This window comes from Bactrocera oleae, chromosome 2 (assembly GCF_042242935.1).
Source record: "Bactrocera oleae isolate idBacOlea1 chromosome 2, idBacOlea1, whole genome shotgun sequence".
Lineage (NCBI taxonomy): Eukaryota > Metazoa > Arthropoda > Insecta > Diptera > Tephritidae > Bactrocera > Bactrocera oleae.
This window is the reverse complement of record NC_091536.1, coordinates 97,524,623-97,775,113: the sequence shown is the minus strand read 5'-3', so window position 1 is coordinate 97,775,113 and position 250,491 is coordinate 97,524,623. Positions and strand designations below refer to the sequence as shown.

At 35.5% G+C, this 250,491-nt stretch overlaps 1 protein-coding gene and 2 long non-coding RNA genes across 6 annotated transcripts; 1 reads left to right on the top strand and 2 right to left on the bottom strand.

Moving 5' to 3' along the window:
- The first annotated feature begins 18,322 nt into the window (after positions 1-18,322).
- On the top strand, positions 18,323-30,509 carry LOC118679887 (uncharacterized). 2 transcript variants are annotated; one of them, XR_011395016.1, is made up of 3 exons: positions 18,323-19,146; positions 25,648-27,053; positions 27,115-30,509. It is a non-coding gene; the product is annotated as an uncharacterized lncRNA (long non-coding RNA). The 2 variants fall into 2 exon arrangements; XR_004975419.2 differs by having other exon boundaries at positions 25,648-30,509.
- On the bottom strand, positions 20,233-21,111 carry LOC106621011 (uncharacterized). The gene is made up of 3 exons (XR_001330878.3): positions 20,952-21,111; positions 20,559-20,890; positions 20,233-20,482 (listed from the first exon to the last, which is right to left on the bottom strand). It is a non-coding gene; the product is annotated as an uncharacterized lncRNA (long non-coding RNA).
- Positions 30,510-45,311: 14,802 nt separating the features above from the next.
- Positions 45,312-156,816, bottom strand: side-IV (sidestep IV). Of its 3 annotated transcripts, none has more exons than XM_070106107.1 (18): positions 156,252-156,816; positions 104,676-105,776; positions 79,552-79,684; positions 79,222-79,430; positions 72,696-72,806; positions 71,306-71,509; positions 70,858-71,009; positions 69,819-69,963; positions 67,249-67,379; positions 65,826-65,985; positions 61,846-62,015; positions 60,693-60,816; positions 60,357-60,517; positions 59,275-59,416; positions 55,817-55,940; positions 54,230-54,606; positions 52,351-52,631; positions 45,312-51,264 (listed from the first exon to the last, which is right to left on the bottom strand). In XM_070106107.1, exons 2-18 carry the CDS (start codon positions 105,685-105,687, stop codon positions 51,016-51,018), a joined length of 3,885 nt encoding a protein of 1,294 aa, XP_069962208.1. In that variant the 5' UTR covers positions 105,688-105,776; positions 156,252-156,816; the 3' UTR covers positions 45,312-51,015. The 3 variants fall into 3 exon arrangements, with proteins under 3 accessions (XP_069962208.1, XP_036213244.2, XP_036213245.2); XM_036357351.2 differs by having other exon boundaries at positions 156,265-156,816; XM_036357352.2 differs by having other exon boundaries at positions 45,312-46,820; positions 156,265-156,814.
- Between the last annotated feature and the right edge of the window lie 93,675 nt (positions 156,817-250,491).

Genomic DNA, 250,491 nt, shown 5'->3' with positions numbered 1-250,491 from the left:
CTTCCGGATATTTTGTAGTTTGTAAACAACTGCGACTCCCTTAATATTCTGCTTCGTCTCTACTTCGTTCTCCTTATATGTGTTCGTTACTTTTTAAGTGACTTGATATTATGGTAATAAATTGCACATTTTCATAAGCAATTCGGTCGGCTTGTAAAATTAGGAAGAAAGCATGTCTCCGTGCCTATATGTATATATAATATGTGTGTGTTTATTGGTGTTGGTGAATTCATTTTGAGAGTTGACACTTTTTTACCTGAAATGACATGGGTTGACAGTAGATATATAAAATGTGTGAACGATGTTCATCAGCAAATTGCAATCGATGCCAATAAATCATTTCTTTCTACCATATTTTTGGTCCACTTGTGCTTTACCCGCTGGTTTACTGTAACCCTAAATGTAACTCGAAGCATGGCGTAAGCAAAACAATTTCAGATTTGCATGTTTTCTATTGGGAAATTGTTTAATTTTTTATTCAGCGCCGAACATATGCATGAGCCTTTTTTGTTCGCTATTTGTTGATAAACATAAGTATATATTTCGATTCTATATATCTACGTGCTGTGTTAGAATTCGGTTAATGTGCTAAAAAACTATGTTTAGGTCAAGTATTATATGGCATGTATAAGTCTTGAAAATAATGAGAACATTTATATAATAAAGGAGTGGTAAAGAAGTATTCGATTTTTTTCCTTCGAATATAATACGGCTTAGTATGGCTTGAAGTAAACAGTTTTGGCCTTTACACTGGCACACACACAAATATGAATGATATACACACCTTTGCCTACAGGGTTAATCCTAAACAACCCGGTGCGAATGTGTGGTTAAAAGGTGAAGAGGCCAACCTAAATGTAAACTCAGAAAACCTACAAATAACTGAGACAGACGCATGTTTGCAATACTTATAATGTGTCCTTGTTGCCACTATAACTGTTAGTTATAGGGATATCGCAACACAAACAACGCTTACCACAGTATATTGTAAATATTAGTAAATTGATACCTTTCTCCGCCTGCTGTCGAACGGACAATAAAACAAATAAATAAAGTTTGCGAGCTGTGGGCGACTTACCATATAGTCAAAACCATATAATTGTATTTTAGCACTATTTACGTATATACAAATTTACATACATGCCGCTTGTTTGCCATGAAATATTCGGTTTCTAATATTCAATGACAGTTGAGTTTTTACTTATAGAGAGAATACAATAGTTCGTAAAAGAGACTCCCTGTTTTTATATTAATAACAAAACGGGAAGGGAATTTAACATCGCAGTTAAGCTTGCGTACCTTCGCCAAAATTAAGTATCTACGAAATATTCAATATTTCCAATATTAGTTTAAAATTCTTTGGAATTTCATATATACTACAAGTATATATATATTCCTTTCTGTTACTGCTGCAAGGAGCATATGTGTTTTTATATATACGTTTTTTTTTTTGCTTTTTTTTATAATAAACTACAAAGATAGCACCCGAGCAGCGGAACTAATACTAAACTGCTTGTTTAGATTTTTTGCGAGAGCTCTTCCTAAAGAGTGCTTATTATTGAAGAGAAAGCAATTCTGACCTTTCACCGACAACGAATAACACAACATGGAAAAACGAGTAGTGGAAAAAACCTAACAATGCCTAAGTAAAAGACAGCTGAGCAAAAGAGAAGATTCCTCATGGATACCGACCATTCAAATATGAGAGTATTTACTCCAGTGGTAGCTGCTGGCAGCAGAAGAAAGAGAAGCTTTATTTGGTATTACGAATTTACACCAACTCTGAAAATGTAACCGGCCAACGGTTTTAATAGTTCTTTCTAGCTTTAGTGGTCCAATCTTAACAGTATATTCGATTATTGAATATTTTCCTTAGAAATTAATTTATGCTGAATTTTGTGAATATAATTTGTCACATAAAAAGTTTACCATACAAGAACTTAATTTAAATCGATCATTTGGTATGGCAGCTAAACCCTATAGTGGTCCGATACTGGCGCTTCCGACAAAGCTATACCCTATAGTGGTCCGATACTGGCGTTTCCGACAAAGGATCAACTTCTAAGGGGGGGAAGGATATGTGTAAAATCTTCAGACTGATATCTGGAAAACTGAGGGAGCAGCGTCGCGTATATACAGACCGATCGACGAGTAGAAGGACAAGGCTAAATCGACTCAGCGCGCTACGCTGATCATTTACATATAACTATACATATGTTCTTTATAGGGTCTCTGACTGTTCAGGGTATAATGAGAAAATTAAATAGTTGCTTACAATTTTATATGCAGAACAGCTAAAACATTGTTAGACTTGTTCTCAATCAAAATTGGGTTTGCGTAGTATTAATTAAAATCTACCATCGACACATTAGGTACGATTCACCTTCAGGGTCAAAATTGTTGCAAAGAATGCGACATGCCTACTTGAATGTTGAGATATGTGTATAATGATGACTGGTGCTCAAGTCAAAGCTAAACTATACGAAGCAAAACGAAATAATACGAAACTCTGCCAACACTTTTGGAGTGAGATCAACCCTTGTCCGCTTTTTGTACGGTACTTGTAGCTGTACTACTTTTTGCATGCATATCCCAGCTCAAGGATACCTTAAAGGTTAAAGATTATGCCATTTTGTGGTGATATATTATAGATTTCAATTCGGTGTGTAATTCCCGTCGGCAGGCACTACACCTACGCATTACTTACACATGCTAATATGCTATGTAAGAGTATTCTTTTTGTCGGCGTAACATAACGTAAGCAAACTGTAAATGAAAAATTGCCGGTGCTATGTATAATATTTGTGTTGTTTTTGTATACACGCGTTTATATATATATATACACATACGTGCCTAAAAACCCCTTAAGGATTTGACAAATTATCTTGTAACAGTTGCAATGGCTGCGGCATGAAGTGCTGAGTATTGTGAGGCAAGCAAGTTTGCTTTCGATATTGGTTTTCTATTTGACTAAGTGGTATATTGGGAATTTTGGTATGATTACTCGTACGCAGTTTTTTCGTCGCTAAAGACATTGAGTAATTGGAATATGCAGTGGTTTAGCGGGCTGCAGACAGAACCGGAATGAAAAGAATGAAGAGCAAAAAGTTATTTGCAAACATTTGTTTACCCAAAAAGAAAGGAAATTATTGCCTTGCGAAGTATTCTCTTCAAAACTTGCTATACGACTTAAATCAATCGGATATTAAAGCACATATTACTAATGAAACAGTGTTCCTGAAATTGCTATATTTAAACAAAATCTAAGCTATACTGTAATAAAATCAACAAGTGTTTTATGTTTAAGGTTAAATGTTTCTTTTATCTACAAAATGTTCTATTCTCTATTTATCACATACCATTTATGAGCATTTATAACTAATAATGTGACGACACACTTGTTATGGATTGTTGTTTGTTTATTGTTTTTTACGAAAAGAAAGCATCGAAAATCTGAATTCCATGTCATAGGGGAACTTTAACTTTTAATCTAAGCCCTCAACCTTCATGTACCGATCCCCTCAATACCACCAGAGGATAGTTGAGTAATGCTCTTACGTATGTAATAGTCTAATGCATTCAGTGGCAAGTTGCATTTACACCTCTGTTGGTCTGTGATCCAGTCATTTTGGTATGCGTTTGTTTTGTCGACGCCGTAGTAGGCCGTTTCATGAAAAAGTTCTTGTCTCCGCTGTTGGTCTCTGGCTCTGAGAGTTCATAATTTTGGCAGCTATTTCGAACAACGTTTTCCTTTTTTCTTGTTATTTAACTATTTGGTTTTCTAAGTTTTTAGGGGTTTGGTCTATACCAAATGTATTCAAATATCGACTTTCTTGCTTATATTTCGGGCAGTGGAACAACGTATGCTCTACATTCTCGATGGTCTCGCTTGCCCAAATTTCGCATATGTGATTATTCTCGTCTCTATTCTTTGCAACAGCCAAGTCCTTTAAGATTTTGGGTTAAGTAAAAATAAAACTGGAATCAATGTTTAGTCGTAGATCAAATCTTCAAAAAATGAATGCCAAAGAATGTTCTTTCGAATGATAATAAACCTTTCCCATTAAATTTGAACTTTCTGTGTTTTTTTATTAAAAAAAGTAGGGAGTTCTCGAAATGAATCACCCTATATATTAGGTGTAGTAAAAAAAAATCCATTATTTTGCATGAAATTGAATGCTTTAGTTATTCATTTTCGTATCCAGCCTTATTCAAATGATTCCAAGCGGTTTTTTGTTCAATGTTTAGGTGCTGGACAATCGTAATCGATGTTTGGGCTCGGCGATTTCCAATATTTTATCGATTTTTTTGATAATTAACTTTTAGTACGAAATGTTTATCGGTAATTTAAAGACGCAGACTAAAATATGCAGGATACGCACGACCAAATCTAGCAAAGTTATAAACAAAATCATTTATTATTTATTGAGCAGTTCTTAAACAAGCTATTTCGTTCCAATGGATTCTTTAATTCTTTATTTGAAAAAACTATACTTCTATTTTCAATAAATCCAAATTAATATAAATATTTGCTCCTGCTGCACAAACAACCGTTCGTATGATATATGAATGTAAATGTCTATCAAACTGATTGGATGGTTGGTGGGCATTCGCATGCTGAAAGTCCTTGACACGAATCTCAGAAATCGCACGTAACCTCAAGTATAATTCGCAGTGACAACAAAGCTGGAGCTCTTCGTCGTCAAACCCATACATACTCATACTTGCAGCAAGCTACCCGCCCGCCAAATATTATAGGCTATCATAGCATAGTAAGCCGGCGGGCATTAGCAGTGTTAAGGATATGTGAATGCAAAGGACGAAAAATGAGTAGCTCAGCCAACATGGCCAAGAGCATTTCAGAAAATGCAAACCTACTCGCATTAGTACTCGTCATCACGACTCGCACGCTCAAGTGTGGCGCACTTGAGGTTCTTAATGTGTGACGGACCGCCTCGTCTGCCGCCTTTACCCTCACACAAACACAGGAGTGAGCGCAACAACACTGACAGCTTCTGTCAACGTATTAACAAACCGTTAGCAAGGTTGCAATAATTAACATAAAATACACACACATATAGCTCATTATGGCTAAATATATATATATGCCTCTGCACATGTGTATGTATGTTAGCGGATAAATTTAAAAATAAAACACGTACCTCGTCGAGTGGCGTTCGCACAAACACCAACTGATGGGAGGGCGGGCGCGGTGATGCATTCGCATTTCCATTCGCTAACTGCAACAACAAAGCTGGTGCACATTTATGGGGTAATTCAAATACTGCAAGCAAATTCTTGACATTTCCTGAGCTAAGGTAGACAAAGTTTTCGGTTTAATGGTGAAAGATCTACATCGAATTGTAACTCTTGGTGCGAGTGCATTTGTGAGTGGAGGCCAACAACACTTAATCGGTTTATAAGATTCATTGAGTAGCGAACGAGCATACACACATATTTGGTTGATGAATCGTCCTTTGACGACATTAATCAAGGACAAAGAGTTTTATGCAAATATTGGCATTAATATTCTACTGTGATCAAAAAGTAAAGTGAATTTGATTATAAAATGTAAATCATTTACTTATTCTGCCAAAACATTTTCATCCCCTTCGAAGTAATCATCTTCCAATCCAACGTACTTTTGCCAACGCTTTTTCCAGTTCTCGAAACAGTTGGAATAGTCTTTTTCCGGTATAGCATTCAAGACCTTCTTCGATTCGCTTTTTATGAAGACGGCGTACCCGAATTGACTTTTTGAGTTTGCTGAATAGTTAGAAGTCGCACGTAGCCAAATGAGGCGAATACGCTGGCTGCGAAACGATATGAGTCGGGTTCTTGGACGACCGATAAAAACTCGGGAAGATGCAGTATGAATCCAAATGGTTTGTGCTGAGCCAAATGATATTCCAACACTATCAGCGAGGTCTCTAATTGTCTAATTCGGACGACCATCAACCAATGTAAAAATCGAAAAATTATAAAAAAATTATTGAAAAATTTCCTTTTGGTTGTTTACAAAAACACGTGTCACTCGAAGATTATTAAACCTTTTAACAAACATATGCTTAGCAAACGTTATGGACATTCCTACCAATCTATAAAAAAATTTACCAGCCTCCCTGATACCCAAGAGTTTTAAATGACATTTTCACCTTATTTTTTAATCACAGTAGTATATTATATATACACATGTGAATATCAAAATCGTTATGAATATAAAAATATTAGGATAATATATATTTATGCATACGCCTATATGGTTGGGTGAGTATCGTGAAAAACTAAGCAAAACTCTTTTTGATGAAAATGCTGCTCAAGAAAGGTCACAGGAAAATGAAGCAACATATGAACAAACAGAAATGGCTTGCAGGTACCGAGATTAGTTCGGAAACTCCTTGCGCAAGTTATGTGTAATTGTAAATTCTCCATATCACTGCGACAAACTGTGACACGGCTCACCGTGGCTTGAATCGTGTCAACGTCAACACACTAAACCCAAAAGGGACTTCAACGTGCACACCACACCACATCGGTTACAACAAAAGTGTTATCAGAAAGGAATTGCTGATGCACAAGCACACAAACACACGAGTCGTTCGAAAACTCGGACTGCTTGTAGCCGAAGCGTCTGTCGAATATCTAATACTGCTTTCTGGTATACGCTTAATGAGATGCACAACGTGATCACCGCGCTCACACGCGCTGACACGTCGCCTGCCCTGACTCGTATCATCTCACATACAATCATCTCCGATATGTGTGTACAATTGCAGGTGCAGCCCCAGCTGATATAACCGGGAAAATGGTGCTGTCATACTACAGTGCTTTTCCAACTGGTATTAATGACGTTGCTGCTGTACGTATTGTTGGCTTACGGCATATGAGAAGCCACCGCTGCGGGTAACCAACCGAAATTCAAACCAAGTTTCTCAACAGTTGACGCTCAGTCTCTGACATAAAATAGATATTAGAGCCAAATGAAGCGATTGCCTCCCTTCAGTTAGGAGTGAATAGACACATGTCAGAAATGCATGGTGCCCGCCGTGTAAGACTTAGTCGCAATCACATAACACATTGTGAAAATGAAGAAAAGAATCCCGCAAACGTGCTCAAGTGGTGAAGCCGTGTGCATTTCAAGAATGTCTCCGACAGTACTATCTGTGTAGTTCAAGCGTCTTTTGCTTGCCACGCCACGCCAACTCCCGGGCCTCAGTTGAGATATTCATAATGGAGTGTATACGTCTCAATCGTCGGTCGGCAAGCGTCGGTTAGCGCCTGTCACGCAAACGTTTGAATTCATCCATTCCACCACGTAGTTGCTTCTGCATTGCTCAGTACGACTGGAGGATGACTTCAAAGTGCGCACTGGAATACAGAGGCATCACTTCTTCTAACATTCAACGGTTTACACTTTGTCAATTCATAACCTTGATGAGCCGGACGAAAGTGGTTGGATTTGATTTGCGGCTTGATTGACTTGAGTGAATCGCAAACGTTTGAATTTCGAAAAATAATTATCACAAACAATTAAGCAATATAATTTTCTTCAGACACTTCCTAAATATTTTATTCCCTGGTCAATGTATTAAACAAAATTCCAAATTATTCCTTTGTTTAGATTTCATAGTCGAATAGTATACTTTATCGTTACTCATGAATATTGCTCACCGACGTGTTAATGGATTTAATTTTCGCATTTAACTTCGAGAATGCCCCCCTCTTAGACTCGGTTTCAGCAGGAAAATGCATAAGCCTTAATCCATTAACAATTGATTCAATAATGACACACTCCACAACAACAGGGCTGTGGTTCATTGTGCTGCAGCGAGTGTTGCTTAAACAGACTTTGCATTAAAGAACGCAGCTGAAACAACAACAATAATAATGGCAAAATATGCTCAAAATCGGATTTCGAGGAGAAAATTCGCAGAGATTTAATTGACTTAAATTGATAGCACTTAATTGTGTTTGTTGTTGTTGCCGCTGTTGTTTGCATTATTAATTTTACTGCTGTAGTTGTTTTCTTTTTTCTTTTCCTTATTTTAATTTTTATCAACAACAATAGCAGCAACAATAGCAGCATTCTAAATGCATTTGAATACATATCTACACTTGAGTAAAAAAAAAAAATAGTATGGGTATTAAACTGGATTGTGCATACAAATATAAAAATCTACACACATTCAATTGAATATGCTTGTTGTTGCCGAGATCCAATTTATCAGCTTAAATTTAATTCACACAAAGGGAGTAAATATTTTGTATTTCACCCACATATATTTGATTATTTATGTACATTACTTAGTTCTACATTAAAAAACTCGACGATGTATATAACGGTGTTTGTATATTATTTACAGACTTTACACAAAGACATTCCATAAAAAAGGGATTATGTTTAGTATAATTAAACACCGAAGCTGTAATACCCTTCACAGGTACATAGCAAAAAAGGATCTTATCTTGATTTTGATCGGTCAAATTGAACCTGAATAATATGTTCGAAGATGACAACGCTGGCTCGGAGAATAATATAAAATAATATATGCTAAATTGCGTGAATATATTTTGTCAATTAAAAAATTTTCCATACAAGAACTTAATTTCGATCGTTCAGTTTGTATGGCAGCTATATAGTGGTCCGATATTGGATTCCAACAAATCAGCAGCTTCTTTGAGAGAAAATCAGATCGAAATACAAAAACTGAGGGGCTAGTTCGTGTATATATGTACAGATGACTAAATCGACTCAGCTCGTCGTGCTGATCATTTAGATGTATATGGTGTTTTTCAATAAGAGTTATATGAGTACAAAAAAAGCATACTAATTGTTGAGGAAATTCAAATGTTTTTTAATTAATGTAAAGTACAATCGATACAATGTAACATCTGAATATAACATCATTCAAATGGCCTCCACGACTTTTTTTGCCGGAACGAATTCGATAAACCCAATTTTCGAGTACTTTTTTCACTAAATCAAGTCGTATGTCATGAATTAATTTAATATTGACTTCTATATTGAAAGTGCTATTCATGACATGGAAAAAGTACTCTAGCTAGTAGTAGCTTGAAGATAGTCTGCTTTACTGCTAAAGACCAATGACTTCAAATAGCCCCACAAGCAGTAGTCTAATAGTGTTAAATTAAATCACAATTTATTGAATCGAATCTCCAAACGCAAAAATTCGGTATCAAGATCAACTTCTTCCAATTGCGGGAATAAAAAGTTGGTTACCGTCGATCTATACCGCTCCCCATTAACAGTAACGGTGTCATCAGCATCATTTTGAAAGAAGTACGGACCAATGATTCCATCAGACCAAAAACCACACCAAACTGTCACTTTAGGTGAATTTAATGGTTGTTCATAAATATTTTGTGTATTTTCATGCGTCAGAATCGACAGTTTTGTTTATTTACCGATCTTTCATCTGTCTATAAAAGAAATAGTTTGAGTAAAATAGAAATATGTATGTTTAACTTAGTATGCCTTTTCCCTAAAACTCTGAGCAGGATGATATTGAGAATGTTGAGATCAGGAAGGAATAGGAAACCAACACAAATTGCTACTTAACGGAATTTAAGATTCATCAGATCGGATAGGATCATGATTGCAGTGAAAAAAAGCATTTATGCTTTTCGAATTTTTAACAAGTGGGCGTGACAGTGAAACATTGCGTCTCACTAGTTAATGCTGCTGTGTTGGTACTAATTTCAATACCTAATGAAACCTAAACCAAATAAATAATTTATGCTAAGAATGCGAAAACTGTCTAAGGAATAATAGTCAAATAATAAATTTCAAAATTTCTGATATATCCTGCAACATAAGTACATCTGAAACTAATATTTAAAAATTTTCTTGATAACAATGTCCAACATTTTTTAGTACATTGAAATTATTTTACATATCTTTGAAACTGATAGAAATAGTTTACCTTTTTCTGAAAGTAAGTTATTCACTGTTTAAATGTGGACTAAAGAGAAGTATCTTTCAACGAGTAAGATTAAAAAATATATTAGAATAATGTCACTTCGATAACTCGAATGCAAATTTAAAAATATTTTAGAACATCATACACATCACATACTTTTGTCCACTTTTCTGATTCTAAAATTAATCTTAAACCAGGGTTCGTAAAGTTGATTGATGTTTTCAATCTATTTCTTGAGAAATTTAAGCCACATCTTCTTAAACTAAAGCAGGAGATATAGAAATAACTAGCTTTGCGTCAAAATTCAAGGAGGTCGTGCATAATATCGAATAATTAATTGCACTCTTACGTCTGTCGTAATTGATGCGCATGTATGTATGTGTGTATATGTAAACAGGCGTTTAGGCAATGAACGAAACTCAGTGGCAGAGCAATAAAGCTGCTTGATGCACGAGTGAAAAAATGACAATGAGTGGCGGTAGCAAAATGTGAATAATAATAGTAGAAAAGATTTTTATGTCATTTCCTGCTTCTCGTGATTTTTTTAATGCGGGCATCGCGTGTGTGGACGTTAATATAAGCGCAGATGCTGGCATTTTCCAATGGGGGTGGGCATGATGATGCCCACCACTGCTTTTATGATTGCCTTGGTATGCACAAAGATTGAGCAACAGCCTGAAATAAAATGTTGTGGAATATTTTGCAGCCTATTGGTACTTAGAACTTCATATAGCGCTACATTCGTAGTTTACATACACATATGCACTCACAGTTTTTGTATGTGAGCGTATTTAGAAGACTTCTATGGTTGATGAACACGCAAATATAGGAATATACTTATAGTCTAGGTGATCGGTTTTAGCACCTTATAAGTACAATATAAGTCTATAAGTTTTTATTTTTTAAAAAATTTGGTTGAAAAAGGTTAAAATTCAATTAGGTTCAGTATATATTTGGTAAAATTTAACGTACAAAGTGAAAGAGTTCTTAAATTTTGAAGAGGTTTGCTTTTATGATTGATTATTAAACTTTAGAGAATGTAATTCACTCAATTGTTCAGACTCATAATATTAGGGATACATTCTGTTTTGTAGTAGAACAGTCATCTTCTCCAGTTGCCTTCAAGTACGTCACTTAAGTCGAGTATTCATGCTCTATTGTACAGCACTCCTTATTTAGTAGTTCACCTGGAATTGAACAAGTTGAACAATTAATATAAAATTAAAGACTATGAATAAGTTTAAAATGAGTAAGTTTACGCAGTTTATCTCATTTACACAATCCAAATGTAAGTTAGTATTTCTATTTTTTATTGCTGCTTACTTTTCTAAATATGCTTCACATGTATTTCTGCGAAGTTAACATTTCTATCGCCGTGTACTTTTTACTTCAATTGTCACTAATTTATATTAATTTATTATTTAAATTAATTTAGAAGTGACATCAAAAATCCAGAATTTCAAAAGAGCTATTAACTAGATTGAATGATTTAGTCTTCATTGCTTTGAGAACCAGCTCCAATCAAAAGAGAATACTCTATTCTGTGTGAGTCTAGCTTAAGGCGAGCTGAACCGCTGCAAAATTATTTACATTCAGATCATTTATTCTTACGCAAATACTTTATGTGTGTATGTGTGCGAGTTTGTCTAAGTATGGGAGCTCTGCTATGATAGTATAGGCTTAGGAATATTAAATTGCATGTGCTTTGTGGCATAGTTAGTGTAAGAATTGTGTGTGTGTGGCAGATACATTCCTGCCATATATACTGTTACATTTGACATACCTATCTGTGTACATATTTATATTTATATAATATATTATTTTTTATTGTTGGTTCTGCGCTAAATTATTATGTATATATCGTGCCGGTGTCTGCTTGCCTGCATATGTATGATTCAATTAAGTTTAATAAAATCTGTTAGATGACGCTGAATTGAGTGTGAAATCATGACGAACAATAACCATAAAGCCCCATTTTACGCGTGTTAGTACGATTTGATTGCTTAACAAGTGAATACTATTGTATTTGAACTCATATAAAACAACTTTCCTTAAAAGAACTTCTCTTTTCATTTGTCTATCATATAATTCAATATGTCAGAATATTTCCAAACTTAAATAAGCTTGAGCAGCGATAAAAAAGAATGATTTTCTATAAGCATACATATTTGTATGTACATACCCCTATTTACAAATGGAACAGTTATTTAGTTATTATATAACATTTTTTTTCTTCTATTTGAAAACAATTAAACATAGATTTTAAGTATCTAATACTCTAGACCTTTTATTAACGACCCCAAAAGTTCAGATACACATGTCAATGCTTGTTGCATATTTGAGGGCGCTTGCCAGCTCTTCGACATGCCAGTGACCAACCATAGTCATCTGCTGGCTATTTTAATTTCTCTAATTCAGTTCCTTCAGTTGATTACTATTATTCAATTATGATTCTTCCATCCCACAATTCTCCATGACCGCCGGTTCGTGCGGTTGGCGGCGCGTCAAATTGTAATTACATTGACTTGTTCAGTTCTGAATTGGTTAAAGACCTATTTATCTTTAATATAGCACTGTATGTTTATGTACAACAATGTGCGACACACATGTACTCGTATATACCGTAAATATACACTAATTTAGTTTTATGCTTTGCGTTATGATTTCAACTGTGGTGGCGAAAAGGGCGCGATCTGTATGTAAGTAGACACACTACACTTTTGCCACTGGTATAGAATTTTATTAAACACATACGCGCATACCATATGCTAAGTACCCAGTAGAGAAGATTACCAGATTACCAATAGAGGGCTGATATTAAGATTTTATATTAAAAAGAAATACAGTATTATAAGTATTGATAATAGCATCTTTGTGTTGCTGCAAAGTAAATTCACAATTAAAAAAAAAGATATATTTTGTTACTTTACACTGACGTAATGAGAGCAATTTTTTCACAGTTTGTAGACAACAGAAATGTACGCGCTGTTTTTCCTATAGGGAATAAATGTGATTTTATACACATACATACATCTATTGAGGTGGTTTGGTGCTACTGCGTCATCAAGGGTCATTCAAACACAGTTTTGGTCATGTCATATGCCATTCGAGGGCATGTCAACGTAGAGCACAATATGTGTCGAATTTACAAATGCAGTAAATATGAATGTGTGAACTGTGGTCACACATATTTTGGTAAATGAGCTGCGAATTCATAAGTGTTAGGTTAGTGTTTAAATGTTTGTTGTAATATATATGTACGAGTATGTACATGATATATATAGAAATATGTTTATAAATATTTAATGTCCACAAGCATCGGTATGGGGGTTGGAATTGTTAATTGTTTTCGATATACGAATTGAATTTACTGTTTCCTTATTAATTTTCCAAAAGTTATAAGAAGCTTTAAGCAATTCTAAATGAGAAAAAGAATGCGAATTTCAACAATAGAATTATTATTCTGTAAAAACGCAAATTTTATGCTGGTCGGAAACTAGGGTCAAATCCTTAAGAAATTATTTCTGAGTGATCTATGTATATAACTAAATAATTTTCTCAATGCTCATATAAAATGGGCGGTAACCATCTATTGCAAATGTGTAAATATACTGTTTGCATGTATTTGCGTATTTCGTTTTAGCTGTAGAAAGCCCTTGTCAAAAGGTACATTGTGCAATGGTTTCTCCAGCATGGCGCTAAAAAATATGCAACAGTTTTGTATGTGAGGCACGCACAAATTTTTTGCGAATTTTAAAAAAGTATCTTCTTTAATTCTTTTACTTAGGGTCTCAAAACACCTTCAAAGATGTGCACGTTTCTAAAGAATCACAAAGGTACAATGGCCTTCAAAAAAGAGAACTCTATTGGGGAAGCCAAGAGTATAAAGGAGAAATAAATAAAAAAAATTGTGCATGAAAAGGACAAATGCCGCAAATTTGCGGTTTCGCCCATAAGTGATGCTTTCAATATTGTGCGTTTTCAGTTACAATGTGGCCGCTGAGTATGAATAGAAGAGGAAAGTAGCAATTTCCTTTGAGGAAAGGCAAAATTCAAAGGATGTGTATGGCATGGGGTCATGCAGGGGTCGTGAGTGTATAAGCATGTAAACAATTGTGTAAATTACTGATTTAAATTACGTAACCCTTTTAACGTGGTTGCATTTGAATAAAGCGCTGAATTTTGCCCGATGGTGACTCTGCTAGCTTCTTAGGACCAGAGAATTTTGTTTGAAAATAAAGTTCGTAGGCTTCAATGCAAAAATATTTCGTAAGTTGTACGGACTGCGATGTTAACAAAGTATATTGATAAAGAATCTTTGTCACTGGAAAATGAAATATCGTAAATGTTATAGATTTGCGTAAAATAGTGGGTTTATTTCTTAAATGTCTAAGGATGGTAAAATGTAATAGATGTTAGAAGCAGGGTTGCGAATTAAAAATGAAAAATCTAAAATTTTATTTTTAATTTGAACCAGGCAAACGCGAAAAAAATTTTAATTCTAAAACAATTTTTTTTTGTTATATGCCAAATTTTTTTTTTTATTTTTTAATCCGGTAAGTGGGATTAAAATTTTAATTAAATTATTTTTTAATGTTTAGAATGAGTTAAATATCCAGAACATGTGCACTTTTGTTGTTTGACATATATTATTTCTTCGACATATCACAGTTATACTATTTGCATATATATTAGGGTGGAGCGAAAAAAAATCTTTTCTCCACAGCTTCTAGAACACTTATCAAAAATTGTTTACCAAATAAAAATTTCAACTCGAAAATTTACTTTAAAACTGAGTGGGCCGCCTCAAGATTTTTTTTTGGTCCACAAATCGTACAGTTAAATGTATTTGAATAATAGCACAAATAACGCTTTTTTGTATTATGTAGGCCGCCTACCTATAATGAATAAATGAGCTAGCTTGAGGGTTTGGTTGAGTACTCAGTATATTGAACAATAAAAGGAGAGACTATTTTCCCCATTACATGGAAGAATTCTGCTTGCTATTTAATCCTCCTATCTTTATAACGATATGACCCTGAATTATTTGCAATTTTCGTTTTTGATATCACCCATCAGAGATTTGTGACTACCTATCAGGTATCTTGTCACTCATAAGGCAAACAATATTGCGAAAGAAAACAGCAAAAGCGTAGGAATCTACATACTCACATATCTTAACTAGTTTCCCCACAAATTATACGTTTTCATAAACACACAGATAAAAAAGATGAAGATTTGGTTTCCCGACTTCGCCTCCACAATCATTTTTCTACGTAGGCGTTTATTTTCCTATGCACTTGTTTATTTTAACTTCATCCACATGCTCTCACATTCATCTCCGTCTGCTCTGCCGCATATTTGCTTATTTTTGTTTATGTCGAATGCAAATTTGCTCGAGGGCGGCGCCGTCTACTATTGCTGCGAGCTTTCTTTGCTCAGCCTGCTGCTTCCTTCCTCGCATCACTTTCTTCAATGCCTAATGATAATTTGCGTCTATTTTGCTGGCATTCAACGTTTGCATTTGCTACGCCAAATGACTTCCTGACGACATACACATATAGGCGCATATGTGACATAGCAGAAGACACCGATGATGGCATGATAGCTATTCAATTCAATGTAGCTTTGCTGACTCTTGAACTTTATTGGCAGTTGTCTGCTGATGAGGCAGGATATGCTCTCATCAAAACGATTGGGCTGCAATAATGTGGGCCAATATATATTTTTATGCGTGTATTTAAGTTGAAATACTGCTTTTACATATGTGCCGATATACAAGGGCAATGGGTGACTATATGTGTGTGTGGTTCCTCCACGTAATTTGCTGACTATTGATTAAGGTCGTTGATGAGCTGCAATATTCGAAAGGAGTCGACTCTTCCAGTTCTTCCTCGGGCTTGATATTGAAAATAATGTGAATAAACTTGTTGGTATGGTAAAAAATAGAAGGAACTTGCTGATTTTATAATTTCTTATAATTTAGTTGCTATACACTAGTACTTTTATTATTTACTTGTGGTAGTTGTAATTTTTGAGCAAAGACTAATGATTATTGATGTGTGTCTTAACTAGTCGAATAATTCAAATAACTAACGAAAGAAGATTCGTTGGTGTATTATAGAAGCGGGTAAGAAATTAAGGGAAAGTGTATGCTCGACAGTTGTCTTCTACTATGATTTTGGTCAGGTGGGGTTAGCACGAATGAAATTGGGGTAAGCGGACCAAATTAGCAAGGTTATCGGCTATGCAATTTGCGGCGCTGCCGCTGTCACCGAGCATCCAAAAAAGACTAATGTGGCAGAATTGTGATGCTAATTCTAATGAGGTCATGCACTGCTTATAAAGCTTTGAGCGACAGTCAGCGAGTTTAGAGCCCTTATATACGTTCAGCTATCGCAGTAACTACGTACTTCTCTAGAGGAAGCTGCACTTTAGAGCAGTACATCCCTTAATGGAGACTATCTCTTCTTGAAAGACACTACAGTGGTCTGGTAGTCTGAAATTAGAGTTGATAGAGAGCTCCCGACAGAAGACTTCACTTCTTACCCCCCCATTAGATTTGATTAATCCGTGACGAAGCTCACTGCACTTCTTCTGCAGCGGCTTTGCCTGTCCACAAATTCCTCGCACGTGTGTGAGAGGAGTAAGAAGCACCAGCAGAAAGTACCGCGGTGCAGCGATCTAAATTGTCATGAATGTGAAGTGGTGTAGAATTTCAGTATGACACTCTTTGGACCTCTCGTGTAACCAGCTTCCCTGAGTCTAGTAGCAGCCTTCGCCGCTGTGCACCTGTATATGCGTTCTACTATGGAAGAAAAGTGTTTGTTATTTTATTTTTACAAGTGTTGAATCGTTGAGAGAATATTACAAAAGTAAGTTTAGGAATACTTAATCGCGGATGACTGAATTTATGTACTCATCCATTGGCGATTAAATTTCATAATTTAAATCAATTGAGATTGTCTTAGTTTAAACATCAAATAAATCACCTATTCAATATATATAAATTACGAAAGGCAGCAGGCGACTGAGTCGCCGGTCGCCAATCATTGATTATTATCTATTACTGCCATCCCTTATTACGGTATGGAGAGGTGTCTTTAAAGAAAATTTGCAAAATTTATCTTTTATTTTAGCAAAGGTTTTCAGTTAAAAAATTTACCTTAGTTGACCTACAAAAAATCGTTTTAGTTAAAATAATTGATTAACTGTTTGAATAATATAATATTTGGTTGGACCGTGGTCGCACATAAACCATCATTAGGCCAATGTGCTAATAATATTTACATTTATACTTATTGTTAGTGTGAAATATTTTTAAAGAATTTGCAATGCCTACTGATTTGGTTATATGACTAAATTGTACGTGTGTTCCCAAGGGGTTTTTCATTATGGTATTTAGTAGTGTGGGTAGTAGTCATAGGGTTGTTATTTTTTGGAATAGGACATTTACTGTTTTATTTTCTGCATTCCAACTTTCATATGTTTTCCGTTACATAAGTTGTTTACTAACGAATATTTGAATTTTGTAGTACTTTCTGTGAAATAAACACAATTGACAATTCAGTGGCTCATAAGTAGCGCTCTATACTGTATATGCATGTACTTGTGGCAAGTATGTATGTATGTATCTATATTTTTGTAGAAGTAAAAATGACCGAATATAATGCGACAATGAGCGCCGCAGAGGCCGTCGAGTCATGTCGCAAGTCATTTTTCAATTAAATCAATTTAATCTCATGAATACGCCTCACACACACACACACAAGACCACATTTATGAGTGCGCCAGTATGTGTATTGCCTCTTATGCGTAAATAAATTGCTGTTCGTGAAAACTTATATAAATTCTAGGGCTTGTGTACCATATTTTAGTATACGACTTTACATTGTTTAGCATTAAACCAGCCCAGCTGAGCCAAAATCGCGCACTCAAAGGCACACACGTACACACACAAATGTACACACTGTCACAGATCGTCGTGCCGCATTCGTCCGTTTACTCTCGATTTGTTGCATTTATGCATTGTTGTTGTTGCACTGCTCGCCACCACTATCAAATAGCTGGTCGCTGCAGTGGTGGTGGTGGCGATGGTGGACAATTGACGATTAGCAACGACTGACCGGCAGCTGTTGTCGCAGGCGTTGCTGAGTGCTCATTCCGAGCGAGCGAAAAGGTCACATTGAGTCAGTTTCATGACGTTTTGAGATAAAATTATGGTCGCGTAATCATATTTATGCACATAAGTACTATGTATGAGTATGTGTGCATATATATTTCTGTGAGAGCAAAAGCGAACTTAGTTGAGCTGGTATTAGTGCACGCTAGTTAATGTCGGCTTTCTCCTAAATGCCAATACAGCGGGCAGCGAAATTTCCCCTACAGTTTCACTTGTGGTCCGGTAGCCTGTTGTTCTTGTGGAGTGTTGTTGCTTTGATGATGATGATTTCAATTCTTATTTTTGTTTCTTTATGGTGGTGACTTATTAGCTTTCCGGTCAATTGGTGGCTGAATAAGGCATGTGGGGAAAAGAGTTGCCAGACGCGCAGGCGCAAGATGCTTCAATTCTCACAAAAACACAAATCATTAATAACTTTGGGCGGATGATCGCGATTCTGATCAGTTGTAAAGTCGAGCTCAATCGGTAATGAAGTACGCGAGTTGGTGGCCAGGAAAAAATAAATAGTATATAGTAATGCTGTCATAAGTGAAAGAAGACATATACAAGTATATTTTTTTAAATAAATAGTAACGAGATTTAAAATTTTCTTTCGAAATATTAGAACTTAGATACTCTTACAGTAAGAATTTTAATAAAGCTATTATGTTTCATTTAATTACAATTGGCCAAACAAGCATACCGATCGGAATCCGAGTTTCATTTGCAATCGCGTAACGAATGTTTAATGAGTTACGGGGTTAAGACCTCCACAGAAATACGCGATAGTCGTTATCGGCACAAGCTGTTGTCGCTCGCAGTCCGGTCCAGCCGGTGCTGGGGTGCACTGCTTGGGCAAGACTCGCACAGTTGGGCCAGCTGGCCGGTGCTGCCTTGCTGGTGTCGTCTCGTATAAGCTACTCGATATTACTATATAATTGTTATTTGGTTCTCACACGCATAACAACAATTGCAGAATCAATTTCGGATATTGTCCTACGAGAATATTGTTGATATTGAAGGATGCAACACCTCGCAATTTAGGTAAGTCCCATACTTTAAAGTAAATAAGGAATACTCATATTATTGAATACCAATGGAAATCAAACTCTACATTTGTGTGTCATGAAAACAAAAAAAAAATATTACTTTAATCGAGAATAAATCATTTACTCGTACACACATTCTCCAGCATACATATTTAGTTATACTTATTATTTAGTTGGTCTGCTTGCACTGTTATTTTTTTTTATTTTCCGACTCGGCGTTCGCAAATGCGATAAGCATGTGCCAACATTCCCATATCACTGTAATATTTGCTGCCATGGACCATATAATTATGTATGTATGTATGTATGTACGCAAGAATGATGTGTTCAAAAAAACAGTTCTTATTTGCAATTAAACTTTCGGTTACATTACATTCGTAGACATACATACATTTAAATATGTGGTATATTCGGAAATCCGCAAATATGCTACGAGCATACTCAAGACAGAACTTGGTAATTTGCTCAATGAATGTCTATACGCTGACACATGAAAAAATCATTAATACACAGATACATATGTATGTATGTTTGTATTCGTGTGTTCACATGTGGCTTGAGCAGCGTTTAATTGACAAAAATTTAATGCAATAAAACGTATGCTTGGCATTCAAAAAATCAGCAAGACAATTATAATGTGAGCTCACACATATTTATGCACACATAGGTATTTCATATCTATGTCATAGTATATGCGTTTCATGTGCAACACCATATGTACCTAAGTATTTTCACTTGAGTTCTTGCTAAAATAAGTCAAAACAATATTATGTTAGAGAGTTAATTCAATTCGAAGTTCATATTTGAAAATGTCATCTGTTTATCAGTTTTCTGAGGCATTGAAAAATGTTCATTAAAATACGCGCAAACTGATGGCGATAGCTGTGTGTCTAAAAATACCATAACGCCTGTTATCACTTGATATATGTTTGTACATAAGTGCATACAATAGCATCGCACATCAAATGTAGTTAAGTGTTTTGAATGGATTTGAGTTGAGTTGAATTGGATGCAACAAATATTTTACCAATTCAACAAAATTATTATATAATGAGAGATCTGTGTGAGTTTTTAAGCGTTGCGAAAGTTGCAATTTTATTTTATTTACACGGTAGTTTTATATTTCTCCAAATCTTCGAAAATCTCTTAATATTAGTGAACGAGAAACACTGTGAATAACGAAAATTGAAATTGTCAAAGCTCCGTTGCTATAACGTGGCACATCTCGGCTAGTGAAATTCATTAGTAACGTAAGAATTGAGTTGATTGGAGCTCTAAGAGCCGAGAACTATGTCCTGGCAAAGTAAATATTCCAACACTTTTGGTTGCAACTGTAAGTGGATATGCATAAATAAGTTGTATTCATAACTCGCATAAACATAAATAAAAACCAATGACGGCACTTACGAGTAGGTGTCTTCGGTTTTTCTATGCAACAATATCATGCCATGCTTATATACATATATGGTACATACTTGCATATGCAACATCTATACTCCTATTATGATACTCCATTCTACTTAATACGTGTTCATGTAAATTGCAAAGACTGTGTGCTTGTGCAGGGCAGCATTTACGGTATTCACCTTCGTTACTTACTGATCTTCCGCCACGCAACCCGACTACCAGCTATTAAAGGTAATTTGCATTTATTTCTTAATATAGAATTTTTCTCCTTACTCGTGTTCCTTCCACCTTTTCCTCATTCAAATTCAAAATTTTTTTCCAAAGCAATTTTCCTGCAAATTATTATAAAAATTCATAACAAAACGGAGAAAAGAAAGCAATACTTGCCCATACCGGCGACAATATAGACGATTTTGTAACAATTTTTTTACGTTCCTTAAAAATAAAAAAAATACCTTTTCAACCCTCTCATTTGTTGGGGCTGATTAGTGTATTTTATGCAACCTTACTGTGGTTCAAATCACTGAAAAATTCCACGTTATACACATTTTTGCGCAACTACAACTAAATCAAAGAAAAACACAACAACATCGCCAACGGTACTTTGCTACTTTTCCACAAAAGCAGTTATTATTTCGTTAGGTGATTACATTACTTATGCATATTCTGAGCTACAGTTAGCTGTGTTCCATGTACTCACACACACTCGCACTCATTTACCGCACATACATTTAATATAGTATATAATACATATTTGTGCAAGCCTTGCAGGAAAATTCGCTGTAGGCAAATGCACTTGAGTGCTTGGCACTTAGCGGTATTTCTAGTTTGCATTTTTTTGTCTAGTCTTTGACTTTTCCCTACAAGGAGTGTTCAATTTTATTTATATGCATATCTGTGTTGGATATATGTTTTGTGTAGTTCTACCAGGACAGGCTTACATATTCCTTCGTATAAAGTTATGTTGGAATTGTCCTTGTTGTCGTCCTAAGCGATTTACTCTTCAAGTGTTGTAATGTCAGTTGTTGTTTGTAGTTTATTTGTTGCTCGTGTTTGATGTGTAATTTATTTAAGAGTGTTCGGCTTACACGTGAGCATAAAGATACATACGTACATACCATATAGAAGAATTTGCATGTTAGCTTTGCTGTCACCAATCGCTGTTAACCTTGTCAACGGACCGACGTCGAGTCATCATCTTATAAAAATAAGCAAATATGCGGACAGTTATGTCAGTTATACTGCAAGGATTTGTAGCTGAACTCACAGTACTTGTGATTTTTATAATAAAGCAATCAGTTCGGTATTGGAAATTTATTAGTAAATCCTTGTGGCTTTTTTTCATATATTCCTAACAATTGTGACCGATGGGAGGCAGTAAGTTCGTGTCAGTAGGTTCGCAATAAGTAAGAAGTTTAGAGTTTAATTTTGAGTTGACAAGAATTGTGAACTCTTAGATTTATCATTAGAATTACAATAGTTTTGAATTCCTTTTTAGAACAATTTATACAATAAGCAAGAAGTGCTTGAGGTTGACACCACGAACCAGCATTGTGGCAAATTAATTTATGAATATTACTAAGTATAGCGAAGTGAATGTTGATCCCGGCTCATCACTTTCTCATCTTTGACGTCCACCAAACTCAATTTATCCAAAAGGGGCTTTCTTCTCTTTTAGAAGCTGAGCTTATTCAGTTTTTCTCTTTTTGAGTTTTAATTCGTTATTCTGAAATCTCAAACAGAAAAGAACAATATTTACTAATAATTACATGTCAAATAGGAAATATTTGCAAATGAAAATACAAACGGTAATTAGAAATGTAAGGCTTTGGGTAAACTCCTATTCTCTATAAGGTTTTAAAAAGTCGTACATTTGTGTGAAGCTTAATTTCATGTCTCACAGAGAAGCGCTCCTGCACATAGTCATTACTAATGGTATTTATGTTGCATAATGTGCGCGTGTTCGAGAATTTCCGTTATTTACTATAGTGTTGCGCTTGTCGACTCATTGCCACAACAAGGAATTTTGGCTTTTATTCGACCGTGTGCGCATTACCCTCGTTCCACATTCGTCACAGTCACAGTCACAAAGTAACTCAGTTGGTAATTGCATGCCTGCAGCAACTAAAATTGGGTTACTTGATGTAGAAAATTAAATTGTTGATATCTCATTTGCGAATCGAAATCGAAATTTTCGACACTGTATTGGAACGGTTGACGCAACTGAAAAAACAATAAAAACACATACGACATTATACAATAGAATGCATGTATGTGTGAGTGTATGGGGGCCATGGAGCTCATAGTATCGGATTGGAAGCCCCAAAGAAAAGCACGAATCATTTTGAAGTTCGTGTTTGAGAATGCGTTTGTCTCATCTTTGAAGCATCTTTTAGTTGGCTACTACTTTTCCTGGTGCGGAAGTTCCTTTGGTAATAGGGAATGTGTTGGAAAATAAAACATTTGCTATAATTGTCCGTCCAATGCACACATTTGCGAGAATTTTTGATTGTATAAGATATGTTGCGGAATGCGTTATGAGTTTTTATATGATGCTTTCTTATGACTCATAAATCTTGAGTGCCCAAATGCACTAATCTCTTCTTATTTCGCTATTTTGTCAGCGTCATAATCGACTTTATCTAATTAAATTCCTTTTTTTAAACTTTGGAGGCGAAATTGAAAATACATTTTAAAATACTTCAAATTTATTTTCAATTTCGCCTACAAAAGTTTCGTGTTTATATTTAATTTCACCATGCCACAGTCTCACTACAATTCGCAATGCGGCGACTTACTCATACTCCGTTTGTTTTTCAACGCGTGTGCTGAGCACACACCCCGAAATATGCGTGCGCTCCGAGTATATTCAACAGTTCCCTTTAACGAGCTGACTTTTCACTTTGCAGGAAATTCCACTTACCTTTCCGTACTTATTTGCTTTAGAGCAAACTTTTCTGAAAAAATATGCAAAGTATACTTGTTCCGAGCAGTCGGTGATTCTTTGCATATTCGTTGTTATAAAACTCTCTTGTATGCAGTTAAGTACCCGTTAGTGTGGAGTATGGAGATAATACATATACATATGTGTGGGGCTTCGGCATGTGCACCCGTTTATTCATACATGATTTCGTGTGTATGAACGCGTGTTTGATCGTATACTTGTCAGCTCGCAGGTGTCAATTTATTTGCATACATTTTTGCTGCAGATTTGTACACTGTGCCATATTGGCGGCTTTACTTCAGATTCCATGCGCAGTGTTTTAAGTTATCGAAAAGGCTTCAAATCCTTTCAATTTTAAACACACATTTTTTTTAATTTTTTCAAAAAAGCAAAATTTTTGTTTGTGCCAGTGGGTGTTGCTATTTTTGTGATTAGCTTCAGTCTCTTACGGACATTTCATGTTTTCAGTTTGCTACATTTCTTCTCGCTATATTTAGGTTTGATCTCTTTTCGAAATAACTGCAAGTGATGGCAGCATAAAGTGTATTTTCAACTCACAATTTAAATATATACCAGTCTAATTGACTTATGTAAGTCGACTTTTAGATTCGCTACTCTCTAAAGTTTGTCGAATCGAAAGTGCCTAATATGACGTTAAAAGCTAATGAAACTGCTAGACTTTTAATATCTCTCAGCTTTATAGCGTTATTTTATATAAAGCAAGAGTTTAACAGCAGGTGCAAAAGCTAAAACTTTTCTTCAAATATAATATTTGGCCAATTTACTCCTTTAATTATAATGAAGACACAAATATTTTCAAGCATTAAAATTGACATAAGAGCTTGTAAGTGTGTGAATTATTGATGCTACATATATAGTAGTGGCCTTATGCAGCTGCCACTTAAAAACGAGCACTCACGATCAAATGACACAATGTAACGTTGCTCAATTTAATTAACGACAAAATTCAATTGAGCAATTTGTGTTCGAAAGCTAAATACCTACGCACGTTCCCGACCTTTCACTGAGTTCAAAAGGGTTAAATTGTTGATTGGCAGCAACCAGCGGAATATAGAAAAGAGAAAAGAATGTCAATAAGTGTGAAAGACTCTCACCCAATTCTAAAGCAATATTTTACATAAAATTGAGAGAAGATTTACAGCTGTATGAGACAATCTCTCATCTTATTTATACCGAGCTATCGTGTATCTGTATCTGTTGCAAGGCATTGATCTATGTAAGTACACTCGGAGGGATGCAAGATCGTTTCGCAGTTGAAGGCTATAAAGGCTAAGTGTGTGTGTGTATAGTTGATTGTAAGCGATTTCATCTATTTCTTGATGGTGTGCTATCAAATTTTCGAAACTTATGTGGGAAAATAATTAAGAATGAATGTATATATTTGAAAGCAAAACTGAAAATAGAATACCGAAAATAGGGAAGAGCGCAAACACAAACAGAAAATATTTCCGATGGAAAGAAACTACACATTTTTGAGAGGGTCAATTAAGCCAATTTAAATTTAATAAATATGGCAATAATTAAATAGAATATTACTACGCGACTACGCTACAAGCGCACAAATATGAAAGCCATGTCATATTTCCTTGCCCTACTTATGTATGTGTGTGTATGTGAGAAAGTATGCTTATCGCTTGCTTGGTCTCATTTGCTAGCGTATGAAGCTGATTGTTGAGCTGTTATTGAGCACTTGGAATTTCCTGCAGCTCGATGCACTTTTGTTGAGTGGGAAGCCACACTGAGCATTCGTTGTTCCTCAAGTCCAAGCTTCCTGTCGGACACTCGTTCACTGCTATATGATTTGAAGAGCGAGTGAGAGCAGCAGAAGTGATATGGACGCCAAGTGGTATTCTTAATTTAATCTGCATTCCTCGATTATAGCACTTTAGGTAAATATAGACTCAAGTGCATATGCAAATGCTCCATACTTATTTTACTCGCAATTGTATATGATTTATTAAGCGCGAATGCAGTTAGCTGGCAGATCAAATAACATCCACTAGCATGTGCCTAGGAAAGCTGCCTTTCTTTAATTAATTTAAAAAAAATTCATATCGTTCAAAATTATACTCCACAAGTATATCCTGATATTTACATAGTACCATTTACCTTTTGTATTTGCAGACACAGATGAAACACGCGATGATCATGCCTTAAACCTTCATTGCGCATCATAAAATATTTTAAAATGGTGAAAAGCGTTTTTGTCCGAAAATTTTGAAACTAAATGGATTACATTTCACTAATATCGCTTTTCTAAGTACTAGTGCCGCAGGAGATAGTTCAAACGACATATAGTAGACCCCTGCTGCCCCAGTGCTTATCAAAGCGTGTTTAGTGTCAACGTCTTACGGTTATAAAAATACTGTAAAAAAGGCAAGAAAAACTTTTTAAGTAAAGGAAACAATTGGTAGTTTAGTGACTGGTGAGATATCACAACTAATGGTGAATGGTGTAGACGATTGGAGAGCCAGATACTCACGGTTGTTCATGGATTCGAAAATCGGCTGCAACGGTATAATTAGTTTGGAAACCTATATTTTCTTAATTTCAGAGTGCTTTTCCAAGGATAAATCATATAATTTATATTCAAATACAAACCGGCAATTAAAAGTGGATCTTGGCTAAGGCTTGAATGTGTTGTAAGTATTGATATGCATTTAGAGGATACAAATGTTAATGAGGGAACTCCTCATAGAATGAAATATTGTAAAAGAAGGCAAACAATATATAGAATGCACATTAACCAATTAACGGTGCAGAGGCACGCCCACTTTTTAAAATTTTTTAGCGAACGGCGGTCACGTGCTACTGTGATCACTTGTACCAAATTACACTTTTGTATTTTAATTTAATGCTGAGTTATGTCGCTTTATATGTTTTCACTTAACGGCACTTTGTGGGCGTGTCGCTGGACCGATATGGCCCATCTGTAATACCAACCAAGTTTTAGTAAGATATCTTAATTTTTACACTAGTTATCGCTTGCACAGACGAACAGGTGGCTGGACGGATGGACGGACAGACAGACAGTCATTCGGTATTTAACTCGTCTCGTCAATCTGATCATTTATTATATATATATATAACTCCCTATCTATTTCGATTAGTTTTAGGTGATAGAAACAACCGTTAGATGAACAAAACTTTTATACTCTGTAGCAACATGTTGCCAGAGTATTAAAATAAAATTGTAATAATGGCTATTCAGATAATTTTGTCCAACAAGGTATTGAATTAAGCGTGTGGGCTGTAACATCTTTCCCGATATTCAATTATTTTGTGATTTTCTTATCTTTCTTTGCGAATTAATAAAATTTAATTGTCAAGCTTTTTCGCTTAGCAACTTTGTCCAATGTGTAAAGCCAAGAAACATTACTTGTATAACGGAGTCGCAAGGGGAAAAATGGAAGCGAAGACAAGATTGGGTCCTGGATGTGAAAACTGAATTGTGTTATGAGTTCTTTTTTGCTGAAAGACGACTGGGTCATAATTATCATACGCCGTGATTCAACAGGGTAAAGCATCAGGTGAGTAGGCTTATATTTGAATGCGTGCAAACGATTTAATGTATAGCAAATTTATTTCCAGAAATGATGTGCAGGATCAAAATAGATATGGCGTTATCTAAATGACAAATTTTTCAGATAACGAAATACAGCGTTTTTTAAAGTGAAAAGGATCAATTTCAATGTTTTATTTTTAGTTTTTACAAGTTATTCCGTTTGAAACTGGGATCTTGTGGTAGCGTAACAAAAAAGAACACCCTAGTGCGCAATTATTCATAGCTCTGCATGAAAATTTATTAATAGAAAAGTATATGCATTGGAACGTATGTGACAAGTTAAGCCGAGTTTTTCATTTCGATGCATATTTTTAACAATATTCATATAAATTAATATTAGTTTGAAACTGCTGCAAAGCGCAAAGCTTAAAATTTTTGTCAACAAATGTTCTGTTTTGTTTAAATAAATAAAACCTACAAAGCAGAATTAGTCTTTTAAAAATCCTAAAAGCCATAGAAAGCCGAAACCTCAAGATGTTGACATTTGAGCTGAGCTTAGGCTCGCTGCAGAAGTGCGCACAGCGTAACATGGCCTACATTTGAGAGTGCTTGTCTTTCTGCTTGAGCAGAGTGCTATTGCATGCCAGAATACAAGAGAGGTTTTCATAAAAATACACACGGCACATATACGGCATATACATGTACTAACTCTGAGCATTAGGATTTGGGTATGGCTGCGTGTATGTAAACTATTGCACATAGGTATATGTATTTACAAGCATTTATTTATGTATTCCACTGTTGTCGGCTTTACACGCTTGATGACAAAATGCGAAATGCAAAAATCGCTCGAAGTTCCATGTATCTTGCTGGTTCCGACCACCAAGCACAAAGTAAAATTTTGAGTAGCGAGCCTTGTAGGAGCGAGTAGGGAGGGGAGTGCAGAGTGTATAAATAATGCTACCAGCATAACAAAAGCCAGAATAATGTATACACACCAGCTTAATAAGAAAACAGACAACAAGTGCAGATGCCGCTGGTGTAAACGCATAAATGCAAATGTATGTGGAGCAGCAAGAGCGGGCTCTTAAGCCAAACAGCCCGCAAATGTTGGCATAAAGCTCAAAAGCAACGCAAACTTCACTCTGTTGATACACTAAACTCTCGGTTCCAACAATTCGCCAATCCTTTTCTTAGCCGCTGAAAACAGTCATCGGTAGCAGCACACACACACACTTGTTATATTGTTATATTGTGTGTAAGGCTGATGTAAATACATATATTAACATGACATCTTACATAAACAGACTCGTACTTTGGTATAGAAACATTAAGTCTGCAACGTAACATAATGCTTTGATTGTTTTGTTTTTACTGTGGTTTACGTGATATGAAGTATGTATAATTGACGTGCCTAACGCATTCTCAGCTTTAAGACAACGTGCGAAGGAAAGCCTAGCAGTAGCTCCGCAGGGAAACACAGGTCTGAGAGCATGGGGGTAATTGAACACGTACACTTTATATTGTACAGTGAATCGGGCATAACTGATAGTATGGGCCATCAATATCTTTGGAAGATTTACACGCACCTTTGGCGTAGCAATAAAAAGAAAACAAAAAGACAACGTGGCCTTTGAAGGCACCTTCAACTATAGGCAGAGGCTGTTGTGGAATTCAAGCGAAATTTCTCTTTAATTTAATTTTAGGTGCCGCCCTAATGAATATACGCACTCAAATACATAGGTATGTGGATATGATTCATGCACAAGTATGTTACTTTTAACAGTTAACTAACAGCTGACAACACTATCTACTTTTGCCTTGTCCGTAGCAGGGTACAACGCATAAAACCAGCACACAACAACAACTGAAATGGCCAGAAGCCTATTACAATACACACAAGGCGAATAACAATGCAACAACATTACCTAAATGTTTATTCAAGTTATTTAACTTAAACTTCAAGTTAAATTAAGCAAACAAAGACAACAGCAAAGAAATGCCAGCTTCGGCGGCAGTGAGGGGAAGATTAAGGATGCGTATAGCACAGTAACAACTTGTAGACGTAGCAGCCACATTAGAGCCATTAGCTAAGGGATCTCAAGATAAATATTTAAAGTAGAAACAACAATATGTCAACAGCAACAACAACCATAATGAGCGCTGTGGACCCAGCAATACAAGTACAAAGGACTAACGGCCCACAAGGAGAGCAATAACTTCTCGAGGACGACAGCGCGAGCAACCAGTGTACATGATAATATTAGTAAAATCAACAATGTGCAATGTAACTAAGTACAAGCGCGTGTGTGCAAAAGCAAAGATCAACGACAACAAATGATAACGACCAGGGAAACAATCAAGCAAGCAGGCTAAGCAAATCAACAAACTTCGCCGCTTGCCACTGCGTATACGTAATGTCTAACACACTCATAAGCCTTTCATGTTAGATAAGTAAGTCTTATTGCATATACGCATAATACAGTTGTAAACATGTATTTATTACCTGCAAAGTGTGTTAGTGTGGGAATATGTCTTGCTCGAAAGTTCCGTCCACGTGACAAGCTCAGTAATCGAAACACTTCTGATTCAATGCTCCGAGTTACTTAGTCATACAGTTTTTGTAAAAAAATTCGATTTTACATTCAAACAAAAATACAAAGAAATTATAACGTAATGAGTTTATTAGAAGCTCATATGTTACTAGCTACGTCAGCAACTAAAATAAGTTTGAAGGAAAGATATTACACAAATATGCAATTCATTTTGAGTCATTTTATTGATTTTGTTCATCTGTCGAAATTTGGTCGTGCCATCTCAGAAACCTTTTTTGCCGCATGCACAACAACTTTGCTATAGCTCATTACAAGATGAAATGCATAGTTTACGATTCTATAAAGTAAATATGAGTACAGACAAACATTCATTTGTATGTTCAGGTGGAGCGACCAAATTTTTTTTTTTTGTTTAGCCTGAGGGTAAAATTTGTAGATTATCATAAAAGAAAATGTTAAAAAAAAATGTTAACTTTTAAAGTAAATTTAGAGTTAAAATTTTTATTTCGTAAAAAAATTTTGATAAGTGTTCTAGAAGCTGTGGAGAGTCCTCTTTCTGGCCAATGAAAAGTTATCAACTTAAAAAAAATTTCTTAAGCGTTAAAATAAATTTTAAGTCAAAAACCGTCAAATTCGGTAATTTTTATATAAATGTGAAGAGTTTAAACCAAAAAATTTTTTGTAATTGCACATATGTATATAAATTATGCATTTTAAAAGCTTATGTGGGAAATATCACTTCTGATTATACAAGTAAATATGTAAGCATGAAAAAAAAAAGAATTTATCAACTGTGTATTCTATACACAGTTGTTGGTATCTTTATTATACTTTCCAATGTAAAATTAAGGACAGGCTTTTTGCTAATAAACAAACAATTTCAATAAAACAGTTCTCTGAACGTGTTTAATGTCTTAACCCTGAAATTTGCACATTTCAGTGAAATTTATTTCAAATGCAGTAAAAATAATTTTAGTGCATACATTTATCATGAGAGCTTTGGAACCAAAGTCTGATATTAGAAGATAATTTTTTACTCAAGTAAAAGTTACAGAAATGCGGAAGTGCGTGCTTTATTCGTATTATATTCATATTAGACTATTTATATATCTATCGAAGAAGCACTTTTATTAACTTTCACTTATGCGACTTGCAACAGAGCCAACGCAACCGACTGAGATGAAGCGTCGCCACAATTCCGTTGCAGTGGCATCGAAGCCCGCTATTTCGGAAAAAGTGAGTATGATTTAATATAGTGTGTAGTGAATACATTCATATAAATTTATATCACTGGTTACCACGAGTGCAGACTAGCACATGCTCAAGAATCATTTGATGCGGAATTTTCTAAGCTTATCAAATTATATTTTATGAATTCCTTAGCGTGTCAGACACGAAGATCCATTCTGAGCTGCACACAAGATTACATGTTTGTATATGCACAAATGGCACAAATAGCATGCGAATGCCAATAGATAGGATAAGCATAATGTGCAGCTAAGTTGCAAACATTATTCACTTATGTCAGGCGCCAAGAAGCTACAGACACACATTTATGACTTGCATTAGCGCTTAAATGGAATTGCAAGTTGTGGGTGTAGATTATTGCACTTTTGCACACATGCATACACATATAAGAATATACGTAAAAGCACTTGCAAAATCATAAGTAAATTGGAATTGTTTGGCTGTACGCCATTTTAACGCGTTCTACATTGGAAAAAATAATGTGGCAATCTAAATAATGTACGAATAATATCAAAGTATAATAATAAATAAGTTGCTTGCAACTTGTAGTTAATGCATATTTATTTCATTATATTATTAAACTTAACTCAGTTATGTACCGTGGTGCGATCTGAATTTGTCCGCGAGCGCGCTCAGTGCATGCGTTAGTTTCCCAATTTCTGTGGGCGGTAGTCTAGGTATGTATGTGGTTGTGTTAAAAAATTGTGAAACGCAGCCAAGAGAAAACATTGCGATAAGCTGGCAGCATACAAAAGGGCATGCAAGTATACATAGAAACTTTGAGATAGGAAAGTGTGCGCTGTTCAAGCAAACTTTCGAATGTAAAATTAAAAAACAGTTGGTGAATGGGCGCGAGGCCTATTCAAGCAAACTTTTACTATGATTTCCGCTCTTAAAAATGCGGCAAACCTTGAGAATAGTGTGGCGAAAAATTTTTATTAAATATAAACGAAATAAAATGGTATACAAAATTTACTTGTTTGATAAAAATAGAATTCTGCTTAATCCATTGGAGATCATACTTCGGCTTATGAAATAAAAGTGCTTAAATTACACCAGTTCAAAATAAATTTAATTTCATGAAGTAGAAGTTCACACAAGCATGTTATATTGGAAGGAAAATTTATTATTTTGACATTTGAATTCATAACTGTAAGCCGTCAATCGCTCGGTTGCAACCTTGTAAGCTCAGAAAAAGCCCACACAAGCATGCAAACAATGCGTCGAGAGCGCATAAAACAAGAAACGAATGCGTGCTGCTCACATATTCGCACACATATGCAAGAAAAACATGTTGCGATGCACATACATATATACAATATACATATATACAGTTATGCATATACTAAATTACTCGTACATCATGATGTATGCATGCATGACTGGCAGGTAGGAAAGTAACAATTTCAATTTCCACAAGTGAAATTTTTGCCTCGGGCTTTTATACAAATATGCCGATGCGCACAAGTGTGCGTGTAAGTGTGCGTGTGGTGTGTATGGATATGCATAACAAGCATGAAATGATATTGAAATTTGTTTTCAAAATTGGCGCAACTTTGTTTTCCATTAAAACGCAGCAAAAAACTATAGCAGCTTTATAGCTCATGAGCGCTGTACAACGAGACTGCAGTGTGTGGTCGGAGTAGGGGTGGCTGGGTGCGGTGTGGCAATTTGCATACCCATGCAAATAAAGATTTGCATACTTTGCGGCGAGTTATGCCTGGCTGACGCTAATGCCGCATTCCGTGTGTGCACTTTTACTTATAAATAAGCAAATATTGGCGTGGACTCGTGTGCATGTGCCTTTATAGCTTATACGCATGATAAACAGCGCGCTTGATAAGTTGTGCACCTTTATGAACACGCGCGTGTAGTCAAATCTGTTTGTGAATGCATGTCGATAAGTGCCCACCTTCAAATATAAATCTGATTATGAAAGACTAGGTTTTAGAACCAGTGCAATTGCAGCCAATGGTCACCAGTGAGTTAGCGAATACACTGCAGCTAGTACAAAATATACCTAATAGCCTAAAAATATGCTATAATAATCCTAAAAGTCTTTCAATAACTCTTTTACAGCTGTAGATTAAAAAAAGAATACCAAAAAGCACTGAATTCACGATTTGACGACTTATTCTAAAGTCTGTTCACATATTATTGCAGTTATATATGGTTGATAAACTAGGAATTTATAGTTAACTAAGCAATTTTTGATGCTATAGGCATGCCAACTATACAAGTACAGTTATCGTGACATGGAAATTTCAAAAAGCCCATATGGGACAAAGGATTATTTCGTTAAAGAATTAGTTAGTCTAAAGCAACTCGACATATGCCATTGTTCGGGCAAACGATTTCAATTGTGATCTTTGCACCGGGTGTGTCTGAGAGGGAGCAACTACTGATAACAGCGTTTTTGTAGGTATGGTGAAATTTGTGGGAACAATGCGAGTTACTCGTAATGTAGCCATAACGGAATAACAACAACATAAAATGCAATTTTCCTTTTTACGATCGTTATTTTATATTTCCGCCTCTTGCAGGTTATTGTTGGCGTGTGTCTTAGTAGTTGCTTTTGTATATATATCACTTTATTATTGTGCTTTCACTGCTTCTTTATTAAGAATTGGCAACATGCATAAAATTGCTATTGTTGCTTCTTCGAAGCATACAACCAGCCAAGTAAACAACGTACAAACGTAGTTGCTTCCTTCCGTGTCTTTCTTGTCTCCCTTTTACTCTTTATTTGCTCGATCGTACCGCAGTTTACGTCCACTTTTATACAGCGCCAAACCGTCAACCAGCCAAGTAGCCATGGAGTCGGCGAAAAGTGCCCACCGGGGGAGGGCGCACGGAAAACGGAAAATAAGATAAATGAAAAAAGAACTAAGAGCGAAATTCAAGAGGGGTGTGATGAAATTGTTGCACAATGTGACGTCTTTACATATGTACTTTCAGACGAAGTCGTGCAGTTTCATTTTTGTAACTTTTACTCCAATTTTTCGTCCAACCAAAGCTGGAAACTCCATGCTTGTTGCAGCATGAATACACACACACATTTATAAATTGTACGGTATTTGCTGAATGTACATTGATATGTAGGTATTAAGGCTTGAGCGCCAAAAAAGCCTGTCTATTGAGTTCTGAGATAAAGCTGTTCGGATCCATAATACCTCGCAGTCTTCAAAATTTTTTACTTTAAGTTAATTCCAGCGTTTTGTACTACGACTGATATTTCTATTATAAATTTGGACTTCAGGGTCGAAATACCAATAATTTAGTTCATTTAGGAAAGCTTCGATTCTCTATGTGCTATGTTCAATTTGAAAGCAAAGTCAAATAGCCAGATCTTATATGAATATACTTAGCTTAACAATCAATAAGGCTTAAACGTGCGTTACCGTTTGCGGTTGTGCAAGCAAAATCCATTATAGTTTGAATATCGCTCCAGTTTATAATTGCGAACTGCAAATAAAATTTACTTTTTATGATTTGCAAAATGTATAAACATTCGGCGCAAGATGCTCATTTTATACGCGTGTACTAAATGTATGGCTAAGAATTTTTGTAAAATGTTTGGAAAACGATGCGTGTATGCCGTGTAATGCGTTTACATGCTTGTAAACACAGCGCTGAAGGTTACGTGGGTTTCGGTAAAAACTATATGTATATATAAATTCAATTACAACCATTCGTTACACTCGGACTACGGCATGAACAACTGACCATCGCAACACATAAAGTACTATTTTTATGAACTCAGCAAAGAGAGTAAAAAGGCAAGAAGAATAAACCAAAAGAAAATGCCTTTTAGTACTAAGCAACAAGGACAAGGCGGTAAAAAACTAACTGCTTCGAAGAAAAAACGTCCGTAGCACGAGAGCACATCCTACTAGTGCATAAACGTCAACTAAGCACTCGGCGTGTGTTGGAGCTCATAAACATCAAGAAAACGTGCTACCGAAATGCAATAACGTACGCGGCGAGAGCCAATGCCGGACACACGTATGTACATATATACGGACACAACCACACAACAAATACACAAACAACTTCGCAAACATAAACGAGTACATGTATATTCCTTACTTTGAGAGGATAGATACGCACAGGTTGTGTGTGGCGCAACTGTGCTTGCTTACGACCTTTCCTAGTGCGTCTTGGAATAAACATTTTAGTACTGCTCCTAAATGTATACTTCACTACTTGTGCCAATATAAAATACACTAGAAGTAATGCATGCGGCAATGTGGGCAAAGGAAAATGCCAAAGGTGGTCATGTAGTTTGGGTGGGACTTCTCTTTGTCAAATGTGCTATCCACTACATGCACATATGTGTGTGTGACTGTACTTCTCAGCTTCCCTAAATTACAGCACATACAAACAAGCATTTATGCCATAATAATAAAGGAAGCTTTGATATAAAACCAATATATTTGGCACCCTCGCAAGACTTTGAGGACAATTTTCGTTTTTCTAGAAATGATTTTTGCATTATATTTTTAATAATATGCAAATATATTATCAGAAATGGTACAAGGAAGATTTTAGTCTATTTCAGTCTATATCAATCTCCATACTAATTTCAGTTTATAAAGAAAAAAAATTTTTGAGTTGGGATCTATTAAACTAAACTAAACTTGGCTAACAATTTCCAGTATTATTGCATTATTTATAGCTAAAACGTATTATTATTATGTAGAGCTGAAAGCAAATATCTGTTTGCTGCAAGATATGCATTTAATTGACGTGGGGAAATGTAATCAATTATGCAAACGTAATTTTGGACAATATGTGAAAGCATATTAAAATTCCCGTCATACTTGGATATAAAATATACTCTCTAAAATTAGGCACTAAATAAATAATTGTTTGCTTTAAATGGAAGGAGAGGAGATCGTAAAGCTCTAGAGATTAATCAGCTTTTCCTACAAAATTATCAGCTTGTGTTGAGATTTAAATTTACTCTATCTCATTTTGTTAACGCTAAATCGATAATGGTAAATGATAATGGTGGCAAATTATTTGAATTTTCTAAGTATTTTCCCTCAACTAATTGAGAGTTCGGCGATTTTTTACTATTGAATACTATTACTCGATCAATACTATTTTTATGGAAAATTTAAACGGAAATGAAAACAACCTAATTTTTGCATACAAATATCTATAGTGAAGCAGCTTTTAATTAATTTAACATTTAGCTCATGCCATAGCACCATTTGCCAATCAAATCTAAATACTTCTTTCCTAGTAACATATTTGCGCCGATGCAATGGCTTGACAATCTCTTCAATTTCTTGTTATTACAATTTCTGACAAAACTGGCAAATGATTGCTACAATCAAGTCATTTGTACAAATTCCAACCGTTGCTCCAGCGATGCATTGCCATAGACGTTAGTGCGGATATAACACGCAATGTGAGTTTACACCTACCACGAACGATTGTAAACACACACACTTATGCGCAAATGCACATGCATTATTTTCTAAATAACACTAAGTAGTGACGAACCTGAGTGCAAGTGCCGTTACTGTTTATTTACACACCGACCATAAAATATGAAAACTAACATTCACGTGTGTCACACACCAACAGCAGTGCTTATGCCACAAGTACATATGTTTCTAGAAATAGCATATATTTTAGCGCAATTGCGATTGCATTCCTGAAAATTTCAAATTATAATTGAGTTATTATTTAGCTGACGGTGCTGTGCCACAAACGTATACACATATGCACATGGGAACCGCATTGCTCCAAACTCTCACATGCCACTTGTGTAATAAATAACACGATTATTCAGAATGCACCGTGAACTGCTTTATGCAATTAGCATAACACGGAGTAAAATGCTTTTTTATTGAAATAGTAATGGAGCTTCGCAACAAGCAGCCACTGTACACCTATTTTTTTAGATTTAGTGTTGTAAGTGCATCATCTTTAGCTATGTTTTTCACAGGCAGAAAGTGTAAAGACTCCTACAAATCCTCTGTGTTCTATACTAACCAATATGATTCCATTTAAGAACTTAGTTTATTGAGCAATAATTGTCGATTCGGCGACCTAATGAGCGATTACCAAAGACCGTTTCAGTGTAAATCAAACCGTTGCACTTTGTCTCCGCAGCCGTAGTCAATGTGTTGAGGTTTTGACATGCTTAATTTAGACAGAAACACAACTCTCTTCCAAGAATTTTTCAACCAATACCGTTGTAGAGCTTGACTATAGTTCAAGTAGTATTTATGTATTATTAATGTTCATAGCTCACGGAAATGCAAAACGGCTCACTGTGCACATGCTCATTGAACCGTTGGCAAAGTGAAAACACTAAAAATCACGCCAAACTATGTGACAACATCGCTCGCACAACCTCGGGCAACATTCCCTGTGGCACATTAACTTGCATTGCATTGCATCGCAGTTAGTACCTCGTATGAAAGCGCACAAATTGCAACAGTATGAATGTGCAGTGGTTATTGCGTTTACATGAAGTTATGGAATTCGGTTAGATATTTTTTCTCCCTCATTTTGTGAAAAATTATGACATACTCGTGTGCCACACCCACCACATTACAAAACCTTAGTTAGTAGGGGGGTGTCATAATTCTCTTACTACTAACTTTTTGCTTGCTGTGTAAGGTCTGCTGGGTACTTGTGCATTGGCGTTGTGGCAAGTTATTAGTTGACGTATTCATGCCACTTCATGGGTGCATCAACTTATTGCCGTACACGTATATGCCAAGTGTGGAATGTTGCTGTAAACATATACATATTAGTTTGAATATGTAAGTAGGTGTGTGTGTGTGTTCGAGTAACGTGACATGCACCATATTTAAAAGTTCACGCACGCTGTTTCATACACAGACAATGCGACGTCAAGCAGCCGCACAGGTCGCACGGAAGCTGAAGCTGAGCTGCAATGGGAATCCAGTAGCCGGCGCTTGGAAGAAACGGCGAAGAGGCAGTTGCAGGCAGGCACGCATGAATGCTTCGTTGACTTTATTCACAAATGTTTAGACTTGTGAACAGAGCTCTGCTGAGTTACCTACACACAGGTATTTGCTTTGGAATTGCCGTTTCCGTACGTTGGCAGTGTGTGTGTGAGTGAGTTGTTCTGCTATATTTCGAAGTATTTATCAATGTTTCACTTTGACGCACTCGTCTGTTGCGCAGAATTTCGCACTTAATTGTTGATAGCGAAATGATTCCGTTTGTTTGTCATGAATTACTCGCACACCATAAATACTCGGTTAGAAGTGCCTTGCAGTCAATTCAACGGTTATTTTTCATCTTTACCACTGGTCTCCCAACTGTCTCTTTTTATGCATGTAACTGGTTTCTTTTGTGTGATGATGTCGTACGTAAAATTAGCTGCGAGTGTATAGCTTAGTCAAAGTAGATTTGAGTTGAAAAATTCGGGTTCAATATAATAGAGATTGTCTATGTATATGAATGGTATGGTATTTTGCAAATCTCTACACAAAAAGAGAAAACGAAAGAACTGAGATGTTTTTGTGTCGCATTATAAAAGTAAATAATTTACAGACATGTCAATGTATCGATTTGATTGAATTTAATTATGGCCGCCAAAAAAGGGGTCCCACACGTTTCGCGGATCCATGCCTCCACATTGTAAGTCCGGCCTTGCGAAATTTACATGAAAACTGGAATTAATCTTGGATTACTATGACAGTTGGTAGACTGCCTAAGAACTTCATAAAAAATTAGAAAGTATTAAATATTTTTTTAAACTTTTTTATGAAATTAGGCAATATTAAACATTTAAAGTTTCAACAAGCCAAATATGAACGATTTAAACTGCACTACAAGTATATTTTAAAAAGTAGTATTTAACTACTTTTCACGTTGGTACTAATTAATCAATTTAAACTTCCTATACAACTTTTATATACCTTCATTAGTGGTTATTTTTGAAAATAGGCAAAAGCAAAACTAAACAAATTACAGAGCTTCATAAATAGCGGGGAACGAATGCAAATGTGAGTATGTGCTTCCGCTGACGGACTGTTGACGGATTGAAAGTAACGGTAATATACCTCAAGTAATAGGCGCAAGAATAATTGCTCCACGCGAGCATACATGACTTTTAATGAAAGCTGACAATATGAGGCGTCAGGCATGCATTCCAATTTATTCACACAAATACAGACACACTCGTATGTACATACAAACATAAGTGTTGACGTAACTACGAGGGTTGGAAGAGTTGCGAAAGCTTTCGCCGTGGCGGCAGCCGACAAATGTTGCCACAATAAAGAGCTGGCAGAGGCCAAAACAATTGAAAATTATATTTTACGACATGCGCCACAATTCACTTACACCAGCAACAACCTACATACGATTAAGTACACAGTTGCTTGAATTCATGCAACGAAGCTACAAATAGCGAAAAGCTCGCCAATAAAGCATTCCATTTATAACTTTGGCAGTGGAATAGCAATCTTAGGCGTATCGTTATTGCATTTTTAGCCCCTCAACAGCACACGCTTATGGTATACATATTAGGGTGGAGCGAAATTTAATTTTTTTTTTTTTTGGCTTAGGCTGAAAGTCAAATTTGTAGATTATAAAAAAATACAATTTTTGAAAAAAAAAAATTTTTAACGTCTAGAGGCGGCCCACTCACTTTTAAAGTAAATTTCGAGTTAAAATTTGTGTTTCGTATACAATTTTTGATAAGTGTTCTAGAAGATGTGGAGAGTCCTCTTTCTGGCCAATTAAAAGTTATCAATTTAAAAAAAGGTTTGTGGTCATTATTGGAGTTTTAAAAAAAGTCTTAAACGACAACAGGCTTTCCTTAAGCGTTAAAATCGATTTTGAGTCAAAAACCGTCAAGTTCGATAGTTTTTGTATAAATGTGAAGAGTTTAAACCAAAAAGAAATTTTTTTTCTCCAAATTTTTTTTTTTTTTTTTTAATCTACAAATTTGACTCTCAGGCTAAGCAAACAAATTTTTTTTTTCGCTCCACCCTAATACATAAGTGCTTATCCTGCCACGCCAGCGAACTTTGTTCTTCACACTTGCACAACGTATGCATACACATACATATGCGAATACATATTAATTTGGTCGGTTAATAACGGTTTGATTAGGGCTATTTTATGAGCCATTTTATTTTAAGTTCTCGTTGCCATTTTATTTACTTTAAAATTGTTGTTCGCGAGTGTCCGTGTTGCAAGTCGGCAGGCATAATTGGTTTGTTTGATCCTTTGACTACCAGGTTATGATAAAACGAAGAAAAATTACATTTGCTTGCAAATTTCTTAAAGGGGAAAATAGTGAACTAGTATAATAATACAAATGAGTATATAAAAGTAAAATGTAGATAAGCCAATTAGTAATGCTGTATTTTATTATCCGGAATATGGTTGTTTGCCTGGCGACAGAAAAATAAACAGCACTAAGTAAGTGACGGAAAACACGTTTTCGGTATTATGAAGATGTGCAAATTTTCAGGGTCGCGCTATAATTGGTTGCAGCCAAGACTCGTCTCTCACTTATACTCTTGAAAAGTATGCGACATATGTATAAAATTATTGAGTTGTCAGTTCGAGCTTAATAAGCGAACAGCTTCATGAGCTGACGGAAAGCATGTTGGAGCTTATTGAAAATTTCAAGAACGGATTCAATGCCTGTAATAATAGATATAAAAGACGGCCGCTTTAATAAGCAGAGATGGCATTGAAAATCCAACAAACCATGAATATACCATTTAAATATATATTGGATTAGACAACTGTGTTCTCTAAAGGCAAATTATCCTTTCTTCTGATCAGCATGCCTGCGTCTGAGATTACAGCTGAATGTAAGGTCCAATGAAGAAGGTATCTTACCAATTACTATGCAAGCAATTTTTAAGTAAAGACCTCGCTTGACCACCAATAGAAACTCTTTGTAAGATTCGCAGCATCACTGTTTAATGCCTGGATTGTGTTTTAATATATCATCATCATCAAATGAAATCGATTTCGTAAGTTTGCAGCGGATTTTCGTATTCTCTTCGAAAGTGGTTTATAAATTCCATATATTTTTCAGTTAAGTTTAACGACACAACGGCAAATTTTTACCTTTCTGTGCATTTTAATTTTGCTGATAATTAACAAAATGCAAATAAGAACGCTTTAAAGATTAGAACGTAGCGAAAATTCCCTTAAATTTTTGCATGTCACTTACTGATGACAAATGAAATTCTAACACATTTTTGAAATGTTAATAATGATGAAATTAAAGGTTTGCGCAACCATCACACTCCGCGCCATGCATTACCACGACGGGTGGCAGTAAATCCCGCAAATGCTCAGAGCACATATGTATAAAACAACAAAAATGGTGTCAGTGCGAGAGAGAGAGTCTGACCAAGTCCCTATTCAACCGTTCATTCCGCGACTGCCGCGCCTGTTCGTTCGGTTTCGCTAATGGTCATGATTACCGTGATTGCAAATCCTCTTTACAAAACGTTTCAACTTGTGGCAAAAGCCATTTCGTAGCATCATAACGGCCAAAACTTTTGAGGTGAGGTCAGCGGCAGCCTCAGCCTCAGCCAGCAGTGGCTGGGCGTAAATTAAATGCAAAAACAAGCTGTGCAAACAAAAACAGAAGCGTGTCGGTACGACGCGCTACGATTTACATGCAACACACACAAAACCCGATTTTTTTTGTTTTATTTAGAAACTTGTAATTTTTCTCGTATCCACACAACTTTTGCTTTCAAAAAATAATGGCGAGAAACAACAAAAACGACGACCAAGTAGCAAAAAAAAAAAGGTGCCAGCATAAATCTGCACACAAAGTGGCTTTGACCGACGACGGGAGCTTCGTGCGACCGCCGCGTTTAAATGTTGAATGGTGTTTTGTGGCACGATAACCGCGTTGAATGGCCCAACCAAAGCGTGCGGTCGACCATCAGTCGCGGATCGGAGTTCACCTTTGGCAATCGCATTCACCTTTTGTTGTGCTGTTGGTGGACAATAATGCATAAAAAGCCATCTCACGCGCATTAGGACAAGCTGTGTGCCCTGTTTTGATTCTTTTTTAATGTGTGTACGTGTGTTTGTATGTTTGTGTGACGATTTGATTGTGAGTGTTAATGCGTTTTAGCGTAATTAGAATGCGACTCGCTGGAAGATATTTTATTATCGCTTCCTCTACCTATGTTTTGTTGTAGCAAGTAACCGGCAACATTGGCATCTGCTAAATCCGCAAACATAACCACAAGGACATTATCTTTCATGGACACGCATTCAATTATATACTCGCTGATAAGTGAATACACAAGGGGAATTTTAAATTTCCACACACCGCGAAAGATTTAATTGAATAAAGAATTATGGAACTTCAAAAAGTTTTCATTTATTCTATTATGTTTTCTGGAAGTTTCTGCGTATATATTAAAAACGATTAATGTCTTGAATTAAATATTATGAGTATTCGCTACCAATCACCTGCCAAAGAACAATTTTTTAAAATATGCAGTGCTTCTTTAATTCTATAAGGAAAGTACTTCGGTCACCAGCCAAAGAGATGTTTTCTAAAAGTTGATGAGGTTTCTAAGGTTTCTCTTGAACTCTACGAAGTAGGTACTTGAGTTGTTCTACCGATTTTGATGCTTGCTTAACTCAAATGAACTCTAACTGTGTATAAGTATATATATTTAACTTTTTAATACTTTCATAAAATGTATTTCAAATCTCTTCGGCGAGAAAATTCAATTTCCTCTTGATACTTTTAAAAAAGTGAGTACAAATTCTACGTCTCATATTATTCTTATTGAAGGACTCACGCAATTATCTTTTTATTTTAAATATAAAGCAGATATCCTGATTCATAACTTAGGAAGCACATCGTAGAGAAATTTATATTTTAAAATATTTAAATTAATCGATATAAATATGGAGTTAATGATCATGATGAAGATATGAGTTGAAATACGCTCTCTAGCTAAGCTCTACAATAAAATACAAAGCTTCAATATTATTTAGTACAACGAATTGCTTTAGGGAGAAGCATCTATAGTGTCGTTTTAAGAAAGTGAACACGGCCACGTTCCCTAATAAGTTTATTATAAATATCTCCCAAACCATTGAAGCAATATCACCCAAATTTACACAGGACAAATCCTTAAAAACTTCCTGTGACCAACTCCCTATATAACGGTTAATACATGCGCTCGAGACATACAATTTTACACCCGAGATGGTACGAGAGGGTCGTATAGGAGATGGTGTCAAATTTGACAGAAGCCGTCGAAAGGCAGTAGGAGGAGTGTTCTTTTCTGTTTTATAGTCGAACTACCATGGAAGTCTTTAGAAGAGAGATATGGTAGTTGGACTAGAAGAGCATGACATTTACTGTTGTGTCGATATTTTCTCCTCGGACCTTGAAAATTTATGGTGGGGTTACACAAACTTGAAGGTGAAAATCCATATCTCATAATCTACTCCGCCGAGTACAACCAAATTTGGTAAGTAATATTACCTTAACATTTATACATTACAGTGCGAAAATGGGTGAAATCGGACTACCACCACGCCTACTTCCCACAATTTTAAATTCCAACTGATTGTTTCACTTTCCAGTTTACAAATCAAGAACCCATCGATACATCCGTATAAAGCTTTGCACGAATGCTGCCTTTAAAGTGTGCCATCTTGTGACCAAAAATTGTTTAAATCGGAGCAAAACTATTCAAGCCCCCAGATACCGAATATCTGGACCCGGTTCCTAAAGCGAACATTTAATCGCAAATATCGGTCAATCTCTGAGATATATTATAGACATTCTTAGAGAATCGATTTCTCATAAAAGTATATTTGCATCATCGCATCAATAATTTCCTTAGCCCCTATATACCTAATAGAAATACTTTCGAACATTCTTAATTTTTTTTTAATTCTTAATTAAATAGAGCGTGTTTTCTAATAATGGTGCATCTTTGTGCCTAAAATGGATAGAATCGGACCTAGATCACATATAACTAATATTAGGATTTTAAAAATCTCGCTTACTGTATTTCTTATATAAAAGATGGTGTTTGAGTTTCCTTAATGAAACTCAGAGCGCATGTTTTATTGTTAATAATATGTAATAATGCCGGATAAAATCGAACCAATACTACCCCTATCTCTCATATACATACCTAATATAGGATTTTCAAAACTCGGCTAACCGAATATGTATACCGTATACATAAACAACGTATAATATTGGGTTCATTATAGTTTAATTCGGAAAATATGTGAAGTCGGTATACGAGTACCCAAACTCCCAAATACTAAATATAAAGATTTTCGTTATGCTAACAAGCCTTATGCCGAATATGTTGGTCAGTGTGTGTCAACGAGCGCAGACTTATTTATACCTTTAGGTTCATCAGAATGTATGATACTTTAATGATATTAAATGAAATGAACAAATTTTCTTAAAAGTTATAAAATTATATTAATAGTTTAGAGCTGAATAAGAATGGTGTTGGTCTAGATCTTGATCTAAACCTCACCTAATGAATATCATTCTCTATTAATATATATAGTATATACCGTTCTTATCAGCTACGCAGCAAACTTGGCGAAAGTTATTAAAATCATAGATGACAACAGAAGAAGACTTGCGAGTGCACAATTTTCCCAAATCTTTTTTGTGGACAGAGGAGAGTTGCAGCTGGCTAAGGGTAATTGTGTGCATACCCTCACTCCCACACAAAATCAAGAGAGGGTGGAAAATATGCCCAGTTATGTATGTATGTACGTACGCCGTCCGGCGATGACGGGTGTAACAATTGGACAAGTGAACGTATTATTATGACGTCTCGAGTGCATAAAGCATGTCAACTCAAAGATTAGCAGACCGTGAGTAATTATGTAAGAAAGTTATTCACACCAATGGGATATGGATTTAGCCAAGCGTAGAAAACTTATTTTGGAAAGTATAAAGTGAAAAGTACGGCCGCGTCGACAACTCTTCCGACTGCGAATGCCTGCTGATGAAATGCTATGCAGTGGGGTTGACACAGAAATCGCGCAGCAAGCGCACGAATTATAAACGAGAGGAGCGATAAGCATGAGGTAGAGTGGCAGAACGGTTGGCTTGAAGAAAAGTTTTAAAAAGCTACCAGAAAGTTTAGACAAATCTTATCGAAAACTTTCAGTGAACTGAATGTGTTGCTGAGAGGAGCCATATATTTATTTTATAGAAGAAATTTTGTGATTTAAATTTTTGTTATTTATTTTGTATAATTATTGGAGTTTCTTTTTAACATATTTGTATATCCACTAATCGATTTCATGCAGTTTTTCATATATCATACTGCTTGCTATTAAAATAAATTAAAAATACTTACCGTTGCAAAGAAAGCAAGATCAGTGGCTTATTTTTCGTGCTTTCACATTAGTTTTTTCTCGCCCCGCCTGCCATTTTTAGCAATTTTCCGCCTTTTGCCGAATTAAAACTCATTTTATTTCGCATATATTTCTTATTTATTTATTCTTTTCTCCTTTTAACATTAATTGTATACCTTCTAACTCAGTTTTTTTTTTGCTATAATTGTGTTACCTCTCATTTAAATATTTACGCCTAACTGTATATTTTAATTACATTGCAAATAATAAATACAGTGGTACGTTTGCTACTTGTCCTATTAGATGATCTGAGTAATAAATAACATTTAATATTTCATTTACTCCCATTAATTTATACAAAATTATATATAACTGCATTTATCTATAATATAATATGTATGTATGTATATGCTTGCGCACAAGTCACCTTTTACTCTAGCATATAATCCTATTTATATAACATATAATTCTCATTTTATACATGTACATGGCTCGTTAAGCTTAGGAGTTTATATATGTAATTAAAACTAAAGCATTTGTAATGTTAGTCTCATGAATACAAATACATACATAAGTACAATATAAATACAATACAATAGTTCACATTGATATAGTACCATATATGGTATGTATGTATATATAGTAGGAGTACTATATGTTCAAGTAGTATGCATTTACGAATGCTTTCAGTTTTATCTATAACTGTGAAGTAACACACTCAATGACACATATTTATTTACATAATACACGAGCACTGTACGCTCTTAGTTAGTTGTATCTTACAAACAGTTTATACAAACCGTGATTACCCTATCATTTTTTCGTTATCCACATTTTCACACTTTCGATTCTAATTAATATAATGTGAATTGCTTTCAACGCATCCACATATACATACTTTTTACAGTTGTTTCACACATTTTTTAAGCTTAAATCATACTCGTACATATAGAGAAAGTAAAAAATACAGATTTTAGTTTTTACCGTTTCAACGAAATATATAACACTTAGTGGTTGCGCTTTGAACCACAAAATAAATAGTAAATAAATTAGCTTTTCTACAAACGGCGTAAATTTCGCTGGCATATTGACACACGAACGCCAACGAAGGACGGGCGCTTGCAAGCGGTTGCTATTTACAGTAATATGCTAGGGCTTTAATTGGTATTCCGTATTGTTTGAATGCAATGCCACTATTGCAACAACATTTAGAAATGCATTTTATTGCCTATTCGTTTCACTAACGAAATTAATACTTTCGGTATTTATAAATATTTGTATATGTATCTGGTACAGTCTACACACTCACGCACATATGTAAATGTACAAATATCCATTCACTTTGCTATATACATATCTACACATATTGTTCTATTTACACGATAAACAGTAAAATATTTAAATACATAAATTCAGGATTATTTAAACCAATAACAGCTATGTACTCGCTCGATTTTTACGATATATGCCTAACAACCGTTATTGCGCTCTTAAAAATTGATAAAAAAGCGAAAGCCACTAGATACATATGTGGGTAAATATGTGTGAGTATTTGTGTGATTTGGTTGCAATTTTTGTAATTACAGATGTGACTCCTGAAATGTCCTAAACTTGGTATAGGAATAAGGTTCCTGTTGGCAAAAATAGATTTAACAAAAATATTACAATATTTCACGCAAAATTAAAAGCATATAACTAGTATTTGCTCATGTTTTAGGAAATTCAAATCTCTCTGGGCAGAAAAATTTAATTTTCATGTACATATCTAAACATTTTAGTATAAGCAATACAATTTTTCAATATTTCATAAAAGCTCGAAGGCATATATATTACAACATCGACAAAATATCAAAGGCAATCATTCAATGAGATCCCTAAAAAAGCAAGAATTTAATAAAATAAACAGTTTAAATGAAGGCAATGACAAAGCTTTGCTGCAAATTGAGCGTTTTGTTTTGTTAAAGCGCTTTTCCTTACTTTATTTTCTAATTCAATATTTTCAATGGAAGGCATGTTGTTTTTTCTTAAAATTCAAGTTATTTCATGCATTCATTATTGCGCAGGGAAAACTAAAAGTAACTGTGGTAAGTTTAACAAGTGCTTATCTTTATATTTTGGATTGAAATCAGTAGTTGCATTTCTGCAATTAAGTAGATATGTTTAGAAATGTGATGGTTTTCAGAAATCTATAAATTTTTGGTCCAATCAAAAATTTCGTTGACAAATTTATTTTTGTGATAAAATTCTATTGAAAACTTCATGTACGTGTCTGTAAAATCTTTAAGTAGTTATTAACTTTAATGCAGATATTTATTTTTTTTTAATTTTTTCGACAATTATATTACAAGTTGAGTATATTAAAAAGGTGAATAATAAAAGCGATAGAAATGCCTTAAAGTATTAAACGCCATCTACTTCGTCATTTGAGTGTTTGAAAATTTTACATTTATTCTCTTGAAGCCATATTCGCCTTTTAATAAATAGAGTTATAGTTATTGTTTTTCGTATCGCATATAATTTTATTAGAGGATATGAAACCGTTTAACATCCTTCTCTATAAAACCACGCATAAATCTACTCTGTAGAAAGGATGAAAGGGGGAACTTGTCTATCCGCATAAACATGCTTACGAGATTTATCAAACTTTGTTTTTCCTTAAAAATAAGGAATCAACGTATGGAAGTACAGATATGGTCCACATACTTCTAAAACGGGACTCTACTTAGTTCAAATGAAGTTATTTCCACATAGTAGGAGCGTAATTAAATATTATATAGTAATAAAAACAGTTTTTGGAAACAATTTTTTGTGGTGCACTCGTAAGGTTTTATTAATTAGCAGACATTTTCATCGACGTAAGGATAAGCAGCAGTAAAATGAAGGTACAAAATACTACGTATGTTTAATCAATGTTCGCTTTATAATTTACTGTACTAAACTGTTGTTTTGTACCGTAGTAACTGATATGTTGAGTTTAGAGGCACCACTACCAAGTAGCAGGGTTCGATCTTACTTTTCAAGTGATATTTCGTCAAAAATCAAATAATTATTTTCTTCTGATAAAACCCTATCTGCATAAAAGTGCGCTTCTAGCATTAATTACAAAAAAAAATAAGTTTTTAAAAAACAGCAATTTTAGGTTAGAAAAGAACAATATACATGTAAAATTTCTTTTTAAACTCCACAAAGAGCAGTTTGAACGATTGTTATTATGTGAATATGCAAATATGATATGTTAGGACTCTTGATAAATGGCTTGGGCAGGTTGAAGAGAGTTGCCTTAAGGTTTCCAGAGCGGCTAAATTGTGTTAGTATTTATGATTACGTGTAAATGTGAAATGAAAGTGTTTGCAGCTGAAAATATACATATGTGGCAGTTAAAACAGTTACTAAAACAAATGGGTAAACGGGTGTTCACTTGTGATATGTACAAATTTCCTATGGAAATAATTGAAAAATGTTTTCCGTCCTCTTCTTTCATTCATTCTGCTATTAAACTATTTGGAATCTTCCAAAGGTATTTACGCTAACTTGACTTTTTATACAGCTACATTTATTTCATATAATTATTATTTAATTGAAATGCTTGGCTGCGCAAAATATAGAATGACAGTGCGATTTTCGCTTCATTACAATTAAAATTTGGTTAAAAACAGTAATTAATTAATTATATTTACATACTTATGGCATATATAACTAGGTTGACACACACATACATATATATACAATATATACACATATACATATAAACGGCAATGAACGTGCACACCAGCAACTAAGCAGAGCAGCGCTGACAGGATAATTATAGCCGCGGCGACATTGAACGCACACACAAATACATATATAGTATTTATATGTACATATATAGTTGAAAATATATAAGCAAATACAGCTTCACTATGATTTATTATTTTTTTCTATTTGTATTTGTATTTAAAAGCTTTCTCGAATTATTTGTTATTGTTGTTGGTTAAACACAAATTGGCAGTTTGTATTAGCTTAATTGAATATCGGGTTTACAAATGCACAGACACACGTACAAAGTTGTTAGTGGACATATTATAAGCTAATTCTATTTGCCATGCAGAGCTTTTCGAGTTGAGTTCGGCTATACAGGCTATTTGCATATTAATAAATTATGCATGGTTTATTTATTTTGCTTTAATAGCGATTGATTAACGAAAAGCACTAAACACTTTTCATTGGATATTCCAAAAAATAGATATTTTTGACCGGGCGCATTCGATGGGCTTTCGTCATTTGATGCTTTATAAATATTGGAAGAATGAGTATGACGTTATAAACGCACGTGAATTCTGAAATAATAGCTAGCATTGTTTTTGTAAAGCAATTCTTCCGAATTACAGAATTGAGTTGTATGTCCTTTGTACTTCTCAGTCAATAAAAATCAAATGATGACTTTTTACATACCTAAACTGTAAGCGAGCTTTATCGATCCTTTATTAATGATATTAGGTTCAGTAAAAATAAATCCATTATTTTTAAAATTGATGGTTTTATAACTCTGTATCTTGCACTGTAGAAGTGAGATATAAAATTTTAAACAAAAAAGCCCTCTCAGACGATTTTGTGATTGCTTGATGCAGTATTGCTTGAATGCAAAATTTTAGTTTCAACGAATCCTTTACGGCAATTTCGACGTCAAGGATGTACCACGATATCGATACAATAATGGAAATCGTCGAGTCCGACCGCCAAACACTTTTCATTTTTCTAGGAGTTAAACCTTGCACAAAAAAGCGTTTGCTAAATAAGGCTGAATATAAAAAGAAGCTCGGTGCCACGAGTTAACGCAAAAATTCTCGTTGAACGAAATTCGATCTGCGAATATCTGCTGAATCGCAACAAACTCCAACCATTTCTGAAGCGAATGATTACTTGTGATGAAAAATGGGTCACATACGACAACGTCAAGTAAAAACGGTCGTGGCAGACCCACGGTGAGCCGGAGCAAATCATGGCCAAGCCAGGACCCTTAAGTCAAGCTAATTAAAAACGATTGTTCCATTTTTTGCCAATAAGGAAGAGAGTTTCTATGAGTTTGACATTATGAAATTACCTTCAAAATCCTAACAAGTTATCGAACTAAACGGTGCATATTTCACCTAATTGGGATAATTCGAACAGTGCTAAATAAATCTACAAATTTAACTAAATCTACAATTTAGTGCAAAGATAATGGATTTATTTTTACTAATGAGCAAAACCTTTCAGAGACAATGTCCCCGCATAAAATCCACCGCAGAGCTTTAAAATAATCGTAAGCTTTATTATGCGAATGTGGGAAAACAGGTCAAGCCGATTTTCTGCTTTTTTTTAAATTTCAAAGAGGTCAATATGAAAAGTGTGCGCGGTTCCAAGGTGTTTTTTGTGTAAAACCTGTTAACTGTCCCGTTAAATCAGGCAAATATTTATTGTAAAATAGCGGTATTTATTTTGTCACTTTGTAGATTGCTCATTTGCAGCAACAGCAGCCGCAGTACAAACACAAATAAACAACCTACTGTAAATAATATATGTTATAAATTGATTTTACATTTGTACATATGCATGTATGTATGTGTGTGCCAGCACTTGTTACGAATAAAGAAAATAAAATAACCAAAGCTGTGCTCCTACAGAAGCGTATGTTTAAACCACACTTAAAAATTGGACGTCGAAGAACAAATTATTAATTTACGTCAGTCTATTTTAGTCCATCCATCATTATTCATACATATGTATTACTTATATATACACAACATATACACATACACAACATATTTTATTTATACTCATATGTGTGTTATTTTCGTTTTTATCTATTTATATACAACTTTCCTGTATGCGATTCGATGTGGTTACCACTTCCGGCCGAAATCGATATTCGCTGAGCGAGGAAGTCACCGACGGATTATTTGGACTGAGTAAACTCACTTCCATTGGCTGTGGCTGTGGCGTCGAGTGATATGTTGAGGATAACGATGATGATGCTGTAGTTGTTGTGTTATAAAGTGAGATATTCAGCGGTGGACTACATGTGGTGATACCCTTTTTATTTAATGTTGCATAACTCTGTATTCGCATTTATGATGAGATGGAATGGTGCAATTTCATGAAAGCGTGTGGTGCATGGATGGGTGACAGGTATGTTGTGAAAAGAAAGAAGAAAAAATGTTGATCTTATTAGAATTGTATGTAATGAGGATTTTATAATTAGACCAGCAGCTCTACATACGCAATTAATTGTTCAACATTTTATTTAAGAATACTCTCGAAAGTGTGCCAATCGCCTCGTGACTTTTCATAACAAAGGCTTTACTGATAATGACCTATATTGTCAGTTGAAGTCCTACGAAATATTCATGGTCTTTTAACAAGCGGCGCTTATCCCCACGAATAATAATTTACTTCCCCCGCACAATGAAAAAAAGTTTTATTATTTTAAATACTCGCGCGGATATCCGATTTTTCTGTTTTAAGCCCTCTGCTGAAACTGCTACATCTACATACTTTGAAATATAGGACTGTGACGAAATATTGGTTCATGGGAAGCCTTTTATTTACATTTGAACGATTATCCTTGCAACTACAAAGAAACTGTAACGCAAAAATGTGTGTCACTTCTCAACGTATTATGTTTTCTGCTTCCATCCAGCGGCAGTCTTGCCTACGCGGAACGAATTGAATCCTACTTACATATAAGTATATCTGCGTACATATGTCTACTCTGACATTGTCCTCGTTGGTGGAATTTTTATACTACTTGCAATTGCTTGAGGAAAGCAGGGCTGCTGGGGCGAGGAAATCATGGAGAGGCCCTGAATCCCTGAAGCATTTGTTGATGATGAGCTGTTTGGCGCTACTGAATTTGCATGCATGAGAAGTAATAATCGTAATGTATATGTAGGTGTGTGGTATATATCTTTTGTGGTATTGGTTTAGTGTGCATTTTTTATAGTTTGTTATTTGCAGTAATGTTTACACTCATTATTATGCGATGACAATTTTTTAGTTTTCATGTCACTGCACCTACTGCTCTCTGTGTTTTCTTATGCTCGTCATATACTTATGTGGGTAGAAGAAGGCGCGAGTATATACAGGGGCAATAAGCTACATAGTTCGTTTGGTAGTAACTAAAGGTTATCGTCTGTTACTCACCAATTGTTTACTTGGCCTAAATGTGTAGTGCAACACTTCGTTGCCAACGCCAATGCCACCAACACTTCCAACACTGCTGTTTCCGACCAATGAGCCCAGACTGGAGATGCCGTCGGCGCTGCTCAGTGTTGAGCTGTTCGTGATGCCGCCAATCACGCTCCCGCTACTCAATGTGCCAGCGCGCTCCGTGTCCGCAAGACTGCTGTAGTCGCGTTGCAGTAAGCGCGCTGAAGGGCTGCGGAATATGGGCGAGGCCACCTGCGACTTCAGTGGACGTTTTTCTGAAATTTAAGTAAACACAGCTTTTTATTGTTGCGCTCATGTACATATATATTGTACTATATATATATAAATATATATGTTTATAATATTTTGCTTTCTGTCAGGTTGTCAAGGTGCATAAGAACCAGGCAGTCCTTTATGTTGCGTAAAAAACACAAAAATAAAGAAAATCAAAACATAAATAGAAAAAAATGCCGACTGACCTACTTTGCTAGTGCACGCTGAGCTAGGTACTTAGGGCTCTAAAATATTTGTTTAACCTTAAATTAGTGCATTAAAAGTATTGTGCATTAAGTAGAGTAATTGCAACAATGCATTCTTAAAATAAGTATGAAAATGCGCTGTATGTGCATGTAGCACATGCGTATCGATGAATATCGTTAACACCGTAATTTTCCAAAAAAAGAAGTTAACCTGATAATTGCTCCAGGGAATAATACATTTTGCGCCATTAAAATGGATATTAGAAAACGTGACACAAACAAATTAAGGGAAATAAATTCAGAATAGGCAACTACACTGTAAAAAAAATGTGGAAAACGGTTGGCCTCAAGTGCCATCCCTGCAACTTCGAAATTTTTCGTTTTCGATATCTAGCAAGTAAATCAACCGATTTCGACCCGGTTTGCGGCAAACGATGTGTTTTTTCAAGGTTTAGAACTGATTAGTTTTTGGTGTCGATCGGTCAAGTCGTTTGGAAAAAATTCGAAAAAAACGATTTTTCAAAATTTTTATTTTTGAGATTTCTCGAAATCTACTAATCCGATTGGGTCCAAACTTACACGAAATTCAAGTGTAATGAAACCCTTTGGAATGCCGTTTAGTTTATTCAAATCGGTTGAGCCGTTTAAAAGTTATAAGAGGGTCACATACATCCACACATACATACAGACATACGGACATCATCGTAGAAATGTTCGGGGAAGCTTCCTCGACCCTCAGAACGTCGAGATCTGTTGAGAACTCGATTTTTGCAAAATGGGGTGAAACCAATATCTTCCCGATTTTTAGAAAATTTTCCATTTTCTTAGCGGGAAGTTAAAAATTCATAACTTTTTTTAAATAATGTCTCTGAGGTAGGTGTATCAGTAAAAACTAAAGATATTGAAGGTTCAGACTATGTCGACTAATTGGCCCCAGCTTACTGTGTAACGGTACTGTAATAATTTTTTTCGCCATGTGACAGAAATTTTTTGACTAAAACTTTGCTTTAAATGCCTATTGACAACCTATCGATTGAGCTATTTCTTATAGGTTTAGGTTTCGGGACTGACCACTACGTTGGGGAATACGTTAGACAGTTGAAAACCCGTTTCCTTGTGATTCGTAAAAATTGCTGGCTTCAGGTTTTAAGTACCTTACAAATCAACGAAATGCTTTGAGGTTATAATTAATCTGTACAGGCGGCTCATATTGCATCCTATTGGACGAATTTATTTGCACTAAAGATCTCATAAATGAATGTGTGTGTCCACAAATTAGTTCCAAATATTTTTTTCAGTGTCTCATAAAAATATTAAAATTGAAAACTATTTGTCGTTCGTTCGATGACAAGTGGCGCATTATTTGTATATTAGCATAACAGCATTACACTTACCATATTGATTGGGTATAACATCTGGATCCGTGTCATCACCTTCTAACGCCTCGCCCATCACCAGTGGACTTTGTCGATGATGGCTGGTTGCCGTTGACCGCAATGTGGACGAATCAATGCCAATCAAACCACCCATGACGCCACCTCCACCACCACCGATGACACCGCCGACAGAGGGTGAGGTGCCACCGCCGCCATTGGCACTTTCGCTGATATTCGGCTGTAGTAGACTGTGATGGGCCTGGTGATTGCTTTGCTCGTGATTATGCTGCAGATGTTGGTGATGGTGGTTGTTCGGTTGTAATGGATCAAGCTGACAATCGGGGGGTATTGAAAGTTGCGTGTGCTTCGTTGGTTTTAAATTACCATCATTTTGCCTGAAATATAAGTTGGAAGAAAGTGATAAATGTTAGCATATAAATAAACACGTTTAATGTAAACCGCATCGTGATATGAGGCAAATGGTCAATGGTGTACGATAATTTGATAATGGTCACTGGTGATTTTCCGACCTTGTGGAAAAAAAAATGGAATAAATTTGCATAAGAAATATAAATTCAAAATAAATTGAGCCAACGAAATTGATATGTCGCCAGTAAAAAGTGTAAGTAATATCGGAGCTAAGCCGAAAGCTGGACGTTGCGATAGACCATGTACTTTAAAATTATGAGAGTGTTATCGAATTGAATCTTAATTTTGGTGTATGTACTTTTGACATGAAATATTTAGCATGAAAATCTAAAATTATTTTCGCTATAAATATTTTCAAATTACTTCGTCCATACTCTTAATGAGATTGAAGTGCTAAACTGTTTTGATGATGCGGATATTGTCAATAAAGTAGCAAATGTTGGCTCCCAATTGATAAGGTTTTAGTTATCAAAAGCTCATTGCAAGAGATAATCGCATCTAAAACCGAAATGTCGAAAAATTTATTGAGCTATAGTAAAAACTAAATGGATCAGTAAAGCCTTCGGCGTGTAAACTCTTTCGGTATGTCTATTTATTAGAGCTTAACAAGGTTTTGTGATCATAGATTTATGGATATAGGAGTAAGCATCTCTGTGACCAGAGAATGTTAATATATAATTAAAAGAAGGATTATTTTTAATTACAAAAATTATGATTTTTGGGTAATATGCAAATGTAAATCAGTATGCGCATAATTCATTTAAGTACATTTTTTGTGTTTATTTATAGCCTTTTCTCCGTTTCGATCATTGCGTGGTGTATTTCAAAAGAGTCGAAGTTGTATTTTTCGTTGTTCCCTCTTGTGAAAAGCTCAATTGAGTACTTCTTAACATTTGCGCCTTCTCTATTGATTAACATTCTCTGCTGTGACTTTTATTATGGTCATATATACGTAGAATGAAGCTCATTTTCAGAAGTGGTTGAAAAAGTATTATTGACACAACTTATCTAGAGGTCCTGATTGAAAAACAGATTACCTAATTATTTGATCTTTATTAAATTATTTTATAATAATGTTCACGTTGCTTGTATAATATATATTAAGACGTACTGCGTACTGGTAATTGCTGAAATTAAGAGACTCTCTTTAATGCGTTCCGTGCTCGTGGCACTTACCTGTTTGAGAACCGCCTGTATATTGCCGCAAGAGCAATGCAGGATATGGCAAAGAGTAGTGCACAGAAGAGTGTAAGCCCAGCCAGAAAAGGTGAAAGGGGTACCGTTAGGCCATTCGAAGCGCCTGAAATGAAAATAAAAGCAGCATGCATAAATAATAAGGTATATTGGTGCTAAGTATTCAAGATAAATAAATATATTTAATGCCTCCGATATGAAAAATCCTGCAGTATGTGTTGCACACACTTGAATGTGTGGTTTGAGTGTGGTGATAAGCATTTTGTGCAAACACAATAACGATAACTACACTACTTAACTTTGCTGCATGAAAGTTTGCGCATTACAGTCGACCTATTTAGACCATTTACTGCCAGCTGCCTCACGCATTAACACCACACAAAACTTTCTGGTAAATACTTTCGAAAAATCAAAGGTTAACACGATACGACTGAGACACACACACACACACACATTACATACTTTAAATGAGAAATGTGCGGTGTGACGGTTGGAGAGGATAATAATAAAGTGGCGCGCCACAATTTGTGCAACGCGCTGGAACGATATTTTGAAGGAGATATAATTGCACCTTTCGGTGAAAATTGGTGCATATTCATACATTTATAGAAGTTTTGCTCGCATGCATAATGAGTTGCCACCACAATGGTGCTGCGTATATGCATTCGTGGCATGAATGAAACCAATGTGGAATATCTCTGCAATATCAGTAGAAAAACAGAAAAAGGAGCAAACAAACAATTAAATAATCGCAACTTTTCGTATGGAATCGCACTCGCTGTGTAAGGAGTCACACTATATGCATACGCATACACACACATACTTGTACATTCATATACTCGTAGTTTAGCATTTGTTTTCACAGCGAACTGCATTCAGGCCACAGCGGTTCGTTGGCTTGGAACAAAACACAAACAAAACGAAAACAGAATTGAAGAAATAGAACAAACATTTAGCGAGTAACTTTAATCCAATAAAAGAACGAGAACACCGCTGCTTTTATTATACCTTTCCGGTTTGCTATCATGAGCAGAATCTTTAAACTGTTCCAAAAGCTAACAGTTTATTACCAAGTGTGTATGGTATATGCCGCAATAACCAATATATTGAGAGTGAAAATTTTGCTAAACTCAGCAGTAACACCGCAATTGAGTGGGTTTTTTGTTAAACCAGTTAGTTTTGGGTAAGGATTCAATGGTTATATGGTGAGTTCTAATTTAATTTGCTGAACAAAAACTATTTTTAGGCAGTCTATGTTGCGAGATAACTGGGTTTCTAATCACTAAAAGTTGCAACAAAATGCATGGAGAATGACAAAAATAACAAAATAATATTTTAAACTCATTGCCACTTAGTTGTACATATATGTCTACGTATAATAGGGTGTAGCGAAAAAAACATTTTTTTTGTTGCTTAGCCTTGGGGAAAACTGTAGATTATACAAAAAGAAAATTTAAAAATAAATAATTTTTTTAACATCTAGAGGCTTTTTAGCAGCCACGGAGAGCCCTCTTTCTGACAAATTAAATGTTATCAAATTTTTTGTGGTCATTATTGGAGTTTTAAAAAAAGTCTTAAACGACAACATGCTTTCCTTAAGCGTTAAAATAAAATTTGAATCAAAAACCGTCAAACTGGGTAATTTTTATATAAATGTGAAGAGTTTAAACCAAAAAATATTATTATTGTCCAAAAAATTTTTTTTTTTTTTTGTAATCTACAGATTTTACCCTCAGGCTAAGGAAAAAAAAATATTTTTCGCTCCACCCTAACGTATATGTTTCTATTCTGCGGTGAAATTTCGTGATCCCGCCAGTGTTGTTAGCACATAATATTTTTCAATAACTTAAGGTAACGAAAATGGCACAGCCAAACACACTTTCGCATGCTATTTGCAACAAAGTGTAGAATTGAAAAGAACTTGCGAGAGCAGCACGCAAAGGATAAGCGAAAAGTAGTTGTTGACAACATCTTTGAAAAGGTGTTTAGAAATAGATTGAAACCGAAGTGCAAAAGTTGTAGCAACTGCAAGTGACGTAAAACATAAATAGTAACTTTATGTATGAATAAGAGACGACTTAGTTGAAGAATTATGCTTTTTCTTAACACACAGAGAAACCCGTTGAAGCATTCAGCAGCAAATTTGTAGTTATTTAATTAAATTTCAATAAATTGCTAAGCTATTTACATTTCGAACAAAAAAGGCTTCAGGAACACCCTCGTAAATGCAAGCAATTAGTTTCAGAAAAGAAGAGATTTTTAAAACTCTTTAAAATAATAACGCTCACCAACAGTCACCTATGTTTTTTTTTTATTAGTGCTAAGAATATTTAATCAACAGCAATAACTAGGAGTAATATTAAATTCGGAGTTGATAGAACCACTTTATGTAGCATGAAATAAGTAGTAACTCTAAATGTAGAAATGCGAACGATAAAACTAACAATAAACCAGCATAATGCATTCCTATATACAAGTATACCCCCGCATTTAGTCTAACAGAATGCGCCGACTGATGGCGGTTCTACGCAGAGTATTCGAACCAATACCTTAATGGTGCATTAGTTTTTTTTTTACCAATGCGGAAATATCAATAAAAATTGCGTTACGTAAAACAGCAGGGAGGGATGAGTACTTCAAATACCAATCTATGTGCAAAGCAAAGGGTGACTCCTATGATGAGTGTGATTTTTTTTTGTTTACCTTTCATTGATGACAAATCGTTAGCCGTTTCGTACCTTCTACACTTTTAGAACAATCTACCAATATGGGCCATATATACACAGCTGAGGTTGCTAATATATTTATCTATAAAAATCTTCTCTGGCCAAGGCAACGGTGTCATTTTAGCCACGCTGGGGGAATTGATCTCGATACCAGTTATATCTCCATTTTCTTTGCGATGCAGCGCTAAACAATCGATGACAAAGGGCGAAACCCTGTAAAACTCATCCGCACGTCTTTCCGTTTCTAGAATGTGAAACGGGTAATGCATTGCGACAAATGCCACCAGCCAGCGGAGCAACTACCGCACTTACTCACAGTTTCTGCTCATGGCGTACGAGTCTCATGAATTTCTATTTTGCAAAGTGTCAAGCGTGAGAGAGAATGAATGAATGAAATCAACATTTCTCAGGTGAATGCATTATTGTTGCAAAGGCACGTTGCACGTAACGCATTATGCTACGACGACGACTACAAAAACAACAATTTAGCATATAACGAACGTTGATAGAAATTTATTTAGATTAGGAAAGTTCTAAACCCGCAAAGTGCAAAAAAGTCTCCCAGCAATCCACCTGCCGGCTTGGCGACACACTTCTTTCTGCTTACATATACACCTACCATTGTTTATCCGAAGTAATACTCAGGTTTACTTTTCGGAATTTGTGCAGTAATTTGTTTTCACTTAACGTAGTATTCTATAACACTCAACTAACCTGTAAATTTGGCCACGCCTTTGAAGTTTATGTCGTCAATTATGGTTGGCTCCGAACGTCCCTTGGCATTCATGGCGAATATGATCATTCGATAAGTTGCTGTGGGATCGAGATTTTCGATGAGAAAACTCACAGGCGGATGCTGTGGGAGAGAAAGTAAAGCGCTATTATTGAAAATTTATATGTAATAGCTTAAAACAAAATAAATGAAAATGCCGTATGGTGTCCGACTAGATGCTGGAAACACCTTTGATGCTTGCGTTTAGAAGATTTAATCAACCTCTGGAGAAAATATATAGTCAGCACAGCTCACTCCAAATTAAATGCTCGAATCACCTTAGGGAAGCCAGCTTTATTTAAATTACACATTTAATGCAACGATTTTTGTGCAAAAGTATATTATTTTAAATTCATACTAGTACAACAACTTTTTATCACGAATACTTCCAAAATTTTCCACAGGCGTTGTAATGCACCCAAGAGTTAGCCTTTATGATATTTTAAGCCAATACTTAAGTACAATTCTTTAAAATAATTCAGGTCATAAGAGTATTGACAACTTGGGCGAGGCGAAACTGTACATTTCGGCTCTTCTACCGAAAAGTTTTCGTGAGCAACAAATTACAAAGCAGCACAAAACTTTGCAGAAAATTTAAACCTAGACGCAGATACAACAACTCAAGTTGACAACTGAATTTCTACAACTAAGGTGAACTCTTTAGCAGCCAGAGGAGCAGTTGAGGTAAAAATTCAAAAGTTAACATTAAAAGTTGTTGTAGGGCTTTATATACTCAAGCTGTGTACGTGTGTGTATGCTGTATGCTTGGTAAGTCCAAGTTAAGTCCACAAAGTGGAAGTGTGTTGAACAAAATATTATTCTTGCCATATAATTTTTTTACAAGTACAGAATAAATAAAAAGTTGCCTTATTTCGCGGAATGTTCGTAAAATTAGAGGCATTGCTCTCTTAATTATGATTTTGGTTAGTTATATTTTGTATACATATTTGTAAATATGTATGTATGGTGTATACTATTCTTTCGATTATTGTCGTATTGCGCGCTATTTTCTTTCAATACTTACCGACAAACTTAAATTCCGTGCTAAACGCAAATTATTCAACTCCACTAATTCTAATATGAAGCCTTGAGGTAGCCCACCATCGAAACCCTCCAGACAATCCACTTGCAGTGAATCGGTGGATTGATTTGTTACAGTGCAATTTTGCAATGGAAATGGACGACCTGAAAAGAGTAAAATAAGGTGTTCCTTGTGAGATCTCTTGTGCTGTGAGCGAATGATACGAAGTTGTTATGGTAATCAATAAAATTAATTAATCAGTTAATTGGAATTAAAAAAAGAGCTGTGCGTATATTTAAAAATAAATTATTCGTAATTGTGATAATACAATTTACTCACCTGCAGCTACGATTTGAAAAATGCAGGGATTCTTTTGCTGGCCAATAGAATTTCGCCCCCAGCAAGATATTGTGCCATAATCGAGATCCGTTGCTGGAGTATAGTTCAGTCGTGACATGCCAGTCTAAGACAAAAATGTTCATTTTACAACAAATATATGATTTCTGTATGATAATTGTTTGTTCTTTGCTCTGAATCTTAAACTTGCTATAATTGGTTAAAATTTCAGATCTGGTTAATTAAATGTTGCTATAACTAGCGAACTGCTATTGGATTCGCTTTTCCACTATTTGTAACTTATGAAAGCATATAAATGATTTATGAAGAGACGTAGCGGTCTATCTCAGGCTCACTCACGCTCGATTCAGACGGATTAACAACACTACGCTATATGTTGGAATCTGGGTGCTTGATATTGTTATTAAGTTTTGCAGTAATAAAGCTTTACGAGAACGCGCAGTTGACTTACTGGATTTATTGACGTAAACGAAAGGTTTGACTATGGTTTAAAATGCTTTGATGTTTTCAGATTGTAAAATTTCTTCCAAAAATCTTATCAAATAATTTTATTAGAGTTAAACTCTGTTTCAGCAATAAGAGTAACGATACAAGAAACCGAAGAAGTAGTGAAAAGTGAGCTGTAATTTATTCATTAGTAAACTTTCTGAGGTTTCAGGATTTCTTGTTTATTCGCTTTTAATGAATGCTAAAGCTATCAATTTGTAGTATTTGACACGCCCAATGTTCATTAGTTACTCAGAGCAACTTGGAGAGAAAGCGAAACACATAAGTGAGATGGTTAACTAACAAAAACAAAAAAAATGAAAGCAGTGCGAATCGCAGTCAAGTGAATTAAAAGTGGGGGAGAAATGAAAAGCGACCACGCTCTGGGAATCCAAAACGCTCCACCCAGCTTTCAGCAAGACAAGCAGATCCATGACAAGCCATTGGAGAACAACGAGTCACGAGTGTTTTGTAAGTAGCAATATGTAAGTGTAAGTACAGTATAAATGTGCGATGCTACTGACACCCGCTGAATAGGTCGAGTTCAATAGCGGAGCCTCAATGCGCCCTCATTGCACAGCTACCGGCACTCTCTCTACTTATTATGTATGTATGTATGTATGTACATATTAATGTGTGGGATAATTACCTCCGTTGAGTGCAGTCGAGCGGGCAATTCTGTTTGTTCGCCGGACGAGTTAAATGTCCATGTAAATGCCTCCGCTGGCGGTGATGAGTCCACTTCACATTTTAGCAGCAATGTTTCGTGCTTTAGAGCGCCCAGCAGCTCTTCATGATCGGTGGCACAAATGGGTGCAACTGCAAGCAAGAAAAAAGTCGCAGACAAATGTTGAAAAAGAAAGTTCGAAAATGAATACACAGTGAAGCATAAAAGCTTATTTATATGTAAAAAAGAGTGAGTTGAATCATGCTTGCGCCCTTAGAGGTTATTGCATGGGATGGGGCGCTGATCTTTTGTTTGCCTAGACAAGCCTTGCAGTGTGAACAGCAAGTAGCAGTCAGCAGAAAAAACTTAAGTGTAAGAAACAAAATTGCTGCTTGTGGATGCCCAACGCTTCGCATAATGAAATGAATGCAGTGCCGCGTGCGAAAGACCCTTGCAACGCGCTTCACCTTCTACTCGGCAGCGTTTGGTGCTTCCTGCACCCTAGAACTCCTTTCCGACTGCAAATGTTCGTGCGCAACCACCCTCCTCCATTTCCCTTAAAAGCTGTTGTTTTTGGCTTTTTTTTTGTACAAGTATGTGAGCCATTGGTTGCTATTTTTTCGCTTACGCTATGCTTTCGCTGTTCTCTCGCTATTCTGTGGGTTTTTTATTTTCATTTCTATTTTTTTGTTTTTTTTGGCGAGTGTAATTAGCCTGAAAGTCGCCGCGTTGGCTTGAAATTGCAATTAAGTATCAAGTCAGCATGTGAAAGGCAACGAGCAGCTGCAACAGCAAAAACAAGCAGTACACACACTGCTACAAAATCTTGTTGCAGCAGAACGTGGCAGAGAGGATGGTTCTGCATGCACTGAGCTTTTTTGTTGCTGAAAGAATTCAGCGCAATTTTTCGCTCGGCACTTAATTTTTGTCATTTTTCTCTTCTTTTCTTGCAGTTTGTGGATTTTGTTTATTTATCTTAGCCGCTGTTTTTGCCTTCCGGCGTTGCTGAAAATGCAATTATTTATATACGCAGAATCTGGCGCTGGGTTTTAATTCGCCTTTAAAGTTTCTAAGTACGTTATAAATATTTTAATGCGAATTAAACTTGACGCTTCTGCCTTTGTGAGCGACCAGTGTCTTTTACTGTCTCAGTGCTAGCGAAGCCTCGAAGACCACGAAGAGCAAATACATTTCCAAAACATGGAAATCAAAAGGGATAAATGCTGAACTTCTTGTTAACATACGAGGAGAAAAATGATAGCAGAGTGATAGCAGAGATCCTTAAGATAATTTACGGATCTACATAACTAAAAATATTAGCCATGGAACGCGCCATGAGTCAATTGAAGCCATAACGAGATGTACAGTGATTGCTCCGACTAAGGCCGTATGAAAAATTGGATTAATCGTGCTTTGAATTAGTCCGAGTTAAATTTTATGAAATTATGCCTCTTGACTTAAAGCCTTTGCAGGTGACGAGGATTTTAGCATTAACTAAAGTTTTGTATATCATTTTCATTAAATTAATAATAATCACAAAGTCGTAGTCGGCAAATAAAAACATGGAAACTTTATAGTTATATATGTTTTTTTGTATTTCAGCCTAGCCTATTAATAGATTTTTCACTTTTTAGTCCCGCGTTAAAAAAGCGCCTGTGCTGTTGCTAGATTGCTCTGCAAATCATTGTTAAGTTAGAAGATTAGCGTTCTTCATAAATGTACATACAGAAGTATCTACAAAACATATGGCATATTTGCGAGATTTTTAAAGAATAGTCAAAGTCATCACTGACACCCTGCCGTGAGTTATTTTCGACAATAAACCAAAATGCTTGGCGAAAATCCCTTTTTACATTTATCCGCTCATTCTTAAAGTGTCAGAGTTGCCGCTGTAGCGGCCAGGCACTTGAAAAGCTTCGCCGAAATGCGGCACCTCCCAGTGTCCGCAGTGACGGCTTAACAAATACTGTTCTTACTGTTTTTATTATTATTATATTTTACGTTTTCGTAATCTTATTGAAGTCTTTGACTGGGCATTCACGCTGTTGTGCCACTTTTCAGTTTTTATATATTTGATTACTTTTGTTTATTCCACTTTATAAGCGAATTAGAAGCCAAAAAGAAATCTCCATGAAAATGAAAAATCTAACTAAAGTTTTATGCTTGATCTGCATTTTGTCTGCGCGCTGCCATTCTTCTTTCTCGCCACTTTTTCTAATATTATCCATAGGATGGGGGCGACAGCGAAGCACTCAGTTGCCTGGTCGTGTGTAGCTGCAATCGAGCGAACGCTTTTAGCTTATTTTCTCACTTTTCAACTGATTTTTTATTGTTTTGATTTTCGTACTAAATGCCTTTTACGAATGCAAAATAGTGCCGCTCAAAGCCGGCAGCTGTTATGCGCGACAAACTTTGAGACGCCTCTATCGCTGTTTTCCTTTGCAGCTTCCCATCTCGCCTTCTTTGAAGTCTCAAACGCGACTTACTACCAGCTATAAGTCGCTAAAAATATTCATTACTCTAAAATGGTCGCCTTGCCTTTCGCCAAAGCGCCTGTCTTTCAACGCCGTGTCTTGATGCTTTCGTTTCGCCGTTCTTGAGTTATTTTCCTTTCAACTTAACTCCACACTGAGACACTCAGACTTTCGCGACGTTTTAACTGTCCGCAGTTACACTTCATTTCAGTTTGCCGACTTCGTCGTAAGTTTTTAGAGATTTGTGTGCATGGATGTACGAGTGTGAATCAGTGGTTCGCCTGTGCGTCTACTGCTTCGTTTATTCATTGCATTATTCGCTTTCATTCATTTTCTTTTCGTGCGCTTTCTTCGGCGGGATTAATCGAGTTGAGGATTTGCTTCTGATCCCTAAGGCCATTGCTAGTGCGCCCTTGGACTTTTTTTGGCAAATTTGCATGTCCATATATCCATGTATGGGGCAAGCAAGTAAGTATTCAAGCGCTGGACAACAGAGGACGAACGAAAAGGTCTCCTTTTTATTTTGTTTTAGGTACAACTACTTTTGAGAACCTTTGAGTTCGCTACAAAGCTTTTTAATGCATAAAAGCGTTCAAAAATTTTTTACTTAAGTGTGTTTAAGTGCCTTCTTAAATTTCGTGTATTACAACTCTTTGGCCAGGTCAATTTAAAATACAGGCGTTAGTTATTGAACAGTTTTAATTTTGAAGTCCTGAACTCGAAACAAATCGAACTCTATTTTGCCCTCGTTCGCTTTAACTTAACAGAATCTTATTTAATATATAATAGATTCCGATTTTAAAGTTAGACCTATAATCCAATTATTTTCTCTCGTTTCGATACTTTATTCGATTCAACGTGGTGCATTTCTTTCGTTGGAGCTGTGTTCGCCACGCTGCACCATGATGTAGACCTTGAGTTAAATAAATGCTCTTTTTTTTATTCGTCGTTTCCTGATTTTTGGTGCTAGTGTAAACAATTCATCAATTCATCAAAGACCTGCAAAAGTTTTAACTGTCTTTGTTTACACACGTGATAGTTTTTCCGCTGCGCTAGGTACAATCATTTGTCGGTACTTTTAACGCATTATGTCAACCCTACGTACTCAAACTATAGTAGGGAGAAGCATTCTTTTTTGCGATGAGTCAAACATTTGCGTGCAAAAATCCTTCTTAGTTCTGAGAAATCCGCCACAGCGCTTAGCAAATTATCATCAACTACTATTATATCGTTAATACGATTTTCTAACGGTAAATGCTTTGTAAATAACGTTATTGATGAGCGTTCGTTAGTCCTGTACAGACCCACATAGCCAAATACCTATTATAAGACATGTCCGTTTGTATGTCCGCTGGTAAGTGTCGACGTGCTCAAAATGTATAAACACATGCGCTCACTCACTCACGCTCACAATAAATCATACATATGTAATAACATCAGAAAGTAATCAGCAATGATGAAATCAAATTGTTTTCACTTGGTACTTACAGCGTATATGTAACGAAACCGGATTACTGGCGCCCCTTCCCTCCGAATTCACAGCCAAACACGTGTAATCACCAGCGGATGCACGTGAGACACTCTGCAGCACGAGTGATTGATCCGAAAGGATAATGCCGGCTGAGATGTTGTGATGCAGTTCCTTGCCCTAAAGTGCAATGATGCATCCATATGAGCCAATGATAAATTGTTATTGTCGTTGTTTTTCGTAGTGCGGTAGAGTGGCAAAGAAGCACAGCGTTGCGTAAAAGGATCGGGAAGAGAAAGCAAAGAATATGAAATAAGTGAAAAAACGATTTTAAGTATATTGTACAATATTCTTAAGTCTGCGCAAAGTAACGTTGAGCAACGATGAACGCTTCAGCGCCACTAAGAATGCCGGCAGCAAACAATGAAAATGATATGTGAAGAGCAGAGGGCGTCAGTTAACGAGAATTGCCTGGCGAAAGTGCACATGACCAGCTGAACTTTAAAGCGCAGTAAATTGTGCATTGTATGACTGTGTGAAGTTTTCGTTAAATTATAAGAAAAAATGCCGAAGAAACTACACCATATATGGTGCATAGAACATAGAAGATCTGTTGGGAGAGCTCAATCATGGTTTTCTAATACAATCAATGTGTAACATTTTATATTTTAAAAAATAACTCCGATTAAAAGTTATTCAGTTTTTATCTGAAAGATTAGGTCGCCAGCTCATTAACTTCTGCTCAGCACCGTTAATAAATGCAAAGTACAATGTGGTTTTTCTCAAAAGTCGAAAAGGATTTGCTCGTTAACCCTCACCAATTTCAAACTCTTTTTGGAAAAAACAAGCAAAATATAAAACACCTACTTTAAAACACCCTACAAAAGCAGATATAAGTAAGTAACTACAAAATGCTGCAACTAAGCCATTTGAGATCTTTTATTCGGAGATCATGAATATATATAATATATGTAATTATATGAAACCTATTACATGTTAGATTGTGTAAAAAACAACCAGAACGCCGCATAACAAAACGAGTTGGAGAGTTGTAATGAAAAACCATGAGCCATAAAGCCTTCTATGAAAACTGTGAAACCCAATAGCTCACATTTCTCCATGCTTGGCAGACAGTTAGACATGAATGTTGCCAGCGTGATGGCTATAGTACAACACGACAGCTATATACGAGTAAATACATAGCTTCATAGTTTTTGCATGCTTTCTTCTATGACATTTGTTACTCTCAAAAATTTCAGTGTGCAACAAATTTGCACTAATGTGTGGCGCACATTCCATTTAAGTGGTTGTATAATTTAATGCACCTTAGCAGTTGGAAGAGCGGATAGAAATCTTGTTCAAATTAAGTTCAATATTCATATGCTATTTATTATGTCTGAATTTTTGTCTCTACTGGTTTACTTATTTTTGTATTGCACTTACGTTATGAAACCATGACATTTTGTAGGGTTTGGGATTCGATTGTATAACACATTCAAAATAGACGTCATCACCCTCCTTAATATCGTCTGGATTTAATGAAGATCCCATTTTCAGATGAGCCGTTGGTTGATCTGTAAGCAGAAAATAGCACAGTTATTGCTTTGCATTTGGAATGTCTTATTAGACATACATATGCAGCTTTGGAGTTCATTATCATAAAAATTAACACGCATACACACATCTCAATATATAATAAAATAATATTATATTTACGCATGATTGGTATTAATCTAATAAGTTTTCTAAAACAACACATAGTTTCAGGCGCCATTTCCGTAATATTGAATTTCATGCGCTAAGCGGCGCTATATTAAAGACAAGGTGAAACGTATATAACTGTGGTCTTGGCATCTCTCTTTCTTGCTTTATTGGAATAGAAATTCGAATATTTTTCATCAAAATTTTCTAGCAATTAGTGAAGCGTATTTATATGTTTAGAGTTGTCAATGCACTTTCGAAGATCATCACAGTTATTTATTTTTCTACACTGAAGAGGGTATATTAACTTTGCCATAAAGTTTGTAAAGCCCAGAAGAAAACGTCAGAGACCCTTTCGCTGATTCGATTTAGCAATCTGTTTGTATACAGGCCAACTAGCACCACAGTTTTTGAGATATCGATCTGAAGTAATTCCCCAATTCTCCCCAAGAAGCTGAGCATTTGTCGGAACCGCCGCTATCCAACTACTATAGCATATAGCTGCCATTCAAACTGAACGTTCGGTATCAAGTGCTTGTAAGGAATCTTTTGTATTTTTTTGTTGTGGTTATTATAGCTTCGTTTTTCCTTGCTATATGCTATGCTCGACACACTAATATATTTATTATTAATATTTTATGAATGAAAAATGAATTATATGAATGTGTGGGTTATAGTTGTTCCTGGATTTTAATTTATTCATATTTGCACATAACATAATCAATAAAATTAAATAAAAAGACTGACTGCCTTCTCACACAGCGAATCGCACTTTTTAAAGCTTCGCAAACCAAAGGCACGCAAATTCGCTCTGGCGGACAGTTGTAAAAAATAATCACTGAAAATAACAAAAATAACCAAATCAAAGCGAAATTACCATTGAAGAGAAAACAAAGTAACCGCAACGACGTTGTTGGTAATTACGCCTATTGCTATTGTCCGTGTATATATGCATAAGTGTTTTTGTATATAATCTGCATACAAAATTAGGTATCTCTCAACAGAGGTGATATTAAAGTAAATGGTCGGCGGTCGACAGTAAAAATATTTATGTGTGCAAAAGGCATCGTAACAAAATGTACTGGCGAGTTAGATAGAATGGGCTAAAATATAAAGAATCGTTAAGCCGGCCCATTTACAGAGTTTTTGTGGTAGTGTAGCTTTGCTCGATGAAAGCATCGATGTCTGTCACCGTTAAACATTTCACATCGACAATATTGTTGTGGTTGCCTTTGAGTTCTACTGCAAAAACTACGAGTAAATATTTTGTAACAACAACATTGTATATATATGTATATTTGTATGTATGTATATGCCTACAATATGTTTTGAACAATATCCCTACGCAGTAAAATATCCTTTTCAGAATTCCCTCCCACTGCCTTGCGCAGCTCAACATGCCCACCACCGAGCAATGCAAATGGGTAATTTATTTTTATTACAAACTTGGCCAATTTCATTTCTAATCACAACCCATGCCAGACCACGAACGCAAATAACAATTGGGGAACGAATATGTTCGGGTGAAACCAAAGTTTTCGTACCAAGCGTATATTGCATGAATGGAATTTGTTTCGATAAAAACCAATTTCAAAATTGTAAAAAGCTTTTTGTGTATTATGGGGAAAAACACACTTCGCTCTCTCTCACTCTCGCTTGCCATCCTGATTATTCATAAATGCGTATCTATATCTAACACAATTGTGTGGGCGTCATCCATGCAGTTATAATACCCTCTTTAGCTGATTTCACTGGGGTATAACAAAATTCGAGGCAAAGTAACAAAAGCACAGCGAGCTACAAAAAGCTTCGAGCATTTACACAGCTTCGCAATTGAATTAAATTGAATGTAAGTGTCAAAGGGCATTCCCAACATCGGGCATTTAGTTTTTAGTGTTTGTATTTTTGTGGTTTTTGTATATTTACGGTTATTTGTGTGTGGTTCGGGCATATTTATGGGTATGAGTTGAGCATTTGAATTAGCTCTACTTCTAAACGCTGCGAAACGAGCAACCAAACTTTTCAAACATTCCATTGTCCATCCCTTGCCCGGCACCCCACAGCCAATGCGCACTTCCATAGCATTTGCATATGTATGCGCACCAGCATTTAATAATGCGCTGTGATGGTTATTGATCACTGTTGGTGGCCAAACGCAAGCACATATTTTCGTAATTCCACCATAATTACCCACCACACTTTGTTAAAATTATTCAATTTACATATACACAATTATATTTAAATACTGCGCATTCTGTTCTCAAGCAAACTTACACACAAAAAGCGTGAAATAATTGCATTTCATTACTTACAGTGCACAACCATCCGCCACTTGTCCTCTATGGAGCTGTTTTCGATGAATTGATTTTCGGCACGACACGTCAAATACTTGCCATCGTCCTCGCGGGTGGGCGTGAATGTCAATATACTTAGAGATTGATTGTCGGGTTCATTAAACTGTTGTGGTCGAGTTAAGCAGTTTGTCGCAGCATTGCCAGGAACAGCAGTAAATGGGGAATTAAAAGTAGAAAAATTATAATTTTACTGCAAAAGTTCTGAGCGGACCAAAATATTAGTTTTTTGGTACAATTACCATATGTTCTGGTTTATATTATATAATATGAATATTTTATTTAAATTTTAAGTAAAATGTAAACTTTTAAAATAAGATATCCGGGTATTTTGTTCAACTAGGGTCTCGTGTTAAGGTTAAATTTCTACTGTAGCAATGTTATTTAAAATAATATTGCGAAAAGAGTAAAATACATCGGTTTCTAATGCAAAATTGTCACATACAAATGCAATCTTTGTATACATCTGTATGTATTATATTAGGTATAATAAAAGCTTGTTTCTACCACAGATCACGACACTTATACCTATGAGTTCAATCGAAATAAAATAGTTGTATTCTTTGCTTTTATTAGGTTTTGAAAAATGTCTCCACATGCAGTAGAGCAAGTACACAGTGCGTATGAGTGACTTTATTTTAGAAAGCAAGCTATACAAGGAAGTAAAAACATAATTTTTTTTTACTCATTTAAATGATACAATGATACCCAGGCAAGGATACTACTTCCGTGGTATATACTAATGTATAATAAATTGTGTTTGTTTAGACATATGGTTTGCAAGGAGGAATAAATGCATATTATTTAATATCATGGACAAGATTGTAGCTTTATTACAAAGATGAGGGCTTGCCATTATCCCATTGAAATACACACGTCGAAAAAAATACCCGCTATTTGTGGACAATTATAAAAATAGGGGTAATATACTTAATCCTGCTGTGATTGCTATGTTGAAAGCATATTGAGTTAGAAATGAGTTGTTGAGTGTTATACTTACATTTTTGGTGAATTTTTTCAGTTGCTTATTGTTGCGCCACCATGTAATGACCGCAGCTGGCTTTGAACCGGAAGACTTGCATTCAATGTCGTATGTGCGATCAGCAGATACGAAACGATCCTTTGTCATTATGTGCACAGCGACTGGTTTCACTACAATTGAATAAAGATTTGCAAATAACGATCGCTTATGAGCGTACTAGAATTACAGTTTTAGTGTATTTATGTGTAAGTCGTTATCAATCTATTAGCATTAGAACTTACAGATTACCAAACTTTGGTTAAATATTATAGTGAAATGTATTTTTAAGTCACAAATTTAACAAAAATTTTAAAGTAAATTTTATTTTCTTCCATTAAAAAGGGTGCTTGTTTGCACGCTGATAAGTCTGTCCTCGCATATTCGTATGCATGGAGGATGAAATTCATGCTGAAATAGTGATACTTACAATTGACATCCAGTATGACCACTTTGTTGTTCGGCGGCGTCAAATTCGTATTGCTCGCCACACAAACTAATCTCGCATTCAAATGTTGTCGTCCAATATTTGGATATGACAAGTGGTTAACAGTCTTGCCGTCCGGGCGATGCTCGAAAGATTCATCAATCACCGTATTATCTAAATACCATGTTACATTTGGACGTGGACGTCCTGTTGGAAGTGTTGACCAAGCACACACACACACATATGCACAAGTGATGGAGAAGGGCGTCCACAATAGTTTGTTTTTGTGTTTGTGATTTTGTTTTCGGTTTTCGGTTTTTGTTTTTTATTATTAGTGGCCATGACAGCGACGATGGCAACAACCGAAGTGATGGCAGCAGTAAAAGCAACCAGCAACAATGGCAACATCAGTGACAGTGATGTTCCAGTTACGCCAAGTAAAAGCAAGTTAAGCAAAGAGTAAAAAAAAAAGTTTACATAAAAAGGAATAATAGAGAAGAGTTGAAGGAATACAAAGGCGCGCGGAAAAAATAAAAAGTTTGTGAAAAAACAACGTAAAATAACGAAAAATAGCGAAAAATGTAGTAAGTTCTCTCCGAAAAAATTGTAAAAATAAATGAATGTGGAAAACAAAGGAACGGGAAAAATCGGTATTGAGAAATATTTTTGCCAGTTCATCATTGTCAGTTAAGTTGCACAGTTGAGTGCGGTGGCCATTAGTTAGTTACATGTTTATTATTGTTGTCATTGTAGTTGTTGTTGTAGTTTATATTCGTTGTTGGTCCATTGCAGTTATTCGTTTTATTACGGGTTTTTTATTTTCGGTTTTCGTTTTTCGTTTTCATAGCCAAGAGTTTTTTCATTCATTTAAAACAGCACGAAATGGATTTTTGCCATGAAGATGACATAAATTGTAACGGAGAGTACGTTGTTGTCACACACGGTCCCATATGCATCGGTATTGGTAGTAATGGGAGTGGTGTATTGGTTTAGGGGCGATGGTTGTGGTGGTTGGGATGACAGCATTATCAAATGTGACAGCATTAAGCGTTGTTGTTTTTATATCGGAAATGATAGAAAGCAGAGATGGTTTACATTAGTATTTTGATCTTTCTATGAAACATGCTTCAGAGTTTAGTATTTAAACTCAGAATAATTCTATTTATACGAAGTAGCGATTAAAACAAAACAAAAATTTATTAAAACTTAAAAAGGAAATTTGAAAGAGCTTTCAATTCAAATTTATTCAATATTTTCTACTTATTAAAATCAATTGTTAATTTGAAGCCCATTTTATCTAATTTTGATTAAGACTCTCATTAGCAAAATTATATACAGATTAACAAGTATTATATTTTAAGTAAATAATGAAGTGTTATATAAGTATTCTTACCGCCTGTCACTTCACAAGCTAACACTATATCCGTTCCTTCGTTAAACGATTCCACATTGCTGGCTTTATCGTGTCTGTTAGGTCCATAAATGACTGGACGATCCGGTGGCACTAAAAAAAGACAGATAGTGGGGTAATTATAGTACATTTCAAAAAATATAATTATTAAAAAACTCGTCTGCTGCAGATATAGCTTCCCCTATAATTTCTAATTAATACTTGCTTGCCCAAATAAGACACCGGTGGTAAAATCTGCACACATGCAATAAATTACGCCACAGCGATTCTCCAACGCTGCACCAACTGACCTTACAGGAAGTGGCTTCAGAAATTTGAAAGTGATTATATTGCTACTGCTTGGATATTAGAATGAATGAGCGCACACAATTGCCTCAATGTACAATTTCACTGATAATGTATAGAAATGCGCTATAAAAGCCTACAAATTATCGTGACCAAGCCTTTATAGTCTCAAGCCATGCCTCTTCTTAATGAAGACGAAGTACTAAACAATGCCTTCTGTCTGCAGTTACTATAAATGGATTTCGGTAAGTGTATACAAACAATTCTAAATGACTATCGCACTGCTTTTAATACAATTGCCTTCAAAAGAATAAATATGGCTACAGATCTGTGCAAAGACAACTATTTTATGAATGTGTTGTTTGGAAAATTGCTCAGTTTCCTAAATAACTGTTTACAATGCACATATCAGCAATGCCAAAAGTATATACCTCTAAATATTTATTATGGAAACAAAAGTCGAGTCGGTTGATTTATTTCCTATTATTTACACACAATTGCTTTGTGGCTTATCACTTGCAACACAAATGAAATTCACACGTTTGTATACTTACGAGTATACTTGCAAACGAACATGATTACTATCGCACATAGACGCTTAAACCGCTTTATATAATATGTACTTGGAAAATGTTTTTGAGAATGTTAGTTGTTCTGAGAAATCCAAGCGGATTTGCGTAGTTGTCGGAATCGCAAGCCAATCCTGATTCTCAATGGCGTCACTGAATCTGATTTGATTTTCGTCTTTTCAAACATACGCAATACCAATATTCGAATCAGCTGTTTGCTAACGTGACGAAACTTGCAAATGAACAAATTCAATTCTATGAAAGTTAACAATAGTTCCGCTATTTTAGCTTGGAAGAAGAAAGCTACGAAAAATTTAAAAGTAAGTTATTAAGAGATTACAGTAATTTTATGCACCAGGGGAATTGCATGTGAAATTTGGCTTATGTTTACTTTTATGCTTGTAGACATGCTTTCTTTATAGATTTAAGTAACATTATCGCCTGAATAAACACGCATTTGGGTGTTAAATTACGTTTATTACGATTTGTAAATCCGCTTAAAATATTTGGAAATTTTTCCATAAACTCGATAGTTATGACATTTTGTGTTTTATTCTAACATAATGTTTTCCCTTAATAGAATAAGTATTAATTAATTCGTAATAATAAAATAAATAAATTTCTTCACTTACTTTTCAAATCTGTCTTCTCGATTGTTTCTGTTAACAAAACCGATAAAATTTATTGCCGTGACACCCAAAACTGTTACAATTTCTGTTTCGAGCATCAAACCAATAATATGTGAATTTATGACCCCAACTCCATTTGGTGATCGCTTTAAATACTGATACCGACAACTATCAGATCCTACAACACCTCAGTCTTTAGGTAAGGAAGTGTATGATCAGGAGATTTTAACAGAACTTGTAGTCCTCAGAAATATAACCGTGTATGTTTTGTAACGTACGAAACAGTTATAAGTCATTGACAATACAAATTCAGTTTTCATTACCATTTTCGCTTTAAAAGATCTCCTCATAAGCAGTGTAGTAGTAGTAACATTCAGTGCACATTGATATATTTCTATCTGGTAATACTTTAACATTTTCAATTGATCGCATTCTATTTTAGGTTACTGTTAAAAAAATGTGGAAAACGGTTGACCTCAAGGGCCATCCCTGCAACTTCCCGCTAATTTCATACGCTAACGTTCAAATTTCGCTTTTTTCACTGCTTTTGAGCTCTTCGAAATTTTTCGTTTTCAATATCTCGCAAGTAAATCAACCGATTTTGACCCGGTTTGCGGCAAACGATGTGTTTCTTCAAGGTTTAGAACTGATTAATTTTTGGTATCGATCGGTCGAGTCGTTTGGAAAAAATTCGAAAAAATCGATTTTTCAAAATTTTTATTTTTGAGATTTCTCGAAATCTACTGGTCCGATTGGGTCCAAACTTACACGAAATTCAGGTGCAATGAAACCCTTTGGAATGCCGTTTAGTTTATTCAAATCGGTTGAGCAGTTTAATAGTTATAAGAGGGTCACATACATGCACACATACATACAGACATACGGACATCATCGTAGAAATGTTCGGGGAAGCTTCCTCGACCCTCAGAACGTCGAGATCTGTTGAGAACTCGATTTTTGCAAAATGGGGTGAAACCAATATCTTCCCGATTTTTAGAAAATTTTCCATTTTCTTAGCGGGAAGTTAAAAAACATAACTGCAGAACATCAACCCTATGCAAAATAGTATAGTTTTAGACAAAGCTTGATATTGAGTTCAATTTAGCATTGTAGGAGCGATAGATCGATAGATATAAGCTTTCTAATAATTCTTTTAGTATTTGAAGCCAGAAATTTAGCAACCTAGAATACTTGCGGAATGTAATGTTTTTATTTTAGCAAGCACAGATATTTTTGTTTGGACCGTAGTCGTCTTTCAAGAATTTAAAGCGTGTACAGGGTTCTAACTTCTATTGTTATGGGTTTCATAATTGTACGTAAACACCTGCTTCAAAACTCGAATCTATATAAAATCACGCTAACAAAAAAGTTTGTATTCCCTTTTGTACAGTGTTGCCGTTGACATGCCGTATATGGATAAAATTTATACCGTTGGAAAGGAAATGACGTGCATAAGTGCACAACGCATGTACGTCCGAAGGAACACAGTTAAAAAATGCGTTGGTGTAAATTTAGCGACTACAACAACTACAAGCGCAGTGGCGCGTTTTCATTGATCGATGTTATTTCTTCTTTGCGCGTCATACTTAATACAGTCGTATACAAAAGTACATTTCGTTGCCGTTTTTTTTATAAGTGGCAAATACATATATCGCATAATTGTGTATCGTTTACGGCGGATTTATGGTTGCGATTTTTTCCACTTTTAAATGCGTTTTTTGCGTGTTGCAACACTGAAATCGGCTAAATTACATTTTTAACGCACACTAAATTGAGCATTGAAGCGGAAAGACCTTTGATATCTTTCGTTTTATTTTGCTGAGTTAATTGATTGAAAACTCTTTTTCCAAGGTCAATTTTATGAAGTTGGTTGAATCGACAATTTGTTCATTTCTTCAATATATTGCATTTATTTCTTAAATAAATTGCATTTTCTTTTGGTCGAATTTCGACCACTCACGACCCTAGCATACATAACTGTGCTTCAACTGTGTGTTCAAACCACAACTTTTGCAATATTAATACATTCATACAAACATATGTACATATATTGCAAAGAAATACAGGAATACAGAAATACCTCTCTACGCCGTAAGAATTGCGAAGACTTAGTCAACAAAGCCAGTGCATTTGCTGCGAACAAATAGATCCCTGCAAGTGTTTTATGCGACTTTACTATATATTTGTTAATATGTACGCTATGCAACGGAACGTGTTCAATGTCGTGTAGAGCAGCAAATAACAGCAAATAATACGTGACAAATTATGCTTACGAATAGGCGATTACCGTTGCGCAGTGGCAACTTGAACAGGTACAACAACAAAAGCCAACACAATAAATACTATATACGAGCAATTAGTAGGGAAAAAACGTAAGCAACATGTATTCACAACTCGTGCAACATGAGTTGTTGCAGCACTGGCCCATGCATTCAAGCATGCCTATATAAATATATATACATATATATGTGTATGTATGTGTATAGCCAGACACCTTAAGACTAAAGTGCAACCAGTTTAGCCGCATTAAAAACCACAACAGATTGCCATTTACGGCTACTCCCGTTCCCTGCTCGATTTTGGCTCGTGACATACGCTATGCGGCGACTAGCGTACAACAAATATACGAAATATATACACAAACATTTGCAATATTTAAAATATTTATAGTTCGGAAAATCATTCCACTGGCGCTACGGGAAAACTCCACCGAGTTTTGTACTACACGAGTAATTTCAAGCGACGCCAAAACACGCCATCCAACGCGCACACACATACACACACCACTGTATAAATAGCGTAGTTAGCGCATTGAACTGGTCAAAAATACAATGTAAACAAAATAACTAAATTGCTGTCACGCAGCATTTTCTGCACATTGAACTTTGCATGTTGTGGCACATTTTTACTTAAGCACCAAATTAATAGCGGCAACATGCAACTGTAAGCCCCAAAAGCTCACGATTACCAGGGCTGAGCGGTGAAGGATTAGGAAGCAAAGCTGGCGTACTCTACTTATAAATACATATTTGCTGATTGCTTAGTGCTTTTTCGAGATTGGTATAAATGTACACTGCACAACAAAATTGTGGAACCAAACTTTAAAGTTTAGAAAATATATAATTCACTTCAGGATTTATAGCTATTACTAACAAAACAATTCAGGTTTTCGTCTAACAAAAACGTATGAATTATGATTTCTGATGTGAGAAGCGCTTCCCTCCGCTTTATCTAGTATTTTTAAAACAGCACACGTTTGAAAACGGTCTTGAATTATATATGCTTCCAAAGCTATTCCATTTATTGTTTTTCGTTGGTTTGAAAAAGTTCAGAAACCACAAGTCCTTACCAGCAGGCGGGATAGCGCTTTGTGACCTGTGTCATTCCGACGCTAACCGATATGCCGCGCTTATCTATAGCAAGTGTCTTAACTTTTACAGCAATTATTCGTTTCGGAAAGAATGTTAGGTAAATATTCGTTTTCGTAGCATTTTTAGTTTGATACAAATTATATCTGTATATACATATGTATGTATATGTACCTATATTAGGATGGAGCAAAAAAACAATATTTTTATTTATTATATTATATATTATTATATTAAAATATTTTTTTTGCTTAGGCTGAGGGTAAAATTTGTAGATTATAAAAAAAAGAATTTTTTTTTTTAAATGTAGAGGCCCACTCACTTTTAAAGTAAATTTCGAGTTAAAATTTTTATTTCGTGAAAAAATTCTGATAAGTGTTCTACGAAATATGTGCTGTGGAGAGTCCTCTATCTGGCCAATCAAAAGTTATCAACTTAAAAAAAATTTTTGTTGTCTTTATTGGAGTTCTAAAAAAAAGTCTTTAACGACAATATGCTTTCCTTAAGCGTCAAAATAAATTTTGAGTCAAAAACCGTCAAATTCATTAAGTTTTATGTAAATGTGAAAAGTTTAAACCAAAAAAAATATTTAACTAATTTATGTTAAAAAAGACACATATTTTTTTCCAAAAATTTTATTTATTTATAATCTACAAATTTTACCCTCAGTCTTAGCAAAGAACAATTTTTTTCGCTCCACCCTAGTGTACATTGGTTTTATATGTTACAGGCGATAAAAACTATCAATAAGGTAATTTTTCACGAGCATAAGCATCATAATGCTCTATTCTATAAAATTATTTCGCAAAAGCTTTCAACTTAAAATTGAGATATAAAATTTAAAAACGAGGTCAGTTCTGCCCGTTGGCTATTCTTTATGAAAACTTCAGCTGATGATATGGGCGGACAATAAACCGCGTGCGCCTTTTGTATGGACATATGTGGGTATAACCTCACTAAATGTGCCTAAAGCACACAGCGCCACATAAATCTCTTAAAAACAACAAACAAGAGGGTGGATTACTCACAGACAACTTTATTGCCATTCGTGCTACAGCAGTGCTGTCACAAATACGGTCTTGGCGGTGCTTACCAACAGCAATGAAGAGACAATTGCCAGTCAGCCCGCCTATTGCATTGCCTTAATGCTTTATGCCATCACTGCGTCATAATTGCTGTGATTGTTGTTATTGTTACACTTTTGCTTCGCACTGTGCATAAGTACGTACGAAAAATTACATGTTGCATAAACGAACACGTGCATTTGCACCGCGCCTAATGACAATAAAATGAATGTTGCACAGACAGACAAACAGCAGGACAATGTGTGTGCGGAAGTAAAAATGGTGGTATGCATGAAATGCCAGACCCTTTGTTTGCGTTGGAAGAATGAAGTCAGCTTTTTTTTGTTTTTTTGTTTTTGGCTGCGGTTGACTATGTGTGGCGGCGAAGAAGAGCGAAAGACAGATAATCGTCCAAATCGATTTGCACATATTCTGTCCATATTCTGGTCGTTAATTCGCCATTTGCGTTCAATATCCATTTGTAGGCGAAGCCCAGAGCTAATCACGCTCACATTTGGCAGACAAATTTGCGTTGCGACTCATAAATTAATATCTGCTGCATTCATTTACATAATCCTCTATTGAATACTTACCAATGACGGTGAGATTGATTTTCAGATTTCGTGTCGGCGAATTGCGAAAATCCACACGACACCGGTAGACGCCTTCGTCCTCGATGCGTACATTATCGATTTTCAGTTGTGCGGGATGGGACGTGCTGCTGAAGTAGGCGCGTGGTCCGAATGCCAATTCGGAAGACCACAGCCGCGCCTGTCCAAATTGTCGACCACGCACGTCAAAGCTGTTTCAAATATTGAAAATAGTTTGAGTTTTAGCCGAAATACGTTACACAAAAGTGGGCACTTCTTATGAAGCGTATTTGATATTCTATAAATGCTGCTGTTATTGCTCATAGAACTTACTTATAAATTGGCTCTCCGTCACCCTCCCGAAACCACAGCACCATGTAAACGGCATCGTCCCGTTCCATTGGAGAAATATCACAAGGCAGCATCGCTTGTCGACCCAGCACACCTTGCACCGGTGTCAAGGGCACTGAAAAAAGGAGCAGAAATGGAAAACATTAGTTGGAGCTGATGGATGGGTGTATCACGAAACTATTTCGAGATACATATGTAGGTTGGCTCTCTTTAGACAAGGAGATACTCATAAATTCCATGTAATATCTTATTTTTATATTTAGATGTTATTAATCAAATGCAATTGGAGCATATTTTATACAATAGTTGTAATTATTTCATTATAATTTAGTTTGTTGCAAGCAAAAACTATCTTCTGCTCACGTTTTATGTTTAACACCGCAGCATTGTTTTGTTGTAAAGTGTATGGGACACCAGACCAAGTCCATTTTATGAGTTATAAAACGAATAGGGGTAGAGCGAAACTTTATGTTTTGGTTAGTGAAAATAATTTTTCTCAGTCTAACGATTAGTGTCAGGGTATTGCTTGAGGGTGATGTGCTCATTTCACATAATGCATGATGTTATTGACTTCAAAGCGAAGAATTACGTGGGTGACCATTTCATTACTGGTCACTGCAATTAATTATATTGTACAACACTCGACTTCAAATATAAAATTTTTATATTTATCGAAGATCAGACTTTGAACTCTCGCTTGAAGGAAAAGTTATTTACACTTTTGAAATAAGAAGAAAATGTTTTTAGTATGTTATTTAAATACAACAATTAATAATTATGTTGCAATGGGCACAATTTCGAAATTGCCAAAAATTTGGCGGCTAACTTCGAAAAATGGAGAATTTCTTTTCTTACTTATGTCTGTGTCTCTCGAAAAGAAAATGAAAAGTAAAAAATTGGTTTTATCCAACAAAAAAAAAGTCGTTTATGACGTACAGTGTTACTGCTTAGTATTATATTATCTTTATATTTTTTTGTTCAAACGCCTTAAACTTTACTGGTGTTTTTAAAATGTGATACTTTTGTGCAAATTGATTTTTTAAACTTATTTTAAGACACCAGCACAGAGTTGAATGTTTTTATTAACAAATTGTGTTCATGAAATTTTGGAGTTGCAGGTTCATAACCACGGCCACTGTTTTCAATCAATATACATACAATGCTCGCAGCACACCCTTAGTTGGACTAACATTGCATGACTAATTCGAATTGTAAAATGCGAACAACCAACCTCAAGCAAAATATAGCAATTGGAAGTTTCGGTAAGAGCATGTACTGCGAGAAGTTAGCTGAGCGGTTTGTCTTCGTTGCCGCACCAACAGACTGTTGCAGATATTCCCTCGATAATACATCACAAGTCCATAAAACACAAAATTTGACATGCAACATCTTGAACGGCTCGGAGCGGCAGATAAGCAAACTTGCCAACTAATGAGTAATGTGGCAAGGAGATGCATAGATCCGGGGAAGACTGCGTGCATGAAGGCAGCAGCAGCCGAACAGCGCTTTAAAAATGTTTTTCTCATTTTTCACCCTCTTCTTCATTTATATTACGAAACCTGACTGCTGCTTTTTGGCTGACAGCCATCAGCTCGCCGTGCTTGTTGGACACAGCCACTCAAAGCAGTGGATGTATGCAATTATCAGTGTGAGGCAGAAGTTGCAAGCATGCAAAATTCAACCAGCAAATGCCAGGCCGCTGCCACTGGCTTTAGGTTGTTTCAGCTGTTGGTCAGTTCACACTCGCACGCTCGCAAGACAACTCATACACATGTATAGTAAGTGTTTATATGTGTGTATGTGTGTAGGCGTGTAGTTACGATTTCATTTCGACGCTGGCCAACAGTGGCATTTAAGTGGAAGAAGATGAGTAAATTAAGATAAATTACTACTTTTGCACTGACAGCCGTGGCGTTTCTTCGCGGTTCCTGCCCCTTGCTCCATTAGTCTCACCACTACACGCGTGCGTGCCAGCAAACCCCATCAGAAGCTATAACAATGAGATTAGTTGCTGAAAAATGTTCCAAATTGATTGGCGCTTACGACCGAGGCTACTGCGCACAAACACCTCTGTCAGCAGTCCAACATTCACATACATGCATACATATGTGAATCTAACTAACGGTGGTTTCGCAACTTATTGCACCGCCCAACGAGCTGTAGAAGTCATTAAGTTGAAAACAATGAAGTGAATTATGTTGACGTTCGTGGAATTGCAGTTGATCAAATTAGCTCGTTTCGGTTTGGCGTTGGGGAAAATGATAGTTTATCTTCACAAAAGAAACTGCGAAAGTTGCCAATAATCTGCTGATTTTATTTTTATGTTCGGCACTTTTTCAGCAGATGCTAAAATGGGTTAAAAATTAAGTTTAACGGTAGTTGGCTTGAGATGATGTAGGCAAAAGCGCTGGTATTTTCGAGTCAGTTTATGGAAACGAGAAGAGCGTTACTGTGTAGCCTAAGTCCACAAGATGTCGCTGAAGGCAAAATACTACGAAAAGTAGTATGCATGATACCATATATATATATCCCATTTTTCAAAAGTACATAGTGGCGAAGAAAATTTTTACTTCTCGATCTTTTCGAATAAAGAAATTAGATTTCGCAAGGCGGTTTGTATGTATATTGTTTAATTAGTTTTAAAAGTGGTCGTGACCTTGTCTTCTACTAATTTCAGGGTTGCAAATAATTCATAAAAAAACTGAATTAACATTTGAATACATTTTTTTTTTATATTTTGTAATCCCACATACCGGGTACAAAAAAAAAATGTATACCACAAACCGGATTCAAAATTTAAAATAAGCTACCAGATTGAGAAAAAAATATAATCCCAAGTATATAATTAAGAATAGAAGTAATATTTTTCCGAGTTTGGGTACTTCATTCAAATTAAGAGATAGAATTCTAAATTTTTCCAAACAACTTGGATTTAGATTTTTAATGTTTAATCCCAACATCAGGATTAAAAAATGAAAATCTTACTTTTAATCGAATTGTTGAAACCCAAAATTCGCAACTTACAAATTCGTCATTTACAGGAACTTGATTTTCACCTATCGTGGCATGGTGGCAGCTATATCCTATAGCGTAAAATTCCTAAACAATATATTTATATATATATATTACTTAAATAATATATTATAGTTTCTCCGACCTTTACATCTGTGTCGTACAAACTTCGTAGCAAACTGAATAAATCCTGCTCAGAATGTACCACAAATATTGAGAAAGCTAAAGCAGCTCTCTAAATTGTAGCACAACCAGAATTGTTTATGTAATTATTTGAGCAATCTGTCTACACTTTCAGCAGAAATTAAATTACTTTTGATCAAATTTTCATCGATACATACATAATTCATGTGTATAACTTAAAAGCCAATGATACAGTTAGTTGAGCACGGCAAGTGGGTAGTGGGGAGAGATGCTTGCAGAATGCTTTCAAATAAGCTGTATTCGACAACAGCCGTAATACATTAAGACCATATATACATAAATACGTCAACACATATGTAGATGCATGTGCGAGCAGCTGTGTGTATGTATGTGCTTTCCACTGTGCTTTGTGTGGTATTGAAAATTGCATTGCGGTCGTAACAATCGAGATATTAATCTGATATACAATCAATAAATGACCCAAAGATATCATCGACCTAACAGCTACAACAACACCAACAACCCCAACAACAAGCGAAAATAACTGCCGAACAGCAAGAGCAAGCCGACAAGCGAACAGCCAGCCATCCTTCGTTCATTGCTTGCTGACTCGCCTTCAACACATTGTCACATTTTTGGGTTATTTAAATGGAAACACATTCGTCTGCACAAATGCTAGGGCATATGCATATATACCGGTATTTTCAAACTGGGTCGTCTTTCTCTGGCATGGCCATACAACCAATTGTGGCAATTGTAATGCTTGTTGCCACTTTGGACTTATTCAAGGTGTAAAATCTTTTTCGTTTTTGTGTAAATTTCTTCGCAAATACTTATGCTTAGACCATACATTCGATTGTTGTGCCACAATACAATAACAACAACAAATAAGTTGAACACTGAATGAAAGGCAGGATTTTGTTTGGCGCCTCAAGGAGTTTTCATGGGTGATAAAATCACATGGGGCATATAAATCAATTTTTATGGTCGCCTGCACTTAGGTTGTGCGCACACATATGCGCGCACACTTGAGCAAAGGAATTACATACGTACACAAGCGAGTGGCCTCGAAGGTATAACAAAGACCGAAAATTTACGCCTAAATAGATGTACTAAAATATAACTTAAACTTTCTGTTGCTATAATGGCAGCCCTTCTTTGTTGCTGTTGTTTCCTTTATCTGACTTACTTATTTTGCGGCTACTGCTGTCGTTTTGCAGCTCACATCGTTTCGCCAACTGCTTCCTTGTATCTTTGTGTACATGTTTTGTTATGTGGTTTGTGGCCTTTGTATGTGTGGCATGAACACTTCCCTGCACTGAGTGAAACTCGAGATAAACTGTCCCAGCAGCTGACACTGGCATTGAACTAACTACAAATAAGCTGCTCTTAATTTGAACCATCGTGAACTGTTTGTTTGACTTAGGGCCTTGTTGGCTTCGTCGTGTTGGAGCAACCCTCAATGCCTGTGCCTTTGTCGTTGTTGGCTGAGGTGTTTAGAATTGTATTACCGCAGCAGCGATGATTATTGATGGCCACTGCAGTGGATGACGCAACAAAGGCACAAAAGCTGTGCCGTGTCCGCACTCTGTCGGCTCTCTCGCTTGCCACACAATAATGTTAGCCGATTTGTGCCTGGATAAGCGCAAGCTGTCTAATAAACCTAAAATTATGTTGATTGCTGGTTGCGATGATGAAGATGAAAAGAGTAATAGGTGATGGCGATGGCAAAGTGGTGATAGTAATGCTGGCGGTTTTCGGGGAGCTAAGTTGCTCTCTTGTTATTTGGCGATAAACATGAGTAATTGCTGAATTGTGGAGTCACGAATACCTCTGTACATATTTCTTCAGGCATTCCATGCAGGAGTGGCACTGTGCATGGCGGACACACGGTGCCGTTAGTGTGTTAGTGTCAGTGGGACACTAGGCAAAATGAAAACTAACTCTGTCACGGTGTGCTTAAAATAACTGAGTACTTAGTAACGAGACTATTGTAATCTTATTATTTTAAATCATAAATATCAGCAAATTAGACATGCATTACCTTTCAACATATAGCCTTAAAGTGCCATTGGTTAGGATTCAGTTAAATAGCTGTATATATGCGTATTATATAAGCTATCCTAGTCTCCTTATAGTCATATTAATCAAAAGTCTAAATTATAATTAGAAAAGATAAAACCTTTAAAAATTTTTTAAAATAAATATGGAAATATCAGTTAAAATTCGGTTCTTAAAAGTGTTAATTTACGCGGTCATTATAATGACGATACTAAAAATATATCAACTGGATTTGGTTCTCAGTTCTGCTTGTCTAATGCGGTATTTGCCTGACTGCAACCAAATTGGCTGTAATGATTAAATAGTCTAATAATACTGTAATTTGATATGCACACTTTTACTACCATATTTAATAATGTAAAATATAAAAAGGACGTGTGTCAAATTTCGGATTGATATGTCAAAAGCTGAGAGACTTGTTCTTGTTATATACAGACATATAGACGAATATCGCTAATCGAATATGGTTATCATTAAAATTATATTTCTAAGTTTGCGGTGATTTCTTTTATGTTATCCAATGATCTGAAATCTGCAAAGTTTTCTGTAGAATAAAAATACCTTTAGTAATAATTTTACGCTCGCTCGCATATACTTCTGCTATGGAAGGTTTGTTATAAAAATCGTGCTTCCACACCATAGTATTACAATCTTTAGCGCATTAAGTGTATGTTAATAATGTGTATTTGACAGGAAGTAATTAAATCTGTAAAGAGTACGCCATTACCTCTGCGCTCTCAAGCTGCTAGCGCCCTTTGGCAGCTACAAGCCTCAACAAAAGAGATTTGACAGCACAAAACCCAACGCCACTGTTTGTTGCAACTTAATCGATGGCCAATTTGATTGACAGCAGTAATTTATTTATGTGTTTATCGCAAGCACATTTCAAAAACCTTTTATTCTGCTGTATAATCGATTTTTTCCTCCCACACAGCTCCACAATAAATATGTGTTTGCACAAATATTTGCAATGTTCTGTGTAGTTTTTCAAAGCGATGCCACGAGCTTTGGGACACTGATCAGCATTAGCCAAGCTTCTTTTTTTTTAAACTGCACGCCAATTTGAAAGTATTAAAATTTCATTAGCATCACCGGCACCGGCACCAGCATTCTGCAGCTCTGTCATTTCATATCAGCTGCACCATCAGGTGGTTGCCGCAAAGAAAAACGAACATAATTAAATTTTGCAATTGGCAATTGTATGTGTATTCGCTGCGCTGCTACCAAAACTAATTATACAGCTATTCTCTGTAGCCGCGCTATCTCTTGGCTCTTGCAGCTGTACTCGCTCACTCACTCACTGACACGAACTTAATCCGCCAGCTCTCAGCTAGTTATTGGTATGATAAAAACTTTTCAGCCATACACATTTGAACCCATTGCCACCTGCCAACAAGCGCACAAAAGTATTCCAAGATATAAAGCTCATTTGCGCGCAGTGAGCTTTTATCCCCTCCCCCGTGGCTTACTAAAATTCACACGCCTTTCAGCGCTCGACAAAGCAAGCAATCGGATGCAAGTAACTCACATTCAAACCTACTTGCCGTCAGCTCAGCTGCCAACAGGCTTTCTCCACTCTCATATTGTATAGTTTTTGTATTAATTTGATTTTATTCCCGTTATTATTGCCTTCATTGCTCATGTGTGTGGGCGCGTTCGTGTTTGTGTCCAAACTCTTACGGGTTGTTGTTATTGTTTCCGAAGTGATTGTCAGCGCGAAAAGTGGAATTGTTAATTGCATTTCGCACGCTCATTATACTCATTGGATTTGTGTGCTTTCACAGCGATTCATTCATCGCGAAAAGAGATAATGGACTGTGTTTTTTGTTTTGTATTTTCGGTTTTTCTGCCTTTCGGCGCATACAGAATGCTCATATCCATTGTTCTGTGCAGCGCGAGCGCATACTCTGCTCCGAGGGCTATCGCTGTAATTTCTTACTTGGCCCTTCTGTCCTGCATTCATCCGTATCTGTGGATGTGCTGTTCTTATCGTACGTTTGATTCTTCCTTTTATATTAATTTTAATAAAGGAATGTGAAATCGATTTATTTTCCTGTCCATTGTGTGTGTATACAAAGAACCATTTGTTCTGGCAGTGTGAGTGCTGAGTTGCGCCTGAGTTTGCGCTTCTTTGCCGGCTGATATAATTAATCACATCGATTTATATATCAAGCTCAGCTGATGCTTACGCATGGATACTTACATACATTTTTGACATTTGGGCCAAACGAAGAAAAAAAATTAAAAAAAAAAACAAGTAAGGAAGGGCTAATTTCGGGTGTAATCGAACATTTCATGCCATTGCAACTTGCAAGGATCAATGTCCGGAAAATTATTCAGGTGTTGGCAAATTTTTATATTAAACTAGGGAAAGTATCGCCGTGATTTCATCCATTAAAGGAAAGAGGAAATACTGTTATTAGAAAGAGAATCTTGCTCAATTCCATTAAGATTTCTTGTATTCTGGCCGATGTTACCCATTTTCATAAAGTTTAAAGAGTTGATAATATGACTACTTCTTGGCAAACTTGGTTGATATATCTTAAGCAGTTTGGAAGATATGTACATTGAACTATTTAGGCACTTTAAAATTTTTCGTTTAATGGCGTTTTGTGGGCGTGGCAATGGTCTGACTCTGCCTGTTTGCAATACCAACCTCTCTTGAATGCCAAATAATATGTTAACCAAGTTTCATTAAGATATCTCAATTTTTGCTCAAATTTTTGCTTGCACGGACAGACGGACGGATGGGCATTTTAACTCGTCTCATCATCCTGATCATTTATATATACATAACTATATAACTGTCTCGATAAGTTTCGCTCTGCAGCACCATGTTGCAAGATTACAATAAAATATACTAAAATTTATATTGTTTCCAATTTTCTACAGTCGTGTGAAAAAATACTGAATTCACTTCCAGAACTATCTCTAAAAGTTAGATCAGAAAATCCTTTATGAAAGGAGATTAACGGTCACCTAAGAATCTTGGATTGGTTAGACTTAGTTAATACGGCCTCCTCTTGTTAAGTACGACGAGCAAGGGCTAAATTCTAATCCTTGCTCCATTCCATTTAGTAATGCTTACTAAGCAAACGTCCTAACGAATGAGCGGGCAAATGCTCTTTTGTTGCTGTAGCAAGACATCATTTAGCTTATTTCTGAAACCCTTACCGATCTATACCCTGCGAATATGTGTGAATGTATGTATGCTATTCCTTTGGCTATTTGTCAATAAGTCATCTGGAGTTCCTTCAAGTTAATTATCTCAGAGTGTCAAAGGCTATAATAAATGTGTGTATTTAGAAGATAGAATTATCCAGAAACAAAGGAAAAATTCAAGCGAAATCAAATGCGATTATGTCGACAAATATTAATGATTAATTTCAGCGAGACGTCAATTACGATTTGGGGCTTGTGCTGTCACATAAAATTCTTAGTGTGCACACGTTATCGTATGTGTGTATATGCATTCGTCTAAATTCCATATGTATGTATATGTAGTACCCTGTAGAGAAGCATTTTATTATCAGGAAACATTCAGCAACCACATTTCCTTGATCAAAATCCATCTAGCTGCAAGAGCAACCGACTAATAAAATTTTTTTGGAGAGTTATTACGTCAGCGAGGTAGAAATTTTTTCAATGGAACCAAGAAGGATCTGATAAGTATTCAAAACAAAACAGTTTCTGAGAATATGAATTGAGATAGGTTGTTATTCTCCGTTTTAAACTAATCGCACAATTGACATCTCGTACCAAAATATCTTGTGTGCAAAAGAGACAGGCAGCTGACAGTTGGGCATTGGTTCAGACTAGTTGTAAAGTAGCTCATAACTAGTTCAATTCATTGCAGAGTGCATTGCACCATATATACATTGATTATTGCATGCATTGGTTTCTGTAGATTATTTATTTTCATGGCTATAAATCTGCTTATCTTGTTTGGAATTTAGCTTTGGTTTGCAAACAAATATGAGTGAGGGTAAAAGAAGCTACGCTGCTCAGATCAGATTATTTAATGCTAGTAGTATTTAACCCAATAAATAATGTGAAGTTTAAGTTCAAATAAGTGACTGACAATAAATTAAAGCTTTAAGATTTAAGAGACCGACGGTTGTAAAAAGGTAAGAAGACATTTCAAGAAAAAATAGTAAAATCGTTTTTAGTAGTTTTCTGTAAGAGATTGAATGATCATGGATATTCGGAATTAACTAAAAACCAAATTAGTTTTCCCTACCCACTTTTACGACGCTTTAAAAAATGTCAACGATTCGAGAATTGTTAGTCAACTTTCAATTCAATTTAATGTGTAAATTAGAACGAGGGAGGAAAATATTTTTGGGAGAGGAAAAAAAACGAAAAATCAAATTCATATACACAACGTTAAGTTTTGGTTTGAAGACATTTAACTTGGGGAATTGGAGAATAGCTATGAGGCAACTCTTATTCATCTTCTGCTATAATTCTTACGCTCGCTCACCACAGTGGTAACCATTTCATTAAAAATTCAGTATATATTCACTTTCAAGAGCACTAAGCTGAACCACCACTTGAGCAAAACATCTAAGTGAATATAAACAGATTTAGCATTTTTTTCGCACCATACAATTTTTGTCCTGTCTTCTTTTTCATGACTTAGTGCTATTTTTATTGTATTACAATGGAAGTAAGAAAATTTTGCTTTTACATTTAAACATGAAAATTTTCATATAGATGCCTTAGTGAGAGGAAAATATTTTAAAAGGAAAAGGGATAAAGAGAAGTGATAAAATAAAATACAGCTTGTCAGTGAAAAAAGGTAAGGCCGGCAGCTAAACATTATACACTATCACAATTTTGTTAAGGGCGTATTCTGGTTTAGAAATTTAAAAAAATCAATTATTTTTTGCATATTATTCCAGTATAACCCTTTAAGAATATATCCCTAAAGAGATTTTTTTTTAAATTTCAATTATTTTTGATGTTACAGCTCATATTGTGATGCGTCGACAAAAGCGACTGGCAGCTTTAAAGTCGTAAGGGCTAATGTGCCTAGAATTCGCTACATCTTTTCGCATTAGCCGCGAAGCTCCCAATATATTTAGTTGATAAATTAGAAGAATTTCTAACTCTTACGTAAGATTTAAAAACTGCAGGCATTTCTAGATTTCTCTGCCTACTTGTCACCACCTGTGCGCTTGCGTAGTCAATTTTCGTAGGTTTTTTTATTTATTACTTGCTAACACGATTTCAACTGCCTAGACATTCCAAGCGATGCAACTGCAATGGTGCGCATCGAAGTGTGAAACAAATGACTGAGGCACAGCATGCGATGTAATGACGAAACATGAGCAGCTGCCGGCTGCTTGCTGGCAAGGCGGTTATATACGAATGACATGATTTTTTATGTACCCGGCTATGCACACGAATTTAGCCTTGTAAATATGTATGTCCTTTTTTCAATGTCTCCATGCTGCACGCTGTGCGTTTCTAACAGCTTTATTACTGCTAGTTTTTTACTACTCCTTCGTTTTCATTTCGTGTCGATGGGCGCTGCCAGCTGCTTGCAATCGATATGACAAATGACTTTTGTACGAGCAATCGAATGAAATGTTGTTATTGTCAAATGGCATTTAATGTCGAAATGGAGATTCTGTAGGTGGATGCCATCCATACATTGTCTACATATGGTATGTATTGTATGTACATATGTACACCAGCTGTAGTCGCATTTGCATATGACATTGCATGAGCTTTGGTTAAACTTTTTGTTGCCGTAAATCTTTACTTTTAGAAATTATTTAAAGCAAAACATTAATTTAACGAATTTAATTTTCATTCGCATCGATAGCTTAGCTATTGAGAAGGCAATGATAGCAATTTTATCGCAAGCATTATTAAGCTTATTCATTTATTTTTTTTAAAAGACAGTTAGTGAAGTGTTGTTGACAATAAATTTCACATTATTTTACGTGTTATGTTAAAATGTAAGAACATTTTTAAGTTTTAGCCATAGGGCACACATTTAATCGCCTTGTAGGTTCATACACTATGTAACTGCAGCGATCTATTTTACTTGCTATCGTCGACTCCATGTACAAAGGAAACGCCTCCAGCGCAGCCAACTCCGCTTAATTAAATTATACAGTTGTTAATGCAATTTCAGGCCGAAATGTTTCATTTAACTCGCTCAACCCACCAAATGCATGCAGTTCTTTGTATGTGTATGCACACACACACACATTACTTAGTATATGATTTTTTCTTCTGAAACTTTTTACTTCTCTTATGTTTTTTTTTAATAATTTGTCCTTTATCGTTTGTTGTTTGTTGTTTGCCGTTTGAAGTTTTTCCATTGAGAAGCATTGCCGAAGTTTACTTCCTCTCCCCTACGTTGACCTACCGCTCTTCCCATATCCTGTTACAGGTATTCTTATTTAATTGGCCGTGTTTGTACTTTGTTTATTGATTTTCTTAATATATTTCCACCGGTAGTAAGTTTCCTTTTTCCAGATGTAGCTGTGAGTAGTAGTTATAGCCTTCTGCAACACGATTTTTGCCTTCAACTTTATCCTAGCACCTGCCCAGCAACGGTAATCGTTTCGTATGAAACTCACAAGTTCCTTCTCTCCTCTGACTCTGCGCTCTGGCTGCCACTGTTGTGCTCTGCTACAACTTTCCTGAGTAATGTTGCTGAGTTCTTCGCTGCTTTCATCAATAGAACGTGTCACTCTTCGTTACGCTGTTGTTTGGTTTAGCAGTTTCGTAACCAAGAAATGGACATCAATTACTTGGCTCGTAACACGAATTCCGTCCGTGCTACTTTGCCGCTGCCGCCGGATATGCTGCTAGGACTTTTCTGCCCATAAAACTTTATCATGTCTCTTTTCGGGAAATTTCCTACTCTTAAATGATCGCTCCATGAAATTTCACTACTTCTGCTCCAATTTTTACGCTTATTATTAAGTTCTTCCACATTGTTTTTATTTTCGCCAAATACTTTGTTTTAGTTGATTCTTTCATGCTATTGCTAAATTGGCAAATTCAATTGCTTTCTTTACCGGAAGAGGGGCGGTGCTGTGGAAAAAACCAACAACAAAGACCAGGCAAAATAAATAAATGGCAAACATTTTGTTTAGTTGAGTTTAGTTCGTCTCTGTGCTGCTCAGCATATTGCATTGTTCAATTTGTTAGTGCCATGATGTTGTTACTTTTTGTTTTTCCTTATATTTCCATTATTGTTTTCGTCTGCGTCATTGTTGTTAGCTCTGCTTGTATCAGCATGAATTTCATATCACAGATACAAAGGTATATCCGCATTTGTTCCTGTTGTTGCCCTGCAATTTTCTTCATTCCGTGTGCTCGGCAAATAGTTGCTCTCATTTGTTTTCATTCATTTGCTTCCTCAATTTTCATTTGTTTTCTCAATATACAAATTCGCCTTTTTTCCTCTTCTATTTTCTTGTTTCTTGTTTTTGCTTACGCCTTTATCGAGTTCTTGCAGCAATTGCTTTGACTAAAATTTAGTACGACTTTCAGCTAAACCTTTGTCTGTTCATTTGGTTGCATATACAGACGGTATACACCTCGTATTTAGAACAATTGCCGTATTGTCTACACGGAAACAAAGTATATTCAACTAGTTCAATTTTTTGTTTCGCTTTTATGAGCTGAAAATAGTGCCATGCCCGCCTCAGGTCACTAGGTCACAGCTTAATAAGGCATTTCTTTCTAAGCCACTTTATTGTACGAACAGAGCGAATGTTTAGAATTCGCACATGTGCGATGAATTTTGGCCGCACGATGCTGCTTTTATGAGCCAACATACTTCGTGCACCTTTTAAGAAAGAGAGACGTCTTCAAAGTTGGAGTTTTTTGCAGATATTTAGATTACAGCATTTTCTTACTTTTACCAAAACATTAGTGGACATTCTGCTTGACAGCAAGTATTTGTAATTAAATTATTATTGTAATTCAATACATCTTAACTAAACTCTAAACACATAACTTAACTAAAGTTATCTAAACTTAACGAAATGTTTTTGAATTATTTTTTAATAATGCCTGATTTGCCTTAAAAATTTGGTGGGTATCATAAATAAATTTTAATCACTTCTTCGCTTAACATATAAATTATATTTATGAGTAAGCTGCCTTCAAAAGGGCAACTCTATAATTTAATTTCAGCGGGAGCTGTAATTAGACGACTTAAGGTCATATTTTTGCTTTTATTAATGTTGCAATATACAATTTTATTCACTGTTGTGTGTGCCTCACATAATGTGCGGACAACATGATGTTACTTTGAAGTTTTTGCAAATTTACATTTTTCTCAGCTAAAAAGAAAGCTATAAAACTTTTGTTTTCTTAACGTTTCTCTCCAAGTTAAATAATTCAACCACAAACACGATTTAATGAAACACACCCACTGCTTCGAGTTGGAGATCGTTTGCGCCCTTGAAGTTGTCACTTTCACAAGCAGAAACAGCAATAAAGCAACGTTTATGATTTTGTGTGTCATGAATACGTTAATGTTTCACCAGAACCGCCCTCGAGCTCAGTAAAAATAATCGAATGAAGAAAATGCAGAGGCAGCGGGTTTCTTCCTTTTGTTAATTAAAACTTGGCGCTGAAAGGGTCACAATTGCAAGTGGTATGGGCGGCACGTGACACTGGCGTCCACATTTTCGGCTCTTTTTGCCATTTTATTTTTTAAAGCATAAGTTGTTTTTGTCCCATTTTTGGTTGTTAAGAAATTCACTAAATTATGTGCTTGTAAATTTTTATAATTTGCCACTCTCCAGAAACTACAGTTCAATATTAATATTTTTTTGCGTTACCTTTAAGGCTGGAGGCTGGTTAATCAAACTAAAAATCAAGGCAGCTTCTGAAGAACGGTTATAACCTTGAGCTGGAGCAACAAGCGCACTATATAGCATGTGCGCTCCGAAATGGCGGAAAACCAAGTATCAAAAAACAAATATGACAAATGAATTATTTGAATATTTTCTAAAAAGTACAGTCCTCATATGGAAATAAGCTTACAGGACATCCCAGACGGCCAATACCAAATAGATCAAAGCCCATTTTCGCTTTAAACTATTTTTTCTTTAAAAAATATATAGACAGCAGGTTGCAATTTTCTAATTGAGGAAAACTTGTATGAAAATTTAATTTCCCATTTTTAAATGCGATTTTGTATTTAAAATATTTAAACTACATATAATCGTTAATTTAAAACGGTTGCTATTTTCCAATACGGTTTTTAGGTGTAAGGTTAGAAAAAATGTTAATTCAATTGTTTTTTCAATGCAACCCTGCTTGTAAGTGAGCTTCCTCTTCTTTTTTAAGCCTTTTTAGCACACACATTACTTTTATTGGGCAAGTAATTGAATGGGAAAGTTTTAAGGAAATTATATTGTAAAATATATGTACATAATTAATCATAAAGCACAACACCCTTGATCTTAAATTGTTTGCCTAAAAAGTCATTGAAGTATTTATCGGCATCTACCAAAAGCTGCGATTGCTCTTATAAACAACAACAACACAAGCATATTGTTGAGCCTTTGTGCATGGCATGAAAAACCCCATTAATAAAAGGGCAATAAACGAAACTTTTTGAATTCTTACAAACAAATATACCAAAAACAAAGTATTAATCAAAGGATTCGAAAAAAGTTGCTTAATTTTTTGAACCAATTCAATGTTGCTTATGGAAATTTTTAAAGCCAGAGCATATGAAAAACCGTGTATTTGCAAGCGCGGCGGTCGAAGTTGAGGGTCATTAGCAGCTATTATAAATCTACCAATTACATGCACTTGTAATAATTTTTTAAAAGTGTTGACACACAAACCTGATAATAAATATCTAATTTACAATTAGTGTAATCCCATAATATGATCTGCTTTGCTGTTTATTTACATATGTATATGTATGTATATGTGTGCAGTATTTGTCATTAGCGCCTTTTCAAATTGCGCACACCAGCCAACACGCGAAGTTGCAATAATTGCATTGCAGTTAATATTGCATATTAATAATTCATTTATATAATTTCGAATTAAAAGAACATATGCAGACAAGGTACATATTTACACACGCCTATGTGTGCATACATGCATGCCAATATTATTAATTATGCAACGGCCTATTGGGCTCAACGCATGGCTATTAACACACACATACACACAGCTGTGCATGTGTGAGTGTGCGTGATTCTAACTCAGTGTATGTTAAAAGCTCGAGGAGGGTTACAGCGCAAATTTGAAATTAAATAAAATCGTTTTTAGGCGTTAAGCATTAATAATATTTCCATATAATGCAGCAATATTTGCAATGTAATTAGTATTTTCCCAAACTTAATATACACAATTCCATTAATTACTCATATAAAGCAATATGCTTTGAGCTCATTGGGCTCCGTTGCTGCCCTGTACATCCTTCGGCTTATTAAGCACTAGCCTGTATTAACTTTGTTCCACAGACTTTTCATATATAATATATATTAGGGCATGCTGGCATATATTGTATGCCCTGAAATGTCTATTTACAATAATTTTTTTCCATATAAAACTTAAATATTATATTCAAATTTTTCATTATTCCGAAAATACATATTTGATAAACAAATTCTGTGAAATTGTCAAAGGAAAATATTCAAAATTCGGTCATTACGACGTCATTCCCTCCGGAAAAAGGTGATTCAGATTTTGGTAAAAATTTCTTAACATTTTTTGTTTTTTAAGTAGTGGTAATTGAACAAAAAAAAATACTCCGCGGCAAGTCCTTGGAAATTATACTATATCTCAAAACTTGTGTAAAATTTCATTAAGATCGGTTATGTAGTTCGTGAGAAATCTTGAAAACCGACTTTGAAAACACAGTTTCGAGTAAAACGCGTTTAAGGTTTTAAGTTATATAGCCACTGACCTCGAGCGCACAACTTTTCAAAACTGTATCTCCTAGAGTATTACTGGTATCAACTGGAGAACTTAGGACACTATTCCAGAGATATTATAGAATTAAATAAAACAATAATTTTTTTTTTTTCATTTTTGTAGCCGTGAAACCCATGCAACCCCTTAACAAATCAGCAATTTAAAACTTTAAAAAATTTAACCCCGAAAGCCAAGTGGCGCGAAAAAATCGTCAGCTACTTTTTTCTACAGCATCAACACATAAGCGAATCATGTAAAATGTATCTCCTCGCGTCAGCCACATACAGTCTTGCAAAGAAGCTTCAAAGTCATGCTTTACATTTCGTTCGGTTTTTGAATGTCTGCCAAGTGCCACTTTTCTCTCATATAAACTTTGTAGACTTGCGGAGATGCAGCGAATGTGGCCAGACTGATGAACATATACATATTATTAGGGTGGAGCGAAAAAAAAAGTTTTTTGTTTTGCTTAGACTGAGAGTAAAATCAAAAATAGAAAATTTTTGGAATAAAAAAAAAAATTTACATCTAGAGCACTTTAAAAGTAAATTTCGAGTTAAAATTTTTGTGTCGTAAAAATATTTTGATAAGTGTTCTAGAAGCTGTGAAGAGTTTTCTTTCTGGCCAATTAAAAGTTATCAACTTAAAAAAAATTTTTGTGGTCATTATTGGGGTTTTAGAAAAAGTCTTAAACGACAACATGCTTTTCTTAAGCGTTAAAATAAATTTTGAGTCAAAAACCGTCACATTGGTTGATTATTATATACAAATAAATGTAAAGAGTTTAAACCAAAAAGAATTTTTTCATGTCCAAAAAAATTTTAACTCGAAATTCACTTTAAAAGTGAGTGAGCCGCCTCTAGATGTTAAAAAAAAAAATTTTTCCAAAAATTTTCTTATTTTATAATCTACAAATTTTACCCTCAGGCTAAGCAAAAAAAATTGTATTTTTCAATCCACCCTATATGTATATATATATGTATGTATGTACTTTTCGTATGCGAATGAGCTGCTTTTGTGCGCAGATTACCCTGCTATTTGTACTAGGAATAAAATGTAAGAATTTCGTGAAAAACCGACGTTGCAGCTGCTACAGTTTGGTTTATCATCAACGCAGAGAGGAATATAAAACGAGTAGCTGTTGTTGGTGTCAACTATACTCAGCTAGCGAACTTTCCAGCTGCAGCAAATGAAAAAGATTGGCCAGAACCCATTGCAGGAGTATCCTATACATAAGCGGTGCGAAGTATACACGTAAAAAAAAATTGAAGATTGTAATATGCACAGTTACCATGACACGACTTAAATGTTCGTAGGTTTTATTGTAAAAATGTTTAATCGGCTGTATGGAAAATGTATTATGTAATAGATTATATCCACGTACATACATCTAAATACTGCAGTTGTATTAGAAGAATCTCAGGCGCATGCATGATTAGAGGCGATTTTGAATTAAATTGTTAAAAATTTAATAACAGTTTTAAAGAACAGCCTTTACACCAAAGGTTTTACAAATACAGAGCAAAGAGCGTTGACTTGGTGGTCAAGAGCTTTAAGAAAACTATTCTATTTATTCATACATATATTCGTGACACATAAAAGCATGGAACTATTTTTACTTCCAAGTGGTTTTCTACTATGCAACGCAAGTTGACCGGTCTCAAGGCTAGAGTGTGTGTGCAGTTAAGCACACAAGCCGCCATAATTACATATTATGAATGTAGAAACACACACACAGTCAGGCATGTGAGAATATTTTAGATTTTTTGCGATGGGCACAAGTGAGTCAAGGTTTTTAAATGAAACCAAAATCTTACAAACAAAATGAACATATAAAACACAGAGAAATCGCATGAAAATCCAGCGCTCGGCCATTCCGAAAACAATGGCGGGTTTTATAAACACTTGTATGTATGCACGACGTTGCATTTTAATTTGTGATATGAAACGTATTTTTCCCCAAGTGTCATTACAGAATTCGCTCAGACTACCCACATATGTATGTATATATGCCACATATATATAAATATTTAAATGCACACCCCGCACCCATACTCGCTGGCGCATACATTCATGAATTCACGGCTGTGTGTAAGTATGCAATTTCCCGTTGTTATTTATTGTACGCTGGTCCGCACAGCCGCAAGTTAGTGCAAAATGCTTGCATGTTCTCATCAAAAATGGAAGAAGCAAACGAACAACGATAAAGCAAAATAAAATGCTATGCAGCTAAATGAGAAAAGTTGCATCGCCGCAACAATATGAACAAGGCGTTGGAAGGGCGCATTAACCTTAACATACGAGCATTCGCAATAATACAGGGTGGCTAACGAATCGTGCTACAATAACAAATCGTAACAACTTTCTTCTGTGTGAGTAATCGACTTACTTTGTGTTTTTATTTAGCAGGTAGTTATTAAAAATGAATGCTTGGGATACCGAAAAGAATAGAATGAATATGAGGTTTGCACTGCGACCCTGGCTCTATTGTGCCCGAAAAGAGAGTTTGGATAGCGCAGCGGTACCATGCTTTGCAGTCCATCAATTCCGTCCAAAGGGAATTCAGACGGGATTTTGGCCGCACTCTCCCGAGTGGATGGCCATTATGAGGTTGGTACACATGTTTGCAAAATCTGACGGTCATTACAACGGATAATTCAAAACAATAAATTGATAAACTGCCCGCTTATGTCTGATGAGGCCCATTTTGATCTAAACGGAAATGTTCTTGTAAACAAGTAAAATTGCCGTATATAGAGTGAATAAAATCCAGAAATAATCCACGAGACAGAACTTCATCCAGAAAAATTCAGTTTCATCAATGTGTATTGTAGGGCTGTACTTCTATGAAGAAAACGGTTGTTTTTTCCTAACAAGATGAAGCAACTCTACATATTGCCTGGCTGGTTTCTGTAGAGCTCTAACGAAAATTTGAAAACTAATTAATTTCAAGAAACTCCGCTTTCCGCTGGCTCCCAAGGTCAGCTCACCTGACTGCACCAGACTTTTGGCGCTGAGTCAAAAAAAACCCAGAACTCAGAAATCTGAATGAATTGAAGTCGTTCATTAAATTGATGATTGAGGCCATCCCGACTTCAGCCCTTCAGGCCGCAATTAAAAATCTTCTAATTAGGTGTCGCATTTACGTGGCTGAGCGTGGGCGTCATTTACGTTTTATAATTTTTAATAAAATTTGCTATACAATACATATAAGTGTAATGCATTGATTAAAAAAAAGTTATTACGGCTTGTTTTTTTAGCACGATTTGTGATCCACCCTGTATTATATATATGTAACATGTTGAAACCCATATCAGCTCAGCCATGACGAAATTCGGCCAAAGTAGAGCCAGTATACCAGTGGAAAAACAAATCTTCACCGTTACACGCAGTTATAACTCTTGTACAGTTATTAAAGCCGCTTAATACCTACTAATTACTCAACTCAAAACATGCTTTTCTATTCATTTTCCCTCCACAAGCGAGAACTATCTTCACATTTCTTATATATATCAGATATTATATTCACCAATTCAATTGATCCAAAATCTCCTCTGTAGAGCAGCCAACCAAATTTTCTTTGCTAGAAAATATGCAATGAGGTCTCGGAACACAACGATAACCAATATGAAAACTATTTTCATGAAAGACTAAGCTCCTTTAGACTAGGCTGAGAGGTTTGCTCTTGACCTGATGGTGAAACTGGGTATTTGTGCGGAGCCAGTAGGCTTTACTGCGGGGTTGGATATAACCCTACATAGCGCTTTAGTTATTTATCCTTGCTTGTGCATTTTATGCTCATATCCGTTGGTTTATTATATTTTTCCATTGCATAATCGACACACAGTGTTCCATACCTCATTTACCACGCTTGCATAACTGTCTACATGTGAAACTTACGCGACTGCAAACAATTACATAGCGGCCAAAGAGACTTTAAACACTTCTAGTCTGCGCGAAATTTGAAGGTTTTGGTATTTTCCGGCGGCTACTTAAATAACTGGTTTAACTTTTAAATGTTGCACATTTCTACAAAATGCACGTAGTCACTTTCGAATACTGTATTCTTTTCTATGCAAGTGCCACTACACATTAACATTAATTAAGTATATTTTGTAGCGCGTTGGCGTTTTAGTGGCTGCAACGCCAGCAGCAGCAAATGTGGCAAGCAGCGTTTATGCAAATTGCAGTGTATTTTATAATTGGATTCAGCTGATTGCTGTATTTAAAAGCTAAAGTGGCTACACTTAAAAAAATTAGCGCAATAAAAGTCTTCACAATGCTTTGGAAAAATTCAGCACAGCACGCGGAAGCCTGTGGAATAGCTTAAAGCGATATCGCTGCACAATAAAATATCTTATTGTATACTATTTGGCCCGCTGCGCTAAGAGTTAGATGTAGCTAAAACCATTTCATCATTGTTCATAACAGCATTAGGTTATCAAAAGCATGAATTGATCAAGCGAAATCTCTCCGAATGTGAAATATATTAAGTCACATTATGAGAAGCCTAAAGTAAATGACTTCACCACTATTCGACGGGGGGTTCTGCCACGTGTTTGACATTAATTTTAAATAAAAGCTTTGTACCCGTAATCCCTTACTTTAACACTTATCAGATATTGTTGAGAAAACAGGTACAATTATGAATCTTTACGAGCTTAATTGCACTACGTTATAATCGCAAATTCGGTCGAATCAATTCAATTACGCATGTTGTATTTGCCAAAATAACCCAGCACTTTCACATGTGTCACGCACACAAAAGCGAGCAAGAAGCACACATTTCAAGTTCTGGCAGACTATTCTAAAGTAATTTCAACAGCTGCAGTGTTAGCCACAAACAAATGCTTTCGATTAAAAGTTAAGCAAAAAACATGCCCATGCAACTTTTACAATGAAAATGTCCTTGCAACATAATTACGTTTAAAGGAATTTCTTTGCATGCTCACCAACACACACATAACCACTAAAGTTTTATGCCGCCAACATTGCAAGTAAGCAAATATTTAGTAGTTGAAGGGTAAGAAAACAAGCAAGGAAAACTTGCAGCATTACTGGCTGCACACAAGCTGCTCCGCAAGAGCTCAGTGCGCCACGTCGTATACGTACTGCTTCAATTGGGCATGCATAGCTGGTTGGGGAGAAGCGGGAACAAATGCTTGCGGCACCTTAATACACTCTTGCGCTGATGATGGCGGCAAAAGCTAGAAAACTTAAATGCACGTGCCAAGGTGCATAAAGCATTGTTGAAGAGCCCTAGAACCCTACACGCAGCTGAGCCACCTACCTCAAGCACACACATACCTAAGCCACGGCAGGATTGGGTGCGGGTGCGGGTGCAGGTGCATATAATGCATAACGCCGCAGTGGAGGCAAACAGTGACAAAGTAGTTGATGGTTAGTGTCTTAATTTCATTTGAAAGTTGGCAGCTGACACATATGCACACACGCAGAGGCGTGGCGCTGCTGCTAACTTTTCCTACATGTGTTGTAATTTGTTTGCTGCCTCACTTTTGCTGCCACAATATTTTTTCGCTTAGTTGGGTAAAGTTATTTGCGTTAGCCAATAAAAAATGACTTGTCGTAACAAAGTTTCTGCAGAATCACCAAATGTGAGTATGATTTTCTATCGTTCTTTCTTCTTATGTAATCTGTGTGTGGAGCATATAGGTATATATATGTAAGCGCAAGTGAAGAATAAAGGATTTCCTTGACGTTCTTAAATTACAAACTTACACAATTTTCATTATGTGAAGAACTTAAAAAATTATTTGTATTCATAATGGTTAGATATGAGGTATGTTTACCTAAGCAATTACTAAGGCGTGTTTAGTTGTTATGCCTCCATTTGTGGCTGTTATGTGGCGGGTTTGATATGTTATTGTTATGCAAATACTTCTTGTTAGTAGAAGCACGACTGTCAGTTCGCCTCAATCAGTTTATTATCGGTTATTTGATCGTTCAACCATTGCTTTTGTTTGCCGCTGATTTTTATCTCAAAATTAAGTCATTAAGTTGTCGGAATGTGAAATCCGATATTAACTGTTAAATATGTACTATGTGTGAATGCGAAGTGATGTGCATATCATTAATTAAGCTGTCCAATAAAATTTGTAAAAAAAATATTTAGTGACATGATTAAATGTGTAGATATGTATTTGGAAAAGTATTAAAGTATTTGTATTTTATTGAGAGGACAGCAGGTTTGATGGATCGTGTCTGCAGATGATTGACGACTGGCATTGGAATGAGCGTAAATCGTTGGCACTTGCTGAATGAACTCGTTTAGTTTTTTATAGTAAAACGTATGTATGTAGTCGTGTTGACATTTGTAAACATAAAAAATATATGGAAGATAAAATAAAGGTCGTGTAGTTATCGGAAAGTAGCCTCATACGAGTTTTCTATTCAACTTTGTTAATGACGACAACATCGAAAAAGCTAATAAAATCGTCTTATGGTTTGACTCAACATACTTTGCTTACGAAGCGTGTTGATATGAGACTCGTAGCAAAAGAATCTTTGCAAAAACGACGTCGAGAAAAGTTTGCAAACCCTACATTCAGCGAACGCATATTTACTGGATTTTGGTGACGAGACGTAGGTTTATGAATTTGAGGTGGAAACTGTCCAACAATCAAGCGAATGGCGCTCAAGAAATGAGTCGGAACCGAAAAAGGCAAAATTGATTTTAAGCACTGAGGCTCGGCTTAGGAGCTTGTTTTGCAGGCGATAACAAAGATTTGTAGATAATAAAATAAATGAAAATTATTTTTTTGTAAGTTTGGCTAAAATTTAATATAAGGGGTCAAAACTAAAACTTAGAAAAATAAAACTATTAATTCTACATATCAAAAAGTACTGGTCAGATTTTCAAAATTCGATTCGTGCACTAATTTTTGAGTTCAAAAACCAGAAACATACTTCTAAACTTTGTGATGGAATACGTGAGATGTTTGGTGCAAAATATTTCGACAAAACCAACATTTTTAATTTTTATTCCTAATCTATGCTTGTTCAGGATTGATAATGTCAAAATATTGTCCACAAGTCTAGAACTGAGAGAGCTGAGAAGTGGAAAATATTTGCGAGAATAAACCAATTATGAAAGACTAGACAAATAGTAACTACCGTATATCATTTAAAGGGACACATTTTTTACTTAAACTTGTGCACTGTCGTCGATTAAAGCAGACAATCTTCAAATTTATGTGTAAAATAGAAGTATAAGTGTTTTCAGTTAAAGTAGGCTAAGAAATATATTTCAACTCAGCTAAAGCAGTAGCCATATTCGATCATAAACATTTTGCAATATTTATCTTTGTATATTGATTTTGAATTTGTATTAATGCGAGCAGTTAAGTTAAGTTTCATATATATTCGCATATTTGTGCTTCGAATTAATCTCAGGTGTGCACTTAAGTAATTCATTAACCACTTACAAACCTACGTACCAGGTAATTGGCGTTCGGGGCAGACACATGTGTGTCTGTGCCGAGTATTTGCATATATTTATGATTTAATGCATATGCTCCCGCTTTTCGAACATAAGAGCTGATATATGAACATGTCATACTTATAAGCATATACGTAAATATGAGGTTGCTTATTTATGAGCTTATTCAAGTTTCTCATTAAAGGCATATCCCTGAGGGCCGCCAAGTGATTTGTCGTGTATTTGCTTTGGTTTGTTTGCGCTAAATATGTAGAAAGTGTTTGTTTGTAGTCAGACATTTAAATATTCCCTGAGTTGCGTTATTTTGTTTAAAATCAAAGTGTCTTTGGTGTGAAAGCTTTCTTATCACCCATTATATGGGATGGTGCTATATTATTGTATAATCGCATTTAAAATTTCGCAGTTTACAGAGCACAAATTGTAAACTATAACTCATATGTTTTGCAAGTCAATACTATTTCACATCTTTTTTCTTTTGTACTCGTATTAGTCAAACATTTTGTGCCTTTTTTACTTCTGAGAGAAAAATGTAATACAAATTTCTCTAAACGTGGGGAGATAAGCAAATGGAGGCGTGATGGCAATTTGGCTGACATTTTGTTCAAATTATGAATGGTATAAAATTATCTGCATAACAAAAACACAGACTAAATGTGAGTATTTTTTTTGACTTTGACATCATGTCGTTCTTAATAGTAGAGCCTGTATAATAGGGTGGAACAAAAATAAATTTTTAATTTCGAGTTAAAATTTTTTTTGGACAAGAAAAAATTATTTTTGGTTTAATCTCTTTACATTCATATAAAAATTACTGAATGTGACGGTTTTTGACTCAAAATTTATTTGACCGCTTAAGAAAAGCATGTTGTCGTTTAAGACTATTTTTAAAACTCCAATAATGACCACAAACATTTTTTTTAAGTTGATAACTTTTAATTGGCCAGAAAGAGGACTCTCCACAGCTTCTAAAACACTTATCAAAAATGTTAACTCGAAATTTTACTTTAAAACCGCCTCTAGATGTTAAAAAACAATTTTTTTTGTCCAAAAATTTTCTTTTTTTATAATCTACAGATTTTACACTCAGGCTAAGCAAAAAATTTAATTTTTTTTCACTCCACCCTACTGTATAATAATTTCTGTCAGACCACTAGATTTTAAAGAGCATATTTCGAGTGTTACAGTTACAGCTGTTATTACTCTAACGAACATTGATAATACATATATGCCGTAATAATCATTCCACACTCGTTCCCGCACCCGTACCAGCTCCATACTTGTTTACATATATACTTCCTTATTATTATGTGCTTATCCAACTGCAAGTCCAATTTGACTGCTAAAATAATTTGTCATATTTTCAACACCCGCTTAAATCATCATTTCGTAACGCCTAAATTTATGCCACAGATTTGAAATAACCTAAACCTTATGTTTGTATATACATACATATATTAGGGTAGGGCAGTAGGACATGTAAGTATGTCCATGCATATGTACGAGCACTCACCTGGTCTATCGAGTTCGTGTATCAGTTCGTCCGGTTCTAAATACGTAGCTGCCACCATAAATGTTGTACGCGTCAATTCCGCAGACCGCCAGTCACGTCCACCGTTTGTGAAGAGGACTAAACACACACCAAATAGCCACCACAGATAATATGTTGTCGCAGCTTGTGAGGCCGATCTGACAGTTTTCAGTATGTATGCGGCGCGCTGGCTTCCCTGCGTCGCAACTGCAGCCGCCGTCCCTGCCACCGAAACTTTCGCCGTCGCTGACGATGCGCAACCACGCGTTGACGATGAAGAGAATAACGGGGTTGTGGTCAATGCTGCTGTGCTGGGTGTGTGAAGTGATGCTTCTGTTGAACTGAATTTACTTGTGCTGTCGGTGTGGTTGCTACTACAATTGATATTGTTGCTTTTGCTGGTGGCGATGCATAGTGATGGCCACAGCCGCAAATGTCGCTGTTGTTGTTGCTGTTGCAGCTGGTGTGTGTAGCGCTGCTGCCGTCGGCCTTCATGTTGTGGATGTTGTTGATTAAAATGTTGCTGTCGTTTATCGTGCGCATTTATCGGAAATAGCTGCTTATGTTGTTCGCCTTGTTGTTGCGCTTGCTCGACACAGCGCTTTGTTGTCGCACAATTTTGCTGGTGGTCATGTAAAAGCTGATGCTGGAGCTGCCGTTGATGCTGCTGCTGTTGATGGCATTGCTGCTGGTGGTGGTGGTGGTAGTGGTGGTAGTGGTGGCAGTGTTGATGGTGTGGCACGATGCTATGCTTGCGGTCGCGCTTATCAGTGTGCTGCACGCTGTGTGTTCGTTGGTGTAACGGTGTTTTCTGTTGCGTTGTACTTACGCTTATTTGTTCGCTGTTTTGCAGTCGTTGTAGTTCGCCAACGGCGCAGTTGATATTCTCGCGGCGATTTCTATTATTGTTTTTACACTTTTTATATTTACTATTTACGTAGTTTTTGCAGCCAGCAATATTGTTAACCGCCGTATTCATTTTTAATTTAGTCATTATATTTTTTCGTTGAAAAAGTTTTTCTCTGCGTTATTGTCGCTTTTGTTGGTGCCGCATGCGGCGTTGGCGTGCTCGTCGATTATTTCCTTCAAAACAAACAAACACTCATTCATTTATCGGTATATTTTCATGCTCCACTACGTTTGATTACACGCCGTAACCGTAACCGTACTGCACTTTCAGCGCGCTTTTTCCGCTTCTGCGGTTGCGCTTGTTTTGTGCAAATACTTTTTGCCAGCACAATGGCTGTCAATATATGTGTGTATGTATGTGTGGCGAGCAAATAATAAATTAATTTATTTGTGTTTGCATTTGAGTCTGTAATTGTCGCCATCATTGTCGTTGCATTTGTTTAGTTTATCATTGCCGCTCATTGCTGGCTTGTTTATTGTAAATTTGTTTGTTTTCGATTTAAATTTTTTATTTTGCTTTAGTTGTTATTCTAAATACTTTTTACATTTTTATTGTAACATGTTTCGCTCTGCGGTCTGCCAACAAAAAATATTCAAATTGCTAAATTTTTTAAATTATTTGTGATTTCATATTTTGAATTTAAGCCTGCGGAGCGTGGTTTAAGTGTGGCTGTTAAAAATATTTATTTTTAGATTTAAAAGCACTTACATATATTAACAGAATAGTTAAAAATCCACTGGAAAAATATATAAAATAACTTTCATTCGCCAATGAATTCTAAAAATCCTTGGAAAAACCTAGAACACCAACTTATACGTTAAATCTACTCCTCAGTGTTTGTTTCCTGCGATACGCGACTAGATTACTACTGTCTCTTCTACGAAAATTAAAAGGAGGGACACCGTTTGCTTAAATTGCGCCGCATGGTTTCGCTTGTAAGCGTTTTCATTCATAACTGTTCTACACACACACACACGCGTATGTGTATGTGTGAATTCGAACCACTAGCAAGTTCGCAAAAGCGCCCACGTGCGTTTATTTACACCACAGTTGTTGCGGAGCAGCAAAGTTTAATTGTGTTGTTGTTGCTGCCGGTGTTGCCAGTGTCAACGCGCTACGTGCACTGCGTTGTGGAGTGTAACATGTAATTCTTGCTTTCATATTTTGTTTGTGTTTTTCTATTCCTTTTTATCAAGCATTTTCTATTGTCCTATTCGATTGTTATTTTTGCCGGAAACACTGCTTGTTGTTCGTTATTTGCTGCGGGCGTTGATGTTGCTTTTTACTGCAGAAATGTTTCATTTTTTGTTTCGGGTATTCATGCCCCTGCAATTTTTTCACCCTTACGTGCGTGTTATTGTGTGGCAATATTTGTTGTGTAATTTAATTCAATGTTTGCTCTCTCTTCCGTACACCACACTTTCAATTAAACAACAATTGATGTAGTTTTCATTTCCTGTGCACATGTAGTTGCCAGCTGGACATGGCCTGCTAACGCTCACTTCATTCTCTAAGTAACGTCAGTGAGGATATAGTTTTTCCAGGGTTTTACGCTTCGCAGTTGCTTTGTTGATTTTTAATCTGAAACGGAAGCAAAGTGCGACAATAAGTATTTATGAATTATGGCAGGATTTTCAATGCAACAAATTAAAGTAATATTTTCAAAATATTGGTGAAAATCTGAATGAGAAATTGCCAAAATATTTTTTAAACAATAATATTTAATCAAAAAGAATTTGCAAAATAAAAAACCGCATGTAATATTTTTTACAATTTTTATTATATTTATGCATGCCAATATGAATGGGCGCTGTGATAGCTAAGTAAGTTCTGCACTGTCCAGTGTTCCGTTTTGTGGAATATGAAACAAGCCAAATGTAGCACTAATACATTTAAAATGGTCGGCTATGTTAGATATTCTTATATAAGCAACCTTTTTTAGGACTACTTTTAAGTACTAGAACTTTATTTTTAATAAACATTTCCTTTTTAACACAATGGCAGGCTACCAATACTCTTCTGTTTCAAAGCATCTTTTAAATTCATGGTATAATATTATAATACAGTGAAAATGTGCTCAAGAAGTTATTTTCATATTCGCTTTAGTTGTTAGATTTTCCACTTCCCGTTTAAAATTTTTCTGTTTCACTTTAAAAAACTTATAATAAATAATAGAGATGAATATTTCCTTAAAAAAAGCATGTCGCAGAAAATAAATTCCATTAGTTATGTCACAATCATCCAATTTGTTATCGTACGAAATTATAGCACAATCATGTTACGTATACGCCACACACGCCCAATACTTTTATTTAACAGTTAAACATAATTATTGTACACATGATTCCATTACACACATTACAGTTTACATTAAAACAAAGAAAAAATGTCTCTTGAAAAACAAGCTATTTGCGGCACTCTGAGAGCAATAACTTAATTTGGCCAGCCATAAAAATATTTACGTATACTCTTACACTACTATACCATTATGCAGGGAAAGCTGTAAAAATTAATCAAGATTACGCGAAAAAAGCACAGACAAAAAGCCATTACACATAATGACTACATTAATACAATTATTGTCATTTCAGCCACAAATACAGATGTCAACTGTTTTGTGATTGGCGAGTGCCGGCGGCGAGATGAGAAATCCGAGAAATGAATGCGCACAATTTAAAAAATGGTAATGAAAATAATTTACACGCGCGGTAGTATCAACACATGCACGCACACATGTGTGGCGCTTGTGTGTGCTAAAGTAAACACAATAAATCAAATAGGGCAATAAGCAAACATTAAACAAGTGCATCATTAAAACATCAATTATCAAAGTAAACAAAAGTGTGTGCGTAAATAAATCGACACACAGGCGTGTGTTTGTTGTGCGGTTGTGTGCGCTTAATAGTAGTATTTGTTGCACATTGTCGCTGCGCTGCTGTTGTAGCATTTAGCTCGTATTTTCTGTTGGCGGCGTACTCCACACAGCGACGTAGCAGCAACGGTGTATGTGTAAAGGTGGGTACACCAACAAAGAAAACACAACAGCAACCACAACAGTTAAAATTCGTATAAATAAAATAGCAAAAGCGCTGAAATACTTGATTGAGTGGCAGCCAAATGAAAAGTAAATATTAACGATTGAAATAAATCTGTGACGGCAGCGACGCAAGTGGCGGCAGCGCCATAAAACGCTTTAACATCTTTTGTATTAAATGCGTTGATAATTAATGAGTTTTGTGTGTGTAAAATCCAGCGTTCAATCGGCACAAACAAAAAGTGTTTACATGGAAAAATAATATATATATATTTTTTAATCAAAACTTGGTAAAACAGAGAAATTTGTAGGCACTCTTTATTCTAAAATTACTGCAAAAACCATGTCCTGATTAAATTGTTTCTTTGCATATTTGTAATAGAAAATTAAAAGTTTATTTTAAATTATTTAAAATGTGATGTCTGACCGCTTACTGCTAGCTTAATCCTACCATAACATTGACCTATTAGCACAAGGATAACTTATGTAAGAAGCTGATTTAATTCTTAAGAAAAACTCACCAAAAACTATTTGGTATGCTACAATACAACACATTTGAATATGATTATAATATATAATTATATTAATTAGAACTGGGAACTATATATATCATAATTTTAGATTGAGGTTAGGTAACTCTTGGATTAAAATGTTGCTCACATCTTTGAAGAGCATTATTTTAACTAAGAGAATATCCAAACTGCTGCTATGATACTTACTTCACAGCCTAGACGCGTTTCATATATGAAATTTCGTTATCTTTATGAGCAAATTAATAGTGTATACCGCCAATTATTATTTAGCCAACCCTCTCCAAATGAACAACTTTTTAAAAAAAAAAAAAATATTTTTTGTTAAATGTTTAAGGTTTTTTCATGTTGAGCTAACTAATGCGTTTCAAGGAGCAGTCCAAATTGAAATATTCTTCTTTATAACATTTTTCCTCGTCCAAAAAATGTTCACTGATTATATGAACCTCCCAATTGTGCTACCAAAGTGGTAGGTAATTAATTAGATTTAAAATACAAATGCTTTCCACACTCATTATTTTTAGTCTGGCAACTATTAATTACAACCCTTTTTAAATGTCACGAACGGTCCTGAATAACTGAAACCTCAAAGGCATATTCCTACTACCTAACAACTTTTGCTTATTATATTACTAACTCTAACAGAGTCGTGCAAACACACATGCACACATACGCCAAACAACTACTAGAATTTAATTTAAGGGACACACTTTATCTCCATACTTTACTTGTATTTTTCCAGTGACTAACATGTCGCCATTAAAATGAGAAAAGATTACAAGCGCATATCACAAAGACAGCACAAAGCACTAACTTTTGCTGTGTAATTGATGGAAAGTATGCAAAACAAAGAGCAGAATAAACTAACGTCCCAAACCATACCAACAAAAGCCATGCATTCAGGAAATTTGTACACGTGTTGCTGGTTTCAGAGTAGTGGGCGGTCAAGCGGTCAGTTTGTGTAGGTGCCGGATACAGAGTGCCGACATGTGTGCAAACAAACGACGACCCACCGCCACCGCACCGCACTGCACGCCGCGCAAACAAACATCGAGAAGCGTCCACTAGTGTCGCTCATACGCCACGTCCACCCATACTGCCCTTTGAGCATTCACTCACTCATTTACGCAAATGTCGTGACTGAACAGGGTGTGGCTGTTAACTGTGAAAGATATCTTTGGAGCTTTGAACATTAGTCACTGTCTGCAGATGGTTTAGTCGTTGATCTGCCCTATTAGAAGTATTGAGTGAAAACCTGTTGCAGGAATATTCTTATATAATTTAAATTTTGAGTCTGCGTTCTTAATGAACGGACGAAAGTTCAGCTCAAATGAAGTAAATCGCCTTACGATATTATTTACAGACACATTGTAATTTTTAAAATAAAATTAAGTCAGTTCGTGTTGTCGCGCCACCCTTTACAAAATTCCGAGTGCTTATGCACATGTAAGGTTTGTAAGTGGTAAAAGTATATATGTATGTCAGAATGTGTGTTTGTAAGTATAAAATTCTCTTGTATTTGCTTATTTAAATGGTGGAGTGACAAGTGGTTAGTATGGGTAAACTACTGGTAATGACATTGACAATATGGAAAGTGATAGGAAGTTGACTGAGATATGAAAGTACTGGTGACTTTTACCATTTTTGAAGAAATAATGACGTTTTTCCATTATTATTTTTTTTCGTTTTAAATATTCATAAAACAAATGTAATCATATCTACATTCATATAACAATCATTTATCGATAACAAACTCTGGCCGCATTATTTTACCAAATTATGAACACATAAGAGACGCATTAGTTTTCGTTCCGTTGTTTCGATTTTAATGGGGTGCTAAAATTAAAATATCATATAAAAGTGATTAATGAACTTATTTCCTATGGTTAGATTGATAAAGTAAACTCATTAATAGCTAATGGTAAGTTGTATGTGAAAGGTGCCATCATTTATTATATAACCTAATGAGGTTCTTAATGAAAACATAGTATCGCGTGTGTCTAATCGTCACGGTTTGAAAAACTCTATTATCCAATATTTCTAGTGGCTCAGTTTGCGTTAAACGCTTTTTACCAATAGTAGAGTGTCTTCAGTTTCGGCACAATTACGACAAAACTATAACAGATGTTCGGAATATGTAAATTGTTGTTGATTTACAAGACATCAGGCTATGTTTAGACACGAGCTTTTTAGGAATTATTTTTTGATTTTTCATAGACTTTTTTTTAGCTTGAAATCCATATATCGTCAAAATTAGCTCAAAATTTGAGTAAAGGTTAAGTGTATATTTGTGTATATAAAAATTATCCAAAAATTTAATTTTTTCAAAAAATTGTAGAGGTAGTTGAGCCAATAATAAGTTGTGTTGGAGGCTTGAAGCTTAAAGGCTTGAGGCTTGAGGCTTGGAGACTTGAAGCTTTTCAGAGTTTGTTGTAGTTACTCTAAATCCACCCGGAAATTTGCATTTGAATTTTTATGTTTTTACGAAAATATGTCTGTACACATGCGTGCTTGTTGTTGCTGTCTGCGTACGTGAAAAGCACCTGGGCATTTTACTATTGTTGTTCGCAACAACTTCCTAATGAGCACCTTGGCACACACATTATTGCCAACGCTGCTTCGGCATGCAGCTCGGTTTCCCAAAAACTTCCGTCTTACTAACCCACTGCGTCAAAGCGTCAGCATTGAAATGCTTAACCACTAAATGAGGCAACTTTTACAAGCGTGTGTGCTGACTTATAACTGCAGGCCGCAATATATAAATACGCTAGTATAATATTCTATGTGCCACCACCAGTTGCCACGACTTATCAAACAAACTTTCCGAGTTGTGTATGTGTGTCTATGGTCGTGTGATTGTGCGAGCATTCACTTGCCCATACTGTAGTAGATACATCACTTGGCGGTCTCGTGTAATCAACATATTTGTATGCCCGGCATGCGCCGACGATTTTCATACTAGTATAGGGGAAGAGCGGCGTCCAGACAGGGGCCCGGACAAGCTGTTCCTAACCCAAATGTGAATTTGAGTGTTTCTCCCGCTGGCAGTCGGCATTTCTTTTGTCGTTGTGATCACATTCAACATAAGTTTCTTTGTGTTCCGACTGCTCCTTAAATGCTTGTAAATAAGTGTGAAGTCAGCTCCGTGTGTTTGCCTTCTAGACATCTCGGCGCAAACACTTTGTTCTCACCGACTTGCTGGCATGATGTGAAGTGCTGTATGTGTGTGGATGCATGTGTTAGTTGTGAGTGGATATGGGGTTGCCTTTTGGTGCAAATAACAATTATGGTTGCTTGGTTTGCTCGTCGTGTTCAACTGTTCGCCCACGTCATATTGTTGCTGGTTTCCCATTGGAAATGCCTTGTTTGTTTTTGTGGTTGCCTTTGTGTGTATTTATTCACATATTAATCATATATCTCAGGTTTATTGCTGTGCGCGCCTGTGTGTGTGCGCAATGTGGTTACACTTAAACAAGTATTATAAAGCGGCGAATGGAATGTCGATTTGCCTGACTGTGCGGTGGTGAAGCGTCAATTTCATGTTTGCTAAATTATTCCAAAAACGTGGCTTACATTTTCTAATGGGTTTCCTTTAAATTCATTTGCTAAGAGCCATTCAATTGTGGAGAAATTAATATTCGATTCACTGAATTGGATGCCCCAATTCTTCTTTGAGTGCCCATACATAATGAAGCCCGTTAAAAACTGGTTAGTGTGAGGCTTGGAGGACACTGATTTAGTTTGCGTATGTTTGCAAGTCGATCGCAAAATTGCACTTACGAAAAATGGGTTTCTCTTTCGTTTCTCTTTAACTAAATAAGTATGGTTTCTTAGTAGTGTAGCTAGAAATTTCACCATTTTAATATTTTTATACTCTTCCAACAAGTCGCTCCAAAGTATAATAGTTTTGTTCACCTAACGGTTTTTAGTATCTCCTTAAGCATTCCTACCAACACAGTTAAAATGGATGAAATCGTATAATATCCCTGCCCCTCCCCATATAACGGTTCTGTTAAATACTACTCAATCCGCGATAAATCAATAAATAAATACGCCAGAGACATTAAATTTTATAGCTGAGATGGTATAAGATGACTTTATAGGAACCGCGTTCAAAATTAGACAGTGGACTTAAATCACGCCTATTTCCCATATAACACCATTTTAAATTCCATCTGATCTTTAACTTTTAATTATCAAATCAAGCAACAATGAAAGTATCGAAAGTGCGCTTAAAGCAGTACAGCTTATGAATGAATATTGTCAACATCAGACTACAACTGTTCTAGCCCACAGGTACCGAATTTGTTGACCCCAGGTTCTAAAGCGATCATTTTATCTAAAATATCGGTCAATTTGTGAGATATTTGATTGAAATTCGGAGCTAATGCTTTCATGATAACGGTATGTCTGTATGTTCAAAATGGGTTGAATTGGATGTAGGCTTCTCTTAGCTGCCATATACCTGAAAGAGAGATTTACGAACTTCCGGTTTACTCTACAAGTATACCTCAATATGTGAGTCAATATTAGCTTAGTAAAAAAAAACGATCGTCTTTAACTCACAACAATGTAACTTTTTGAGTAAATTGGATAAAATTGGATGAAAACTTGTGCTAGCCGCCATATAACTTATATCAACATTTTTAGCATGTAGTTGACTTTACTCTTTATATATTGCTGATTGTATGTTAGATAACCTAATGAATGTAAGTTAATATGATACCAATTTGATTGTTATCTATTCTGCATTTCGTCTAACAATGAAGTTGAACCTTTTCGCTACATTTTTTAATATAAAGTTTTGTCAACACCTGAAGGCATTTCGCCGGCTTCGATCCTTGCAAGTAGCAAGGGTAAGAAATGTTCGGTTACATTTAAATTATATTTAAATTACATGATTTAGTGATGTGTGAACAAGTGTAACCGAAAAGTTTGGAAAAGTAAGCATAAAGGCTGGTTTAGCAGACATGAAGAAATAAATGTTTCGATTTACTTGAAATTTGGCTTCCTGTAGGCTTCATATGGTACAAGTATTTATATAGAGGCAATAGAGAATCGAATGCATTTTTAAATCAGTTACAATTTGTTCGTCCATCAACTCGTGCGAGTTAATACAAAAGGGGAGTAATATTATATTTGGGATTCAATAAATTGTATAAGCCTTAAATGTATATTTGTGACAACACTTGACGTAGCTGCGCATATGCGATGTTACTTGCTAGTAATTACGAGGCTTACTAGAATACTTCAAAATAAAGCAACACATATACATAATACAAATCCGAGCAATGCAGAGCAAAACTTTAATGTCTTCTTCGAGGAAATTATATTTTCTATGTGAAAAAAATACCGGCAATAAATGCATACAGCCTTTCGTAAACATACGCGCACACCCACCCTCGTATTCGAACTTGCTTACGAGCACAGCTCAACTTCGCATCAACTTAGTACTGTCTCATATGAAAGTTTATGAAGTAAATTAAAGTAAAGTTTCTGTGTCTTAATTAAGTGGGCACATGAGTATGCAAATAAATCACTCACACGCCAAAACACTGTGCTACGTATGCAATTTCACCCACACTTTATGTTGTTTACGTGCAGCAAAATATGCGGCTGCATGTCATAAACTCGAACGCATGGACTTTTTGGCTGCATGCTGCGACTTCATACCAGTAAACATGTTGCGGTTTCACACACTTGGGCTACCATATTACATTTTTTCTCAAGCTTTAACTGCAGTTGCTCTTGTCGATTACACAATTATGTTTTCTTGCTGTTATGAAAGTTTTCTGAATAATATCATGCGTTCAAACAGCTTGTGCTGAGCTTCTTTAGTATCTCAATTAGTTGTGTACATTTTGACAACAGAGAACTGTAGCGAATACTAAGCGGATATGAGCATAGACACGAGTTGAGAACGATATTCGCTTTTTTCGTCTTTACCAACAGCGACCGGAACTGGAAAAGCAAGAGATCGGTTAACCTGCGCCGCTTAGAGCGCTCTGTAAAATCGTAGAGTTCATGAAAATTTTAACTGGAAGCCAGTGCCATGAAGATAAGACCTAGCGAGCTGTGTAAAAGTACTTGATCCAACCTAGCAATGCACATAGAGTGAGTGTTGCAAAGTGTATGAAACTTTCAATTACTACATAAACCGTTATGTTGCAAATGTTAAGAGATTGAATAAAAACTATTTAAGCTTTACAATTGATGGGCACAAGTGTGTGTGTGCATGCATGGACATTTGCCGATACGTTTTAAGCCACATGTTAATGCAATTTTGGCCGCGAGCCAAATTAAATTCCGGTCACTTCAGGCCTCACCAAGAGAATGTCATGCCCGAGCGCACATATATGAGGGCACACATACACATGTCAGCGCTGCCGTTTCTCGTTTTGTGGCAGTAAAATGTACAAACATAATAGTACATGGCATGTTTTCAGGAAAATTCCGCATTGTTACGAACAATGGCGAAAAAAGTCGCACTGCACGCACATCGGGGTGCACATACACCCTACATGACATGACATTTCAGACTAAGCAACACTTTCGGAGATATGTGGCCGTTTCGGGTAATAATGCACCAGCACACACGGCTCTACACTCGTGTGAAAACATTGTACCTCGTACGTAGTTGGTGGCATATGTGGCATTTTGATGCATTTTATGTCCATACAACGCTTTTGCGTAAGTTACAGTCATGTAGGAAATAATACCATATCGAATGGATAAAATGGTAGTACAAACATGAGCAAAGAGTTTTCTTTTTATTTAGTTGTTCCTACTCGCTTCAAAATAATATTTTTATTAAGCCGTGAATGGAAGTTTTTCCGATACTAATTTTACTTGACTGTTTCAAATGGCTGCTTTTGCGACTTGAATAGATCTCTATAGAGCATGGAAGAAGTCCGATTTCGTAGCTGTAGTTTAGTTGTGGCAAAGTTAGGAAAAACGTATAGAAGACTCTAAAAGGAATACTTGCGAAGTTAGACTAGCTACTGCTGATTATATGAGGCGTTTGAATATATTTTTTTCATATCTAGAATAATATAAAGTTAAGGTTCTAATACAAAGCTTAGCTATTGCAATAACTGTTCCTTCCCGTCACTTTCGTGCTTCCAAGCATAATTTGCAAGAGCTTTAAGCAGTTTTCTGCAACTCAAAATGTGCAATGTTTTTGAATTTGCATGAAAATGAAAGCCTTCGCCATATTACCAATAGAACTAATGGTCCAGCATTGTTTTGGTTTAAACGACGACAGCATAATAAAGGGTGCTTTTTTACTTAATAATGCACAATCAGTGTGGCAAATAAAGACTGGTACAGCACGTATGCGATAACGGTGCAAAGTAAATTCATGCGGTCTTCATTCTGCGAATTTCGTTGCAATGTTAATAAAACAGAAAATGAAATTGAAATTGAAAATAAATTGAAAAAGTGGTCATCAAAGCGGTGCTAGTTAAAAAGAAATAGCTGCAACATGGCAGTGGTGGCGGTCTACGCACACAATAAAAGCACGCGGGTGTCTAGCACACATTTAGGTACTGCAATCAACTTTTTAATTAATGCACATTCCATGTAAACTTGCAGCTTCATCATCTAATGCAGGCCAGCTCAGTCGCAGCAATTAACGCAATGTGTTATTGATATAACAACTGCTGCTGCTGTCGCCGCTGGCTTCAGTGGTAGCCAGAGCGTCAAGGTAAATAACCATTATTGAATTTTTAGCATATCGTTGTATTTGTATTTGTTTGGTGTTTGTGGCATAATGTGATGCCATTGCAACAATAACGCCAACTTTTGTGGCGGCAATGAAAATTCACAACAATTTCCACCAACTGAATGAGTACGGTGTCTGTTAATGCAGCGACCACATCAAAAGCGAGTAGTACAGATGGCTACGACAATCGCAAGCGTCTTGTCGAAGTCACTGCGCTATTATCTCGTAAAAAAGCGCACTTTATTAGCCGCTTGACCCACTTAATGCGATAAACGTAATGAATGAATCAATGAAGTGCAGCGCTGCTTGCGGCGGTGGCGTCTACATCAATTAAAGCTTTGATGGCAACAACAGCAACTACGCATAATGGCTTTAGTTGCTGTCGCACAAATATTGACCGTGATAAACCAAACACTAATGAAGCTCATTACGAAATTAGCGCGAAAGACAGTGAAGAAGCTTTAAAACGTTTTGTCAGCTTAACAATTCGAACGATAAACCTATCACCGGCTTTTAAAGCACACCAAGAGATAATTGGACTTAAGTGGTTAGGCCAGATAATCATGGCAGCATTGATAGTAAGCTAATTAATAGAGCTGCTAACAGTTGGTGGGGGCGCGTCAATCTCTGGAAATTTTTGTTTTCATTTGATTGACTTGAGAGTTCAGAAAAATGTAAAACGATGCGGTCAATTATATAGACGATCAGTTATAAAATTTTACCATTAGATATTTATTATGTTAGGCATAATATTTGGTTTGGTGTTAGAATACCTAACAGCAGCTTAATTATTTTAAAATTTATGAAACTTCTTTTGAAATGTTGAAAATTTAAACGTAGCCTAAGTAGTATAGGTTTAAGTGTGCGTTTCCCATAATTAGCTATTTGAGCCGAGTCGCCAATTTAGCAGTCTTTAATAGTATTAAATTACGGTAAATCTTAACACGTATCGGGAATTTAAAATATTTAATATTTTAATGTTGTACTATCACCTATACTTCTATATAAAAAATACTTCTATACAAAAACTATACATGTGGCACTCGGGGACTGCCGCGGTAAAGCTATTGCATAGCATTTGTTATCAACTTATGCAATTATAACTATTTATTTATTTTTTAAGGAGGTTTTTTTCGCTGGTATTAATTCATGTTACACTTTTTGAGCGTGGTGATCGATAAGAAAAGGAATTTTTTTCTTTTATTGAATAAATAAGAAGTTAATATTGTTTAAAATATTTTTATTATCTTACAACGCATATAGGTTATTCAGCAATTTTTATCATTGACACTATAGATTTATGGTAACTGAAATAAGAAAGAAAAGTTTTAGACTTGATATTTTCTAAATATCTGGAAAATACCGCTTCAAGGGTGGTCCCATATTTTGTCGTGGAGTCTTATTTTTTATCAGCGAAGTTGATATTGTTAAATAGAAATTTAATACCATTGATAATAATCCGATTGAAATACATAATTTCAATTGTATTTTTCAATTCAAACGAGATACTGTTCCAAAAGGTGGGGTCGCTATTTACCAAAATAATAATAATGTTACTAATATTAAGACTTCGAATATGGAATAATTTGTTTTTTGTTAATTAAATTTTAATTAAATTCTATATTTTTATTTGCCATTAAAAAATTTTATCTTAAGTATTACTATTTTTGAATCACCCTGCTGTCTCTTCAATTGATTTGTTCCGCTTGAGATATGCGAAATTACGCCTAAAAGTATAAAAAGCATTTTGGGCATACTTTGTGATTGTGTTAGGTGTATTTCCGTTATTGAATTTCATGGTTCAGTCACCGCGCTCAAAGCCTGCGATTGAAGCTGTGCAATAGCTTAAAAATTTAATTATATAAGCTTCTTGGATAACGTTACATGCAGATCATGTAATATATTGAAGAAAATTCAGCAAATGCACTATACCTCTCTTAAAAAAACAAATATGTGGCAGCACTCTTCCAATAAATAAGCACAATGTGTTTATAACTTTCCTAGCTCAAAATAGCTTCTACATAGGGGACATTACCATAAATCATGCATATGCATGTGTCCGATGACTTCTTCTGTATGCGTCGTTATTTTATAAAATCCCTAGATAACTAATTTCATACTTTATTTATATTAAAAGCAAATACGTCAAACTAACTGTTAAATGAAAAAAATTTAATTAGCATATTTCCCTAATGATATAAGCTGAGTCGCAAAAAAAAATTTGACAATTACCATTACATTCAACATTTCTTCCGCTTTATGCCGTTAGGTATTTTGGCGATTTATTTACACCACTTAGCGTTCTTGTTGGCCAGCGGCTTAGTGTATTTTTGTGAAACGCCAAATTATATTTTTAATAAAAATGAAAAATAAATACGCAAAAGCCGAGATTATTTCCATTCATCTGGCTACTGTTGGCTTCTACGTAATTGTATGCTTACAGGCGCTGCCGTTTCCGTTCGCACTTCAATAAGAATAACTGTAATAATAATTTCGAGAAGAATTATTACAGCAAAACCCACAGTCCCTTGCAGCAAAGCCGTGGCTCGAGCGGATTGCCGACATTTTTTTTTTCTTGGTGCACCACACCACAAATTATTGGAAAATTTCCACTTTCGCTGCCTGTTACTGCGCAATATTACCGTTATTATGGCGCTGTTGGCTTTAATACAATATGCTATTTGTATGCATATCTGTGTCGCAAAGTGTATGCTTCGTATGTTGCCACGAGTGCTGTTTATGGTGAGTCCGTGTTTGGAGGTGTGGATTGCTTTAAATTTATTTATACGTGTAAAAATAAAATTTCAATAAATCATTTCCGCAGAAAAATGTGCATGACACCAGTCGGGCAGCAAATGCACATACACACTCACCTTATGTATGTATGTGTGTATATACGGTATGCTATGCAGAGCGCAGAGTCTGTGCGGATAGGGCTGCTTCCACCATTGTTGTGCTCACAAAACATATAGAATGCAGACGGAAGTCAGCAATTGTAGACCGAAATTCTTACCATAACTTGTGTCAGTCGGAGCAACAACAACATGTGCACAACAACAGTGACAGCAATTGTAGCGAACCCAAAGTCGCGTTGGTGAGCGTTTCACGCAACAATAACAAACACGACAACAGCCAATGCATGTAACAGTATTGAGGATAACCAGCAGCAACAACAAGCACAACAACAATAGCAACAATGCTAGTCAGCGGAGTAGCGAAGCTGGCCCATTCCTGCTGGTCAATGAAACGGGAAACGTTGAAATATTGCTCGACTTGGCTTTTGCGAAAGCCAACACTGGTGCGCAGGCGTGCGGGGCAAATCAAAATGATAACAGCGATGAGAGCAGGCAATGTGGTTATGCGGAAATTCGCCCGTGAATGTCTGTCAAAGCGCCAACGGAATGTATGGTGCGCCATGCCGGACACTCATTGCGGGCAGCAACGGAAGTGTTGTGTGACAATTTGTAACAAGTAGCAGCAAAATTAGGGAATATTGTCAGCGAAAGAGTGAGGGTGGCAGCATAACGGCAACTCTGTTGACTATTACCCTTGTATAGCGACAAGGATATGCAAATTGAAATTATAAATAAATTTGCAAGATTTTGCAAAAAAAAAAAACAGAGTGGAAAGTGTGGCAACCAACAAGCGACAAGCGACCAGACAACAAGCAGAATGTATACAACGAAAAAGGCATTCATGTCGAAAAAGGCTTTGTATCCTGCCATTTGGATTATACACACACATATTTCACAGCAAATGTCGCGATATATATTGTATTTATTTGTGTATGTATATGTATATATGCCTTTAGACATGCAAATTTTATTTCATGTGCTACTCGTTTTCATCTATTATTTATTTCACGAATAATTCCTCCCAATATTTGTTAATAATTTAAGCTTTTAATTTGAAAGTTCGACATTTGCGAAACGGTAAATTCAATTCGCAGCTGCGTTTTACTTATTTATATTGCGCTAAAATTTGTTTATTTGTCAATTTCTTTTGGGCTTTCAGCATGCCATTATTTATTCAGAAGCTGTCTTTTGGGACTTTAAAGCTAACAAATTGTTGTGGAAAAAGGCGCATGCATTACAGAAGCCATAAATCAATAGTCACATGCTATGTGTACACTGAAAAAATATGCTTTGGAATAACGAAAGAAACCACGAAGATATTTGCAAACGAAGTTGCAAAGTATTTAAGCCAGTGCCAGGTTTTTTCATGCGTGACTAGCACTAAATAAAATACCTTTTGTAACATATGATTTTTTCAAGTTTATTCGTTCGAAATCGCTTTATTTTAATTATTATATCCCTCACCTCCTTCGTGCAGTTTTCAATGCGTATTATAATAGAGATTTAAAGTACCCAACGCTCACTCACAACAAACATTTTGAACCCATTTGGTGAATTTGTTTAGAAGCTTCGAATAAGTTGTGTAAGCTACTTTTCTCAGTGCATGCCGCCACGGCGTATGCGTGCTATTTGTTTCGCCACAAGTGTTTGCGCAAAACAGCGCGACGATAATGTCTTGTAGTAAGCCGATAAATGTATGATTCAAACGGAAAAAAGTGTACCAACAGAAATATATTATAAGCGAAAAAATAAAAACGTTTATATAAATGCCACATTACCTCTTTACGTTGAAACGTTCCAGCTAAGACATGCCACCTATGCCAATGTCTACTACCGCCAGCAGAAAGAGTGTCGAGAAGGCGTTGGCGCCTGCTGCTGCTACGACTGTCACAATCGCATATTTGCTAACTTGAATGTGTTATAATTTCCGGTTCAGACAAATATGCAAACACATTCGTTGCTACATGCTGGTATGTGACAATGGCAAGCAGCGGAAATTCTAACAAAATAACACTTTTTATTTGTGATTGTATGAGCCGTTAAGTGCCAAAATTTATTTATGTTTATTATGGTGGCGAATGAGCATGAACTCACTCACCCAAACACAACTGCAATGTGTGCCACAAGTGAAGATACAAGCAGTGAAGGCTCCTTTCTATACGCCAGAAGGGGACGAGGGTGAAGAAGAGTACGTTGTCGCTTTCCGTTTGGCTGGTTTATGGCGTTTCGTTTTTCTTATTCTATAATGGCTTTGTATGCAAACATTGTCATCCCTGTGTACACATTTAAGCGCAATATAATTTCGGCGTGTGAATATGCATGACAATGACATTTAGACGTTTAGTGCCCGATTCTACGCTATACTTGGGAGCGCTCCCGCTGTTCTTATTCAATTTTTATGTTTCTGGAGTCAAAATAGCATGGATTAAGGGAAAGTTAGCTATAAGATTTAACTTCGCCTTTACAAAATTAGCGATTCTTTAAAGTTGTAACACTATAAAAAGCAAAAAAAAAAAAATAATAAAATAAAAATAATAAAATAAAAAGAAAGCACCTAAATAGTAGCTACACTAATCTAGTTTTCTTTTTTTATGAAACTCTTAAAGATATGGTTCGAAAAGAAAATAACAGGTGCCACTTATGCCGACACAAATTCGCCGATGTTTGTTGGCGAGGAAATGTTTCGAAAAATTTTCCTTTCATAACAGTATATCGAAGTGGTGTAGTCTATTTATTTTAATAACCGCTTTTGCCTGCTTAAACTACAGTAGAGATAATCCACCACTCATATTATGTAATTATTTCTAATTATCTAATAATGTAAATAATAGTTAAATTAGTGAGTATAATTATTTAGGGAGGTATTCTGGCTTAGAAGCCCAAATTTAAGGCTCTTTTTTGGACCCGATAAAACAAAATTAAGCAATATTTTTACCATGAATTATTTTATATGTGTTTTATTGATAATTTAAGAATACAAATCATTTATAATATTAAAAAAGAAAAATTTCAAAAAGTCCCAGGCCGGCAAAGTGTAAACTGATGAAAAAATGCCGTGTCCTGGTGTGCAGGATAGCAGGATTCCCAGTAACCCGTAATGAAAATCGTAGAGTGATCCTTAAAAAGAAAGGTTGCAGTTATAGCACTACGAGAAGATTTTGAAAAGAAATTTTTTACAAAATGGCGGCTGTTTGAAAAATCTGTTTCGTTACTTCCCTGTGTTTTTGCCGTTCGGAATTTTTTAAAATCATAATAAACATTTTTCAAAAATCCTCTTGTAGTGCGATAGTATAATGTATAAAAAGCTCCGAATAAAATTTCAAGTAAGTCGATTAAGGAGAACTTTAAATATCATGCACACCGCTTCTAAAAAAGTAGTTGAGAGAAAAACGACTTTAACGCCGCCAGTAGCTTTTGTCGGCACCTCACAAAATTAGCTGTAACTCCAAAAATAATTGAAAAAAAAATTTTTGGGGACATATTCCTAAAGAGTTATACTATTGGAAAATAGTATGTACTAATAAATAAAATTTTTTAAATTTCTAAACCAGAATACTCCCTTAATTATATCATAATATTAAATAAGAAGTTCAGAGCTGCTTTTGATATTTCATCAATACAATCTAATTCAAGAAATTATTATTTGTAAATATTTGCATACTTGATATATATTTAACTCTTATCTCCTCTTTTCCGGTTGAGTTATTAAACTGTACTTGCAAAGAATACGTCGCATAAAATAATTTAAATTAAAACAGACAGAAAACTAATTTCCCGAATTAACTCCGATTCAGTGCCTATGACGTCCCTTTTTGTAACTTTCGGTTTTCGCGTTAAATTATAACAGCACAAAGTGCCGTTTTAAGTGATGACAATATTGGCGACGCATTTCGACGTATGAATAAATAAACTCAGCTCAATCGTGAGTTCTTTTCAGTTGCCACTAATTCATACAGCCATATTTGTACATGACCATGTAACATACGCTCTACGCATGTATGTATTATATATGTATGTATGTATGTATGTATGTATTATATATGTATGTATGTATTATATATGTATGTATGTATGTATTATATATGTATGTATGTATTATATATGTATGTATGTATGTATGTATGTATTATATATGTATGTATGTATACATTCATTCGAAAGTCACAGTTTACGCAGCGCTCTGCCACAAATGGTATGCATGCGTGAGACGGTTTGAGCGCTTTTTGTTGGTTTATTGGGGCGGCGTGTACTTGCATGTGTGCGTGTTCAATCGTGTGTGAGCACACTGGTGTTGCTTGCTTCTATTTTATGCCATTTCATATTATTAGAATTATTATTGTGCTCAATAAAATGATTTATTTTGACATATTTGCCACATTATGTGGCATGTGCGAAAAGGCGTGCAGCATTTGTATTGCTGGCAGCTAGCAGCGCGTTCCCTTTTTGTTTGCGGCCTTTTGTTTTTCTTCAATTTTGGAGACAATTTTATTATTTCGTTTACGCTGCTTTCGGGTATTGTTTACATCAAAAATTGTTAACGGTAACAGCACATCAAAAATGTGTCTACTTTTAGGGAGGCAAGGATATGCAATTTATGTGAAAAGTTAGAATGTTTTTCAGCCACTTTTCGTCTGACTCGCGCGTGTTTTTCGCCCGAGCGTAAAATTTTTGGTCGTAAAAATAAGCATGTATTTATTTTAATTTAAAATATAATAGAAATGAATGGATCTCAGATGGTGGAGGGTCACACAGGCCCACACAAACAGTTTTATTGTGGTTTGACGTTTAGCCAATTTGTAATTTTATTTATGTTTTATGCTCATTTAAGGCCAATTTCTCCACCTATTGCCGAACGTATCTTCACGAAGGAAAAAACAGCGCTTTAAACAGAAATATCGCACTGTCTGCTGGTCAACATATTTTAAAAGCTTACAACTTTTGCTGCAATTCTCCAATATCACACCTTTTCGATCAATTTGTTGTGGTATTGTAACACACATTTTAGTTTTAAATTGCATGCATCTCACAATTTCGCAATTTATTCATAAGCGTTGCATGCTTTAGCGTCATTCTGCTTTTTCATGCCACACAAATTCACAATAAAATATTAAAAACTGTTTTTTGTTGTATGTAGGTTGCTACAACATCAAGCGGAACTCAAAAGACAGCTGCAAGAGCAGCAACAATAAAAGTGCGCACGTAATGGACGCCATTTGCAAGATTGCATTTCGAGCTGTTCTTGTCCAGAGTGACGCAAGCACATAGTTTCCAATTTATTCCGATAAATATACTTCTACGCAAATGCATATAGACTTGCAAATGCATACATATATGGATATGTATAAATTATTGACATTCCAGTGGTGTATTTCTGAAATTTCTTTGTAATTTTCTCTTGGTTAACGAAGCTATCTTTCGGGATATCGAGCAAAATATTTTCGACAAGTTGCAGGTTGTTAGAAATTAGTCACTTATCTTGCTAAAATTCGTCAATTTTCGATGTTAAAAGCAATTGTCACGAGATTTTTGGCAAATGCCATCTTTGAAGTGCTACAAAATAATAGTCCATATAGGAAAAACCCCTATTTGAAGTTATATTAGATATATGGCGTTATACTACCTAATCCTCCCGTGCTGATGGGGTAATCGGAGAGAAAGAGAAACGTCAAATTCCATATTTGTTATTGCCCTTTGGCAATTGATTTTAATAATGTCGAAAGTTTTAGCTAAGTTTTTCATAATCTTGATCACTTTTGAATGTATTTATTATTAATTTTTGAAAAACTAAATAGTTCTTCCTATTAAGAATATTTGAAATTGTTCAAATATACACGAGAATATATTTTCAAGCAATTTTACAAATATATAACTTACACACTGACCGACATATTCGGCATAAGGTTTGTTAGAATAACGAAAATCATTATACATATGTAGTCTATACTTCGAACTTCGAAAATTTTCATATTAGTTATATTGGGGCTAAGACCCGATTTAACCCATTTTGGACATACGTGCAGACTATTATCAGAAAGGGATTCTATCCAATTTTCAATTATATATCTTACATATTGACCGATATTTTCGGTGAAAAGCCACCCCAATATACTCATTTGTGCTTGAATTGTGTAACGGAAAGTGAAAGAATCAGATGGATTTCAAAATTGAGCATATTAGGATACGGATATGGTTGAAGTTGGTCGATTAGGTCCGGAGGTATGTATGTATGTTATTTCACCTAAATGGCCGGTATGAACCAAATATTTACACGTTTAAATGAAATGTGTTCAGCCACTTTTACGAACACAAAATTTTCTACTAAAGACGTTAGAAGTTTCTTTATTCATTTAAAAACAAATTGTCTCTTTTGTAAAAAGTCACCTTCAAGCCTTATGTTCAATTAAAGCCCGTCATAACACTTCACTGCCTCAAAAACCATAATGTAAAAACATAAATTTTTTGCGATTGTTCCATTGTGTATATGATAAATAACGGCACACGACTTAATACTGCTTGTTGGAATTTTTAATACTACCGATATTTATACTGTTTCGAATCAAGGATATTATTAATGCAACTGTCAACCAAAAAATGTGGTTTTGGCGGAATGAAAAAGTCATTAATCAAATTTCCAAACCAAGTAAGACCACAAACAAAGCAAATCAGCTAATGTTCAATAAGAGCAGCACGTTGCAAATTGCTCAATATCCAAGCCTCACCAACGCTTTTAGTGGTTTATATCGGCAGAACAGCATGAATGCGCGATCAAATAACCAAATTAAATGAGTGTGATTTAGTAGCCAAAAAACAAAGCCGCAATAGAAAATTTATGTCGCTGGGCCATGAAACAGTCAACCGTGCTACCGGGTGCCAACGCTTTAGTAGCGATTTTGAGTGGAAAATCGAGTTTTGTTTTTTCAAAAATACAAAAGGTGCAGTAAGAAGCTAACGAAAATATTCACAATATTTATGCACAGCTATATAAAATATATTCATATACGAGTATAAAATTCGATAAATTTATTAAATTATGCTTCGAGGCACAAAAAACGACAGCGAAATAATTCCATAAAAAAATTATAATAATTTTATGCATTTAAATAAGGGGCTAACAAATGTGTTCAGCAGTATTACGTAAAGAGCTAAAATCAAACTGGTTGCGTTGCGTTGACCGTTGTGTGCGTGTTCGATTCGCATGCTTGACAGACGCTGAGGCGGCGTTGCTGGTTGCTGGTTTAGCGCGCAGTTCATAGACATTTTTTTGTTATAACTTATACATAATCAGCATCTCAAGATTATCGATTTTCATTCACTGACACAATGTTATGTGCTTGTAAAATAAGCAGTTTCAAACAATTAAGAACACATTAATGTTTTGAAAAGTCACAAAAATTAAGATTTCATCATTTTAAGTGCGCCTTTGTTACAAAATCAATAAAGTATTGTCACCAATTGTTGTTCTGTGCACATATTTTACTAAATCGAAAGGCACAAAGCTGATTTCTGAAGCAATGTTTTTAATTATTTCGAAAATAAAAATTTTAATTTCAATAAGACGGCTTAAACTTGTTCCAACTTGAAGCAGAAAATCGCAATATGAACGCAATAGTATTATGTCCACGAATATCTTGAAAACGGCTTGCATATAAATTAAGTAATAGAGAATGCGAGAATATATAGTGATAAAAAAATAAATTTATGCAAATTTTTTAATAAATTTGTGATCACCAATTGCTCGGTTGACAAGCCTTGTGACTAACAAATTAACTGTTAGATTTAAGCAGCCATTCACCAGCATTAAGCTTAAGTTGTTCACCACCTAATTGACAGAGCTGTAGTATATCGTATGATGGCATTGACCGTAAAGCGAATATTTTCCTACCTGTTGGCTATCTTCTTAGTTGATTCTGCTTTTATGCGGTTTTCGTCCCATCAATTATATTTGCCTACAAGCTGACCAACAACTCACCTGTAAATTAAATAAAAACATTAAAAAATTAGATAATGGTGGCACAAAGAAATGTGTGCATATGAGGGTGGAGCGAAAAAAAATATTTTTAACATCTCGAGATTTGCCCCTCAGGCTAAGCAAAAAAAAAAATTTCGCTCCATCCTAATATATATACCTACTATATATAAATATTACCTAAACAAAAGTGTATAAACATTTCTGATGATTAGAGAAATATGGAACTCAGTCTTATTAAAAAATACTTTACTATTTATGGAAATTTTTTTAACAGATGGTTAGCAAGAATTAAAAGGAGTTTACAAATTCTTTCATCTTTGTGTGCTTATTTCATCATAATGAGATTAATATAATTCTAAAAATTTATACTAAACACGAGCCAAAAGTCTTTTAGTTTTAACTTTTTCGAACTGATGCATAATAATAATATAAATTTGTTCCGAAAGCTAATCTCTGAGGAAAGAAATATGTGCAGACAAGTCTTTGCACTACCAAAAAATTCTAAAAATCGATTTTAGAACTCATATATCCACCAGCAAAGTATAAGAATATGAAATCCAATTTTGACTTTACCCTCGCTAAAGAGAGACACGCTAAAACAAAGTGCATAGACCCTGTTTTCCAAGCGATTTCGACAACTGACAAAAGTCTCCAGAAAATAGGGAATGCACACTAAATAAGCAAGCTAGCACTACTGATGGAAGTTAAATTTATTAAGTAAAATATTATATAATGTGCCTAAAATGACAAAGCAGCATGAGCTAACCTAGCAGAGCTGCATTTAAAGACTATGACAAAGAGTAAATATGTACTAAACTAACTACTAATAATCGCCTTATTTTCATTTCATAATCTGTGCTCTTCTAGCGTTTATTAAGCTGAATAGTTATAAAAATTTTATTTTAAGAGAAGAAGAGGGAACATTCAATGTGCTCAATACAAAAATGTTTAATGCATTTAATTTGAACTTTTGAATATGTTATGTGTATGTATATATATTAGTATATAGTTTTTTGCCTACCTAGTTTAATAATACTGCCACACTGGTTGAGGGTATGTTAGTTTACATAAATACTTCTCAAATATGCTATTCACTTTCAAAATTTACATATGAACTTAAACAAAATCAACTCGAGTATACTAGCATACACCCATGCTGCCAAATAACTGGAGCATAGTTGTAAATGTAAATGTGTTGGGGAAGTTATCACATCGTCTTGACCCTTCCACCACGGCATTTTCCAGCCGTTATTGTGTCGCCAAACTTTTACCATTATTTTTCCAAACGACCCTAGCTATTTTCCCAACTAAACACACAAACATGTAAGCATATCCTGCATGCTTTTCTGTAACCTTGTTGCCTGTGGCGGCCGTCGCTTAGCCAGCATGTCGCTCGATGATATCGCATGGTGACTCGCTTAGCTGGCTTAGCCATGTTAACAGGCTCGAAAGACTGCCTTCATTGGCATTCATTACACACTCACATGAAAATAAAATTTTATGACATTACCGACAGCAATGACGAGCTATAGCCAACAACAGCAGCAAACACAATGTCGATACAACAAAAATTAGAGAATGCTCGAACAATAATAGCGTAAGCAACGTACTAGAGGGCATTGTGCCGGTCCAACGTGATGTTGTTGCTCTCTGATTAAAAATCCTTGTGCCGCCAATTTAAGCCCACAAGGTAGACTAGCTTTCATCCCTGTTATTGCATTGTCGAAGAATTAAGCTTGTTGTGTTTTTTATTTTAATTTTTTCCTTTGATTATTATCAACAGCAGGTGGCTTACTGTCAGCAGCCTTAAGGCATCATATATTTAAATCAGAAAAATTGAAAGCTGTAGCGAAGACCAGTAGACACACCAGCCATTTTTGTTATTTAGCGCTGGGCGCACGACCTCTTGCTCGGGCACCAAAAATAAACATGAGTATATACACACATAGACATGCGATGTACCGCTGCTATGTAGCACTGCTTGTCCATTTTTAAGCCAGAACATAAGTACACAAGTAAGTTGATTGGCTTTCGCTGGAAAACACAATTCCGCATGGCGCAATAAAAATGTAGTGGGGTCGTATTTTAATTAACCTATTTTTAAGGCGATTTTCAACAGTTTCAACGAAAAGTTTCAAGCTCACGTACAAGCACTCACACATTATCACCTCCCGTCTTCCACCCGGACCTTGGACTTCTGTTTACATTACACCACACAAGCGCACTGATTACATTGCTTGACCTTTTGTTGGTATTGAACCGCAAATGCAGAGGACAAAGTAGACAGCAGAGCACACAAACACAAACACACACACACATATAAACATATAATCTCTTTTACACGTGTAGCAAAATTTTATTCCCTCTTCTGCAACGGGCATACTAACTCAGCGTAGAAGTATTTGACACGGGGGTTATCTGCATATGTATTCATGAAGTGGATATTAATTAACGGATATCAGCGCAATCAGGTTTATTAGATTAACGCCGGCGCATTTCGACACTGGGATCTTGGGACATGACCAAAAATAGATGTTATGCATGACCGGGGCATTCATTTATATTCGTTGAGGTAGTCTTGAAAATATTTAAGTGGATTTTCGGGCGAAGGGCACAAGCACCACGGCATTGTATGAAAACTGTAAACAAATTTTGCGGAAATTGCGGGATGCTTCAAATTAGCTCTACAACCTTAAAAGCGGGTGAAAAATTGGGTAAGTTTGATGAGGGGTATGGGAATGGTCAGAAAGAGGGTAATACAGGCGCCTTATAGGAATAGACATTGTGTCGAATTTTATTTTAGAACAGCATATGTAAAATACTTAGATGCTCAACTTTAAATATAAGCAAACATTGTTGTAGTGAAAGCAGCGCTTCTTGAAGAATTCTTTTTTCCTCGTTGCTTGGCTGACAGTTGGGCTGTTACATCGTTATCAACCATTGTTAAGCTGATATTTTATTTTTTTTTTTTTATAGTAGGGGGAAGCATTGCTGATATAGCAGTGAAGCAAGCTGATATATGTAGCAGTGGTCTACCGTCCGTTTAGGCACCTTTTTCATAACAATATTAGAAAGCGTTATGCTTGGCTTCACACTTTTAGTCGAACGATAAATATTTTAAAGTATTTTATATCTCTTAATTTTATAATTGATAAAAACTTATGTTGGGATATCTATGATTTGCCTTAACCCTGCCTTAATCCTGCCTTAACCCTGCGTGCTAGAATATTTATATGGAATTTCAATATACATACGACCCAAATGCTTAGGGCTCCTCAGGCCGCTTACAGTTTTCTTCACAGGTCTTTTAAAGCACTCGCTGAAATCAGGCTAAATTATTAATGGCCACTTGTGCGCTGCGGTAACATAAATTGCTTGCCAATTTATAGCATGATAAGCTAAATTTAATTACGGACAGCAGGCGTTAAGCCAAACAGGCGAATAAAATATGAATTTGCAGCAGCAATAATTTGCATGCAATGCAAGGGTTGCTCAAGACGATTTGCCCACTACCACTACATGCACCCATATATGTGTATACATATATATGCTTTAAAAAGTGTTCATGTAAGCGTAAGGCACGGCCAGGGCTAGCGCCGAAAAGTATGCGGCAAAAAACAATAATCACTACTTCGAAAATTTACGGGAACACACATGCACATATCAATACTCATACACACACATAATGGTTTACATAAACGAACATTTACCTATACTCGCACAGCGAGAAGTAATGTTTTATGTGCTAAGTAAATACTGCCTAGTCGTTTATGTGCGCCACTAAACGACGGTTCATTGCATGTTGCAGTCGAAAGTGTTGGTGCACGCCCACCAGATTACCGCTGACCGAACGACTGCACAACACACTCTACCATTTGAGCTATCAGCAAGTAAGACTGTCTTACACAATGTCTTCAACAAGAGCGAACCGGGTTAATGTTGTGCGGGGTGAGCGGGTTTATTCTGCAGATCATCGACCGCGCGGCAGTTGGCGAAGCCACGGCGCATTCCTCGGAAACTATTGATTTTTATCGCTAGCGATGAAATACCGAATGCGAAGGGAAGTGCCACTACATGCAGCAGGCAGGAAATAGTCGAGCTGATAACACTTGAGCAATGGCCAGGTGAAGACAATTGTGTTTGCATATCGTTGAAATGGCGAAAAGTGTACTTCAAAGTAGCTGCAGAGGAGCAAATGGGTACACAAAATGCACATGAAGCAAAGTGCGCTCTGGAAGGATACTCATATTGTAAGAAACCTGCAATGAAGCTCCAGCACTTGTGCCAGAGTTAAGAAGACCTGAAAAGTGCACCGAAGAAGTGTAGATAAATTTGCAGCAACTAGCTGGCAACCGAGACACATACTCAGCTCGCACACATGCACACCATCATGTGGCGGAAGAAGGCAAGTCTGGCAGTCTGCAAGAACATGCATCCATTTCCGTTTCCACTCGTGCTATTCAACATACTCGCACCGACAGCGGAGACGCTAATTTTTTACTATGGTTACTTGCATATAGCCGACTTCGCAAGCAGCGCTCATATGCGCAATTTACCGCAGCCATCTTCGGTACTGCCAATCGAACGTACATGAAATATGCGAATTTAGCGCGCAGATAATGCATTTTAAAATATGTAGTACAAGTGCAACAGAAGCGGCTGCCATTGAGTACGACGGGATGTATGAGCGACATGCGTTCGCAAGGAGCGCTGCCTTTGCAGAAGTGTGTAGTCGGCCGCCTGTTGTTTCACAACACACACTCGCACAAATAGCGATCAGAAGTGTAAGCAATTTCCGTAGGCGAGCGTGTGGGCGTTTAGCGCTGAGTGGCCAACACAAACAAAGCAACATCAGCTGCGAGGCAACAGCAATAGCCAGCACCTGCCGTTGCGCTGCGCTTGCTGTACTTCGCGTGTGACGCGTACAAATAAGCGTAAAATTTATTGCAATTGGTGTTGGAGGTGTGCCGCGTGCGCAGTAATTTTCACTATCAAATAGAATATGTAATTGAAGAGTGGAATCGCACTTGAAGGCACACACACGCTCAGCCACACAAAAGCATAACTGTAAATAAATTTAGTTACAACGGTTGTATGCCACCATACAATATCTGTAAGCCAAGATTTTCAATTTAAACGTTGTTTATAGATAAGTAGCTGCGCAGATGCTCCTTTATGCGTACACACATTTTTCTTTGTTTCGGTATTATGAAATATTTATACTTTAATCCCATTGCGTGCCAGCACATGCAGTGCCTGCTTAGCTATTTATGTCGCTGTGAACTTGGATGCGATTCGAGGCATTAAAAAGGCTCGTATTTATTCATATTTGCATATTTGACTAAACATAATAGGATTTTCTGGGCGACAAGTAAAAAGATGCGGCAGCGTCGCTTATTATTCCAATGTTCCTTTTAACAATAGAAAGGGTGTGTAACTGAGTCTTAATACAAAAGAGCGAGAAAAAGGCTTTGTCCCGAACATTTAATAATTTTTTTGTTTGCAGCAATAACGGCGTATGAAAGTTTGCGAGTGGATTGCGCAATCGTAATCTACAAAGTGTTCGAAATAAATTTAGTTACTGGATGAAATATTTGACGTCATGATCATTTTTAATGAAATTACAGTGATATGTGCTTTTATTTTCTAATCGTTTACTAAAAACAGTAAATAACTCTATTTATGTGTTGGTGTGCTTTTTATTTCTAAAGGAATAACATAGATCAGAAAAAATCTATGTTATTCCTAATTTTAATTATTTGTTTGCGCTGTTGGTATGGAAATTAGACAATCCTTGCCATCATATATGTTAAAACTTCTAGTTGTCAATCGAGAAGACATTCTACTTAAACTAAAATAAAAATATTTTGTTCTGAAAACTTTTCTCAACAAATTATTGTTTATGATTTAAAGATAGATGACTACTTTTTCTGTGTTACGCAAAATACGCTTAAAAGAAAAGCTTTCTCTTTTTAAATAATTACTAAAACCACTCTTTAAGCTTACGCTATTTTCGCTACTAAAGCAGCAATTCTGTCCGTAAAGTTTTGCAAATACCAGCGTGTGCTTCTAAATCACACATAAGAACTTATTTGAGTGTTATTTCCTTTACATGTTTCAACTAGGCATTCTGGCAGCGAATACCACATTGTCGCAAAGCAATTTTTGAGATGCATAACAGTAGAAAAATATTTTAATATGTGCCAGCCCCTCAAATAATACGTATGTGTATGAGTGTGTAAGTAGCGCTGCTTTTTTTCTTTTCCTAAATTACATAAACGCTTGCGGCTGCTAAGTCTCAAAGTGTAAGCAGAGTTCATGCAAACAAAGTCAAATACTCCAAGCGAAATAAGAAATATATATAAAAACTTAATAAAAAAATATCGTTTGTGGCAACTCTGTTTAAACGACGTCTGTGCCGAAGCACTTGTACAGCAGCCGTCATTAAAAGGCCCCAAAAATGTTGAGCTCGTATTGGCATTGTTCGCTGAGCGGCGCACTGCCGACAGCCGGCTGACGCCTACCATGGCACATAAAGAAAATTTCATATCCATTTTATTCCTTTTTATTTGCAGCCTAAGAACGTGTTTCACGCGCTGTTGACTTACGAGAGCAGATTAACAAGTGGTGCGTTAATTTGTGTACTGAGATTTTTTAATTTTGCGCAACTACCCCCCTTGCCCCGTAGTGTAGATGTGTTGTCTGGAATTAAAATGCTTATTGCCGGTAAAATATTTTAAAGCATAAGGAAATTAAGTAATTAAAGAAAACGGCAGAAAACCTTTTGTAAGGAAGCTCCATAGAGTGCAGGGATTAGGCGGTGAAATGAAAGCCTTCAAATTTATATGAATACCCTTTAATACTTTACGGTTAAGTGACGAACATCTGGATTGAGCGAGTTAATAATCGAATTATAAATAAAAGTAGCTTCAAAGAGTTCCTTTTGTATTATCAATCTTTTATTAAAGCTCTCATATTTTTATATTACGGAATAAAGCAATTATTAACTATTACCAACAAAGCTTGCTTTAGGTATGCAATAGGTAGGTTAATTCAGGAGTAAGTTGTAAGAAAAGTGAAAATAAGTATTTTTCATGTAACTTTTTTTAAAAATCGTTTCTTGTCATTTGTTAGTCAAGCATTTATATAGAACTGATATCACTCGTACGATTAAAAATAAAATGTTCTGAGATTCAGTTGACAACTGAGCTAAGATTCGAGGAACTAGTTTTGCTCAAAGCTACCGCTGACAATTGACAGTAGGTCCCCACTCACGAAAATGTTAACCGCTTCCCTCAGAAAATACAAATGGGAGAAGGCAATCATTGGTGCGACAGCGCGTATACGCAACTGCTTACAGAGAAAGTAAAAGTGCGCTTTTTTAAGTTCTTCGACAATACATACCTTTGTACGTCAGTGTGAATGTGCGCAGTGGGACAGGGTAGCGGAAAAACAATTGTGTGTTTTCTTTCTTCGCACATAAACAAATATGGCAGGCGGTGTACGTCACATTGTGATAAATTGCCGCCTTCATATGCATATTTTTTTCTTTGTGTGTTTACTTTTCTCGTCGAGTGCGCACATAAATCAGATTTTTCACAAGTCACAGGTGAATTGTTACAAGAAAACGTGCAGTCAATATTAATACATATTGTATTGTATAGATAAAAATTTAATTCACGAAATTATATTGAAAGTCTCCTACGCTTGTCGCTCACCTAATCGATTGTTATCAGCGACAACATGTTTCTTCAACGTAGCAATTAGTCGACTAGTTTACCCAAACTATTTTTGGTGTGTGCATCCTTATGTACAGGCGAACGCTTAAAAAGTACTACGTATAATTTTACAGCTGTAGTGGGTGAAAGTAAATGGCGTAGATGCATACGACCAAGCACTGGCAACATCTGCACGGACGAATCAAAAATGGCTGATGAAGATCTCAGGCGACCCTTCAAGCTCCGGAATACTGCAGGAAACAACACAAAAAACATCAATGTATGTATACGTCGATAGCCAAGCGGCAATTAAGGCAAGAACAGCTGTCGTCGATTCACAATTTTGCTGCTCACTTCTGGTCTTTTGTCAAAAAAATTACATGTAAAAGCACCAACAAAGTGCAAGAGAGTATGCAAACACCTCATTAAAGGGCTATAGCCGCTATCTTCAATGCTACCAGGTTTTGTTTTGCATATTTTAGATCACGCATGCGCAATAAGCGTAAGCAGACATGTTAGCGCAAGTACTGCTTGTTTATTTGAGCATCTGGTATAGTTCGTTCGATTCGTTAGAGAACGTTCTTAGAAGCAGAAAGGCAGTGGATGTGGGACCACAAACCGGCTGCATATGTACTGGGTTCCAGGCCGCAATGGCATTCTGAAATAGGAAATAGCTGATGAGATTTCCAAAAGTACCATCCATATAACTACCGACCCAGTACAACCGGTGTGCAAGTCGCTAAAAGCGATACACAATGAAATTTTCGAAAGGGCTGACAGTCCGGTCTTATCTAGAACTCATCTCTGACATCTGAGAGCTTCGCAGTTGAAATATCAACTTTCTATGTAACTTCGCATAAAACGTTGACGTCCTTTATGAGGAATAATTCAGCTCGAATTAGACTGAAAATCCCTATCTGGCATTACAAAGCAGCAGTAGGTTTATGTATGGCGTGAAAGCCAGGTAGTATTTTTTCACTTGGTCAATACATTTAGTAAATATATATTTATCTATATAGTATTTTACAAGCTAACGTTTCGAAGTATTTACCTATTGTCGCACCAATTTGCTAGATTCCGTATAGTCTGCGCTATATACTGAATATGTCGTTAAAAACGTAATTTTTATACTCTTGCAACATGTTGCTCAGAGCATAATAGTTTTGTTCACCGAACGGCGTTTATATCACCTTAAACTAATCGATATTGATATGGAGTTATATATATACTACATAGATAAGCAGGATGACGAAGCGAGTTGAAATCCGGGTGACCGTCTGTCCGTCAATATTTCCGTGCCCCGTGCAAGCTGTAACTTGAGTAAAAAATAAGATAGCTTATTAAAACTTGGTACAAATGTTCCTGGGCCCCATAAGAAATATTTTATTGTAGCTAGGCGTAATCGGGCCATTGTCACGCTTACAGAAAGCTATTAAACGAAAATATTTAAACTGATAAGTAAGACACAAAACTGTAATTTGGTAAAGGCAAGGACACCTGTAGGCTAAAAGTTTTTTAAAAGTAGACGTGGCTTCGCCGCTAAATAAACATCTCTTCCAAATCGCTACAGCTATATTAACCTTACTTGCTGAAAATAAGTCTTCATCAAACTCTCCGCACTCCCCATATAATGGTTATGTTGAAAACCACTAAAAGGGCGATAACTCACTGAATAAATGTGCCACAAGCATTAAATTTCAGAACCGTGGTAGTAAAGAAAGTTTTTATGGGATCAGTTGTGAAAGTTCGACGATGGACGTGGCACAGCCCATCTTTAGGTGAAATACTATACTTTAGGAACTACTTGACCGATTTAAACCAAATTTGATGTATTAGGTTATCCAAACATTCCCATTAGACACTGTGAAAGTCGATTAAATCGGAGGACAATCACGCCTACTTTCCATATAAAAAACAATCCGATTCTTTTGCTATACAGTATACAAATCAAACTTTAATGAAGTTATCAGAATAAAACTTTACACAAATAAAGCCTCCCAGATACGCAGGTAATCAGAAAGAATCTCCATCTAATAACAGTCTATCCTCTTGCCTTAAATGAATGATATCACACTTGAAGGTGTTTTCAGGCTTTGATCCCTGCAAGTTGCAAGAGTATATAATGTTTGGTTACACCCGAAATTAGCTCTTCCTTACTTGTTTTTTTTTTTTTTTAATTTGTATATAAAAGCTATAATGAATAATTGGAAATTAATTAAAGATCAAACCATTTCAAAAGCTTATTAATCTCTCTCATTTTCGATATTTATTTACTCACATTATTACATTTGTTTGCAAATATGGCTTTAATTGAATATCATATTGATATTTACGCACTACTTCAATAAAATTCTATATTAAGACCGCAAATTAAAATAATTTATCTCTATTCGTTGAATTAATTTCAAATAGCCACATAGGTAGATATACATATTAGGTGTGGAAAAAAGAAATCCATTATTTTTCCAATAGATGGCGTTATTTATCTGTATCTCGCGTTGTATAAGTATATTTATGTATATGAAAGTTTGAAGTGTTCATAATACACCTCAATTCCGATAAATAAATATCGAAAGCAAAGCACTTCAAAAAATTAACGAAACAATGTCAAAAGGAATAAAATACCCAATATATATGTATATATACACACTATGTCAAATGATTGACAATCAAAAGTGAGCATTGTGCGCACAAAATAAAAATATATTTTACTAAAGGGTCCCACAGAGATACGTTGTAATATAATTTTAATTGATCCGTAAATAAACATACTCCTGAGTATTTCCAAGTAGGTATATGTATGTTCATGTCTGCATGCATTATGTGTGCGTTTCATGCAGTAATATGCCAAATAACATAATTATGCATTAAATACACGTCACAATGTTGTCGTGATGCGGTTTCTGCACCGCAGGCATTCCATAGTCCCCATATATGGCGTCCCTCACAGCTGCATACCGCAGTTTGTCGCCACCGAAGTACTGGTTGTTCGATTATTTTATTAGTTAGTTATTTTATATTTATGTAAATATACATTTCATTACTTTTTACAGTCAAGGACAAGTGGATGACAAGCTGTGCATAAATTCACGAAATGCAGAGCTCTTTTGAGCATAAAATGAGTACACTGTTACACACAAATATTCGACATTGCACCGTCCGCCATCACGTTCATAATAAATACAACTTTTTCAATTCAGTCAACTTGTTTACTGCATCAGTGGTTGTTCGTGGGGAGAGGAGTGCCATTTGCGTGAATCTCATTTTTGTTTTTCAATCATATTTAATTACACTTTTTGTAGACGGCTTAATTGAAACTCTGCCGTAGATTCTGTTGTGGATTTAAATTTTGTGCTATTAAAGTGTTTATTTTTACTCTCATCTCAAGCAAGTGTTTCCAATTAGACTCCTAATACGGCAAATGCTGTGAAAATACAAAACCGAAAGCCGAAAGCATTTGAAAAGCATCGATGAAATTTGCAAAGTCATGTTTTTTGTTAGCTGTAAAACATATATTACTTCTCAACTGTTTGTAATTATTTGGTTTGCAATTGTGTGTTTAATTATTAAATCCATAAATGTGTCGATATCAAGCGGCAAGTGATTGACAAATTGGTTTCCACAGTAGCAGGTGCTGAAGCGGACTCAAGTATCTGCATAAGCTATTATCATCACGTGTTGTTTTTTTTTTTAAGTTTAGACTTTTTGTAATAATAAAAAATTTTTTAGAGAAGCTTGTGTATAGTCATTTTATCATATATTAAATACTGCTATTTAAGAAACTCAATTTTTTTATTCCAACAATTTTTGTTCACTTTTCATTCTATATTTTTATATAAAAGGCTCAAAAGCAAATATAGTTTGTTTAAATATAAAAATGAAGAAACTGTAAGCTTATTATAGTTTTTAAGTATTTTTAAAGTGTACTCTGGCAGAAGTATGCTTTGCAAATTTTTGCATATTCGATTCTTTATGCATAGACTTCTTAATCCACCTTGCCATTACATTGATTGAACATTTACACTTGTGTACCTACCATATATGCAAATACTTCTTCGTATTTTTCATTATTAACGAATTCGTTGAACATATTTCATATATTTTGGCATTTTTAGTGAAGATTTTGATGGATGTTGGCAGCTGGCAATTGATTGATGCCAAAAATTAGCTTTACTTGTATTTTGTTTTGGGTTTTGATCGTAATTGCTTCGGACACGATTTAACTACTATTTGTTACACATACATGTGCATATTAGCACTGTGAATCAGTTTATTTTGAGCTTGCTTACTCACATCACATGCGCTCTTAGGGATTCATATTCTGCAATGTTAAAGCTTTTTATTAGCATTTTCTAGACATGTTTCTCGCAGTCTCATCTTCCCTTTTAACGTTATTGGACTTTGTTAAGTGAACTGTGAATAAAAATAAATTTAACAATCTACAGATTGAGGCCGACCTTTAGCGATCTGAGCTGATTGATGGACTTGCATACACATATATATTGCACGAACATCAATATAAACTGTTTTGGCTGGCATCTTCATAATAAAATGCAAAATATAAATAATTGAGCAAAAAAGAAGGAGTGGTATATGTTTTACGGAAAATACATATTGGTCAATCGATGTGCCATTTTTGGGTTTTTGATTTGTAGATCTTTAACTTACATAGTAAATCAATGAAAAATATTAATTTCATCTTAAGAAGTGGGAAGGTGAGTGAAATGTTAAAAATCAAACATTCCAATTATAATAATATTTTGATTTTAATTGATTGAATCATATAATTCATTATTCGATTTTAACGACTGAATCGAAGACGAGTTCAGAAATCGAGAAATTACTTCTCTTCATCAGAGAAAAAGAACAACACAAAGCGCCTTATTCGCGTTGCGATATAATCTGAAATTCGAAATTATATGTAGCGACCAGGTTATTTTGAATATTACTTGCCGAGAGCAGCTATTACATCATTTAATGCTAATAAAATTAATTCAAACATGAATTTAAACATTTTCCAATTATATTTGTTTATGATTATAGAAGAAACTCAATCTTATTTTACAGAAAATTCGGAGCGATTGGTTACCTCAATAGTTAAGTGTGCTGTTAAGTCTATAGTAAAGAGCTTTTGCTAGCAATTATATTTCGCATATTAAAATCAAAGTATTAAAGTCTATGCATGCGTACAGAATATATTCACATTACTAAAGTGTTGCGAATCTTATGAAAAAGTACTTCAAGAGATTTTGCAGAAGCAGTTTGACAAGATTTGAGCATCAACAACTTTATGAGTCTAGTACATATTTCTTATGTTTGTTTAGGATCTTATAAGTATGTTAATTTATGTTCCGAATTGCCGACAAAATTTGGCGGAATGGTTTTAAGCTGACGGTAAAGAATTTCGCTAGCAGCTGGTATGTGTACTTGTTAGTGTGTATAGTAGAAATATATAAATATATTCATATCTTCTAGTCGTATTATATTTCAAAGCCGTCATTTGCATTGCTACACAATAAAAATAAAATAAACGAGCCGGAGCTAAAACGTTTCTTTGCCTAAGCAAAAGGAAAATAAATAATAAAGCAATTGTTAGATTGAAGTTGGCGGCATAATAAATTAATATACAAAATGGAAACTAATAAACAGAAAACGCGGTTATCCACATTTTGTTTGTGTTTCTCCGCGATTTGCCAATAAACATTATTTATGGTCCTGAGGCCCTGTCTTCCACCTAGAAACTTTAGGAAACTTTTTCCTACTTATGGTGAGCTTCAAGTTCAATTCTAATCTACATTTTTAATCTAGACAAAAACCCTTTGTTTTCGGTAACGGTGAAACTCAAGTGATAGCTCGTGAATCGCATACCAAAAATTCGTCTCCTAAAATTTTTTCGAAACACTTTTCATGTATCTTAAATTCTTTAATAGAAATATTTCCAAATAAATTTATTTATGCATATAGGAACCACTTATGAGTGAAAAGCGAATTGATACTAACCTTCAAATAATTGAGAATACAATAACCAGTTTCCCGATTAACATTTCGCTATCGTTTCGTATAATACCAATAATTCGATAAAACGCCATAAAAGTTGCTAATTAGGCAGTGAAAATAGAGTGAAATCAACGGCTCATGTTACGAGGCCTGTAATCAACCGCTAAGTTGTACTTAATTTTCCCATACATTTAAGCTAGAAATTCAGCAGTTGCGCCTAAAGCCCTAACCTCTAACCGCCGTAGACCGTATGACATGATTACGCACACAACCAGTGGAATATAATAATTATGCTTCAAAAGGCACGAACGGCAGGTGAAACATATAATAAATGACTAATGGTTAATAATAAATAATGCACCCTCCCCCCCGTCCTTTTTTTGGTACAAAACTCACTGTAATACTTAGTAAGAGGACAGCTTGAAAGCGCAGTTACGCAAGGATCACAGATACTAAAATACTCATAAAACAAAAAACGATATTAAATTTCCATTCCAAAAAAACAAAAAAAACTAACTAAAGCTGCAATTAAACTTTATATAAAAATATGCGCCACTGAAGTGCAGATAAATATTGTTGCATTGTAGGTAGTTGAAGGGAAAAGCATTGACTTAGCAAACCGCCCTCGTATGCGAAATAATTAGCATAACTATGTTGTTTGTGTAGCTGGTAAAAAAGCGCAACAACTATGCGCCGCACAAAAATTACACAGAAAAGTGAAATGTTTATTCTGCGCGCCGTTCATGGCATTTACATTGTTTGCATTCCGCCCTTAGAAATTACTGCCTCATTCTCCGATAACTAAATTATTTTTTATGGCGTATAATTAAGTTGGTTTTTATGACATCGCAACTATAAATATGTTGTGCATTTCAAGTTTATATGGAAATACATACATATGTATATATATTGTATTTTTTTACGTAAATGTTGCATTTAAAAATATTTGCTTAACATTTAAATGGTTAAAGGGAAACACCCAAAGCATTTCAGTATACTTAAATGTTCGCTTAAAATTTCTGAGCGTGAAAAAAAATTGTATATAGCGTCTGTCATTGGGTGTGTCATGCGATTATCTCGCAATTAGTTTATGATCCGCGAAAATTTCCAATGTTTTGTTTTACAATATATGTGTGAACTTGGTGCATCACGTGAAGTTATGGCAACCAGATATATTTTATTTTTGAAGACCGTTTATAAAACTATATTTTTGTTCAGATTTTCGAACAGGCCTAGTCCAATAAATTATTTTTCTGTATGTGAAAATAATTTTGTAATTCTTGTACTTTTCAAGTCATTTTTGTGAAGTATAACGTCGCCTTGATAATTCGGAAACCAAATACTGAATTTACACATAAACAATTCGTTCAAATTCTGTTCCTGGCCTTTGGTGCACTAAATATATTTTGGAACTAAAAATATAATAATATACCTTCAAAGCTCGGATGCTAGTTGATATTACCATGGAAATTCTTGGTAGAACGTGTATAGTTAAACCACTAAGTAGAAAAAAAAAATGTTAACACATAATCCTCCGGTTTTATTATTGCGATTTTTCGGCTCTCAACTGATACTTTGTTGTGTTAACTCTAACAGAGGGGCTCAATTATGGAATTTTACCAACGAATTCTTAAAGGTTTAGCTATAACTTCCAGATATAATTGTAAGATTACGTAATTTAGAATTAACAGCTATCAAAACATAAATAGAGATTAAAGTGTTGTTTACAATTGCGAAATACAAAGCATACCAAAGAGACTCCACTTTTACATAACAAATATCGGGATAAAATAATATGTGTGGGGAATTGATATGTTTTGGTAAAGTTATGTATCTTCTGAGTTGCACGTTAAATTATTAAAATAAACAAATGAATATGTATGCTGTGTATGTGTTTTATGCCAACGATAGCAATTGCTGCGATCGTTATATCGAATTGGCCTGGTCAGCGACGCGAATGGCGCGAAAGGAGAGAAGCCACAGGCAAAATAATTAAGACAAAATATGTATTGCGAATTGCGACATGTGGCAAGCATGAGTATGGTATATATGGAGGTATCTGTGCACTCGATATGAGCGTATAATTTGGCATGTTAAAACTAAAAAATCGCATACAATTCCGTGAGTAAGGACATCGCTCTGCATTACATTGTCGCTTTCCATACCTTTATGTTTAAGAACAGCACCCAGGCGGACCATAGAGAATGCTTCTCAAATATATTGTATTCAAAGCGCATATGGATATATGATACGAATTTCAAAATCAAAATATGGTTTAATTGTGTTTGTTTTTACTTTGAGATGCCATCGTTCAACAAAGTTCAAGCTTCATAAAACCATGCTAAAAGAACACAAGAGATGCCAAGGACATGCAACTATTTCTGTTCGAAAAAGAGGCTTAAAATATTAACATTTCCGAATGGGTTGCTTTGGAAAAATCACGCAGCCGAATGAAACCACATTACTTACATATACATATACATAAACACATTTTTGATTTACTTGCGCAATCACACATACACGTAATTAAAATCCACACATGCCTACATATGCAATCTCACATCGCCCTGCTTTTCCCGAATCATCTTCCCCTTAACGGTATCTGTGCAGACTGCCGCCACATCAAGATGGCTTAGTAGCGCGACTGTAGCCTGTCGGTTGTCTCCAACGCCGTGTATATCTGTATACCATAAATACTACACTTAAGCCGCCAGTGAATTATCACAAGGACACCACTTGCATCGTAGAAAATTCAAGTAGGCTATGGAAAGGACGAAGAAGAAGCATCAATATTATAATAAGTATACGCATCCGCTGGCCCAACAAGCAAACAGAGTGAGTACATTTTGCGTTTTCAGCGTCGCAAGCGTTCTTCTGCCACATGCTGACATGTTTATGAAATTCTTAATGAATTTTCATTTCATTTTCCTCAACACACATGTACTACGAAGATATATTCCCAGGTAAATACATCTGTACGTTGTTGTATTTATATCGTATATGCCTGCTCTGCGAAAAGTGTAAATTTTATTAAAATCGTGTTCTTGATGTAATGACAAATCGACTTATGAAAGAGTAAGTGCATCATATGTTTTACATATGTGTGAAGTGATTGTTTTCATTGCGTTAGTTCAATATTTGAGTGTTATTTTTGTAAGTCTTATATGTGCATACACTGCGCGTCACCAGGTTAGCACGCCTTGATCAGCCAAAAACAATTAATTATGATTTTTTTGTTATTAACTTTCAGCTACTTTATTGTTTTCTGATTTTCGCAATTCTATATAAACAATTACTAGTAAAGAAAGCATGCGATAAGAATGTATGATTTTTGCTATTTTCTGTTCTTTTTAGCCGAAAAGTGTGCTTTATTTTTGAGTCATCAGGTAATCGCAAGCAATTTAATTTGCATTTATCTTCGGAGTTTGAATACGTATTGAAATACAATTTTTGGTATTGCTTAAGTGCTCTATTTTCTTTAATATGGCTAAAGGAGAATCGATTGAAGTGAAAGCAGTAATCTGAGCTTATGAAGAGTTACAGCTCTCAATAATTGAAATATCAAAAAAATTGGTAGAAGTCGATAGGTTATTTATCAATGCTAGCATAATAAGTCAGAGCATGGTCGAAAAAATAAAGTGATTTCCGATGTCAACAAGAGAGCCATTTTGAGTAAATAATAAAACTCTCTTGAATCGTGTTATAGTGAGCTTATTTACTGTTTAAATAATGCTAAGGAATGTTCCATATTTGAAACTATTAAAGCTAACGAAAAAATCACCACTTAAGGTTCCCCGAACAAAGAAACATGATTACATTTTGCACCGGAGCACATGGCATTAAAGTCGGGTTTAGCATTAGTCTTCTTTTCAGACGAAAAAAATAACTTATTTAGTAGGGCCGCTGGATACAATTATTATTTTCATAATTTTCGGGAGCAGAAACATCAGTCATGTTAAGAACGATATCCAACCTGATGAAGCGCAATGTTTGTATATATACGATATAATTTATTGAACATAACGAATCACATGTATACACATATTAATATGTATCGTACATATTTACATACTTATTTGCACCCGACATTGCAAGAACAAAAAATTGCTTCAACTTAAGTATATTTGAAAAGTGTTCGGGCAATAAAGCAGAATCGGAGATATAGCTCAGATAATGATGAATTATCTCGATTATAAGGAAACAAATACGAACAACCTAAAATATGAACATATCCTTTAAGAAGTATCCAAAAAACCGTGTGAAATTTGAATTTTAATTTCCCTACTTTTAGGTAAGGTGCTATCTTAAAAATAACTTTCCAACATCAAATTTATATCAGTAGCAGTCAATCATTTGTTTGTTAGTGCTTCATGCGCGAACAACTTTACTTTAATTCGGCTCATCTGGAAACACCCATACCAACGACTGCGGTTTAATTTCCGGCTCGTAAGCGTAAATACACGATTCATCGTCTGTCACGATTTCATAATAGTGTTTCAAAGCACCGCTATCGTAGTTTTTTATTATCTCTCGACCAATCGACACGAGCTTTTTTTTTAACGAAACAACAGCTGATTTTGGACCACCTTCACGAAATTCGTCTAGGGGTGATCTACGGATCTACGACCTCAAGTGAATTTACCATATCATTGATAAACACTGGTCCTTGATGGAGCTTCATTGTCAAAAATTGAATTAAGTTCATCGTTGTGCTGTTGCTGAGTTAATCCACGAAAGTTGTAAAAAATAATCGCGCGAAAATTATCGTGATTTAATTCCAATTTTTGGTCGAGATGAATATTTTAGGTTACTGTAATATATAATATAATATAGATACCAATATTTCACAATTATACGCAGCGTTAAATGAATTTTCCAACACCAGCTTATGTTGACTGTCTGGAGAAGCGGTGCTCGTCTGGCTCATTACGATAATGTTCCCATGTCCTCATGTCACGGCACATGACGACCAGGCTTAGGTACAAAAAATATGCGTAGCATAGACAGGCGATAATCTGACACGGAGCTCCAAATAGCATGACAATCGGCGTGCCCACAAAACTAATCGCTTCAATGTCAACTCATTTCGCCACGTTAAGAGCCGGCTACGGTGCAAACTTGACTAACATAAGCCCCTTCAAAGCCCCAATGGCTAATATCAAATGTACCATGTGTGTATATGCTGTGGTTTTTGTGGTGAGTACTCGTGTGTATAGGCGTGTAATTAAGCGCAATGTATCGCTATCGAAAGTAATCCCTTTCTCGATACCCGCCAGCAATCAATACATATATTACTACATATCATCGGCATTCATTGAGCCATACATACATACAAACGGGTGGCGGCTAAGCTACTGGTAATGAGTCGGCAATTCGCTTTATTTGTGCGTTAGAAATAATTGATTGTGGCTTTATGGATACACATGTGTACATACTCCACCGTAAACAACGCGTACATACAAATATTTCTTTTCACTCGCTACCAAAGCATAATTTGGTAGACAAATGTATGCAAAGGTAATTTGATATTGAAGAAGGCGTGCTTGAATTTCCACACCTAACAATAAATTTCAATTAAATGCAACAATTGATAGCTTACATACACAACTAAACAAATTCATAGAGTAGGTCAATATTATAAAAAAACCAAACATATTAGCGAAACTAATCGGCAGAGAGAAAAAAGCTATTTGCTATATTTTGTTATTATAAAAAAATAGTTTTACTTAAATTTTTCAGAATTTTTAAGCTATTGCATCACTTCTGTCGCGGCTTTGATCGTGGGAACTGAATCAAGAAATCCCGTAACGGAAATTAACCTAACACGACCACAAACTAAGCGCAAAATGTTTGCATACTTTTGGCGTAATTTAGCTTATCTCAAGCGGGACAAATTTATTGAAGAGACAGCAGGGTGATTTAACAATAATACTATTTAAGATACAATTTTTTTAATGGCAAATAAATATATTGAATTTTATAAAATTTTAATTATTAAAAAATAAATGATTCAATGTTCGGAGTCATAATATTAGTAATATTATTATTATTTTGGTACATAGCTTCCCCACCTTATGCAACAGTATCTCGTTTGACTTGAACCATACAATTGAAATTATGGTATAAATTTCCACTTATCTTGGCGGACAATTTCTACATCAACTTCGCTGGTAAAAAATCAGAGCGGTTGATAACTTTTTTTTCGGACAAAATGAATTTGAAAATGAATAATGATCCTCAAGAATCCGCAACAAAATATAGGTATTTGCTTTCTTATCGATCAGCACGCTCAAAAAGTATAACTTAAATTAATATCAAAGAAAAAATACTGCATAAAAAGTAAAACAAAAATAATTATAATTGCATAAGTTGATAAAAAATGCTTTATCCAAAGCTCCACTCAGCGTGCTGGTTACAGAACAGCCATAACGTGAACGTTTTGAAGTAAAGCGATTTATTAATCTGGTTTGACATGGATTGACTAACTTAACCGGATCTACTTTAATAGTTCTATCTTCGTTTGAAAATTCTAGTGTTGTCAAAAGCTCGAAAAACGTTATGTAATGCATGAGTATAAAAACTTTTAGGTTATGCGCAGGATTATAGAGCAGCTCTGCTGAATCAAATATTAAGATGATTCAAGCCTTTCAGAATAGAGTTCTTCACACCTTAGTAGGTCCACTTTAAAGGAAATGCCATCCAACTGCTGGGCAACTATACACAGCGTTGAAGTTTCATAAAATACCCCCTACTAGATCTTCCTCTTCCATTAATCTCAAGCTCTTAAAATTCACTACTAGATCTGCCTTTAATACAAAATTACTGTCAATATAAATCAATAATCCGTGTACTTGTTAACAAATTTCTTAATTGACTTCATAATTAGACATATTCTAAATAGAATTGTAAATTATAAAAATAAGTTATACAAAATTTTTTATGACATTTGCAGTTGTTTATGTCACGCTTGGATTATTTTTAATTATTTATTTCACATCCTTTGTACCAATCAGATATAAAGAGAAATTAATTTCTGTGGGATCATGCAATAATCATTAATTTACTTATTAATTAACTGAATTTATTAATAAACTGAAATATCGATCTCAAAAGGAACTGAAATAGATATTACACTCCGTGGTTGTTAAGTGAACGTCCACGTAGGGGTAAAACATTTATTTGAAGATACAAAGTGTACTTTCTTCAGAAGATTTTTCTTTTCATTGTGTTTCTACCGATTAAATACTATTTTGATATCCTGATAATTTACTGTCAGAAGGCGTAAAAATCTTCGTTCACTATCCATCATGTTACCAAAACTATTAAACTGCACTCAAAAAAATTTTAAGAAAAATCAATCAAAATCTAATTCGTTTTGACTAACGAAAATAAATCATCATATAAAAAGGCGCAAAACTGTAAAACTTTTATTTAAAATACTGGCACGAAAACCAATAAATCTTAAGGTCTCTTCAACATCTTGTCATGCAAAACAGTGCAAAGTAAGACGGAAAGGTTTTGAATTCACATGCAAAAAGTGCAAATGCATAACATGATTGGAAAAAGGTCTCTGCTAAGCATCATATAGACAAACATTCCATGCGTATAGATTTATGTCGAGGACAACTATCATGCACGAATGGAATGTTGGACGACGTACAGAAGTCACAAAATCTGGAAACACACGAATACATGTGTTGGCACATTTAAGTTCAATGGCATGTTAATAGCGTTTGTTGGTATGAAGATATTTATGTCGATGCAGAGCACACATTCACACATAGATCAGCGTAACAAATCACCCGAGCTGTTGCTAGCTCGGGGCATTTACACTGCTGACGGAAGTGGGCACGAAAGCTGCTTACAGCATTGATGTTGGAAATGTGAAAAGGCGACGCATGTTCATTAACACTAATCACATACATATGTTTGTAAGTAATTTGTAAATTCAAAAAAAAAAGGAATGATAAAATTTGGCCAAAGTTGGCAATGGTAAAGACATCAACAGTCAAGACAAAAAACGATTCATAGCGAACGCGAAGATAAATCGTGAGCTCATACGCTAAGAATGCCAAAAGAAGTGTGGTCGAGGCAGAAATAACGTCCACTCACAAAAACAATAGATCAATACGCCAATGAATAAAATGATAAATTTTGTCAAGGCAGGCGGCAAGCGACAACAATTGACAGCTACTTGTAAAACAATGAAAACACGACAGCCAACAGCCAACAGCAACAGCCAGCAAAAACACCAACAAGAGGAAAAACATTGAAGATGAGCGTATATAAATAAATAAATAAGAAAGAACAAGTAAATAAAGTAAAACAAAATATTACAAATTTATGTTGTTAACTTTTTTACGGCTGGCGTGTTTTTGTGTTGCAACATGCTGCCAGTGACGCCTCTAATTTGGCATGCACATTACCATTTTTGTTGTTTTTTATCTTTCTTTGTTTGGTTTTGCCACTGTCTCAAGCCGACGAGAAGCACCTAACTTGTTCAATATAAACATGGATATTGTCTAGACCGTAAAACCTTTGTGAACGTCACACAAGTATCTTCAGCAAAATATTGCCTCGAGTGGAAATCAAGAAAAATGTCTGAAGCTTAGCGTTAAGTGCTCATAGCTAGCGACAAATCCAATAAAAATTAATTGAATGCCAATGCCACTTAAGGTTCCCGATTGTCTTCCAAATTTTCTATAAGCACTCTGCTAATTACACTTTGTGCGAACCTTTTAAGTGGGCTAAGACGCGGCCGCATCTCACTCCACCAAATGTCTTCGCAAAGAAGCTACATTTTCTTTTAACAATTAAAACTTTTATGTAGACTTAAACTTGTGTATTGTATGTATGTATGTTATTATTTTTAGAAGATTTCAACCCCAGCAATTGATATTAAGTTGTGGTTTAATTGAAAAAGCTACTTAAGAAGTAAGGAGGAGTTAAGTTCAGGTGCAACCGAACATTTCATACTTTTGCAACTTACCAGGATCAAAGCCGTGAAAATACTTTCAGACGTTGGCAAAACTTTATTTTAAAAACGTTGCGAAAGAACATTCATTCTTCGACGAAATCGTGAATTAATTGCAATCAAATAAACCCCTTTTTAACTGTCAGCGAAAATTATATTACAATCATCATCAAATAAGACAAGAGTAAGGTCAACTATGTGGAATAAAGTCAGCCGGACGTTGGAATGTACTTCTATTAGGTACATGGGACCTAACGGAATTATTGATTCGATACAACACATTTTTGACATACAGGCATAAAATTATCAGAAAAGTATTATCTCCGAATTTCTATAATATAGCTCACAGATTGACCGATATTTTCGATAAAAATTTCGCAACAAGAACTGGGGTCTACGTATTAGGATCTGGGGACTTAAATTAGTTTGTTCCGATTTGGACAATTTTTGGTCATAAGGCCACTATTCGTGCAAAGTTTTATCCAGATACAATGATTCATTCTTTATTTGTATACTGAAAAGTGAAAGAATCAGATGGACTTTAAAACTGTGTTATATGGAAAATGGGTAGTAGTGATAGTTGTAATCCGATTTCGCCCATTTTCACATTGTACTGTAGGAATGTCAGGGTAATATAACCAACTAAATTTGATTGATATCGGTTGAGTACGTCCCGGGATATGGGTTTTCACCTAAATGTTTAAATTCGTTATTGGCTCCTATAAAACCGTCTTTCACCCTTTCGGGTGTAAAATGTGTGGTCATAATCCGGTTTCATCTTTTTTCGCACTGTCGGTAAGGGTTCTTAAAGGATTTTTCTTAAGCGAATTTGGTTATTGAAGCTTAAATGGTTTAGTTTTTTTTTTTGCCGTGGCAGTGGTCCGATTACGCCCACCTACGAACTCATCCTATTCCATGGAACAGATCACTCGGAGTTCAACTCGTCTTGTCGTCCTGATTATTTACACATACATAACTTCATATCTATCTCGATTAGTTTTAGGTAAAAACAGTGAGAAATGATACTTTGGACCTACATGACTGAATTTGAAGCTATTTGTATAAATTTATTTTCGCAAAATTAATTTTACTACAATATTATGACATCACATATGTCAAGCAATACATACGTACAAAAAAGTGAAAAAATTAAAAGAAATATAATTAATGCACCTACGACATAAGCGCCGTAGTTCTGTAAGTCCAAAAAAAAGGCTAATGGAAAACTATTTTTTGCCAGCTTATTAAATACATATATAATTGTGCAGTACAAGAAAAAACTGGGGAAAAATAAAAAAAAAATTCCTAAACATTTTAATAACACAATGGTAAAAAATAGCCAAAACGAGCTGTTAGTAGACGTCAAATAAATTAATCGTATGTCTGTGACTAAGCCCTCCTTCGATATAACAAGTGAACTCCGCCCATCAATAATAATCTAAGTAAATTACAGGTTTCTCATATTACTTACTCGTACTACACTTCTTGGTGCAGTGTAGGTAGTTATGGATTTTTGTATTTGTTCGAATTTGACATTGTAACTGACATGACAATGCGACGTAATAATATAAATTCTATGCAAATAAGCATTGTATAATATAATATATAAATATATAACTTGTGACCTGATTAGAAATCAGAAACATACCCGGCATCAAGTTTGTAATGAATATCTAAAACTACAATAATTAAAAGGCGAATATATCTTTATATAAAATCAGAGTATTAAGTAATCTCCAAATATCACTAGATCGGAATATGAAAAGCACACATAAACAACTCGACAATGATTTCAATGCTTGCAAACAAAACAAGAAAAAGAATCATATACATACATATGTATATATGTTGCAAAAGTATAATAAATATGTGTATATAACTTGACAAAGCGAGCACAGCTGTTTTCGACAGTTGGAATTAACCGCTAAAATGAAACCGACGGACGCACGAATTATGAAAGCGCCGAATGTAAAACGACACCAAAAATAAGCAACTCGACAGAGCAATCAATTAAAGTCAGACAGAAATCAGCGACTATTGGCGATGGATTGGAGGAAAAATTTAATTTGAGGTGAATACTGAAGGCAGCACGCAATTGTGCGTGTCGGAATGGATTTCTTACTTTGTGTTTTTCTGTTTCACTTTCGGAGTTTGAGATGCCAAATCCCATTAGCTGCCATTAAGCGAAAACATCAAATTAAAACAAAAAAGTGTAAACTATTACGAAACTCTATTAGTATATTTGTTTCTATCATGTATGTACATATGTATATTGTAAATGTTCTTAGTGTGGATTTGGAAAAAATCTGAATGTGTTGAGTATTTTTTTTTTATTTGATTAGTATAACTATATATATGTAGCACTGTAAGATACTCACCTTCAAAGCACTTATTATAACGAAGCGTTATAGATGCATCAAGTAAGACCAACTTTTCTGAAGAAACCTGCGCTTCCAGTACCACTTTTTAGTCACCTGTAGTGGCTTGATTAGCTCGACCGAATCGTTTTTTGTTGCTTTGATCGACACTTATTTGCGGTGAGCTTACTAAATTCTAAATCGCAATTTGCATTAATTTTAGCAGGAATGTTAGCTTAGAGCGCTACGTTAGCATTCGATTAGCTGTTCAATAGCCAGCAGAAGCAAAAAACAATGAGTGAGTGGCAGCAGCGAAGAAATGTTGGAAAATCTCAAAAACTGCGATAGTTCAGGTTGTGTACATATGTATAGAGTAGAGGAATTGGCTGCAGTAAAGCTGATAAATTAATTGCCAGCTGAGTCGGTGTGTCAGTTCTAGATTCTTTATTATTCTTAGATATGTATTTACCAAGTTTTACTCATTTAGGCCTGTCTGCTTAAGGGTACGTGCGTAGTCGACTTCAGTTCACGCTGATTTTATTACACTAAATTTTTATGGCATTTATTTTTGTCGATTTTATTAGCTGACGCTACTAATCTCGTTAAGCCTCTACTAAACTGAGGCTAAGCACTGGCAAACTGAAGGTTTCTACTCCGTGAATTCAAAGCAACCAAAATTTAAAGTAAATAACAAATAGTTTCAGAGTATACTGAAAATCTTAAAGTTTCTTAAACTAGTTTTCTGCTTTGCTCTTACTAATCTAGTCTTGACTGAGTTAAACTATAATCAAACTTAAAATAAATCTTCTTAAAGACCAGAAAGTGGATCTGTCTAAAAAGTTATTTGGGTCAAGACAGAAATATGCAACCTTTCCAGAATTGGCTTGCTTTGGACTCAACTTCTTTTCTCACTTTTACAGGCCTTTGCCACCTAGAATTTGTGTAGTCTTAGAGAACTAAAGAGGCTTGAGTCACTTTTTTAAATATTCAGTGATTTTTCATATTTATAGTAGAAAATCTTTAAAATTACCTATTATTATAAATTAAAATAAATACGCTACACGAACTCAAGTAGAGTTTTACAAAAGCATTATTTCTTAGTTGAGCAAATAGTTTGAAAATTTTCGTTTAATATTTTTAAAATTAATATGGCGAAAGTACCATCCCAAAATGGTTGGCTATAACAAAGCAACCTCCAGCAGCGAATAAGTTAAACAAGCGAGCGTTAAACTGCTTAAAAATTTGTGCGTCATACAAATTTCCCAGAAAACTTTCAGAAACATTTGCGCTATTTTTGTTAAAGTTGTTGGGCATGAAAAGCTGTTTTAGTTAGCTACTGGTTTATGTGCTACTTTAAAAATAGAAGGCAAGCTGCAGTAAATGCATTCGGGGTCAAACGGAAGCAAAACGAAGCGTATGGCAAATACTAGCGAATAGCGTACTCTCTACCCGATCCATGGGGCTGTGGGTGGCTGAACGGTTGGGTTTTCTTATACCCAAGCAAGCTTTCACATGTTTATTTGCTTAGCTGCTCGGTATTAAGGATGAAGAAAATTGCATAAATAACTCATAGCATGGCGAATTATCTTCAGGGTAGATGTAAAGACTTTTGACGCCAGCGACTGGGGATGTGTGCAGATTTTATAAACACTCAATGAGGCGATAAAAGTGAATTGGTCGTCGGCGAGACCGAGCGCGGTGCTGCTGAGGCCACACAGAAGGTTATACATTTTGTATGCATCCGATATGATGTCAACAACTACACACAATCTGTGAAAAAAGTTTTAGTGTAATAGCGGAATTTAGTTGAAAAAATTTATCTCGCAAATAACTATGCTAAAAGTGGGATAACACTGAAGTAGCATGGTAATAACCAGTCGATCTGAACAAATTGTGTAGCTCAGAAGCCTCATCAGTGGCAATTGTGGTGTGAGTGAGTAAATTGCGGTTAGTGCAATGAGGGTGAACGGCCGTTTCAGCACCGCGCTGCCAATTGATTTAATAAGCCACGTGCCAGACAACCTCGCTGTCGGCGGTGACAGAGTTTGCAGTCAGCGTAGCATGCTATGGGTGCTTAAGAGTGCAGTAAAAATGAATAAATATTGGTAGGATTTTAGGTAGAGCATTTCGCAGGCTGCATACTGCTCGGCGCATGGAGCGCACATTCCCACGCAGACATGCAAATAAATAACTTTCGCTGAAATAAGCCGGCTTGTGCTAACATATTCCTTAAAGCTTTTAGTCTTGGCCCACGTTTAAGCTTTTGTTCTTACTGTTTCTTCCATTCCCAACGTCCTTTTGCGTTTTTTACGTCGTAAATTCCAATTACCACCAACTTAGTGCACAAAAATAAACGAGAATAAATGATTTTCAGCCGAAGCCAAAAATAAAGTGGCCGTTCAGTCTGATAATATGGCTCTGAAGATCATGCTAGCTCGCCACTGAGCTGTTATTTTCCTAGAATTTTTCTGAAATAATTGTTTATAGTTTAAATCTGCGCTGATGTGACTTTTATTTGATTACCGCTCATTTTGCTTTGTCTGTGTGTAATATGTTTATATTGTGGCTTCATTTAATTTTTGGAGATTTTCATTCGAATAAATCTGCTAATTTACTTGCCTACGAATAATTATCCATTTAGTTGCAAATGTGTGGGTAAATTTCTTTATTTTTTCTACATTTATTTACTTTTAGCTGTCATAAAACGAATGAGGTCATTTCAAGTGCAGCTTGTGTTGGAATTGAGATGATAAGTGATTTAGAAAATTTCTAATGATGCGGTTCTTAGTCATTGACTCAGAAATGTCGAAGTGGGCTATAATAATTGATTACCGTTTTAATCATGGTAGTCCATATTTGCATGAAAATCTTCAAGAACTTGCCTAACACAATCTTTCATTACTATTATTTCTTTTTTAAATCGGTACGTTGCATTTTGAAAGAATAGTGAAACAAACATTTTAATTTTTCAGAATTCAACTAAAATCACATTATTACTTTTTCGTTATTTTGAGATTAACTTATTAGTCTAATGCCCTTTTATAATGGCTACTATGCAACTCCTATAAAATTTCTATAATATTTGTGCGATGCAAAATTATTTAAATTCCTCTGTAAGTGTTCAAATATTTATGTTAAATCACAACAAACATTTGAATTTATTCGCTTTATGTATAATTCTCCTTGCGGCTTTTAAAAGTTTTACTCATTTCACATGCTCCTATATACATACATATATACTTTTGTCTTATCTGCCAGATTAGCGGTATATCTAGCCTTACTTAACGTCCCTTCATTTTACTGCCGCAACATTGATTTGACAGCGCCACGCTCGATTGGTTACAACACTTTAACACAGAGGAAACGGAAATCGCATACACTTACAGATCAAATGCAAGCGCACGTTCATAATATATTATTCTTGGTATTATCGCTCACACACATACATACGCATTGAAGTATATATCTATTTTTTTCTGTATTTGTCGCACCGTGTTTTCGCACCTGTTAAATTATTTGCCGAATCACTATCGTAGATGGCTTATGTTTTTGCATTTGTTGTTTTTTGATTTCATTTGCAATATTCCCACAATATCGGGTAACTCATATGCAAGCATTCATTCAAGCACCAACACAAGCAAAGCTCTTGCGAAAGCCATTATATGTAAAGTTAACCGCAAACACTGCATATTACGAACGCCGCATCCCGTGAAGCAGGGAATTCGTTGCTTTTGATATGTTTTGCCAATAATAGAAACACAATACACTTTCGCCATAAGAGCAGCTTGATATTTTCGATTTCAATTTGTTTCTCACTTCAATTGTGTATTAATATTTGTGATTAACGGTTAGCTTGCATGGCACATAAACCAATTCACCCAAACAAAAGCCTCGTCACTGATTCACATTCACTGTTTTTAGTCGTCAAAATATACACGTGTACTCCGCCATTCATCCGTTCAAAGCGTGTGCACCGTATTGAGCTCGCGATTCTACTAAATGACCGAATTCACATCGCTCGTTGCCTTCGTTTTGGGAGCCAACGCTAACAATTCAACCAACCAGTCGATTATAGCAGGAAAAGCAAGCCGATCCACCAACGTGCAACACAGCGAACCGGTCAGCAAACGAGCCAACGAAGTAACATTGCTGTGCGCTCAATCGCCGTGCATTCGTTGGAGCCGTGGAGAACCGACAAAGCAGTATTGCGGCGACCACATGTTTATCGTTGAATGTATACCAATAATATCTAATACGCACGATTCTCTACTTTGCCTCTTTTCAAAACGCCTACCATCTATTCTGCTTTTTTGCTTCTTGCGTGCAGCAGAAGCGAAGATTTGTTGGATTGCGGCATTGAGAGTGTGGCTCTTGAAGTTTTGGAGCACACGCATACCGCAGTGGAGTACAATGGTGCTCGGCGAAGAAGAGCGCTCACCATCTCTTCGAAATCTGTAAAACTCTCTGCTTGAATCAAAAGTGATTACAGAGAGAACGGAAACCATACAATTTCATTTCCTACTTGTAACATACTGCTAACTGCTTCATTTTCGAAATATGTTTTTCAGGTTTTATGCAATTTTTTATTAATGCTGCTTAGTTTATAAGATTGTAGCTAATTTGATTTATATCTGTAAAAGACATATGTTCTGATACTTAAATTGATATTTTTAGAAGAGATTACAAATAATGTACATTTTGTGCTCCTTGGTTCTTCGAAGATTTTGTTTGTAATATCGTAAATGTTAAAGCCGTTTTTAGCAGAAAATGTTAATTTTGGGAGAGTTTAGAAAATGTAACGGCGGAGAATGATAATGAATATGATAATGAGTATTCATTAACATTCTCTGCTCTGGTAACGGTTCGGCTAGCAAACAGGTAACGTTATTGCCAAAAATGTTAGTCAAGTATGTATACACCATATATGTACATATGTTAAGGGCATTTACATATACATATGTATTTGTATACATATGTACAAATTTCACAAAATAATTTTTTTTTTTATGAAAGTTTATTAGGTAAAATAACTACTTCGCTTGGTACAATACTACCATTTATGACCACCAAATATAATTTCAAACAAAAGTAACGAGGGGAAGTATGAAGCTCCGTTCAATGTTGCTGCTCATCTTTTAACAAATTTTAAAAATATGGCTACATAATCTTTATACATCGCAGCTGAGAATCTTGGGTATATCATTAGGCTAAATATTTGTTTGCTGCGAATTTTTGACTAAAGAAAAGAACTCATTTAAACCATTCTTGGTTTAGCCTTCCACACTCATATTCATAGAGAGAATGGTGTCATGAAATGAGATATATCTGACTTAAGCTTAACCGAAGATGACAAATTTAATATTTTGAGTTGATGTGCAAAACGCAACAGAAGATCAGAATTGGTCATATTAGGGATATGAGATTAAGATTATTTGTTAGAATAACGGAAATCATTATATATAGTATAATATAATTTCACATATTTTCGGCATTAAAATAATGTATATATATACAATATTATACGTTCAGTTAATTCTGCTAAGGTATCTCATATATTTACCGATATATACGCTATAAGGGCAACCGGAAGTTTGAAAATCTTTAATTTATTTTTAGCATTAGTACATTTTATTAACACAAACAGATGCCCTCTGAGCTTCATTAAGGTGCCTTACAAACCAGTAACGATATAAGATGACGTCACCAGGAAGTTCGTGCAAATTTGTATTCCTATATTTTATGGAATCACTTTTCTGTGCACGAGCGAACTCTTAAAGCGAAAGTCTCTAAATTGATCACACTTGCATTCGGCGCATTGTTAAAATTTTTTGAGTGACTTTATATATCTTCCCATTTAACTCGATTAGTTTTAGGTGATACAAACAACGATGAAGTGAACAAAACTAATATACTCTGTAGCAACATTTTGCAAGGGTAATCTAATAAACGTGCTACATATTACTTCGACTTCTCCGTGGTATAAAATCTTCAGTTTTAAAATTAATAAATACCAGCCGGTTTCGATTCGCCATTTTTCTGCTCGCTATCTTGGCGCGCTGCTCTCTTGTCAAAAAAATTAGACGTAAAAGCAACAACAAAATTATCGAGTTGAATTTGTACAAGAGCATATGCGGATACCTCATTAAAGCCGCTATCTTCTATGTTACCGTTTACTTTTATATTAACATTTGGTATAGTTTGTTCGATTCGTTACTCTCCAACGCATGGCGAATGGGAGACAGCTACTTATCATAATATTTAATTACACACTGAGAATCATTGAAATCTGTTTATTTCGAACGTATAACATATAAATAAAAAACACATTTTTAGTACCCATTGACAAGAACTATTGAGTTACTTATTCAATTCAATTCATAATGTACCAGTCTTGATATTGTTTATTCCTGGTTATATTTTCTGATCTAAGTAAGAATCAATTTAATTTTATACCGCTGGTCTATCTATATTCGTACCTCTAATCTATAAAGATTTGTGATGGTAGATTTAAATATGTAAATATATATTCGTTAATAGCATATCATATAACCTAGAGGTTACTAAGGTTCGGTCTTCCAAATAAATATTTCACAAAGTATATTCAGTTTTTCTTTTTGAAAATATTTTTTTCTATGTTTCTTGTAATGGTTTTGGCCATGCTTCATGGATTTATACAATTTTTCAAAATACTTGTGATAACTGCGAACATTTTTAACATTCTACATACATATTTTTTTATATGTAAGATTTATATATAGTACAGCAGGTTTTCAAATATTCCATTTAAGTGCATTTAAGCGACGCCATATCACATGCATATAAATGCAATTTATCCAACTAATCTAGACAGGGAGTAGAGTGGTGAGCTCACTCACACCACTTGAATAAACCTTGTTACATGTTGCTTCTTCGTCTGCCTGCACTTCAGATATCAATGTTGGATAAATTATTTCATACTTTATTATTTTTATTTGCGTTTTAAATGCGGATCTGAAAATATCCAGCGGCAAATGCTTTTGAAACTATTTTCAAATTTACGTTTCATGAATTGATTTCAACTATTGTGCCCTGCCGACTTGGTGTTTGATTTTTATGTGAATAAGTGCAACTACCGGCAAAAGTGCATTAATTAATTGATTCCTTGTAGTGCGCTCGGCTTTCAGAAACTATAAAAATACACGTACTTCCCTTGCCTTTGTTTATATTTGATTTTTTACATAAATAATCTGGTGTTTGCTCTTCATTGCTTTTATGGGGTGTTGAATGCTTAGCAAGCACTTACGCTAAACAAATTGGCACTAACTTTAGCTACGCGATGCCGGAGTAGATATACCGGGAACACTTCATTGTTTATAGCATTAGAAAGTAATTCTGTGTAAAATGTTTCGTTTTTTAAGTTAAGTAATTTTTATTGCCGACCTTAAGTGCCGCTTATGTTTGTATTTTTAAATTGTGCATAAAAATAGCAGCATTGAATTTGATGCTGCTACAACAGTGCATATATACATATACCATATATATATTTATATATATTTTATTTTAATGTTTCCAAACAAAAGCTTCCTTAATTTTTAAACAAAGTGGTGGTCGTGCTTGTAATAATATATAACCTGATGTAATCACTTTAAGAAGCCATAATTTGTTACTGTGCTAAACTACACTGCTGCTTACACTAGTAGAATTTAACCACTTAAAATCGAACTCGAGCGTTATCGGTATTGAACAAAACTATACTCCGGAACACTCTCTGTTATGCATAATTGAGTAAATGAAACCTGATTTTCTATTTTATATTGTATAATATATTGTTCTGTTACTAAATGGGCAAGGAATATTTAGTAATTTTATATTTGAGAAGTAATAAATACATAAATCTGTAGTCACTGTTGCTTTCTATTTTTGTGCATATACGAATATGTTTCAATTGACATCCAATACCCTTCTCAAGTGCATTTCTGATAGCATAAAAGGTTAAAAAAGTTTTTCATTTTAATTTATAGCGGTTAGTTTGTATGGCAGCTATATGATATAGTGGTCCGATATCGGCCATTCCGACAAATGAGCAGATTCTCAGTGAGGAAAGGACAGGTGCCAGACTTCAGATCGATAGCTTAAAAACTAAGGGACTAGTTTGAGTATATATAGACAGACATACGGACATGGCTAAATCAACTCAGCTCATCGTGTTGATCAGTTGTGTATATATTTTAAAGGGTCTCCGACGTTTCCTTCTGGGTGTTACAAGCTTCGCAGCTAACTTAATATACCCTGTTCAGGGTATAATTAATTATATTGAACTCAAAGCATAACTGTTACTATACAAGTATATACCCACGAGTACATAGGTACATAAAGAGTAATACAGTATGTTAGAACACTGTGTGTAAGAATGATACTAATAATCCAAATTGCTTTATTCACTTAAGTTATCAATAAATTTGCTGGAAATGTTTAATATTTTTATCAGTTCACAAAAGTATACAAAGTGGCTTAATCCTTTGGCAAGTTAGTGGTCTAAAGTGTGACGTGTTTTATAAAATATACCATATTTAATACATACATACCTACATGAATACGAATAACGTGTATGCACTTGCCACCTTTTGCTTTTCCTCTACTTTAAATTTGCTTATGATGTGACCACATAAAGTGAGACAATTATGGTGGCTCAAAGTGGTCATAGCTGACTTTGCTACACAGCTATGCTAACTGCAATTGCTGCCGGCGTGTGTCAGTATCTGCATACGTTCCAGTCTTCTTCCACGGCAGCCTTCTAGCTCAGACTTCATTTCACAAATTTATATTTCTTAACACATTAGATTTGGACCAGATAACTATTTGAGTGTTATTAGACTCATCACCGTCTCTGCTACTATTATTTCGCAGAAGACCACAGTCGCAAAAACAACAGCAACAGCAGCAATGTTGCCCACTAAAGTGTCTTCCATAATTATTAATAGTTATCTAGCTAGCTGCCGGTGTTGAAAGACTCTAATTCGCACACATATACATATATACATACACGACATGCATAAATATGTCTGCGACAGCTTTACTTAATACGGGCGACTTTATCATCGGTTGGCAATCCTGTCAGCAAGAATTCGAAAGATAATTGCTACCGGTTAGAGGCTTTTATAGCGGATGCTCCTTATCGATGCATAGAATTGACGTGAATATTGGTGCAATTAATCAGTGGTAATTGCAGTGCTTGAAATAGTGATGAGAAGAAGTAAATATTTTGAAAGTAATGCGCTTGGAAGAAGCATGGTGCTCAAGTAAGAAGAAATGTTTGCGCCAACGAGCTTTAAGTAGATAAGATGGATAAGAAAAATATCGATAAAAATGAAATCAAGAAAATAGTTCAATTTACTAACACACAAGAATTCTCTGAGATGAGAGTTTGCATCAACGCTTTAGAAAAGTTAGACTAAGCACGAATTTGGTTGATAAATAACTGTTAAGCGGTAAGCCTTTGGAAATAGGTATAACTTGTTATATATAAAATCAACGATTTTTAATACGTTAATGGCACTTTAATTAATCGATATAAGCAGTCAACTGCAACATAAACGAAGGTTAACTGCTATATATGATGTAAGTAATAAAAAAGTCATGATTTTCCATCAAGTGTGATCCACTATTTTAGCTATACTTAAGTGTAAGATCAGCTCAGGTCCCAACTAGCGTTGTTGCCACTTGTTGAACTGAATCGCTGCCCTCATTTCAATATGAAACAATGAAGCGCACGTCGATTATAAATTGGTAGAAATCGCTCAGCGCACTAAACTAGTTTTGTAAGAAACAACAAAAATGCGCAGACGATTTATCGCCAAACTGGCGCGCCCACCAATTGGTCTAAACTGCCAAACGAATCAGGCCAAGCGCTTGCTGAAAGTATGAAACAGCTAAAAAACGCTGTAAATTAACGAGATGGCTAGTTAATTCTACGAAAAGCACTGCATGAATTTAAACATGTAAACATAAATATTTATGCTGCTATTGAATGGACGCTGTAAATTAGCCGCGCAAACGAATGGCGTAATTAAGACACTTTTCACGCGCTCCGGTGCTTTGTAATTCGATCAGTGCCAATTTGATCGCTGCCACAAAAATGGCGTTCAGCAGCAGCGCACTCAAACATATGCACTTCGGCAGCTCCACCCGTTCAAACAACGCCAAACTCAAAGCGATTGTGATGGGAATAAAAGCAGTGCGGGGAGTAGTGTTGCAGCCAGCAATGGGTCTAGAATTTAAAATCTTTGTCTATGAAAATGTGCGAGATGGCAGCACGCCGTGGCACTCATTGCCATTCAAGGTGAGTCGTGCAATTTTCACACTTTAAGCGAGGCTGGTGCTGGTGCGGTTGCTGGGGCTACCACTGCCGCTTGCAGCATCCCCGTAACTGCAACAATTGCTTTGTCGTCTCGTCGGCTATACTAGGTGTGAAAAAGGCTGCAAAGTAATTTCAAAGCTTACAATTTGATTACAGCGATAAATCAGTTTGCAGACACCTTCAACACCTGCCCGCTGATACGCCCCTGCATTGCCTATGACTACCACTAGCCTTGGTTGTCTGGCCTTCTGCTAACCACTGTCGTTTAACTCAATTGTTGTTGCAAAACTTCTTAGCCTTACGAGCATCCATATACTTGTTTCATATTAACGAATATGTATTTGGGTTTAGAGAGAATTAACCCAAATTGTCCACCTGGTTGAATGTGCTGATAGAGATGAATATAAAAACCAAAAACAATTCAGGTGTATTTTTCATCGCCAGCTACAAACTTCTTACCGCTCATTTATTCTGGCTTGCTTTCGAGTCAAATTTTTTGTAATGAGCTGCAACCGTTATCAGTTCAAGATCTAACCACGAAACATCAAATAATTGGAGTGCTAAAGGTGGCAGCATAAATATCGCTTTGAAGGCTGTATATACCTCAAAAAATCAGTTTACGCAGTTATGATTGAAGTTCGAAATACCAAATGTTGGTTTGACGCCAAGCAACCTACCTGGGGGGACTGATAATTAGATCCCTTGACTTTACATCCATAACAAAAATTGTTTTTTTTTCTTTCAAAGAGTAACTTTAAAACCAACAATATTTTTCGAGTATTATAGTTTTAGATGGAATCAAAGCAATAATACCGTAATATACTTATAAATACATAGTGATAGTAATTTGAATAAGATAACTAGAAAATCCTGGATTACGGCACTGTTCAGCTGAATATTTAAGGATCCTTTCCAAGCATGGCGCTAAGCCCTCGAATGTGAAAGAGCGTCTGCCACACTGTGCGAAAACAATACTTTGAAGCGAAATGCACTTTTTGTCGCTCTTGCTGCTGGGCTGGATATGTCCATCGAACGATGTTGTTTCAAAATGTAACTCCGGTGACGGCAGGCAATGGCAAAGGCGGCAAACTGCATAAATTAACACCTCACTTTCGTGGTATTTTGATTTTATTAAGTGCATAAAGCAACAGCAAGCGCACTTTGCCGGGTTACGATGACAACAACGACAACGACGACGTTGCTGTGATGTTGCACGTTGCGCCCAGCTTTAGAGGGCATTACGTTCGGACAGCAGGGACTGGAGAAACGAAAGCATACCAATGCACACACAATAAATAAATACGCTTTCATACACTTTGAGCAAGCGCCTTCGATTAATAGTCTGTTGATGCTTGATTTGCCTTCAAGCAAAATGCAACATAAAGGAAAACATACGACTGAAGTGAAAAGGGAAAACGAAAAATTAATACGACACAGCGCACTCGGCATATATACTCGTACTTTAAGACCCAGGTCTTTTCTTTATTGCAGTATCGGTTACATATACACGTAGGTGTGTGTACTAAGGTGCACTGTGTGTAAGACAGCTTCATGCAGGTACCCTGTGGAGAAATATGTTTAAGCCGTTATTTTGTGGCCTGCCGAACTTCTATGTAAAGTTCATAGATAGGTATAAAACTAAGGTGCAGGCTTGAAGCCTTACTCTTAGAAATTTGTTATCTAAACTGGCTTTATCTGCAATATCGTATTTGGAAAAATCGTATTTGTGATCTCCGAACACTAGACCGTATTCAAATCTTCAGTTTTTCGATGAATAATAATAATAATAATAACCTCCCAGGCTACAAAAACAAACTTTGAAAGCAGTAGACTTTAGGCAGCATTTCCTACAGGGAACCATCCTGCGCATTCCATGCAAGATTTGTAATTAAATCAATCGTTGCCGCTCCGCCGCTAAAGTGTTGCAATTAAGCACTGCTGCTTAAGGGCGCAAGTGGCGCGACGAATAGCTGCAACGAGTTAATGCCCACGAGTGTACTGTACCATATGCACATATATACGTATGCTTTTGTTTATTTATTTATGTGCTTGCTTGTGCTCGTTACGTCGCGATATTATCGGCCACGAAATAAATTGTTATTGGAGTGTAAACATAAAATTTTAAATTTAAATCAACAGCAAATTGGAATACGTTGGAAACAATTAATGAAGTATACTGGACCAACGCCGGAGGCCAAAATTCATGTGTCCAAAGGCAGAACAAAACTTTTCCATAGACACTTTCTTGTGCACTCCAGTGACGAAGCCCTAACTATAGCTAATTTCTCAGGGGAGCACGCTGTTCGGCAAACACTTTTTGCAGCATTTTTTTCCATTAGGGCGCTGTGTAGCTGCACCGCAGTTTCAAAAACATCTTCAGATAAACCTAAGCGACTACTATTCGATAAAACCCTATTTAGATAAAATTAAGTGGCTCCATTTCATATATTCCTAATTATGCGTTAAGAAAATTGGTTAATATAAAAAAGTATTGTCTACATTCGACAAATCGCGCACATTTGTTGGCAAAAAGATTTTATGTGGTCATCGTCATTTTGCAGAGTTTATTTGATATGGAGAAAAAATTCAACATTTTACAGTGTAGTAAATAAAAACGAAATAAAGAGATAAGACAACTCAGTGAACACCTCTAAATGCTTCGCACCTTCCAGTTCGGCTAAATAAAGATTGCAAGGGACACACCCACAGCTACATGCATCAAAAGGCAAACACTGTGCAAGCAGAGGTGTCTGTGCGTTCAAACAGAACAGCGCCGATGAGTACACATACACCTACATATATTCCTTTGCGTGCGAATGTATGTACGCAGATATTCGTGAAACACATACCGTCACACGCACGCCCCTTTCATCCACGCACGCCCCTTTCATCGGGCGCGTTTTTGTGCCGACACAATTGCAAATGTGCCGATAATGCGCGCACTACCCGCGGCACGTTGCAAGTAGATGGAACTTTTCGTTTTTTCGCATAAGAGTATGTAAAAAATTGCGCCTATGTGTACTTAAGTGTGGTAAAAAGCACCGATTTTGTTTGCTGAACCATTAAAATATCACGTTAAAAAATCTTGTTAACACCTCATTCCTCGCTCGCCACTGTCGGCGTTTTTTCGCCCATTTTGACGATTACCTGGCTGTCAGTGGAAAAACAAACCGAGCATTTAAGGAAACTACTTATCGTTGCATATAGCATGTACATACTTGTATGTAGAGACACTCACATACTGCAAGGACTGTTGCATGGACCAGTCGGTGTGTATGTTGTCCATTACCGCTATTGCTGGCTGCACTTCGAACACTTTCGATTTTTTGTTTCGTTGGTTTTTGTCGCTTACCATCGTTGTTTTACCTCGTCTTTTTTTGAGTTTTTTTGGCACTGATTGTAGGCTTCATCGTCGTCGTTGCACTTATTCCATTATCGGCTCCATTATCGGTGAGCACTGCCGTGCTGCCAATAACAAGCTCGTCCAGTGTGCATACTCGCCGGAGCGGCGTGGGCACGGTTGCTGGCAACCACTTACGTGAGTGTGTGCGTGCTTCTTGCCAACTTGTAATTAAAGACCGGCAATTGAGCACGTTGTTGACTGCAATTCGGGTGCAATTTGTAAAGCAAAACTATTGGTTTTTAATACTGCATTCTTATTTACTATTTTGTGCAGGATGAACATGGAAACAAGAGCGAAAAATCTTTTTTTTTATTCTGGAGTTTTTTGGTTTGTGCAATTGCGGCGTTAGTCTAATTGAGCAACCATAAGCATAAACTAATAGCTAGCTTAGAAAGTTCAACAAGTATATGTGACTTTAACATAACAATCTATTAAACGCAATGTTATACCATCTAATAAACTTAACATGAACTGGACAAAACGCTGTTGAAAAAATTAAGCAAAACCGGAAATAACGTCGATGTCATTTCGTTTTTAATAGTTAGTCAGTATTACCAGGAAAACTGAAATTATAATTGTATACTTGAGGATGTAGATATTCCACTTTCAGGACAGCATCTAGAATATCCGAAGCCGAATTTTACACACACAAAAAACTACTTCGAATTGGCATTAAATGAGTTCAATGTACCATATCAACGAAAGCGTCCATTAATAGCTTCGAAAATATCAGTTTTAAACCTTTTATTGATCTGCCTCTGTGATTTAAAATATTCGTGGATTAAAGCTAATTATTTTTATGAGGCACATAGCACGTTTCTTTGGCTTTATTATTATTCCCTTTTGTTTATTTTAATTTTATATGAACAGTTATTTGGCTATTAAGATAAGGAAATTGCGCTGCTATTAAAACTATAAAATTATCATTACTGCTACTACTTTTTTCGAGGTAATAGTGCAGCACAACCTCACACAGAAGCAGCGTTTTACAGCTTTAAAACAAAAATTAAGACACATTAATGCCACAGAAAGACTGCTCACAGTAGCTACAGTTGTTAAATGGCTTTGTGCCACATGATTGTATTCCGCGCTGGAAAAATTCCTGGCACATGTTTGTCAAAACGGAATGTAAATGCTAACCAACACGCACACACACACTTACGTTTCGAAATTAGGTCATATGTATAAGTGTCCGCAGCGTGCAATAAAATACAGAAGGTAGAAAAATGAAGAAAATGCCGATTCAATGAAGACGTGACGAAATGCAGCTTCAAACAAATTAAGAGATCTTTATGGGAGAGGGAACATGTAATTCCAAAATGCAATTTAATACTTTAAAGGAAAAAAGCAGCGAGAAACAAAACGTGATACTTAAAATAAAATGTTTATATAAATGCTTGCCTGCTTATCTCTGAGTTTCCCATCTGAAAGCTTAAAGTTGTGCCTGACTCACATGTATATTATTTTCTCACAGCCACATACAAGTCTCGAAGGGAGGAACTGTTGCTGCGGCAAACTGATTAATGAGAATGTGTCACTGCACAAAATGCTGGCATACCCATTGTGTATGATATATTTGGCGCACCAGAACAGTATAAAGAGAAAGCTAAAAAATCTCTGCTACAACAGTATTATTTTCCGCTTTGATAGAAAAAATGTGCTGTTGCTTAGTAAAGGATAAGTTAAATAATAGACCGAAAAGTATGTTTGTGAGTAAGTACGTGCAACACTATTTAAATAGAACTATCTAAATTTTGCATGTTTAAAGATTGGTAACAACATCAATGCCAACAGTACTACAAGTACTACTACAATAACTTCCTACCAAGTTTTATTGTTCTCATGTTGCAATCTTGGGTAAAATTATTACATATGATGACGTCAAAATCAGCGTCTGAAATTTAATTTTAACTTTTAAATGAATTTATCAATCGTTGTATATGTAGTAGTTACTCTTACTAAACTGTTATGCTTACTGTTTTGACGCAGCAATAAAAATGTATTCACTTGTATGCAATTAATAAATTTTGAAGATTTCCGCCCAAGCGACGCGTTTGTCATTTCCTTAAAAACGCAACATTTGCAATATTTCTGTACTCTAAGTTCCTTTAGGTTGTTTTGTTAGTAGTCTTTAGATTTTTGTGAACTAAGTTTTAATATACCCGTTAATCCTCTTCGCTCATAGGTTTAACGTAGCGAACGCATGGATATTTATCTTTATATGTTGCACTAATGTTGCGAGTATTTTTGATTTAAACTAAAATCGTTAGAAAATTATTAACATTTCCCCCTGAAGATCCGCTCTTCATCGACCGAAGACGCATTTACTGTTAGCTTTCAAGATCCTTGATAGCAGTATAGATGCCAAAGATGCCACAGGCGACGAATCTGTCAATCGATACAGTATATAACTTAACTGAATCGAGTTTCTTATATTATTGTATATACAAGTCAACTGCAGCTCATTGGACATCGCCTACAGGTCGCATAATGCAAATGACGTGTTCGAAGAGCCGATTCGGTTTATTTTTTGGTGTATAACCACCTTTGCGCTTTGTGTGTTGATTTATTATGTTTTACTGCTTTTAATAAAATTTCTGATAAGAAAACTAGCTTTTTGAGGTTCATCTGTGAGTCTGTGGAAAATAGTAATAAGACCTATACAAATGAAGATAAAACAACAACTAACGATCTCTAAATATGCCAAATAAATCAGTTAGTGTTGCTGCATATTCCGCTTTGAAATCACCACAACAAGCTTCAGTTTATATATTTTCTTAAACAATTCAGCTATTTACATATTTATTTCATTTATTTTATCTCACCTATCAAGAAACCTTGTATGTTAATTAAAAGGCGCATACTTCGGAATTGACCACACCACACCACTCCGCCAGCCACTTCACCAATACACAAAGTATTCAAAATAAACAAAATATTTGAAATAGTAAAACAAAGAGTGGCACTTCAATTAAAGACACTCAATCATACAGCGTGCAGCGGCTCTAAGGCACCTTGAAGAGGTTTGCTTGGCTACCGTGAATGCTGTATGAGCTCTTCGTATTAAGAGGATGCTGCTAGACAAAACATTGAAAAGATTATTCAATTGCAAGTGATTTGTCAATGTGATAGCACAAAAAAGAAGTTTTCATTGAATTCTGCTTTGTACTTAATTTTAATTGTTTCGGAAATTACAGTTGAATACTTTTGAAAATTTGCTTAATTTATTTATCTGCTTAGCTCAAATGTACTTAAGAGTCACTCACCATTGTTTTCTGAGACTTATAATACGCGTATAACCTTATACGTTTTTACCATACTTGTATATTCGGCTCCTAAAAATTAACTTCATCATAAAACATTGCAAGCCTGAAAAATATTTATTAATAAATTGATGTTCCAAATGGTTAATTAACGTTTAACGGCACTCCCTTTAGAGCAAAAAAAATTAACGGGAGTTCTTCTATGTGGCATGTCGTTAATTCATAATGACACCCACTGTCAAAGATGCTGTCAAGTCAACATTGACGTGCCGCAACCAATTTGGTACGAGGCGTCGCCGAATTAACGTTAATTAAAAGGTAAATAAATATCTAAGCCAAACAATGGCTAACGACGACGCTAAAAAGTAATATTCAACATCAGCCGAACAAAGAAGGGGGGAGAGAAAAGGAAAATATAAAGACAATTCCAAATGGAACGAGTAAGTCTTTAATGTTGGCATCAATTTATAAATTTGGCTGCATTTCTTTCAGCCTGGGTAATTGTAGACTTGTAGGTTTGTAGATATGGGCACGCCAAACGGTTCGCGCACGTGCATTTTCCTCCAGGCAACGACTGACAGCTGACGCAAACGAATTTAATGCCTAAATAGCCGATATGCTACAGAACTTCAACTGCATTCCCAATGTTACTGTTGTTGTTTTACGCAGCATGCAGGCGTGCCCCTTGTTATGAGTTGCCTTTTCTTTCCCCATTTCGAGGCAGTAATACAATGTCAATGACAGCACATGACAGTTGCAATGAAAACCAGCCATCAGCACACTGACATCGCACATGTGTTGTCTTACCGCAGGCCTCATTACTTTCTACACGGTGCAGTGGTGGCCTGTTGTTGTATGCAAATGTTCACGTAATTATGTGGTGATTTGCTCAGCATTTTCCAAACTTAAACATAAGAAACACATTTGAAGCTGCGCCTCCTCAGCGCGTACAGTCATTGGCGCACGCAATTGCTGTATTGAGAAGGTGTGCTGAAGTGTGGCGAGGTGTAAAGAGCAGCGGTGAGTTGCATCGTAATGCGACTGCGGTGCCCTAGCTTGGTGGCCCATAACGCACAGCAGGCAGCCTCTTGAACGCTGCGTCGGCAGCACATTATTAGGCACGCGCCCGCAGCGCCGCCACGACCAAGCGAAATATTCGAATGTAGACCTAAACATTACATAGGCACACATACGAATGCAAGCGCACATGCATATTGATTACGTTTTCGTGTCCGCTCTCTCTCCGTATTTGCTTGTTGCCTGCACATGGCGATTGCCCAGCCTGCTGGTCGTCTTGAATTAGGCACTCTGTTGGTTTCCTCCTACAATCGCAGGCGGCACGAAAAACAATCAATACGAGCAACACTACACACACACACACACACACACATGAAATGCATGCAAGTGGTTTGGTTTTTGGGCCTAATACACATACTTTGTACTCGCATACATGCTTGCAACGAAGTTTGTAGAATTTATTTGATGGCAGCGAAACTAATGAACAAGTCACAATACTACCGCTTCCATTGTTGTTGTTGTTGTTGTAGTATTACATTCATTTGCTATGCATGTTGTGTCTCAACTGTTGCACCTATCTAATTCCCACACAGCAGTTTTTAGTTGTTTTTTTTGGAATTTTTTTGGTGTGTGTGTTCATCATTTTCACAGTTGTTTATCGGATATTATGCACGCTGATTTTTGATGATGTTGCGTTTTGGTGACTTTGATAATTTTATTGATTTGCTTTTATTTTTGTATTTCCGTATGGTTCGATTTCTGAAGCCCACCCAAATTGCGTGGTTTGCGGAAGTGCAGTATGAAAATTGTATACCAAATTGAAAGTGTTATGCTGGAAACAGTCATCGACGTTCCGCCCTTTCGTACTTACGTATGCACGTATTAAACTAAATTTGTCAAAAGTTATGGCTCTAGTGGCCACACAGAAATCAGTTGTTCTCTTTTGTTTCCATTTCACCAATGTTGCCTTTGCTCAATTTTTTAGTTATAACTTTTCATAGTATAAAAGCTTAACACTAAAATACAACTAATAAAAATAGTCTACCTACTTATTTACAAATAAATTTATTCCACTGTGATTTTGGGTTAATTTAAGAATATTTCAAATATATTCAATTTAATTCTTTAATTAATACAAAATATCGAGACTGGCAACTCTGTGTTGCAAGAGAACAATCAACTGACTCGTTTCGACGGGAAAAATCCAATTTTCGCTGATATTTTACCGTACGGTCTGCAAAAGCGGACGGTAGTTCGGTGGTGAGTGTTGCGCTCTCATAAGATAGGTCATATCAGCTGATTCGGTCTACGGTTTTGCACCGGTGACTGTTTTCAGCATAACAAAAAAAAGATTTGGTCCTCTAACCAAAATTTAATGTTTACAGCTATTCCTTACAATCGAGCGAAATTAAAACACGACGTATTTTTTGCATAGATTACAACTGACTTTACCGAAAAAGTTTGTATGCTCGCTAAGATTCAAATGTTCGAACTTAGTTTACATGTGTTTACCTCCATCTGTTATGTGTGAATATTTTTATGATTGCAATCTCTTGTTGACTTAGTTGCGTTTATTTTATTTTTGTTGCATTCGGCGAATTACGATTTAGTGGTGGAAATGCTCACATTCCAGAAAGGAAGAAGTCAAGTGTTACATTACTCCTAGTATATGCCTACATTTGTATATATATATAGCATATACTATATAAATATAGTACAATAGATATAATATATTCATGTCTTCTCATGTACGAGTATGTTGATCAAATTGATTAACTGAGAGCATTTGTATGCTCATCTGGTTGAAATCACTAATATCAAATGAGAGTTCGAACTTTTCCAAAAATTGATAAGTGCTAAAATAGATTGATGTTATTATTCATTATTCATAAATTGCCAGTAGCTTCACAAGCCTTTATTCCAGAAAATCCTTAGTTTTCAGAACACGTTTTTAACACCCACGCATCTAGAAGCGTGATATTAATGCTATATATGGAATTGTGGTGTACCTATCTCAATATTAATTTTAATATTTTCTAATTGATGAGTTCCTGCACGTAATTGCACAATATCAGATGAATTGAATGCTGTATAAAATACAAAAGGCATGAACATGTGATTTGTTGTAATACAAATTAACTTTTACGTTATGAATAAATTATCGCGAGTTTGGAATTGCATGTGTTGCCGCTTTAGGGGCATATATTTTTCTACGATGTCAATATAACGTCCGGATCAGTTGCCTCATCGGATAGGTCAGAATGAATACGTCGTAAAAAATGGTTGTTATGTCGTGGCAGACTTTTCTCTTGTTCTTGGATAGACTCAACTTTCTGTCAATTCATTTGGGTGTTGTGGCTACATTACGTTCCTCAGGTAATCACAATCAGCTGTTGTGGGACATTTTAATGCCATATAAAAAGTAAGCATTAAATTTACCAAGCATTTCAGCTTAGAAGGCGCTTCTTTTGAAGAACATATATTATATATATATACATATTGATTGACTTTCAAGTTTATGTAATTTTGAAAATAAAATGATTTTGTTCTTCTGTTTAATGAATCACGATGAAAAGTCAATTAATTGCCTATCCAAGAAACCAGAAGAAATGTATGATTCTTTCAAGTAGCAGAATATTAAAGGACCGAAGCAATTTATCTCATTTTTATTGTGCCTGTAACTGAAGAGAGCAGCTCAGAAATATTTTGTTTACTAAACCTAATATTTACTTGTTAATTTACTACCAATGGATTTTAATGACCAATATTTAGTCGAAAAACACTCTCATTTTTTTACAGTCATCCCGAAGTAACAACAATGCAACCGCAGCAATTGTGTGGCGAACACATATATGTAAGTAAACATGTGACTCTATGATTTATTTATATTGATAGAACTGCAACTGTACAAGTAGAGGCATTATTGTTGTTGCCATCGCTTTTGTGGTGGGGATAATAAGCTGGGCTATTGATCTGAAACCAGAAATTCGGTGGAATCGATCGCTGCGAATGAGAAAAGAGCGGAAGCAAATAAACAGGTTCAATGCCACCCGCGCTAACGATAAAAATGCGTATATATTCACACTTACACATGTGTGAGCGTATGAGTTGGGCAGCCGCGTGGTTTACGTTTCTTTTACTTCTCTTCCTGAGACTTCCACTTTGTTTTGCTTTGGAGAAGTCAATGATTTTTGATTTTATTTCCATTCTGTGAAATGCTGCATATATGAATTCCATGAATGCCTAAGCGCAATCTATAGTCTTAGACCTCGCGATCACAGACAGCAGTGTTTACGTTTCGGTAGCAGCGGCGCGTGTATGCTGGGCTGGTTTAATTTTGTTTTGAAATTTCCAGCGTATCAGACGTCGTTATGCCGCGTGCGTCAGTAGCGTTGGCGGCACTAGACTTAGGCTCTACAATGCCCACAAATGCAACTCTAGATGTTCGTGTTAATGCTGATGCTTCTACTTGCACCGCGTTGCGCTAGTTTAAAGCGTGCATATATGCAAGTAAACCTGCGATCTTGTTGTATGCGGCATCCACCTAACTTATGCATTGCCTCACCACATGCCATAAACAAACGAGCACTCACACATACACATATACTTATAAGTAGATTCTAGATATGCGCTGTTGCATGTTTGTTGATCGCAAATCTTTTGACGTCGAAGGGGCGGGCGGCCGCTCGTCGATCAACGTATGTGACACGTGAAATAAAACAGACATCAATGCAAGCGCAGCAGCAGCCGCGGCAAAAGCAATCGCTTGCATGGAATTGCTTGGAGCAGTGACAGCCATGAGGTGTTAAAATGTTGAATGGCCAACTTTTGGTGCATGAAGTAGCACAGAGGAGTCATTAAAGTCGCTCGCAAGTGGCATTAAGTTGCTTCAAATAGCAAGAGAATAAGTACGGGCATAAAAGAAATTCGAAAATTCCAACTCGAATTCTAAGAACTCACTTAAATGCTTTTCTAAGGATTTCCCAATAAGCGCATTTTCGGATTTTTAAACAAAATCATTTTAATTTGTTGATAGTTCTTTAGTTTGTAACGTTGTAGCTTAGAAAATAGTGCTAAGATTTTTAAATTTGTTTCAAAACAATTTCACGTTAATTTTAAAGAATTGCTTGTCATAAAATAATATGCTTCAAACTAGCCCTATGCTGTAGACATTATATAATAAAACAAAATAAAAGTAGTTTGTGTCACTGAGCAATCGATTAATAGAAACGGTTCTCTGAGGATATTAGCATAGCAGATGGCCAGAATTGGCAAAATGGCATTCAAAAAGCTCGGAGTCACAAGTTAATCTAAAAAAATCTAAAATAAAGCTCTAAAGTTTTTGAACACTAACAAATTGCATGTCTCAGTATGAAAACGAAGGTTATGTGTCATCAACTAATTGAACCATTTAAACCAAGTTTTATTATATTATGGTAATGGTGTATCTAAACGCCATGGGCAACAACTTCGGTAACAGCTTCATAAATGTATCAATTCGCTTTTATTTTGCCTCCATATTCGAAATACTAGTACGATACTTGTTACTTTGATTGAAGCCTACATATTTATGAATCGATTAGATATGTAAACATTTATATTATTTATTCAACAAAATTTCATTTAGGGTTATTCACTCAACCTCATCTACCTAATCTTTCTATTTCTATCTATACGCTCGATTTTAGAATAAATAGTCTGGAATATCAGTCGGCAACTTAAAAATAAAAATTAAAGCTGAATATGTTGATGATTTTGATTGACGGCACTGGAACTTTTTTCTAATTAAAGTTTGCATACATACCGTAGTAGCTCACACTTCTATGACTTATACAAGTCAAGAATATCAAAGAATCGACTGCGCTCGAATTATCGCCACCTTACCCAATAAAGTTTCCTTAGCATTCGTTAAACGCGTGTGAGAGGAAAATAATCATAAAATATTAAAAACACATTTGCTAGATATTTTCAGGCAGTTTCCATAAAGTGCAATGAGTCGTGATACAGTTCACGCCCCGCTGCGACCACAAAACCACACGACAGCCCATAATTTAACTCTTAACAACCCGAAATAAGTTTTGTGGTTGCGCAGAAAGCTGCGCTTGTCACAACACGGGCTCCAACCCTCGCTGAGTGTGCTCCCAAATATGGATTTATGTGAAATATATAATTAAATTTATTTATATAAGCAGTAGGGAGTCTATATGCGCACCGAAGTGAGTGTTATTAAAAACCGCCTTAGACTAATGCATGAGAGTGTGTCTGTAATTCTTCTAGATTCTGGTGTTAGTTACAATAAAATCGAAAGTTTTTGAAAGTATCAAAACTCTAAGAGACTTTAAAACTCTGTTAAAATTTTGGTTAGAAATCGAATATAATACCTTGAGCAATCTGTGAGTACAAAGCATTTAAGAATAACTTATGTGATTCTGCTTCCAACACTTTGGAGCAATAAACCGTAAGTATAATGTGTTATTGCTTTAATGGAAATCAATTTTGTGAAATCATTTCGTGCGATTAAGGAATGTCGTTATTGCGTGCTGTTTGCAACAACTCAATAAACTATCTTAAGTGCCATAAGTAAATAAGTATGAGTTTTTAGTTAGCAACACGCAAGCGCTTTAGCTTTTGATCTACCAGCCAAAGGCAAATAAAAAATAAATAAATAAATTAAAATCAACTGCAGTAACGTTTGCTCATCTTCGGTGGAGGCAACACGCTCTCTCGCTGTGCTGCCACACGATATGACCACAGATGACTACAGCAGCCACTATGATGCACTTGTGATCCTCGCTTCATAATATAATTCTTTGTTACTGGAACACTCTAATGGACTCAATGGTATTCGGCATACAAATATAAGTACATACAGCCTTGAGTACGAAAATAGCAGTTCTATGATTTTTATTTTTATGTCTTAAAGTTACTATAACTGACTAAGATATCTAGTTGATTTTAATACACGAAAACGAAGGGAAACCTCGGTAGAGTGCCAAAACCTCTTTCTATTTAGTCCCTGTTTGATTTCGCCATTACATAGCACTTATACTAGTTGTTTGTTCGATTCGCCACTCACTTCTTCGAATCAGAAGAAAGTGTAATAATTTGAATATGAAATAGAGTTCACATATTAGAAAATGAATTATGTAATACTGAGTAATGATTTGTTAATTCAATATATATACATATAATGCTTGAAGAATATTTATCCGAAGTGCTATTTTATCATTCGTCACTGTATCACTATGAACTACGAGTCATGTAAAGCGAGTCGATGCATTTTGCAGACTAACAACCACTCATTCCATCAGACCGTCAGTAAGTTTCCAATGGCAGCCGTCGAAGGGTGTTTATGATATTGCAATGTTTACTTTTGACTTTGGCACGATCATCGTGCGTGCCACTTGCCATTTTTTCTGCCATCGCACTGGCTGTGCTGCCATGTGATGATACATGCTGCACTGCCCTCGCGCTGCAATGTTGCATTTTGCGTTGAATTTAATTGAAATTGTTTAATCTTTTCACATTAATGACGCTAATTATTGGCGAGTGTACGTCACGCGATACTTTTCGATTTTTTTGCGCCATTCATTAAGACTATTTGCTTTTATAATATACTAACCAAACACACATACATACGCACATGTGCACGCACGAAGACAAACTCCAGAAGAACAATAAAGTTCATTGTTTGAACTCACTTATGACCCGAGAAGGCTTAAAATATTTACGCAGAAATACATACATACATGCATATATGCCTTTAACATTGTAGCGTAAGAGTATATGTGAAAGACCAACATTCAATGTTAATTTTAATCTTATTACGCATATACATATGTATGAGTATATAGAGTTTGCCGATGCAGTAAAACCAAGCAGTTTCAAGTTACGTTACAACTATAGTGACATCAATTGCAAGCTGAACTAGTCAATCATCTGCCGTTGTTCCGTACCAGTAACATGTTGAATTCTTACGAGTTGCACATCGCCTGATTTTCATACTATTTTTCGCAAAAAGTTATGGTATATAAGTGTCTTCTTCAATTCGTATTCTCAGAAATCATTTCAATTTGAATTTTGTTCAGGACCTCCCTAATTAAACCATGAACAGGGTATTTTAAGTTTCCTACGAAGTTTGCTACACCTAGAAAGAAACGTCGGAGACGACCCTATATACTAATATATACAAGGCAAGGTAGTCATCTTGGCCCGATTCTGTTCTAGTTGTTTATTAACGATATCTCTTCAGTAATAGAATTCTCAAAAATTGTATTATACGCTGACTATGTAAAGCTTTTTAAATCATACACACCAACTGAGGAAAGGTGTCTTAGTCGTAGGGAAATGTTTGGCATAATAATGTTTGGCATAAACAGTTTGCAATTCTTTTATCCTGTCTGAAATAAAGTTTAATATCCCGTTTCGCTTTTCGAGGCAGTTTAGACCTTTACTGTTAATATCCTGTAGATCAAATTTCGAGCTAAACGAACCATTCCGCCGTATATGTCATGATTTTAATTCTCATTCCAGCACATTTGACTTATCTGACTCACTTTTGAAAATTAAAAAGACTTTATTGTTTTCTCTTAATACAATAAATAAATATGTAACAATTTATTATATCGTAACTATAAATCTTAGCTGTTGAAATTTGTGCTGCTTTAGCTGAGCAATTTGAGATCTCAACACTTATAAAACTCTCTTGCCTTTTCTGACTCGGAGGACGAGGACGGAGGAGGGTAATCGTTGGGTTGTTATTATTATTATTATTATATAAATAATCGCCATGTCCTTTTCATCCCCAGAAACTGCTCATTTGTCGGGACCGCCGAAAAGCGTCCATTATAGCATATAGCTGTCATACAAATTGTTCAGATCGAGTCACTATAGCATATAGCTACCATACAAACGGACCGATTAATTTGATCTTTTGTATGGAATCTTATGTATGCGTATATGTGAAGGGTATCATAACTTTAGTGCAACCGAAATTAACTTGTTTTCTTATTTTTAAAAAAAAATACTAACTCTCAAAGCTATGTTCTCTTTATGATTAAATTTTCCAAATAAATGGGTGAAAGTCTGATGCTTTTCGGACTAGTTGGATTTTGGGTAGGTTAGGCAATTCCAGTCATTTTGACATGCCATATTTCATAGACATATCCATTTGTATAAATATAAGCGCACATTCATTACGTCTGCGTCATGGCGCTGAACAAATCAAATAATCTTTCGCACTTTGCGTTGTTATGGAAAACATAATTTCAATAGCTCTTTCATTTCTCACGATCTGTCCGATTTCATGGATTAACGACACATATTAAGAAGAAAACTGGAAGCAAGCACATGTGTGTACTTATATATATGTATGTTGTATGTACAAAACGAGTACATTAAATATGGCTGGCGTCTATGCCAGCAAGCGAATGACACGAATGCGCTTTAAAATATTCCCCAATTCTTACAAGCTAGAATAACATATGCGCCTGCGCTCACACCTAACCCTTCCTTCGAATTGTATATCAAATGCCAAAAATCTTCGTACCTTGAAGTGGCATGCTATTTAATAAATAAATTAAAAAATGTACCTTTTCAGAACTCATGTACTTCAAAAATCGGCAACTTATTTTGTAAAAAATATGAATTTTCAATGTCCCATATCTGTTCTTCAGGTGTGGCTCCAAACAAAGGTGTCTGCCAGTGGGAAAGATTTTCTTGCTCAAAATTATCTCAAAACCACAAACCAAAACCTTTAATTATTAAAATAGATAAGTACAGCTGATGATCAAAGTACAAGTCAATACCTGGATTTTTGACAAAATGACGGCTTCAAACCAAGTAATATTTTTTTTTTAATTTACACATTTAATTTAAAGAATCGAAATTATTCTCAAAAATTTTATTCATTCAATCATTACCTGGCAAATGTAATATATCGAGGAAAGTTGGAAGGAAATTTTCCTCACCGAATCTACAAAAAACGTTTTAAGAAAAATGCGTTTGAAATTTTGAAAGCTGTTTACAGTAAATTAAAAAATTCTTAAAAATACCTTTTTATCTTCGAAACTATTTGTCAGATCCACTTCAATATTACGTAGAATATTTTTACACGTGTTTACATTCGATATCTTCGATTTTTTGAAATTCACTACTGAATATAACCACTTAACCTAATTTTTTACCCAATAAAGGTTTGCCCTAATGTTGTTAGAAGAAGATTATTTACGAAACAATTCACTTCATTGTGAGATAAAATTTAATAGTAAAGAAACCTATACAGTACTCACTTATACAGGCTAATTTTTTGGAAAAACAGATGTTCAAAAATTCTTAAATTTTTACATTAATTTCTTACAGATACGTCCATACGATCTCACATTCTAAGCTTTTATTTCATCCAATGTTCATAAAATAATGCCTACATTATCATCCTAAGCCTAAAATTAAGTAATCAGAAATTGAAATTCTCAAAAGCTGTAAATACTTATATTATTCGAGCATAAACAAATTAGCACTTAATTTATTTACATCGCGGCTATTAAAGCGAGAATTCATAATCGCCCACAAAATAAATAGCTGACATACGCATAAAAGCCATACATACAAGTATATACTATGGCCAATTCAACATGTTATATATCCCACCAACAAAATACAACTGTTCGAAATTATAAAGTTCAGCTGTTCAGCTTTATTGAGTGTCCACGCACTACATTTAAGTAAATAATGATGTGTCAAAAATTTCTACAATGAAGTATATGATCAATGAGAGGCTAAGCGAGCTTTCGTGCTTTTTAAGTTGTACAAGTATATACACAAAAGCCGATACATACATATCAGTATGGCTATTAAATTTGTGCTCAGTTTTGTTTAATTCTTACTGGCCCTTTGTTTACCACCGCTTGTCACAACTTTTCAAAACAATACCTTCTCTGCGTTGAATTATTATTTATACTTTTATATTAACATTCGCCGATCGGTGACTAAAAATGTTAATTTGATACACATTTAATACAGAAGCAAACTCTCTTCTTATTCATGTTTTAAAAATAAAGCATAGCTCACTTGTAAGTCACTTTGTAGGTCTGCGTTTTACCATTATATCGCTGCCTGTCTACTTTAGATTAGAGACGGCAGATCCAGTCAGATAAATTTTTAGATAAAATGTTAAAACGACTAAATTCGCTGGAAATACTTATCTAATTAAAGTGGCAAATGTGTGGTTGAAATAATCGCAATAAAGGCCGAAGTATTCGTTTAATTCTCGCCAGAGAGCACAAGCACAATATCGCTATATATAGTAACATAATTTAATAGAAAATTTGTACAATCTGCATATAATCCCAGCTAAATGTGCGAGTATAACAATAAGTATTTACAATAAACCTTAATATGCGCCATTATTGTAACAAATGTTATAGGCAGGAATAACGCTTGTACCGCATATTTATCAATCTCGCAGAAGAATAGGTGCTTTATGCCGAACGGCTTCAATATCGATGGCATTGATGTGACCTAGAAAGCGTAATCAAAATAATCCCAGACTAATCAGCAACGCAATCACAAAGCGATGGACGCCAATGACCAACACAACCAGGTACGTTTGAATGAGTGAGCATCCTTACATTCCGTGTTCATGTATGCGTTTGCGGCAGTACCCCCGTCTCCTAAAACTACTACAGCGGCGCTCCAATAAAAGACGCGCTGTGCTTGAGCTGTAGCCGAGTGTGAAAGAAACAATTTTCCTTTGTTTCACTGGCAGCACTTCAACACTATGATAATGACTCTAACGGTGACTATGTCGGCCATTCATAGAGAGAATTTGTGCGTGTATAATTGCATGTGAATACGAGTGCGTATATCCGTAGATACCTTTGCTACCAATACAGGCAATAAAAGTGCCCTCATGTGTGAGTGTGTGAAGTGGAAACGAAGATATGGGCCAGCGTACGGGCACACATATGCACACGCATGTTTGTGAGAACACGCACGATTTCGAAGCACAGTGAACAGTAAACAGTTATTCAACACTTACAACAATAACAAATGCAATACATTGATATGTGCCGCGCACTCAAGTGGAAATCATAAGTCCTTGGAGAATGGGTGCCGAATTGAGAATGTATCGCTACGCCCGATACCGTCTATATACGAATGTGTTTGGAAAGCGGGCAATCGGCCCAACGCCCGTGACTGACAGTGTTACTGTTCAACATGCGAAATGAACATGTTAAGTTTTATTGTTATTGTTATGAACGAATGAACGAATGTTAAGTGCGTGTTTTACGAATGCCGACGCGTCGTATCACTTTATGAATTCCGGACAAATAGCACACATCCACGGTATTAACGGCGCTTTCAAAGCACATTCGCACACACACGAGGGTGCAGCTCGAATGGAGGTGCTTCTTCGGCAGTGTGTTTGTGTTGATTGCAAGCTCTCAGCTCGTGTGCGGGCATAAAAAATGGGCGGCATTTACAAGAAGTTGCGAACACGCGTTACAAGCAATTAAGTTGATTGTGCGCTGCGGCAAGTGGGATGCCAATGACTGGATTCACGAATATTTGTAAGTATATTTTAATAGACTTATATGTAGGTGCTTATCTGCGCTTATCTCAATTATACTCGCATGATATAATGCAAAAGTTAAATTTACTGATTGGCAAAATAAAGAAATTAGACTTTATCAGCCGACAGCGAATGTATTACCTAGTGATGTGGCAAAGCGTAGCGGTACACTTCAAATTCATAATATATATTCGAGCGTATTTCAGATGTATTTTCGGCTGCTATTAAATCCTCCGAATTTTGAATTTATTCTTGCAACTAAAACTGATAGCTCAAAATGCGACAGAAGCGCAGAGACTTTGACAGCGTTTTTAATCTCCCGAAGATGACGTAAATAATAATTTAAAAAAAAAATTTAAATAAGTGATTCTAAAATTTGAATTTATGATTTTTTTCTCTTTTAATTAAAATGAAACTTAGACGCAGCAACAAACAAATATGCAAAGAGTATTTGAATAAACTACTTTTTTCTGATATTCAAAGCCATATGTGTCTTCGCAAATCTCCTTCAAAATTTACTTGTTGTATAATTGTAAATTTAATGCTTGCATGGCATACATATGCATAAGTTCTTTAAGGCTAAATTTGTCTAGACGTATTCTGTGGCAGCTCAGTGGAACTCTTTCTTAAATAACCCACCATTGACAGACAAAGAACATTTTTCTCCAACTATTCAAAAACTTTCAAAAGGCATTGTGAACGCGCAAATAATTTCAGCGTATTTTGCGGTGTTGATTGTCACAAAAATAATTTGCCAACAGATTACGGCTTCATGCAAGAGCCAAATAGAAAGGCCTAAATTAATATCATTAGGGTGCGTTCACAAACCGAAGAATTTCTCAGAAAATTCTTGTCGGCAATTAATTACACGTTATACTATTTTCATTTTTACAGCTAAAGCCAAAAAAAAAAAACTGAAAACGCCTGACAATACGTTTCTAAAGTTGTGTCATGCTCTTGCCAATAACAACACCCTGTTTACCTCGTTTTTACTTATATAATATGTATGTTCTCGCACTGGCTCCCGCTCTCACACTCTTACGGCGTCCTGCTATTATGCGCCGAAATTCGTTGTAATGAACTTTGGCCCGCAACACCAAAAGTTTATTAGCTTTTATGTTGGCTTTTGTGCGAATGTCATTTTCATATATTTTCTGGTTTGAAAATTTATTTCAAATTAGATTATTTTATTTGTTTGCTTGTTTGCTTTATTGCCTTTTATTTGTATATGTATCTATGTAAGTGCGTTATCTTGTAATGAAATTTTACGTTATGCTGTGCTATCGATATTTGCCGTTATTTGCTGAATTTCGAAAACTAATTTCATGATGCGAAAACAAGTTTGCCAACAGCTGCTTTCGTTGTCGTTTGTGTTTTTCACAAAAAAAGAGCGAAACGAAAATTAAATTGTAGATGAGTGATTGGGCCTTGACAATAAAATTCAATTTAACTTTTCACAGTACTTTGCGAATTGGAATTAATATGAATTATACCGAAATTCGTTGTATATAATTTACCCACTACCATAATTCATATTTAAAAGAAACTAGGCATCTTCACTTCATTAAAAATTAACTCTTGTTGGCGCTTGAAGCCCTTTTGTTCAATGCCAGACTTTCTTGCTGGCAGTGCCAAGTCTCCTATACTCATAAATCAGTCAGATATCAGAGGCAAACTCTCTACCTTTTTTATTGATTAACTCTCCCTTCTAAGTAGTGCTTAGGATTAAGAATCGCTTACAAGCCTTATTTTATGGCAATTATTGTAAGCACTGAGAGAAGGCACACTTGACGGAAACGTTGCATAACGCTCAAATAATATTCATTGTTGACAGTTTGGCTCGGCGGAAGGAATTCTTAGTGCACCACACCACAATCATCCCCTCACATTACTTTGTTCACAGTAGTCAACCAATTCGCAAGGATAGACAAGCAACTTTAAAGGACGCTTAAACAATTTACCCGAAAAAGGGATAAGGTCAAGAGTTAGATTTTATTTTCATACTTCTTGCTGGAACATTATTACCTGTCTCTACGTTTTTTCTTTATGATTCAATTAGACTTCACATACTCTTAATTTGTGATAAGCCAGATTTAAATGTTATAAATAATGTAACCGCTCTCTTTATTCTCTCTTTCATATACCAAGCAGCAAATTTAGTTATCGCATTGTTGCGCCATTAAAGGAGTCTATGCGCTAAGGCGGGGCCAAAAACGCATACGTTGTGATGTACTTTCATCTTATCAAAATTGCAGATTAAACAATTTAAGGCGCTTTACACCTTTCTCTTACGAAAATTTCGTACCTATGCATGCATGAAAGGCCTTTCGGGCTTATGTTCGAATATGCAGTGAACATCGGAAGTCCACCTTCTGTAGTTTTGTTTTGGTTTTTACGCATCCCTTCTCCAAAGGGTCATTGCCATTTTGGCAGTCAGGTTTGTCTCAACAACCCCAACAAATGTTCTTGTTGCAAAACGGCTTCCAAATTGAAAATTTCAGTCTCACCAACAAGCAAAGTAAATAAGCCATCAGACGTAGACAAACTAAGCAACCAAGGTGAGGAAGCCGTAAAATGTTGATAATGAAGAAATGCTAAGTTTGTACTTTCAGTGAAGTGTCGGCGTTACACAAATGTCTACATAGTGTGCGCGCGTAGACGCTTTTAAAGAGGGTTGGTTTTCTTAAGGTCAAGTAAGTAATCTTCTAGTAACGCCCGAATGTGGTAAATGGCATCATTATTCTATTAACTTTATAGGTCATCAGAGATATTAAGGTAAACTCCTAAATAAATATTTGGCATTTGGGAAAATGGGTATGAGAATCGGCAAGTTATTTGCTTATTTAATAAGAAATATAAAACTTAAATATGGTTTGAGAAACTTAAGTAAGCTTCCTGGCTTCACACTTCTGAATACTGAAGGTCATGCATATCGGATATCTATATTTAGATGGTAACAAAATTTATTTTGAGAAAGGAGAACGAAAAGGACTTAATTTTGTGATATCTTTAAACTTTTGGGAAAACTCAAAAGAGATGAGTATCAGGAAAGATGTGTCAGTCAACAGAATCATATTCTTGCAAACAGTAATTTTCACACACTTACTCAGATTTACGGCTAATGTTGATGTTTGCAGTTTTAATGTATGGGCAAACAAAATTTGGAAACGCTCCAACGCACAAATACATACATGTACGTAAATGTATTGGAGTATAGTCTCTAAACACACACACCCACAAAACCAACAAACAGCCCAACCGACGACCCAGTTTCCCATCACATTGAGGGATGTTTGTGAGCTTGGGGTCGGGCAAGTGCCGCCCGTATACATTGGCGTACGAAGGACGGACCCACTGATAGACAGGTAGGCGTGAAGGTAGAGTAAACAAGAAGAGCACAAATTTCCGGTAAGCAGACGTTACAAATAAAAATGCGCATACATAGTCGCACGACACATGAGTAATTTAGTTTCGGGGTCTGTTGCGCCGCTGGCGGTCTCGTAGGCATGAACACGCATTTCCGGTACATAGTAAAGCGGAAGCGTTAAGCCGGAAATGTTTTTTGTGCGAAATTTGTGCTGTGCTGTTTAGTTTGACAGCGAAAGGAAATCTATTATTACTGTCATAGTTGAGAGTGAATATAATATGGCTTGCGTAGAACTATCTTTGTATTTGTAAGGACCTTAACATATTGGTGAGTAGGCATGTTATTTGCAAGTGTTTTAAAGACACATATTGCATGAACGTTCCGCTCAAATTGCTATAATCGCTGAGTCACAAGCAAAGCATTTACGTAACCTCCAAATAGCACAAGTCATTTTAATGGTCGGATTGAACTTTCTAAAATGTGTTCCAATATAACCGAAGTTAGAGCTGATTTTGGTAGCGAATACCATGCACCTTTACACATTACATTAGTGTAACATATTTTGTAATATTTATAGACACTGTTCTCCCCTGCAAAAACCAAATTTTCTAAACGTTAACTAAAATTTTAGCACTTTTGTGAATAAATTTATTTTTTTAACTCTAATCTTTAATGGAAATATACATTTACATTTGTTGAACAACATAAAAACACGATAATTTGGAAATATTTTGTGTAACAAATCACTGGGATTCCCGAAAGAGCCCAAAATTATATTTCTTTATTTGTAAACAATCAAATCGAGGTAAAGTACATAAAAAAATCAGCTTGTTTCCAAAACGGAACAGAAACCTGCTAAGCAGCCATTCCATATTTTTAAACGCTTCTTTATGCTTGATGTTTAGTATTTTAACAACATTTTTACAGCACTATGTGTAATAAGAAAACCCCTTGAAATAGAACAGACGACTTTACGCACCTGCCCACAGATGAAATTGAAATCACAAAAACTGGAACACACATACGAACAAATATATTTTCGATTGCTTAAATCATACAAAAATAAGCGAAGTTTTTCCAGATTTCGTTATAAATAACATCAATGAAAAATAATTCTTGAAGTCAAGCAAACAAATAAATAACGAAGTTAAAGAGAAACACGCGTAATTACCCGCAATATTCATATGTTGGCAGACAAAAACGGAAATCAAAATATATAAAGAATTTTGTGTTTCTTTGTATAATTGTTATTGTTTTTATTGTTTAAAGGTGGTGCGGAGAAATCTGTAGGAGTACTTTTTTACCATGGAACAGGCAGATAAACGAACCGCATTTTATCGAATCTATTTAAATTAAAATAGTGTACACATATGTTTTAACTTTTGTTTCGTTAATATACAGTAGGGTGGAGCGGAAAAAAAAATTTTTTTTTTGCTTAGCCTGAGAGTAAAATTTGTAGATTATAAAAACAGAAAATTTTTAAACAAAAAAAATTTTTTATTAACATCAGTTTTAAAGTAAATTTTCGAGTAGAAATTTTTATTTCGTAAAAAATTTTTATGTTATCAACTTAAAAAAATTTTGGTGGTCATGATTGGAGTTTTAAAAAAAGTATTAAACAATAAGCGTTAAAATAAATTTTGAGTCACAAACTGTCACATTCGGTAATTTTTATATAAATGTCCAAAAAAAATTTTAACACGAAATTTAGTTTTAAACTGATGTTAAAAAAAAAATTGATTTTTTGTGCAAAAATTATATTTTTTTATAATCTACAGATTTTACCCTCAGGCCACGCAAAAAATAAAAAAATTTCGCTCCACCTTAATATACAGCTGTCTTCAAAATGCTTAAATTATGAAAGTGAAACGAAACAAGTAATTGACCAGAAACAGATACACAGAAGGTTATAGCATTTAATGAGGTACCCACATACTTATACGAATACTCGTATAAACCTATTTTTTACTGAATTTATTAGCACAATTTGTGGTGTGATGGGTTCAAAAAAATATTTTTTTTTTCATTTTTTATTAGAAAAACCTTTCAAAATTATCTTTTTATTTCAGTTGACTACGAAAGACTGTGTGCTTCCCCGAAATCGCTTAACTTTCCTTTGAGGACTCCACCTTAATCAAAAAATTATGAATAAATCAATGCAAAATTAAGTAAAAAAATTCTTTTGTATGCTTGAAAGTAGTGATAAAAACATCTAAAACTTACAAAACGATCGCATATTATTTTCCACTGAAAAAATTTACGAAAAAACGTCCAAATTTCGGCCTACTACCCTATATGCCCACATACATTTTTGGGCAAGAAAGAAGAGCTTCAAAACTTTGGTATCCAATTAGAATGAGTTCATACAAGCTTATAACTAAAATTTTATTACCACTTAATAACATTTCAATGATTTTTTTTATTTGTAGAAAGTTATGATACCATAGTATTTTATGCTTTTACTTAAGGTTTAACCAACCACCTCATTAAGCGTATTCACATTTTGGTTTGCTGTTATTTTAAATGGATTTCAAAGTAGTTTCACATCCCAACCAGAGCTGATCTGGTGGTCAAACAATTAATTTTTCTTGCCCTCAGTTGGAGCGTTATCTGTTGAAGGTATTTTGTTAACATCTTTTCCATTAGCCAAAACAAACAGATGTCAAATAGGCTTGTAACCCATTTAGGGAACAAATATCGGGAACACGTATGCGGTTATACGTTGTACTTGGGTGTGTGTGTGTGTGCGTATGCTTACACCAGCGCATGTTGGTGGGAAAGGAAAGCCCACCTTAGCGTTTAATGGTCAATGGCTGTAAACAAAGTGTGACTGATGTGCTTTTACATTTACACAAAAGCCGACATTTGTTGACAATTTCAGACAATTGCCGACATGACTAACTAGCATGTCAAATTTAATTACACTTTTTACGAGTTAAGTTTTCAATTAGGCGCAACTTCGCGTCAATCGCGGCCGAAGATTTATGATGTGTTCGAACTGGAACATATTTGTTCTGCAGCAGCTTCATGGGACTCATTTACGACTGACACTTCCGTGAAAGAGTTAAAGAGTTAAAGAGCAGGGCGAGTGTTTTTCAGATTTTCTGATTTTCATTCAATGCCCGGCGCTCTCAAGATAGAACAGCATCTTGCGCGGCGTGGCATGCAACACTTCTGTGTACGCAGCAAGAAGAATTGTTACTGCCTACTTTGTTGGTATTGTTATTGTCGCTGTTGCAGCGAGAAAAGGCAATAAAAATATTTATGCAACAGCATTCCTAATTTGTGTATGTCATAAAATTGGTTTTTATCGTTTCGCGTCTGCAGCTTGCAACGCACCAACCTACGCAATCAAACTAACTCCTCCTTCAACTGTATCACACTTTTTAAATTGTTGTTGTCTTTTTTGTTCGGCGCTGTTTTCACATTGCATTGAGTTGCTTTCATTTGCTTAACTGAGTCGTTGGCGCATAAAAGGATTTTATTTGATGTCATTGTTTAGATTGTTGGCATTCACGGCGGTGTGCCAGCAGTGCTCCATGCTTGGCATCTGGAGCCACGTATGTAGGCGCACCGCCGGCGGGTGAGAGTGAACGTTGACCCCATAAATGTAATGGCGTACATGCAACAGAGCCACAGTACTGCTGCAATTGACTTTGCCTTGGCACCAATCGCTTAATAGCAACATATGCAACCGAAATACTACAATCGCGCTCCGAAACATAGCAGCATGCCTTTCTAAATTGGATCCTACAAATTCTCTCCTTTCTTAGTTGTTTGCATTCGCATATACACTTACATATACATATAAATACACATATGTATATAATTTGTAAGGAATTTTTTCTAAAAAATTTAAGTCTTTACTAAACTATGAATCGAACGAACACATGAATATGAACTGTACGCTCTACTGATGAAGCGTGTCTTTTTATGAAAATAATGTGTTATACCTAATACACAGGTGGTTGAAATGTTTTTGCGCTCGAAATGAAAAAAATAGGTTTTTGGTACGAAATATATTTTTTTATTCAATATAATCTCCCTTAACTTCAATACACTTATTCCAATGATCCTCGAATAATTTTATGCCATCCCTATAATGACTTTCCGGAAGCTCTGCAAAATACCCATCGACGGCTGTAATAGCTTCTTTACTCGACGAAAAACGCTTTCCACGTAGGAATTGTTTCAGGTTTCTGCGGAAGTAGTAGTTGCTGGTAGCCCAATCTGGTGAATACGGTGCATGCTCAAGCGATTCGTACTTTAATTCGTTGTTTGTCACCTTTTAAAACACCTTTGTGAGCAGATGCATTGTCTTGATGAAAAATTATTTTCTTGTGCTGCCAACCAGGTTTTTTCTCACGAATTTTTTCATACAGCTGATTCGAAAAGCTTCATTAGTATTCATAGTTGATTGTATTAGCTTTCAGCGGATAAGCAATCAACAAAATTCTTTTTCCAAGCTAAAAAACTGATGCCATAACCTTCTTTGCTGATCGTTGTGACTTCACCTGCTTTGTAGCTGAACAACCAGCTTCAGTGAACTGTAAACGTTCCTGTTTGGTTAAATTTAGGATCATGATGGTAGATCCAAGTCTCATCCATAGTTATAAAACGACGCAAGAATGCTTTAAATTATGCTGAGAAATTTTTTTTTCGATCCAAATTTTGGTTGATTTGACTATCCAAACAGCCTTTTCATATGTATTTCGCTATGTAAAATTTAAAGTACTCATTCGTCTATGATGCCTATGGCATTAGCAATTTCACGCTTAGTCAAATTTAGATCTTCACTAACAATATTATGAACTTGCTCAATGATTTCTGGATTTCCAGCCCAAAACGATGCTTATTAAAGGTGAGTACTCCTTATACCATATATATATATGAGTACTCCACTTCACAACTAAAATGTAAAACACCAATTTTCAAAACAAAAAAAAATTGTCGCAGGAAAAAAGAAAATAACTGTAAGGGCCATGCCTTTAACATATTTCTTTTAAAAATTGAATTCGGCACTGTTACTATTCGATAGCAACTGTATGTGAGTATATATGTACGCTATGCGTTAGGGGAGCTGCAGCTGTCGGTACTGGTGTTTAATTATGTCATTATTCCTTTGCTTTGAATTTCACTTCATTTTTATCGCACTATCTCCTCTGTAACGCTGAAAGCAGAGCTCCGGTTTTGCTATGCTTTTTTCACTACAAATGAATTTTTGTCTGGCGATATTCTTTTTAAACACTTTTTGCGGCATCTACACAACATCCAGCTGTGACTCTCTACATTCAATTCCGTGAAATTGTGTCATTTTCCATAAAAGCATAAAAAACTATACAATTTCTCGCACAGCATCTGTTGATCTGTTTTTAGTTGGCCTTGCCTTTGTTCTCCATTGCAATGCTTTAATTTTCATTTCTCGCTGTCCTGTTGCTTTGCGCTCTCCAATATGAATTTACGCTGAGTTAGATGGGGGTTATGGAAGATATGTGAAACTAGAATTGTTTTAAGTTTGACTTGATTTTTTTTTAGTAATTTTCATTATACGGCACAAAAAAGTGAGGTTGTAACAGAGACTAATCACACAAGTTAGGTACATACATATATGTACTGCCAGAAAATATGACTGCAATGTACACAACATAACTCATCTTAAATTTTGATGTTTCCTAGATTAAATGTTATGTGCTATTACTAACAGGCTTAGCAGTTCAATATATTCCTTGCTTTGACCTTGAACTACCGTGGGTCCATTTCAGTCTTTATTTTTAGCAATGATCCCAGAGCAATAGTGACAGCGTACAAGAATTGCATGTAACACATTTATATTCCTTGCAGCTGCTCCATTTTAGCGGTTTGCTTCTTAATTATTGATTTATTTACATCATTTAAGCTGTCTCGCAACTCGCACACCACGAGTGCTGCGAGTATGCTGACCACAAGCCAAGCGCCTTTGTGTCACACTGAAATGGACGTACATACATATGTATACACTCGTATGCATGTATGCACATATTTCGTATAGTGAGAAGGTTTTCGCCTACATGTATCTCTCTTACGTCCGTTGTTGCGCTGCTCCCAGCCAATTAAATAGCTGCAAGTTTTCTGCTATAATCTCAGCTTACGTGCGGTTACAGCCGATAAGGCTGGGAAGATGCAAGGACTAGCACCCGACGCTTACGAATACGTACCGGGCGCTGATGAGCAGAAAGGCTACAGAAACGTTACACACATACATATGTATCTTAAGACATATGTGGCCGTAGACATGTACAGGTCTACTTAAACGCGTGTGTATGCCGTTCTTGAGCAGTTGTGTGCGTGCTGCTGCTTAAGTGTTGGGTTGCCAGCGGTTTCGACTAATCTGCGAATTTAATCACACTCGCAGTGCGGTCAAACCTCAAACACGCACCACTTACCCATTACCGCTTGACATCGGTACAAATCGCATATATCCATATCTAGGTACTTCGCTACACATGCACATATATAGATATACGTATGTAGGTCTGGTTTGTTAGCATATCGCTCATTTGTCCTGCGTTGCTGGATACCATGTTTGTTTGCATTGCTGTTGCCGATGTTTATACAACCTGCCAAACAACACACTACATACGCACGCACCTACTCGCATAATACATATCTTAAACATTTATACAAGACGCTATTAGTTGAATTACCAGCACGTAGGGGCCTGTGCGGGTGTGCGTTCGCGTGCACATACATGTTGTGGACCTGATGTCTAGGTAAAACGCTATTATTTATTGTTGCTTGTCGCCTGCCCTACACATTGATTAACGACGATCACCCACAAATTTGCAAAAATACGCCAGCGCTGCAATACTCTGTCAGCTTCAAGTAGATCCTGCGACGCATACTTCGAGCTGCTCACATCTGTGCGTGTGATTCTTGCAATGCTTCTACTAAAATTAGCATTGTTGTTACACCTAATTTGATTAAAGTTTTAAGATATTTGTATGGCAATATCGAGATACATATTTTAGAAACTAAATGAAGTTGCTGAAGAGTTTATAATCCAGATTATATGAGAAGCCCCGTAAAGGAAAAAAATTAGTAATGCTGCGTATATTTAGCAAACTCTCTTATGGTGAACTATAATGTAATGTTGCGAGGCGAATTTTTTGCCAAACGGAAACAAGAAGTGACTTTATTAAACTCACCTACCAAATTATCACACGCGATACACAAATTTTGCTGTTACTTCTAAGGAAATGTTGAAAATGGTGGATTCTGAATTGTTCTTGAATTGATTTGAATTAATTTTAACCAACTTGCGATTGTTATATACTCTACACACTTAGTTCAATTCTTAAATATTTTAAACTAGTTTAAACCTTCAATAATAATAACTGAAATGCCGTTAAAGTATTTGAATTCAGAATCAGATTCAAAATATTCAGAAGAGCTTGTTGTTTTTCTGACAATTACAACTGAAGATCCCCAACACAAGTACCATACACATATCCCATATAAGCATAGATGTACATACGTACTTATTTGCTTGTGGAAGGAAGACATATATGTAACATATGCAAGAACAACAAGCACACAGGTAATTAAGGTAAGACAACATCAGGAGGTAGCGTTGCATGCTGACATGCTGATTTTGCAGTTGCTTCGAGGGCAGAAATCGAACTGTCGTCGTTGTCAAGTCTTATAAAGTGGAGAAGGTAAGACGCAATGAGAAATCCCTAGCACAAGCACAGCTAGCTGTCACTCGGAAATTTATGTGCGCATGTAAATAGCTGAATGTGTGGCAGCCTTGTGCGAGCAAGACAAGACTTCCACCGGGCACTCAACCGGCAATCAACCAACATCAGCAGGATTTAAAGGCCAAGCACACAACCCCGCCATCTGTTCATGCCTTCTCTGCTGTAGGCAACCGGCGAAAATAAAGCGTATGTTAAGCCATTATTGTATGGTGTTTAAACTTTGCTCGGCGTTCTCCACTCAATACAAATCAATTTAATTCAGCCCAGTTCAATGCAGCTCATTTCATTTGCATGGCCATTTCTCATTTAATTAAATCAAGTTGCATGTCAAATCGGGGAGCTTAAAGTGAAATATCCTTAAGGCTATGTAACATGACACATGGCACTCTCTAGCGTACATCTGCAAGTGAATAAAAATAGTTGCATTAAGCCATGAGTAGTACAATAAATATTCAATATGTTATGTTAACGGAAATGGACGACAAACTGAAAACAAAAAAGAGAGCTGAGATACTTGGCTATCTACACTTGGAAAGCGAATAATAGTTAAGAGCCTATGCTCTTATATAAGGTTTGGCATTGCAAAATGATGGAGAAAAGTAAATTGTGCAGTTTCTGAAACTCTTAAATGGATATGCCATAGCTTTCCTGTAAGATATATTAACAATACGGGGCTATCCTTCAGATTTAATTGAAATGTTTGCACTCAATATCAATTTATATGTCTTTTATTTATATTGTTGCCAAACAGATATTATATTCATTTATTTATATATTTATAAACATTTCATTACATAACCCTAAGTGATGTGATGATCCACTTATTTGTGTTTTTTAGTATTGTAATATTTTGTAAATATTTTTGGCTTAGCTAAAGACAATTTTCATTGCGTTGCCTTTCAATGACAATGCTATTTTCAAAGGTTCAAGAGGTTCATAAGTTAAAAGTAGTTTTATACTAACTTGGGTAAATTAAAACTCTATTGCAAAATGATAATAAACGTGGGTGTGATATAAGCAATTTATTACGCGGTGAATGCCATGAATTATTAAAGAGTATTTGCGGTAGTTGTGACAGTTGTATTTGATTGCATAGTTGCACCATTGAAATATCTGGATCAAAATCGGACAAGCGTACTTTATTTGAGTACAATAATAATGAAATAATATGTATGAGTTGTATGTGAAATGAAGCATGCAACATTTGAGCCTCCTCCCAATGCCGATAAGAGAGCCCTCTCCCGACCCACAAAGCCATAGTAAGTAAATGCTTAAGTTTAACAAGTTGAGATCAAAAGTATCACAGAAATTTTTTTAAAATAGTCTTAAAGACATTTTCTTTCGCACAATAATTGAAAAAGGTTTAAATTTATTAAAAAATTAAAAATATGTGTATGATGGATAACGTTTCAACACTTTCACCAAATCAAACAACTGGAGTATGCGAAGGTGTACTCGCCTAACTGAATCACATTGCAGCTAAATTTTGCCAAAAACGGCGATGTGAATGTACGAGCATACAGAGCGAATAGACGAAACTCGCCGCTAATTGGCGTTGTCAGCCGACACGTTCTTCAGTGCAATCGCCTGCCAATTGCACACATAATTGATGAGTGGCATTTAATAAGCTGCATACTAGTCACTCGGCCAATTTATCCGTACAGCTCACAACACATACGACAATTCACGCTGACAGCGATGCACACGTATGAAGGCCTGAGCAAACCACAAAGGCTAGCCTTGACTCTCACGTGCCGTATGCCATGCAACATTTATGATTTGTGTTGCTCTGCTGTAGTTGTATGGAATATTTTTTGCATATTTCACGTTTGGTCACAGCAAAGCGCCGGCCTTCCCAACAATAATGGCCACGTTCAACGCGTTATTAGGTGTGCCGCTTCAAAGCTATAACCGCAATGCAACGATTGCACGCTTAGGTCTTTGGCAGACAGTAAACAAGTTTCAAACTGATAGCTGACGTTGCGCCGTGGTGTTTACGCGCGTAAGTGGTGTTGCCACAAACAAAACGCCTCAGATATGCAAGTGTCCTTCCGCACCAAACGCGGTGCAGATCGTTCAATAAACTCAACATGGCAGATATTGATTTGCAATGCGCACTGATATGAGTGAAACTAGTGGAATTTGACTTCTGCTAAATTGCAAGAAAAGCAAAGCCAATATAAATTTTCGATTCGAAATGAAATAGCATACACATGGACCGAGTGGGTTAAAGTTTTGGTTCAAATTATGGCTCAAATTAGCTCGGCTGAGCATAGACTTAAGCTAACTTATTTGATTACCCATGAACAACCAAAGTACTAATGCTGTACAATTTACAAGCTCTGAATAATAACATTCTAGCAATAGCTTTGCTAAACACCAAGCGTTTCCGTATTAATATTACTAGGCAAATACGAGTTCTTTGGTAAGCCGATTTCAAAAAGCTTACAGCATTTACTAAGAATTTTTTGTTTTCTTTTTTCAATATTAAATCCTCAAGCGAGTTCTCTTCTATTCAAAGTCTAGATATTTGCAATAAAATTGCCTAGACCTTTATACTGCTCTACTATACAGGATTAAAATAAATATAGACCACCAGCGTTGTATGCTCGTAGTTGTAACCGAAGGAAACGAGTTTCTATGTTTGTTCCTGAATGTATTAAGCAGTTGTGTATGCATTAGTCTGTGGCGATTCTCCCAAGATTTTTAAATGATAAGCGGTGGTCAGAAGTTATAACGAGTGATCCACGTAGAGGCACTTTGTTCAAAAGCCTTTTTTTGACAGATCACGCATAAGTCGTGTCAAGCTGTCATGTTATTTGTATTCATTATAATTTGACATTTCATCATAGAAAGACTAACGCTTGAACAACGTTTACAAATTGTTCAACTTAGTTACGAAAATTCACGTTCTGTTCAGAATGTGTATCGTGCGCTTCGCACAACTAATGATCAATATAAACGGCTTACTGAGCCTACTATTCGCAACACCATCACCATTCTTGAGACCCCGCATTCATTACTGGATAATATTCGACGGAGAAGGGCACGTCCAGCATACATTGAAGAACATATAGCGACCATAGACGAGAGTGTACACGAAGACCCTGGAGAGTCGATTCGGCGTCGTTCGCAGTAACTCGGACTAATGTATGAAACAACTTGGCGCATTTTACGTCGAGATCTTAACTTGAAAGCGTACAAAATACAGCTTGTACAAGAACTGAAGCCACTCGACTTTCCCACCCGACATCGCTTCGCTCTATGGGCTATTGAAATGTTCCAAGAAAATGCAGCGTTGAGCGAAAAACACCGATTTACTGTGTAAACCGGTGGAATCATTAGTCCATATTCCTTCAAAAATGAAGCCGGTGAGAACGTAACGTTCAAAACCGTCGCGCCATGATAACCGACTATTTGATGCCTGAAACTGAAGCTCGTGATCTCGGCGACATTTGGTTTCAACAACACGGCGCCACTTTCCACACATCGCATCAATCAATGGAATTATTGAGAGAACACTTCGGTGAGCAGATAATATCACGTTTTGGGCCGGTCGATTGATCATAATAATCACCATAATAAAAATTCCCCAAATTTGAATTTTCTGTGTTTTTTCTTAAAAAAAAGTAGAGGGTCTTGAAATGGGGCATCCTATACAAGTCTGCATAAATCGTGTTAAATAAATTAAAGTTCATAGAGTAAGCAGTAAGACTAAAAGAAAGAGTGAGTCGCGATAACGTTCCTTCTTAAATTTCTTGAACGTTGTTACTGCAGTTGCCTCGGTCACTGACATTCTAAGTCGCAAAAGTCATAAAAGCAGACTAGACAACTGTCACGTCTCATAAATGGGTCATTTGAATGCACTAAAACGTCGTAATGTGTTGGGGCAAGCAGCAAAAGCGAAATAAAGTAATATTGTAAGCAACGAGCTGAGAATTAGGCAGGGCGATGGGTCGAGGGCGTGATGAAGATGCCCTCCAAAGAAGGGAACAATCTCATATCAGTGGCTGGACAGAAGCTGGTCGAAGTGACAACAGCATATTGCATGCCGCATTCAACATGTTGCAAATATGCTCATATTGATTTTTATGACAGCACTTTCAACCTCATTGCCATCTCTATTGAAGCACTAATAGTGATGTCAGCAAGGATGGAGCCTGAAGCAGTTAGCAGTGAACGACCAGCAGCAAAGGGGAGTAACAACAGCGGCAGTCCACTGATATTGTTGCTTAAGTAACATGTTTGTAATATTTTTCATAGTGAATGTAGGAAGCCTAATTTGTGTACAAGATGCACAATTTGTCAAGAGCGCTACAAATGATATTTAATGGAGTTTCAAAAATAAAGTATTTTCAGGGAGAACTTCATGTCGTGGAAATGTCGTGAATTTTCCACCGAAAATGAAACATAATTAGAGGAAATCGTTCGCCATATTGCAGGCAGAAATCTATTCACGCGTTTTGTCTCTCTTTGTGTGCATTGTTGTACTGTTTTCGGGCTTTGAACAGGCTAATTGTAGCAACTGCTGTTACCATGCCGGTAAATGTACTATATGGTACACGATTTTAGAGCTGCGATCATGATTGTTAAACATTTCAAGTTTGTCTCTGCTTCAAAAGTTTACCAAATGTTGAAACAAAATTTGCATATTTTTATCTCTAATGAATTGTTGGAACTCGTAAGTTTTTGAATAACTGTAGTTAGTTATCGATAAACATTAAAAAAGTGTGAAGCAGATTTTTTGTTTTTGGGCAAATCTTAATTAATATTGTGGTCTTCAAGCTTTTTGCAGACATTTTTTGCCTTAGACTTGGTTCGTTCTAACAAATTTTCATTCAATCATTGAGTTTCTTCAGTTTTGGATATGTTTCGGAGGATTTGAAATCAAAATTTTATTAATTTCAATTCAGGAAAATATAAAATATCTGAAAAAATATGTGGTGTATGCCACGGTGATCCTGGTTTGATAGAGCGTCCAAAATGAGATTCGTTGTTGCCATATATCAATATTTTTGGGGAAGCTTATAAAATTTTTTTTTTTGTTGTTAAACAAAAAAAGTTCCGAATTTTTGTTGGTAACGAGTCACTACATTTACAGATATAACTAAGTTATAACCCAAATTCAATTTTTTTTTTAAAGGACTACTTACTATTTTATAGCGCCTTTTCCCTTCTCAAGTAAACTTTCAAAAAATTAGAATCACTCTAATTCGAATACAATTCATTATGCTATTTATAAAAGTAACCGGCACTACTTAATTTAAATCAATGCTTATAGGTAGGTAGAGTGGCTGTCTGACGACGCACCTAGGTCTATAGGAGGCAATTTGTGATACCACCGGGACTAATGTTCCCTCACTGTAATGTCTCCTCTCTGAACTAACCTGTGCTTCTGATGTAGTTCATCAGTATAAATAGTTGTATGTGAGCAACTTCCGAGACGTCGTCCAGGAACACTCGACCGATAGTTGCGATAGTAACTAGATGTTTTACTACATTGGTCGTTGTAAGGTACACCTAGCCTGCTGACATGTCTACTTAAATTGGTAGACCTGTAAGTACTCCTACCAGAGTACCAATTAATGCTTATAGCGGGCGTAATACAAATATGAGTATATTTTTTTTTTTTTATATTCAAAAGTTTAGTATTGTACACTACGACCTGAAAACCTGTGAGTTTATTTCGAAGAAGCATATTGCTTGTCTCTGACGATGTATGTAACGAAAAGTGCATGTTGCTATGTTTCTTCTCATACCCTGGTTAAAGCAATGAAATTCCACTTACTCAAAAATAATTTTAGCATGTCTAAATATCAAAAGGATTAGGCTACAATAAGTTATTACAGAGCGCATTATTTATTTTGTTGATTTAATTTTGATGACTATGTACTCAAGTATTTACTTCCAACGGACCATGTTTCGAAGTACCTATAATCACATACTCGTATGTATGCTGCATACAAATTAAATATATTTCCATATAAACTTTTGACTGACAGACTTCATATCGATTTAAATTGCCTGTCAATTTTCGAAAAACAAGAAAACTCTTTTTGAATGACTGAGTCAGCATGCAATTGTTGTGATTTCAAAAATACCGAACTGGAGGCAACATTCAAATGTACACTCACATTGCAGTACTCCATGTATTTGTTTGCAATTGGTAAATAAATAGTGTGGCAATGTGCATTTAGCAACACAAGTATATTTACAAACATAAACTCATATTTACACGCGCAAATCGTTTAGAAACCCGACAATGGCCACATTTATGACTTATAACAAATTCATTCAGCAGCTAAACAAAACACCCACAAACAGTAAACCAACAACAATGTGTGAAAGCGCGGGAATAGCAGCTGCAAGCCAGCACAACACTCCGAACAAAAGCGGTCGCGACGACGGCGAAGGCGGCGGCGCTTAGCAATGGCAAAGTTGTAAATTGTAAGTTACAAGTGGATGTCGGTGGCTTGTTCAGAGTGTTCCCTTCCCCAAATACTGTAGCTTGAGCGCAGCCCGAAATTTGATATATCATTTCATATTTCATATTTGAACTTGTTTGGTAGTGTGTGTGTGAAAAGGTTTGGATTCCAGGAGCGTTTAAATGCAAAACTTTCAAAAGCTTAATTTTCGCCACAGAGCTTCCTACAACGGCACATATACGCCCACACAAATGCATCCCACCTAGGCACATATGCATGTGATCCTACGAATATCTGTTTGTACTGCACTTTTGTAATAATCGTGCTATTTCGTGCCACAATGGGTGTCAGAAGTTTCTTTCGCATTGACAAGTAGAGTTTTCCAGCAAACAATTTGCAAGTATGCAACAAATTCCAGAGTGTCATTTACAATTAGTTCAAATGTCAGTTGCATTGCACACCACTGCGCGCACAAACAAAATGAAGAGAGTATAAATAACATTTTAAACCGCTGAAGAGGAATGGGTGATCGAAATGGCTATGAGAATAAGCCCAATCTATGTGCGAGTTGGTAAAGTTTAATTCAATTATTATTAATTCGCCCTCCCCACTTCAGCCCTAAAATAGATGACAAAGTTAGAAATGTGTTTGAATTTTTAATTGTAATTATTTTTTGTGGTGCACAGTTGACAAACAATTTACCATTTTCGTATCTATTTGTAAACTGCTTAATAATCCAAAAGCACTCCACGGAATTAAAGGTAAAGTTCAACGAATTGCCAGAATATCGAAAAATTAGGTAAAATAGAGAAGTATAACATTGTGTAGGCAACTGAATGGAAACAGGTCCTACTAAGCATAACTGGTTAAGCTGCGTGCGCAAAGCGCATGGATAGAATATATTTTCCTAGATTGATACAACCTTTGTTTTATGTTCGTGCGAAATTTTAGCTCCATATGTCAATTATTGTGTGATTAAGCGGTGTTTGTTTAAGACTCGAAAAGTTTGTCTACCGATTTTTACCATGATTTAAATTTTTGGTGTGCAATGGAATCACGACTGCGGAATGTTGAAAATAAATATGCAGTGAAGGTCGTGAAGTCAACGAAAACTTGCCTTACATGAGTCGTCCATCCACCTCGGTTACTATCGATAGCATGGAAAAAGTTAAAGAAACAGTAAAATGCAAAATGGTGCTGGCATCAGAGAGATAGCACAGGATCTGAACATTTCTTATGGCTCGAGTGAACACATTTTGGTTAATGTTTTGGGTATGAAGCGTGTCAAGACTCGTACCAAAAGACCTGAGGGCGTCATTATATTATAGCATGATTGTTGCTGACTTTTTAACCAAATATGAAGCGAGAGTTATCACGCAGATACCGTATTTGCTAGAATTTTAGCAACTGACAAGTTCGGTTCGGAAAATGTTGTTTGTAGATCCTGGTCAAATTGGAACATATGATTTATGTTAATAAATGGGAAATATATTATTATGGGGCCCTGTCAATTTTATTCTCGATCAAAGTTTCAAAACTAAAAATGCTCTTAACAGATTATTTCTAAAGATAGCTTGTATTCGCGTAGGTACACTGCACATATTTTATATTTGATTAACAGCAACTTCAGGCTCTGTCATATTGAATGAAGTTTACACGTCGGCAATGAGTTCCATAATTTTATTATCTGGTCCAGCCAGAAAAGTTATTTCCACAACACAAGATCCACACAAATATCATTCACTTACAGCGAATTCCAGCAGTTAGGAGAAAATAGAAAATTCCTAGGCATTTTGTGATGAGAACCATTTCACACCTTCCACCAAATGCCACCTGTATGCTTTCAACGCTGACGTACACACCGCTCTCTTACCATTAGCGATGTTTGTTGTTGTTGGTGGGCACGCAATTTGTGCTGCCAAAATGAATTTCATGCAACATGCGAGACCGATGCTCGTGATTTCTGTAGCCACGCACCGAACACGGCACACAGCACACGGCACAAGCAACAGATGTATGTCTAACCGAGTTGCAACAACGACATGGACTGGCACAAAGTCATCTAAAGTTATCAGCGAAAATGTTTATACGCGGTTGGCCGCCGAAATATAAAAATGGCAAAAAATCCGCATTTGCCACGAGAATATATTCAGCGACGTAGGGAGCGATTGGTGTGACGGCTGTCAGGGGGGCATTATTCACTACACAGCGATGAAGCGAACAATTTCAAGCTATTGTGAGATCAGCACAGCGAAAGTTTGCTCGTGTAGGTGTGTATTGTTTACTCAGCCGAAGCTTTTGCAACAACAACGCAAGTATTTCATACCAATTCCCAAACCACATTGTCGCCTGCTGAGTGTGTTGCAAGTTATGATCCCGCTGCGCGAAGTATTGAGCTGAGATAGAACAAGCGCACGCACTTCCACCACCTTCGTTGCAGCTAACACTGCCCTGGGTCACACAAACACTTCAAAATCAGCGACTACCATGCAAAGTTGTCATACCTTTGTACATATAAGCTCATATTGTATGTATATTTGCTTTATACGCATATGTTTACATTAGTGTAAGCTGCACACGTGCAACGAGATTACAGTCGCAAGGTAAAGTATTGGTACACAAACTGGCAAAAAACTACAATAAAATTTCGTAGTTATATCTCGAAAAATTCATTTTCTTTTTTATTTTATTGGCCAAGTTTAAGCGACAATCAATTTTCTGACCAAAAAAGAATCGAATACGAATTCAAATATGTGTGGGAGCTACTTTTTTCATAACATCATATAAACATGTGCATGTGTATGATTTTCGAAATATGTAAAAATATCGAAATATCTGATACAAATCTACATGTTTATACCAACTGTAAAGTGGATAAAAAATTGCTTTGCTGATCATAGATGTTTTGTATAAATGTGCTTAACTTGCTGAGAGTAATTACAATTCATTTACAATATTTCAAAATTAATATTCAAGAAAAACGGAACTTCAATAAAAAATTACTGGCACTGTGTTTCAATTAAAAATTTAATACCTATATCTAAAAGATCGATGAGACGATCGGGCACTGCGCCGAATACCCTGTCTTGTCCGAATTTATCGGGAGAGATAACGAGTAAAGAGATTCGCACGTTGTTCGGAAAAAGATGCAACGCTTGTATACCAACTTGGTATACGGAAAATGTAATTGAAATTTGAACCCATTATAATTGAAGCCTTATAGAAAATTCCGCATAAAATTTCCAATAACATGCATACTATGTCTTTTTGAAGTAACACCGAAAAGTTCGAAAGGTTTTACTCTCTACGAAATTGAATCAAATTGAAACCATTCGGAATATTCATTCAATAAAAATAGAATACAAATAGTGTACCGTTACAGTTCAAGGATTTTCGAATCGCGTGTAAACGTGCGCACTTGTGGAAACACATATTTGTGCGATTCTATATGTACCTATACTGGCGTATACATGCCACACTGATTTAGTGCTCCACCGCCACCGTTGCGAACGACAGAAACCGTTCCAACATGTCATATTTCATCATAAACAACATTAAGAATTCAACATTTTTGAAAAGTGATTTTCGAGGCAACATTTCGCCAACTTCATAATAATAACAACAAAGCAACAAGCAATATTCACCTTTAAAGGGAACCGGCAATTGCACATGCTATGATACACACACACACACACAAAGAGATATGCATGCGAATGCCCACCAAATAAGTTGACGCGGACAGTCACAGGTTTGGGTCGACAGTCGAATTGTGCGGTAAGTAGACAGCGAAGTGATCAGGTACGTCGGCAGGTGGGCAGGCGCTTCACGCTTGGTGGCTAACATTTTTATTAAAAGCCATTTGCACATATTTATTTCGCATATTTTTGTTTGCACAATTTTACTGCTTCGCTGCCTTTAGCCATATTTTCAAGCGCTTTGTGAGCGCGACGCCAAGCTGTTTTGCTTATGCCATTCCGTTATTGACAACTGTTGGCTGCGCTACAATGCTATAGCGAGCTCCCATCCAATGCCACAGAAAGTTGCGCGATGTTTTTATGTTAATTTCGAGGAAACATTTTTTCGGTGAAGCCAAACGCATTATGCACAGGAGACGCCTCGTCCCACCCGCGGTGCGGCTGAGTAGCCGCACAAGGTTATTATGCATATGTTAAACGAATGAGAATTGGGCGAATTCAGTGCTGGCTATGTTAATTTTGCAAGTATTTGTTGAGAATTGCAATGCAATGACGGTTTTGAAATTATAAAATAAATTTGCGTATTACCACGACTTGCATTTACCATATCGAATTCTATGAAGTCCGTTCACACGACTTTTCCATAATTTAAAAAAATCTTCCCCATAATTAAAAGTGTCTTCCGGCACATAGCCAAGTATATACATATATACATATGTATTGTATTTGGTATCAGCACCATATTTGTAATTAAAGCAATATCTTCTACCAAACAAATGTGCAATTATAAAATAATGTGAAGAATACGTTGCTTAACTTAGCGTACTCGTAACAGAAAACTTGGAAACCGATGGAAACTTCATTTTCTAGGCTTATGGCCTTGCCTAGCCTCGTTGTTTCTTTGCATGTATGGTACTTCCGAAGTAGTCTTTCACACCAACCTATAAAAGATCATTTGCTGTTTGTGTCAAAGTTGTATGGCCTATCTTAAAGCTTTTGCGAGAACAGAATATTACAGCAACTAAAACTTGGCGGCTTTCACCATAGACAATAGCCTCAACTTATTTCATATGCTCCCGACGATATTGAAAGGCTTACTCCATATTCAGAAAGAGTTTGCCTTAACAAGGTAATGTGTAATTGTCCAAATGAAATCTTAAAACCTTACATAGTCACAAAGAGTACATATACACAGTGACCAGAAAGTTTCCGGAAATTGTCATTTAAACAGCCGACGCTGAATAGTTTTCAGCACTCTTTTTTGTTAAGTTGGTAGCACTGTCCTCAGTTACCCCAGTTTATGACTGGTACAAAGCCTTTAAGGATGGTCAAAAAACCGTCGAAGACATGCCTCGTTTCAGTCGTCCTTCGACGTCTACCACTGACGATAACATCAAAAAAGTGAAGGAAATCGCCATGCGAGTATTAGAGATTGGAAAAAGAGGTGGCATATGTGTATCGCTTCGGAGGTAGCATATTTTGAAGACGACAAAAGAAATATTGATGAAGATTAAAAATTTTTCATTTTTTTTACAATTTCCGGAAACTTGCTGGTCACAAGTTATATAACCACTGAGGTCTAATATCTAAAATATGTATTTTTGCATTTGTAAACACGCGAAGATTTTTAAAAAGACTCACCTTCGCTTTATTTCTACGAAATGTTTATATTTATATTACAGTTAAAGTTTCTTTCGATGTACTATATACATATATATATAATATGGCAAAACTTTTCGTTTATTAAAAAAATTCCTTATAAAATCGTGCTATAATCTTTCTTTCTAGTTTGATTTCACACCAGAATTTGATTTGATTTCGCACGTAAATTGCTATATTTCCAGTAAACTTTAAAGCTTTACTACATCAATCCTTCAAGCATGCGAACATGTATCAAACCACACGCCATTTTCATTTGTCATTCACACATTCACAAAGGTTTTGTTTTTATTTCTTATTTATGATTCGAACACACGAATGTTTGCACATCAAATTTAGTTATTTTAACACAACCAATTTGATTTTTGTGCGGGAAATATTTGATATAGAAAACATGTGATTTCTCGCACCAATTTGTGCAATGTCTCGTCAATCGCGTTGGTAATACCACTACATTCCCATGGCGTGGGCAGCATCGCGTCGTAACTGCAGGTGAGTGCCATGTCTATAGGAACACGTGTGTGTACTAAATTTCATTCAAACGCTTTCGTAAATAGAAATATACGCTTTTCATTTGTTTATAATTAATTTTTACCACCCGCGACCAGCGAAATTCAACAGATTGCATTTGAGCTTTTTTGTTTGCCCGCGTGTACTCTGGCTGCCACTGCAACCAGCTCTGCCGTTCGGTTCTGCGCCGGTGTGTGATTCAACACGTAGCTCTATTTATTTGGTGTAGTCTTAACTAATCGCTCTTTTGTGGCGTCCGGACAACAGCTGCGGCCACTGAATGATTGCTAAATTCTGCTACATGTCGTTTCCGAGAATACATATTTCAGGCTTATAGTCAGTTCATTTAAAATATTTATTTTAGTATAAAAATATCGCAGAATCAACACGTAGAAGATTAATTTTGTTTGGCAATGGGTTTAATCAGCGCTTTTTGAAAGTTGCTGACTGCAAGCGTGTAAATTTTTCGTTGATTTCATAATAATTTTACCGTTAAATGGTATGCTAATGACAGTTCGCTACGTCTTGATTTTGCTCATTTGAATTTTTCTTCCTTATTTGCCTTCTTTGCATTTCGACTGATGTATGCAAATTAATGAGTGCATTCGTACATTCTTTGCTGTTTGCTTTTGCTTTCGTGTAGTTTTGCGTGGCTTTTGCCTTCATATTTGAATGAGACTTCGCAATAGCGAACTTCATTGAATTGCAAACGTTGAAGTTGTTACGTTGCACTGAAGTGCGCTCGAATCTGTCTTATTTGCTTGCCAACTAGCTCACGCAGTTGTGCCTTGTATTGTCGAGCATGTGAGGCATCGCGTAGATATTTTGAAAAATTTGCAGCTACCGTTACAAATTCGCAATGTGAATTTTGCTGATGAAATGTCAGTGTGTGTAAGCATTTGAGATCTTCCCTACAAGAACAGTGACTGTCATCTGACTGGTCATATGACAGCCACAGCTGTAACTATTATTTTCTTAAGAGCTTTGTGCAAAAATTGATGTAAACAAACGTATGTGTGTGAGTTTGCATCTCTTTAACACATGGGTATTCAGAATTGATTCACTATACATCTATACTGCTCAGTCTCATGTCTTTTTTGAGTCATTGCTAACCATAAATCCATCATAGCTGCGATTTGTCAGTTATGACTGTAAATCTATCACAAGTGAAAAATTCTTTTGCGCAGTTGATAATATAATTTTTATTTCTTTAATAAACTCAAAACTTTTAATTAAATTTAGTTATAATAATATACATAAATAAAAAAAAGTACAACAAGAATAAAATTGAATAATAAATTATTTAAAGAAATTTTCATTTAATTCCAAGCTTGCGTCTGTCAAAAGCTCTGCTGTATGTGTTTCTCCAGTTCATGAATATTTCGGAATTTAAAAATGCCTAAATAAAAATGAAAATTAACTAAGAAAATAAATTTTATTTCAAACTTAATAATAACTTACATTAATATATTATATTTGAAAACTTCTTCGTTATTTATTTATTTTTAATAAAACAAAAATTGTTATTGCACAGAAGCATGCAACACTTTTGGTTTATCGCACGAAATAACAGCTACATAAGTATTTCCCAACTTCTCGAAACTTGTATTCAAATGTATGCTGTCTCTTTTTGACGTATACAGAATTTGTTTTTGGAAAAATCGTAAACATTGACAATCATTTTACTGTTCATTTGACTGTCAGTACTGACATAATAAATGTTAATGTATTGGTGAACCCATCAGCAGTTTCTTGTGGGGCTATTTATGCGAATATGTGTGTATTACATAAGTGAAATACATTAAGGTGGTTCAGACATACAAATTTTACTAAACAGTTTGCTGAAAATTCAGTTTTTATAAAATTTTCAAAAACATGTGTATACACGAATACGTGGAACTAACCAATGGCTTTTCAAGGAGGGTGCAAGGCTCCATGAAGTACGTCTGTATCTAAATGCACCCGCCCTAATGAGCATATGCGCATGAATCCCTTTCGGTATTTGCCTTTAACTCATTACACCGACATACTTACACAATAATATGTATGATAGTTATGCGATTCAGACTTTGCGTGTTTTCCATAACGTTGCAAATTGTAACTAATTAGGTATGCTAAATTGTCAACTTCATTTAGCGTTTTCAGTGCAGATGCGCAAAACTTATGCTGCATTTCAAACATACAAAGTATTTTAATGAGTTTTTTTTCTCGAATGTCTGCCAGTTTCACAAGACGGATATTCATCAACGACGAAAATTTACTTAAAAAGCGGATAAGATTCGTTGTAATGTGGGCCTACGAAACCGGCTTTATTCGGAATCTTTCTAAATTATTTTAGAGTTTCCAAATGAAAGGGCTGTGATGAATAGTTCCTCCCAAACTTGCCAATTTTACAGAACTTGTATTTCTTCAAGAAAATTCCAAATTCCGTGTTTTTCATACTTGTAGGGACTCCTTCAATGCCGCCTATAATCAGAGGAAGAGATGTCTCAGAATTGTAAATCACCCTGTTTTTCTAGATTTTTTTACTAAAAGCAATTGAAGTACGCAATAATTAAAACTTATAAATACGTTGAAAAATAAATGTATTTATATAGCATAAATATATTTAAGCTATTGACGTTAAGTACTTTTGTGTGCGTGCATCAGTGCCAGCTTAGCAGCTTAAGTCACTCATTTCATTAATGGCAGAAATCTGTTGTCAGATTGTCGGCTTGCGGTTTCGTTATAATTCATAGGAAACTTTGCTGCACAATACTTGAAATAAATTGTTTAACCACAATAACTACAACAACTTCCTATAACCAAGAATAATAACAGCACATTATCTAAGAAATTATTGCGTCTCACTGGCGCTAAGCATTTTCATCATTTCCCTATCGATTTGCCTCTGTAGTTGAAAATTTAAGGGTTGAGTTCAAGTTTTATTGTTGCTGTTGTATGCCTCAATTAGAGGCTTTGTTAGCAACTTTAACTTGCAATACCAATTAGCCAAATTACACGATTTCTGATTCACTTTATTTCGGATTAGGCGCTCATCCGGCTGAAATGATTTAAGAGCTACACAAGTGCTCTCGCAAATGAATTCTACTTAATTCAATTGGTAATTTCCTGCATAAGAGTTCACTATTTATTTTTGAGTTGTGAATTCTTTAAGCTTATGGGAATATACGCATATACGTATGTATGTATACCATACAATTAAGAGTTGTTTTAGTTAATTGGTTTAGAAAAGATGTGATATTGGAGAAATCGTCGTAGAGTACAGATTTCAACGAAGAAAAAGTCTACCGACTTTCTTAAAAAGCAGATATTTAGTCGTAAGAATTTTCGACTAAAAATTGTAGAGTTTGTCGGTAGAAAGTCAAATTCAGGTACAAAAATAATTGTTTTGAGTCAAAAAAATTCAGGCATGTTTGGGACATAAAAAGATTAGTTTACCCAAAATTTCGCAAAAAAAAAAATTATTATCATAGAAGATTACAAAAAAAATACACACACAAATACAGAAGTTCTAAAACTTTTGATTACCTCCAACTTTGCCACATAACTTTTTTCTACAAGACTAATAGTTTAGTCGTAAATCAACCACACCTCATCTCTTCCTCTTCCCACCCTCGTGCTTAAAATATTTTTACCTTCGTTTTGATATTTTATCCTTCTTTTATAATGAGTTTCATCTTATTATAATATTTTTAATTTTGCTTTTAAATAATATCTAACCTGGTCTAATATTCGAACACAAGTTTGATGAAACGTTCAATCAAAACTTAAGCGATAGTGAATATCTGTCGTTTAAAAATAACAAAATTAAAATAAAAAATTATAAAATGTCTTATAATAAATAGCTTAAAATGAAAATAATTAAATTTAGCAATAATATAAAAAATACAAAAGTTAGAGCATTTTTAGTGAACTCTTCCTTATAAAATCCTTACCAGGTGAGTTAATCAAGTCTTAGCGGAAGCGAAATTCAACTTTCAGCCTCTTATCATCTTATAAAGCCAATCTAATCAAATAATCGTTTCTTAAAGAGTTTTTGAAAAATCTTGAAAAAATTCCTACATTGCATCTACCGCTGTGCAGTAGCTGCACTTCTACTAATACAATTTCTTAAAATCATACACAAGCATCACATTGCGTAAGAGTAAGCGGCGCATCAGGTAAGAGAATACTCCAGGCTTTAATATTTATCCAAAGTCAAAGCAAAAAAATATCCAACAATTAATATACGTGTATGTGTGTGTGTGTGAATTTTACACGCTCGATTAGATATTGAAAGGATTGGCTCTTTATTTGTATTTAATCGGCAAATATTTTGCTGAGAAGAGTAAATAAGGCAGACTGCGCTTGTGGACGAAGCAAAAGTGCCTTATCTCGTTTCCAATATGCCTTATGTAACTTATTTTTAAATATTTGGCTATTTTAATATTTTGTGAAATGCATGTGCTGTTGAGAATACACAGATATTTACCAGTGTGTGCTTGTACAGCCTGCAATTTCCAAAAGCAAAAAACGTTCGTGCGCACACGAGGCGAGGCCATAAAGTATTCAAAGAAAATTGACTTTTGGGATTACTTACCGATAGGCAGAGAAGAGAAGCATGGCTGTACAAATACCAGAAAAGCGCAAACAAAATGCACAAAGTTGAATACACTTTTGCTATATACTCGCACATATTCATGCACACACAAATGTACAAATAGACGGATTTAAATATAAAGTGCTCTGTGACCTCTGATAAAGCATAAAGAAATCAGAAATTGATATTGACTTAGATACCGTATGCCGCCGCAAATATGTTTGTGCAGCAAAAATAATGAAAATAAAATATTTCTCTAAATTTTCAAACATTTGCACAAAATAATATGGGGATAAAACTTGTATGTGCTAAAAGTTAGGAGAATATTCGGCTAAGAAAATAGCGAGACTGAACTGTAGTGTATAGACCCACCTAAAGAATTGGTAACCACAATCTTCTTCACATTATTTCCAATCCCAAACAAAGTCATTCAAACATAAGAATCAAACTAAAATAAAACAAACTTTAGGCAATACAAGAAAAAATTTGTTTGCGTGAAGCAAATGCGTGTTTCGGAGAACTTCGTTTTAATTGTCGATAAGGAAAGATTCATTTTGAGTATATATTTATTTTGCAAAAATGTTTATTTGCTGTATCAGCTATTATCTAACTGTAATTGCAAAACTGAATTTTATATAACAAAAACCCCAAAATTTGGCTTTCACCGTTTTAATTAAATAAACATCGTTGCCAAGCACAAAAACGAAATTTTTAGCAAATCGGAGAGCTCTTTTACTTATTCATTAGCATGGTCAAGAAGCAACTGTTCACTTGCTCTTATAAAAAGCTTTAAAGCAGTGTCTGATTTATCTTTAAACTAAATTGAAGAAACCGAATGCTGGAGGATTTTCTGTTTGAAACCCCACAACTCAAAAATTTTCCTACAACTCAAATTCTAAAATTGATATAAGTTCTATCAAATGTTTTCCAACAATCTAATAATAGTCGACAGCTAAATTATACAAAAGCATTGATATTAGCTTCTAATACAGCCCGATTTTGTCCACAAATAATGAGTTAAAGATCTAAAGTGGTCGTTGGGCCAATTTTACTTTTTAAATTTTTAGAACCTCATGCGACAGCCTAGTTACAAGCTACAGCAATATCATTAAAAAATCGCGGTAGGGACTTAAACTTGATGGCTATATACTGCCCACCTCGTTTTAAAACTACAGATGGATTAAGAGACTTTTTTGGTACTCTAGGGCATATATGAATGCAAGCAAATCGCTCTCCTTTTACGCAGCAGCAATCGAAGGATGCTGTTCGTAACATAAGAAAGCTTAAGTGTGCGGAAGTATACAGCTACAGGAAAATGATGTAAAGAAATTGAGCCCAAATTTAACTACCAAGAAAAACTGGCTTTGGAAAGCCTAAAACACATTAAGCCACCGGTAGTAGCCATCATGCCCATAAGAGGCGTAAGTAGTCATAGGGCTCGAACTGAAGAGGAAATTTGCTTTGCAAATGACGCCGCTAACAAGACGCTCTTGTCTATTACGACTTCAACTTTTGCAAGATCATAAAAGAGATTGTTCCAAAAAAATTATCAGAGCACAATAAAACTACTCCGAAAATGCTAATTTAACTACCAAATATTGCTGTAGTAACGCTCACCTTGCTCATGAAAGCAATTTTCAGTTTTGGATATTATCAAAATTCATGGAGAAAGTCGCAGATCATCATGAAAGATAAACCCTGGTAAGATTTAAAACAAGCGTCTTTGCATTGTAGAGCAAGTAAATAGAATTACTAATAAAATGAGAAAGCCATTCGAGTACAGAGAGTATTGTGCCGCAATATTCTTGGTGTAGCTCAAGCATTCGAGAAGGTGTGACATAAAGACCTTTCATATAAGATTAAAACATTACTCTCTTTCGAGTTGTATAAAACATTGGAGTCTTTTTTAAAAAAATTAAGATTTACTGTTGGCTAATCATATTCATTTATATCAGATGAACGACCGATAAGGGCTGGTGTATCTCAAGGCAGTGTGGTAGGCCCAATGCTATATATCATTTAGCTTTGGCCGAAGTAAGGCTATCCAACTGGCGAATAAATGTTAATGAAGAAAAGTATACATCTTAGTATCACAACCAAATGATCTAACTATTAGACAGAAGACTTACATGAAGAAATCATATATCTAGCAAAATAACTAGCTTGAAAATGAGAGCAGCAAATTTAAACTGACTTTTAAATAAAAAATCTTAACCTAGCCTTGACAACAAAGTTTAATTATACAACGCGGTAATAGTCGCGAATATCACCTGTGTAACTTACATTCATATAATGCGGAGGTTACGGTCAAAAATCCTTAGAGCCATAACGGGTTCTCCATGGTACATTCGAGATGAAAATATTCACAAAGATGTTGGGATTCCTATGGTGAATAAAGTAGTAAGGACAGCAGAAATAACTGCGTAATCATCCAAATCCAATAGCTAATGCCTTGCTACAATCCTGTAATCAAAGCCGCTTGAAAAGGAAAGATCTACCAGCCTTCTAAACCGCAACGTATCACCAAACAGGCTCAACTACAACCCAGAGTTTGCCTAGTTTTAACTGGATTAAGATTTATTACCAATTTTTGGTTTTGAACAAGCAGATACATAAATAAAGATATATTAACAAAAAAAAAATTAAACCAATATCTAAAGGAACCAAGAATTTATCGTTAATTATTATATACTAGTAGCAGGTTAAATGCCTGTAGTCATTTGTAAAATTCAACATGTTTAGTAAAACTAGTTTACAATATTTTATGAGAATCTACAAATTCCTCGATCCAAGTCATATCATGATGGTGGTACCGTTATATGGTATGTGGAATTGGTTACTGGTCAATTGCGTATAGTTGGCAACTCATTATTATATTTAACTTTTCGAATCATTAAGAAACTTGTAATAAAATTTTAGATGTCGGTGCGATTTTACAATGATCATTCGTTCACAGCCTTACAACAATTTTATTGCCGCATACTGCGAAAGTTATGATTAGCCGTTATGTGCAGGTACATTACTATCAACATACTTTTTATAAAATTCCGTACAACGCTCGGTGTTGCCCATTATGCTTTGGAACAGTACCACATACACTTCCTCACCTCTGTGTGTGTGTGTGTGTGCGCATTTTCCATGCCGTTGATAAAAGTTCCAGCGCTCATGTGTATCTCTCCCACACTATTTCATATCCATACAAGTATGATAATGTGTCCATGGATATTTGTTCATGTAGTGCCATTGTAAGCATTGAACGAGTTACTTTGACACAATGTCTTGTCCCAGCTGTTGTTGTAAAAAATGGTATTACTGCAAAAAACCCACATTGCAGCCAAAAAAACACAAAAACTAACCCAATTAAAAGTTAGATAAACGCCAAGCGTCTGGGTCATAATTAGGTAACCCGCTGGTGGTAACCATAAAAACAGCACTAATATTTGTACACAAATTTCGGAGGAGTGTAGATCTCTCGTAAAAAAGTTTTAGTGAAAAATTTACTTTGTGTGCAAATGGCAGCTTGTCACAACTGCGAATTTGTAGCATAAATTTTGGCCATCAAAAATATCACTTTTGACGCGATGCGTGCTTTTACCACGATAGTAATTGCTTATTAAGAATGCGAAATTAAATAAAATAAAATTGTGAATACTAAAATTGTGAATACTATTAACAAGTAAAGTAACACACGGACGCGTCTCCGCAAATATTCCACAAAAATATTGTTTATCTCTATTTTCGCAGGCACCGAGCTTGGATTTTGGGTAAAATCTAGAAGTAAATGAACTATTTCAAAATTATTTATTTGAATTAAAACAAAATACGTGTGGCACTCGGGGACTGTCGCGGTGAAGCTATTGTATCTCATTTATATATATTTTAAGGAGGTTTTTTTTTCTTTGATATTAATTCAAGTTAAACCTTTCGAGCGTGGTGATCGGTAAGAAAACGAATTTTTTTCTTTTATTGAATAAATGAAAAGTTATTATTGTATAAAATATTATTATTATCTCACAATACATGTAGGTTGTTCAGCAATTTTTATCATTGAAACTGTAGCTTTATGGTAACTGAAATAAGAAAGAAAAGTTTGAGACTTAATATTCTCTAAATATCTGGAAAATACCGCGTCAATGGTGGTCCCATATTTTGTTGTGGATTCTTGTGGATCATTATTCATTTTCAAATTCATTTTGTCCGAAAAAAAAGTTATCAACCGCTCTGATTTTTTACCAGCGAAGTTGATGTTGAAATTGTCAGCCAAGATAAGTGGAAATTTATTACCATTGATAATCCGATTGAAATGCATAATTTCAATTGTATTGTTCAATTCAAACGAGATGCTGTTCCAAGAAGTGGGGTAGCTATTTACCAAAATAATAATAATGTTCTCTTCAATTGATTTGTTCCGCTTGAGATATGCGAAAATACGCCTAAAAGTATGTAAACATTTTGCGCATACTTTGCGATCGTGTTAGGTTTATTTCCGTTACGGAATTCCACGCGCTCAAAGCCTGTGATAGAAGCTATGTAATAAAACACACGAAAAACTGCAAAATTTCTCCGCTAGGTGGCCCTTTCTACTTTGCTTGAATTAATTTTGTTTCTGCTTCGCTTTTCCGCAATACTACCACAGTTGGTTAACCACAGAAAACCATTAACTAACTCACGAAAGCTGGCACGATCGATGTTGTATTTTTATGAAAAGTGGATATAGAAATATAATGGTATATGACAAATTAAAAATTTAATTTGTAATTGAAAGAGATTCGAAGTTTCTTATACAGTTCCCGGCAGCCATTAAGTCAAAAATGTGTCAATTGTTTTGGTTTCACAAACTACTTACTGCACTGGAAAGCCATCTGCGGCTAACTTACAATTGTGCACCGCAGTAATTTACGGAATTATTAGCCTCTGCGGTTACAGTTGCACTGACTGCTTTGGCGGCAACCGCATTTATACATCCAGCGATGACATTTGGTGTCGCTAAATCACGTTAAGTGTCACGACTGTCAGTAGTACTGTCAGCTTGTTCAGCGTGTTCCTGTCTGACGCCAATCAGTTGGGCGGCTATCTACCAATAAAGCTAACGCCTAGCAGGCATGCCAGTTTGCCGCTGCCGCCTGTGGTGCGCGCGGCACGCGAATGAATTTGCAATGAAATTAGATAATGCTTTCGCGTTACTGTTACTAATGCAGGCCAGGCGTCAGCAAAAACAACTATTCGCAATAAAAATGCATGCTGCTGACTATGGCCGCATCTATCGCATAGGCAACAACAATAATAGGTAATTTGAACGCGGCCGAAGCCAGTGCGCCAGCAAATTGACTTTGGTGTAGAGTTAATTTGAAATTAAATTTCAACAGTCACACGTTTAGCAAAAACAATTTGTGATATGCGTGACGTTGTCAGTCGAGCTAAGTGGCCACAACCGTCTGTCAGTGCTGTCCGTGTAGAGGTCACTCAAAGCCTCCACTGCCGCTGCAGCTGCCACCATTGCCCTAGCTTATTCGGTTTATCCGTTTGTCTTTCACTTTGCACCGCCAGAGTGTTGCAACAGCCAGTGCGGCTAACCAACTATATATCGACGTTGCACACTTACACACACACACCACTACACATCTAACAACGGATGACTAACTTCTGGTGTGACAGACGCGAGACGCGCTTTCACCACACACCTGCGCAGCTGCTCCACCATCTGGTCACCGTTAAACAGCCGTGCTCGATTTGAGCAATCGCTGATGTTGACGCTGACTCTGACGCGAACGTCGCCGTTGGCGTCGGCGCCAGCGCTGTCACCGTTGTGATTTTAATTAATCCACCTGTCAAATGCGATTACTCTCATCACTGGGATTACTTGCGCGATTCCTGTTGATAGTGTAACATTCTGGAAAATTTGCAGCTGCCAATGTACGGCGGCAAAGCAGGAATTCATATGCAAATTCGAAATGCAATTGCAAATGCTTTCGACAACAACACAACTGACACTGCATATTAGCTTTGCAATTAGCCTAAATCCGGAAAAATTTTTAATAAATATGTGGAGAGTTGCACACTGAGGCCCACTCAACTGCAAGTGAAAAGCTACGTGAAATTTCGAAACTAGTTTTCAAGCAAGTATTCCATCAGTAAGCGTTTAAAGTCCCGCTGTGCTAATACACAATCTGCACAAAGCCACTTAGAAGAGAATGTGCATAATTTACTTGCAGTTATGGCTAAGTGCTGTTAAACCATGTTGCGGCGCCGTACTCGGTGTTATGGAAACAATTACTTGCCTTCTATGGCTGGGAACAGACAAAATTGCACTGTGCGCTTTGCACTCTTTCTAAGTCCATAGAAATATATGAATAAATTGTTAGAATTTTATGAAATACTTGTATGCAACAAAATATTTCAATTAAACAACATCATAATAAAGAAACAAAATCAGCGTCTTGTATTTGCTTAATATTTCATTAGTCATGGCTCCACGCCTTATAAAGCTTTTCTCGTATGCAGTAACATGCAACAAAAGCAATCGAAACTAAAATTGTTTAAAAAAGGATTTTAAATAAAATGTATGCATATAAATAAAGATAATGTATATTAAGAGTATGTAATGTACTTTAATAATCGCTAATTCATTGTGAAAAATGTTGGATTTCCTTGATCTCGTAGCCGATCTCCAGGAGGACCTACGGAAAATAGTATCTGGCGATCAGAAAGCTGTTTCTGCTTAAAGTTATCACAAATTCGAAAACCAAAAAGAGTTACAAAAGATGACGGCTTTGACGGCTTCGAAAAAAAACAGTTATTTGTAAAAGGAATTTACACTTCAGAGTTGCTTAATATGTAAATCGAAACTGTTATCAAAATATAATTCCTTCGATCATTATATGACAAATATTCATATCTGGGACGTTTATGTACAAATTTTAGTCCATCGTCCAGTTGTTTCGGCGAAAATTTCTTTATCCACTCTGAAAACAAGGCTTCGAGAAAAATGCCTTAAGGGTTTACACTAAGCTAAAAAATTCTTCTTAAAAATACATTCATATTTGCGACACTATTTGCCGGACCAACTTCAAATTTTGAACAGAAATTTCAATATATTTTAATATATTATTACAAGCATTAGAAGCAAAAAAAAATTATTCTTTGATTCACAAGGGGATGTAACCATTTAATACATTTTTTTTGACTTCAGCTAATTTCGATAGAGAATATTATTAAAACTATCACCAATAGTCATGGATTCATAATTACCCTTACTTTCCCAATTTCAGTTACTTCCATCCTGTTTAGGTGAGGTTGTAACTATAACAGCTCCAAAGCCGAAGCTGCGTGAAATTCAAATCCACATGTTCATGCGGAATCAACAATTTTATGCCACATATTCACATATTTGCAGAAGAAGATTTAATTTAATAACAATTAATTGGCATGTCTACATACGATAATTTCATCTGGTGGTGTTAATTGACTACCAACACGATTAGGTTCAGTTGCAAAAAAGTGCACTTAAAAGCTTTTGCCCATCAATTGATCGCACCAAAGTGATAACGGCAAAATTATGAAGTGGCAGAGCGTGAAATGAGTTTAAGATGGACTTTTAATTCCTATTTCACCATTATAATATCTACAAATAAGCGTATTATATAAAATAGGGTATTTAAAAATAAATATTTTTGTGCTGTAATTTGAGCGCGGTTTTTGCGAGTTCACTTATGTATATAACGTTGCTTACGTACATATACATATGTATTTGTAAAAAGTCCACTTACAGCACATACATATATTTACCTTATTTACAGTATATTAACGTTATATTAAATACGTAAGAACTTGTTTACCGTTAGTAGGTTGACCTCAATCGGAGAGTGCCTTCATGCTGCTGAATGTGTGTTTAATCAATGCTTTATCTCTTATCATCTCGCGCAAATTTATTCATGCATTTATTCCGCCACAAATCGAAATATTTATTAATGTATTAAGAGTGGCGCTGATATACATATAAACACTTACGCAATAAAAACGTTTCAAATGAATTAATAACCGAATATAAATCCTTACACAATAAATTACATACACATGTATTTACAAGTGCGTAATCGCTTATATACCATATATGATATCTGAATGAGTGTAAGGATCTATCCGCATATCTGCATTCAAAACCACAACACTAATGGTTTCCATCAGCTAAAGCGCTGTCATGTAAAGGCCAATAAACGCACACATACAGCTATATATGTCGATATGTATGCATGTGTTTGTAAATGAAAGATGTGAGCGACGCGAGCAGCAAATGAATAAGTGAGAGTCCGTCGGTTAAGTGCGTGACCACTGAATATGTTCCATTTATTAAATTGACGTAATAAATTTTTTAACGCATAAATCCGATGTTCACGCACACTCACCCACTCATTAACCATCCTTGCATCGTGATAGCGCCGATACGCACAGCGTATTGAAGAAACTTTCTGCTACACTCTGGAACCAGCATTTCCGATCACTGCGTAAACATGTGTTGGCCAAAACTAATTTTCCTGCCCATTACATATATTTTTACATAAAAATCAAATTTTCTCAAAATTGAATTTATGCAAACACATATTCCATGGGTTTGGCTATGAATCGCGTTTGGCTGCGAAATTCCATCTATTCCAGCGATACGTGTTCCATAATTCATGGCTTCTGAAAGGCTTATCTTGGCGGTAAATCGCAAACGCATGTAAACACTTCCCAATCGCCATTCATTATCTAAATTGAAAGCCATTTATGAAGGATTTAGCAAATATTATACATAGAAATGTACGTGCATACGCTTCTTGACCATTTGGAGCCTTTCACTTATTTTAATTTGAGTAAAATTTTTCGGCGCCTAAAACAAAGTAATGAAGTATAAAGTCTCGCATTATAAATATAAAGCTCGCGATAAGCAAAACACAAAAAAAAAACAATTTTGTGGTGTTATGTTGGTGAATTTTTCAACATTTGCTTAATTCAACAAAACTTTCAAAATACTATTATATTTAACTCGTTTGTTGTCCGAAGCGAAATGCGATGGTAATGGGATCTTCATTTATATTATTTTTTCTTATGCAAATGCTTATTAACAATCATAATTAAAATATTTTTACCAGCAAATCTCTTACAGTGCGTTTTTTAAATTAACACTGGGTATGGAAAAAATTAGTAAAATAATATCTAACTGTTTTTTATTTTGGTTGCTTCTCAATGCGTCATTTTTCTCACATCTGGAAATATTTTTCCGCTTTAACGCTGACGAACTCCCTCTATCTTGCCCTTATTCCTGTAAGACTGTGTTTTTACTGCAGTAAACTTTAGAAAACACAAAAAGTGGTGAAGATCTCGTGATTAAGATAATAATTCTCATAACAAGCAATATCATAGTATTGGTTATTTCTCTCCAAAATGACTAGATACATCCCATACATAAAAAATATTCATTAAGATAGCTCACTAATATACAATACAAAGTTTTTCATAAAAGAATGGAAAGAAAGATTCTCATGGAAAAAGCATACATATTTGCATCGGCGGATAAGAAAAGCAGATACGTGAGAGAGAGACTTTCAAATATACCACTATATAAATAAGTATGGTCTGATCTGCTTTCGCTTAACCGGAAATAGATAAATATAGTGCTTATATTTGCGAGATATACGAGTCAAAATGTCATTTCAACCCACGATTATAGCAAGCTCAAAGAATTTGAATTATATTGCGTCGATTCTCCATTCAACGCAATCAGTGGTAAGACATAAAGACATTTCTGCGTTCATTCGAGTTATCCCTTTTAAAATAGTGATGAAGGGAGAGTTCGAGATGTAATGGTGTCGGGTATGCTCTTGCCAATAACCGTTATTATCAATTGCTTATTGGGTAATAAGGCACTAATCCGGTATCCAGCAATATAAAGTTGTTCTTCATGCAACTGCAACCAAATTGGATTGTTGGTATATGAGTGTTTGTGTGGCGAGCGTTTAAAAAGTTCAAGTGACAAACTTTTAAACTACAAATAATCTAACATTTAAATACACCCTTAAACATCTACACAACTCAAGTGAACGTGTTTATATAGTATTTGAGTAGTCTGTTTGTAGACATTTATATAATCGTTTGGCTGTCGGTAGGGGTTGCCGCATACGAGTATGCAAAACTTTGCTGCGCGCATCTAAATTTGCGAATATTTTTGCTATTTGCTCGCAATATGCAGATTTTCGAATGCGTACAGCATTCTTTTGTGTAGATGGGTATGTGTGTGTGGCTGCACACTTAACATCTAAAAGTACTTAGCAAAAATTTCCCCTGAGGTTGCAAACAACAGTCAACACTAGTTAACGCAAGTCGCTCGAAGCTGTCACAAATTACAATGCAACTTGCAATTGTAGAAAATGTTCTGGCAACAAAACTAGAGCTGAATGAGCAAAAAGGCAGCTGCGGCGTAGCATCCATTTGGGTGCATTCGCTTTTACGCCCAAAGTGCCACATTTCCTCCGAAATAGTTCCTTTTTTCCACATCCCAGCACTAAAGTGCAAAAACTTTGCAATAAACATATGCAACTTGCTGTGTGTGTTTGTGAGTGTGTAGCACTCCACTGAACTGTGCGACCCATTGCCGCTTCCACCTCGACTGCCAAACAAGTGAACACAAGTGCGGATTACAGACTCGCTGCTCTTGTATTGGTTGTGCGTAAGTGGAGCGAAGTGTGTGTGTCTCATTATGCTAAATGTTTGCCGGATTTGCATTTTAACTAACACTTAAATCTTTTTTGCACGATATTATTGTGCATAAATTTCAGCTGTTTTGCCTTTTCAGCGTTTACCTCCTCTTCCTGGTGTAGCTTCTCGCTTCGAGGGCGAATTCGCACTTGATAAAGACTTTATTGGTGAACAGTTGTAATAATTGGTTTCACTGAATTGCTCCATGTTTTTAAGCGCGCATAAATATATATTATATACATATTTACAGATATGTTTTAAAATAAGGAAAATCCACTTTTTATGCATAAAATACAGTTTAGTATTATTTATTTCATAAATTAGGATATTACAAAAATGGAATTTCGCAATAGTGTTAAGATTTTTTCTTAGTGGAGACATTCTATTTTTCCCGTTAAAAAACGTTGCTGTAAAAAAACGTAATAGCTCAAATATTCAAATATAGTTCCTCAAAAGAATGTTTTGCACGTCAAAGTGTTTTAAAAGTTACAGCCATTTCCGGTTTAGTCTGAACTCCGGTTTACTCACTCAGCCGGTTCAGTCTGAACTTAAACTCTAAACGCATTTTAATCGAAATAAACTTTTTCCGAATCGTTGTCAAGAAATCTCAAGTTTTAATCAACCGGTTTACTTGAAATTGGTGATGCATTTTTTTCACGCATATACAGGAAGCAAAAAATCAAAATAACTTGTTCCTGGAAATAAAAAACATAAATTTGGTTTTCCTGATTTTTAAAAGACAACTGACAAACAAATTGTTGTGCACCACCTAAAATTGTTTGCAATGAGTTGTTCTAGTGTTATGGTTGCGACATCTTTCCAAAAAAACAAGCACCATTTGTTTGCAAATGCTTTGTGAGCGAAAAACTTTAGTTTGATTCGTCTCATCTGGAAACATCCATACCCCCGACTGCTGCTTACTTTCGGGCTCATGTGCGTAAATTCACGATTCATCGGCTGTCACGATGGCATAGACCTGTTTCGAAGCACTGCTATCGTATTTTTTTTAAACATTTCTCTCGACCAATCAACACGAGCCGTTTTTAGAGCGATTGTGTGGGATCGAATGTGATTAAATTTTTTTTATAGGAAAATGTTATGTATAGGTCACATGAACATTGGTTCTTAATAATGCTTCATCGCCAAAAATTTAATTAAGTTCGATGATGTTGTTGAGTTAATCCACGGCGAAAATTGTAAAAAATATTCGCGCGAAAATGTTCACGATTTAATTTAACTTGTTGGCCGAAATGAATATTTTAAGTTACTGTAAAGTTGTGTGATTACAGCACTAGGGTTGCCAAGTCCCGAAATATTAAAAGCAACCATTATTTTGTGACAGACTTTTTCAGTTTTTAAGCTTTTAAGAATCTACCCTGTCTTGATTTCAACTAGTAAATTTATAAATTTTTATTTTTTCTTTCAAAAATTGTTTAAATAATTTTTTGCGAGCGTCAAAGGGTACCCCGGTCAAGTTATGCATTAACTCATATGTTTACAGTCAAAATACACTTTATGTACATTACAGATAAAGATTAAAGCAGGTCTTTTTTAGAGAATGGTTTTACATTGATTATACTCATTTAGTGGAGGTGACTGGACTGGTTCAAGAATTGCATATATTCATTGCAAAATGAGCCGAATCGCGACCAACTTGAAAAAGTAACATGTAAAATTAATTAGCTGTTAATGTGTCATGTGATATTTAGTTCAAGTTACATCTTGACACACCTTTAATTTAATCCTTAGCAGTCCATAAAAGAAAACTTCAGAACATTGCCGCTCAGCAGTGAGACTCTTAACTACACTTACACACAGATTTAATTTATTTTAATAATTCTAATACCAGCGTGGTTGGGACAAAATTAATCTTTAGACTGTTACTTATAGAAACGCCTTTGCGGCCAACCAGCTTGCATTCTACTACAGAACCTATTCTTTTCCGCTTTCATGTTGGCACTCTCGTACAAAATTTCAATATTTTTAAGCAAATTTTCGTTGTTAAAAGTTTCTTTCGGCAATGTCCGTGCTGTAATTCGCTTCCGTAATAATTCGCTATTTCCTTCTTTAACTTTTGGCGACTAGTTTGCATATTCGCGCGCTGACGACTTTGATCCATGGTGTGACTTCTTTCATTTTTTTCGCTGCAGCTATTCCGCTTTCCGTTTTCACAGTTGCAATTTTGTATTTAATTGATGGAAACTGACTGTATAGCGTGCAACACAATCACTTGCGGGTATAATTTGCGGACAGCGAAAAATCCTGAGAATAGCTTATGGACGGGGAGTGTTGTCGCTGGAAATAATTGCAAGTACATCTACATATACTCCATGTTCAACTCAAGAGCTAAAATAAGTGAAATTTGACCAAATTTGCATGAATAAAACTTCGCAGATAGAAAAAGCAGTATTTATCAATGCCCAAATTGATGTTGTAGATGTTGTAAGTATCCCATAGAAACGGACAGGCATCGCATGCTTGTTAAAAGTTAAGGCAAATTTCGGATACTTTTTATATAGGTTAAACCAAGCATTTATATCATTTCTATTGCTACTATAAACGAATACCATTGCAATAAAGTGAATGACAGTTGCTGACCGAAATATCACTTAACCGTTGTTGTCAAAAAAAAAAGGTTGAAACAACTTAAAATGCTAATTGATATGAGAGTGATACAGATAAGATTAGGTGTTATGGTCCTATTATGCGGAATTGTCTAAATAATTAATTTTCGAAAATAACTGCAAAAAGCACAGAGTTTGGGTATATTATGCCCACTGTTAAAGGCCATTTCATGTTAAAGGAAGCAAGCAGTTGGAGTGTAAAACAATATACTTTTGGACTAATGGTTTTAAAGCCAGGGATGTGGGAGGTTGTGGAGAACACCGTGGCAAACTTTCTTACAGAATGAAATATAAACAAACAATGCAGTAAACTGGCATGGTCACATCATATTAAGAAATAAATATTGCTAGCCATATCTCTATCTTAAAAGGTTGGAGTGGAAGTTGATTTAAATGACTGAATGTTTATAATGCTTTAACAGAGACTTAATGTTAGAAATGGCATTTTTAAAACATATAATATATTATATATATGTTGTTTTTCAACTACCTGACAAATATTTTGCGGTAATATATATGTGCAGATGCTATTCGTCTGAAACTCAGAATCTAATAAGCGGCAGCTGGAAAGATAAAATAAATGTCATTAAGGCCTAATAATTTCAAAGCTGTTGCATATGCCAATCAAGAGCGCTTTCATTTCTATTGCAGTTGCATACATAAGTTTTTTATACAGGTGCGAGTATACATACACATATACACACATATACATATGCATATACTTATATATATAATGCATTGCGATTGCCATGGGTTATTTTCATTCGATTAATTAAAATAATTAGGCGCGCATATAAACGCATTAAAATTTGCGTGCATAATGAGTTTTTGTTGTGTTATTGGCTTTGTTGTAACTACCATTACCGCTTTGGGCGCTGCTGCAATTTAGCTCAATTAGTTAAATAAATAATGCATTATTTATGCAAAACGGAGTGTTGGCACTAATGCACCGGCGATCGCATTTAGGAGTTAGGGCTTTTATATTGACATAAAAGTATTACAATTATGCCAAGCATTTATCTCTTAAGCAAACTCACGTGCGCAACAACATTTGGCTGCCAATTGCACACATACGCACACACATTAAAATTATGACAAATAGCCAGAGCCTAATGTGCGCGCGATGCTGCCACACATTTATTTAATGCATTTACGCAAACGTGATTTTTTATTAAAACTAAAAAGCTTTCAGCAATTTAAAATTGCCCACAGGCTTGTATAAATTGTGGCAGTTATGACATATGAGCAATAATATCAAACGATGAGGAATTATATTATTAACTGAGCGATGAAATGTAAACTATGTTTAAAGAATTAACAAAAAAGCAGACGAAATTATTTAAATCTTTAAAAAAGTATCTTAAACAACTAATGGCAAAATCAAGGGTAAGTAAAAAAACGCGCTTTTTTTAAAAAATCGATTTATACAAGTTGGCAATAACAGTTATCTACTGAGTTGATTTCCATCTGTATATAAGCGAACTAGTGTCTCAGTTTTTGAGATAACAATCTTAAATTTAGCACCTGAACTTTTCTCCCCAAGAAGCTGCTCATTTGTCGAAGCGCCGAAAGCGGAACGCTCTAGCAAATAGCTGTCATACAACATAGCAATCAAAGTGAAGTCTTGTATGGAAACTTTTGTGAAGGCTATTCTGGGTTAGGTTAGTGAAGGTTTTTTTTTAGGTTTTTAAATGTTTGTTTTTTTAACATGTATTGGAAACTTTCAAAGATCTCACTTAATATGCACCCAGAGCATACAGAACTGCAATAAAACTCGTAAAGCGCTAAACGTGCATTCCATCATTATATTTATTTTAGCATTTGTAGTAGGATCTTTGTCCAGTCAGTTGTATTTTCGATATCCGCCGCATTTTTGGATGTGCTGAGAAAGCTCGTCTTCTCATTCTCAGAGAGCTAAAAAAATATGAATTTTCTTGCTGCAACGAAAACTAAATATATTATCCTTTCTACCATCTCTAGATAATTCAGTCCATTTACCTTCAGCTGGATGTGTACTTTAACTTTTAGGTGTGATTTCGCCTGATCCACTTTCTTTATATTGAGAGTTATCGTCTGGGCAATCCTAAGCCATACATAGTTATTTATGTATCCACACTTAGACCCACGAATGCCCTGCAGTCATGGCTGTTGTTGTGGGGCTCACTTTATTATCATGTCATTTAGCTGTCAGGCAAATTTTTGTTTGCAATTGTTTATGTTAACAATAGATGGTTTCATTAACTAAACTTGTCACTGTGGGCTACACGCCACTTCCCGCAACTCTTGTGTGTAAATATATTTTCTCTATATGTTTGTATAGCTATATGTTTGGACATGGGTATGTGTTTTAAAACGCAATTATATTAGTTTACCCGAACGATTGATGTGAGTAAGTTCGAACATTCATAGCAACACTATCTCCGACATCATTCATACTCCTCCAAAAAACTATACATACTGGTATATATGTGTATTACAACCACATATGTTTGCCCACAAGATATATATTTGACTGCAAGCACCTTTTTGGAAAGAAATGATAAACGGCGGTCGTAAACACCGACTGCCTATTCATCTGGCTGAACTGGTTCGTTTAACAGAATATATTTTAAATTTGTGCATATTTGGAGCACGCGCTAACGAGTGAAAGGCTTTGTGTATTTAAAACTTCTGTATTTAAGAGATATGTACAGTAAAAATAACTATAACAGAGGTGTGTGTGTGAATGTGTATGATATGTATGTTAGGTTCGTGTTTAATATGCAAATATTTGCATTTTCATATGTCCTGCTGCTGGGGATTACGAATTAAGCACTTAAGGCTGAATAGCTCTTACATGGTCGGTGGTCAGTCAATTTTATGGTGAGCATTAAATTGTGGCAGGCACTTAAGCGTTATTGCCACAGCACCGTTACTATTTGCTTTAGCGTAGAAGCCTGTCATGCACTATTTGTTAACGATGGAGATATGTAGGTTTAGGCTTTTTGATAAATTTCCATCAATACATAGGTACATGTGCGCTATAGTCATGATGTAGTGAGTACTGAATGCAACTATAACTTATACTAGTGAAGAGTTTAGTCTAATAAAGCTAAGCAATTTCTAGATTTTACAGCAAACCTAGAAAATAACATAACTCATAACATCAAAAGAGATTTTTGTTTCTCCACTTTGTAAGTTGATATACGAAGCGATACACTTATTTTACTTAGTCTTTTCAAGTTACTGGAGAACTTTACGTGTAAATAAATAAATAGTATAGAACATTGGGAAGCCTAAATGAAATATTAGAGTAGGTGCAGCGAAAAAATAATTTTTTTGCTTAGCCTGATTTTTTTTAACATCTAAAGGCACTCACTTTTACAGTAAATTTTTTTTGGTTTAAGCTCTTTTATTATTTATATAAAAATTACCGAATGTGGCGATTTTTGACTCAAAATTTAAGGCTTAAGGAAGTCGTTTAAGACTTTTTTTAAAACTCCAATAATGACCACAAACATTTTTTTTAAGTTGATAACTTTTAATTGGTCTGAAAGAGGACTCACCACAGCTTCTACTCTTATCTACACTTATCAAACATTTTTTACGAAATAAAAACTCGAAATTTACATAAAAGTGAGATATTAAAAAAATTTTTTTTTTCAAAAATTTTCTTTTTTTTATAATCCACAAATTTTAAACTCAGGCTAAGAAAAAAAAAATGTTTTTCGCTCCACCCTAGTATAGAGTATCATAAAACTTTCTTAAGTATCTTCATTGATAAATGACCAGCATTGAGTAAAACAGTTGAAAAATGTTGTAAAATAATTTTGTAAAATAAAATAATGATTACTTAACACTATTTCGGAATTGTAAAAATGTTATATGTAACCACTTTATTTAACATTTTATTAAGCCTTTACGGTTATCGAAGAATGTATATCTGAACAGTTTAAGTATATGAGTTCTTTATAAATGTTACACTGTATTTAAAATGTTCTGAAATCCTCTTAATTCGAATTTCAATTCATGGTTGCAAATAATTTTTACATAGTAATTTGAAATCGTATAGATATTTAAGATTGTTCCTATATATATATTAACTATAAGTTTAAAGTCGTTCTTCGCAGAGAAATCTAGTGTAAATCTTAAAGCTTTCAATGTATGAAACGGTACATTTAATAAACTCTATATGCCCCTTACTTCTTCTTTGTGCTTATAACCATATGAGATCAGTGCCATAAAATGAAATTTGAGGACTGCTATTATTCAATTCGTCGTAATTGGCAAAAAATTATGATTACCATATTCCAAAAATATTCATATTTTCGTTAACACAAAAAATTTGCTTAAAGCCGCAATCATAACAGTTGACTTACTTATAACCGCGCACTAAAGTTGTATTTTCCCGCATGTGCGTATATACTGACATGCACAACCAACTTTTTAAAACATCAAGTGTCGATTTTAGTTCATTTAAAACTGCTGATGTTATGGAATAAATTGATTTAATCCTGTCAAATCGAAGAGTAAAAGCTCTCAATTCCATAACGTGATATATAATAGGTATTTTTAGTGTGAATATAAGATTTATACCCGGCGAAAATTTGCAAAAAATTACAACAAATTGTTTTAAATAATTTATTCAATAGACTCAATAGATGATAGAGAATATGAAACTGTTTGTTTTCTCAACGTCATTAAAATATTTTGTCAGCTCTCAATATTTATTCAGCTGCTTCTGATTCCAGTACCTATAATTCTTATACAAATACATTTCTATATACACACATACATACTTGTGCTTACTGCTACATTTGTGCCGATTGTGAAAAGCAAAATGGTAAAGAACTCTAGCGCAGAGTATTGCATCCGGGTTTGAAAAATGTTAATCTAAAAAATTCTGTTCGTGCATATTTTAGTTTGATAAACATTTTGCACTCTCGCCTGCCTTGATTGCATTGATTACATAACTTTACTGCGATCAATCACCACTAACACGATAACTAAATTCAGGCCAATAGCGTAAAAAACGTACAGCAACAACAATGCTGCCGCGACCATGGCAACGCCACAGCAATTTTCTGCACTGAGGGAATTTTCGAGTGCAAATTAAACTGCGGTTAAAGTTATTGCCAAAAATTACATTGCATTTTCGCATATTGTGTACTTAGTACAACAACAACAACACCGTCATCGAAGGCAGCTAAATAATAGCCCGGACACACACAAGCCAAGCAGGGCTTATAACGGCATATATGCTTGCGAGAATATGCATACTTATGAAATATTTTATGCAATTGCAAAGCAAACAGAAATTTTCCAAACAAAAATCAACAAGGCGTTAACAAACTCATTGCGTCCATACAACAAAAACCATTTCAGTGCAGGCAATGGCATTACGCTGTTAAAATTGTCGAACCATATGATCCACAAACTGCTCTGCTGTAATGCGGTAGTGGACCAATTCTGGTGTCTGCATTACCTCGTGCTCACGATCACCAACGATCGTGTACGTTGCTTGTGATTTGACGATCGTAATCAGTTCAAGATGACACGTTCGGAAAGTTAAATTTTTGGACTTTCGTTTGGAGTATACTCCAGTACAAATTCATAAGCTGTGTTAAAAATAGAACTTTGCATATACATTTTGTTTAATTGTTTTACTAAAATAATCTATGTTTTTAATGTGATTTCAAAAAAAGTGCCCCTTAAGTACTCCGGTTCCACATGAAGAACACTTTTCATGCACACGCTGAGTACTCGCCATTTTTGCAGGGTATTTTTCATGTGTATACTCGTACATACCTATGTAGCACAAAATAACGGTAGTTGTGCACCCGCAGCCAATTTAACGCGTCATGTTAACCCGATTGACCAACAAACTATCGCCCGCAAAATGCATATAAAAATGCAAATAAAAGTGTGCCATAAAAAGAGAAAAAAACTGCAGTTATTTTAATTCTTTTGTTCCGGAATACATAAATTCAAATTCAAATCACTTGCATAGTTATTCCAACAGAAAGAGCGAAAACACGAGTGTAGCTAACAACATGTGAGAGCGCACACAAAGGCAAAAGGAGTAAATGCAAACACACAAATTTCGCCAGCGCGTAAAAGTGCAAATATTTCGTAAGTAATTACCGATTGAGGTCACCAAACCAATCGCCGGTTGTTGAAACGACTAGCGGCGGCGCTGACAAAATTTCTATGGGGAAATATGGCTGCGAATAACTAGAATTGTTGCCGTCGCACCGTGACGCAAACTGCGACTATTTGTGTTTATTTCCACGTTAGAAATTATTATAGAGAAGGAACTGGTTTTGGTGTCTTAATCTCAAGGTTTTTGTAAGTTTAGCAGCTAGCTGATATAATAGGGTTCGAGAGTATTATTATACCTGTACTCGAGCAGTCTGCCACAAATTATATGGATTATACTAATTTTTAAACCATTAGCACTATAAAAAATAAAATGTCTTGCTCTTTTCAAGTCTCATGTCTTAGATATGTATGCAACTCTCGAGTGTGTTTCAAAAGTTGACGAAAGTGAACACGAATATTAAAAACTAAAAAAACTAAAGAGTTGGTTTCGATTATTTATCGGAAATAAAATATCTCAACAGAAGATAAATTGAAAAAAAGAAAATGCACGATATGAGCCTCACTGTGAACTCAGTGAACTATGGCTTTACGTGCATATAAGCAGCAAGATGCTCGCGTTTCTTGTTTGCCTTTGCACACACTCGCACATACATGCCCAAAGCAATTTAGCAATCGCGCACCAATATACACAATTGAGGTAAAAAAAATGCAATTTTAGTTTTCTTATTTGCTATTTGAACAATTTTTATATGCCGTTGCATTGCTGTCGATAAAAATTGACATGCGTTGCGGTTGAACTAGAAAATGCAATTTAAATGTAAATGCGCACACAATTTGGTGCTTCTGAAATACCCAGAATTGTCACATTGCAGTCATAAAAATGGCCAACCAATATAATAAACAAGAATTCGTATAAGTGTTCTGGGAGAAATATGCAAACCATAGCTACACACGTGGGTGTACGTAGGCGAAATGGCGAAATGAATAGTGCACTGTTCCTGAGTGCAGTTTGTGCAACCAACTTTAATGCTTAATGTCAAATAGTGAGTTATTTTTCCTCTAATTTTTAAGATACTTAAATTTTAATAATATAATATATAAACTTACATATGTGCATACGTAAAAAAAATTCCTTAGATGCGTTTTTCTTATTTTGTGTCATAAGCCTAAGTCCTTCCAAATAATTTCGAGTTTTACTTTCCAAATCTTGAAAATTCGATGTGACTTTTATATAAGGAAGTAGAAAGTTCAAGTCGACAAGTAGTCAATGGAATAGAGACTAACAGTACCATAAATATCTACAAGCATGAAAAAACGTTCGGTTATTTTGCTATGAGTTATTAAAATTTATTAACAAAATCACGAAGATCAGACAGTAAGACATAGAGATCACATTTTTAATTTTTCTTTTCATCCTTTCCTCGATTATATTAGTATATTACACCTTTTTCGGTGATTTTTATCTGACAATCGTATTATACCAGCAGTTTCTTACTGACAGCATTGAAAATAGTGTAACAGTAATAGGAATTGAAACTCTAGAACAACGCTCAATATAAATTTGAACCCAAAAATACAGGATCCAAGGGTACCAACATTTAAATGTAAGAATAACATGAAGTACGTATGCTTTATTGACAGCGAGTTTGAGTTTGGACGTATAACTTCTTTCTGTGGAGAGTAGAATGAAATATTAAAACCAATAAAAATATATATGAAACAAGGAAAAACGTTAACTTCGGTTGCACCGAAGCTATAATACCCTTTACAAATACAAAAGGTTCCTTAGAAGAACTGATTCTGAACGTTCAGTTTGTATGGCCGCTGTATGCTATAGTGATTCGATCTGAAATCAATTTGTTCAGAGATTCCATTATTGCGTTGATCCGTTCCGAATTTCGTAAAGATATCTCGTCAAATGAAACAGTTTTCCATACAAGAACTTGATTTCGAATGTTCAGTTTGTATCCCAGCTATATGCTATAGTGGTCCGATATCGGTCATTCCCACAAATGAGCAGCTTCTTGGTAAGAAAAAGTCAGGTGCTAAATTTTGGATTGTTATCTCAAAAACTGAGAGACTAAATGAACTCATATATTTTATGTATATATTGAATGTATATATGTTATAGGGTCTCCGAAGTTTCCTTCTGGGTGTTACATACTTCGGGGCAAACCCCAGTTCAGGGTATAACAACAAAGTAGATCAGTACGGAGGAAAAAAAACATTTTTGGGTATCAACTACGTTATGGGATACCACATATTACCAACAATGACACGTCAGCTGCGGTAGATAGGGGTGTATCCTTTATTGCAAAGGTTATGTCAACAACACAGTTTATGTTAACATGACAAATCTTGGTTTTAATAACAACGATTGCCAGTCTGAGTTACAACCAAACAAGTTTGATAGAGCATATAAAATAAGCCGTATTACAAAATATTTTAATTCTACATTTCAAAATATTATGAGTTCTGAAATACAATCTGTCATAATACCACAAAGTAATATAGCATATAAAGAATAAGCACATAGAATGGCGGCGTGTTCATATGTCTACAGAATGCAGGCTACTTAAGATGTGTAAACTGCGCAAAAAACGCATCAAAAGTCCAACTCGTAGCATATGCGTTAGACCATTGCCAAATAATGACGTTTTTTTTATATAAGTTATTTTACTTGTATTCTAAGTACAAAGTTTAATTATATTTATCTTTTCCATGCAATCATTTGTAATTTGACAGATAGAGTGATTCCTTTTTTACCACTGTGTTAACTAAATGGTCTACAGGGCAACAGTTTTCCCTTACATTTCTGAAGAAATCACAACTCCGACTGTAAAATTGTTGTATTTTTCTCCACAATTACTCCAATTTACCCACAAAAACGAGTTCAATTCCAGAAATATTTGTTGATTACCTGATGGTCCTGAAAGCGTTAATATTACTGGAAACCCAGAATTATTATTTCCGCATATTATGCAATTTCTGCCCATAACAATGCAATTAAAAGTATATGCACATAATTACTATAAATTGAATTTGATAAATTGCTTAAATCATTTTCTGATTACATAAGTACACACATGTACTTATATGTATGTAAATATTCGAAATGTTATTAATATGTTATTTATATTGCAGTGCGAAAATGAAATAATGCGCTCGGTTAAATTAATTATGTAAGCGGACCATTTTTAATATGCTCCTATAAAAATAATATCTGCAATGAGGTGGGTATATACATATACGTGTGCAAACACGTAAAACTCTACTAAGTGCTATGTAGTGAAATATCAGCCAGCTTCAAAAAAAAAGGTTTCATAACTAACCTGAATAGAACTGAATTAGTAGGGTGAATATAACTTTTCTTTTTCCGTTTCAGAAAAATTGGTGAGGCAAGTAGATTTTTTTATAGTTTTTTTATAGTCATATATGACGTGAGCCTGCGTCTCGTACTATTTCCAACGGACTTTGCTAAGGCCACCTATTAACTCAGGTGTCCAAAACACCAGCATTACAGCATGTCATCTGTAAAAGTTGAGCAAAAAAGAAAAAACGCAAATAAATAATGTAATATTGCATTTCACTTGCGCTTAATAAATAGATGTCACCAAAGAGAATTGTTTTCCTGTAAACTGGCAAACATTGACGCCATTTTGACACATAATTTTCCAACATCTGCCATCATAACGACTATAAAATGTCGGCGCTGCGGCCCATTACAATTATTGGTCTGCCGTCCAAAGTGCCACCAGCAATAATAATATTTGTATTTTGAACAATTCCTTATTGTATTCGTGTATTCTTTTTTGGCTTTGTTTTTGTTTGTCACCGCTCATTTACACCAATTGTTGGCAATAAAATTGCATTGAAACGTTTTTTCATTACTTAATAACCAGTGTGTGCTTCCACCGGATGCCATTAAGTAATCTCTCTATATTAACATATAGACACATACTAGCAAACTACATACATACACTTAATCCTGCCATAAGTTCTGTTATAAGTTCAGGGTGTTATAAAAATTAAACTATTGTACAATACATTTTTAAATAAAGTTTATTTTTTTTTAATAATGCATATATTATATGAGTGATGTGCCAAAAAAACGACCCTGTTCGAACCAAAGAATTTTTGAAACTGTCCGAATTTCTGTTTAGTATTCTCCCACTCACTTTGAACAACAACTGCAGTTCATTGGATTTAAATCTGAACTTCCAGACTGTCAATCATCTGCAGCTATGAAACCAGGAATAATGCTTTTAAGCCACTGGTTGGTCTGGCCATTTGTGCTGAAGCAGCATCTTGCTGGAAGAACATTTGCTCTCATCGAAGAGGCAGTTGCTTAACTGCTGGACATGGATTTGGTCGATATATTCCTTGACAGGATTTTCTGTTTTCCAAGGGGATTTCTGGGAATGCGTTCGCGAACAGTTTTTATGGCTGAATTGGTTCGAATCACGCAAGAACGACCACTTCTCTTTCTGTCATCCACTGTAAAGGTTTGGGAAAAACGATCAAGAGTGCCTCGGAATATTAAGTTTTTTGAGAAGCTCATTAATTTCATTTACACTTCATTACACGTTTCCGATCGTTCAATTTGTATGGGAGCTATATGCTATAGTGGTCCGATTTCTGCCATTCCGACAAATGAGCAGCTTCTCGGGGAAAAAAGGACGTCTGTACAAATTCAGATCGATATATCAAAAATATCTCTTTTCGTCTGATCCGATAAGTGCAGTCCTATATTGTGCCCCTATTTAAATTCTGCACGCGCTTTAAAAGTGGCTCTGTAAATGTGCGCAAACAGTAGTTTATAAACTCGTACATATATACATATGTGTGCATATAAAAGCCATCATCTATTTTATTTTGTTTTTTTATCACACTACATTAATGCATAAATATGTAAGTGTGTATTTGCTGAAAATGCGTGCGTATGCTGAAACATTTGTCGGTAATTAATGAAGCTGTCATCACTGCCATCATCATTAGACCGCGAAAAAAATTAAAAATTTATATTTAATTGCAGCAGCAGCTGGTGGTTGCAGAATTTCTGAATAATTGCGTGGGACTCTTCTCTTCACAAATTTAAATCAAGTATAAACAAAATTTTTTAAACGGCGGCCAAAAATGCAAACTACAAGTATTTAATGATAATTCATATTTGAACAACTTGGATAGGACAACCGCAGATGTGTTTTCGTATTGTATTATATACGTTTCAATCGAGAAAATAAATTGTGGATTCCTAATATAAAGACATATACAGTGAGCTCCACATTGTTTTGGCGAAGGGAGTTTTAATGTTCTTAAGAATTTAAAATCAAAACTTTGAAAATCATATGTGAGAACCAGAATAGTAAAAGCTTTGACCTCGCATCACTAAACTCTAATGTAATTACTGCCATTATACTTAAATATGCGTGTTGCAAACAAAAATTATATATATAATATATTTGTAAGTGATCCTACTGCTAGCACTAATTTAATAATAATTTGCACTTGTAGTTCGCATACCCATATACAAGTAAACTTGTGTGCCAACACAGGTAGCTGCTAAATGCAATATCTTATGGTCATCGGACGACGAGAGGATATTGCAGTCGATGGCTAAATGAGAGGCCATATTACTGACAGCATTGTTTCCGCAAGCATAATCGAGGACAGGAACTAATTAAATTTGAATGGAATTTGGCACTTCAACGCAAGCGACGCTGCTGACGCTCTTGATGCTGCATCACGCAAGGAACAGCAATTGAATATCGAGTTACCACAGTAATTTAATTAACATAAATGAGTCACAATTATGTAGCGAGATGTGGGAACAAATAACGGTTACGTATATGGTAGCATTTTCAATATGAGGGGAAAGGTGATTTCATAGCAAAATCACAAGAAAAGTATTTTTGTTGGTCAAGTAATTTTGCAATTCGATGTAGACTTAGAACTAAAATATAGACAGTACATACTAGTCGGTGCATATTGAACACAAGTTTACTTCTTCAACACAATTAAACCTTTTACCAGTCCTTCTATTTGTCTAAGGAATTTTCGAAATAAAATATATATCGCTCCGATTTTATACTCTCATAAAGCATAATGAATTAGCATGTGCTTAATCTACCTTTAAATTTAACCATGCATTCATCAATAGACTGAAGAGGACTCATTCTCATCCTTTTGATAGTCGTTAAAATATATTTTTGATGCTAGTAATAGCAAGCGTTCTCGTGACTTAGAATTCTTAATAATAGGCCCAATGACTCACTTTTACTTCAATAGTCTTTTAGTGATGCAACCTGGTTGTAACGCATAAATTATGCTACTCTAAAAAATCAAAATTCTTATATACATATGTGATTCGTACATTCAGCAATACGTACACGCAATGTGGAAACAGCTTGAGCTTGAAGCTCAGTACAGTCATCAGTAATGCCAAATAAAACTTTTCTCTCTGGCTCAAAGTCTGGATGGCTTTAAGAAGTGAGGTTTCCCAGTAGACTTTTACTCCTTTTTTTTTAGATTTACTATTTTTCTCACTGAAAAAACACTATATAATAGTGTACACTTTGAAGCTGACCCGTGCTCAATCATCAGATTTGCGAACGAACAGGCAATATTTTAGCGAAACTGTGAAATTATTCGTCAACTTAGGTACATAAAGATTAGCGTGAATATTGTTTACATTGTGAAATTAAAAGCTACTTTTTGAATAGCTTACATTGATAATCACTTTAAAAATAATAAAAATAAATAAGTTAAAAAAAAGATGTTGGGACATATTGTCCCAGTAGTCCCGAAAGGGTTAAGTCGACTTTTGCCAATAATGTAGCAAAGCTTATGTAAAGCGGTTTAAAAATCAGTGATCGGATCATCATAGATATTCTTGCACTACTACTTATTCCATTGTATTAGCTATCTTTGGTTCCATAATTTCTCTTTGGTCCCAGCAGTACACACATGAACAATGGAATTTAATACAAGAGAGTATGTGGATGGGTCATCAACTACTTTCTCTTTTCAATCTAATTCAGGGTATTAATGCCAAACAACGCGAAACGTTTCGTAAGGTTTAAACTGTTCCAAATATACGTATGCTGGTTCCAAGATACTTTATGTTGCGTAATCTCTTTATAAAAATACTATACAAAGTTGTAATAATTATAAAATGCGCATAGTAGTGAAGGAAGACTTACACTTGCATAATTTAAAAATATTTAAAATTTTTTTCTTGTCAATAATAATTTGTATGAATACGTACAGACATACATATATGTATGTACATTAGGTAATTATAATTTTTTTTTTCGCTTGGTACCTTGGTACCCCGAAAAATTGGTTGGTAGACACCTATAAGAAAGGCTTTCAAAGTATTATATGTTTATATATTTTTATTATGAACGGAGAGATAGATTCATTTCTCGCTTCAAACTACTGAAAACATATTTCAATTTATGGATTTTATTGAAAATTGAAAGCTCTACAAAATGGCCTCTTATGGGTTTTTTGTGAGCCTAACCATTCAAAAGATATACTATAAGGGTTGAACGTTGTTTTTTTCTTTGGAATTTTATAACTAAATGAAAATAAATCATTTTAAATTGTAAAATTCATATTTTGGTAGGAAATTTACTGCTCTGTGAAAAGGAGTTTCTCTTTTCCCTGTTTTTGTTTTTTGTGTTTCCTTTGATAGGTATTGCTGTTTGACGATGAATATCTCGTAAACCCTTAACTTAATCGAAACATTTTACATTTCAGTTTTGTAAAACAGTAAATTTTTTATGAGACTATGTGCTTTACATTTTAAAATTATGTTTTTTCATTGAGTTATAATATTCAAAAGAAGAAACAAAATTTCCTTAAAATACTCAAGCCAAGCGAAAAAACAAACATTCGGAATGTTTTTTAAACCATCCTAGAGTACATGTTTTTTATAATATATTGAAGAATCTAACACATATTTGTGAATTACACTAAACACCGTTGGTTAAGTTATTGTCTACCCATATACATTTTTTACTAACAACAACGGTTCTACTTTTATGCCTTCCACAAATTTAGTAGAATAAAATTAATTTCAATAAGAGCATTTTTAAGCCATCATATCGAATAAAGATTGCTTAAATTATCTTCAAATAATTATCTTCCGAATGGAAATGTCAAAGTCAAAACATTGACGGTACTCTAGTTATTTCTGTAAATTTCTAAGCAAAAGTGAAATGACCACACAGATTGTGACTATATTCCACACACTTGCACATACATACTTAAATCTGGTGGCATGCAAGCAACTGAATTGCAGTATCGGCCCTCATTAAAATACTGCAGACAATCTGTTACATGCACAGACAACGGAACATGCTAATGTGCACTAACAAAGTGGTTTGAATATATTGTATTTTTAGTAAAGAGATAATAACGCAATGGCAGAGAATAAGGAGATACTGTAGTAAGTGGGAGCAAAAGTCAGTAGCATGCGAGCGGTTTCGAGCGCAACTGTCGGAGCGCTGCGTCGCCAGTGCGGAAACGTGCCTTACCGCGGGCACATGCAAGTGTCAACTGCACCGTCACTGCACCGCTACCTCTAAAGCGACCTCTCACTGCACGCCGCTGCTGTGTCCAATGCCATTGTAGTCCCTTTGTGGTCGTCGTTCCTACCTGCAACGCCCACCACGCTCTTTACGGTGTCTTTGTTTTCACGTTTATCGCTTCATTTCATGCATATTTTTTCATTTTTTTTTCAAACAAATCTCTCTTCTTTATCATATTCTTTCGATATTTTTTACTGAATTCAAAATTTCTCCACTCTTCATTGCATGCTGGTTTATGCCATGCAACTTCTCGTCGCGCATATAATTTAGATGCTTGGATAAGCTTTTCAGATTCCTCTTTTGCCTTTTGTTGAACTTTTTTCTACTCATAAAAATATCGTCATTTCCATTCTTTCGTTCATTTCAAATCTCTGCCTGATACCCCTCCCTCCGGCGCCTATTTGTGTATACAAAGCTTCAACTACTGTGGTGTGCCTGCATATGAATGCCTGTGTATGTGTGTGTGTATGTTGAGTACCTTTGTCAGTACAGTTCAATCGGCAGTTGTCAATACGCAAAGGCGTAAAATGAATTAGTTTGACGATATCCGACCGGTATCCGGTATTATCTGGCACGTCTTATCTGCATTGTGTCTGCGCTCATTTTCTTTATTCTTTTATTACAGTTTTTCTGCTGCGCCTTATGGTGACACTTCACTTGAGTGGCTTTTTAAATTTCGTTGTTGAACGAACTCGTAAATTTCCAATTGGTTAAAGGGAACTGAGATTGAGCCAAAATAAATAAAATTTGGTAGACGCTAGTGGCAGCACCTAATCTATAAGCGCTTTTGTCGTGCGGGTTAAATGAAGCGAAGCAAACGCGTCGATTTGTTCGAACATATTTGGATTATAATTATAATGCTGATTATGATATACGGTTCTAGTAACCGCGCAACACTTTGATATTTTTTATTCGAACTTTTCAAGTTTCTTTAACTGTTCTACTTCTTAATAATGAAGCGCTTTACAAGCTCACTTAATTATGCTTGACATTTGTAAATTCTAAAGATTAAATGCGGATTAGTATAAATAAGTTTAAAGTGCTACACATGTTTTATACTTTCAACAGGTAACTTTATTATTTAATCAGCGAATATCCAGAAGCAGTTAGCGATTTGCGTTGTTCGTATTTCGGTATTAACTAAAAAAGAGAAGATAAGAGATCCGTCTGTGAGAGCACTAGCTCTAATGTATATTCAAGATATTTAACTGAAAATTGAACCACGTATGCTTTATCCATCTGGGAAATCTGCCTAATTTGTTGTTGGTGTTGCATATCACCTTTTAATTACAAAGTGTAAAAAATAACTTCAAAAGCGTTGAATTCAACTGCAGCGTTTATAAACTGAATACTAACCAAATAAAACGCAGTTCAAACAGTTCCAGTATGTGACAACTGTGTTCCAAAAATTAAAAAAATCGGTATATAGAACACCTAATTCTTGTCGCCCGTATACCGAACAACCGGTATACATCTCGTAATCGTACATAAAAGCGAGCATATTTCCCAAGTATAATTCGCAAGAGTTTATGTAGTACAATAGACAATGGAATAAAGTGTAAATTAAAATTTTTTTCCCGTTAAAGAGTAGATTGGCCTGAGTAAATTTTAAATATGTAGTATTATTATGCCCTGAACAGTGTAAATTAAGTTTGCCACAAAGTTTTTGACACCGAGCAGAAACGTCGGCGACCATATAAAGTATACGTAAAACTAACTGACTCTGTCTGTATATACGTGAACTAGTCCCTAAGTTTTTGAGATATCGTTATGAAATTTTACATTCGCCTTTGTCTTTTCATTTTTCATAACCGCCGCTATCAGACCACTATAGCATATACCTGCCATACAAACTGAACGATCATAATCAAGTCAAGATTGTAGGGAACTTTTTCAACTTCGCCCATTTCTGTCATACATTGTGACCAGAAAGTTTCCGGAAATTGTCATTTAAACAAAAAAAGATCGCGATCTGACCAGTTTGTTTGCAGCGGCTGTTGAAATCAGTCGACCGCAGTAGTTTTTTGCAATTTTTACAATGGAAAAAAATATTGAACAAAGAATTTGCATACAATTTTGTGTTTCGAACTAAATTTTGTATGCGGAATCGTTGCGAATGTTAGAGAGGAATGTTATGATGAATATATTCTATCGAAAACCTAAGGCTATGACTGGTACAAAGCCTTTAAGAATGGCTTTCTAGTACGGAAGCTTTTTTAACTTCGCCAATTTCTATTAAAAATCGGCCTTTTTGATCAAGAGGCGGCGTGGAATAATTGATAATAAGAATGTTAATGTGAAAAATCACAAGTTTTTCCGTTTGTGGAAAATGTTTGGTGAAAGGAAAGTTATTCAAGAAGGTAAAAGTAAAATATTTAGCGTTATAATTTTTGCTCAACATTACTTACAATTATTCCGTAAATTATAAAATATGACACTAAACGTGAATCTGTATTCTGCTGTTTTTCTCAGTTTCTAGTAGTTCAAGCAATTCAATGGGGATCAGCTGTCAAATTGAATCAGCTGTTTTGTCTACCATTTCTTTCTGGCAGAATGCATCGTTGCTATGAAAATGAGTATTCACATAGACTATAGATGAATTAAAAATTCTCTGTTGGTAATATGGTTCGAAGTTGTACGAAACTTAGCGGTAGCGAGCATTTTAATGGCGTGCCTTAAATTATTTACTTACTGAATTCTGGAAATCTCTTCTTTTACCTCTCATTTAAAAGTTATAGAATGCTTTGGAAATTTTCATAATATAAGCAATAAAAAATTTATTGTTGTTCGATTTAACTTTTTCGTTATGAATTTTACCATTTTATGAGTCCTGCTGCCCTTGTATTAATCATAATATTCCTCGCAAAAGCGCAATAAGTTGCACACTCATGGTAATTATCTTTACATATTTTTTCACTGTTTCCGCTATTCAATAATAATCAAATAATAAACTGCTTATTTAAAACAATTGTGCTGCTTTTACATATATATACTATATTATATTTGGCATTTTGCGGTTTAATAAGCTATTTATTAAGTTTTTAAAGCTATTATTTGAGAGTTTCTGTGTGAAAGTACTGCAATTAAGCCAACTAAACTGCATATTTATACTGAAGTACATGCATATATTCGCAGGATTACAGCTCTAAATCTAATTTTTGTTGTATGTTAGTAATAAGCTTAAACTTTTTATAAACTGTCAAGTTACACAGTAGAATAACTTTAACAAAAAACACAACAACAACTGTTGATCGCTATGACTTCGCCGATTTTTATGTATATTCATTTATTTATGTGACTCAATTTGCCACGCGCGAACAACGCTCTGCGTATAAGCAACCATGAATGAGTGCCCATGTGTGCGTCCAACAAACTTCAATGTTGCAGTTCATATTAGGATCAACGTATACTTCACACACATGCACACAAATATATGAGACCGTCAGCTGCAGCTCTCGCACCAGCACCAACATTTAAGCTACACTTGTACCCAGCTCGCTCTCGTTTGCCCTTTTGCACCACTGCGCTGCTGCCAAGCACATGGTTGTAGCAAGTCACACACACAAGCACACATTCACTCATGCTCGCGTCTGTGTGGGACCTGTGTGTTTTTGCGAGCGCAATAAATGCAATGAATAGCGCAAAAGGTGTTATCTGATTGCAATTCCACACTCATTCAACCAAAGCAAATGCCAAAGAAAAAATATGAACAAATACGAACCTATTCAAATGCACGCAAAACATATTCGCAAATAGAAGTTTATTTGCACATCTATTTGTATTATTTTGTATACATGCGCATGTGTGTGTGTGTGTGAGTGCGCGCAGTTGGAAGTTGAAATGGAATGAATGGAAAGAGTAATTCGACAGTGGTCTGCATTCATGGCATCAGATGTACGACTGATTGCGTGCGCGCCTTTGAGAGATGATAGGGAAATAAATTACTCTTTTTTGTGAGCATGCTAGTTTCATATAAATTCTCTTAAGCAACAAAAATGTACAAATTTCATGTGGCAAATCACCTTTCAAATGCTCTACTCGAATTGCTATTCGCATACACAAATACCTGTCATATAGTATATGTATATATATTTGCATTTGATGGTACTTGATTGTTTTTACCCACCAATTTGTAATTCCGAAGGTTAGTATATGAGAAATCTTATTGTCTGGACTATATAACTTGCTATATTCTCGTAATTAGTAGTTGGGTGTTCATTGCAGTCGATTGCGTGGGTAAGATTTACGTACTTGTAGGTTCAAGTTTCCCTGAAAAAGAAAATGTTTTTTTTTCAATAGCTGTATTTTGAAACGATCTCTCGCTACCGATTTTCTTAATTATGTATATACATATATGGCCTATCGATTTTCATTGCATGAAAATTGAGATATAGGACACCAATCAAAAGTTTTACAATATAATTTCGAATAAGTTCGACAAGGTTTTACATGTAGCTTAAGGGGTTACATGGGTTTCGGCGAGCAAAAAACGCGATATTTTCAATAATTTTTTTTTTTTCATATAAAAAATTAAATATTTTATTCCAACTGTTCATCATTTCGAAGATATATATTTGAAAAAGATTTTGTGAAATTTTCAAAAGAAAATATTCAAAACTCGGTCATTATGACGTCATTTCCGGCAATGCCTCGATTAAAAGATCTTTGACAGCAGAATATCTGACGAAATCATCAGAGGTAAAAAGAAAAAAATACGTGTTTGAACTAAGACCAATAGTCAGGTACACGACGGAAAAAAAACAAATAAAGTAAAAGTTATATTTTTGGCACATGTTTTTACCAGAACATGCAGATTTTGGTAAAAATTTCTCGACGTTTTTTGTTTTTTTAAATAGTTGTAATTGAACAAAAGAAAAATACCTTGCAAATTATATTATATCTCAAAACTTGTGTAAAATTTCATTAAGATCGGTTATGTAGTTCGTGAAAAATCTTGACAATGGGCTTTGAAAACACAGTTTCGAGAAAAACCCTTTTAAAGTTTTAAGTTATTTAGACACTGACCTCGAGCGCATAACTTTTAAAAGCTCTATTTGCAAAACTATTACCAGTATCAACTTGAGCATTTGGGACAATATTCTAAAGAAGACATTTTTTAATCTTACTTCGGATATGACGATCAAATTAATAGGCATTTTCTGACTATTAATTTTTGTATTTCAATAATATAGTACTATTTTTAATTTGTTTGGAAATAGTGTTGCTCAAACATTGTTTTTCTATTTGGCTAAGCATGGTCATAATAAAAATTCTAGAAAATTCGGAATTACAGACTAACTATCTAGTAGCAGCTGAGCTGTTTTAAATCACGACTCTTAATAATATTTTTTTCCTCCGAAAAACCAGAAAACTCTGCGCGTTACGCGGATCGCGCCAGTCGAGTCTGTGAGCTTACATAGTATAAATCCTAAAACCTTAACAACTTTTTCCGTTCAAAAAACTCGCCTTTATCCGAACAGCTGAAACCGCTTCGACTTGAGAACACGTGTAATTATCTATAATTAATAGGATGCGTTGAAGAAATAATTATTGAAATATTTACTGACAGCTTAAATGACTGAATATATATGTGTATTATAGCAAACAAAGATATTAATGAAAAGCGTGCGAGTGCGACTAATCGGATGTCAAAAACGCCGCCAATACGAATAAAAAACCTTGAACAAGTAACACAGGCAAAGTGCGCGGAAAGAGTTAGAAAGTAATATAATAGTAGTTAAGGAGTGCTTTTCTTATACTGCATCGCAGTATAGAGCTTGTTTGTGTATAAGCATATGTTGTTGTTGTTGGTTTTGAGGATCAAGATATCCGGAGCAGCTGCCATGCGTAAATGAGATTTGGTAAAGGAAGCGGAAATGAAATTTAATAGAAAGCAATAAAGGATTCTGTGAAGCGCACTCCTTGCCAGCGCGCTCTTCAATACAGTCGAACATAACGTTTAGCGTAGATGTGCACAGAAATGGTAAAACTAAAATGCTGATGCACAAATTCAACTTCAAATTGCTTTCATTGAAGCCACCCAGTGTATACCACCATACATATAATAAAGCGTTGGTGTGAATGTCCATTCGCATGTGTTGTGTGTCAACATGTTGCCGCTCACACATTCTCCAACACATGACTCCAATTCATTGCATGGCACACATGCTTCCCATTGTGTATGATTCTGTGCGAAGCTTTCGTCTGTATTTAGTTGCATGAGGTGAAATGTAATTAAACACGCATTCTTCCTGGCAGCCTTCAATCACGAGTTCAATTGCACACAAACATCCGCGTTATTCACATACGAATACATATGCATAGATGTGTGCCTACAAATAATCACAATTGTAGTCGAATAGTTACTCTTTGGACAATGTTGTTGCTATTTTTGTTGCTGTCCCTTTCCATCGAAGAATGCAACAAGCATGTCGGTGCGTTTGCCAGCGTAATAATGTTTTGTTTAAATACAATTTGGTAGACAGTTTCATTGTTGTTCAAAGCTCGGCGACTTGCCCATTGTCTAGTTATTGATCGTTTGAAGGCAACGAAGTCGAATGCGATTGACAGTGACGTGATTGTTGGTGAACTCTTTGCGCAATTCATTCGTATATGTAATATACAGGGCTTCAGATTTAGAGTACATTAACATGTATTACGCATAGAAGTATAATGATGTCGAAATAAAGTAACGAAAAAATATTCAACACTTAAATTTTGACAAATTATTGGAAGGCTTTCACACCAGCTTTGTTAATTCGTTAGTCGTTGTTCGGTAGTTTTTTACTTGCATTTTGTTTTTGTAAAATTAAGAGATTATCGTTCTAATGAGTAACGAAGTACCGGTATGACAAGCTTGATAATTTTTTCGTTACTTGCTAACATCAAGTCAGCTATTTTGTTTGCGTCATAGTTTGAAAAATTCATTTGATTCATTGCAAATCTCGCTTAAAAATAATTTTGAACAAATTTTTCCAAAAAAATTATTTAATAAAATTCAATCAACTGTTTTGGAACAAAATTTACCACGCTACTGCGATAGAGCACTAAAGTGTTTTCACGAAGTATCAACTAACGAATTACCAGTTTGACATGTTTGGTCTGTATATCCCTATTACAATATTAAAACCTTTTATATCTTCGACCACTCTCTATGTAAGTATATTTGAAATGTTTCCAGCTTACTTACATAGTACATTTAAGTTGCGCTTGAGAATAAATAATATATGCTTTTATCGAGCCTGGGTTGCCAATCATCACCCTGTTTAGCTCAATCAGCCCAGTCGTTTGCTTTGTGCAATTAACTTCAAATTCAAATTAAGGCTTCAAAGCGTAGGCAATACGCTTGCAATGAGCTCAAATAATAAATACATACACACTTAGTCTCAGAGTAGTTGAAAAGAAGTATAAATACATGAAGCTCTTGATTACTATCGATATGACATAGATAGATTTGAGTAGAGGTATGCACCGCGACCTATGGTCTATTGTGCCCACGATATCACATGGGTTCTCAGCCATTTTTTCTAGCGCTCGTTAATAAAATAAACTTTTGTTTATAGACTTTGTTCACATAACCTTAAAATTTATGTGACGGCCTCAGATCGCCCGTATATTATAATTCCCATAATGTTTGGTTTTCACTTTTTTTTACGAAATTTATTATAACTTTAAGGATGCATGGTTAATGGAATGAACAATTACAAATTAAATTCTACACAGAAATTTATTCAAAAATAAATCAGTGAAAAAAGATCAAACCAAAAAAGAAAAAATATGAGCATCCAGCAACTAGTTGAGGCAATTCACCTGACAGCGGATGTATGATTGTATGGCCGCATCCTTCTCTTTGCTCGATATTTATTTAGATATTATTTGTCAGGTTCTCCGCTTCGTAATGTTTGCTAGCGCTCTTTTTCTCTGTTATTTATTTTCTTTACGCTTCTTTATAAACGCTACAACATTTTTCGCATGTCCAGCTCTTTTGTCGGAGTAGAAATTAAAAGTCAACAAGCCCTGAATTGTTTGTGTATTTTTCGTTGGAAGCGTTTTTTATTTTTATTTTTTCACTTTGCTGCTCCTTTGTTTACTTAGTTTGTGACTTTTTTATAATTGGAACTCATGTTCAAGAATTTGTTTATAGCCGTAAGATAAGTAATTGTCCTTGGGGCTGTGCAAGCGTGTATTTTGAATTGGCAATGTGCCGCCTTGGTTCGGTTGTGATTTGCCCAGCGGGACGAGCAGAGTAAGAAATAGACAGGTTAGAAAATATCGAAGGTGATGAGAGTTGTGACAAAGGACCAGCCAGAAGAAACTATGATGGAGAGGTGCCCGAGCAAAGAAAGTTTACAAAGCGTAACAAAGGTGGAATATTTAATTTCTCACCAGAGCAAGAAAAAATGCTTTCTATAATCATAAAATGAAACAAAGGCGTCGTTGCTGGTTAGATGGTGGGTGGTATGCTGAAGCTTTCATGAACGTTGGCCATTACTGCGAGAGCGCTAGCGCGCAAACCTCTTCGAACTGCTGCCTGACTGCCGTTAGGTAAATATACTAAAATATTCAATGAATTAAAGCAGGTGAACTTGGCTATGCTGGCAAGTGAGCAAGAACCGTTGGAAGTTGGGGAAGAGATAAGACATTGACAGCCGTCTGAAAGGAGGTGGAGACACATTCCGTCGTTGAGCTGGCAGTAAAATGGACAAGTGCTTGTAGATGTAACGGCGTTCGATGTGATGACACGACAACAGCTGTCAGGATATGCAAATTTAAGCACAAAAATGAAGGAAAAATAACAAAAAACGCCGCTTGACGCACGATTCGAGTGAGTTTATGTAGATTGACCAACTACGGGCTTATAGCAACAAAAATATTTGTTGCGGACAGTGGAAAATTTGTAGGAAAACTCAAAAATTTTAGTTTTAAAATTTTTAGTTCGAACGAAGCTGATATCAAGAAGAAAATATTTAAAAAACCTGAAGCTAAAATATTTGGAAGCCACTGGACAATGGTTTTCAGTATTCGGATTCGCACAAACACGGGTTTAATGAAAAAAATTGAATATTTATTAAACCTGATGTAAAAAATTGTTGCAACCATTGTGGAATATTTCATTCCATGAATGTGTTTTAAAGGCGCAACCAAGCACACTATTTCTTGAAATGCTTACCGCCAATTAATTGCTAACGAGACACTGTGCCTTCAGATAACACACTGAGGTAACGCTCGCGGTGGGCTATAATTTGCTTTCGCCTTTTTGTTGGTCTCCCAAAGCACTTTATTGCTAAGCATAAATTACGCTGAAATAAAATGCAATTTTTATGTTAAATTAAGTACGGTAGTAGCAAATGAAAGGAAATGCGACATGAAAGCCAGTCAAATCTTTCTAAATGTATGTAAGCATATTCAAAAGTCTCATAATTTACGTTTACTTGTGCTACCTATGCAAATTTTATATGATTTTTTTGTTCTTATATTTTATCATTTCAAAGGAGATTGCCATGCAGCGCGCGAAAAAAAAGGTGAATGAAATCGCAAGCGTATCACCCGCGCGCGGTCAAATCTGTACTTGTCGGGCGCCCTGCATGCATGCGACGCGTTATAAGCTAATCCAATCTGGTCGTTGTGAATTTCAATTTAAATGAAGTAATTAGCCCAACTTGTTATGCGCCGCACTTGTACTTGAGTGGAGAATTAGCGCTTAGCGATGCTTATGCACTTAACTTAAATGCTGCAGAAACTACTATTTGCCGGCGCATAATTGAGTTTTGCGAATGAGCGTGCAAGAAGTGCGCAGTGCCAAAGAGTGGCAGCGCGGCGTGGGAAAGGGAGAATGGGAAAAGAAAGATGCGAGCACATTACTGAAAAGGCAGATAACTTTGCTGCAAAGGCAAATAAGCGGAGCGGTGAAAGTAATTTAAATGCAAAGAAAAAACCAAATGTGACAGCGCAAATATGTCGCCGCAAATCCTTGCAAGGTGCACATATTTTCCATCACACACACACACACATGGAAGCCACTTGAGAGTAATTAAAGCGCCTTTGCGTGTAAATTTCGCCTTTTCTGTTGTAAATAATAACAAGTGTATAGCTTCGAGTGTTACGTATACGCCATGTAGAGCGAAGTAAAACTTCCATAAGCAATCAATGGGTACATGTGTGCTCCACATTGCAAAACTAACTATTTGTGTCATTTAATTCAAACCACAAGGAGCATGCACAGTTTTGGTATTTTTGCGCAAATTAAAAACCGATAATTAGCTTCGTGCAACCCAGTTGCTTCACAATCAAGTCAACATTACCTGCTCTCGATGTTGTTGTGTGGCGCAGTCGTGAAAATTTACGTTGTTTCCGGCAACGATGGCAACGGCCAACTTTATCGCAATCTCAGTTGTTGCGAGTTTCTTTCTTATAATTCTCAGTTTATTTGCTTTCTGCCCTTTGCTGCTCCACCGTTGCTGTAATCAATTTCAATTTGCTGTGTGCGAATGTGGAGTAACTCGGTTGAGTTTCGATTTTCATTACTTTCGTATTTTTATAAATGCTTATAAAATGTTCAAGTACTGCTGCCTTGCTGCCGCTACCCCTCGCCCGCAATTATGTGCGCATGTGTGGCTGTGTGTGTAAATGTAATCCATGTTGTAACACGTTGCAGGGCTATTGATAAAGTACAAGCAACAATATTGCTGTTGTTGTAATTGCAATCAATTGCTTTGTTGCTTGTTGCAAGTATAATTGCGTGTTTCCTTTATTGGTGGGGCTGTGGGTGCATGCAAGTTGCGAAAGCGTAGCCAAACCGCCGAGAAACTCTCTCTCTACTTCCCATTTGCAGTGAAAGCACCAGATGGACGTGAGTTGGCTGAGAGCTGCAGGAAAAAATTCTATTCGTAGTAGAAATATGTTTTTACTATAAATCAGAAATATGCTGTACAAAATATAATGCAGGTATTAAAGGTAAAAGTTGCTAAATTAAAAAATCAAAAATCAGAAATAAAATTGAAAACGAAATAGAAAAAATTGCTTGGCAAACATCGTCAGAGTAAGCAAATAAATAAGCGAAACATATGTACGGAAAGTCGAACATTTATTACTACACCATAATAATTTTCATTTTCGATTTGCACTTCGAAATGATTTTCGAAGCACATTTTGATATGCAAAACTCGTCCTAACTGAAGCCTAATTTGACTGTCGCTGTTACAAAACCAAGCTAGTACACAAAAAACTTAATTTTTTTTAGAATTATTTGAAGCCAACTTTAATTAGAGGCTTTCTCGCTTGAATTAAAATGTGCATATTTGTAATTTATGTTTAAATGCACATGCACACATAAGGCAAGTGTTTCAATATGTTTAAGTTTTTTTCTTGTAAATTGCTTTTTCCCGAAATTGCTCCGTACTTTCCGACCCTTCAAGCAGCGTAAAGCAAATTATCGCATTCAACGAAATTGTTGTAGTTTTTGTTGCTGTGCAAGCGTATTGCATCATTTGTGGCTAAAGTCGGCACCAGACGGCATGAGCCATGACGCTGCGCGCCAAAAGGGTGATGCGAGTCCAAACAGCCGCAAATTGTTATGCACATACTTATTTAGCTGCCGCGCGCGCTTTAGTGGAGCAGAATGCCGTAAGCCAGCTTACGCGTGGGAATTTATGAGTGGTGAGTGCGGTGGCGGCGTTGACGACGATGGCGCTTGCCACAACAGCATTGCGCGGCATTTTCGCAAGCGTTCTTGCCGCAATTGCCGCGCTTGCTACTTTTGTGTCGGGCTACACGATTGCAACTAGCATAACAGTAATAATTCGGTGCAAGCAATAAAGCTTTTTAAATTGCTTTACCACTTCAGCGCGTCGCGTAATTTACATGCACAGCGCAAAGCGCCGACGTAAGCATAAGCTGCTGCAGATGCAACAACAACAACAACAACAGCAGTAGCAGCAATCAAATAAGCTGGCAACGCAGGAGCCAGCCAACGAAGCAATAAATAAACTTGCAAAATGCACTCGACATTTCTGTGTGGAAGAGTTATTTTCATGTGTGAGTTATTCCGTTGATTTCGTTTATTTTGCGATATTCTGCTAATATGCAAAATTACTGCGCTAATCTTACATGTTCAACTATTTATTTATATACAAGT

Coding starts and splice junctions, on each gene's coding strand:
- side-IV (XM_070106107.1), bottom strand. CDS start 105,687: ATGACTAAATTAAAAATGAATACGGCGGTTAACAATATTGCTGGCTGC. Junction 79,685..104,675: donor ACACGAACTCGATAGACCAG/GTGAGTGCTCGT, acceptor TCCTTTTTTCAG/TGCCCTTGACACCGGTGCAA. Junction 60,518..60,692: donor TTTTCAAATCGTAGCTGCAG/GTGAGTAAATTG, acceptor TACTCTTTTCAG/GTCGTCCATTTCCATTGCAA.